General features: G+C 35.6%; 2 protein-coding genes and 1 pseudogene across 3 annotated transcripts; 2 read left to right on the plus strand and 1 right to left on the minus strand.

Annotated features, from left to right (window-relative positions):
* The first annotated feature begins 49,817 nt into the window (after positions 1-49,817).
* On the plus strand, positions 49,818-125,285 carry LOC131040185 (MADS-box transcription factor 23-like). 2 transcript variants are annotated; one of them, XM_057973045.1, is made up of 9 exons: positions 49,818-49,953; positions 50,127-50,379; positions 122,988-123,072; positions 123,176-123,237; positions 123,382-123,481; positions 124,393-124,434; positions 124,545-124,586; positions 124,702-124,850; positions 124,936-125,281. In XM_057973045.1, exons 2-9 carry the CDS (start codon positions 50,198-50,200, stop codon positions 124,937-124,939), a joined length of 666 nt encoding a protein of 221 aa, XP_057829028.1. In that variant the 5' UTR covers positions 49,818-49,953; positions 50,127-50,197; the 3' UTR covers positions 124,940-125,281. The 2 variants fall into 2 exon arrangements, with proteins under 2 accessions (XP_057829028.1, XP_057829038.1); XM_057973055.1 differs by lacking the exon at positions 49,818-49,953 and having other exon boundaries at positions 49,997-50,379; positions 123,415-123,481; positions 124,936-125,285.
* A 4,322-nt stretch (positions 125,286-129,607) lies between these two features.
* On the minus strand, positions 129,608-130,627 carry LOC131875706 (uncharacterized). The gene is made up of 2 exons (XM_059220328.1): positions 129,906-130,627; positions 129,608-129,815 (listed from the first exon to the last, which is right to left on the minus strand). Exons 1-2 carry the CDS (start codon positions 130,625-130,627, stop codon positions 129,608-129,610), a joined length of 930 nt encoding a protein of 309 aa, XP_059076311.1.
* Positions 130,628-143,140: 12,513 nt separating this feature from the next.
* Positions 143,141-234,712, plus strand: LOC131040179 (MADS-box transcription factor 3-like; annotated as a pseudogene).
* Positions 234,713-288,358: the final 53,646 nt, after the last annotated feature.

Raw genomic sequence — 288,358 nt, forward strand, 5'->3', positions numbered from 1 at the left:
CCGGCACAGAGGCTGACAGGATTTTTGTTATATTATATTTTGTTTATTATTATAAAAACCTTGTAAGCCGACTTGGCAAGTTGTAAAATGACTCTTATATATAAAAGAGATCATTGTAGACATTTTGTAAAGTAATCTAAGTGAAAAAGGAAGATATTAGGCAGACCTATTATGCGAAATATAGGTTAAAGGTTTTATGTAAAGAACAAAGCAAAAACCGGTACTGGATTAGGCATTATAGATGCTATTGTAAAGCAGTACAAGATATTGGATTTGTATAATCCACATTGTAAGTCAGTGAGACTTCCCATTGAGCAGTGAGCTCTAGGCAGTTGGCATTCCTGCATGTGCAGGCCCCCTTTTGTAAGTAATATTCTCTTATTGGCCAGTAAGTGGATATTGTGGGTCACAAATCCCACCAAGGTTTTTCCCACACCGGGTTTTCTCGTTAAATCCTTGTGTCATGGTGTGCTTTTCATGTGGATGTTTTAATTTTGTTTATTTCATTATTTCTTGCATACTGGTACACTGTTATAATATGTTCTACATGTTTTAAGTTGAGAAATTCTAACTACCAGTTAGATACTGATTCACCCCCCCCTCTCAGTATCTGTGAGTCTCCTAACAATATCTCTATTACAACTATCTCTTCCTTTCATATAGCAATGAGGCATGTACAAGGATCTTTCTTCCTATCTTGGAATGGATGTATGTTTATTAAGGGTATCTTCTTGGTGCTGAAGGTGCTTATCCTTTATTGCTATCTACCTTAAGATATCAACCTAGAGGTACATTGACATCTTAAGAGGAGGCATATGAGCTCTCATTTTTTCTCGTGTTAATTCATTTATGTTATATCCTTAGACTAGAAGTGTTGTGGTACATAGTAACCCCTAGGGCATGGTTATTATTTTTTTGAGATTCGTTACTTAGAATAGCATGGAATAATGCTAGTGTGACCATTGTTGTTGATTACACCTTTGAAAGTGTTGGTTATTATTGTTGTTTGTGTTTTGTGTCACTACAACAACCATTTTGTAGTAGAGTTTTTGGATTTCCTTGTGAACAAATGGTTTTGTTTGTTAATATTCTCTATCATGGATCACCTAGCATAACACAACTTGCTAGCCAATGAAATCCATGATGTAACATGAATCACCCAACATTACAAAACTTGTTAGCTACTAGTATTCCTATTTCTTCTCTTTTCTCTTATCATATGACTAATAGTAAGCATCTCCTTAGTAGACCTAGAAGTCATATCTCTTCTCCTGTGATAGAGTGTTCAAGTAGAATTGTTGGGACTAGTAGGTGCAGATTGACCAGATCCTCCACCTATCAGATGCAGACAAAATGAATTCTTTTTGGATTAGGATGGTACACACAATCTACTATCAAAAGGTTGTCAAAAATTCTTGGTGCTAGGAGGTGTGAAATGGCCTACTCTTATGCTTTTCATGCCATCAAAATTTGAGTTTGATTGTCATCATTTACTTTTCCAAATTATTCACATGTAACTCTTGAATCAATTTCCTACACACAAAATGACGAAAAATAGGTTTTTTGATGGGGGCTTTCCTAGGTCAAACCTCAAGTTGTGAATTAACCTTGAAGTATAATGTTTTCCTTTTGAGGGAAAGGATAGATCTAATCTAAAAATGCTTAAAATTGAACATGATACCTTGATGAATCTTTCTTGAATCCTAACACAAGGTTTTAGGATGTCATGCAAAATGTTGTGCTTTAACTTGAATTCTCCTTCAATGCTTGATGAATGCTTGATTGCTTGTTAACTTGGAATTGAATTGATTTTATAATTAAGAGATCACTTGAATTGTAGGTAGAGCCCTTCAAATGATAGGGGAGGCTTCCTTTTATACCTAATCATACATAAAGTGTTTGAATTTTTTCTCACACATGAGGCAAGAAATCAGGGGGTCATATTTTGGGTCCCAATCACGAGTACTAGGGCACCTAAGGTGTCCTAGACTAGTCAATTTAGGATGTGACATGCTAAAGTGGGCATCAATGTCTCAAGATCAAATGGACATTAAGTGACTGTCTCCCTTGCATATGATTTGTTTGGGTGATAAACTCCACCATTCTACTCACAAGAATTTTATTAAGTCTCAAATATAGGGATCATAACTTATTAATGATGCAGTGAAAGTCCTTCATGAAGGACTTCTAGAAGTATTTTTGGATGAGTCTTTGTCAAGTGCAGAGAAAAAACAATTAATGCTTGATGGATTTAAGAAACATCCTTTCAAATTGGAAGCCAAAGTTTTGAAGGATGTAGAGAAGAAGGTGGAAGAGAAAAGACTAGAAGTTTTGGTGATTAGATGTGCAACAACACATATCCAACTAGAAGAAAGCATAATTATTTTTTTAGAAAAGTGTAAAGGATGTAGTGGTGGCATACATGTTTTAAAGGCAATGGCCTAAATATACTAAGGATATTAAGGGTCACATAGATATTATAGCATCACAAATTGTACAACTATCCAATACTATAGACATGAAGAATGATGTAGAAGGAAATGAAAGGCTTCAAATAGAAAACTTGTACATGCAACTAAATCCATTGAATAATCAGAAGAACAAAATTAAGAAATGGTTCAATCATCTGAGAGATGTTGTAGACTTGCAACTCACTAGCTACTTAGTTTTTGCAAGTAAGAATTTTTTTTTTTTTGGTTATGGTTGTGGTGTTTGTAGGGAGACATTTACAAATTTTTATCTATTTTCACTATTTAATGGTTTATGGGTTTGTAATGGTAATTTAATGTTCTTTCATATTTTTGTATAGATTCTTTATAATAGCCTATTATAGTGATTTGTTCCATTATGGATAATGTTGTGGGTCAGACAGCTTTGCTGTCGGTGCATGAAAGCATTGAATGAGTTCTGCTTTTAAAAATTACATAAAACATTTTTTATTTATTTGATTCAGTGTTATTTGCAAAAAAGGATTATCAATGATGTTTCCTTTCTCCAAGAATTGTCTAGGATCTTTCCGTCAGATAATATGTAACATCTAATGACTAAATATTTTCTTTACAAATGATTATTTTATTTAATTATCATCTGAATGTGAATTATAATTTATGTTTGTGTGGAAGCAAAAGATACAAGCTGAAGACTCGTGCGCAAGTAAATTTTGTAAAAGAAAGCAAGCACACATTATCTTGAATGACATGGAAACAAGCTCATCAGCTGCCTAGAAGAGAGAAATTGGATAAAAGAAGAGGAAAGTGTTAAAGGGTGATAAATACATAGAGAGTATGCAATACAAACAAACAATGTCTAGAGTGTGTGATGTGACGTCTCTAATTTATGTCCAGAGGTACTAACTGGTTTTGGAATTCCTGGTAAACCTATTGGGCCACGCTTGGAGAAAATCAATGTTTTCATACAAGGGCCACCTTTTTTCTATTATGAGAATGATGCTTTTGCATCGAAGGATATTTGGAAGGCAATATCCAAAAATTTCTATAGTGTGGAACTAGAGTTGGTAGACTCAAAGTACTTTTCGGCTTCCAAAATACCAAGACGTTATGTACACAATATCGCAATAGAAGGGTGATTTCAAGCATTACCTCCCCCCCCATGACTATTCAAGAAGCACTTCTTAGACAAAGGACTATTGGCCTCCATGAGATCAAAGAAAAAAATTGAATTGCTAGACTATAGATGATGTGGTGGTGTCCTTTGTGAAGAACTCTGCACTATAATTGAAAATTCACAAGGGAAACTGCAAGATAGTGAATAGAAATACATTCTTGAAAACTGGGAAGAATGGATCTTGTTTGGTTGGGGCCAGGTCAGGTGGCTCCTCTAGAGGATGAGGAGATAGAAATAATATTAGGATTTGAAAAAGATCACACTCGTGGAACTTCATGTGTGACTAATCGATTGTGATGTTTGGGAAATGCATTCCAAATATATGCAATTGCATATAGATAAATGGTATGCAACTGTATCTATTTGGAATGCATTACCCAAACAACGCAATTGATCAATCGCACATGAAATTCCATGAGTGTGATCTTTTCCAAATCCTAATATGATTTATATCTTGTCAACCTCTAGAGGAGCCACCTGACCTGACCCCACCCAAACCAAGGTCCATTCTTCCCACTTTTCAAGAATGTATTTCTATTCACTATCTTGTAGTTTCCCTTGTGAATTTTCAATTATAGTGCAGAGTTCTTCATGAAGGAAACCACCACATCGTCTAGAGTCTATGCTTCAATTTTTTTCTTTGATCACATGGAGGCCAATAGTCCTTTGTCTAAGGAAGTGCTTCCTGAATAGTCATGGGGGGGAGAGGTAATGCTTGAAATCACCCTTCTAGTAGGAGATTATGTACATAACCTCTTGGTCTTTTGGAAGCTGAAAAGTACTTCAAGTCCGCCAACTCTGGTTCCACACTATAGAAATTTTTGGATATTGCCTTCCAAATATCCTTCATTGAAAAAGCATCATTCTCATAACAGAAAAAAGGTGGTCCTTGCATGAACACATTGATTCCTCCAATTGTGGCCCAATAGGTTTCTCAAGAACTCAAAAACCAATTAGTCCCTCTGGACATAAATTAGAGATGTCACATCACACAATCTGGACATTGTTTGTTTGTATTGCATACTATCTATGTATTTATCACCCTTTAAAACTTTCCTCCTCTTTTCTCCAATTGCTCTCTTCTAGGCAGCTCATGAGCTTGTTTCCATGTCATTCAAGATAATGCTTGCTTGCTTTCTTTTACGAAATTTACTTGTGCATGAGTTTTCAGCTTGTATCTTCTGCTTCCGCACAGATATAAATTATAATTCACACTCAGATGATAATTAAATAAAATAAGCATTTTTAAAGAAAAGCTTGTTAGGTCCCGGAGACAACTGAGAGGGGAGGTGTGAATCAGTTGTCAAATAAATTCAAACCAAAAAAAACTTAACCAACTTAATGCTTAATATTGGTAAACTAGTTAAGTATGTCGGTAGATAGTTATAATAGTTAATTGTTATACTGGTAAGGATTAGTGCATGAAACATAAACAAAAAGTCATCCACAACACATAACACCAATATTTGTACATGGAAACCCTGCAAGGGGAAAACCATGGTGGGAAACCTTACTCACAATCAGATGATACGATTGCAGATAGTAAGTGTACATAAATGGGGTCTGCACATGCAGAAAGGTCAATAGCCTAGAGCTCACTGCTCAATCACAAAATGGGAGTCACACTGACTACAGTTGGATTGTTAAATCCATTAAGAATGTACTGCACAAAATAGCATCTTCATATGCTGGATTTAGTACCGGTGTAATGCTGATATGCTTCCACAAAAACCTAGCTTCACCTTCAAATGATGTCTTCATGTATAGCTCTACTTAATCTCACATATATCTTCACACAATCCTTTTTCGCACTCCACACTTGATCTTACAAATAAGATCTTACATTTATACCATAACCTAAGACCAATTTTAGTAGGTTGGCTCTATAAGATATTACAATAAAAACATTTTACAAACAATATAATATCCAATGCAATAACTGATTGACCATGTCGGCTTAATGCATTTACAACAATAATTAATCATCTCCATAGCATGCCATGTTGATCTGGAAAAGATAAACCTGTCGGTGTAACCCTAGACCTATTTGCCGGTAATAGCAAATATGCAATTATGAAAATATCAATGAACAAAACTCCAAGACAAGATGTCTGGATGATGTCTTCGACATTACCAAGTGTTTTCCATTCCATTCCAAGTGTCGGTGATCATTATATCTTGTCGGTGTACCATATACCAGTAACTGTGCAATAGTTACTTTCTTGCCAGTGAATGCTGCTGGATCTCCAAAGTGCTAGTGTTTTAGTAGGTGTTGACATCAATGACAAAACCATACCCAAATACCAACAAAGCTTTAGTCATTGGATGTTACATATTATCTGACGGAAAGATCCTAGACAATTCTTGGAGAAAGGAAACATCATTGATAATCTTGTTTTGCAAATAACACTGAATCAAATAAATAAAAAATGTTTTATGCAATTTATAAGAGTAGAACTCGTTCAATGCTATCATGCACCGACGACAAAGCTGTCTAACCCACAGCATCTGATACCGTCAGAATTCTGATGCCAACTATAGAAACAACTGAAGAGGATGTTGTATATCCGACGTTACTTCCTTGTCGGATAGTCATCGAGGAGAAAACATAGAATCTGTCAGAATTCCAACCGTAATCCATCAAAATTTTTGGCCGGGGGAGCAAATATAGCCACCATCAGAAGAGTTCATAACATTGTCAGAATTCCAACGCAAATGGTATTGTCAGAAAGACTGATGACAAGTTTTTGATGGTGAAATTGGTCGGAAGTCCGATGTGGTGTCGTCGGACTATCGACAATTGTCCATAAAAAATTAGGCCCAAATGTAATAGTGAAAATACCCATTTCTACTCACATGATTATTAGCTCTCCTTATGTTATGGTCTCAATTACTGGTGTGCATGTAATTTTACTAAATAAGGTCATTTGAAATGCTTTTGCATAATAACTACATAATATTTTCTTTCTTGGTGACATCTTACTATTTCTTAAATGGAGTGGGATGTGAAAAGGACATGTGTCAAGAAGACAAGAAGTTCCCAAGACTACTTTTAACATTTGGAAGATCTTTATAAAGCTAACTTGTGGCATGCTAGCGGAGTATTTTTTTGGAGTTTATTCTCTCTACTAGTCTAATTTGTCTATAGTCCAGATGTGTGGTTCACTAGAGGGGAATTTTCTTTAGGTGGGTGGTTTTACTTTAAAAAGAAGCGCATATTTCCCATGTGTCACTTTTGTTTCATTCATACAAACCTTATGGAATTGAGAAATCCATATTGTAGCAATCATAAGGATGTATAGAGATCTACTAAAAACCTTTTGTCAAATCAAACATAGTAACCAACTATTGTAGATGGAGGCTATAGTTTAGGTGACTCGTAACAAGATTTCGCTTGTAGAAGTGAACTCAAGATCTCTAGTTTCCCAAACCATGTGTTTGAAAAGATTCCTTTTTATAAGTTCATGTAAGTTGTCTTTAATCAGATCTCAGTGATGATCCAAGTAAATAAGGTCCTTCGAGATTTTGGTAAATAATGTATCCCTACATCTCAATAATATCCAATCCTCCTGCAATCATAGATGATTTAAGTGCTATAAATTTATCAAGGTGTAGAGGACTATCAAACCTTTCTTTTCCATGATTTATGTGGCCTATTGACACTAAAAATACCCTTAAGTGGATTGTGTGGATTAAAGAAAAACTAAACAAAAGGGGCTAAAAAAAATCTGCAATCTATTAGAGGCAATCAATTAGAAAGAAAGAACACAACACTTTGAAATGAGAAGGATGACACAAAAAGAAATAATGCTAGAGGATAGAAAAGAAATAATCATAATAAAATACCATATTTAACTGTACAAGACTTAATTTTTTATTTTTTTTTCTTTGTCTCTTGATTTTATAAATCAAGAGCCTTTGTACTCGGAACATAGTCCTAAGAAGATGGAAGATCACAAAATTTAAATTTTCTTTAGTGTGCATCATGATTATTTTTTTTCTTCTCTTGATTATAATAGGTAGAAATGTATGTCCTTGGATTAATCTATGTAGTTGAGCCTATCCTCCCAAAGCCAACCAAATAGAGCTTTGCTACTACAAAGGCATCTATATCCCTGACAAGGTTATCATTCTAGTTAGTACATGGCATAGCTCCATTTCCAATCAGGTGTCCATATCCCCGATGGAGTTACCAGCAACAACTTATTTGTTACCTTTTGATATTATATTTCCTTTTTACTTTTCTCTTCAAAACATTTAGACAATGAAGTCCCATTTCCAGGTTAACATCTAGAGTGGTAAAAGAAGTGACCTTAAGATTTTAAACTTAAACTAAGGACGTATAATTATACCACATCATCCTCATTGCAAGCATTTAAAGTTTGAATTTATTGCTACAACTCATGGAGGCTCCACCTATATATGACAAGACATTTCATAGTACACAAATCTTTGATTATAAAAATGTGAGACTTAACAAAATCTAAATAAATTGTACATCATAAAAAACAATATTAAATGCACTTATGTTTACTTCACCAAATATACATGGTCCTTTTATGTCATCCTTGCTATCATGAGGAAGTATGTTTTACATTGAATGTTTGCTAACCACAGAAATCCTCAGGATTGTTGTTTCTTGCTAGCCTTTCCTTTGGAATGATTACTTGACCAAAATTTAACCCAAGAGTAATAGCTCTTGCATGCGAAAGGGACCTAGATAGCTATACAATTAGGCAGTCCTATCCCATAAGTCATTCTAAATTAAGCAAGATTAGCATAGGGTTTGCAGTAAAATTAACACTCAAAATTTGAGCTATGTTGACATGGGTACTCCTATTATGTTGACAATTAATAAATCTTAGCATGGATTTGTAGGCCAAATAGCAAACCACGGGCTTGAGCACTTCCTCAATACTAATAATGAATTGATCATTATATTCATTAAGTGGGTCCTTAGAGCTAATTTTCTTACCAATGACGATAGGTATAGAGTAAATACCGACATTGTACCTTGCTTTGTGGGGTCCATATAGACTTGGGTAAATTAAATCCTGATATAACATGGATGACTCCCCACTTGTTTGGGAGTGATTATACTAGTTGATTGGACCATATTTTGGAGGTGGCCCAATATGGTATTGGAATTACCATAGTCACGTATCTTAGGGCCTATGTGGAAAAATATTTTGTGGTGCTTTGGCATCTATTTTTCACTAAATTTTGCATCATGAGCATTAGGGAGTGTTAGAATCAATGATAGTCCTAAAGACACTGAGAGGGTAGGGGGGTGAATCATTGTCTAACTGGTTAGCAGAATATTTAAACTTATTAAGAACTTTGTATCCCAAAATAGTGTACCAATAAATAAGAATTAATGCACCAAATAAAAATAACAGAGACAGCATAGAGAACACACCATAACACAAGATATTTAACGAGGAAACCCAGTGTGGGAAAACCCTCAGTAGGATTTGTGACCCACAATATTCACTCACTGGCCAATGAATAAATATTACTTACAATGAGGGGGTTGCACATGCAGGAAGGCTAGCAGCCTAGAGCTCACTGATCAACTAAAAAACATAAGTCTCACTGACTTACAAAATGGATTATCAAAATCCAATACAATGTACTGCTTCAGATCAGAATCAACTATGTCAGGTTCAGTACCGGTTTAAGCTCAGTCTATTACCAAAACCTTCGTTGTCAACTATATCACCTTATACAAAATATCATCTATTCTCTCTCTCTCTCTCTCATCATCAAAATGACCTATAAGATCTCATACATATATATATGAGTCTTTTACAATATTCCATGTCGGCTTTTACAAGAGATAATTACAAGATAAAATAATAATCAAAGTTTATTCCATGTCAGCTTGAGTGTTGATATGAATTATTGCCGCTGCCGGTGAAGTGCCTACCGGTGTATGTAGAATTCTATTGCAGGTACCAGTAACTGTCATTGGGTTGACGAATATTTTCCAGTTGGTTACCAGTTGGTTGCCAGTTGGTTGCCATCAATGACAACATCAACTATTCTCATAAGAGTGTAGAATGCCAACAATCTCCCCCTTGGGCATTAATGGAAGCACTCATGAGAAAAATCCAAAAACTATTCAAAAAATAGAAGTCCAAAAAATTTCCAACAAGATGTGCTCCCCCTAAGAAAATGATCTCCTCTGAATAAGAATTTTTCTCTCCACTATTCCCCCTTTGACATCAATGACCAAGGTTGTCAAAAATAGTCAAACGAGTGCAAACATTTCACCTTAAAGTCTGTAACCTGTTGGTTACAATCTGAAAGATATCTACCATAACCAAATTCAGACTCTGCATAAACCTTTTGCTGTCATTCAAAGTTGCCTCAGTCTGTTGGGTCGTGCCAGTGAAATAATGCATGTGATCTTTCGGTGATTGTTCTCCTTGAATTAATGCCTTATTTATTTTTGTTCTCTGAGAAATAATATTTTCCAACTTAGGACCAAGTTTATTTTTAAGTTCTCTAGCATTAGACTTTATAATTTCCTTTTCAGTCTCAAGTTTCTCTAATTTTTCCTCAAAACCTGCCATTTCTTGCTCAAAAACTGATATGTGGTGAGATAAACTAATTATGTTATCAGCTATGTCATCAATTTCTTTCTGTGTTATATTGATCTTCGTGTCTATTTCCTCTGTTAGAAGGTGAGGTTTTCATGTTTCCATGTATAGCTCTTTGTACTCCAAAATAGTAGAGTTCAGTGCCGGTAATAATGTATTCAAGTGTTCTGTGCACTTCTTTATGGTGTCATCAAAGAATTGGTCCTCTTTTTCAATCTTTCCTTTATTGTATCCTCATTCACTTTATCAATGGTTATTACATTGTTAGCAATAAATTTGGACAATGTGTCCAATTTTCCTAACGAATCCTTAATATGATCTATGTTACAATTTGGTGCAATCAATTTAAGAATAGGTACAGTGTTATCAATTTCCTTGTAGGCCAATGCATTGCAATCTATTATGTTTTTGATTGAATCCAAAAGTACCTCTGTAACATTGGTAAGTCTGAATTCACTTGTTGATGTGCCAGATGTCTCACCAATTGCCTTTATTACCTCTGTGCTTCCATCAGTTGTAACTAATTTACTTGTGTTTTCCATCGGTGGATCAGTCTGGGTTTGCATCTCAACTTGCAAGGGTTTCTCAGGCTGTTTTGATGTCTCAGTAATTATCGGTTTCTTTGCCTCAGTGTGTACCTCTCCGCCAGTAGGTTTCTCAGTAAGTTCAACTGTTGGTATCTTAGTCTCTGGTGGCCCTGTGCTAGCATCTATTCCTTCAGTAGGTTTCCCAATATCTGATGATTGCTCTGTTTGTGTTGGGATCTCAACCTCAACAGTCTCTACTAGTTTCTCAACCATGTTGCCACTGTCAATAATGTCTTCCTTAACCTCTACATTATCCTTGTCTACAATAATATTTACTTCCTGAGTATCCACATTCATGGTGAAGAGTATCTAAGATTCAGGATTTGTGTCATCATGTGTAACACCTTCAGTGTCAATAACTGGTGGATCATCTGTATGTATCGGTGCAGTCTCTAAAGGTGGCGGTAGGTTGTCAATAATCTTGATGTTTGGAATACCATCAAATTTTCCTTTCCCCTTATCCTTATCCTTCTGATACACTTTAAATGTCCTTGCAAAAATAGATCGGTTAGCCTCAAAGATTAATTCATCAATTTCTTCTTTTGAATTTACAGGATGTACAACTAGAAGTTTTTGAACATTCAGTTTCCTATTTAATTCCATCACTGCAATCCTTTTTGCTTGTAATCTCCTATACAATTCATTGGGTAAGTCATCCACAACTTCAATTAAAACCTTTTTATATATGTCCAAATGTAAAATAATACTGTTCTCAATGCTTTCCTTGTCAGAATCATTAAATGTGTTATACAGTTGGTGTACATTAGCTAAATTTCTATCATCAGTTATCTCATTCAATAAATCATTCAAAGGAGTAATAGGTTGTTGCTTCTTCTTTGGTGTTAGTTTCTTTGGTGGTCCCTTTACTTCTTGTTGTTTCTTCCTCAAAGTCCTTATTCTCTTAGGTGAAGGAGAGGGTACTGGTGAAGGTTTTCTCTTCCTCCTTTCAACTCTTTTAAAATCAGCTGCCTTGTCACTGTCGATTCCAGAAGATGTGCCAACCATGTGTGTGAAAAGTGGACCTGTATCTATATTTGGAATACACAACACTTCAATTAATTCATTACATGCATGGTTAGACAGATATAAACATGAATAATAAAACTATAACAAATCGACCCATTGCCTTCTAGTAGATGCGAGTTTAGATTGCTCTTAGATTGCTAAGCTATCTAGTGACTAGACAACACCTAAACGAAGGATTTTTAATCTATATGAGCATGGATTAAGCTAGATGAATGCAAGATTAATCTAACATGACTTAAGCAATAAATGAGATAAATGATCTAAATATGTATGCAATAACTAATATATGAATATCTGAATGCACAAATATTAACGAACCTAGAGCAAAATAATCATAATAACAATATATTCTCCAACATCTTTGAATGAGAGATGAGAGCCTGAATTCATAGAAAATTCAGAAAGAAACCAAAGGTTGAGATCAAATGATGATGAGCGGTCAAGATTTTCCAAGAGGAAGCACAATCTAGGTGAATCGATGTGGTTGGATGTTTTTTCTTAGTTTTAAAGGAAATTGAACTAAAATTAAGATAAAATCAAGAAAAAACTGATTTATTCTCTATTTCATTCAATTTTAATATTTAATTGTTTTAATTGCTTTCTTTGAGATTATTTATCAATTTTTAATTTGTTTTTCAAGATTATCTCCAATTGATTTCTTTTCTCAAAATTTTAATTCTTTTTTTTTCAATTAATTCCTTTTATTTGTTTCCTTTTTTGAAGATTTGTTCTCATAATTTCCAATTCCTCTTTCTTGATTTGTTTCCTTTTTTGAAGATTTATGGCAATTTTTATTTTTTTTTCAAATTAATTCCTCTTTTTGATGATTTAATGGCAAATTGATTTATTTAATTAAATATTCTAGGATATTTAATTCAAATAAATAAGATAATTATTTAAAATTATTTACTTGGAATGATTTAATTAATAAAATAAATATTTTAATTAATATTGGTGATTAATTTTGCCATGTGACATTGATGATTTTAGAAATTAATTGTTTGCTCAAGATTTATTTAATTGCCTTTGGTTAGGACCTTGGTGATGTTGTGGAGATTAGGGGCCCATGGTTTAGATGACCAATTTTAGGGTATTACATTTGCCCCTCTTTGAATTAATGTGAGAGCAACGCGTTGGTTCAAAGAATATGTTAATGTCTAGGAGATACCAATTCTGAACTTGATTGATCATGAACTAGATAAAAAGTGAGGTGTTTAGCTTGATTTCAAGTGATGAAGTTGAACAGAGTTGATTAAAGCGATACTGATCCTGAACTTGATTGAACTAGGAACGATAGAGAGCAAAGATACCGAACTTGAACTTGATTGATCAAGAAGTGAATCTTACTGATCTAGAACTTGATTGAACTAGACACAGTGAGTGAAGATAAAATCAATCTTGAACTTGATTGATCAAGACACAATGAGCGAAGATAAACTATCCAGCTTGATTCAATGCGATGAAACTGAACACTTGCTTAGATTGAGTGTGATCAAAGATACTTGCTTAGATTGAGTATGATGAAAGATACTCTTTAACCCCTTGATTGAGTTTAAATGAATAATCAGCTTGATGAAAAGTGATGAAACTGATTAACGTTAAGAGACTGATTTAGACAAAGACAATATCAGCTTGATTTGAAGCGATAAAATTGATATGCCCCTAGAGATTGATTCGATTCAGATGGTCGAGAAATCTCAACTTGATATAAAGCGATGAAGTTGAGATGCCCCTAGCGATGAGGTCTTGTTTGATGTTTAGAAAAGATTAGCTACTCGACTTGCAACGAAGATTTTTGAAAGAAATTCTTGACTTTGAGGTCATGAGTATGCCCCCTCAGGAGCAAAATCGAAAGATGGCGAGGGTTGCATGATTATAGGCAATATTGAGTGATGATAAGTTGTTTTGAGCACAAATTGATTCAGAGGAATTTTTGAAAATTTTGCGTTGATTGATAAGAAATGATAAGAGTTAATGTGAGAATTTAATTGAGATTTAGTGTTGATTTACGAGAAATTGAGCCCAAATTGAAGAAGAGAATGAGCAATTGATGAAATCACTAAGTGGTCAATGTCATGAAATTTTTATGAGAGAATTGACGTCAGATTTCGATTTCGATCCCGAAAATGGACTCAGGACAGCCGATTTACGAGCTCTTGATTTGATTTCATTGTACTTGTGTTGATTGATTATGAGATGTTGTTCTATATGCTTTATTCTATATGTGTCCATATCTTTTCAGTATAGATGAATGAATGCAAATGGAATATGGATGTTTATTTTTGTTTCTTTTTATGCAAATAAATGATGATGCAAATAAATGAGGAGAATGAGTAACTAGTAATGCAAATTTTTATTTTTCTATGCAATAAGGTGAATGCAAATGAGTAATAATGAAATGTATGAATCTATATAAGATGCTTATTGTTAGAGTAATTGGGTATTTACTTGATTAATTAAACAATATTTGTTTAATTCTTTAAGTCCCCTATTATGTTTTTACACTTAAGCTAACATTAGATGCATAATAATTAATTCTTTTATTAATTATTATGTGCAAGCCTAGGTTTTCCCTTTTAGGGTTTCTTGACATATTAGAGGTTATTTTTCTTTTCTTTATATCATTATGTCATTACACATTTTGGTGAATATTGAGCTCTCCTCTTTTCAGCATATTTTTTCTGTGTTTTGTTCTTCAGATTGTTTTTCTTCATTGCTTCTCCTTGTGATAGATTGTTTTAGCTTACAGAAGATCTTTAGGCTCCTATGGTGTTGTGTTTCTCAACTCCAACATGGTATCAAAGCTCAAATCTGCAGCTATCTATCCCTATTTTTGAGATTTTTTGCATTGGAAGCAGATCTGGGGTTTTAGGTTTTTTTTGTGCTTAGGGATAGGTTTTTTTTCTGAGCACTTTGGGCCTAAACAGATCTCACCATCGTGCTTAGAATGCCCAAAAACCCCTATAGTCATAAAAAAATTGTCTATTTTTGACTCTTGAGCATCTAGGTGAATTTTTTCTCCAAAACGAGGCCGTATAGCTTTGGCACACAAATCGAGAAAACAAATTCTAATTTATTTTTTTTGCCTTTTTATGGCATGCCAATCGGATTTTTGAGTTTTTTAAAAAAAAATCACAAAAAAATCAAAAAGTTCACAAAAAGGTGCAAAGACAAGTTTTTTTTCAACAAAAACTTTGTTTTTTTTTTGGGGGTTGTGCAGAGTATAGCGCCGACAGTCCAGCCAACATACGGTGATCGAACCTGTCAGTCCAGCCTCGACCAACATCTCCCTATGGCCCCTGCCACTGACAACCCACCTACGGCCACCACCGCTCCTCCCGCCTCCCGACCAGCAACGCCGCCAGCTACCACCGCACCACCCACTCTGCTTAGCTCCGCTCGGTTCCACTTAGCACCACCAGCGCTCCTCCTACCACTCACTACTCTACCACTCCTACTCAGAGTGTCGTTGGAGCACCACCTCCTCCTAGCTCCTCCAACAAACCTCCACCCTCTAGCCTTTTTGAGGGGGGGTTCATTTTTTGGTCATATCTTGGGCATCCAGAGTCATTTTTTGGAAAACAAATAGGCATTGGAAAGCTAGTTATGAGCCAGAGACCGTGGTTGTGTATTGTTTTTTCGAATCTATTGTTTGACTATACTTTTTTCTAGTCAAAGTTGGGCCTCTTTTCTGCACTTCCGGGGCCGTAGAATGGGCAAACTGACTCTGTTTTTTGAAAATGAATAGGCATTGGAAAGAGCTTAACATGATCTATTCAGATTTGTGATATTGTTTTACAGAATTTTCATCAGGTACATGAGATCTCAGTTTGAAGTTTTTTTTCTTCTGCACTACTTCCTTCTCATTAGTATGTACTAGGGTTTGGGTTTATCTATTGTGGGGGGTTTTTTCTTTCTTTCTTTCTGTCATTTATATCAGAAATCCAGAACACTAAAACTCTCCAAAACAAAAAAACCCTTCTGCATCTTTTGTCTATTCTGAAAGATCACATAATAAAAAAAAAACAAGTAGGTGCAGGTGCAGGTACAGAGTTTTGTTTCCATGGCAGATCCTTTAGTTGAGTTGTTGACTTCACATAACTATCACACCTAGAAGCCCTGCATCATGAGGCTTCTCAAGGCATGAGGGTTGTTGTCTTGTTTGGATGAGGTTCAGCCTGTATTGCAGCGTCCTTATGAGCTTCTTCAGCATAGGAACAAGATGGATGAGGCCATGGGTTTTCTCTCCTTGCATGTCTCAGACAGTCTTTTGTTTCACCTTGATGAGTTGCTCACTCATCGGGCTATGTGGTTGAAGTTTGATTCTCTCTTTGGGAGGGTTAATGAGATTCAATTATTACAGATTGGGGCAGAGTTGGTTTCTTTGTCCCATGATTCCTTTCCCACCATTGAGGATTTTTTGAACAAGTTCAAGACTACCTAATTTGTTCTTCAGGGATGTGGCAAGATCAAGACAGACACAAAGTGCATTCATTTGATTATTTCGAAGCTTCAGGGTCATTTTCACTTTTTTGTCTCTGCTTTCTACTCCACCATGGATGGCTTGGGTGCTCGTTTCACCATGCCTACTTTTGATGTCTTTTGTGAGTGTTTGTCTCGTGAGCAGTCTCATCTTTCTTAGCTGGATATGCTTTCAAGATACAAGAACAAAGCATTGGTTGCTCAGTCCTCTAAGAAGAAACAAAAGCAGAAACCGAAGTCAAAGAAGCCTTCTGTAGGTAGTGAGAATCCCTTTAAGCCTGCTCCTAAGTCTGAATTTAAACCACCATTTCCTCCCAAGCATGGGAAATATTCACAGTCTGGTGAGTCTTCCTCCAAGACTAAGAAGAAATCAGGAGATACTTGCAGTTTTTGTGGCAGGAAGGGACATCCCATTTCCAAGTATTGGAAACATTTAGAGGTTTTAGAGGAAGCCATGCAGCAACAACACATCTCCTCACCTTAGGCATCTTCTCCTTCCACAAGGAAAGGTCATGCTCTCACTGCTCGAGTTAATCCAAGCATAGGGTCCAGATATAGCAATATAAACCAAGGATTTTAGCGATGTAAAGCAAGGATTTTAGTGATGTAAAGAAAGGATATAGCACATCGAAGAAAGGATATAGCGTAACAAAACCATATGGTCCAAAGAAGCAGCCATGTCAAGAAGTTCGTGGAAAGCATGTTTTTGCATTTTGTCCATAGTGTTCATCAAGATCAAGGGATAGATTTGGATAGGAGGCAGATATGATAAGCAAGATCAAAAGGGATCAATGAAGGATGTAAGCGAGCAATGGATAGGAGCTAAAGGGTCTAGATCAAGTGTAATAGATAGGACACATGAAGCCTGCAAAGATCCTTAACATTGTCAAGATCAAAGGTGGAAAAAGGATATGAACATAGATAGAGTAGATGAGGGATAATGGAGGATGAAGGATAGTAGATGGATGTACATGGATGGAACTTGCCCCCAGTGTAAAGTACAAAAGGATAATGGATTATGCATGATGCCTTTTTGCCAGATTTTCATCATGGTACTTGCCCAAGGCGCCACAAGAAGTGGTTTTTACTCCTGGATGAAATTATTTCTCTTTACTTTTCTTTTCTGATTTTTTTTTTTTACTTTTTCATCTTTTTTTTAAAAAATTTTTTTGGAAGATAATGGAGGCATGATAGGGGATGGAAGGACCCCAACGTCTCACTGCTTTGGATGGTACCCTTAGAATATGAGTTGCAATAGACCATGGATATGAAGGTATGCTCAAAGATGTTGGCAAGATAATGAAATGAAACTAAGACAAGGACTTATGCAAAGGATTGTATAAGAGGGATGGAAGGGTGGAAAAGAGGTGTTGGATAATGGATGGGATGTTGGAAGAATTGTGTATGGCTAGGTGGAAATGTTGGAAAGATCAACATTGGCACACACCTTGAGGTATGGTGGACATAAGGAAGAGAAGTGAATCTCATATTTGGAGAATTGGATGGAGGAAAGGTTATAGATTTTGGGGCATAAGAACCCAAAATGGATGAAGGAGGTGATGGAGGAATAGACTCGGAAGGTTTGGATGAAGGAACAACAATTTTGGATGCCAATTTTGATGTTTCTTTAGACTATTGTGCTTGAAGTAGCCACTTAGTGATCCACATGGCTTTTGATTTTTGATTCTTTTGTAGTTCCTTAGAGTGCATTGCTTGTACAAGTGCCTTAGGAACCCATATAAATTTTGACTTTTCTTCTTTCTTTGTGGGCCTTTGTGCTGTTTTGTATTTTTCTTTTTCTTTTTGGATTATATTTTTCTTTGTTATGACATGTCGATTATATGGGACATGTTGATCCTTGAATACATGTGGATTACTTGACTTATGACTTTTATGCTTGGCATCCAAATTGCTTGGAGGGAGATGCGTGGATAGATAGGAATGATATGGAGATATTTTATATGGATGGAAGGTACTCGAAGAAGTGTGTCTTTGTTGATCCCTCATAAGGGACGGAGGGATATAGGGACCTATAATGGATGGAAGCGATGATGGGGAAAGCATATATTTGGATTTAACTAGAGAAATGTAGGATTTATGAGAGATACCAACATCTTGAGAAATGTCCCTAAGGCCATGACCTTTAACATTTTCTTTAATATGGAGGGGTTCTTGCTTATGAAGGTCTACCCCTTTGCGTTTATAAATATTCTAACTTGTAGGATACACTTTGCTTTGGAAAGAAGGCACGAGTCCATTATGAGATGGAGGTGGAATGTAAGTAATGATAGGATCATGAAGGGGATTTGTAGGCATGATGGATCCTTGAGGTGAACATGGGGGATTATGACAAGAAGATGAAGGGATACTTTGATCTTGACATGGAAGAGGACCATTGGATAGGGTATTTGACTCTTCATTTTGAATACGATTGTTTGAAAAGGTGGAAGAGGCATCGTGATCTTGCTTATGAAGTGGATTAGGAATGGGATTTGGAAGGATATTTTTCTCTTGAGATGGAAGGAGTGCATCTTGGAAGAAATGGAAAAGTATAAAGGGATCATCATGGGATTCTAGGGAAATAGGATCTTTTTCAATAATTAGATGGGATTGAGGAGTTTTGGTGTCTTGATCTTGATTTATAATAGGACTTATGTTTTCATTTTCCAGATTTTCTTCTTGACATGAAGCCATTTCTAAGGAAGAGGTAGTGTTTTTTATATGCATGGAGGATTCTTGGAAGGTGTTAATATTTTGGTATGATGGGGAAGCATTTTGGAAAGGGCCTTCTGGAGTGGGTATGATTGGAATTGGAGTGCATGATGGCATAGGATCTAGGATTTTAAAATCTTTAGAGGAACTTGTATCAATATTGCCATTAACTTGGATTTCCATAAGAGATAGCCCTTGAAGGTAAACATGAGAAGTTTCATTGTTTGAAGAAGATGGTATGAATTGTTTCTAAGAATTTTTAGGAGATGGAGGCATTATGGAAGAGATGGAGGCCACATATGGAGCCTTGCTATACATAGGTTCATGATTTTGATCATGCTTAGAAATAGTTCCTTCTTTTTCTTTAGGTGAGTCATTAGGATCTTCAATTTTAATGACACCATTATCAAGGAGATCTTGAATCTTATGTTTTAATTCCATACATATTGAAGTCTTATGTTTGTTATGCCTATGATATGCATAGTAACTACTCAAAATTGCACATCCACATGTGGTCTTTTTAGGCAATATGATAAGATTGTTCTTAAGAAGCTCTTCCAAAGCTGACTCAATAGATTGCCCCAAAGGTGTAAACTGTCTATCTAGAGAATAGATGTCTTTTTGTCTTGGTGAAGGTGTTTTATGATCTTGTATGAGATTTGGTCTTTGATTGTCAATTATTTGTTGGTATTCGCTTGTCAAATCACATAATCATTTTAGCATTCCTTGAAGTTTCTCACTCTTGATATCATCCATTTGTTTTTGAAATGGAGTCATTGATTTATTTTGTTGGATTTTCATGTCATATATTTATTTCTTGATATCTTGAAGCATTTGAGCCAAGGTAACCATGGGAATTGGAGCTAAGGTATCCATGAGATTCTTACTTTTGTCAAAAAATTTAGAAGAGCTTTTGGTTTGAACAGACATTTACAACCGACGGGGCCGAGAGCTAGATGTGTTGCAGAAGTCAAGATAAAATTGTAGCTAGTTATTCATTTAACGTAGTGATTGAGAAAAGTAACTAAGATCTGGTTTGGTTTCAGGAATGATCTATCTTGTGTAAGACGTTATCTAAGTTAACTTAGGTTTGATAAGATGTTGTTCGAACTAGCAGAGAGATGATCGACAAAATCATGCAACGCAATGGTAGGGGTACACTATCAAGGTTGTTTATGCTCATGAGGATGATAACCAGTTTTAGGCTCGCTATAGACTGTTTTAGACAGGTTTGACTGTTCTGGACTGGAAAAATCAGAGACTCGTATGATAGGATTCTAAGATCATACGACAGTATAAAAGCTTTAGGATAATAACAATTATGTCTCGTATGAGTTACTGCCTAGTACCGTACGACAAATTGTCATGTCCCAAACGATAAAGGGTTCAGTGCAGTTATGTCTTGTACAACACAAGATTTAGCTTTAAATGATAGACTGTTGGATCTCGTACGACAAAGGATTGAGCTTAGACAATAAATTAGAAGACTCGTATGACATAGGATATGGTGCAGGATGACAAATGATCAGGTTTGTACGACTGTTAACAGGACAGAGACAAAAATTCTAAGTTTTTCAATAGCTGAGTATGATAACTGAGTATGACCAATTCTGAGGTGGACTGATTTTTGACTAGGATATACTAGTTTTGACACGGATAGAGTTTTATCACTGAGTTGTTGATTTGTTTTCTCAACTTTTAGTATTCCAATTTTAGTTTGAGGAATGAAAACACAGAAAATATGCAGTATGAATAGTAATTTCAATCACAACATGCAAACCCTATGGAAGTTGGCTTAGAGAAGAAAACCTTTGCTTGTTGACTTAGGTACACACCCAATAGCTAATTAGAATACAACCGTTGAGTCTCACGCAATGGATTCTCAATGTCGTATTAGCCAACTCCAAATGCTAATGGGGGCACGATATGGCAAGTGTCTTGGGAGAGTTACTATCTCTCTTGCACAAAGATTATCAACCTTTTGGAGGTGAATTGGGTAGCTTCTAATTTTAATTGGATCTAGTAAGGGATTTCATTTGAAATTACCCCTTGAATTCATGCAAGTAGGATTGAGGTCTATAGCCCAACAAGGTACGGAAACAAGCTGTAGTCACGTAAAAGTGATTGAGACCGCGAGGCCCTACAAAATGTTTGATATGAGAGATCTCAAAGAGAAAACTTAAATAATCCCATCCTCTGAGACTTTAATTATCAGAGACCTATTTATTATAGTGAGTTGGAATGCTCAGTTCTAGCTGTACTCACTTGGGTCATTTGCACAGGGTGATTACTTTTTCCCACTATGACAGGCCTGCTAAAGGTACACAAATCTCAATTTTAGAAAAAGCCTCAAGGGTCTAGATTTCTTATTGTCTGTAAAAAAAAAGAGCATACTCTCCTACCTCTTAGATTTTTCTAAAAACACAAAAGACAGATTTGTTCATTAACCAGATAGCAATTTAAGTGCCTAAAAATTAAAGAATACACGATGTTTGATTGATTCTCTTTAGGTAACCTACAAAAACAATGTATCAGTAGTCATGTTATTTTTATTCTTATTCTTTGATAGGCGTATGTTTGATTGATAAATTCTTTGACAAGCATCCTGCAAGAAACTAGTTAGGCTGTGAAAATATTAGGTAGACAGAAGACAATTCAGGGTTAGCATTAGCGTAATCAAAATTTAATTCAAATAAAAACCCTGGAAAGTAATTTGTTTTTCAAATAAAGAATCCTAATCTAACTCCTCCAACCTACAAGAAATTGTTAGAAACCTGCAAGAAGAAAAATTTAGTGAAATATCAAATCTCTTGGTGAGCTTACACAAGCCTAATTTCAAATCGTGGTTACAAATTTTTCACTCCGAATGCTGAAATGCTCTAAAATTTGACTGTCTAAAATTTGGAAGATCCTCTAAAAACTAGATTTTGCATTGTAACTCCTGGAGGTTTGAAACCCCTCTCAAACATCTTGACAATATATGTGGAATATAACTTAAAGTATAAGAAACAGAAAAGAGAAGAGGAAATGTCACTTATACTTGAATGTTATATTCCATATATATATTGACCTTCCACAAGCCTAATTTCAAGTAAACTCCTAAAAAAAAATTATTTTTCATACGACAAAATAGTAACTCGTATGACAATTCTAATAGAGTGAAACAACAAAAGGATTTTGTCATACGAGTTAGAAATAACCATAGGACGACAAAAGACAAAATCAAATATTCAGAACAGAATGTCATACGACACCATTTTCTAATTCGTACGACAAATAAAAGGCTTCAATAGAATGTCGTACGATGCAGTAATACTACTTGTACGATATTTCACAGAGATTGTACGGATGAAACTTGCAGGATAAAAAAAATGATTTTGAAGCCAAAAAAATTAGTCTTCTGCACCACGGTGGGTGCCAAAAAAGTGTGTGTGAAAAATGGACCTGTATCTGTATCTGGAATACACAACACTTCAATTAAGTCATTACATGCATCGTTAGATAGATATAAACATGAATAATAAAACCATAACAAATCAACCCATTGCCTTCTAGTAGATGTGAGTTTAAAATGCTCTCAGATTGCTAAGTTATCCAGTGACTAGACAACACCTAAACGAAGGATTTTTAATCTATATGAGCATGGATTGAGCTAGATGAATGCAAGATTAATCTAACATGATTTAAGCAATAAATGAGATAAATTATCTAAATATGTATGCAATAACTAATATATGAATATCTGAATGCACAAATATTAATGAACCTAGAGAAAAAACATCATAATAACAATATATTCTCCAGCATCTTTGAATGAGAGATGAGAGCCTAAATTTATAGAAAATTCAGAAAGAAACCAAAGGCTGAGATCAAATGATGATGAGAGGTCAAGATTTTCCAAGAGGAAGCACAATCCAGGTGAATTGATGTGATTCGATGTTTTTCTCAGTTTTAAAGGAAATTGAACTAAAATTAAGATAAAATCAAGAAAAAATTGATTTATTCTCTATTTCATTCAATTTTAATATTTAATTGTTTTAATTGCTTTCTTTGAGATTATTTATCAATTTTTAATTTGTTTTTCAAGATTATCTCCAATTGATTTCTTTTCTCAATTTTTAATTCTTTTTTGGTCAGTTAATTCCTTTTTTGATTTGTTTCCTTTTTTGAAGATTTGTGCTCATAATTTCCAATTCCTCTTTCTTGATTTGTTTCCTTTTTTGAAGATTTATGGCAATTTTTATTTATTTGTCAAATTAATTCCTCTTTTTGATGATTTAATGGCAAATTGATTTATTTAATTAAATATGCTAGGATATTTAATTAAAGTAAATAAGATAATTGTTCAAAATGATTTACTTGGAATGATTTAATTAATTAAATAAATATTTAATTAATATTGGTGATTAATTTTGCCATGTGACATTGATGATTTTAAAAATTAATTGTGTGCTCAAGATTTATTTAATTGCCTTTTGTTAGGACCTTGGTGATGTTGTCAAGATTAGGAGCCCATGGTTTAGATGACCAATTTTAGGGTATTACACCAACCAGTAAAATGTGTGCCTCCGATTGAATTTCTTCAAGTTCACTAGCCAATATGCCCCTAATGTTCATTACATTTTCCTTAATTTCCTTCACTTTCTTGGAAGCATCTCTAATATATTTTTCTCTTTTCTTTCTTTCCTTCAATGTACTTACATCACTTTCAATTGTCTCAGCACTACCAAAAACTTGTTCTGATGGTTCTCTCGGTGCATCCAGTAAAGGTTTAGCATATGTCTCCCAAATGTTAAGATCCACCTCATATCCCATTTCAGTCACCCAGACAGTCCTAGGGAGTACAACTTTCATCCATGTCTCATCTCTCTTGATAACAAAACAAATCTCTTTGTCATATTTGTCCACTATACTCTGTGGTAGCCTTTCTCTAGTTTTCATTTTAGCCTAGAAAGTTTTGAAGTATTCAATTATGTTGTCATCTCTAGTAGTTCCCATGTCGGTAAAAGATTCCTGTAATTGTTTTCCTACTGATGTATCATATCCAAATTCTTTAGGTCCTATTCTGGGGATTTCCTTAGTGAAATACAAAATCAAGCATACCAAAAGATTTCCAAAATGGAATGTCGTTGTCTTATCTCCTTTGATATTTTTCAAATTGTCAATGAGTTCATCTTTTAACCATTCACACACATCTATCATTGCATTGTTGTTAACCATCTCATAACCATTGTTTATACAAAGACTAGAAACTAAATTTAGCCTGTTAGCATATGTGGTCTTGTATCCTAACACCACACTTACAAATCTCACATTGATGTCATTGATATCATTCACTCTTAGTGATATATTTTCAGATGTTTCTCCAGTTAGGGTCATCACTTTGTTGTTAGGAATTTTCTTTGTTTTATCAGGACTGTTTCCAGTTGAGGGTAAACCACTTGCTACCCTAATTTCTTGTCAGGTTATTTTGTAGATAGAATCTAACCATAAGAATTATCCATGTGCTCTACTCAAAACAATTCTTACTACTTTCTCTAGAAATTAAGGAATGTTCAGTATCTCCACAGCATTTCTATAGTCTTCCATTCCAATTTAACAACACCATTTTCATCACAAATTACCATAAATTACCATAGTAAAAATTTTCATCAATTCTTCAGAACCTAGTTCTGCTATATTACAATGTATATAAATCCTGGGGTCTTCTGCAAAAGATACACCTTTAAGAATTTTTGAAAATGCCCCTACAAAGTCATCTTGCTTGGCAATATCGGGAATTATCTTAAATATGGGCCTAGGGCATTTCATATTTTCCACAATAGTAGGGTTCTGAATAAACTCGAGAGCAGGAGAAGAAGCTACTGAAAAATACCTTTAGCTTCCTAAAAATATTCTGAGTTCTTGAATAAATCACTCTGCATGTTCACCTTGAATTCCTTCGCTTTGTTTTCATGCTCTCTGCTAATTTGAATGCTTGATGAGTCGAAAAAGAGGGAAATTAACTGATTTATAATGACATTTATCTAACCAACCACATTAAATGCTCGTCGGTTAAGTGAAAACTTAACACATCTGTCAGTAAAGAAGAAATCTATCTTCTCACCATCGACCGAGGGTAATCTGCATGATTTTCAACTTATTGCAATATCCCCAAAGGGCTACTTCTTAGTTGGATGAAGAATCTCTTACCGATGGATAATTACTCTATTCTACCGGTATAAAGATAGTTTCATCAACATTCTAATCCCTCTTCCTAATCCATTGTTTTGAAAAAAATTCTTTACCTCATCTACCTTTTCTTTGCCTTTCAAAATGGATCCTTTATTGTTAGCCAATGAAGTCTTGCTTCTACAAAATTTGGCAATATGTTCAATTTTGTTACAAGTATAACAAGTCACATTATTCCTCTGAATATCCTTTCCATATCCTATGCTGGTTTGTGTTCTGCATTGATTAGATAAGTGTCCATATATTCCACAAGCATAGCATTTCACATTCATTCTATAGTTTTCTGAATTATGACCAACTTTGTTGCATTTGGAACATTGACCAGTGGATGCATTAATATTTTGATTGTTTCTAAATCTGCATTGATTTTCTTTATGGCCATATTTGTTGCAATTGAAACATTTTCCATTAAAATTATAAGCACTAGGTTGTCTTACTGGTTTGTTCTGGTCTAGATTGTTTGTAGTACCGAAACTTTCTCCAACTTTAAATCCAAGTCCATTTGTATCTCCATTAGATTTCTGACTTTTTCAACATGTCATCAAGCTCCTCTAAAATTTTCTTGAATTTCTCTTTGTGTTGATTTGTAGTAGCCAACTCATTTTCTAGAATTTCCATTTGTCTCATAAGCTAAGTTTTATCATGTTGCATGTGAATCAGATCTGTCATTAACATATCATTTTCATGACTAAGTCTTAGATTTTCATTTCCACCATCATTGAGTCTCCTAGTCAAGTCTTCTTCATTCTTCTTCCTGTCTTCAATGTCTTTAAATAATGTCATAGTCATATCTTGCATATCATTCCTTATATTACTGTTTTCCTATCTCAACTTGTTTGCAATTTCATTAAGAGTTTCTTTTTCCTCATCATCTTTCTGCATCTTCTCATGAAGTTTTTATCTTTTATTTTGTGCTATAGAAAGGTTCTCCTGAAGTCCTTTAATGAATTCATGTGCAGTCCTTAGATCATCTTCAAGTTAGATATTCTTCAATTTCTCTACATCATAATCTACAAGAGCTCCTTCCAATTGTTCTCTTAAGTTCTCCATCTTTACCAATGTTAGAATCTTCCTCAAGTTGTTAGGCTTTTGAAAATAGAGGACCAGGCTCTGATACCAATTGTTAGAATCAATGACAGTCCCAAAGACACTGAGAGGGGGGGGTGAATTAGTGTCTAACCGGTTAGCAGAATATTTAAACTTATTAAGAACTTTGTATCCCAAAATAGTGTACCAGTAAATGAGAATTAATGCACCAAATAAAAAAAACAGAGAGAACATAGAGAACACACCATAACACAAGATATTTAATGAGGAAACCCAAAGTCAAAAAAACCTCAGTGGGATTTGTGACCCACAATATTCACTCACTAGCCAATGAATAAATATTACTTACAATGTGGGGCCTGCACATGCAGGAAGGCTAGCAGCCTAGAGCTCACTGCTCAACTACAAAATAGAAGTCTCACTGACTTACAAAATGGATTATCAAAATCCAATACAATGTACTACTTCAAATCAGCATCAACTATGCCAGGTTCAATTCCATGTGGGCTTGAGTGTCGGTATGCATTATTTCCGCTGTCAGTAAAGTTCCTACTGGCGTATGTAGAAGTCTATTGCTGGGGCTGATAACTACCGGTGGGTTGACAAATGTTTTCCAGTTGGTTGCCAGTTGGTTGCCATCAATGGCATCAACTATTCTCATAAGAGTTTAGAATTCCAATAGGGAGTATCATGACCATTTAGGAGTTTAGAGCCTTGGTTTATGATGATGAGGGCTGGGATATTGAAGACAAATTCATGTTGAGAGAGGAAGAGCTGCTGGTGATTGATGAAGAAGAAGAGGATGATTCTTCTTTATATTAAATTGGGTTTCACTACACTTTTATCCTTTTCCCCTTTTTCCCTATTATGATGACATGCATATAGCAAAAACCCTTTTGTTTGTTAGACTTTAAAATGGCATATACATGTATATTGTAAATATTTAACTATAGATAGAAAAATATATACATATTTATTTTATTAGAGTTTTGTGTGTGATTTTTCTTCTTTTGTTGAGTGCATATTTGTTTTTATAATTTTATCAAATTATTGCATGAAGTAAACATGAATTATATTGGTATTGTCACCATTTTCTAAAAGAAAAAAAATATGTGTGTATGGGCAAAATGAGGGTGGCCATTCACTATATACAATACCAATGAAGGGAGGAGAATAACTATCCTAGTCAAGGGGTCTCTTAACTCAATGCAATTTAGATCTCAGCCTTAGCATGTTTGCTCTTGAAAAGAAAAACTCACTACAATAGGGGTGAGGATAAAGATTTGTGACATTCTGAATAATGTTTTCCTCTATTTATATTCATATTGATGTTCATTGTAAACTTGCAAAATCTACTGTTCACTTCCCAATGAAAGATAAACACTTGCACAACACACTTAGGGAAAAAAAGGACTAAACATGATTATCCCCATTTGAAGGAGAAGGCAAATGCATAGTAGCACTTCTTGGAAATAATAACAATAACTACCTACCTAACTCTAACCCACGATTATTTCACGCTAAAAAAACTCAATAATAGATTTTTTAAAATATATCCCTTTTCATCATAATCATTATAACTTTGCATGACTTTGAGGCCATGTCAAAAAAGGAAGGCATACCAAGTATCTTTTTCGATTGACTTTCTCACATGAACTAGGAAATAGAACATAGATACATGAAAAAGGACTATTTCTTAGTAAAAAGGTTGACAAGATTACATCCAAAGGACCACTTTCATGCTTGGAGGAGTGAGTGACCTGAGATGATTGACTAAGCTATTGTTGTGCAAGATATATAATCGGATATCTAGAAGAGTGTAGAGGAGATTATGTGATAAGTCTACATTAAGGACCATTTCTTTTGCTATTTTTCTGTATCTTATGAGCAAGGCCTGAAGGTTCTCTAGTTTTTGTTGTGTTGGGATTATCCTTAGAGTTTTGAGATATCTCTCATTTTTTAGGTGTCTACTAACCTCCAAGTGATAAGCATAAAAGTTCTAGCTCATCCAAGAACTAGGTGTCATATGCTTTTACTACTTCATGACTCTAAGTCCATACCTCACTTCTTATTTCTTGATGACCTTCACCACTTTTCAATAGTTATTTCTTGTTCTCCGATAGATATATTTTCTTTGGATCCAGAGAGTCAAGGCCCTTCTTTGACTCATATTTTTGTCACATTCAAAGGTGGCTCTACAACGAGGACCTTTGGTATAGTATTTGACTATGAAATACTTTCCTTTTGTCCACGAAACTACTTTGAACTCCAAACCATTGGCCTACCTTTGAAGAGAGATAGTTTCAAGGTGAGAAATATGAGGAGGTATAATCCTTCCAAGAGCAGAAGAGATGACTAGTCTTCAACTGGATCAAACCATTCAAAAGCATATATTGGCTCCTTCTTGTAAAAGGATAATTTTGGACCTCTCGTATTTATTACCTAAGAAAACAAGATTGGCATCTCTCTCTTCCTTTGACTCTCCTCCTTTTTTTATTGTACTTAGGTATGGTATGCAAGAAACTTATTTTTATATTATTTTGATCTTGATGGCCTCTAGCTTCCTTTCAAAATCATATGACGTCTCCCTGACTTTTGGATAATTGGGTTCTTCAAGCCTTAACATTGCGAGTGTATTTTCAACAAGTTAGATTTTCAAATATAAGTCCCTTGTTTGACTCATCTTTTGTCATGTTCAAAGGTGGCTCTACAATGGGGACCCTTGATATAGTATTTTACCATGAAACCCTTCTTTTGTTCAAGAGACTAGTTTGAACTCTAAACCATTGGCCCACCTTATAAGAGTGAGATGGTTTTGAGGCAAGAAACATGAGGACGTACAATCATTTCCAAAAATGGAATAGAACCAATCTTCAACATGATTAAACTATTTAGAAATGTAGATAAGCTCCTTGTTGTATAGGGATAACTTCGGACCTCCCATATTTATTACCTAAGAAGCCAAGATTGGCATCTCTCTCTTCCTTTTACTCTCCTTTTGTTGGTGTATTCAGGCATGGTATACAAGAAACCTCTTTTATTGTATTGCTTTGATCTCAATGTCATCTAGTTGCCTTTGAAAATCATATAACTTCTCCTTGTCTTTTAGATAACTCGGTTGCTCAATCCTTAATGTCATAAACAAATTTTTAACAGGGAACATTTGCAAAGATTTGAGGAATTAGCCATTCATTTTTGTTCTAGAAAAGTTCTCTAATGGAAGTTGTCGTGTGCTAATGAAAACTTTTGGAAAGTAGAAAACTAAAGAACAAACTAAATTCTCTAGACCTTTTAAAATCACTCATCCCACCGAGTGTGCTAGAAAATACTATTGATCACTAAGAGGTCAAGGACTAATAATAATATTCATGAAGCTTCATAAGTGTGGGACCAAGTGCAACCTATGAAACAACTATAAACATTTTATAAGTTGGCGCTTTGTTCTTATTGGGATTTTGAAAAGGAGAGAGAAAAAGTAGAATTTCTGAAACCTATGAAATCGATCAATGAATGTGAAGCTTATAATGAATGTAAAGCTCTTAAAAAAATTTAATCCTTGTATGATAAGATATCTAGGACTTACACATTTTGTAATAGGGGCATGCAATACGACATAGACCCTTCATTGTTGGGAGGAGAACAAAACATACAAAGCACGACAAGTATATAAGGTGTAGTATTCAAATCCTCAATGTGAGAAGAACCTACAAAGGCCAAACAAAATTAAATAAATCCCTTAAATTTCTACAATTGTTCATCATTGTATAGATTATGTGATGAATGGTATAATCAAGTGTCTATACCTATGGAAAAGAAAAGAGTAAAAATTCCTACATCATTTATCATCTATTAGAAACTTAGATAAGTAGAGAAACCTAGAGAAAAAAGTAATCATGCATTTAAATTAGAAGCATAAAACACTTCCCACAGTAGATAGAACAAAGAAAACTAAGTAATAATCTAGTATTTTATCAAGGGCAAAAATGTTGAGGCTCGAACATACATTTATTCTACATAACTCAGAACCATGATACATTTCATCTTAAACAAGAAAATTCAAGGTGTTTGCTATCTAATAGGACTAAAGCACAAGGGCTTCACTTAGTGAACTTGGGCTATATCACATATGTTCATGGCATACTAAAGAATCCCCCTATTTTTAAAAAATATTTCCATAAACTCCTTTTTTGTCACCCCTCCCAATACACACCCTTAAATAAAAGCCCCCCCTCATTTTTACTAAATATTGTTCTTTTCATAGGCCTAATTAAAAGACCCCTTATTTTCACTAGTAGGCAATATATTGTATCCTCAATTTTGGGATATTTAAACCCCCAATATGAATGCATGTGGTATAATATTGCCTAGCCAATGAAGCCCCCATGGACTAAAGGTTGTAAAATCCTTCTATTCATTAGAAGTTAAAGATATTTCTCTTGCAATATCCTCTTGGGCCTTTTATATTTGATCTCCTGTCTGGAAAGCATATTCATTTGGTTACAAAATATCTTCATGGTGGTGAGATCTTGATGATGTAGATAACTGCCTCTATGCTAGAGAGAATTATGCCAAAAACATTTCCCTGATCACCATTTGCATCTTCACAATTGCTTAGCCATGATTTTAGGGAATAAAACACCCAATTCTGCTGTCATGATCATATTTTTCCTTTTGTTATGTGAAGAAACACAAATGGACCATAGAGAGGGAGGGGGGGCTGAATCAATGGTAATTCAAAACTTTCACTTTCTAAAAGGTTAAAGCTCTAATAACAATGATCAAGAAGCGATGAGAAATGACACTAAAAAAATCTGAACATAGACATAAAAACCAAGATATATGACGAAAACCCAATGTGGGAAAAAACTCAGTGAGAAATGTTGCTTGAGCCTAGGGCTCCAATCCAGCCTCACAAGCAAATTTGATTACAATATTTATGGGCACCAACCCAAAGGAGCACTGACCCCTTATTTTTTATGTGCACCAACCCAAAGGAGCACCAACCCCTGATTCGAGCACCCACTCAGATAATTACAAAATATTGATAACAACTATATATTGAATACCTCATTACAAATTATGTTTTGTAACATATTGTGTTCTCCACACCTAAAACTGAGACTTTTCTTTTCATCTTACAGGCTTTGTCTTAAACTCTCTGATCTATGCAATATATTATTTCTCTCTTCTTGTCTCTTACTCTGCTCCACATGATGTGAAATACACACTGTGTTTCTTATGCTCAGTGAATCGATTATATATAAATTCTAATCCAAATGCAAGTTATTCCAATTTAACCTTAATGCTAGTAAACCAAACTTAAGTGTCGGTAAAACAAATTAACAGATATAGAAGTATCGATATAACTCAATGCATGCAACATAAAGAGAAACAACATCCATAATATATGACACGTAGATTTTGACATGGAAACCCGGTAAGGGAAAAACCACGGTAGGAAACCTTACCCACAATCAGATGATACTACTACAGATAGTATGTGTATACAAATGGGGTTTGCACATGCAGAAAGGCCAACTGCCTAGAGCCCACTTCTCAATCACAAAATAGGAGTCACACTGACTACACAATTGGATGGTTAAATCCAATAATAATGTACTGCTCAAAATAGAATCTGCAATGTTGGATTCAATATCGGTTAATCTCTTAAAATGAGTGTCAAAACACCTTCATAACCTTCCTTCAACCTTCGAATAATGTCTACATGATTCTCATAAGGATCTTCTTATTTTCTCTCTTCAATACACACTCATACCATAACTAATATCCCGATCTTCAATAAGATTTTACAATCATTTATACAAAACCTAAGACCAAATGTATAGGTCAGCTCACTAAAGATATTACAATTAAATCAATTAAAAATAAGTCTTGATGAGATACAACATGTTGTCTCAATAAATTTACCAATTTATCCAATCAATAAACAATCTCCATAACATGTTGTGCTCATCTAGAGTACCGATCCACAACCTAGACCTATCTGTCGGTAAAGGCAAATATGTCAACCTGATTAGACCAATAAGTAAAACACCAAATCCAAGCTTCCAATCCATATCTTTGACATAACCAAATGATCTCGAGATGATAACAAGTCATCATCATTGTTGGTGAACAATATAACCTGCTGGTGAACACATACCGGTGAACATAATGTAAAGCTCTAAGAAGACAAGTGTTGACATCATTGATGAAACAAATGCAAGACATGACGAAGTCATCTATAATACCAACAATCTCCCCCTTTGGCATTGATGGCAACACTAGATGGAAAAATATCTAAGTGCCAAAAAATAGAATGCCAAATCCAGTAAACCATAAATCCACCAAAATAGATCAATACAAAGTTTTGTAACAGAAACAAAAACAAAAAATACATATATCAGAGTATATCTCTCATCTATGAAAAATACATATATCCAAAGATTATATCTGTCCCCCAATGAATAATCTCTCCTCCAAGGAATACTGTTTTTTCATAGATATCTCTCCCCTTTTTGACATCAAATGCCAAAGCATTTCAGAATTCAAAACTTAACATCCTGCTAACTACTCCCCCTGAGAAGTAGCTCTCCTCCATCAAAGCCGAAAAAATATTTTTCTATTAGGTCTTGCCGGTTTGATGCCAATCTTCAACATCTAAGTCTCTGCCAGTGGGGAAATTACCCCGAGTTGCTCTTTGAGATATTCAAATGTTTCCTTAGGCAAAGGCTTTGTAAATATATCTGCAAGTTTCTCTTTAGTATTCACATAAACCAATTTCACTTCATTTGCTTCAACATTCTCTTTCATAAAATTATACTTAATAGAAACATGCTTTGTCTTAGAGTGAAATACCAGATTCTTTGATATATCATTTGCTTCTGAATTATCACAATAAATGATTATTAGTTATTTTCATTTTAGCTTTATATCCTTCAACATTTGCTTGATCCATAATACCTGAGTACAATTAGTTTCTACTACAACATATTCTGATTCTGTTGTTGATAATGATGTACAAGTCAGCTTCTTGCTTATCCATGAAATCAATCTTCTGCCAAGAAAGAATGCACTACCAGTGGTACTCTTTCTATTATCTACATCACCTGCCCAATTTGCATCGGTGTATGTACATAGATCAAAATTTTCATCTTTAGGATACCATAAACCAAGATTTGTTGTGCCTTGTAGGTACTGGAAAATCCTTTTATCTGTTGATTCATGATTTTCTTTAGGATTGCTTTGAAATATAGAAACAATACATACTGCATTCATTATATCATGTCTTGTTTGTGTCAAATACAGTAAACTTCCAATCATAGATTTGTACCTTGTCAGATTAATAGGAGCTTAATCATCCTTCAATATCAATTTATCAGTTGTAGTCATATGAGTACTTACCGGTTTGGAATTTTCCATACCAAATTTCTTCAAAAGTTCCTTCAAGTACATTGTTTGACATATGAATATACCTTTATCTATTTGTGAAATTTGCAAACCTAAAAGGAATTTTATCTCTCCAATCATAGACATTTCAAATTCTTTTTGCATCTAGTTAGCAAAGTCCTTACATAATCCACCTTCACCTCCAAAAATCATATCATCTACAAAAACTTCAATAACCAAAATATCATCATTGGTGACTTTGTAATACAAATTGTTGTCAGCATCACCTTTTGTGTAACCAAGCTTCAAAAGATATTTATCCAATCTAGCATACCAAGCTTTGGGAGCTTGCTTCAATCCATATTAATTTTTTCTTAACCTGCAAACCATATCCCTATTATCTGTCAAAGAAAATCCATCAAGTTGTTCAATGTACACTTCCTCTTCTAGATCTCCATTCAAAAATGCACATTTTACATACATTTGATAAACTTTATAGTTCTTATAAGCTGCAAATGCAATAAATAGTCTAACTACCATTCAAAAATGCACAAAATGCATTAAATTCTCTAGATGTAAATTCTCCTCCTTGATCTGATCTCAAACATTTTATTTTCTTGTCGGTTTAATTCTCTACCATCGCCTTGAATATCTTGAATATTCCAAAAGCTTTTGATTTCTTCTTGTGAAAAGTAACCCAACACATTCTAGAATAATCATCAATTATTAGCATAAAGTATCTATCTCCTTGTAGACTTCTTATTCTTGTTGGAGCACACAAATCAGTATGAATTAAATCAAGAATATTGGATTTCTCAGTAATGCTCTTAAATGTAGTTCTAATTTTCTTTCTCATTTGAGAATCCTTACATACCAGATTATGCAGTTTCACAATCTTAGGTAAATCCCTTACTACCTTAGTTGAACTGATCTTTACAATACAATCAAAATTCACATGACAGAGTCTTTTATGCCATAACCAACTTTCATTAATGTGTGCAATCAAGCATGTTTTATCACTAGTATTCAAGTGAAAGATATTACCTTTAGTCTGATTACCGGTTGCAATCTCCAATCCAGTTCTGTTTATGATTATGCATTTTCCATTCTTGAATTATAACTAAAATCCCATCTCAACTAGCTGACCAACACTCAAAAGATTATGCTTTAAACCTTCTACATAATAAACATTGTCAATATTGTGCTTACCATCCAAAGATATAGTGCCTCTTCATTTGATTAAACAAGCTTTATCATCTCTAAACCTTACTAGACCTCCATGAATTTCCTAAAATGATAAGAATTTTCTTTTATCACCAGTCATATGATGTGAACATCCACTATCTATAATCCATTCATCCTTTTCTTCAATTTTTGCTGCTAATGCCTCCTACTCTATCGGTTTGACAATAGTGCCGGTTGATCTACTTTTATTGCAACAAAAGCCCATCCGCTGTATGCTAGATCTTCATCTAAATCATCTGTAACACCTTCATTTGCATAGTAACATGACTTATCTCTGTTTTTTTTAAATTTGTATCTCTAATATTTAGGGGTAGGCTTATATGATCATTTTGCTTCCTCCCTTAACCTTGCATGTCTATCAAGGCATCTAGATGCTATATGGCCAACGTTATTGCAGTTAAAACATTTGAAAGGTGCTTTACCTTCATACTTACTTCCTGTTGAACCTTTAGGCATCTTCCTTGCAAATAGTGCTTCAAGTTCTTCAAGTTCTTCATTTTCTCTCCTCATATCTTCAAGTTCTTTTGTATAAAGTTCTTTCCAACTAGTTTTGTCAGATGATGATGATGATGATGATGATGATGATTCTTTGAAAGCTAAATCAGTCTTTACAGTAGTAACAGGACCAAATTCTTCAAGTTCAAATGCAGAAATTTTTCCAATCAAAGTATCTATACAAACTGAAGTATTAAGCATTGTTCTCATTTCATTAATAGCAGTCACTTTCATTTTGTAAGGCGGTGGCAATTCTCTTAAAAAATTAGACACAATTTCATCTTCACTTAAGGATCCTCCAAAACATTGTATTCCTAAAACAATTTCATTCTCTTTCCATAAATGCATAAATTCTTTCATCTCCTTCCATTTTCAAATTTTCATACCTTACCCGGTAACATTCCAGTTTTGCGATTTTGATAGTGGTATCTCCTTCATTCAGTTTTCCAGTTTATCCCAAATAGCTTTCATAGTAGATCGGTCTGATAATCCCATGATTTGTTGATCTGATAATATGCTCAGAAGTGCTTCTCTTGCTTTGCAATCATTGTTCATGTCCTTAGCCAATGTTAGTGGATGAGGTTGATTCGGAATAGGAGCAACATAGCCATTCTTTGTAACATCCCATTTATCTCTTCCAATGCAGTTTAGATGTGTTTCCATTCCTATCTTCCATATGCCATAGTTAGTTCCATCAAGATTCAGACTGTCCTTCCTAAAAATATTTGTTGCCATAGGATCTCCTCAAGCTGTTAAGCTTCTGCAAAAACAGGACTAAGCTCTGATACCAATTGTTAGGTCTCCGGAAGGACATCTAAGAGGGGGGGTGAATCAGTTGTGAACTAGTTAATAATAATTCACAATCCAAATACAAGTTATTCCAATTTAACCTTAATGTCGGTAAACCAAACTTAAGTACTGGTAAAATAGATTAACAGATATAGTAGTATCAGTTTAACTTAATGCATAAAATAGAAAGAGAAACAAAATCCACAACACATAACACAAAGATTTTCACATGGAAACGCAGTGAGTGAAAAACCACGGTGGGAAACCTTACCCACAATTAGATGATACTACAACAGAGAGTATGTGTATACAAATGGGGTCTACAAATGCAGAAAGGCCAACGACCTAGAGCTCACTGCTCAACCACAAAATAGGAGTCACACTGACTACACAATTGGATGGTTAAATCCAATGATAATGTACTACTCAAAATAGCATCTGCAATGTTGGATTCAGTACAGGTTAAGCTCTGAACATGAGTGTCAAAACACCTTCATAACCTTCCTTCAACCTTTGAATAATGTCTATGTGATTTGCATAAGGATCTGCTTATTTTCACTCTTCAATACACACTCAGACCATATCTTGTATCCCGATCTTCAATAAGATCTTACAATTATTTATACAAAACGTAAGACCAAATGTATAGGTGATCTCACTAAAGATATTATAATTAAATCAATTACAAATAAGTCTTGATGCGATACAACATGTTGGCTCAATACATTTACCAAGTTATCCAATCAATAAATAATCTCCATAACATGTCATGCTGATCTCGAGTACTGGTCCATAACCTAGACCTATCTGCCGGTAAAGGGAAATCTATCAACTCGCTTAGACCAATAAGTAAAACACAAAATCCAAGCTTCCAATCCATGTGTTTGACATAACCAAATGATCCCCAGATGATAACAAGTCATCATCATTGCCAGTGAACAATATAACCTGCTGGTGAACACATATCGGTGATTGTGCATAACCCACTAACCATACCAGTGAACATAAAGCAAACCTCCAAGAAGACAAGTGTTGAGATCAATGAAAAAACCAATGCAACACATGACGAAGTCATCCACAATACCAACACTCTCTTCTTGTCTCTTACTTTGCTCCACATGATGTGAAATACACACTATGTTTCTTACGCTTTGTTTTCTTGCTTTTGTTTTGTCTGCAACAATGCATTCCAATTTTCCTTCAACAACACATGCACAATACTTAGCAAATTCTTCAACAACAATTCATTTGATCACTTGATCCTTTTTACTCCTTATAATTTTTCCTCCAAAAATTTTCCCTCCAAAGAAGAATTACAAAAATTCTTGTTATGATCTAGAGCTTAATCTCCATAATTTGTGCTTTCTGATTTTTTTCCTTTCATATCACATTATTTTTAATTTCATTCAGTTCACTCATCATTCTAGAATGATTTTTACATGCAACATTCTTTCTCATAATTGATGCTCCTAGTTTTCATTTCCTCAGCAGCCATATCTTGTCATCCATCTCTAATTGGTCCTGTACATGCCACGTCCCCATCTCCTTTTATGTCATCGAGTCAAACTTGGTCAAACACCTATGCATTGCTTCTATGTCGGCAATGGGTGAAATACCCATCGTGTTCTCAACATCGCAAACCATACCTGCAGAAAGATGGGAATGTGTACCTTCTTTCATTTGATTATCCCACGAGTTCATTTTCATCACCCTTCAGGGCTGGGGGCTAGCGGGACACCTTGTTTCCATTTTAAAAATGTTATGCCACAATTCCTTTTATGTTATAAATGTTATTCCACAATACCTTTTTTATTTGGCCTATTTGATCATGGGATAGCAAGGAGTTGTGGTGATAAACACATTGGGTTTGTAGGCTATCGGGACACCTTGTTTCCATGTTATAAATATTATCTCACAATGCCACAATGCCTTTTTTGTCTATCTATCTTATCACGGGATATCGGTGACATGGTGATAAACACATTGGATTTGCCAAAACATTTTTTTTGAAGCTTTATTGACAACACTTGATTGATCACTAAGAAAACCAAGGCATCTTGTCAAAATGAAATCTCACATCAACAAACTCATGTGCACAATGAGTGGCGAGAAACACACTGAGTAGTCAACATAAATTATTAATGCTAATGCCTGAACCAACACTTCTCCCCTTGCATCCTAAACCTGAATCAACTCAATACCAAAAATCTCCCCCTTTGGCATTGATGTCAACTATGCTCATCTTCTCCCCCTTTTACAATAATGGCAAAGTGTGAGGTAACCAACTGGCATCCACACTCAATCATGCATCTCCTGCCCCTTTGAAATTCTTCTCTTAGCTAATGACATGCCCCTTGTGACAATTTGCATAGTACATATGGTTGCAATCACAACAGTTTTATCACATACACTTCTGCTACGCCTATGCATTTGCAACACCTTCTAACATTTTGTTGATTTGCTTTCTAAGCAATAGTCTCCCCCTAAGAAGTACATGGATAAATTATGAATGTATACTTCTTTTATTCTCTTTGGAGTGCTGAAGATTGTTGTGTTTATCACACAGATACCACTTATATCTTTTCTTATGTTCACTACACATTTGCAACACTAGTTACTATTCTGGAAACTCTATTAACTCCCCCTGGAATAATGAAAACTTTATGCTCCACCTGTCTTGGAGTGCACAAACCATTTAAAGTATATATAGTTTGAAACTATGAGCTCCCCCTCAAGAAAGTACTCTTCATTCTCCCTTTATCTGAAAACCCTTACATGTCACATACTTTATTTTCATTTACTTCATAAGTGTTTCTTTGTGTCTCTATTATCTTTCTTGGTTTCCTTCCTTTTCTTTGCTGCAAAAATCTTGATGAGATTTATTTATTGATTCCACATCTGTTGTAATTCTTCTTCAATTATCTTACACCAATCAACACACTTGCTTGCTTTTCCTCTTGTTCTCTTGCATAACACATCGTGTTATACACATACTCTCAAATTATCTTCTTTGTTCTTCTTCTTTCTAATTTTGGTTTTGGGTCATCTCTTTTATAACTCCCACTACCTTTTCACTTGATCACCCATGTGTACTCTTCCTTTGGTGTTCACATGCTCATTTATTGTAATAGTCTACACTTTTAAACTATGAATTTTGCACATCAGTTTTCTACATCTCTTTCATATAACATTTAATTTCTTCTGATCCACACATACACACTTCACTTTGTGTTATCTACCTTTTCTGCTTCACAATTTTGCTTTTGAAGTTTTTCCTTATGTTTTGAATGTCCTTCTGCAATAAAAACAAACTATTTGTAGTCCATGTACTTGCGAGAAAATATTACATCAGTCAATTCATTTTTATGCTACACCATACTTATCATTCAATCAACCCAATGATTTGTATTCTGCCCTACTGAATATATTGTATTGCAGACTGTCTACAATTTGTTTTCAGCACTTGCAGTTGTACATAGCCTTATATATGCTAACATGGAACTACAACCAAATTCCTTTTCACAGCGACTTATATGTCAACAATGTCAAACCTTGATATACCTCTAAGGGATAAACTTCAACAACTCAAAAAACAACTGCAACAAATTTATAAATATTTTAAATAACTCAATCATCAACTATAAGAACTACCATCTCTTCTTCTTCCTCCATGTCTTCTTGTTAGAGTTAATTTTCATCATATTTGCAACATCTTGTCCATACACTAATCCTTTTTGTAATTTTGGGGGTGGATGATGTGATTAATAGGTTGCTCCCCCTAAGGTCCTGCATCTCCTTAAACTTGAGGATATGTCACGTGTACATGAAATGCACAGTGCCTACTCATGAATACATTTTTGCCTTTATCATATCCTTGGCTGCACTTTCTCCTCCAAATTTTCTTGATCTCCCTTTGTCTCTCATTTGCAACATTTGAAGTAGCATTTATCATCTTTCTTTGCTTGACTACCCTTGATTTGTAAAACTTTGCACTGTGGCCAAAATTGTTGCAGTAGTTGCACACTATTTTCTTACCAACTAGAGGAGCAGAGGAGTTTTTGTTGAATTGATGTGTTCTCTTTCTCCAAAACATATTCTTGTGACCAGATGATGAAGAAAATTAATTTCTTGACAAATCAAAGACTCTTCTATTTTTGTTCCATGCATATCCCTATTTATCATAAACTTTGCCAACTCTTTCATGCTGACCATAGTTGTTGTATCTTATATTTATGTTGAAAGAATATGTGTAGGGGATGCCATATGACTGATATATTTTTCTTCTGCATTGATGACTCTTATGACCATCTTCATTAAAATTATGACATACAACATTTCTATTTCTTAGAGCAAAAAAATCATTCTTTCTCTTATAACTTGGAGAGAATCTATGCAAGAGTTTACAAATTGAAATTGTATTCCATATGCATTACATTTTTGACAAACTACATTTTTATTTCCAGAAAATGCAACTTGACCCTTCTTAGACACTTTTCTACACTCACTTGCCTTATGTCCATAACCTTGGCATGAATAACAATAACTAGAAAAAGGGAGGATTGTACCTTACAAAGTTATTTTGTTGAATAGGTGGAGATCTTGTGAGTATGTTTTCTCTATGTATTCCTCCTCTCTTGTTGTTCCTGGGTTGTCTACTTGCAGTAGTCACATATTTTGATTTCTTCTCCTTATTAATCTTGTAAGGAGAAATATATTTTGGTTTTCCATACCTCCTTTTTGTATCCTTATCTCTAATGAAGCCATCTTCATTCAACTTACCTTTTCCTTTTGGATGAGTGTGATTATTCCTTGTACCAGTAGCAACATCATACTCTTTCTTTCGGGCAGCAACTGTGAAGGTTTGAGCATGACTGTTCATGCTTGAAGATACAAAATTTATGTCTCTTTTTGATGTCTCCCCATTGGTAGAACATTGTCCAGCCTCATATCTTAAGCCTGTAGAATCCTTTGATTGCTTTTTCTTTCTCAACATATCATTTAGTGCATTGGTGTTGCTCTCACACTTTATCCTTAGCTTGAGATCCTCTTTGCAACTCTCAAGCTCTTTCCTAAGATTTTTTCATTTCTTGTTCTAGTTTATGACACTACTTTTCTTTTATCTCCAACTTTGATTTCAACACTTCACTAAACTGTTTGTCATCTTCTAGCTGAGTTGCCATTGAAGTGAGTTTTTATTATATTCTTCAAGACTCTTTTTTAGATGCTCTTGTTCTTTTATGGAAGACTTTTTGCACTTTTCATATTCTTTCCTTAGATTATCTAATTCTTCAAGAGAACAAATGAACTCTCCTTCAAGATCCACCTCAGCATCAATTTCACCTTCTTCATCACTGTTAAATAAGTTTTGATCATAGGATTTAGATTTACTATAACACCTTGATGTCTTCTCCTCATTTTGGAGCTCTTGTGCCATAAGTAGTTGAGTTTCCTAGTTTTCATATTTTCTGTAGCAACTAAAAGATTTGATTTTATCATCTGCACACTTGTTTTCTCCTTTCATCTTCTTTGTTTCATAATGTGATTCAACAGTGCTAGGCTCTTCTCCATAGATTCTCTTTAGTCTATCCTAGATGTTTTTTGTTGATTGACATTTCTTAACCTTTGAATACATTTCATCTGACAACCCACTAAGAATAATCTTCTTGGATTTAGCATTACATTCATATTCCCTTCTAGCTTCTATTTTTTTAGGAGTGGCAGGAGATGTGTAACCATTCTTGACTGGCATCCAGACATCATAACCTAAAGAGGACAAATAAACTTCCATTCTAGAACTCTAGATGACATAGTTTGTGCCATCAAACATTGGTACAACAACAAAGGATGACTCATACATCACCATTGTGTTCACACACCAGAATCTACCCAAGCTAGAGAAAGATTTTCAAATTGGGAACCTATGGCTCTGATGCCAATTGAAGGAACACAAATGGACCACTGAGAGAGGGGGGTGAATCAGTGGTAACTCAAAACTTTCACTTTCTAAAATACTAAATCTCTAACAACAATGATCAAGCAATGATGAGAAAAAAAACTAAACAAATCTGCACACACACATAAAAAGCATTCCCAGAACACAAGATATATGAGGAAAACCCAATGTAGGAAAAACCTCAGTGATAAATGATGCTAGAATCTACTATTTCAATCAATCCTCACAAGCAAATCTGATTACAATATTTGTGAGCATCAACCCAAAAGAGCACCAACCCCTAATTCTTATGGGCACCAACCCAAAAGAGCAGCAACCCCTAATCTGAGAACCCACTTAGATAACTAGAAAATATTGATAACAACTACCAATTTAATACCTCATTACAAATGATGCTTAGTAACACGCCATGTTCTCCACACCAAAAACTCAATCTGCTCTTTTTAGCTTATAGGCTTTGTCTTCAACTCTCTAATCTTTGCAATAGATTTCTACTCTTTGCTTGTCTCTTACCATGCTCCACAAGATATTAAATACACACTGTGTTTCTTACACTCTATTTTCTTCCTTTTGTTTTGTCTGCAACAATGCATTCCAGTTTTCCTTCAACAACACACGCACAATACTTAGCAATTTCTTCAACAAAAAATCATTTAATCACAATTCTTTTTACTCCTTCGAATTTTCCCTCTAAACAAGAATTTAAAAAATTCTTCTCATGATCTAGAGCTTAATCTGCCTAAATTTGTGCTTTCAAATTTTTTACCTTTCGTATCACATTATTTCTAATTTCATTCAGTTAACTCAACATTCTAAAATTATTTTTGCATGTAACATTCTCTCTCATAAATGAAACTCCTAGTTGTCATTTCCTCGGTAACTATATCTGGTTAGCCATCTCTGATTCGTCTTGTACATGCCACATCCTCCACATCTTTTTTTATGTCATAGGGTCAAACTTGGTCAAATGCCTATGCATCGCTTCTATGTCGGCAATGGATGAAATACCCATCATGTTTTCAACATCACAAACGATACTTGGAGGATGGTGGAACTGCGTACCTTCCTTCATTTGATTGTCCCACAAGTTCATTTTCATCACCCTTCAGGGCTGTGGGCTAGCGGGACACCTAATTTCTATGTTATAAATGTTATGCCACAATGCCTTTTTTGTTTGGTCTATCTAATAGAAGGATAGCGGGGACCTATGGTGATAAACACATTGGGTTTGCAAGCTAGTGAGACACCTTATTTCCATGTTATAAATATTATCCTACAATGCCGCAATGACTTTTTTGTCTAGTCTATCTTATCAGGGGATAGCAGGGACCTGTGGCGATAAACACATTGGGTTTTCCACAACATTTTTCTAAAGCTTTATTGACAAGACTTGATTGATCTCTAAGGAAGCCAAGGCATCTTTTCAAAATGAAATCTCACATCAACAAACTCATTTGCACAATGAGTGGCGACAAACACACGTTATTGTCAACATGAATCATTAATGTCAATGCCCAAACCAATACTTCTACCCTTGTATCCTGAACCCGAATCAACTCTACATATGTGTATGTTGACATCAATGACAACTTAATGCCAACATTATGGTCCCAATTACTAGTGCACATGTGATTTTGCTAAATAAGGTCATTAAAAAAATATTTTTCATTATTGTCACATAATATTTAGTTTCTAGGTGATATATTCCCATTGCTTGATTGGAGTGAGATATGTAAAGGACACATGGACCAAGAAAACAACAAGCTCTAATGGTTTCTTTTAACGCTCACTAGATCTTTTGCAGAGCTAATACATGGTGTGTCGATGTGGTATTTTCTTGGATTTCACTATCTAGACCAATCTCAATTACCCACAGTGTTGACATGTGGCTCACTAGTGAGTAATTTTCTTGAGGCATGAAACTTTACTCCAAAAAGAAGCAAATATCTCCCATGTGTCACTTTTGTGATCCAAATTGTATGGGTGGAGAGGAAAGGAGGTTGATGTTTGTAGTTGAGAAACTGACTACTATAGATGGAGGCTATATTTAGTAAGAACTTTAGCTCATTGAATGGAAATTTTATTGAAACCTAGAAACAATAAGAGAATATCATACATTTGCATTCCCATGAGTTCTATATAGGATAATTTGATCAATGATAAGCATTCTAGAAGATTAGTAGAGAACTTTGGCTCATAAAATTGTAGCTTTAGTTTGTGAACATTATTTTTTGCCTCAAAACTATATGGATGTCTGGAATTCTGTTTAAGAGTGTATGACATGTCAAGTGGCTAATAGAACTAGTTAGAACACTTTCCTAAACCACCATCTCGTAGTTCTAGAATGGCCTTGGGAGGACATCAACATAGATTTTGTGTTATGATTGCCAAGGATAAAAAAATGACATGATTTCATATTGATTCTTTAAGATAATGCATTTCATCACTTGTAAGAAAACCCATGATGTAATGCATATTGTTGATCTTTTCTTTCATGAGATTGTGAGGTTGCACAAAGAACCTCCAAGAATCATCTTGGACGAGGATACCAGGATCTCTAAATATTTCTAGAAAATATTGTGGAACAAGTTGAAGATATACCTTAATATTAGTTCTACATTCCATCCTCAAATAGATAGAAATGGATGTAGTGAATAAAATCTTAGAGAACTTTCTTCAATGCTTGGTAGGAGACATGGTGGGGAAGTAAGAATGAATTCTACCACAAGAAAAATTTACATACAAATACTCAGTAAACCAGAGTACAACAAAAACACCATTTGACATTGTTATTGGATTACATCTTAAAGGGGTTATAGGGAATTGAGGATAGGAGTACAAGGGTAGAATAATTTAGAAACTTCATCAAGATTGTGCATAAGAAAGTCAATAAATATCTAGAAATAATGAATGGAAAGTACAAGGACTTGACACCATAAATCGTTTGTCATTGGAGACAACTCCAAGTGCACCTCTAGAAGGAAATGTTCATAGTAGGAACATAAAACAAGATGAAGATGAAGAAGTTTGGACCATGTAAGATCCTTCAAATATTTGATTCTAGAAATATTTATGAGGTTGAGTTACTAGAGTGCATTGGTATATCACAAATACTCAACATTATAGATCCTTACCAATTCTACAGATTATAATCAATTGATGATGATACAAATGTCCCTCTTTAAGACCTTTTACCATAACTGTAGCTAAAACAAATAGATAAAATTCTAGACAGTCAAACTAGGTGTACAATACTGAGAATAAAGATGTTAAACACACAACAAGATTGAGAAGGGGTGTGAATTAGTGTATACCTTAAAGGTACTTAATTTAAAATCTTCAATATTTAAACCATAATCATATGATCATAGAAGGAATAAATCATGAAATCAGAAAGAAAAACAAACACATGAACACTAGATTTACTTGTTAAACCCAAGTAGGAAAAAAAGACAATGAGAATTAGACTCATAGTATAAATATAATAGATGACAATGTTGCCTCTGGAACCCACTGCTCTTGAGAGGACTTGCAAAACTAAGGCACACAACGTCAAGGTAGGATACAAATGACATGCTAGGTTGAAATACACTGTTTCAAGTAAGATATAGAAAGTTTCCAAGTAACTCATTGTCTTTCAAGAAAGAAAGGAATAGCTGAATTGAAATGAACAAGATCTCTTGATCTTGAAATTTTCCTTGAATGACTATGTCAAGCAACCAAAATCATGGAAAACACATCTAGCTTCAAACACTATTTCAAAACACTATCACACTAAATATTTTATCAATTAAGCTCTTCACAACAATCTTTCATACTTCTCCAATACCAAATCTTCTTGCAAACCATTCACACCCACTGCACATCAATTCACACACATTACACAACATCACTCATACATTCACACTCCTTTATATACAAGATTAATCATTAACACCCTTGACTAGGTTGATCATAATATCTCACAAATTTTGCCACGTGGACCAATAGAAACCATTACGGTCCAAACTAGGAGATAAATAGGACCCATTAACATCACAAGACATCACTTTCAAATGATTCCAATGAACCACACATGCTAATACATCTTCTAAATTTGGTATTAAATGAAACTTGTAAAAAAAATTTCAAGCACATTAGATAGTGGGCCCCAAAATAAATCTCCAATGCAAAATGCACAATGTCGATCTACACACGACATGGTGAGACTCAAAAAATTGACTGAATGCATCTTCCAAAGCAAACCTAGACCAAAATAATATGATCCAAGTAGAAGACAAGATCATAGTAAACTAAAAATCAAACCAACCGACAACACACAACTCAAAACATCATAAATCCACTTGTCAATCAAATCATCACATGAAAACTAAACTAAAACACTACACAAACCATATGAACATGTCCTCCAAATCACAACAATAAAATCCAAATATCTAGAAACAACTAGGTATTCTCTGGACATACTCTAATTAACAAACTTACTATTGCAAACATAAAAAACCAACTCTACTAATTGAGTAATAGGGGACCTACAAATCTGATAGTGCAATATATGCAAAACATAGACACTATATTCAAAACCATAGCACATAATCTTCACATACTAGAGGAATGCAAGGCATTCTTCAACTGGGACATTAAATATTATTTCTTGCATATTAAAAGTTCTATTGTACCACCCTTCCAGAAATACTTCAATATTTCCACAAGAAAATTCAACAATATTATAACACATAAATACTCTTTCAGACTCCATATTGAGACTTGCACTATACCATCCTTACTTCACCATCAATAATATTACCAAAACACATAAATACTCTTTCCTGCATATTGAAACTTTCACTACATCAACCTTACTTCAACATGAATGACAACATGAGATAGGTTGACATCAATTACAACATAGGACAGGCTGACATCAATGACAACAAAGCACAACAACTCAGGTTTCCAACAAAAGAGTATAGGGAGTATATAGCCAAATGGAATGATAAGCCAGTAGATGACTTGACATGGTTCTTAGAAGTTGAATTGGAGCACCTTGTTCATTCTTACAACTAGCAATGTGTCTAGCACACTTTTCAAATAATCCACATGTTTGATACAAGAGAATCTCAAAATATCTTATCACATTCTATGAAAAAACCTTTTCTTGCCTAGTGGATTAGAACAAGGATTTATTGGTGGTCACATCACCCCAACATATATAGTTTGTAGCAGCTATGGATTTGTCTTTTGGAAGATCCCTTCAATAGAAGCTCATCTTATGGGAGGTAGCATGTGAAACTCTTTGGTGCCTTGTGGAGTCATCATAGATCATCACACAATAGCTTTCGGTTAAGAATACAACTAGATGAGATGACAATCTTCTTTATCAACCCTTGAATCTTTGTCATCAACTTTGGGCTAACATACATGATTCACTAGACATTGGGTTTAGGGCCTTCCTATGGATAACATGGATCACTTCTAAGACATGGAGCCAATATTTAAATACCTATGAATTCAATAGGAGCTAGTTAAGAAGTTTGGAGATTGGAAATTAAGATCCTGAACAAGTTTTGCATTTAACTAGTAAGAATCTTATGGTGGTATGTGAGCCTGTAAATGTGGTCAGTGATCTAGATCATAATCTGCATGTAAGAAGGTATGTGAGAATGTTGTATTCCAATTTGATTTAATAAAGTTTCATTTTCTCTCAATTACTTCTATTGTGTCTAATTTAGCTACAGGGCTAGACAATCCATTTTGGAACCTCCATCATTGTTTGCATGACTCGTGCCTCTAAAAATCCTACTTGAAGAGATAAGGATGGTTTGAACCCTAGATAGCTAGCCATATGTTTTGTACCTAGATACACTTTGGAAAATTTCCTCACCTTGATTTTTTTATATCGCTTGTTCATTATACTCAACGTCATGGTGAAGATAGAAAAAATGATGTTGGAAATGTTTGTTGGGAGCCTCTTATGGGTACTTCAAACGGTATTTATGTTTGGTATAAGACACATGATTTAAACCCTCCTCCTCCTCCCACTAGTGGTTTAGCTATTCCTACATAATTGCTTGCTATGTATTTTGATCTAGGTTTTATCCTCCTTTGGACTTTACGATGTGACTTCTTCTACCCAGCCTTTTTTTTCATGATTTTGTGTAATATATCTTATTTATAGTACTATAGACACTTTATTTTTATAAGATGAATTTGAATAGAAAGATTACTCTTTTTGGCTAGAAAAACAAGCATGCAAAGGCAACCCAATAAACCCCACCCATATAAAGACACAAAGATCTCTCTCCTGTGATACAACAAAGTCTTAAGTCAAAGCTAGGAAAACAAGTAGAGAGGCATGAAAAAACCAAGGCCCATGTTTTAGGTTGGCCTTTTTATTATTAGATTTAAAAAGTGAATCAAGATAACCTTTTCACAAGCTTTTTGAAAACATCAAAGTGAACCCTATGTAGAACCCAAGCCTTTGTCACTAATTCTTTCAGCATACTTTCAAAGGAAATCCTTTAAAAATAATAATAATTAGGGTAAAGTTTTCAAGGCAACAACAAGTACTATCTAATTTTAGAATGATAGGAATCACATTTGAAGGTGTTTCTAAAGACACATTTAATGTGATTTTCTGCAAATGAAGTCCCCAAATCATTTTGATAGTGAAGTCAACAATAACATCATACATTATCAAAATATTACAACTAATAGATTAATAAAATTTAAAACTATTTAAAAATAACATTAACATAAAAAAAAAAAAAAAAATGATGAAGACAATCAACAATAAATATAAATATACAATGCAAATTCCTAATTTAAAAACAATACAACATCAAAAAGATACAAGCAAACTACCTAATTCCACCATAAGACACGTTAAAATTATAATTTTTAGCATCGAATCGTTAAGCATGGCATACGTAACCTACTTCAACCGGCCCCAGATTGTTCTACAAGTGGATACGAATTTAATTTAATGCAGAAAAGAGGGTGTATTGGATTCCACGTTTGCTTAAAATACTAATGTGAACATAACTTCATAATTGCTATAATTGTTAAGTTGGGAGATTCAATCTTCCCTTCACTCTTCTCCCGAAAACCTAGTTTTTGCTTCTTAAGGTTCGCCACAAATTAAGTATATTCCCTTAGAATTGTCTGCCTATACTTTTTCTGTTCCTTTTCTCTTGGAATGTACTCTAAAGTGGGTATCACAGGTAGCTGTAAACCACAAGGAGAACATAGAATATGACAGTCTCCTTGTATTTTAAGAAGTGGGCTTCACAAATAATAGTTTATATGTGGATGTACGAACTACTGGAAGGACAGATGGAAATGATCTAATAAATGGATAAAGTCCCAACTCACAAAGAAAAAACAAACTTTTTTTAATACACAGTGGCAGCCTGCTTTTGCAACAAATCGCTTTCGGGGGACAAATTGATTGAACGGACATTGAAAGACTTTAAGGTGGGTCGAACATACACTAATTTTCTACAAAAAAAAAAAATAGAAAAACTAAAGAGAAATATTTAATCATTTTTTTTATTTTACAAATGGACGAAATAGGGAAGGTTTATCTGGAGGCAACATGTGAATGAAAATTGTATTCAAATCATTGGAAGTCTTTTTTATATTTTCTCTTCTGCAATGATTCGAAATGTGGAGCATGTATTCACATGGGCGGCCAGAGATGTCAAGTTCTTATACGCCATCACCAATTGTTTTATTCAATTAATGAAGTATCCTCTCCATATTTTTGGTAAGTCCTAGATTAATGAATGGCCTGCAAAGTTTCTTGCCATTATTCGAATCTTGTTATGCACACTCGAGGCACCAAAACACATTAAAATCTAATTCTTTATTTAGTGGGACTATTCAGATCTAGTATTGATAAGAATTTTTACAAGGGGACTACTGTTTTTTCTTGTAAAGGTCATATGGTTTTTAGGGGTTTCCTGTATTAGTCTGGATCTTGGCTGGAAGAGGATTGAGAAAAGGCATCCATGGGAAGAGGGAAGGTTCTGCTGAAGAAGATAGAGAATAGAATCAACAGACAAGTTACATTCTGTAAGAGGAAAACTGGGTTGTTGAAGAAGGCCTGCGAGCTCTCGGTGCTTTGTGATGCAGAAGTGGCTCTAATCATCTTCTCTAACAGTGGAAAGGTCTCTGAATATTCCAGTACCAGGTACTTGCTCAGATCCCATCCGTTATCGAGGATATTCATGTCAATGATTAATTTCCTTATATATACTGATTGGATTTTTATTGAATTTCATTGGAATCTATTTTGGGGGAATTTGAAGCTTTAGATCTAGATATACGATTGTGAGCATACTGGAGATAGGATAATTTCTAATGGGTTATCTATTTATTCTCTGCACACTTCTTAGCAGGATATAGACAACCTAATAAAATAAAATGTCTACAAACGGAATAAGATCAAATTGGTCTTGCAAACTGTAGATGCAGCGAAAACTTGTAAAATCTGGTGGACATGAAAAAGTAAGCAAGTTCTTAAGCAACGACTAGCACAGACGAAAACCTCTTCCATGAGAGTTTCTGTGGGCTACTGTAGCATGGTATAACAAAGATAACCAAATACTTTTTTTATCTAACCGTAAATAGTAGATAGTTGCCTAGATAACTTAAAACAATCTGGCTATACCCAGAGTACATAAGAAGCTGATGAAAGTTGTTGCGGACTCCTCCATCCACCCAAAATCTTAATAATTTTCACCATTGGTCTGGCACATCTCTCAATGAAATTAGAGTGTTTTAAACCAAGCAGAACATTCACTAGAAATGTTCGTGATGCTTGGAGAAGCAATAGAACCCATTTACTTATTCTGTTTGGCTTTTCCATTTGCGCCTATAAATTTTAAAAATGTACGAAACAATCTTTCTGCTAATGCTATGAAATTTCCACAATTTATGTTGTATTTTCTTAATTTCATGTAGATGGATTATGTATGTATTTTTTATCATCAACGTTTTGAATCACACTCCGTTTTTTTTCATCCTGATGATGAATCAAGGAGTGTGATTCGAAAAATGCATACACAATGGAATCCCCAGAAAATTAAGAGAATGCAATCTCTTTGATTAGGAATAACCGTTGTAAATCCACTAGACAATCATTTAGCATATAGACTTTTGAACTTTGAACCATTGATGTTTCCTTTCAAAGGTAAACAATGGGAATTGTTTGCCATAATCCACCACAAGTCTACTACTAGGGATTATATGAGTTAAATGAGATTAAAGTTCTAATAGTAATAAAATTTATAAAAGAATTAATAGAAGGTATAATTATGTCATGGCAAGAACTTTTATGTAACCAATACATTTGATGATGATGTCTTTCAATATAGTTATAAATAAATAATGTTTATTATATTTGTTTATAAAAATTTTATGGTTAAAGAGAGATAATGGCTTATACAAAGTCATCATAAAAATGATGATGAGTAATGTTATACCAGTTTAGAAGTTTTTAACTCTAAGTAATGGGTGAAGAAATTCTTTTCACTTCGACATGATACTTCAACTATATTAAAGTAAGAAGCACTAATCACAATACTAAGGAATATGTGTTTTATGTTATCAATGATTTTGTGTAATATTATACAAATATTTAAGTGACCGGATCCAAAATGTTGGAAATTTACAATTAATGTTTTCAATGGCACATGTCATGATTTTTGATGTGGTCCAAACTAATTTGACTCCATAATGACTTATACTTATAATATTTCTATACTATTTTCCCTTTTTCTTATACTTTGAACTCACTTATATTAGTGTTCTTTATACAACAACAAGTCTACAGGTGGTGTATTCTTCTATTGCACTCAACTCACAACCTTATCCCAACCTATTCTCATTATTACTCTTCCTTAAAGGAACACCTTTTGCAAAAATATTATGCAAAATTATTTATTTCTTAATTGTTTTAGACCACACTCTATTATCCATCATCCTATGATATAGATCTCAAGAAGAGAGCTATTCAATAATTTTGTATGTTGTTTATTCAAAATAAACTATATTTAAAACTATTGAGTATGAAAATTTAATAATTATTATCACTATTCATTTGTAGAAATTATTTTTGTCCATATATCTACTATTTCTCATCCTAGTTCAACTTTGTGGGTGTGGAATTTAGGTTGATCACTTCTATAAACACATATTTGAAAATCAAAATTTTAAATTAAATTTTAAATATTCTCTACATTTTTGTGTGTTATGTTGTTGTATTTGGAGATATTATTAATCCTATTTGAAATCACGAAATATACCGTAGAACTAGTGAGCAGTCATATGAGAACATCATGCTACTATAATACAACATCCTATTTCTAATATCATCCTAAGCATGTTGTCTACTTACAAGTTGTCTTGAACCATTATTAATTGTCATTAAATCATCTTTTCTAGGTTTTTGATTAGAGGAAAACAAATCCTTAACCTAAAAGTGTCACAAACAATGTCCTGTAATACAAAGTCACTTCAAACATTGATATAACAAGCTAAAGTGCACTTAATGTGATTATAAATACTTTTCCAAATCATTCTTATAAGTTTGTTTCTGTCTATAACGTTAAGTTATATAGACAGTATAAGCTAAGTTGTCTCTATCTACCATGATAATTTATATAGATAAGAAGTTCAACTTTCCAAGTACGAATATAAACTAGAGAAATATAATGAGTTGACAGATTTTTAAATTTTATTCTAACAATACATCTGTATAGCATGTTCATGAATCAATCCCTAAACTCTTTCCCTCTAAATTTTGCTATTAAAATTTCAAACTAAACATCAACATTTAATTTACTAAAATTTCATAAATTTAACTATTCATTTATTATTTTGAAACCAACTCTCTATACTGAATTAGAATTGTTTATCTTTATGCTCTCTTTATGCTCTAATAACTTGCCTAAGATATTGATGTGAAGTGGTGTTTTCCTTTTTTAAATATGAAGGAAAACGGTTTCAAAACCTTATGAGTAGTTGCTTTCATAACATAAGTTGTTAGTGAAATACGTACTCAGTTCCCATTCTTTTTATTGAGAGATCTTGATACTAGAAAACGTAGTCCAAATAAATACAATAGTGGCATCGATACCTGTCGAATTAAGTTATGTTTAAACATTGAGTGGAGTAAGGAAAATGTTAAAAAGAGAGGACAGATGTAACCATGGCAACACAAAAGTGTTTTATTTCTTGCAGTTTTCTTAACTGTTTATTTTGGAGCTATGGCTATCTTTAAGCCAGAGAACATTCAGAAATAATAAACAGTGGATAGTGGTCTTCCATTTTTAGCTAAGTTGCCTGCATTATGCATTATGCTATTTATCATAGCTGTAAGATTCTTTTGATATTTAATGCTGTAAACAGGTCTATTGGCGCTACAATTTTTGTTATTGGCTGCAAAAAAATATTAGATGAATGTTTATTAGGTTGCTTTTCAGATTCTTCAGAGATGGAAGAGAAGGGAAAGGTTGTCATATATGAATAGAAGGTTTGTGTTTTCAAGCCGGCCTTATTCTGTGCAATTTAAGTAAGTTTTTGTTTTCTAAATTAGACTGACTATTTAAGACGCTTGTATAAAGTGACAGTTGGGTTGGTACGCTGGCGATTTAATAGCTCGCAGATTGAAGTATAGGTAATTAGTAGTCCAAATTTGAAATTTGTTAGGGTATGTGGATAAAGCCAAGCCGTCTGTATTTCTAATGTCAAAGTTGACTGATGTAAAGAGTAGTCGAAATTCGAAATTTGGTAGGGTATGTGGATAAAGTCAAGCCGTCTGTATTTCTAATGTCAAAGTTGACTACAAATTAGATGATGCAAAGATGCAATCAGATATTGAAAGAAAAATAAATTAGTGCAAAAAATTACTGAGAAGAACAATAACACAAGTAATATTCAAATCTACATGGATAAATTTGGTAAAAATATATCAGTAAAAAATCATGGGTCGTATTGATTTTTAGGAATTATTGAGATACAATAATCTCAAAACTGTACATCAAAACATGACTTCAAGTAGAAAAATCTTACTTGAAGACAACTTACTAAATATAGTAAATATTTATAAAAAGGATGACGTGTCACCTAAAGGCAAACACCTAACAGCACAATAGTGGGCGAAGAAGACAAAAAGTATATCAATTTAAGTGATTTCTTGACACGTATCTATTTATATTATCACAGATCAAGGACGAGCGAGCCCTGTATATGTATCAACTTGAAGAAATGTTAGCGGAGATGGCATTGAAGATGATAAGATAGTTTCTATATTTTCAATGTCCATAGGGATTTAGAAAATTCAATATCGAATCGAGTGCATAAGGTTATTGGGTATATGGTTTATACATCACGTATAGAGTAGGTATGGGGATAGTGTTTGTTGGTTGGAATTGGTGATCCTAAAGGGAGTAGTGATGAAGTTTAAACGCATCCATCTTTTAAATTTTGAAATTATAGCAATGTGTTTTTTATTCGACACCTTTTTTCTCTTGGCTATAAGCATGCTTTCACTGAAGACATTACTGCTTCAACTACCACCGCATTTTAAATTACACGTAGCATCCTCCACCATTTATTGTATTTGTTGACTGATCTGATTAGGATCTATGACAATTACAGACAAATGCTTAACAATATTACACAAGTTAATTCAAAGCTTTAATCTGAGCGAATTAACATAATAATGCTTAAATGAACAAAGCATAGTAAAGGAAATGAACTGAAAGAAAGATAGTAGAAAGATAGAAGACAAAACACAATTGATAACGGAGTTCGTCCGCGGATCGGACTACGTCTCCGGGTCCTGCTCCAATAGGGGGACCGATCCGATTAGCTCCAAAATCAATTACAAGTGTTACAAGATATTCCCTTCAAGCACAATGGCAACATTACTCTCCAATGTGCAGGAATAATCAACAAGCCTTCAAGTTCATAATCTCCTTCTCATCACTTGGATGTCTCAAAAAGGACTACTACCCCCCTTTTATACATAAAATAAGTCTAAAATAGACTAAAACCACCAACTCCCATAAATAACCCTTAACAACAAATTATTTCCCGTGCATATCCCCCTTACATTCTAATTTGGCACCATTAGTCATTAGCGGGTTTATTTAACCAATATCCCCTTTAAAATTGGGGTTGGCGGGCTTCGCATTGTTTAAATGCAATATGGGCTGCTTATTATTCAAGTGCTATATATAGCACAACGGTTTCCATCCAGTTTGGGAGACCGATAGTCAAGCGTTCCACCCCCATCGGCCTCCATTCTATCTTTGCACAGTTGGTTATATAGTAAAACCAACTTCTCTCTATAAAATAGTAAATGTGAATGAATGGTCTAGCAGTGAAAGTGGTGGGTTTGTTGAGGGAGGTTATGAGTTCGAATCTCATAACACATCTTTTGTTAAATCATTTTCCTCCTGAGGCGCCATGTGTTTATTTCTGAAATATTGAAGATAATTTATTTTATCCTCCGGATCATTGACAAGTGTTATGTTAGCACCATTTCTTCTTTGTTGACAGGTGTTATATGATATCCCTTTGTAAATTATTTTTTTACACTATTTTGAGAACTGTTTGAATTTACAGAAGAACATTTATCTTTCCAAATAACTCTACCTTTTACACATTGCTACATGAACCTGCATGGACAACGTTTTCGATCCTAATGCATTCCAATAAACATTTTTTTCGGGCCTGTACTATGTTATTCCTTATGTAGGTCTATTTTGGAATCTGTGATATAACTTTTCATTCCTATCTCCTGTGTTGTTCAGACTCTTAGCGATGTTTTTTCTATGTTTAATTTGTTGGATATTATGATATGATGTAGGTCTGAGAGGATGGATTAAAATCCAAATCAGAGACAAAACACTATGTTCTCATATCAACTACTAGAAATCAAATTTCCAAAATTAAAAAACCACAGAGTTTTCTGTTCAGATTGCCAATTAACTCACAATGCAAACACAAATAAAATCTAAACCGACACAGGATGGAGACATGCAATTTTCTTGTTTCTATTAAATCAGAAAGAAAAAACCATTACAAAATGACTTTCTAACAGATTAGAAACATAAAAATCTGCAGCGATCTAGAATTGCTACCAATCTTAGTTTGTCTGGAGCTACTCAAAATTCCTTGCACTTTTATTCATCTAGAGCTATTTGCTGCTCCCTACAAAACACTCTTCACAAACTATTGCCACTACAACATAACATTCCTTCTTCACTGCTCAGAACTGCTATTCATTGAACATTATTTTTCTACTGACCGCTGCGTTCAACATTTGTTCTATATGGCTCTAGCTGTCCAAAAATTTTCCTCACAAATTCAAAATCAACTATCAGCATTTATTTACTAGCAAAACATTCACTTCAACTTAGTATTAAAACATTCGCTTCAGCTGCTTCTCATCTAGGGCAAGTAGGAAGGATGAGATCGCAATGTCTACTCGTTGCTGCTCCTAACAGTTAGGTGAACGAGAGTGTGTAGGGAGGCTTAGGAGAAATTAATTTTTTAAACACTCCCTTTTTGTTAGGAGCCATAAAACTAGTTCATTTCAATCAATAATGCCCAACTTTCTTCTTACGCACCCAAAGCTATCTCTATCTAATGAATTTGTAAAAATGTTTCATCTTGATTTCAATATTTTCAACCAACTCTCTTATGAAATTATACTTAATTTCAATGTGCTTACTTCTTCTATGAAAAACAAGATTTTTTGTCGGGGCTATTGATGAAGCAATGTCATAAAATAATGTGGTTCCATCATCTTGTTATTCCTTAAAAAATGCTACGATTCTCCTTAGCCAAATAGCTTGACATGTTACTAGACTTGCTGCTATATGCTAACCTATGTTATAGACTAGGAAACTATGGATTGTTTCTGGAAACCCATGAGATAGATCTTGAACTCAAATGAAACACATAGCCTAATGTGCTCTCCCTATCATCAACACTTCCTACCCAATCACTATCCATGTATTCAGCTAGCTCGAACTCATTTGCTACAGTGTACAAAATGTCATATCTTTTGGTGTCATTCATATACCCTAGGATTCCCTAACCCACTTTCCATTTAGTGTCCTTTGGAGTCTCCATAAATCTATAAATCAAACTTATTGTATGCATTATATTAGTCCTAGTTATTGTTAAATACATTAAACTAGTAACCAAACTTTTGTACATAATTGGATTTATATTTCTACTAAAATCTAACTTGCTCAACTTCAAACCTATGGTTGTTGGTGTTGGTGTAGGTTTACTATCTTGAAACCTAAATCTATTCAAAAACCTTGCTGCATACTTTACTTGAGAGATAAATATACCGTGATGCATTTTTTTTACTTCTATGACTTAAAAATACCTAAAGAGACCTAATTATGTTATCTCAAACTCTGTTTTCATGGGCTCCTTAAAATCAGCAATGAAGAAATCATCGTCCCTAATAAAAACTAAATCATCTACATACAAGACAATATTCAAAATCTTACCATCATTTTCCTTAATGTAAAGAGTGGGCTCATCATCACTTTTTCTAAAGCCGTTGCTCAAAAAATACGAGTATCGTATTGTGTCATACTCGTAGTGCTCATTTTAGCTCATAAAGTGCCTTCTTTAGCTTATACAAATTATTTTCTTCACATGGAACTTCATAATCAGGTGGTTACTCCACATAAACTTCCTCCTTGAACACTCCATTCAAGAAGGTGAACTTCATGTCCATTTGAAACACCTTCCACTTGTGTTCGATTGCAATTGTTGTGACTATCTGTGTGGTTTTTATACTTAAAACTAGATCATACATCTCATTGTAACCTCTTCCAATGTATTGTTTGTACACATTGAATACTAACCATGCCTTATGCCTCTCTCTCCTTCCTTCACCATTTCTCTCTGTCTTGTAAACCCATTTTAACCTAATAACATGTTTACTAGGAGGTAAATTAGTTTACTCCCATGTTCTACTCCTCTCTGTAACATTTGTTTCCTCATCCATGGCTTCACACCGTTTTTCCTCTTTTACAAAACCATTGAAATAAATTTGATCACTATGAGAAAATAATACAAAATTCACATTTTCATCAAATTTATCATCATGTCTTTCATTTTGGTAAATTTCTCTTAGACTTTTGGTCTTCCTTAGTTTTAGGTAGGCGAAAGTGGGGTATGAATTCTCACAACTATTGTTACAATGTTACATATGTAGACCATATTTGGAGCAATCTAGAGCCTGTATTTGTTTTTTGTGTACCAGAAGCTATTTGAAGTTCTCTATAGATAATTGCCCAACAATCTATAGTTGTCTCTCTATCTGTTTCAATGTGTTAGGAGCTATCTAGAGCTATTTGAAATTCTCTCAAACTAAATTCTACAATACTTTGTTTAATTGCCTATCTATGTTAATATTTGTTTATAGCTAATTGTCTAACAGTCTATGTGAATCTAGAGCTCTCTAGAGGTATCTTTCTTGCTCCATATCTCCTACAACATCATCTTGTTTCTCTTCATACTCTCCATCTTCATCAACAATAGGCACTCTTTGTGAGATGCTTGAAGAGGTGTCCATTGAGCCATCCCATGACTCATTCTCAATAAACTCAACAACTCTATTGATCACTATTTTCTTGGTGACCAAGTTACATAACCTATATTCTTTTGACTATACACTATATCCCATGCAGATTCACTTCTCACCCTTGTCATCCAATGTTTGTCCCTTCTTCTTTTTCAGAAGTATATATGCCACACACCCAAACAATCTAAAGTGTTCAACAATTAATTTGTGTTTTTCCATACCTCTTCTGAAAAAATTGTCATGGACTACCTTTGTGGAACTTCTATTTATCAAATAAAATACTACTACAATTGTCTCACACCAATATTTATTTGGGAGTCCCTTTTCATTTAACATACTTCTTTTCATCTCTATGATGGTTCTATTTCTCCTCTTAGCCAATCCATGTTTTTGTGGAGTATAGCTTGTCGTTAACTCCTTGATGTCATGATACTTTGAGAACTTCACAAACTAATTAGAGGTATACTCTCTTTCTCTAGCTAACCTTATGATCTTAATGAAGTTTCCACTCTCCTTCTCATTTGGAGCTTAAACACCATGAATTTGTCAAAGACTTCAAGTTTATGCTGCAAAAAATAGACCCATGGCTTATGACTGTAATCATATATGAAGGTCATAAAATATTTGTACTTACCAATATAAATGGTTTTCATAGGGCCACACAAATCAATGTGTACCATCTCCAATGATGCTCTTACCCTTCTAGAGTTGCTCGATTGAAAGGGTTCCATTTTTTGCTTGCCTAAAATGCAATATTCACCTCTACTACTAGGATATAATATGGTTGGAAAACCTTTAATTATACATTTCCTAGGCAAAAGAATCAAACCAACATAGTCTACATGTCCATACCTTAGATGCCAAATTCTATAGGGATCTTGAATGATAGTCTTAAAGGACAATTAGTGCTATAATGTTGTACATTTCCCATGCTTCGGTGGTGCAACTATGGACTGAGATGAGAAAAATGTTTTTATCTTGAAAGGAAGCATTTGGTTCTTTGTCATTTAAACTACTACACCAATATTATTGCTCTCATTCTTTTTAAAAATGACACATTCACCTTTCTCCATCAATGCTTTGTGACCATTTTAGATCACTTGTCCAACACTCATGAGATTGTGCTTTGTACTAAGGGAAAAATAAACATAATCTATATCTTTATTCTCATGTCTTGATATGTATCATAATAGACCCTTTTCCAACAACTGGAACTATTCTATTGTTCCCCATTTTAAGCATAGATTTGACATTTTTGACAATGAAATAAAATAAGCTTTCATTACCAGTCATGTGGTTCCTGCAACAGTTGTCCAAATACCATACTTTAGGGCTACCTTCTTTGCCAATTTTGCACATGATGAAGGTTGTAAATTGATTACTTTTGACTATATTTATATCAGCCATATTTGAACTTTACCTGGACTCATTATGCTACTTCTTCTAGCATTTGATAAATAATGAACAAACTTATGTCTATAATAACATTCAACATTGCTCTTATAATACCTATTATTTAAGTTATTGTTCTTCTTTGCTTGTTCAAAGCTAGACTAAGAGTTTCTCACTACCTATGGCTTTGTGCTCATCTTGAGCTATCTCCTTTAGATCTTTCTCATTTGAAGTTGTCTCTTCCTTTGCTTCTTGATCTCCATCCGTAGCTATTTCTACCTCTCTCCTTAACTCTTGTGTTGGCTTGAGCTTTGAAAACTTGTGCTTGGAATGAAGTTGCATACCTATCCAAGTGTTTCTCATGGGTTTGAAGTGAAGCCATCAACTCATCCACTATTAAAATGAGAGATTGTTGGCCTCTTCAATAGCAATCACTATTGCATGAAAATTTGAGGGAAAATTTTTAAGGATTTTCTCTACAATCCTCTACTCTTTCATGGTTTCACCATTTGTTCTCAACTAGTTTATCAAACTAGAGACTCTTGTTTGAAAATCTAAAGTAGAATCATTATCCTTGATTTGGAGCGTCTCAAAATCTCTTCAAAGCATCTAGAGCTTGACTATTGTAAATTTATTAAATCCTTTTTAGCTAGTTTGAAAAAATTCTCAAGATTCTTTTGCATAGTTAGTTGCTGCTATTCCTGGAAAAAATATCCCTTGTCAAGGTTGCTTTTATTAAACTCAATGCCTTACCATATTTCCTCCTTGTCGCCTTCAACTATGTATTCTATTTGTTTGTGAGGGTAATAAATTGAACTAGCTCACTCATATACATGAACCAACTAACCACAAGCTCTCACAAATTGTTTGCAATGACGATGGTCTTCAGCTTCTTTTCATACACATCATATTTTATAGAAATAGAGGTGAATGATATATATTTTGACTAATTATTTGATGAATCTTGTACATATGCGAGGTGAAGAAGTCAGTTTGGAAACTACCAACTTCATCATAACTATTAGAAATTCTTAGCATCATAACGACTAACAATGTATAATTGTGCTTATGAAAATATTACCCTGTTTAATACATTGTTTTTGAAATCATCAAATTCACCTTGCCTTAGGCCCCCCCCTTAAGGCTTACAAAACAAATCTTTATGATTACATAATAAGTATTTTTTTTAGAAGATCATCCTTCAAAGAAGAAAAACCTTTATTTAAGTTGATGCAGAAGCATCGGTCTAGTTCTTACCTGTTGGGTTATTTTCAATGGAATTGCTTGAGATTGTGGCATTTCTTCATGTTTGAGTGTTTAGCATTGTGGCTTTGGGTTTATTCCCTTGTGTTCATGGTCGTTATGGTGTTTGAGTTTCATAGAATTTGGATTTGTTTCTGGTGAGTTATTGATTCTGATATTGGCTCGATTGAGATGTTCTTACTGGTTAGTCTAGCAGTGTGTTGAGCGAAGTTGGATCAGGTTGCGGTTGACCTACATGACTTGCAGATCGTTGGACATGTTGCTTTGGGCCTCGATCAGTATTCCCAGAGGTTCTACATCGTTTTATGTTTTGGAATTGTTCTTAGTGATTTGAGCTGACATGTTACCATTGCATGTTTCATGAACCAGTTGGTCTTTGGGCAGACTTAATTAATTTGTAATTAATTGTGGATGGTATATATGGAGGTTTGTGAATCATTTGAAGAGGCAGAAGTTAGAAGATCAAAGACAGAGTTTAGAGATCGAGCAAAGATGTAGATTCAGTGAGATTCTGATCTAGTAGACTAAGGCTGGAAGGCTCAAGTCAGGATTAGGGTAGAGCTAGCAGATTGTTTCTAGAGGCCGATCTGATATGTGGATAATCTGCAGATATTGTAATTGCATTGTAAGTATTGTTTGTATCCTGGACTACAATCCAACATGTGGCATGTGTAATTATTCAGATTGTAATAAGATTTAGTCATATTGTTTACCGATTATGTGTTCTGTGATGTTACCTATTGTTCTTTCTACTGTTTCTGGCATCTTGTTACCGGTTACCGGTATGTTTTGCATGGTTTATGTGTTAGGCTATAAGGTTGGGTTGTCCTTCATTGGATCTCCCTACCTTGACTATGTCACAAGTGGGGATCCATCAAGTTGTCTCTTGACCTCGAGAAAGGTGTATCTTTGAGCTATGTTCTTGAGCTCTCTATTCCAAACTCTCGAATCACGGTTTTGAATTATTCGACAACAATCTCTAAGAGATACGACAAATATCTATCATGGTCTGATAACTATGAAAAGGGTATAGTTTTCAATCATATACTTTAAAGCTTATTGGACAACAATCTATATTAAGCTTAACACAAAATCCCATTCTTGTCTCGGAAACATAACCTTCACAATACATGTATTCTTTAAATCCATCAACATCGACAAAGAATGCAAAAAGAAAAACAAACCCAAAAAGCCAAAAAATCTTTTCATGCGAAGCATCATCTCGAAGCAAGAAGCTAACTTTAGATGATGGAAATTCTTCCATCCTCTATTATGAAGCCTTACACTTTATGCACCTGATATTACAAGTGGTCGTTTTGAAGCCTCATCAATTGTATTAAAAATGAACTCGAAAGCACAAACAATATTTGATATATGTGTAGCCATGATTAAAATACCAAGATGTTAGATTACACTGATAATGCATTTGCGATGGTCATGCTTTATCTTGACATGTGAACAAGGAACACCTTCATAAACTAAGTGAATGATAGTCCCGTGAGAAAAACATATTATATCTTCGAAAATACATTATTCAAAGTGTAATCAAAGATTTTTTATAATATTTGACTTTACCCTTCAATGTCTAAAATAAAGTTCAATTATCAATTCTCTATGCCACGAATGCGACATTTAGAGATCTTTATATTAGTCACTCCTCAATCTTCATTTAGTTGCACTCACTCACCTCAAAAATTTTAGATTTAAGTGGTTTGAACTCTATATCACATACATCAAATAGACCACATTTAGATCCTTGGGTAACGATCATATATCCTTGGTTCTAATCTGCGGCTTTTTAGGGATTTTCCCTAACAAACTTAAATGGTCTCTAAACAGACTACTCTACTTTTTCAAAGACCTCCTTTCTTTCATCTCCAGTTTGAACACCTTCTCTTTGTATTCTAATGCCTCACAGGAAATATAAAAATTGTAACGCATAGACATTCTTCACACACTATGTCCAGCCTCCGGATAAGATACTGGTGCTCCTCTCAATCTTCAGAGCGACAAATCAAAGTTTAGCATAATTTTTATACAAACTTGTCTATGCTTCCACCAAAACAGCTATGATATTTATCAGATCAAACTTTTGTGATGATTTGTTGTTCTTTTTTCGGAGAGGCTCAACAACTATGATCTCTACCTTTATTAAGTGTTGCGTTATCTTCTCTATGAACAACAGACAGCAAGCGCCCCTAAGAATGCAGGATGTGTCAGCAAAAACTAATTAAAGAGATGTTGAGCTCATGCTTTGTACCGCTATTTTCCTCTAAAAATGACTGCAAACAGTCGGGCAATCAAACATGGAGTTCGCTTAGTGGATGATGGATTCAGATGTGTAAGAGTATGCGCATCTGCCAAAAAGGAATGCTTTGTTGCTGCAGTAGTGGCAATGTCTACCTATCCCTTATGATGCATCGGCATACAGGCATGCAATTATATATATGTAATATGTAATGTATGAATAACATGTATTGTATGCATAAAATGTACTAGATATTGCTATACAGTTATGTGTATGTATAACATATTATGTATGTATAACATTTATTATATACATAAGATACAAATACATCCTAAAGACTGGATAAAAAAAAAAAAACACTAATACAAGAAGTTTTCTTACACCTATTGTATCAGAAAAAACAAACTAATGCAACATAACTTTCTAACTGATTACAAATATATCTAGCAATCTGGAGTTGCTACCGAACTTATTTTGTGTGGAGTTACTCAGAACTCCTTGCACTTCTATTCGTCTGGAGCTATATGTTGTTCCATGCAAAACATTCTTCATAAACTACTGCTGCAACAAAACATTCCTTCTTCACTGCTCAGAACTGCGTTCACTGAATATTCTTTTTCTACCGACTGGTTCAATAAACATTGCTATTCCTTCTATTTGTTTCTACCTGTCCAAAAATTTCTTTCACAAATTCAAAATTCAAAATAAACTAGCAGCATTTACTTACTGGCAAATCATTTACTTCAGCTGCTGCTCGTCAGGTGCAAGTAGCAAGAATGAGATCCCAATGTTCGTTCGCTGCTGCTCCTCACAGATAGGTTGTTGGACAGTAATTTCTCCTCCAAACTTCACTCTCCACCGTCAGCTTCTAATGCCACCGTTTACAGCCTCTTCGATTGCGTGTTATGAATGTTCTGGAAACAACCGGCTAACTTCAGCTTAACCGTTAAATCAGCAGTTAAATATAAACAAACTAGCAGATCCTTAATGCAAGCGGTCAAATATAACAGAACGCGAGATTTGATGTATTTGCTCACATGTAATTGATTGATCGTTCCCACGCCTGCTCCATGTAAAAAGCCACTAAACTTCAGTTAGAAAGTTCAAATCTCTTCCACGCTTTGGGTCTTCTCTCCATGTCTCTCATTCTGTAGACTTCAGTGCTGTCATTGTTCTTCGTAGTCAAGAATTCTCTATAAAAACAATGTTATGTTTTGGTATCAATCAATAAATAAAATTATTTTGTTTTCTATTTGATCTTTGTTTTCTCTTCCTGCAAATGGTATCAGAGTACGTTAGAGGCCTTGGTGCAGTCAGGGGGTCGAACATCCCTAAAATTCTCCTAAATCATGTCTTCTTTTTTGGTCTCTTTGGTTTCAGATTTGGTATTGTTTTTTCTTTGTGATTGAAGGTTTTCTTACAGATTGGTCATGGTGAAGCTATAGAGGAGAGTCTTTATTGTCAATCATTGCATGAGATCAGAAATTTGATGAATTAAAAAAAGTTATCATAGAGTTATTGCTGCCAGTTTGAGGAAGGAGTCAATAGAAGCCAAAGATTGCATTCTGCAAAAAATTCATAGTTAAAGATGATCGTTGTTTGTTGTTTCTAGTTATTTGAAGAGTGGCGCAAGGTTGAGGAAATCAATCTATTATCTCAGTTATGTTGAAGAATCAGCCGTAGCTAAATTTGAAGATACTAAGGTGGAGACACTGTAAAAGGTATTGAAGGTGGGGTAGATATGTTCTAGATTTGTATTAAAAAAAAAGAAATAATCATAAGAGAATTGTTGAGATTATCACATACATCGAAGAGTCATAAAAGAGAAGGTGGGTAGATATGTTCTAGATTTGTGTAAAAAAATAAGAAATATGTTCTAGATTTGTGTAAAAAAAAAAGAAATAATCATAAGAGAATTGCTGAGATTATCACATACAAGGAAGAGTCATAAAAGAGCATTCTGTATGAATCAAAATGTTTGAAGCCAGCCCATTGAAAGATCCAAGATCTCTCAGCATCCGGAATGTGACTCTAAAGGAGGCATTGGTAAAACAAATGAATCACACTTGAACCAACGATGGACTGGTAACCAAGAAGGTCAGAGCTCACGGATAGAATATCCCAACAGCATCATAGGATTTCCTAGGTTTGATCTCTAATCTTAGAAGATTTTCAATGCAGCAGCATGAGTGAAAGAGACTAAGAATACAATCAGAGTTCGCAGTCGAAATTTTTCCTAACTAGGAGATTCTTTATGAAAGCGGTCAAATATAACAGAACAAGAGATTTGATGTATTTGCTCACATGTAATTGATTGATCATTCCGACACATGCTCTATATACGCAGCTACTAAACTTCAGTTAGAAAGTTCAAATCTCTCCCACGCTTTGGGTCTTCTCTCCACGTCTCTCATTCTGTAGACTTCGGTTCTGTCCTTGTTCTTCCTGTCGTGGTAGTCAAGAATTTTCTATAAAAAGAATGCTATGTAATATGTTTTGGTATCAATCAATAAATAAACTTATTTTGTTTTCTGTTTGATCTATTGTAACAGCTCTTAAACAGCTAGTTTTATATTTGATCTTCTATCATGCTTAGAAACTATTAAGTTACACAATTAGTCTTGCATGTTATCTTCTATAAATAAATAAATAAGGCAATGTAATCTGTTTTTGTGTATCAATAAAAGGATAATATTTTCTGCTGCAGCAGCACATTTTCTGTTATATATTTTCTTCTCCTCTGCTTTCATAGGTGAATGGAGTGTACAAGAAGACTCGGGAGAAATTATTTTTTCTAACATAGACATCATTATATTTTTCCTTATCATTATATTTTTCCATCTTTACACATACCTGGGCTAGTATATTTCTCTTTAAAGGCAAGTAGGAGGAATGAGATCCCAATGTTTGTTCGCTGCTCCTCCTCACAGATAGGTGAATGGAGTGCACAAGAAGACTCGGGAGAAATTAATTTTTCTAACATAGACATCATTATATTTTTCCTTCTTTACACATACCTGGGCTAGTATATTTCTTCTTTAAAGACAAATGACCTCCTGAGCAGCTGCAGTATAAAACAGAAAACATTGAAAGAACATTGTAATTGTTTTGGTACAAAATGACACTTTATTTCAAACTGTTTAATATGTCAAGTACTTTTGATTGGTTCGCCAACTGTACAGTTGTTTTTTGTTATAAATGGTGTTAACCATGCCTATTTAAAATCTTCTACATTTCTTAAATGAAAATATTTGCATCAGAAAATATGAGTTTGAACTGGTTTCACTTTCAAAACAAACAGTTACTATCAGAGCCGTCAGAGATTTAATTTTTTTTGAGTTCTCTTTTAAGTAGAGAGTGGATTTAATAGTTTCTTCTTAGAAAAAATGAAAGGGCTGATGGAATTTATCTACGGAAAGTTTATGCGGACTTGTTATAGATAACTTTTGATAATTTTAATTTAAAAAATATGACAGCCAATGTTTTCCACCAAACATTGTCATCCAAATCTGCCCTCAAATATCCTTTTTCACTGTTCATATTTCTTATGGTGATATGATGGCTCATCTGCCACCACATTGAGAAATCAACAACTATCATGGAAGTGATACCTTCAAATGAAATGGACATATCGAATAGAAATATGGTGTCAAATTGCCATTGTCACACTCAACCTTCTAGTGCACACATAATCCAAAGCTTCTTAAGACAACACCTAGATTACATATTTTGAATTATTTAAACATATCAATGACGTGAAGCATCACAAAATTGAGGAAGCTCAACTCCTAAGATGTCATTATAATCACACCTTGAATCCAAATATACTTTCACTATCAAGGACTTGAAAGGCAACAATTTTAACTGATGTTGTTCGAGCATGCAGTTCCAAATTTAGCTTCTATTCTTAGTTTCACCATCATGCACCTTAAAACACCCAGTGATCACCGATCAGATTTCTAGTTGATCTCAACATCCATCGAATATTGCATTCACCGCATGTTCCAGTTGTTTTATCACTATTTTTAGTGAGATTTTTCGTAGTTTGCTTTTATTAGTTTCAGTTTCTACAAGTGGTATTAGAGTAGGTAAAATTGTTTTGGGTTAAAGTTTTATTGTTGGAATTTTGCCAAAGTAAATCATGTCGAATTCTAACTATATGCCCGTTCTAGAATTTGATGGGAATGATTATGATTATTGGTGCATTAAGATGCTGACTTTTTTATTGGAAAAGATTTGTGGGAGATTATTGAATCAGGTTATGAGGAGCCAACTGAATGTAATGCCCTTACAGCCGATGAAAGAACAACAAGAAATCAAGGAAGGAAAAATAATGCTCAAGCTTTGTTTCACATTTAGATAGCTCTTGATAAGAGCTTATTTCCAAGAATATTAGGAGAAACAACTCCCAAAGATGCCTGGAAGACTCCACAAGAAGCTTATTAGGGTAGTGATCAAGTTAAGGTGGTCAATCTTCAAACATTGAAGCGAGAGTTCGAGAATTTGAAGATGCAAGACGCTGAAAGTATAAGTGATTATTGTGTCAGAGTCAAAGAAGTGGTCAATAAAATGGCTACACTTGGGGAAATTGTAAGCAATGAAGTTTTGATAAAAAAAAGTGTTGAGATCTTTGACACCCAAATGGAATCATGTTGCCATATTCATAGAAGAAAGCAAGGATTTGACAAAATTATAGTTTCATCAACTGGTTGGATTCCTGATGTCTCATGAAGAAAGATTGAAATATTCTTTTGAAGGTGTAGAGAAAGTGTTTTCCTCTAAATTGCAAATCACAGAAAATGAAGATGCAAGCAGCAAGAGTGCCAAAATCAATCAAGGCCAAGGTAAAGGGAAAAAACAAAATTCATCAAGAGGTAGAGGCAGAGGTGACTCAAGAGGAAGAGGTGGCTCCAAAGAAAGAGGTAGAGGCAGATTTGATAAGAGAAATGTTCAATGTTACCATTGTAATAGGTATGACCACTTTGAAAGAGAATGCAAATTGAAAGAAGGTAAAAGTGCTAACTATGGTAAAGAAAGTAGTGAGACCCCTCCAGATCACTTATTTTTATCTTATGAAAAAGTTGAAAATACTAGTAAAGATGTTTGGTATCTAGATTCTGGATGCTCTAACCATATGACAAGGAATGAGAAGTTGTTTTCAACAAAGGATGGAAGTTTCAAATCCAAGATCCTGCTTGGTGATGATAAATCATTGGAGGTTGCTACCAAAGGAGTTATGGAGGTCCAAACAAAGGAAGGTATAGAGAGTATTCATGATATTTATTATACTCCACAATTAAAGCACAATTTGTTAAGTGTTGGGCAGCTATGTGAGGAAAATTATAAAGTAGTCTTTGAGAATAAGACATGTATTATCTATTATAAGAATAAGGGTAATAGGGTGATCACTGTTGTTCCTATGACAAGAAATACGATGTTCCCTTTGAGGTTTGGTGAACATAACAACAATTTGGCAAATATGGCTTATGAGGATTTGAGTTGGTTATGGCATCTCAGGTATTGGCATTTAAATTTTCATAGTTTGAAGTTTCTAACCTCACATGTATTAGTTTCTGGTTTGCCCAAGGTTGAAGAACACAAGGAGGTTTGTGAAGGTTGTGCTAAAGGAAAACATGCAAGGGAAAAGTTTACAAAGGGCAATGCATGGAGGGCCCATCACCCACTTCAACTTGTTCATTCAGATATATGTGGTCCTATGCAGTCTAAGAGTTTGGGTAAGTCATCATATTTCATCACTTTTATTGATGATTACTCACGAAATTGTTGGGTATATTTTTTGAAGGCCAAAGATTAAGCCTTGGATACATTCAAGAAGTTCAAAGCCCTCATAGAAAATGAGAAAGGGTGCAAGATCAAATGTTTAAGGACTGATCGTGGAGGAGAATTTTTCTCAATGGCTTTCCAAAGTTATTGTGATCTTAATGGCATAAAGAGGCAACTCACAACTGCTTACACACCTCAACAAAGTGGAGTAACTGAAAGGAAGAATTGTATTGTAGTTGAAATGGAAAGATGCATGTTACAAACCAAAGGATTGAGCAATTCTTATTGGGGAGATGCAGTTGCTACAATGGTGTACATCCTCAACCGTAGTCCCACCAGTGCACTAGAAAAGATGACTCCTTATGAAGCTTGGTATGGAAAAAAGCCTAATGTTAATCATTTGAAAGTTTTTGGTTGTTTGGCTTATGTGCATGTACTTGATCAGAATAGATAAAAGTTAGATGCAAAGAGTGAGTCATGTATTTTTATTGGGTATAGTGAGAAAAGCAAGGCTTATAGATTGTATAATCCCATCACTAACAAGCTTATTGTTTCAAGAAATGTAATTTTTGATGAAGGGGGAGTTTATGGTTATCAAAGAGGCCATGTTGAGAAGACAAAATCTGTTTTGATTGATGATATAATTGTTGATATTGATCATGAGCAGCCAGCTAATATTTTTGTATCTAGTGGTTTAAATCCACCAAGCAGTCATTCATCAAGTTCTTCAGTACCAAGTTCAAGTCCAACTTCTTCTCCAAGTTATACAAGGAAGCTAAGGAGATTGAGTGATATCTACCAGAAGAGTGGAAATCAAGTACAAGAAAAAAACCCAATAGGTGAGACAATGATTTTTTCTTTATTAGCCAAGACTGATTTTGAACCATCATGTTTTGAAGATGCACGTACTAATGAGGTTTGGGTGCAATCCATGGAAGAAGAGATGGATTCCATTCATATGAATGACACTTAGGAGTTGACAAAACTTTTGCATGACAAGAAAAAGATTGGCACCAAATGGGTCTACAAGACCAAGTTTAATAGTGATGGGATTGTTGAAAGACACAAGGCAAGATTAGTTGCTAAAGGCTTCACACAAAAGTATGGAAATGATTATGAAGACACATTTGCACCAGTAGCAAGACAAGAGACCATAAGAATGTTGATTTTATTAGCAGCTCAAAAGAAGTGGATCATACATCATATGGACGTGAAAAGTGCCTTCTTGAATGGGTACTTAGAAGAGGAAGTCTATGTGGACTAGCCACAAGGTTTTGAAGTGGAAGGAAAAGAGAATCATGTCTACAGGTTGAAGAAGGATTTGTATGGCCTCAAACAAGCACCAAGAGTGTGGTATGCTAGGATTGATGGATAATTTCAGGAGAATGGCTTCTAGAGAAGTGAGAGTGATCGTACCCTTTACTACAAACAAGAAGGTACTTATATTCTCATCATAAGTTTGTATGTTGATGATCTTTTGTATATGGGTAGTAGTTCTAAGATGAAAGATGAATTCAAAGATGCTATGATGAAAGAATTTCAGATTAAAGATCTTGGTCTGATGAAATATTTTCTAGGAATGAAGGTTTATCAATGTAAGGATGAGATTTTTATTTGTCAAACAAAGTATGCACAGGATATGCTGAAGAAATTTGATATGACTGATTGTAACCCTACCTCCACTCCAAGTGCTCATGGAGTTTTGTTATGTAGAGATGATGGTGTTGATTTAGTTGATCAGACATCTTATTAAAGTATTGTGGGGAGCTTGATGTTTCTAACCCACTCGAGGCTTGATATTGCATATTTAGTTTCACTTGTTTCAATGTATATGACAAATCCATTTGAAATACATATGAAGGAAGTGAAGAGGATTTTGAGGTATGTGAAAGGGAATTAAAATTTTGGTATTCATTACTACACTTCTGAAAAGTTCAATCTTGTAGGCTTTAGTGATTCAGATTGGGGAGGTAGTATGGATGACCGTAAATCTATATCTAGAAATTGTGTCTCTTTTGGTTCCGAATTAATTACTTGGAGCTCGAAAAAACAAAGCATTGTTGCCATCTCATCTAAAGAAGCGGAGTATGTTGCAATTACCTAGGCAGGTACACAAGTTCTTTGGCTCAGAAATTTTTTAGAAGAAATTGGAGAAAACAAAATTCAGCCTACAATAATTTATTGTGACAATGTGAGTGCCATCAAGTTAGCTAAGAATTCAGTTCATCATAGTAGAACAAAGCACTTTGATATGAAATATCACTTCATATGAGATTTGGTGCAGAAGAAGGGTGTTGAATTGAAGCACATTAACACCAAGGCAGTTACAAATGCTCAGTTTTGACACTACGAGATAAGATTGTAAGCTCTCTCAGCATCAAGGGGGAGTGTGTGGATAACTGATGTTGTTCGAGTATGCAGTTCCAAATTTAGCTTCTATTCTTAGTTTCACCATCATGCACCATAAAAAACTCAGTGACCACCAATCAAATTTCTAGTTGATCTCAACATCCACCGAATATTGCATTCACCACATGTTACAGTTTTTTTTTCACTATTTTTAGTGAGATTTTTTCATAGTTTGATTTTATTAGTTTCAGTTTCTACAAATTTAAGGTGATAAAAATGTTTTCAATTAAGTGAAAAGAAGGCTTTGAAGGGGCTCTGAAATCCTATTACAAAAAGATAATCAAAAGATGTTGGTTTAATATTGAGTTTTGCATTAATTTGTCAAGGTGATCTCATATATTTTACAAAACCAACCGACAATAAAAGTAAGGTTAAAGATACAGATGAGCAAACTGATTGTATTGTGAAAAATGAAACTTACGATGTTGTAAATCATATAGAGAGAAATGGAATTTTTGTAAAGTGGATCTATAAGACCAAATTCAATGAGAATAGAAATATTAGAAAAATGAAAGGTTGGTTGTAAATTTTTTTAATAAGAAACCAACAAAGAGAATACTATCATTTAGATTTCATCCTTTCACATCATTGAGCAATATTTCCCTCATGTAGTATAAGAGCATCTTTGTTATGTGCCTGTGAATGTGTAAATAATCTAAAATTCCTAAAATAGAGTAGAGACTATGCTCTAATACCAACTTAGAGAATTAAAATGCCCAAAAATGGACAAACATATACTACTAAAACTATTGTTTAGTTTCTTAATCAACTGGGAAAATAAAATAAAAAACTCAAAGAGACATATACCAAGCTAGAGACATGCAACTTTCTTGCTTGCATTAACTCTTAAATAATAATTACAAAATAAACTACAAACTAATTTTGAGCAACAGATTACAAATTAATTTGCAACAATCTATAGCTACAACAAATAAAGTACTTGGAGCTTCTTAGAGCTCTCTTACACACTATTTCTCACCTAGAACTATAGGGTTCCTAGAGCAATCATTTCTCTCTCTACAAACAACTATTGTTGCACAAACTCATAAAATTCTCTAAATCACTCAGAGTTGGATATAAAAATGGACTCACTCCAACTAACTGACATATGGGAATATGCTTCCCTTTTTTCTAAGGATTCACAAAAATTCCCTCTAACAATTCAAATTAAAAACCATCTACCAAAATAAATGCACTAGCAAAACATAGTTGTTGTTGTTACACGTTAGGGGCAACTTGGGGGAGTTAATACCAATGAAATGTTGCAATTTGCTTGTTTGTAACCTAACTCTAGGCTGCAAATAATCCTGATAGACTTGGAGTGCATGGAGGCTGAGGGCATGATTTTGAATTTAATATTCCAACACTCCTCCTATGCCTTGAGCTAACAAACAAGATCATTCTTGATACAGATTAACAATGCTCAAGTTTCCTCTAAGATGTTCAAAATTGTGCGTGCTCAATGGCTTGGTAAAAATATCTACTAGCTATTTCTAAAACTTGTGAAACTTCATTTTAATTTAACCATTTTGAACTAAGTCTGTGATAAAATGATACCTAATTTCAATGTGCTTTCTTCTTCTATGGAACATAGGATTTTTTAACAAAGTTATTGACAAAAGATTGTGGTTCCATCCTCTTTCTCTTTCCTTCGAATCTGCTAACATTCTTCTTAGCCAAATACTTAGCCTCAACTATAGAATGGGAAATTATGGGTGGTTTCTTGGAATCCAATGAAATTACTCTCAAACCCAATTGAAACACATACCTCAATGTGGTCTTCCTATCATCCATACTTCCTACTTAATCACTATTTGTGTAGCCAACCAACCTAAAATCACTTACTGTAGTTTACAAACTACCATATCCCTTGGTTCCACTGACATACCTTGGGATTATCTTACCCTCTTGCCAATGGGTATTCTTTAGAGTCTCCATAAATTTAGAAATTACACTCATTGTATGCATTATATTAGGCCTAGTTGTTGTTAAATAGATAAAACTTTGAGGTAAAATTTTGTACATGGTCAAATCACATTGTTGCTACAATATTCCTTGCTCAACTTAAGACTTATGGTTGTTTGTTTTGGTGCACTTTTTCTTTCTTGCATTTTAAATCTCTTCAAGATCTCATTTGCATATTTTTATTGAGATATAAAAATAATTTCATGCATTTGTTTTACTTCTATGCTTAAAAAATACCTCAAGTGACCTAAATATATATCATCTCAAACTCTCTTTTGTGGCCTCTTTAAAATAAACAATGAGAAAATTATCATCCCTAGCATAAACTAAATCATCTACATATAAGAAAACAATCAAATCTTACCATTATCCTCCTTGTTATAAAGAGTGGGCTCACCATCACTTAATCTAAAGTCATTGCTCATCAAATATGAATCAATCCTACTATACCATGCATGTGGATCTCTCTTCAGTCTATAAAGAGCCTTCTTTAGCCTATAAAATTCTTTCTTCACCCAAAATCTTATAACTAGGTGGCTGCTCCACATAAACTTCCTCTTTAAGCACTCCATTCAAGATGCCAGACTTCATGTCCATATGTGCAACGTGTCATGAGGTTAGCAAGTTGTTGTTTATGAGACCACATACCTCTTTGGCATTGTAGTTGGTATTGGTAACCATGGGTGCTTTCCACGTGTGTTGAGCTCTATAATTATGTGTCTTCTTAGTGTATTTCGTATGATAGACTGGATATCTTCTAAGAATCTTTGGTGTGCTGGATATTGTCTAGAGTTCTTTGCTACTATATTTACTCCTAAAGTGCATTTGATCTAGGAATTGTATTGTAACTATTGGTGTTGCTAATAATACAGTTGAGTATGGATTTTGAAGTCTTGGTTTTTTCTCGAGGAATTTCCAATGTATATCTAGTGTTGTAATTTTTTTTCTTAAATTTCCTTTGATATGTGTTTATCTAATATGCAATAGTTTAATGGTTTGTAAGAAATTTTTGTGTCATATCTCCTATTAGATTTAGCATTTAAAATCTTTATTCCACAGTTTTTCTTCCCTTCAATTGATATCAGAGCCTAGCCATCTTCGCTAATGTTGTTGGGTTGATGGTTTTTCTATGCTGATCTAGGTTTAGTGGGAGTTTTGTAGAGGAATATTTCATAACTTTGTCGCAATGTTGATATGGCAAGTAGATCCAACATAATAGAGATGGATAAATTTAATGGGAGCACTTTTGAGTTGTGGAAAGTCAAAATGGAGGACATGCTTATGGATAGAGATCTTTGGGATATGGTTTTATTGATGAAACTTCAAAATGAAATACAAGATGAATGGTATAAAATAGATCTGAAAGTCAAGGGTTTTATAAGACTATTTCTGGTTGATTCAATGCTCTTGAATGTCCGTGAGGAGAAGATCACAAATGCACTTTTGAAAAATCTTGGTTATATTTATCAACGAAAAATCCTTGGTAAATAACTTATTCCTAAGAAATAAGCTTTATTCTTTGAGGATGGAGGAAGGAGGGTTTGTTATAGATGAAATGAATGTGTTCAACATGTTGGTTTCACAACTAAATTCTATTGGTGATAAGATTGATAATCAAGATAAATGTACTCTTTTGCTATGTTCTTTTTTTGACTCATTTGATCACCTTATGATGGCCATTAGAATTACAACTACTACTTTCAAGATGGAGGATATATTTGGTTTATTGTTATATGAAGAGATCCAAAGAAAATATCCAAAGATAGCTAAAAAGGCCCTAGTTTCTCATTATAGAATGGTGGCGAAAGGCAAGAAAATGGACAAGAAGGGTAAATCTAAGTCTTTGGGAAGGTCTAAGTCTCTTGGTAATAAGTGAAAGAACAAATGTTGGAAATATAGAAAATCTAATCATTTTTTAAAAGAGTGCAAGGAAGAGAAGAAAAAGAAAGTAAAAAGTATTTATCTAATTCTGACTATGATAAATCCTCTTGTGATGAAGTAGATTCTTTTGTCACATCCTTGGAAAGATGCGTAAAAAGATGTGCGGTTGATAGATTTAGTTTAATCTTACCGCATGACCTCTCATAGAGGTTAGTTTTTGAATTATGAAGAGTTTGATGGTGGGGAGGTGTATTTGGGTGATGACTCTCTCCTAGAGGGTATTTTTCATGGAGGAGTCAAGATTAAATTACCTTATTGTAGAGTGAAAGGGATTGATGGTGTTTTGCATATGCCTGGTTTGGCACAAAACTTACTTTCAATTAGCAAGTTGAGGTATGTGGGTATGCCGATTTGTTTTCTTGCTAGGTGGATCTAAGATGACAAGAGGCTCTATGGTACTTGATAAGGGTGTTCATATTGGCACCTTGTATAAGTTTAATCCATGCATAGTTCAGTGCAATAGTGCTTCTATGAAGTCCAAGAAGAGAGTTTTGGATTCTTCATCATCACCATCAAAATCGAGTAGAGAAGAATATTGTTGCATCAAGGTTTGTTGTTTGTGTTTTATGGTTACCTAAGGCTTCAAATTATTAGGAGATGAATCTCCCAGCATATAAAACAATGGTATAGCACTAGAGAGTCGAGCACATTGGTGAGAAGGATCTTAGATCCCTAAAAATAAGAGTCTTGTTGAAGGCCTTGATTATTGTAATCTTGATTTTGACTTCTATGAATAGTGTGTTTATGGTAAACAACACTATGTTTCTTTTTATTTAGTTATCATAAGTCTTTTGGGGTTTTGGACTATATTCGTTCAAATGAGTTTGTTCCTGTTAATGTTTGTTTGATATCTAAATTTGTGTATTCCGCCTCTTTCATAGTTGATTACAATAATAGGACATTTGTGTATTTCCTTAGAAGTAAATATAAAGTTTTTATTTGGTTTAAGGAATTCAAGTCCTTTGTTGAAAACCACACTAGTAGAAAAATTAAGTATTTTAGGACTAACAATGGTAGTGAGTTTTGTTCATCAAAATATGACCAGTTCTATAAGGACTATAGGATTTAGAGACATAAGACATTTCTATACACCCCACAATAAAGTGGATTTGTAGAGAGGATGAACAAAACCTTGGTGGAGAGAGATAGAAGTTTTCTAAGTGGTGTTGGGCTTGAACAAAAGTTTTGGGCTGAAGATGTATCTACTGCATGTTATCTAATTAATAGACCTCCTACTTCGGAACAAGTTGAAAAGAAACCCATGAAGATGTTAGGGTTTCAAGCAGATCCGAAGCAAATATGAACTAACAATTATATGCATATTTAAATACAAAAGATAAAGAAATAAAACAGGACAGATAACATAGAGATTTAACATGGTTCACCCAGAATGGGTTACGTCCACCATACATAGTCATCCAATCTTTCTTATTATCCAGCAAAAACAATACATCAACCTTACAATGCCTTAAGCATCCCAGCCGCTTATAACATGCATTTTTAGGGCAACAAACAAAGTCGGCCTTTTTAGGGTTTTATTACAATGTCAGTTTTCATCAACAAAAACGGCAAAAAAAAAATTTCTCGAGGCCTCCCGCCCTCGAACCCCCACTTTTGTTGAGGGCTGCCACCCCCGAACCCCTGCTCGGGGCCCAGCCCGGCCCCGGACCCCAATGAGGATACGTGGTAAGTGTACAATACTTTGCTAATCAGTCACCACATTTCAACAATCTCCCACTTGGAGACTGATCAGGCTCCACACCGAACAATCTCCCACTTGGAGACTGATACTACATGACACCACTGTACATGCAGCATCTGCTAGATAAAACACTAGGACTCGACTAGTATAAATTCCACAATTATCAATCAAGAAGACCAACAGAAACTGATGAAGAAATCAGCTTCTCCTGTGGAACTGCCTTCGTGAACATATCGGTAGGATTCTCACTTGTATGAATCTTCTCAAGCCGTAACTGACCCTCATCCAAAACAGTCCGGATGAAGTGGTACCTGAGCTGAATGTGCTTTGTCCTTGAATGAAAAGTAGAGTTCTTCGCAAGATGAATGGCACTCTGGCTATCAGTATACAATGGGCTATCCTCTTGTGTCTGACCCAATTCCTCCAGAAACCATTGCAACCAAATCATCTCCTTGCTAGCTTCTGTAGTAGCAACATACTCAGCTTTAGTGGTTGAAAGTGCAACAACCTTTTGCAGTGTAGAAATCCAACTAACTGTAGTTCCCCCTATAGTAAAAACATACCCTGTAGTACTCCTCCATGAATCAATATCACCCACCAGATCAAAGTCAAAAAATCCACTCAAAGAAGCATTAGATCCTTTGAAACATAATGCCTTCGTAGTAGTTCCTTTCAAATACCGAAGAATCCATTTCACAACATTCCAATGTTCCATACCCGGATTACTCATAAACCTGCTCACAACTCCCACTGCATGTGCAATATCTAGCCTTGTGCATACCATTGCATACATCAAACTGCCAATAGCTGATGAATATGGGATGTTAGACATTTTATTAACCTCTTCCTATGCCTTTGGTGACATCTCCTTAGTCAATTTGAAATGACTAGCCAAAGGTGTACTAACTGCTTTTGCATCCTGCATGTTAAATCTTTTCAACACCTTCTTTATATACTCACTTTGGGACAAATTCAAGGTTCTATTTTTCCTGTCCCGTGTAATCCTCATACCGAGAATTTGCTTAGTTGCACCCAAATCCTTCATAGCAAATGACCTGGCTAATTTTTGTTTAAGATCATTTATATGTTGCATGTTAGACCCAGCAACAAGCATGTCATCAACATAAAGCAATAGGATAATATAACTGCCATTATCAAATCTCTTAAAATATACACAATGATCAGAATGACATCTATGATAACCGTGTTCAGCCATGAAACTATCAAATTTTAAATACCATTGTCGAGGTGCTTGCTTTAGGCCATACAGACTTTTCTTCAACCTGCACACCAAGTTCTTCTCACCTTTGACCTCATATCCTTGTGGTTGCAACATGTAAATTTCCTCCTCCAAATCTCCATGGAGAAAAGTTGTTTTGACATCTAACTGTTCAAGATGTAAATCATCTGCAGCCACAAGACTAAGTACAGTTCTAATTGAAGTCATTTTTACAACTGGAGAAAATATTTCATCATAATCTATACCCTTTTTCTATGAAAAACCTTTTACCACAAGTCTGGCCTTATATCTTTTCCAACCTCCTTCCTCCTCCTTCAGCCGATAAACCCATTTGTTAGGCAAGGCTCTTTTTTCTGCAGGTAAAGGGACTAAGTCCCAAGTCTTACTTTTCATCAAGGAGTCCATCTCCTCTTTTATGCCTAGCTCCCACTATTGTTTGGCATCTACCTGCATTGCTTCTTCATATTCTTCTAGTTCACTAGAATCCGTTAATAAAATAGAATACAAAGAAGGAGAAAATCTTTCAGGGGGTCTACTTGTCCTCGTAGAACATCTAACGCTTGCAAGAGTTTGTGGGACAATCCGTTGTTGCTGAGCATCAAGTACCTGTGGCATTTCATTTTCAGGAATCTCATCCAACACCACATATTCTTGTTTGGCCTGTTCATGCTTCTTTTCCTGCATTCGTTCTTTATACATAACCTTCTCATTGAATATAACATCTCTACTTCTAATTATTTTCTTATTTTCAAAATCCCATAACTGGTAGCCATATTCATCTATCCCATATCTAATGAAGGTACATTTATGAGATTTAGCATCAAGCTTGGTTCTGTTTTCTTTATCAACATGGACAAAAGCTTCACAACCAAAAGTTTTTAGAAAAGAATAATTTACCTTTTTACCATTCCATGCCTCCTCTGGAATACCACCATCCAAAGGAGTTGAAGGTCCTCTATTTATCAAATAGACAACAATATGTACAACATCTGCCCAAAAATGTAAGGGCAATCCAACATGCAATCTCATGCTCCTCACGCGTTCCATGATAGTCCTATTCATTCTCTCTAACACACCATTTTCTTGTGGAGTTCCTGGAACTGTCTTCCACTTTCAAATCCCATTTAAGGAGCAATAATTTTCAAATGCTTTGTTGCAATACTCACCTCCATTATCCGATCTGAGACACTTCAACTTTTTTCCTGTCTCGTTCTCAACCAAAGCTTTCCATTTCTTAAAAGTTTCAAAAACATCTGATTTTTGTTTTAGGAAATATATCCATGTTTTTCTGGTTGAGTCATCAATAAAAATAACATAATAACAAGAGCCACCAAGAGATGATACCTGAGCTGGTCCCCATACATCTGAATGTACAAGCTCTAACTTCTCACTCTTCTTCTCTTTCCCAACCTTGAGAAATTTGACTCTTTTATGTTTACGATAAACACAGTTTTCACAGAACTCTAAATCAATCTTCTTTAGTCCTGGCAATAGATTTTTGGAGTGAAGGGTTTTCATCCCTTTCTCACTCATGTGCCCAAGCCTATGGTGCCACATTATCGAATCTGTTCTTGCAACATTTATTGTTGTTGTCCCTGCAGTAACTTTATCTGTAGCAGCTAGGGTAGAGTAAGTGTTACCTGTACACAGATATAATGTGCCTACCTTCGCACCTTTAGCTATTACTAATGATCCTTTAGCTACCTTACACATACTGTCTAAGAGGGTAACTATGCAACCTTCACTACCTAGTTGCCCTGCAGAAATTAAATTTCTTCTTAAATTAGGAACATGTCTTACCTCCTACAGAAACCAGTCATTTCCATTCTGCAACTTGATCTTTATCCTTCCTTTTCCAACAATTTGATAGGGCTCATCATCACCCAAATATACCTGTCCAAAATCACCTTGAACATAATCTAGAAAATATTTTCTATGGGGTGTAGCATGAAATGAAGCCCCAGAATCTATTACCCAGGAATCATTAACATTATCCAAACATAAGTTTAAAGCATCTCGTAAAGTATTACTTGCAATATTAGCTTCCTTACTGTCATTTTCATTTTTGTCTCGTTCTTTGTTTTTTCGAGACCAACAGTCTTTCTTTAGATGACCAGGCTTTCCGCAGTACTAGCAATCTTTCTTTTCTCTAGATTGAGAGTGTCCTTTCTTTGACTTCTCATTCCCAGGTCCTTTTCCTCTTTCCTTTGATCGTCCTCTGTTCTCCACATTCAAAACACTACCCGATGATGTTGGAGTCTCACCTATTCTTTTCCTTCGCATTTCTTCACTTAGGATAACACCAACAATATCATCAAATACCAAAGTATTTTTACCAGACACAGAGTTACTTACAACCATAACCAAGCTATTCCAGCTTTCTGGTAAAGAATATAAAATCAAGAGAGCCCTAACCTCTTCTGCAAAAATAATTTTTACCGAAGACAATTGACTGGTAATTGTATTAAATTAATTTAAGTGCTCTGCTACAGATCCTCCCTCACTCATTTTCAAATTAAATAGACGCTTCATAAGAAATACCTTATTTGAAGTCGAGGGTTTCTCATACAACTTAGCCAATGTCGCCATCAAATCTACAGTCTTTTTTGCTTCTCTTATATTGAATGCTATAGACGGTGCAAGGCACAATCGAATGGATCCTAGTGCCTTTCTATCTAGAATGTCCCACTCTTCATCTGACATTGTGGTCGCTTTCTTTGCCTTTCCTTCCACTGGCCGCCACAAATCCTTTTGATATAGGTAATCCTCCATCTGCATTTTCCATAACTGATAATTCTAGCCATTAAACTTTTCAACCTTCAATTTGGAATCCTCCATTGCTCCCACTCAAATCTGAAAGTCCTACCAATTTACAGAAAACCTCGCTCTGATACCAATTGTTAGGGTATCAAGAAGATCCGAAGCAAATATGAACTAACAATTATATGCAGATTTAAATACAAAAGATAAAGAAATAAAATAGGACACAGATAACACAAAGATTTAATGTGGTTCACCCAAAATGAGTTACGTCCACCATACACAGTCATCCAATATTTCTTATTATCTAGCAAAAATAGTACATCAACCTTACAATGCCTTAAGCATCCTAGCCGCTTATAACATGCGTTTTTAGGGCAACAAACAAAGTTGGCCTTTTTAGGGTTTTATTACAATGTTAGTTTTCATCAACAAAAATGGCAAAAAAAAATTTCACAGTACTTTGCTGATCAGTCGCTACATTTCAATAGAAGACATGGTAAAGTAAGAAGCCCTCATTAATGTTAGAATCATAGATCACTGAGTCGTGGGGGAGTGAATCAGTGATCTACTAGAAATTGAAATAAGAAACTTATTATTTATCCACCAATTAACAATGCATAATAGATAAGAACATAAACATGCAACAACATATGCACAATCCACAACACCATAATTTTTATGTGGAAACTCGGAAAGGGGAAATCCATGGTGGGGCTAGAACACACAATATTGATATACTCTAGCTAGGAGTACATAAATATTACATAGATGGGGAATGCACTTGCATTCAAGCTCACAGCCTAGAGTTCACTGCTAAATTACAATTGCTCAGAGGGATACAACCCTCAAGGAAGTCTCACTGGCTTACAATTGATTACAATAGGAAAGTACAATGATATGAACTCTTAGATAGCATCTGACTATGCAAAAGTGTGTTTTGGTTAAGCTAAGAATCACTAACTATCTCTGCTATGTTGATTACCCTATTTTTGTCTTAGTCAGCTACTAGTTGATCTGGAAGCATAGTGCGCACATGAAACTGTGCTCAATCGCACCAAAATAGATCACCACATTAAGAACATACCAAAAATCAATCACCAAAATAATCTTATGTATCTGGTCTTTCCACAAAAACAATTTCCTTCAAGTCGGCTTAAATAAGTGTAATGTTTACACCAAGTCGACATCATTCTTGAATAACCCATAGTACCGGACCAAAAAATTATAACCACATACTTCCCAAAGGGCTTTCCAAACAACCAGATCACAAAAATAATTACCAAAAATACTGCAACCATCATAAATCATTCTGGACTAGCACGTTCCTAAAATACCTTATTTTGCCCTGTTCTATTGGTTAATTGTCTACCAGTTACCTCCAACTTTTGGATACGATGAATCATGATCACCAAATCAAATCACCATGAAGAGTTGCCATCAATGACAAACCTAAATAAGTAATCAACCACCGGAAGTCTCTTGAAATCACCAGATGAGTGTCAATTGCCAACAATCTCCCCATTTGGAATTGATGGCAACACCTGTGAAAAATATCTAAGTGTTGAAATCTATAAAAGAAACCTATTCACTAGAGGAAAGAATAAAAGAATTATGAGACTCCCCCTTCGATCAATATTTTGCCTCACCAAACTGACTATACACTTTATATACATTTTTTACCTCAGCTCTCCCCCTTTGACAACAATGCCAAAGAGGGATGTTGCCCAAAACTGATACACAAATGTATAATTTACAAATATTTAAATAAATCGGCATAAGTATTTTTCAAAAATCCCAAGTGAGTTTCCCACCCATTCTTTAGGTTATCTAAAATTGTAATGAATGCATTGAATACTATGGCATGAATCTCTAGCTCTCTCTAGTTTGATGGTATAGGTCGATCCATTTCCTTCATACAATTTGCCTTATTGCTTAGCAAGGTATCTATCTAGACAACAATCAGGTTCTGAAGCTCACCCACTCTCCTCAAGGTTTTCTCCTTATTAGCTTGAAAACCAAAGATTTGATCATTCAAAGCTATGATATGTCCTTCAATGCTCTTAGTTAGAGTTATATTGGGATCAAATGATTGGGAAATACTTGTCAGCTTTCCTTAATAATCATTTATTTGCTTATCAATATCAATAATGAGCTTGGGCAAAATGAGACATGATTTATACAATTTACTGGCTTCTGATAATGTGTCAGAAATGGTTTGCACTCTCTTATTCAATGTCATCCTGTCATCCTCTATCATCTTCAAAAATCCATTCTTCCTAACTTCCTTAAATCTATCCAAAACCTCTTGAGTAACCATCTTCTCCAAGGAATCAAAATTTTTATTAACATTATTAATTAATTGAATCAATTTACCGAAGGGGTTGTTTTTTTAATCCAGTTGTACATTTGTATCCACCTTCTACAAAACATCAATAGACATCAAAATTAACTTTTTATCTTCGATCTCTGACTTCACAAGGTCTTGGCTGGCCTGAGCTTGGACTGCAGCAACAAGCATAAGCTTCTCTGTAGGAGAATTATTTCCAAGGTAAACTGATCCATCAAGGTTGATCTGTGGTTAAATTCCGATTACTATAGGAGTGGTAATTTCCAGATCAGTTGTGTCTTTTCCTTTGTCCACCTTAACTGACTCAATATCCTTTTGCTCACCCTTATCGCCAATATCAGTTTGTACAAGGGCTACAATGTTGTCGGTCACCGGAGGATTTTCACCGGTCTAAGCATCAACTCTGGTGTTACCTTGGTTGTCCGATTGTTCCTCAGACTAAGTTTCAACCTTTTGACTTCGAGAATCACCTAGCTTGTCTTCAAGCTAAGAAGATTTGAAGGCATCCTTGTACAAAGGGACATTCTAAATGATCTTGTTGGCTTGATGATTATTTTTGTATTGGATGACTTTATGTGTTGTCATTGATGGCACATATATACACACACATATGTTTTGATTGTCTTAGTTAAGTCAAACTGGTACTACTCCTAAGTCTTTGTATTGCAAACCAATATCATATGTATAGTGTAAGTCTAACAGGTATGAAATTGTCTAAACCAGTATATGTAGACAACCGATATATGGAGTTAAGATAATTGGTTTTGGTCAATTCCATTCACACCAGTTTCAAGATAAAATGAAGAGTGACAAGGAGGTGAATGGAGACAATCCATATATTAGTTGGAAGTGGTTAACACTCAACCGATATCGGTCTTCCAACTGGTTTCATAGATTGTATGATGACTTATCACCAACATGATGAGTTATATCTGATCAACATTTTTGGTGATGATTTGTGATGTGTTATAGAAGATTGTCCAGATACACTGAACGCAGGAAATTGTGATGAGGTTCTTGAGCCGACATGAAATCTAATGTATAAAAAGACATTGTGATGAGTTATTTTTATACATGCAAGATACAAGTGATGTTATGAGTTAGAGTTGATGCAATTTATTGAAGGAATTGCAGAGTATGTCAGTGATGCTGTATTGAGTGAGGAGAAAAGGATATATACAAGCAAGATGTGTTATTCCTAGATCATACTACCTGTTGTTTTATAATCACTACAACAACTAAATCCCCTAACTGGGTAAGCTCTAACAAGATTCATTGTACAAATCCTCTAATTAGGTGATCCATTAACTTGGATTCGAAATCCTCTACTGAGGTTACTCCTAATAGGGTATTACCTTTAACTAGGTATGGCTCCTAATAGGGCTTTGAGATTTTTAACAGGATTTGCTCCTAACAAAGCACTTTGTAGACCTTAATCGATCAGTTATCTATTTATGCAAATAGTTAACTTATGAGTTCCATCTCACTATGGTTTTTCCCAGTTGGTTTTTCCACATATAAACACTTGTGTTATGGTGAATGTTTTACTTGCTGTGAATGCTTTTATAACACTTTTGATTGCATTCAAAGTCTTAAGTAAACTGGTTAATTGTTTTTACCGATCTGTGTTTAAAGTGTTATTATTTTTACTATCACTGATTCACGCCCCCTCTCAGTTCATTATAAGTCTATCAATTGGTATCAAAGCCTAACTTCCTTAAGGCTTAATCACTTGGAAGGAAACCCTAAAGCCATTATGGGGGATATGAGTTATAGAGAGATGGCTAGAGTACTTGATGCAACTAGGGAAGTGCTTGAAACCCTGAGAGGAAAATTTAAGGCTTCGGAAGTAAAAAGGAGAGAACTGACTGAGCAATTATTGGAGATCTCTAACAACAACTCTTCAGATGAGGCCAACATTACTGGTTGAAGAAGTGGAGAAAATGAATGGTAAAAATCTAAACCCAAGGAGAGAACTTGAAGCAAGAAGGGCAGATGAAGACTTATCAAAGAGAAAGATCATGAGATTTCTAAGATCAAGCAGGAGAATGCCGCTTTGCATGAACATTAGCATGAGGCAAAGGAAGAGAAGGAATCTTTAGAGTTAGCTCTTGAAATGGAAATGTCTCCTAGAGAGACTCTTACAAAGCATAATGAAGATCTTACCAAAGAGCTTACTGACGCTAATGGGAAACTTGACAAATTCAACAAGAGTTCCTCTATGCTAGATGAACAGATCCAATCTCAGAGGATGAAAGGTGACACATCTGGATTAGGATTCAATACATGTGAGAAAGGAGAATCTTCTAGTACCAAGAGTAAAATACATCAAGGTAAAACTACTCCTAAGGCTAAGAAGCCTACTAGTAAGAAATCTTACAAACCTATTTGCTTTATCTATCACAAACCTTGACATACTGCTAATGTTTGTAGAACCAAATCTAATGAGAACACATGCCATAATGCTAATACTAGATATGTATCTAGAAGATTTGAAGGTAATTGTTACACATGCAATATGTATGGACATAGATCAATTGAATGTAGATATTGAGTGAACAATCCAACACCTCACCAGAATCCAAGACCTATCGGTGACTGGAGAAGGACTAATGACAACCAAAGAAAAATGAACTGGAAAAAACCCTATGAAATGGAAAAGGTAACCAATGTGATTTAAAGAATTTGCAATAAATATGGACATGTGGCTATGAACTGTGGAAGAATGACTGGAAGAGGTAATGCAGGACCCTGGAGAGCATTAAGGATGGCCTGTTATCATTCTCACAAACCAGGACACATTGCCAAGTTTTGCAGAACCAAGAAGAATAAATCGATAAATCACTATGAAGATCAAAAAGGAAACTAGAATGTTGTTGTTGAAGAAACCAGAGCAGTGATGAACAAAATTTTGAAGAATAAAAGTGAGGACAAGCCATCAGAAGAATCAAACCCTTCACCTAGTTTGGAGATTGCTACATCGGTAAATTGAGCTTTTCAACAAGCCTAAGAGGAGTATATCGGTAAATCTATTTCTGCACCCCTTCAAGAGTGTATGGTAAGAGATTTTTCCATTTTGAGTTGTAATATGAGAGTTTTTTATATTACTATCTATTGGTTTTCTAAGGATTACCAACCGGTTATATACCTATCAGTATAAGCGAGCTTGTTACGTGATAATTAGGGTTTGTTACCCTATCGGTAATGTAATAAATTTAGTGGGTAAGTTAATAAAAGTAAGTTTCACTAAGTTATTTTTACCCTAATTACATTTGAAGAAGAATTTGTGAGCACTTGCAGAGAAAAATAGAGTATTGCTAGTAGTTTGTGAATGGATTTGTCCTACGGATTAAAAAGTTGAATAGAATTTGAAGATAAGGAAAGGCAAAATGGGTGTGCATATGAGAGAAAAACTAGAAACACTACCAGTGCAAAGGGAATAAGGTATTTTTTGTTAATCTCTCTCTCAAATCAAGATTATCTAGAATGGCATCATTGTCTACACCAGAAAAGAATCTTTTTATCATTGCAAAAGCTATGGAGTCAATGGGAACATATAACATAGAGTCTTATAATGCATTGTCTCAAGTTCCCCAAGGTGTTTTGATCAAAGGTAATTTATCTAGTTATATAGATTGTAAAATTGAGGATCCAGGATCATTGGCAACCTATTCGCAGATCAAATCACTGTGTAATAAGAGCGGGAAAATCAAACACAAATTTATTAGGGTTTATGAAAAGGGTTTTCATAATGCAACCTATTTTATTGAAGATTTTGAGGATGAACATGTTAGGATTATCGTTAGTCATGTACATGGTGGGAGCATGTATCTTGATAGAGGTTATTCATGTAGTAACTAGTTTCTCCCAAACTGGTGAAGTACCAAAATTGAGGCCAATCTCAAAAGAGATAGTTATTGCACTAACAAAGAACACTGCTAACGATAGTGCAATATTAGTCAATAACATTGCAGATCAAGGAGTCATATTTGCAACAATGGTTATTGGCTACCAGATATTCCATTCTAGCAGACTGAATAGTGTACTATCTGCTGCTATGCATGTCAGCTCAAGATGATGATAAATGATGCAGATTATGGTTTGTGCAAGGTAATGAGAAGTCAATTGATGTTGAACTTAGAATCAATTAAGAAGGATAACAGTCAAAATTTTAAGTATGGTCAATTGTTGATTGGTTTATTTTTCTACTTTTAAAATTTTATTCTAGGAATTGGTGATATTCAATGGTCTAAGGACATACCAGTGCCAACCCAAATCAAGAATAGCATTAAGGTTGTGAAGAACAAATTTCGTATTGCCATGAATAGATATTTCAATGAGTTTCAAAAGAAGATGAGCATGAGATTAAGGTTATTTGATGAAGTGGTGAAACACTTTGAAAAAGACATTTGTTTCATTGTAACCACTGACTTTTTCCTTATGGAGGCTATTGAACCCAGGAAAGAAGAAATGGAAGAAATAAGCTATGAAGTCAGCTATGACTTACTAATCGATTATGACAACAACCTTTTGGAATATCCTAAGGATACAAAGAAGAAAAGAATGGGAAATTATTAGGAAAGGATTGTACTTGCTCAACCAAGTGGTGCTAAGGAGAAGAAGAAGAAAAGTGGTCAACCAACATTTGTGACCACCGGTACAAGGGTGACTACAAGTATTCAAGTCAAGAAGGAACTGGTACCATGGTATATGCAAAGAAGCAGAATCCAACAAAGAAGAGAGGCAAACACCTCATTCTTCAAGCAGAATATGAGGAAACAGATACTGAAGAAGAATCAAAGAAGATGAAATTGACTGGTAAGAAATCCAAACCAGTAGGAGACATTTATAAACAAAGTACTCCTATTAATGTTTCAACATTCGAACCAATGAGTGATTTTGAGAGGACTTTAAAAACATTAGGGAGGAAACGGTTTGATAATGTAAAAGAATATTTTGATTCATTTGATGAAGGTTAGAAACAAGAAATTTTTCAAGAGGTAATCAACCACCTATGTCAATGCAATCAGTTACCACAATATATTAAAAAGGACATTTCTGATTCTTTATATTCAATTCTTGAAAATAAAGGGAAAATGGTTGTAGATTAGGATCAAGAAATAATTGATAGATTTTTTGTTCAATATTTTCCTGAGTTGTCTTGAGAAGAGTTATTAGCATTTTGCTTGCTAAGTATAAAGGAAAATTTCATTCTAAAACAAGGAGACTGAAACTATTGAACGAAAAGACTCAGCTTGTTGAAGATGATAGTAAACCTAGTTAGAGTGAGTCTGGAGCTCCACCAGAGCTAGATGCTAAAGAGTTTATTACACTGAATGTTGTCTATCATGTCAAGAATAAGGATGAAAGATGTTCTCCACCGATTACATTATGTGTGGATGAAACTGAAGAAATCTAGGATACCGTTGACATAGCTGGTAATGTCATTGAACCAGTTAAGGAAACTAAACTGCAACTAGATATTGTTGAGAAACAATTAGCAAATGAAGCACCAGTTAATGAACCTAGTATGGATATCCAACCGCCATCAAAAAGTGAACACAAAGTTGAAACTCAACTACCACCGGTCTCTACAGATACACAGGGGGAACAAACAGAGGTAGAGAAAGAGAAACAAGAAAAAAATGATGAAGAGAAGAAGGTAGAAGAGAAAAAGGATTAAGTGAAGAAAGAAAAAAAAAAGGAGAAAAATCATGATGATGGGGATGACTCAATAAGCATTAAAGGTCCAATAGATGTAGCTAATTTGAGTGCATCTAAACTAATGGATATTGCTACAGTTATACAATCCAGGGCTCAAAAGAAATGGTTAAAAGAGCAGAGAAAAGAAGCAGAAACTATTCAAACTATTGTTGACATTCTATCAAGTCTCCTAAAAGAGACTGACATTGGTAATTTGTCTACCCCTATGCCAAGCTAGGACAGTTGGTTGTTGATGCTACTAACCAACTGAAATCACTTGAAGAGGTAGCACATGCCTTAGCTGAAAAAGGTTACAAAAAGAAGAGGGGAGAGCAATTAATGTTAGAAATTGATAAAGGCAAGATTCCTTTATCAGTAAATAAAAATATTTTGAGAATTACTAGTGAAACTAGAGGTAAAATTTTGGCTATTATATCTAAAGTTTCATTTTTGTATTTTGATTTGAAGAAAAGGCGAGCATATACACAAATGGAATTGGAGAGGATAAATAATGCTTATATACCACTACAGGATTCAGCTTTTGATTTTGGCAAATCGGTTGATGCTTTGCAACATCTATTAGATGTTTATGATTTTGAATAGGTTAAGCGAATCAGATCCTTAAAAGAATTGAAGAACCAATTGATTCCAAAACTTGAAATTATACAGAGGCCATACAAGGATTCTGAGGTAGTTTTGGCTACCCCGGAGATGAGCACAGTGGATACAATGGAAGAATTTGCTGCACAAATTATGACCAATGTTTAGATCATTGAAACATTGTTAGAAACATGGGATAATAATCTTAAATAGATGAAGATTCATTTTAGTGATATTTTCTTAATAAATGCATTGCACACACCTTGAAAAACTCTTATGTTTATATATATACAGTTTTTGATGCAAATTTTGATGTAATATGTATGTATTTTACTTTATCAATTGGCATTGTTATCAAAGGGAGAGTAGAAATATGTATGTATGTGTGTAAAAATTGTGTATATACTATTAAGGGGGAGTCTGTACATTTTTTTAAGCACACTTAGTTGTCTAAATTTTTCTAAGTGTTGTCATCAATGCAAAAGGGAGAGATTGTTGGCTTGATGATGATTTTTGTATTTGATGACTTTATGTGTTGTCATTGATGACACATAAATACACACACATATGTTTTCATTGTCTTAGTTAAGTTAAACCACTAGTACTCCCAAGTCTTTATATTGTCATATGTATAGTGTAAGTATAACCGACATGAAGGTGTCTAAACCGGTATATGTAGACAACCGGTATATGGAATTAAGACAAGTGGTTTTGGTCAATTCCACTGACACCAGTTTTGAGATACAACAAAGAGAGACAAGGAGGTGAATGGATACAATTGTTATATGAGTTGGAAGTGGTTAACACTCAACTAGTATCAGTGTTCCAACCGGTTTCATAGATTGTGTGATCAGTTATCACCGGTCATGATGAGTTATCTCTAACCGGCATTTTTGGTGATGATTTATGATGTGTTATAGAAGATTGTCCAGATACACTGAACCTAGGAAATTGTGATGAGGTTCTTGAGCCAACATGAAATCTAATGTCTATAAAAAGACATTGTGATAAGTTATTTTTATACATGCAAGATACAAGTGATGTTATGAGTTAGAGTTGATGTGATTTATTAAAGGAGTTGAAGAGTATGTTGATGAGTAGTATTGATTGAGCGAAAAAGGATCTATACAAGAAAGATGTGCTATTCATAGATCATACCACCTGTTGTTTTCTAATCACTAAATCAGTTAAATCCCATAACTGGGTAAGCTCTAACAAGCTTCATTGTACAAATCCTCTAACCAGGTGATCCATTAGCTTGGATTTGAAATCCTCTACTGAGGTTATTCCTAATAGGATATTACCTTTAACCATGTATATCTCCCAACAAGGCTTTGGGATCTTTAATAGGATTTTCTCCTAACAGAGCACTTTGTAGACCTTAACCGGTCAGTTACGAATTTCTGCAAATAGTTAACTTGTGAGTTCCATCTCACCGTGGTTTTTATTAGTTGGGTTTTCCACGTATAGACACTTGTGTTGTGGTGAATGTTTTACATGTTGTGAATGTTTTTATAACACTTCAGATTGCATGCAAAGTCTTAGGTAAAATGGTTAATTTTTTTCACCATTCTTGGTTTAAAGTGTTATTTTTTTTCTATCACTGATTCAGCCCCGGCTCTCAGTTCTTTATAAGTCTATCAGATCTTCTTCCAAATTTCCTTTCTATCCCTTCTGACTTCCTCAACATTGCCAATCATCAATCTGTTTATTCTATTTTTGCTTCGAAATTCCCTTTTATTGGCCTCCTCAATCAATCGGTTAACTTCATAAAGGGTTATACATGTACAAATATTTACAAGTTCTCTTTCTTTCATCTCTGTAACCATTTTATTTGCATTCACCCTTCTAGCATCAATAATACTATGCAATTCCTTAGGAATGGACTTCTCTAACTCAATCAATGTCTTACTAAAATTATGTATATACAATAGTAGAGCTTCCTCTACTTTTCTTTGGTCGCCATCATCAAAATTGTCAAAAATTGCTTGAAGATTCTTTAAGTTTCCAACCACGAGTATCTCATCAATCAATTGGTTGCTTCTAGTGGAGGAATTATTGTATATTGACCCTCTATATTATTGGATTCTAGATCTTTCTCTAATTCACTCTTCACCGGTTTTCTTCTTTGGGATCTACTGGAGGGAACATGATCTAATTTTATCCTCTTGCTAGGTTGCGTTCCACTAGATTGAGGATTACTCACCTGTATAACAAATCAACCCTTTTTCATTGCTCTAGTTGTCTCTTCCTCAGAATCTGTCTTTGAGGCCACCAAAGAAACTGCAACATAAGTCCTTTTAGGTTTTTCGTTTTGCTTCAACACACCTTTTTCTGGATGAGGTAGGCTTTGCAAGTTGTGCCACCGGAGCAGAAGCGAACTTAGTTGCCTCCTTCTATGGATGTTTCTCTTTGGACTTCTTCACCTCCTCCTTGGTGAAGCTTATTTGAGTATCTAGTTCTTCTACCATCTTGGTCACTTTTCTCTTCTGGGCAGGGGCAATAAACTACTGGTGCAAACTAAGATCTTTCTCCTTAAAAGTCCCAAATCTCCCTTGCTTGGGATCCACTGGTGGACACAAGAGATGCTATGCATAAGCTTCAAGAGTAACCGAGTCATCTTCATACCCCATGGATATGATCCAAACAATCCGAGGCTCCAAGGCTTCCATCATACATTGATCCTTGTCAACCATGAAGCAAATTCTTTGCTCATACTTCTCTACCACATCTTTAAGATTTATTTCCATATTTTTCATCGAGGCTTGAAAGGTTTTGAAGTATCCATAGAGGACAAATATCCTCTTAGTAGCATCACCAATAGCCCACAAACCTTCCTTAATTTTCATTGATATCTATCTATCATAGGCCTATTGGACCTTGCCATTGATACTAGGTATCTCCTGCAAAAAGTATAATGCCAGGAAAATAAGGAGTGTCTCATACTTGAATATATGCTTTTTGTCCTTCTTAATTTTCTTTAAATTACTCAATAACTCATTCAAAAGTGTTGTGCATAGGTCATACCTCTTATCCTCTTTAAGCATCTTATATGCAAAGTATATTGCAGTACTGGAGATGGAGTTGTGCCAGGTGGACTAGTAGACCTTATAACCCACCATCATAGAAGCAAACTTTACATCATTCTCCAAAATATATTTTATGGTCATGGCTTTGCTATCAAATTTTGATCTAGTTGAAGCAATAACAATGTCATTTGACACCTTCCTCAGGCTAGGCACCACACTGGTTTATGCCAAACCAGTTACAACATGGATCACTTGCTTAGTGAACTTGTGGGGATTATCTAGCCATATGAATTCGTCATGCACACAGCTCAAGATGTAGTGAATCCATTCCACCTCATCAAACAATGGGAAATGAATGCGCTACGAGAAACCCTTGTCCTATGGCACCCTATATTAGGGTTTGAGATTTTCCAAACCATCGGCCAAATGCTTGTTATAAAGATCCAACATATTAGCATTTACGAGCTCCTTAAGGTCATAGTGAATGTATGCCCTGATGTCCACATTATCCAGCACACTATAGGGCACATATGAAAATGCACCTACCGGGTCATCCTCGACTGATTTGAATGGATGTTTCTTGAAAATAGGACGAGCCTTATCCTTGACTTCAACTACCAAAGGTGTCACAATGCCTGAAACTAAAGCCATTTGAATTGTAGGGTTTGCAAACAAATAAAAACTGCATAGATAAGTACCTCACTTCACAACCGCATGCAAGAAATCACTTAGTAAGTCATTGAAATCATTGTTAAGATTACAAAGTTGATTTCTCTCGCTCCGCTCTTACTCACTTGATCACATTGTGCCGAATGAAGACTTCAAATGCACTTTTATCCTTTGAAAACCTAATTTTCCACTATAATAAATGCAATAACCAGTTGTTATAATTTTCATGAAATTTCATACCAGAGCACAAGATCCTTTATAAATTTCTGGATATCATCTCCACATATGATTTACTCCTTCTGCAACCTTCTGGAATCAATTGCACACCACCGAAGAGGGGGTTCTTAGAATTTTCATGAAATGCTCCCCCTAAGATAGAAAGCCCTAGTTACCAGATGAAGATCCTATGTCGGATTCAAGTACATCTCCATTGTCAACTTTGGATTCATCCTTTCTCATGCACATCTTCTCATTATTTTCTTGGATCTCTTCAATCTTTTCCTTTCCCTTTTCATCTGATTTATTCTTGTCTACCGGAGTACTATTCTTGCTTCCGCAATACTTTCCAATGTGACTGGTTTTGTTGCATGCTCGGCAAACAACATTATTATTCATAGATCTAAAGTTCATCTAATTTTGTCTCATCTTGGATTGTTTAGAAATATGTCCGAACATTCCACAAGCATAGCATCTTTTGTTCTGAAAGTTACTCATCATAGCTCTACACACATTTGACTTGTGTCAAAAATTATTGCATATGAAACACTAACTTGTAAAGGTAGAAACATTCCCCATATTGTTATTTTTCATTATTCCATTATTCTCCCACTTCTTCACTAACTATCCACATGACCAAATTTGTTGCATGTTAAACATCTACCATTAAATTTATGAGTATTAGGTTCTCTTACCAGAGGATTCTTTCTCTTCTTCTGATCAAGTTCAACATTGCCTTGTCCACATCTAGAGGATTCACCTTTCTCATATCCTAGACCTTGCATGTCCTTCCCCTGTCTTTGACTTTCCAGCATCTCATCAAGTCTTGTTGAACTAGATTTGAATTTGTCTTTGTATTCATTGACAACAACAAATTTATCCCTCAAGGTAACAACTTGTCTTTAAAGCTTTTGACCATTATTCCTTGATTGTGTTAGCTCAAGCTTCAACTAATCATTCTCATAGGTAAGCCTAAAGCATTCATCAACTCTTTCTTTCAATGATTGTGCCAAATTCTCCTCCTTCTTCTGTCTGTCCTTAATCTCCTTAGTTAGTATCATCATAATGGATTGCATCTCATTCTTCAAATCAACATTCTCTCTCAAGCTTGTTAACCTCATCAACTTTGTCCTTGTATTCCATGATCTAATATTGTTTTTCCTTCAACTTTTCCATTAATTCCTTCCTCATTTCCCTGTAGATACTTACTTGATCCTTCAGTTCACTAATGAATTCATCAACTATATTTAGTTTCTTCTTCAGGGTACAAACCTCACTTCTAGCTACATCAAGATCTTCAAGTACCACATTGAGTTGTGATGCAACCATAACTGGTAAAACCCTCAAAGACAATCACTCAGATTATGCAACAAGAGTAACACAATGAAAGCAACAAGAAAACATACCAAGATTACAAAAAAATATCAAATTATTGCCTTAGAACTTCCAGCAACCAATCGATTATCATCATATAATCATCTTAGAACATCTAGTAGTTAACCGGTTTCATGTAGGCTTCAAGCCTGATACAATCCAACCGAGACTCTAAGAATCAACCAGATTACAAAATGCAAAGCTCAATCCTTATTCTCAATTCTACTTCCTTTGCCCCTACAAGCTATTACATAATATCATATATATACCCATCGGAACACATCCGAGTCGGCCTCATAAGATTACATTTACCAATGTAGGAAAATGAAACGTGTAACTAAGTCGGCTCTAAGAATTAAAGAAATATTTCTAGAAAATAACAACCAAGAAGTGCGGAGTAGTGAGAAGTTCGGCCACATGCCAAACAACATCGGACAAGAACAAAAATAGATCCACACACCAAGAACAACTCTGGTAATGAAGGAAAGTCAACCAGTAAGCACAAGAACTATCCCAAAACCCATAAATAGACAACCGGGAGCGATAACTAACTGAAAAAGAACCCAAATGAATTGAAAATAAGGAATTACGCACATGAACCAGCCTAGAAACTAAAAATTAGATCTTCCATGAAAAGCAAGCAACTACCGGTACCAACCAGTAAGAACACAGAAACTTGCACAATGAACTAAACGAGAACAAAACTAAAAGGAAATATTTTTGGTTGATGCAGGATTTCTCATTGATTGGGGATTCTCCTATATCGGGTAGAAAAATATGTTCCATGAGAGGAAACTCATAAACATCTAAAGGCTTCAGAATAAAGACCCCATGCTCATTTTTTATCCAAGCATCTTCCTTATCTTCGAAGCTCTTCTTTAGCTCCTTTGGTGCCTCAACTTGCATCTCTAACCCTTGACTCTCTTTGTTTCTCTTCCTTTTCTTTAGATCTATACATTTTCTCTATTTACAACTCTCTTTCTTCAACAACTCTGATTTTTTCTACCACAAGACTTCATCCGGTTTGTCACCATAATCTCTCTATCATCCTGTTCTATCTGTCCATCAGGCTCATCTGTTAGATCCTTCTACAAACTCATGTCACCCTCCGATATAACCTCTGCAACTAGTTCTATCAAATCTTTCTACAAACCTTCTGGTATAACCTCTTTAACCGGTTTCTCAGTATTGCAACTTTTCTGAGGACTCAGATTCTTCACCTCCTTCTCTTTCTCCTTCAAAGAAATCAATGTGAACTTCTACCCATCTTTCTCAATAATGACTAGGTTTCTTGTATAGTCATAAATAGCTCCTTTATCAAACTGCCAAGGTCTTCCCAACAAGACATGACAAGCACTCATAGATACAACATCACATGAAACTTCATCTATAAAAGGCCCAATATTAAAATTCACCAAACATTATTGGTTTACTTCTATCTTTTGATCATTTTGTAACTTACTTACCTTGTAAGGACAAGGATTCTCAAGCATTTTCAATCCAATCTTCACAACCACCTCCTTAGATACCAAATTGTCAGTACTTCCACTATCTACAATAACCTTGCAACACTTACCACTCGTTTTACATACAGTCTGGAAAAGACTCTTTCTTTGAGTAGATCTGGTATCCTTTCTTCTGAACATAAGGGATTCTCCTTGCTCTGGTGCACAATCAGATCTGGTACCTTCATCTTCTGGTTCCTCATTTTTCATAAAACTTCTTTCCCTTCCTTTCTTACATTCATAAAATCTATGTCTAATTTCTCCACACTTGAAACATTTTCCAGGTAATTCTCTACCGGTACTGCCAGTGTGTTTCCTCTAAGTTTTCTATTCTGCCTCTTTGCCCCACTTAGGTTTTGATTCCTCCTCAACATTCAGATTCTCTATACTCATTTATCCCTTGAATTTCTCCTTACCTTTATTTAGTTATCTTCTTCTCATCTTCTTCTCAGCCTTCAAAGCATACTGGTAAGCTTCTTCAACTATGGAAACCCTCAACATACTCATCTCATCCTGAATGTTAAATGCAATTTCATTTATGTACCTCACCAACTTTTCTCTATCCATCTCTCTATGTCTAGATCTAATCATCACCTTGTAGAATTCCTCAGTGTAATTTTTCACCATCATGTTTCTCAGTTTCAGGTTCTGCAACTTCTTGAACAATTCCAACTCATAGTCTCCCAGTATGAACTTGGCCTTCAATCTAGCAACCATCTATCTCCAATGGGTCATCTTCAATTCGCCATTCTCCACTCTGTCTTTCTACAATTATTTCCACCATAAGGAAACATGCCCTTTCAACTTTTCTGTTCCAATTGCTCTTTGCGGGTCCTTGACATCCTCAAACTCAAAGTAGTCCTCCAACTATCTGATTGAATCTTAGATCATCTAGGTTCAGTGTTCCAGAAAAGTTGGAGACTTCAACTTTATGAACTTTACTCACTTGCACCAATGCTCTCAAGAATCCTTCTACTCTTCCATCTTTCAATCCTTCAGCCTCTTCAAGATTTTCATCGGCTTTTTCATATTCATCCTCAGATTCAGGGTTTCTCCACAAACCAGCCAAAGTATATTGGATTTTGTTCCTCTCTTCATTCTTAAAGTCTTCCATCATCTGCTCCACCCTCTGGAGGTTTGTCCTTCTAGGAAACATCTCCTCTTCCACTCCGGTGAACTACCTCAACTCGACAATCTAACTACCGATTTCAATTGCCTCCCCTCTACAATCTATTGAACACATGCGCAAACTCCCTTCAATTGGTGATTTGTCCACCCAAAGGAATGCCTCAATGTTTGCAAACAACTCTTGCCCCAACCAGTTCATAACTAGCTCTGATACCACTTGATGCAGCCATAACTGGTAAAACCCTCAAAGAGAATCAACTAGCTTATGCAACCAGAGTAACACAATGAAAGCAACAAGAAAACATAGCAAGATTACAAAAACATATCAAATTATTGCCTTAGAAATTCTGAAAACCAATCGGTTATCAACATATAATCATCTCATAACATCCAGTAGTTAATCGGTCACATGTAGGCTTCAAACCATATACAATCCAACTAAGACTCTAAGAATCAACCAGATCACAAAATGTGAATCTCAATCCTTATTCTCAATTCTACTTCCTCTGACCCTACAAATGATTACATAATATCATATATAACCCATTGGATCACATCTGGGTCGGCCTCATAAGATTACATTTACCAATGCAGGAAAATGAAACATGTAACTAGGTCGGCCCTAAGAATTAAAGAAACTTTTCCAAAAAATAACAACTAAGAAGTGTGATTCAAAAGGAAGATTAACCACATGCCAAAGAACATCAAAAAAGACCCAAAATAGATCCACATGCCAAGAAAAACTCTGGTAATGATGGAAAGTTAACCGATAAGCACAAGAACTATCTCGGAACCCAAAAACAGTCAACTGGGAGCGATAACTAACCGAAAAAGAACCCAAATGAACTAAAAATCTATAATTAAGCACATGAACTAGCCTAGAAATGGAAAATAAGATCTTCCACGAAAAGCAAGCAACTACCGGTACCAACCGGTAAGACCAGAGAAAATTGGACAATGAACTAAACAAGAACAAAATGGAAAGGAAATATTTTTGGTTGATGCAAGATTGCTCATCAATAGGGGATGCTCCTACATCAAGTTGTCTTTGGAAACCAGAATCCATTGAGTCAATCTCCCAAATCTTCATCAAGTGGTTAAGCTTCCGCAAAGGAACTAGGCTCTGATACCAATTGTTAAAATCAGAGATCATTAAGAGGTGGTGGTGAATCAATGATCTACTGGAAATTGAAACAAAAAACTTATTCTTTATCCACTGGTTAACAATGCATAACAAATAAGAACATAAACATGCAACAACAAATGCACAAATCCACAAAACTAAAATTTTTATGTGGAAACCTAGAAAGAGAAGAACCACAGTGGGACTGGAACCCACAATATTCATATACTATGGCCAGAAGTACATAAATATTATATAGATGGCGAATGCACTTGCATTCAGGCTCATTGCCTAAAGCTCACTACTCAATTACAATTGCCCAGAGGGCTACAACCCTCAAGGAAGTCTCATTGACTTACAATTGATTACAATAGGAAAGTAAAATGATATGAACTCTTAAATAATATATGACTATGAAAAAATGAGTTCTGATTAAGCTGAGAATCACTGACTATCTCTCCTCTGCTAATTACCGTATTTTGGTCTCACTCAGCTACTAGTTGATCTGGAAGCACAGTGCTCATGTGAAACTACACTCAATCGTGCCAAAAGGGATCACCACATATACAACATATCAAAAATCAATTGCCAAAACAATCTTATATATCCGTTCTTGCCACAAAAACAATTCCTTCAAGTTGGCTTCAATAAGTGTAACATGTAGACCAAGTGGGCATCAATCTTGAATAACCCATACCACTAAAAAAAAACATTATAACCACATGCTTCCCAAAGGTCTTTCCAAACACCGAGATCACAAAAAAAATTACCAAAAATATCATGACCATCAGATTTATCATTCGGGACCAACACGTTACTAAAATACCATGTTTTAGTTTGTTCCACTGGTTACCTCCAACTTCCAGATACGATGAATCATGATCACCATATTGAATCACCATGAAGAGTTGCCATCGGTGACAACCCTAAACAAATAATCAACCATTGAAAGTCTCCTTAAATCACCAGATGAGTGTTAATTGCCAACATATTATACATCTCAGAGTGTTTGGTTGTGAGGCATATTCACATTTACAAAGTGAGAAAATATCAATATTGGAAAACAAGGAAGTTAAATGTATCTTCAATGATTGTGGTGTTGGTGTGAAAGGCTACAAGGTTTGGGATCCAGTTGTAGAGAAGGTACTCTATAGTAGAACTATGATCTGGTATGAGTTAAAACCTTCCACAATTGATTTGTAGCCAGAGAAGGAAGATAAATAGAGATGGGGATAGTTTAGATCCCTTCCAACCTTGAGAAATAAGAACTATGAGCTCAAAGTGGAATTGATGGTTAGGATAGCTCAAACAACTCTAAAAGTTCTAAAGAAAATTAAGGACCTCAACCTCAATAATTAGGGATGTGTACTCATAATAGGAAATGATGTGATTTATAGTTATTTCCATGAAAGGTTTTCATATTCTATGTTGGGTTCCAATTGCAAATTTTCTTTGTTTGCTAACATTGATGAGACAAGGACTATTAGATAGGTTATGGGTATGTGTGATGTAAATTCTTGGATGGAAGCCATGAATGAAGAGATGGCTAAAGTAAAGAAGAATCCTACATGGGATCTAGTACCTTTACCTAAAGGACGAAAACCCATTATATGTAAATGGGTGTACAAAAAGAAACTGGATGACAATGTTGAGAATTACAATACATGATTGGTCATGAAGGGGTATTCTTAGGTGGAGGAAATTAATTATGGTGAAATATTCTCTCCTCTAGCTAAGTTGACATCTATTTTATTCCTATTATCACTTCTTTCTCATCTTATAACTTGGAAGTTGAGTAGATGGATGTTAAGACAATATTCTTTTATGGTGATTTCAAGGAGAAAATTTACATGTCATAGACAATGCATTATATTGAGAAAGTTAAAGAAAACCTTGTCTACAAGTTGAAGAAATCTCTATATGGTTTAAGATAGTCTCCTAGAATGTAGTATAAAAATTTTAACACCTATGTGTTTTATTTGAGATTGATGAGATCTAAATATGACCACTGTATGCATTATAAATTTAAAAATGGGCACATTCTTATCATAGTCCTATATGTGGATGATATGTTTTTTATTGAGAATGGTAAAAGAATGATTTTAGATTTGAAGTCATAGTTAGCAACACAATTTGAAATGAAATATTTGGGTGCAATGAGATATATTTTTGGAATTGAAAATACTAGAGAGCTCACAACAAACTTTGGATGATATAGAATAAGTAGGTTAACTCTGTATTGAAGAGATTTAGCATGACAATTGGAAGGAGATTACTTGTTCTAGTGTTACATGGGATAAACCTTTTTGTGGATGATTGCCCAAAATATCCTATAGAGATGGAGGACATGTCTATAGTACCTTAGGCGAGCGTTGTCGACAATTTGATGTATCCTATGATTTGTACAAGGCAAGAGATTGTCCAAGCAATGGGATTTCGTTGTCAGTATATGGCTAATCCTAGTAGGGTACATTGGGATGTGGTGAAGAGAGTATTGAGGTATTTGAGTGGTAATTTTGAGTATTCATTATTTTTTCATGGCTATCCTTTTGAACTTTAGAATTATTTTTGCATTCATGGATATGTGGATTTAGACTGAGCAAGTGACATTAACAGTAGAAGATCCACTGGTGCATATATTTTCATGATGTTTGGTAGTGTAGTGAGTTGGATGAGTAAACAAAAATTTGTAGTCACTTTGTCCACTGTAGAAGCAAAGAACATGGCAGATACTCATGCTTATATGGAAGCCATTTGGCATAAGAGATTGTGATTGGATGTTGGTTTTGATGCGGGCTAGATTACTATCTATTGTGATATCTAGGGTGCTATGTGTTTCATAAAGAATCCAACTTTCCATGCCAAAACAAAGCATATTGATGTACAGTTTCATTTTGTTCATGATATGATGGAAGATGGAAAATTGGAGTTGGTAAAGTTGATACTGTTGGCAATTTTGTGGAATTGATTATGTGTTGCATTGATGTTTTGTCATTGATTCCAACACTAGCTATTTGGATGCTTTATTGGTACCCTTCTAATACTAGTAGGTTGAGTGGATTCTGGTTGATCTGGATCCGGCATGATCCGGTAGGCTCCAGTATAGTTTGGTGATGGAATTGGCTTTTTCATGAGACTCATGCTCATATTTGGTTAGTTGGTTTTGGTCTAATGATCAGATGCTATCCTATTTTCTTAGAAGCTTAGTTTTTGGTTCTAGCAAGGGTTTCACCAGCAGAGCTTTTGATGAATTGCATAAGTGTTGTTGGTGCAGATTCTAGTGGAGTTTCAGGATGCTATTGGTGATATTGTTCGATAGTTGGTGGATGGAGATCATTGTTGTAGCATGTGGACCTATACTGGGTCCCAGTTGATCTAGGTTATGGACTGGTTTTAATGTAACGTGTGGAATGGTCTTCTCAATGATACCACCAATCATAAGCTACATCTTCCAAGTGTAGTGTTGCAAACTGAATAGCATCATGCTCCTTCATAGGATTAAGAGTGAAGAAGGTTTGTAACTTTTGGAACCATGCTCTAGCAAAAAGTTTTCTTGTTCCATCAAAGGTAGGGGCTGCGAATTTGCTTATTTTATTTTTGAGTTCTCTTCCACTTATGTCCTGCTCTCTCCTATACTCTTTCTTGGGCAGCAAAGCATTCATCATGTCCACATATTCTCTGAAAGGAATTGAACCCTTAAAGTCATCATCCAAGCCATTATAAGTGGCCCTCAATGCAACCAGATTTCCGGTAACCTCTTCCATAGGATTAATAGGTGCATTTGATACTGGTGTCTCATCTGTAGGTAAGAATATACTTTTTTCTAATTTAGAGGATGTAGGTTTCAAACCTTTTGGCCCCTCTGAAGTGCTTCCTCTCTCATTAGTAGACCCTACTTCTTGAAGTTTTTCTGTCAATAACTGCAGGGCTTCTCTAGTCTCAGCCAAACTATCTACAATTTTCTTTTGGTTATTCTGGAGTTCTAAGAAAAATTGTTTATGCATCTCCTCTGGGTCAGCCATTATTACCTTTTCTTTAGATTTTATATTTTTATCCTCAACCAAAGATTTGTACAAAATCTCCTTGTTCTTCTGTTGCTGCAAATACCTTTTTTCTCGTTCACTTGGTTGCATGCAAAATGGTATATACCCTCAGGCTGGCAAGATATTGGCTCTGATACCACTGTAATGTCCTCTTACTATTTTTTACATCAGATTTGATATTCTTTTTTATTTTTAATGCAATACAACAAAATTTCCACCAAATAAAGATTTCTTTGAAAACCGCCAAATCAGGTATACCCGAAACAATGCCAAAAGTAACACAACTTTAGGTATTCTTCATAAATCTGAGAATAAAAATTTCTAGAAAAATTTCGGCAACATAATGGCCTATAAAATGACACTTCTAGATCTTCAAAAGAGTTTTACAAAATATCTCCAAAAATGGAGTTCAATACAAAGCTCAACGGGCTCCACAACAACACAAAAATAGCCTGGAAACACCAAAATCACTATCAAACTCACATAGAAAAAGAATCACAACCCAACACACTTATTCCACTCTATTTTAAAAGAAAAATGTCTACAATACAGCAGCAAACCAAACTGATACATAAAACTTAACTGAAAACACAAACCCTTGCTGAAACACACTTGCGAACACACCCAAAACACACACAAATCTGCACTGTTTGGCACAAAGGAAAACTCTGCATGAGCTTGCACATGGAAAAGCCTCAAAATCCCATCCTTATCCTTCCTAGAAACCTACAAACTCCCATCTTTGGGTCTCCTTCTCCAGAGGTTTAGCAGCCTCTGAAGAACAACAAAGCAATGAGCAAAAATCAAGTCCAAGAATCCGCCCAAAATGTTTCCAAACCCTCTAAAAAGAGTGCATAACCCTAACTCACAACCAAGAGGGTAGAATAATTATATTTTCAATGATATTTAATTCATCTCATCCCATTGGTTGCCAAAAATTAGACACTTTTCCCAAAAATTTATTTAAAACACCTCACCGCCATAGGAAAAGTTATTAATTTGAATTGTTTTGAAAAGGGGACATGACATTTCACCAGCAGAGCTTTTGATGAATTGCATAAGTGTTGTTGGTGCAGATTCTGGTTGAGTTTCAGGATGCTATTGGTGATATTGTTCGATAGTTGGCGGATGGAGATCATTGTTGTAGCGTGTGGACCTATACTGGGTCCCGGTTGATCTAGGTTATGGACTAGTTTTTATATAATGTGTGGATTGGTCTTCTCAATGTATTTCTAGGATGTCTTATGTGCTAGATATTACTTGTTTTGTCTAAAGCCAACATGGTTTGTAATTATGTAATTAGTTTGTTATCTGGTGGCTGACCTAATTGTTAATGGTCGAGGGTTTGTATATATAGATGTAAGATCTCTTTGTAGATCATCATGGTTATGGTTAGAGGTCATGGTCAAGGAATGTAATATCATTCAGGTAGAGGATTTGGTCGATCATTGGAGATCGAATTGGGTTTATGTAAGAGGATTTAGTCCTCCGGTATTAACCTTAACAAGAACTTTACTCCGACATAGGAGATGCTATCTTTTGCAGTTCAACACTTCTCAGATTGTAGTCTGGATATCTATGTAGTCGGTGAGACTCCTTTTGTGATGAGGAGTGTGCTCTAGGATGCAAGCTCCTCAATTGTAATTCACATACTATAGAAGTATTATCTGACTATGGATAGGCTTCCCATTGTGACTTTTCCCTTTACTGGGTTTTCCACGTATAAATCTTCGTATGATGTGGATGTCTTTTATCCTGTGATTATTGTTTATGCTTAATTGGTTTAACTCATATTTTGGTATTTGGTTTAAGCATTTTGGTATTAATGTTTTGGGTTCTAGTATTAAAATTTAAATTGCTGATGGTTCTAGTAATCTGTGACAACTGATTCACCTCTCCCCTCTCAGTTGTCTTTCAGTTATTTAAACTGTCTAACAACTGGTATCAGAGCTTTGGTCCTCACTATAGAAAGCTTAACTGCTTGAGGAAGATCGTATGGCGACTAACAGTTCAAGTTCATCTAGTTTTTCTGGAGCTATCTTTCGGGGGGATATTTTGAGGCTTGATGGAACAAATTACATAGTATGGAAGATTTAGATGGAGACTCATCTCAGATGTCGTGGCAAGGAGATTTGGGAGATCACACAGAAGGGTGTCACACCTTATAATCTGGGATCTGGCAATCCTCCTCTGGAAAACCTAGACAAGGAGCTTGAGAATGATTGTAGAGAAAGAGAAGCTCTCTTGTGTGCACTTTCAAATCAACAAATAATGAGATTAACCGACAAATCATCTAGAAAGGCTTTATGGGATAAATTGGAGACTCTTAATGAAGGTGATCCTATAGTGAAGATTGCTAAACTTGATGGTTACTGGGTGAAATATGAAAACCTAAAGATGGAATAAGATGAAAGGATTACTACATTCATGGAAAGGGTAAATGAGATTGTTATGGGAATTCAATGTTGTGGTGTTACTTTGAGAGAAAATGAAATTGTTTCTAAAATTCTGAAGGCTACTGCTATTAATGAGTTGAGAACAATGACTAATACATCTGTCAAAAAAGATACTTTAGTTGGGAAACTATCTACTTTTGAGCTTGAAGAATTTGGACCTTCTGGAGCTATGAAGTCTCAACTTGCTTTTCATGCATCTACATCTACAACCGGTAAGCAAGATTGGAAAGCTTTGTATACAAAGGAATTGGAAGATATGAAGAGAGAAGATGATGAGTTTGAGAAACTTGAAGCACTATTTGCTAGAAGAGTACCTAAAGGACAGGTAGGAAGTAAGTATGAAATAAAATCACCTTTTAAATGTTTTGCATGTAATAAGATTGGTCATTTTGCATCTAGATGTCCTGAAAGGAATTCAAGATTTGAAGAAAGAGTTAGAAGATCATTTAAGCCTAACCCTGGATATCTAAACGATTACAAATACAAGAAAAATAGAGACAAATCATGCTACATAGCGGATGAGGAAGGCATTACTAATTCTCATGATGAACTGACATAAGACTCTCCTAGTGGTTCTGACAATGGGAAGGAATCGGTGTTCCTGGCTATGAAGGAAGATAATCTGGCATTGGAAGAGAATGGACCTAAAGAGAGGGCACTTGCTGCTAAAATTAAAGAAAAGGATGAATGGGTAATTGACAATGGTTATTCACATCATATGAATAGAGATAAAAGGAAGTTTCTATCTTTGCAAGAATTTGATGGCGGTCTAGTTAGATTTGAAGATGACAAAGCATGTATGATGAAAGGAAAAGGTGTTAGGAACTGGGAAGGACAATTGAGAGGGGGGGTGAATCAGTTGTCAATAAATTACAACCCAAAAATAGCTATTCCAACTTGAAACTTAGTGTCGGTAAAACAGATTAATAGTTATATTAATACCGGTATAACTTAATGCATGAAACAGAAAGAAAAACAACATCCACAATACATGACACAAATATTTCGATGTGGAAACCTGATAAGGGGAAAAACCACAATGGGAAACCTTACCCACAATCAGAAGATACTACTGTAGATAGTAAGTGTATACAAATGGGGTATGCACATGCAGAAAGGCCAACTAGCTAGAGCTTACCACTCAATCACAAAATAGGAGTCACCTTGACTACAATTGGATGGTTAAATCCAATAACAATCTACTCCTTCAATATAGCATCTGCAATGTTGGATTTAGTACTGGTTTAAGCTATGACCATGAGTGCCAAACATCTTCATAACATTTCCTTCAACCTTCAGATAATGTATGCATGATTCACACAAGGATCTTCTCTTCAATGATCTTCAATATTCACACACACTCATTATATACAATCTTCAATAAGATCTTACAATTATTTATACAAAACCTTAAGACCTTATCATGAGGTTAGCTCAATAAAGATATTACAATTAAATCAATTACCAACAAGTCTTGATGCAATACAATATGTCAGCCTTAATATATTTACATATTATCCAATCACTAAACCATTTCCAAAACATGTCATCCTGATCTAGAATAGATATCATGTATCGGCCCATAACCTATACCTATTTGCCGGTAAAGGCAAATATGTGAACTCAATTAGTCCAATAAGAAAAATACCAAAACCAAACATCCAGTCCATGTCTTTGACATAACCAAATGATCTCCAAATGATAACAAGTCATCACCACTATCGGTAAACCATATAACCTGCCGATGAAGCATATATAGGTGATTGTGCATAAACCAATATCCATGTCAGGACCACAATGTGTCGGTTCAACAATAAACCAATATTACTAGAGTGCCAAATCAACAATGTAGACCTCCAAGAAGATAAGTGTTGACATCAAAGAAAAAACCAATGCAACACATGACGAAGTCATCCATAATACCAACAATCTCCCCTTTTGGAATTGATGGCAACACTAGATGAAAAAACATCTAAGTTATAAAAATAGAATGCCAAATACCAACAATCTCCCAAAATAGATCATTACAAAGTTTTGTACCAAAAAAAAAAACCATATAACAAAAACAAAATTCTACATCTCTCCTCAAGGATGCATCTCTCCCTAACGTATAATGTTTTTCCTTCGGTATCTCTCCCCCTTTGACATCAAATGCGAGAGCAGTTAAGAATCAAATTTTTTGAAAATAACAAACAACTAACTACTCCCCCTGAGGAGTAGCTCTCCTTCATAAAGAATGGAAAAAGATTTTTCTGTCAGTCCCAGTCGGTTTGATGCCAATCTTCATCATTTAAGTCTCTGTCGGTGGGGAAATACCCCAAGCTTCTCTCTGAAATATTCAAATGTTTCCTTAGGCAAAGGCTTTGTAAAAATATCTACAATTTTCTCTTTAGTATTCACATAAACCAATCTTACTTCATTTGCTTCAACATTCTCTTTCAAAAAATTATACTTAATAGAAACATGCTTTGTTTTAGAGTGAAATACCAGATTCTTTGATATATCTATTATTGTTGAATTATCACAATGAATAATTATCAGTTCTTTTCATTTTACCTTGATATCCTTCAATATTTGCTTGATCCATAATACTTTAGTGCAATTAGTTGCTACTGCAATATATTTGTCTTCTACTGTAGATAATGATGTACAAGTCTTCTTCTTGCTTATCCATAAAATTAACCTTCTACCAAGAAAGAATGCACCACTAGTGGTACTCTTTTTGTCATCTACATCTCCTACCCAATTAGCATCTGTATATGCACATAACTCAAAATTGTCATCCTTAGGGTACCATAAACCAAGATTTCCTGTGCCTTGTAGGTAATGGAAAATCCTTTTTACTGTTGATTCATGATTTTCTTTAGGACTGCTTTGAAATCTATAAACAATACACACTGCATTCATTATATTAGGTCTGGTTTGTGTTAAATACAGTAATGCTCCAATTATATATTTGTACCTTGTTGGATTTATAGGAGATGAATCATCCTTTAATGTCAATTTATCTATTGTAATCATAGGAGTCCTTCAAGTATTCTGTTTGACATATGAATATACCTTTATCCATTTGAGAAATCTGCAAACCTAGAAAAAATTTTATCTCTCCAATCATAGATGTTTCAGATTCTTTTTACATTTGGTTAGAAAAGTCTTTACATAACTCTTCTTCACCTCCAAAAATGATATCATCCACAAATACTTCAATAACCAAAATATCATCATTGGTGATTTTGGAATACAAATTACTGTCAGCATTACCTTTTGTGTATCCAAGCCGTAAAAGATATTTATCCAATCTAGCATACCAAGCTCTGGGAGCTTGCTTCAATCCATATAAAGCTTTCCTTAACCTGCAAACCATATCTTTATCATCTGTCAATGAAAATACATCAGGTCGTTCAATGTAAACTTCCTCTTCAAGATCTCCATTCAAAAATACACATTTTACATCCATCTAATAAACTTTATAGTTCTTGTGAGTTGCAAATGCAAGAAATAGTCTAACTACTTCAATTCTAGCTACCGGTGCAAAGGTTTCATTATAATCAATTTCTTCTTTCTGCGAATAACCTTTACAAACTAATCTTTCTTTGTTTTTGATTAGTTCATCATCTTCATTAAGTTTATTTATATATACCCATTTAGTTCCAATTACATTTTTATCTTTAGGCCGGGGAACTAATGTCCAAGTATTATTCTTTTCAATCTATTCTAATTCATCTTCCATTGTTTTTAACATGATTCAACAATTGATGGTGGTTCAACTTGAGAAATTGAGCATACCTCTTCATTTGCCAATCTTCCTCTAGTCATAATACCTTGATTTTTATTTCCAATTATCTGATTTTCTGAATGATTCAATCTTACATACCTGGGTTTATTCTGATTTCCACTTACAAGTTGTTGTTCTTCAGTCACAATTGAGTTTTCTGATGATGTCGGTGTGACTCGTTCTTCATTTTGTACCAGTGCAATCTGTGCCGGTTCATTTATAATCATTTCTACTTTTGGTTCTACAGATCTTGATTCTCTTCTAAAATGTTCATCTATCTTCACATTAGTAGTCTCAATGATTTTCTGTAATATTTTATGATAACATCTATATGCCTTGCTTCTAGTTGAATAACTAAGAAATATTCCTTCATCACTGCTAGGATCAAATCTGCCAATAGACTCATCTCTCCTAATATAGCATTTGCTTCCAAATATTCTAAAGTATTTAAGAGTAGGAGTATGACTGAACCATAGTTCATAAGGGGTCTTACCAGTTTCACCTTTGATCTGAACTCTATTTAAAGTATAAACCATTGTATTCACTGCTTCTCTCTAGTACACATGAGGTAGATTTGCTTCCATCATCATGGTTCTTGCTACATCCAGTATAGTTATGTTCTTCCTTTCCACAAATCCATTCTGCTGGGGTGTCTGGGGTGTTGACAGTTGTCTTTTGATTCCATTCTCCTCACATAATGAATTGAATTCCCTAGATGTAAATTCTCCTCCTTGATTAGATCTCAAACATTTGATTTTCTTTCCAGTTTCATTCTCTACCATTGCCTTGAATATCTTAAATCTTCCAAAAACTTATGATTTCTCCGTGAGAAAAGTAACCCAACACATTCAGGAATAATCATCAATTATTAGCATAAAGTATCTATCTCACTGAAGACTTCTTGTTCTTGCTGGACCACATAGATCATTATGAATTAAATTAAGAATATTATTAGATTTCTCATAAATTCTCTTAAATGTTGTTCTAACTTTCTTTCCCATTTGACATTCCTTACATACTAGATTATGAGGTTTCACAATCTTAGGTAAATCCTTTACTGCCTTAGTTGAACCGATCTTTACAATGCAATCAAAATTCACATAACAGAGTCTTTTATGCCATAACCAACTTTCATCAATGTGTGCAATCAAACATGTCTTATCATTTGTATTCAAGTGAAAAGTATTACCTTTAGTTTGATTATTGGTTGCAATCTCCAATCCAGTTCTGTTCATGATTTTGCATTTTTCATTCTTGAATTGTAATTGAAATCTTTTTCCCACTAACTGACCAACACTTAAAAGATTATGCTTTAAACATTCAACATAATAAACATTTTCAGTATTATGATTACCATCCAAAGATATAGTACCTCTTCCTTTGATTAAACAAGCTTTATCATCTCCAAATCTTACTAGACCTCTATGAATTTCTTGTAATGATAAGAATTTTCTTTTATCATCAGTCTTATGATGTGAGCATCCACTATCAATGATCCGTTCATCCTTTTCTTCAATTTTTCCTGCAAATACCTGCTCTACCGGTTTGACAATAGGTGTCGATGGATCTTCCTTTAATGCAACAAATGCCCATCCACTATCTATTGAATCTTTATCTGAATCATCTGTAACACCTTCATCTGCATAGTAAAATGAATTATCTTTGTTTTTCTTAAATCTGTATCTTTGATATTTAGGGTTAGGCTTATATGTTCTTTTTTCTTCTTCTCTTAGTCTTGTATGTCTATCAGGACACCTAGATGTCATATGACCAACTTTATTGCAATTAAAAACTTTGAAAGGTGCTTTACCTTCATACTTACTTCCTGCTGGACCTTTAGGCATCTTCCTTGCGAATAGTGCTTCAAGTTCTTCATTTTCTCCTATGATATGTTCAATTTATTTTGCATAAAGTGCTTTCCAATCAATTTTGTCAGATGATGATGATGATGCTTTGAAAGCTATATCAATTTTGACTGTAGCAACAGGACCAAACTCTTCAAGCTCAAATGTAGAAATTTTTCTAGCCAAAGTATCTCTAGAGACTGATGTACTCATTAATAGCTGTCACTTTCATTTTGTAAGCCGGTGGCAAAGCTCTTAAAAATTTAGAAACCATTTCATCTTCACTTAAAGATCCTCCACAATGTTTTATTCCTAAAACAATTTAATTCACTCTTTCCATAAATGCATAAACTATTTCATCCTCTTCTATTTTAAAATTTTCATACCTGACCCGGTAACATTCTAGTTTTGCAATTTTGACAGTGGTATCTCCTTCATTCAATGTTTCCAATTTATCCCAAATAGCTTTTGTAGTAGATTGGTCTAATAATCCCATGATTTGCTGATCTGATAATGCGCTCAAAAGTGCTTCTCTTGCTTTGCAATCATTCTCCAAGTCTTTAGTCAATGTCAATGGATAAGGGTGATTTAGAGTAGGACCAACATAGTCATTCTTTGTAACCTCCCATATATCTCTTCCAATGCAGTTCAGATGTGTTTCCATTCCGATCTTCCATATATCATAATTAGTTCCATCAAGTTAAGGACTGTCCTTCTTGAAAATATTTCCTACCATAGGATCTCGTCAAGTTGTTAGGCTTTTCCAAAAATAGGACTATCCTCTGATACCAATTGTTAGGAACTGGGAAGGACAACTAAGAGGGGGGGTGAATTAGTTGTCAATAAATTACAACCCAAAGTTAATTATTCCAACTTGAAACTTAGTGTTGATAAACCAGATTAACAATTATATTAATACTAGGATAACTTAATGCATGAAACAGAAAGAGAAACAACGTCCACAATACATGACACAAATATTTTGACGTGGAAACCCGGTAAGGGGAAAAACCACGATGGGAAACCTTACCCACAATTAGATGATACTATTGCAGATAGTAAGTGTATACAAATGGGGTCTGCACATGCAGAAAGGCCAACCGCCTAGAGCTCACTGCTTAATCACAAAATAGGAGTCACACTGACTACGATTGGATGGTTAAATCCAATAACAATGTACTGCTTCAATATAGCGTCTGAAATGTTAGATTCAGTACCAGTTTAAGCTCTGACCATGAGTGCCAAACACCTTCATAACCTTTCCTTCAACCTTCAGATAGTATCTATGTGATTCACACGAGGATCTTCTCTTCAATGATATTCAATATTCGCACACACTCATCATATATGATCTTCAATAAGATCTTACTGTAATTATTTATACAAAACCCTAAGACCTTATCTTGAGGTTGGTTCTCTAAAGATATTACAATTAAATCAATTATAAATAAGTCTTGATGTGATACAATATGTCGGCCTCAATACATTTACATATTATCCAATCAATAAACTATTTCCAAAACGTGTTGTGTTGATCTGGAATAGATATCATGTACCGGTTCATAACCTAGACCTATCTGCCGATAAAGGCAAATATGTGAACCCGATTAGACCAATAAGAAAAACACCAAATCCAAACATGCAATCCATGTCTTCGACATAACCAAATGATCTCCAGATGATAACAAGTCATCATTACTGCTGGTGAACCATATAACTTGCCGGGGAAGCATATACTAGTGACTGTGAATAAGCTAATATCCATGCTCGGACCACAATGTGTCGGTTCAACAATAAACTAATATAACCAGAGTTCCAAATCAACAATGTAGACCTCTAAGAAGATAAGTGTTGACATCAATGACAAAACCAATGCAAAGCATGACGAAGTCATCCATAATACCAACAAAAGGAACTATATCATTGGATGGTAAGAACAATACTGACAATGTTTATTATGTTGAAGGTTTAAGGCATAATCCTTTGAGTATAGGACAATTGGAAGATAAGGGATTTCAATTAAAGTTCAAGGATTGAAAATGCAAAATCATTAATAGATCTGGTTTGGAGATTGCAACTGGTACACAGACAAAAGGTAATATATTTCATTTGAACTCTAGTGAGAAGACATGTTTGATTACACATATTGATGAGAGTTGGCTATGGCATAAAAGGTTGTGTCATGTGAATTTTGATTGCATTGTGAAGATTAGTTCAACTAAGGCAGTTAGGGATATACATAAGATTATGAAGCCCTATAATGCGGTATGTAAAGAATGTCAAATGGGTAAATATGTAAGAACCTCTTTTAGGAGTATAAAATATAAATCAAATGATGTTCTCGATCTTATTCATACTGATTTGTGTGGCCCTGGTAGAGTTAAAAGTTTTCAAGGTGATAGATATTTCATGCTAATTATAGATGATTATTCTAGAATGATGTAGGTTACTTTTCTATAAGAAAAATATGAAGCATTTGAAAAGTTTAAAATCTTTAAGGGTAAAGCGAAAAATTAGACAGGATTGAAGATTAAAGGTTTGAGATCAGATCATGGTGGAGAATTCACATCCGGTGAGTTTAATAACTTTTATGAGAAGCATGGTACAAGAAGACAATTTTCTGCTCCCTAGACACCTCAACAAAATGGAGTTATGGAAAGGAAAAACATAACTATCTTGGATGCTGCTAGAACAATGATGATGGAAGCTAGTCTACCTCATATCTACTGGAGAGAAGCAGTGAGCACAACGGTTTATACATTTAACAAAGTATATATCAAAGGAGAAACTGGTAAGACACCTTATGAATTATGGTTTGGCAATACACCTATAGTTAAGTATTTTAGAATTTTTTATAGTAAATGTTATATAAGGACAGATGATATAATTGGAAAATTTGATCCTAGATGTGATGAAGGCATATTTCTTGGTTATTCTAATGAAAGAAAAGCATAGATATGTTATAACAAGAGATTGTAGATAATTGTGGAGAGTGCTAATGTCCAAGTAGATGAGCTAAACAATAGTCAATTCAGAGTTTATGAGAAGGAACCGGCAATGATAATGATTATATATGAACCGGCAGCACCTTTCTCGGAATAAAGTGTTGAACCAGTTACTCCGACAGTATCAGAGAATTCTATAGTAACTGAAGAACGAGAAAGAGGAATGGAAAGTTAGAGTACTCCTAGGTATGTGAGATTGAATCATTCAGAAGATCAGATCATTGGGGATAAGAGCAATAGAGTCATGACAAGAAAAACAGTGGAAACTAATGAGGTATGTTTAATTTCACAAGTTGAACCGGTATAAGTTTTTGAGGTATGTAAAGATGAATATTGGTTGAAATCTATGGAAGAATAATTAGATCAGATTGAGAAAAATAACACATGGACATTGGTTCCCCGGCCTAAAAATTAAAATATTATTGGAACTAAATGAGTTCTTAGGAATAAATTGAATGAGGATGGTCAATTTTTAAGGAATAAGGCTAGATTGGTTTGCAAAGGATATTCTCAGAAGGAAGTTATTGATTATGGAGAGACTTTTGCACCTATAGCTAGGATTGAAGCTGTAAGATTATTTCTTGCCTGTGTTGCTTATCAAAACTACAAGGTTTATCAAATGTATGTTAAATGTCAATTTTTGAATGGGGATCTTGATGAGGAAGTTTATATTGAGCAACCTAATGATTTTCACTATCAGATGATACAAATATGGTTTTCATCTTAAGGAAAGATTTATATGGATTGAAACAAGCACCTAGAGCTTGGTATGCAAGGTTGGATAAATATCTTTTGAAGCTTGGTTTAACTAAGGGTAGTGCTAATAGTAATTTATATTATAAAATCACTGATGATGATTCACTGATTATTGAAGTATTTGTCAATGACATTACTTTTGGAGGTGACGATAAGTAATGCATACAATTTTCTAAGAATATGGAGAAATAATTTGAGATATCTATAATTGGTGAGATGAAATTTTTATTAGGTTTGTAGATTACTCCAATTGACAAAGGTATTTTCAGCTGCCAAACTAAATATGCTACGGTGTTGTTGAAGAAATTGGGTATGGGAGATTCTAAACTGGTAAGTACTCCTATGGTTACAAGTGAGAAATTGAAAAGAAAAGATGTTTCTGCACTGGTAAATCCTATAAGATAAAACTCTATGATTGGAGGTCTTCTTTATTTGACTCAGACTAGGCCTAACAACATGAATATTGTTTGTATTGTTTCAAGATTTCAGATTGATCCTAGAGAAAATCATGAGATTGTGGTGAAAAGTGTTTTTAGGTACTTGCAAGGTATATCGGAATATGGCTTGTGGTACCCTAAGGATTATAACTTTACTTTATGTGCATATACAGATGTTGATTGGGTTGGAGATGTTGATGATCGAAAAAGCACTTCCGGTGGAGCTTTCTTTCTTGGAAAGAAGTTGGTTTCATGGATAAGCAAGAAACAGTCATGTACTTCTTTATCTACTACTAAAGCTGAGTATGTTGCTACTGCTACTAAATGTCCACAAGTTTTATGGATGAAGAAAATGTTGAAGGATATAAAGGTGGATTGTGATGCATTGGTAGTTATTCACTATGATAACTCTGTTGCTATTGACATATCAAACACTACGACATTTCAATCTTAAACAAAGCACATATCTATCAAGTATATATTTTTGAAGGAAAGGTGGAAGCAAATGAAGTTAGACTAGTTTATGTGAACACTAAAGAGAAAATTGCAGATATTTTCACTAAACCTTTGTCCAAGGAATCATTTGAATACCTGAGAGATAGATTGGGAGTTTCTCCACCTTAGGTAGAGAATTGATTGATACGGCTTGGCATCAGTTTGACATGCACTATCAGAGACACTATTCATTTCGGCACTGATATGGGATGGTATTTCTCAGGAGGAGTAGTCATCTTTGGGATTTAGTGGTTTATATTCTTGTTTTGATATTTTTGTCAGATTTTTGGCATTGATGTCAAAGGGGTAGAGATATTGATGTAAAAAAGACAAAGAAAGAAAAAGGAAAAATTCTCAGGGGGAGAGATATGAATAAGAAAAGTAAAGGGGAGAGATATTGACATTTAGAGCTGTATGCGGTAGATTGTTGGATGTCTTCCATTGCGGGGGACTTGCTTGTCATTTCTTAGTACTTAGATGTGTTTTGCATCTAGTGTTGCCATTAATGCCAAAGGGGGAGATTGTTGGCCATTTGGTGGAATTGATTATGTGTTTCATTGATGTTTTGTCATTGATGCCAACACTAGCTATTTGGATGCTTTACCGACACCCTTATGGTCCTGGTAGGTTGAGTGGATTTTGGTTGATTTGGATCTGGCATGATCTGGTAGGCTTTGGTATAGTTTGGTGATGGAATTGGCTTGTTCGTGATACTCATGCTCATATTTGGTCAGTTGGTTTTGGTCTAATGATCGGATGCTATATTTTTTTCTTAGAAGCTTATTTTCTGGTTCTGACGAGGGTTTCACCGACAGAGCTTTTGATGAAAATCTTTGATGAATTGCATAAGTGGTGTTGGTGCAGCTTCTGGTGGAGTTTCAAAATGCTGTTGGTGATCATGTTCGAGACTTGGTAGATGGAGATCATTGTTGTAGCGTGTGGACCTATATTGGGTCCTAGTTGATCTAGGTTATCGACCGACTTTAATGTAACGTGTGGATTGGTCTTCTCAATGTATTTTTAGGATTTCTTATGTGTTGGATATTATTTGTTTGGTCTAAAGCCGACATGGTTTGTAATTATGTTATTAGTTTATTATCTAGTAGCCAACCTAATTGTTTATGTTCAAGGGTTTGTATATATAGATGTAAGATCTTATTTTAGATCACCATGGTTATGGTTAGAGGTTATGGTCAAGGAATGTAATGCGTGAATAATGTAATATAGTTCAGGTAGAGGATTTGGTTGATCATTGCAGATCGAACTAGGTTTATGTAAGAGGATTTAGTCCTCCAATATTGAGCTTAACTAGAAATGTACTCAAGAATAGGAGATGCTATGTTTTGCAGTTCAACACTTCTCTGGATTATTGTCTGGATTTCTATGTAGTCAGTGAGACTCCTTTTGTGATGAGTAGTGCACTCTAGGTTGTTGACCTTCCTACAAGTGCAGGCCCCTATATTGTAATGGTCATACTTATTGCAGAAGTATTATCTTACTGTGGGTAGGCTTCCCACCGTGGGTTTTCCCTTTATCGGGTTTTCCACGTATAAATCTTGGTGTCATGTGGATGTCTTTTGTTCTGTGATTAGTATTTATTCTTAATTGGTTGAACTACTATTCTGATATTTGTTTTAAGCATTCCACTATTAATGTTTTGGGTTATGGTATTATAGTTTAGATTGCTAATGGTTCTGGTAATCTGTGAAAACTAATTCACCCCCCTCAGCTCTCAGTTGTCTTTCGGTTATTTGAACTATCTAACACATACTTTGGTGAATTTTTTCGATGCACTGACAAGGCCCATGAGCATTGAGAAGTTTATATGATGTGCTAGTTATATGAGCCTTGGTGCCTTGAGTAGATGATAAAGTGTTTTGACTCTTGATAGGTCATTAACAAGTGGGAGAATGTTGGGATTAAGGTTTATCAACCTTAGAGTCCAAACATTTTTATTTTATTTTTACCCACTTTGGAAGTCCTAAAATTAGGGGACTAGTGTCATATGTTGCTATCTTTTTTATAAAGATAAATAGGTTTTATAGGGACCTAAAACCCAAAGTATTACAAACCAAGACCAACAGCCAACCAGACCAAAAAATTAAGCAGAACAGGGGACAAGCCCCACACAGACTGACAACAAAAGACAAAAAGTTGAACCAAAAAATAGGACCACGCACTCAACTAAGAGAGTGCATCAATTCTGTATTTTTCTGAATAATATTCCTATTAATCTTCTCCAAGTCCTCCATGATGAATATGGAGATTCGCTGGACCTGGCTCTGGCTCCTAGTTCTAGTACATGGACCCGAACTAATCTTCCCACAAGCAACACTCTATCCACCCTCCAAAGCAATATGTTGCTATGTTGGAACTTTGCTAATTTCTTTTATTTACTATGATAGATACTATTTAGGTGGAAAAGTCATGGAGAGTTATTATTTGGCAATTGATATTTATGTGGAGTTCACTTTTGACAAGTGGTATGAGATTGGTGTTACATATAACATGCAGACTATTATGGATGTGTTATGCATTGCTACATTGGATATTGCTATGAGCCACATGTCATGGGTTTAGAAAGTTGTTTATGACACCACATACCTCTTTGGCATTGTAGTTGGTTTTGGAAATGATGGGCTATTTTGTCCTGTGCAAGGTTGTATAAATATGTGGCTTCTAAGTGTATTTTATATGATAGGTTGGATACCTTCTAAGAAGCTTTGATGCTCTAGATATTCTCTAAAGCTCTCTGCTACTATATTTACTCTTTAAGATCATTGGTGCTACTAATAATACAATGGAATTTGACTTTTGGAGTGTTGGTTTTTTTTTAAAGGGTTCAACCATGTATGTCTAGTGTGATTTTATTTGTTTAAATCTGATTTTATAGGTGTTTATCTAATCTTCAATAGTTTAAGGGTTTTTAAGAAATTTTTGTATCATCTCTAATATTAGATTTAACATTAAAAGTTTAAGAATGTAGAGGATCATTTATATTCATTTGAAAGGGTAGCATAATTTAAATAATTTTTATAGATTTTTTACTAGTTCATAAGAAGAAACAAACCTTATCCATCTAAAATATATTAAAATAATATAGAATATGTGTTTGATATATTCTTTATTAATATTTCTTATTTTTATGTATATTATTATAAAAATTTAAAATAATTATCCACTAGTTTTTCATTTAATTCACTTAGAATTTGCATAATGCTTAAATCATAATTAACACTTAAGCATCATCAATGGGTTGTATGAGAATGAGGACACTTTCAAAAACCATCTATGTGAGAAAGCACGATAAATATAAAGAATTCCAAACTTTTAATAAAAAATTGGTGGAGTCGCAATGAATCAAGCCTAGAATTTGATAGTCTATATGGCAGTTTTTTCACTTTTACACCATATATGGCAGCTTAAAAAATTATTAGACTATATTCATTGACATGCTAGTTTATTTTGTAAAAATGTATATATGACACTTCAAGTTATTGAGAAGATTCTCGAAAATATCTATTTATAAAGTTGTCGTAATTAAAATGATAGAGTATAATAGTTTTTAATTCTTAAAATATTTTAATATGAATTTTTAGATTAATTTCTATCTCCAATTAATAATTCTTTTTGAAGCCATTGTATCTACAACAATTAGTTAAGTCTTTCTTATGTTTATCTCAAGTCGACTTGACTCTACACAATTAACTTATTTAAGTGATTGTTATGTTACAACCAAATGGGTTATTTTATGGTATGGTCACTTTGATAAAAAAAACATTAGGTACCTTGAACATTATTTTGTAGAGTAAGTAGAAGTTAAAATTATTATATATGTATTAGAAAAGCATATTGATACAATGAAAATAAAGGTATATAATTATATTTGCAAGAAGTCTAGGCGTAGTGTTAGACTAATAGTCATAATAAAGTAGAGATGTTAGATTTGGAAATCTTAGGGTTTCGGTGTAACAACAAATTTGCATATGGTATTAGAGCCTCAATCTAGATCTGATTTTACTGTCATGTTGTAGAGGGTGTAAGATTAAATGCCACACCTATACAAATTGATTGCATACATTTACTAATGGTTTTGTGATGTGGTGGATGGAACAAAAACATGCCAAAAATTAACAAATTCAATCATATAGAAAGGCACAAAAATTAACTAGATTCATACACAAATTATGTTGTGTTGCTGCAGATAAACAATTTCATTGCTTATACAAATTTATTTTACATCTACCTCTTTTATAGAGGAGTTTAGAAACATGTAGAAAATTCTAGAAACATTCTGGAAACATCTTAGGCCTTTCTAGATAGAGGCCAACATACCCAAAATAACAAGTATTTAGTTTCCATTTTTATTTAGCTTCTATTTAGAAATATATCAATTTCAATTTTTCATTTTTCATTTAATTAATTAGATTTCATAGGTGGGAGAAATTATATATCCCAACACCCCCAGTTAATTTTGGTAACCAATGATGCAGCATTCAAATTCTTTTGCTCTTAAATGTTGTCCAAAACCATGTCTTCAGACTTCAAATATTTTCTTTACTTGATAACTTCAAACAATCTTGATGATGTCTTTCTCTTGTCTTTTTCCATTTGCTATGCCAGTTCTTCAAAACTTCAATCTGCAACTTCCTTGAAACTTTCCATCTATAGGCATCTTGCTAAATACTTTCCTTTGACTTGAAACATTTGTTATGCCTTTTGAAAACCTTACTTGATTACAATTCACTTTTACATGCGAACTTTAACAATTGAACAAATTTTTAACTATACCTATAATTTTCTGCCAATTAGATCCATAACTCCGTCCACAATCCATTTTTATTAATTCATTCTTCGACTCTTTGTTCCAACATGTCTTTTTGAAATGATTTCTCAAACCACAAATATTGCAAGGATGTAATTCCGAACACTTTACCTTTGTGTGTCCTTCCCTACGACAATGAGTACTTTCAATACATTGTTTTCCTTGAGCCAATTTACTTGAATATGTAACACTTGTATTCATTTTCCCTTTAATTATGATATATCCTAGGCCTTCATATTTTGACCTCATTGTTCGTTCAATTGTATCCTTCATTCCATCTTCATTCTTTCCCAATCATTTACCTCTATAACCCATTTTTTTCATGATTTTTAAACCAACATTCTTTCATTGTCATTGAATCTAACAACATTATCATTTCCTTTTTGACAATTTTTATCACAAACTCCTTCAGTAAAGTTACACTTATCAAATGACAAACACAAATCTTCAGTGCCACACAAAACATCACATACTGATGCCTTAGAATTCAAACATTCATTCTCATTTTTCAGTGTTTTGATTTCCTTCAATTGTAAATTATTTTGTTCTTCTAATTTCTTAAGATTTTCTTCCAAATCTTCATTCTTTTTCTTAACTCATCAAACAACTTTAACTTTTTTTTTAACTCTTTAACACTATTTTCTACTATAATTTTAAACCGTTCTTTCTTTAAATGCATTAATTCTTCTTCTAAGATATTTTTCTCTTTCATTATCTTTTTACCAACTTTTCCCATTGAATTAAACAATTTCAACTCACCTTACTTAATAATGATTTATTCTTCTTCCAAAAATTTCATGTGCCTTGAATCTTTTTAGGTTTCTAGCTCCCCCTTAATAGCTACAATGAAACGCTTGCTTGATCTCCTTTAAAACAAAAATCCGATTTAGAAATAATGTGGCACAGCAGCAATTCTCAACACAGCGAACGTCCTTGGCTATCCTCGGTCAAACAAGACTTGCTTCGTTGGCATACAACAATTGTCCTCATACGGGCTGCACAAAATGCCTCTGCAATATCCTTCTAGCAAATCATTGCAATACAATCTTCCTATCAATTTCCTTTGGACTCCAATATACTGTGATCTGCATTTAACCTTTCGACTCTACGGTGATCTTTGACTGGCTGCGTCACAACTTCTTCTAGTCAGCCTTCTATTGATCTTTCAACTTGGCTCTAATATGAGCTTCAAAGCTGAGCTCTGATACCACTTTGATGGGGTGGATGGAGCTAAAACACACCAAAAATTAATAAATCCAATCGTATAGAAAGACACAATAATTAACCATATTCATACACACAAATTATGTTGTGCTATTGCACATAAACAATTTGATTTCTTAAACAAAATTGTTTGCATATGCCTCTTTTATAGAGGAGTTTAGAAACATGTAGAAAATTCTAGAAACATTTTGGAAATATCTTAGGCCTTTCTAGTAAGAGGCTAACATGCCTAAAATAACAAGTATCTAATGTTTTTTTTCTGTTAATCTTATATCTTAATGAGTCTACAACATTTCATTCTTATCTAATTTCTATTTAGAAATCTATCAATTTCAAATTTGTTTTTTTCATTTAATTAATTGCATTTCATAAATGAAAGAAATTACATATCCCAACATTCTGACAAAAAATAAAAATATTGAATATTAAAGTTTACTACCACCTAAAATTATAACAAAACACTATGCATTAAATCAAGATTTAGATATAGCTCAAAATATGTAATTCTCATCAACTTTAGACATGAAGCAACATGCTTTAAATCAAGACATAGATATAGTTTAAAATATGTAATTTTCATCAACTTTAATCATCATGTGTAAAATTTTAAGATAAAATTTGCATTCATCCATAGCTAATCAATTCTAAATGTGTTTAAAGTTTGCGCATTGGAACGTTTCGCTTGATTAGAGATCAAAGAGGAAATGCATTAATCGATAAAAATAAATGCAGCTGTATTGTCTCGTTTGAAAACTCAAATAATGAAACAAAGTGAAAATTACCTTCAAGGTCTTGTATTAAAAATTAAGGTTACGTTAAATACCTTGCATATCTGTGGCTTTGTTTAAAGAGATTCTATGTCAATATTTTCAGGCATCTGATTATATTATTATTGTTCTCTATGGTGAAAGTATTGGAAAAACATTTCAGAAGTACAAGGAAGCCAATGCTCACAGAATGGAGCGTGTTGAGACTCATAAAAACAGTGACATTCAGGTAAATTCTTGAACCATATCAACGAATAAGAAATGTATTTGCTTGTCAATATTTGTCAGGAATTGCATGGCTTTAACTATGTTCAATCAATATCAACTTGAAGTATTGGCAACACGAGGCAAGAAAGCTCAGGCAGGAAACTGAGAGTCTTGGAAATACCATCAGGTACTTGCGCGTTTTGACTTATAATTCACTTTTCATTGCTACAGCCTTTATAAATTATTATTAGAACCGTGCTCATCAATATGTACAGTTTATCTTATGAAATTGAGATAGAAGCTATTGCTTGAATATGGAGTTTACTCACAGGCAACTAATGGGAGAATCCCTTACATCCTTAAGCATTTGGGATCTTCAGCAGCTTGAAAAGTTACTGGAAAAGAGCCTTGCTTGTGTAAGATCAAAGAAGGTAGGCAGAGTGAAAGAGAATGTTTGGTTTGGATTCTCTTCTACTCATTAACTTAATATATATAAGCAATTGGTTCAAGAAGTTCAGCCAGCAGAAATTTCAAAAAGGATCACCTAGGGTTTTGACGTTGCCTTCTCATTTTCTACTTTAGATATTTTAATATTTAAAATAAAAATCTTGTACCTTATATATATATATAAATGAAAATTAAATTATCAATCAATTTTAAATTTTAAATGTTTTGTGATTTTGTTTAAATCAAAACAGAATTATTTTAATTGTTGGACAAATTTATTGCTGTAGTTTGTATATATAGGATGCCAATATTCTAAAACATTATAAATGTTTTAAACTCTTTTGTTTAAATAAATAGTATTAGTTTCAATTCTTTCGATGATATTTATAGTGATATAGAAATTAATTTGAAACCTTGTGAGAGCCTAATTTTCAATTACAATTGCAATGGTACATATGCATGAGATGGACATTTAAAAATTATTTAAATATTTCTAGCTTGTTGAGTAGTTATGTCTTAAAGCTATGAGATTTCCACAATCTATGTTATATTCTTATGAATTTTTCTGGATTCCATTGCGTGTATTTTTTTCCATCAACGTTTCCAATCACACTTCGTGATTCATCATCAGGATGAAAATAATTCCAAAGACATGAAAGCATTTCGAATCACACTCGGTGATTCATCATCAGGATGAAAAGAATTCCAAAGACATGAAATAGCATTTCGAACTTGTCTTTGGAATTCTTAAAAAATACACACAATTGAATCCAGAAAAATTCATAAGAATAGTTATGCCTTGTTCAAGTTACATAGGTCTCAGCTTCTATGTTCTCCTTTTGCTTTACCCACATCATCAGTAATAGATAAAGCTAATTTATTTTCTTTCAAACAGGACGAAAGGCTAAGTGACGAGATTGCCAACCTGAAAAGAAGGGTATGGGGTCTTTGCAAACATACAATTTACATTCATTCATTGAAAGGGCAATCCTTTCACTCATGTAAATAAAATTTATCAATTTTTTGAGTATATTATTATGGGTGCAGGATCTCTTCTTACAATCACAAAATCAGATTCTCATGAATGCGGTAATACATTCTTGCGTTCATTAAGGGATTCCAATTTAAATTCTGTATTCACACAATTCTTTTCACTTAAAGAATCTAGATATTGGATTTCTTTGTTATTGGTTTTCTTTGTCAGATAGAGCGAAGCGAAGAAAGCACAAGTAGAGTAGAGCTGGATAGTTTAGCTCAAGGTGTTGTAAAGAATCTGCTAGATATTAATTCAGGAGAATCTCAGCAGTACTCCAGTGGCAATAATCTAGTTATTGAAACTGCTCTTCAACTTGGGTAAGAATGCATTCTTTCATTTTGTCCATAAAAATATGGATACTGTTATAAGGCCGGTTTTGAAATTCATTTGTCCAAACTGCAGATAAACTTTTAGCTGGCAATTCAGATTTTTCAACCTGCAAAGCTTCTTCAGAAAATCATATTTACACGTATGAGTTGCAGATATATTAAATAATCTATGTGCTCAAATTATAATTGAACTCTGACTATGCCGTTCACTCTAACAAACTTATTAATTTGTTTATTATTTTGAGAAGAATGATGGCGCACTTCATAGTTACAAACAACTTGCTCAAGCCTAAGAAAAACAAAACTTAAATTTTATTTATCTTAATAAGAATTTGAGCACCATGATGCCAACTTTAGTGTACATTATTATATGCCTGCACGCACTGCAGAATACATGGTGTGTGTAAGAAATCTCTCTTAGAAAAATTGTTTTGTTTAAATCAGGAGAGTGTTTACTGTTATTTTTTTATAATTTGGGAAAAGTCCAAGTAAGTTTTATAACCTTTTAAAAGTTCGAAATTAATTAGACATCAAAGTTTCAAAACATAACACTAAACCAAAGTAGTCCGGCAAGATCTGGATTTCTGACGGTATCCGTGCTTATCATATGGAACATCCGTGATGGATTTAACTACCTCTCAATTTGTGTTTAGCTTTTACTTGTAAATTGTCGAAAAGATTGAACAATTTTTTAGTATTTTATTTTTAGTTATATTTATTTAAATGTTTTTAATAATCTGTTTCATACATGGGCAACCATTATCTAAACTATAGCTACACAAACAACTCCTTTCTATCGGAATTAGAACTGCATTCTTTGCACCTTTCTTTTAGTACTCTTGGAATGTTTTATTTGCACAACGTATTTTATCGACTCCTCGTATTAGTTTACATGGAAACAACCACAAAAATAGTAGAATAAAAAATTAGATAGGTTGCAGTCGATTTTATGTAATGAAGTTGTCTAATTACTTTGATATTTCTTATTGCAATAATGGTAATAACGATTTTCTATCCTCTTTCGGGTTATAGAGGAAAGTAAAAAATAGAGTTTTGATTTAAATTTATCTAACTAAAGAGTAATAATTTCAGTTTTCAGTGAAGTTGAAATTCTGTTAATTTATTTGTTCTATCTGTTAATTTATTTGTTCTATCTGATTCTTTCCTTATGTTTCTTTATAAGAGTTAGAATTATATTTCGAAGTTCTAATTTTTTTAAGAAAAAATAATGTTATATTTGTTTCAGATTAAGAATCATGCTTATACAAGGTTGCAGATAGAAGTAATATTCAAACAATTTGATCATAAATTCACGTTTCAATGACATGTTCATAATCAATTCAAATGGGAAATAATAGAAAGAATCGCTGGATAATTTAGCAGCTCGTGATGAGATCATAGTGAATAATCGATCAGATGATGATAATAAACCTTCATCCATATCAACTATCTGCACTACTTATAAGTTTCTAGTTCTAGCTTCTTATCTTTGCAATGAAAAACCCTCCTTTTCTTTCCCTATGCCTGTGGATTTAACTTCTATGTGATCAAATTGCAATGAATTCAATTTTTTCTTGCAGCTACTTCAAATCTTGCTTAACTAATAAGGGATTCTTCTCTTAGAAAAACTAATAATTTTTTTGAATATGCTTTCGTCTAGTCAAAATGAATTTCCATATTCTATAAAATAAATCACAATGCCCATGATAAGCTGTATTGAATATTTATCAGCTGGTCAATGCAAAAAATGGTACACACAACACAGAATAATCTCCTTTTGGGTTTTGTTTTAGAAGATATGGCTTACTATAGCAAGGCATTACTTGTTGAGAAATAATAGAATGTTTAATTTATATTTTATCTCATTCCACTCGCTTAGTTGATTGCATAAGGTGGTGGCCCCAGTATGCAATTGTAAGGCTGCATTTTCAATTATGTTGGAAGGAATATTTATTCAATATAGCACTTCTTTATTCAAAATTACTAGCCAAATTTGGTATTGATATTTAAGTTTGATATCACTTTACGGTTTTGGGTTCTTTCCATGATTTGGAAATGAGAGTCATAACATTCTTTTGTGAGCATATTGTGTGGTGAAACATTATAACATTAGATTGATTAAATATAAAGCATACGTTTTAAGGTAAGGTTAGTTTCACAAACAAATCGGCTTTCATAATTAAATCAAGTTATAATAAACTAAGATAATATAAACAACTTGTAATGGTATGTGTATGTGTTCTTATATCTATATACATGTTCATACATGTTCATATATATGTTTATACATGTTCATATGAACATGTATGTAGTCATGCATACATATATACATTATGTGTTTATAAATAGCTAGAGAAAAAGAGAACATTATTCACTTGTATGAGTAGGTGTATCTATGGTTGTAACAATATACATGTTCATAAGTATTTATTGTATATATATCAATAGGGTCACACACACACACACACACATTGATCACAAGCTTGTATACAAGGATGCAATTATTATTCATTGATATCAAGTATTCATTTCTCAAGCATGTACATATGACACGTGTAATCAAATAAAAATATCCTTATCAAAGAGAGTCGAGATATTCCTCTCATCGTGGTACACAAGTTTAATCTCATTCTTGTATTAATTTACTCCATAATGATAATGATTCTATGAAAACATAATCAATCAATCAATTAAAATAAATCTATCATATCATTCAAATGAAATTACTACAAGACTACATAGTGTCTATGATAGGTTTCCATCATATATATTCCTTACCAAATGGCTAGACTCCTCTCATCAACCATGTTCCATCATCAACGAAACCTTCACCTATTCAAACTCATTTACATGTCAATAGTTTAGTCTTCAAAATCATAATTGACACATATATACATGGTAAGGAAAATATACACTATCACAAGTAGATCATCATTTTCTCATTTGTAATATAAATACATTATTATTTAAACATTTTTAATTATTATTATTTTTTATTTTTTTTAATGGTAAGTGCTAACAAGTATGGGGATAGCGCCCTATATTAATTTCTAATGCTTAATTACAATATGAAGTTTCCTAGTTGTTCACTGTAAGTATTACAAAATATGGTGACAATAGGATTCAGATACATACTTAGGATTCAGATACATACAATAGGATTCAGATACATACTTAGGTTGGATTCAGATAAATACCGTGAGTATTAAAAAATATAGTGACAATAGGATTCAGTTTCCAGTCGAGAGGGTCTTCACAGTTAACACATGAAACACTTCCGAAGTAAGCCATGGTATTTGCTTTGCTAAACAGCGCTGAGGCAATGTCGATTTATATAATAAAGTTTTGCATCTCTAAAAGTTTCCCCTCCTCAACACGGCTCAATGTGGATATCTTGGTCTTCCATGGAACACAACATCAGTTAGATGTCACTCACATTAACCCGATGAGGCCCAGGAGTGTTGCGAGACAGGGTACCGTTGGTTTAGATTTGTGCCAACTGTTCTACTGCCTTCATTATGGGATATATCCAGTGCGATTTGATCTCTGACATTGGTAGGCATGTTTGTGTCATCAAATATAACATCCACCCTTTGTGTTTCTATGCCTTCATTTGCAAGGATATCCGCAGAACGATTTCCTTCCCTATATGTATGTACAATTTCATAGCAATTGATCTGACTTAATAGTTGTTTGATGCATGGCCTCCACTTGTTTAGGTTCCTGGATTGGAAGTGAGAGAAGGCAATACCATTAAGTATAATCTACGAGTCCCCTTCGATGATAAATTTTGTTAGTCCTTTTGCCACACATAACATCAGCCCTGCAATGAGAGCACATATTTTCGCTTCGTTGTTTGTGGCCCAGCCTAATGAACCATATGTTCAAGAAATTACATTTCTATCCCAATTCCAGATTAATGCTCCATAGCCTGATATGCCTAGGTTACCCCTGCTTGCACCATCAAAGTTTAGTTTGGTCTAATCTGGATGTGGTGCCTTCCATTTGATGTGTTTCCTTTCGATCTTACTCTTATGGGTCACTACCCTTGTGATGTCACTCTTTAGTAGCCATTTTTTCTCCATGGATTTATCCCAACTATTGAAACTTCTTATGTTCTTCCTAGGCTTGCCATTAATTACTTCCTCAATTGCACTCTTGATGTTCCCAATAAGTATTTCTTGTGTAGCGAATTTTTCCTTGAAGATCCGGCGATTTCGTTCCTTCCATATATGCCACACTATCAATGACAGTCCATTTCTCCATATGTCATTCCATTTTGATGCGTATTGGGTGGGCCATGCAATGAGGAAATCCTTGAGTAACTCATTTCTTGCCGTCGAAAAGTTGACCATATCCAAAAACCAGTTCCAACATGCAATCGCAATCAGACATTCAAAAATTAGGTGATTGGAGGTTTCTTCTGACATTCTGCACATTATGCACATATTTGGACTAGGTATACCTATGAGTTTTAGTCACTCATATGTTAAAATTCTATTATGGAGTGCTATCCATAGGAATCCACCAGCTTTGGGAAGTATCCTTTTATTCCAGCATATATTGTGGGGCCAAGAGTCCTTTGAGCCCCTGTCTCTAATTGCCTCATATCCCAACTTAACACTATATTCTCCAAACTTAGAGCAGCACCAAAATATACTATCTACGGTTTGAGATATAGGGATTCTCCTCTTTTCTAGGATGTGATTGATTTCATCACACATTTGTGGATTGCCTGAGTTTATTCATTTCCAACAGCACGTAACTCCATTACTCGGATTGCAATCGAAATAGTCGCTCACAAAGGAGCCAATTTGTTCTTCCACTGATTGAATCCATGCCTTGTCCAAAATTAGATCACTCAAAGCAGGTTGCCCTTCCCAGGAATCATGCCAGAATTTGGCCGATTGTTCATTCCCAATGTGCCAAGATAAATGGTCAGTTATTATTGATCTGCATTCCCATAAGAAATTCCATTCAGCAGAGCCTCACTTAGTATTGGGAATCGTAAGAATACACTGAGGTGAATTGGAGTCCATGTACTTTTTCTTGAAAATTTTAAACCAAAGTTTCCTGGGTTCCCGATACATTTTCCATGTGAGTTTTGCACCAAGGGCCATATTTTGTAGATCCATTTTCCTGAGTCTAGCCCCACCCTCCTCTTTTTCAAGACACATGGTATCCCAACTGATAAGAGGTATTCGTTTAACATCCTTGGCACCCTCCCATATGAATTTTCTTAATAGGCTGTCAAGGTTCCTTCTTATGGAGGAAGGCATTCTGAAGCAGGACATGTTGTAAATCGAAATTGCAGAGAGTACAGATTGGACCATTGTTATTTTCCCTGCCTGGGAGAGCCACTGATTTTTCCAAGAAGCAGATTTAGCCTCACAAGCGATGTTGACGTCTTTCCATATATTCGTTTGTCTACGTCCTTTGTCTATCTTAATGCCTAAATATTTCATTGGTAGTTTCGTGATTTTTATCCCCATTAGCTTTGCAATTCGCAGTTGGTTTTGTTTGCTTGGGTTAAAGAAAAACAATTGGGACTTTTCTTTGTTCATTACCTGGCTCGAGCATTCTAAGTAAGTGTCAAGCATTCTTATGATGCATTTTGCCTCTTCAATCGATGCTTCCCCAAATACCATTGTATCATTGGAAAATTGAGAGGGAGTGCATGCATCTAGATCATCATGGATTTTTAACCCTTTCCATTCTCCTGCCAGCTGTTTCTTCAGTATAATTTTCCCCAATACTTCTACCATTAACACAAAAATAGATGGGGAGATGGGGTCGCCCTGATGCAACCCATTCGTAGCAGGGAAAACATTTTTAATTATTTAATATTAATCAAAGTAACTAATTAATATCCAAATCAAGTTAATTTAATTATTTTAATTAGACCAAAAGATGAGACATCATATCCTTCCCCACGAGGAAGAGGCTTCATTCCTATGTCTTATTACACACACACACACACAATGGTGGAAAGAACATCACACTACCACACTAATCATCACAATGAAAAATTAAAACATCGCACCATTACAAACATAGAATCATAAAATCAGTTCTTCAAATGAGGAAAATATATATCTATCTCCTTCATGTGCTCCCATGTGGCACTATCCTCTAAATAGTGGTCACATTAGACCTTATATTTCTCAACATCTCTATTACAAGACTTGACACTATGTCAATCAATCACACAGATGGAATCCATTAGCATCACTCCTAGATCATAAACCCATTAATAATTCCAATTAAGTATATGTGATCTATCAAGATCATATGGCTTAAGTAATGATACATGAAATTTTCTATGAATCTAGGCAAGAGTGAGAGGTAAGGAAAGATTGTATGCAAGTAGATTGATTACTTAAAAAACATCCAATAGACCCACATATCTAGAAGCAAGTATGGACGCCTTGCCAAAAATTATGGAACTCTTGTGTGACTTGAGTCTCAAAATGACATTATCTTGTACTAAAAATTATATAAAGGCTTTATTCTTATTTGCATAGCTCTTTTGTCTATCAACTACATACTTCAATCTTTCCTTGACAACTCTCATTTAGTCATCCATCTCTTTAAGCATATCAAGACCTATGACAATCTTGTCCTCTACTTTATTCAAACTAATGTGTGTACAAAAACTACATCTATAAAGACCCTTGAAAGGTGCCACTCTCAAGGATGGATGATTGGAATTATTATAGGAATAGTGCCCCAATGGAAGATAATCTTCCCTCACATACTATTGGTCCATACAATACACCCTCAAGAGGTCGTTAACTACTTAGTTCACCCTCTATGTCTATCCATCTATGTTAGGGTGATATGATAGACTAAAATTAAATCTCATGCCCAAAGCTCCATTCAACATTGTCCAAAACCTTGGTGTCGAGTGGTATCCTAATTTTTTATGATCCTTTTAGGAACCATACGAAGACCAAAAATATCCTAGACAAAATGTTTATCTATAGCCAAAGATCCATCCTAAAGGTTTCTTGGAATGAATTGCACCACCTTGTTTAACGTTACAACTACCACTAATATGGTGTCAATGTGTATTTATGGATATTAACAACCCCTAAATAAAATCTATTCTAATCACCTAGCGCTTATACTTAGGTATGTCATTCTAGTATAAGAGTTTTCTTGATGTACATGCTCAACTTTGACTCATTGGAACCCCAAGAATCGAGAGACATAATCAGTCCCATATCTCTTAAGTCTTGGTCAAAATTATAAGGATTTCAATTTTTCTACCATCTAAGTTACACCATGGTATCCTCAATATATTAAATTGTGGCTCTCTTCTAAGATCAATTTTCTCAAATACAGCATGTCTAGACTATATATTTTTTCTTAATATCTCAATATTTCATCTACCTCGAATGAATATGCATCCATCTTCAATCAATCAAATCCTGTTCTAATTCTTGTATCACTTTAAAATAGGGCCCATCAGCAAAAATATTTTGTACCACTTCTTGTCTCTAATTTGACGTGGTAATCATCATGGCTATGAGGTGGCTTCTCCTACTAAGGGCATTAGCTACCTTATCTTCCTTCCCTTTAATGTATGTAATAAAATTGAAAGTCGTATTCAGTAAGAAACTCTAGCCACCAACTCTATTGGGAATTTAGATTAGATTGGGTAAGGATATACATAAGTCTAGGGTAATCTATTTTCAACTCAAAATATTTATCCAAAAGGCAATGCCTCCATATTTTAAGTGCATGTACTATGGCTACTAGTTCAAGGTCATGTGGTGCATAATTCCATTCATATTGCTTTAACTTTCTATACTCATAGGTAACCACATGTCCTTCTTGCATAAGAACTCCTCCTACACCTTCTCATGATAGATCAATTATCACTGTAGAATTTCTATCGGGATGTGGTATAGTTAAAATGGGTTCCATAGTGAGCATCTCCTTCAAGAGCTAGAAATATTGCTTGCATTTATTAGTGCACTCAAAACTTATTCCTTTCCTCTAAAGTGAGGTGACCAACATGGAGGTCTTAGAAAATAATATCACAAAGTTCTGTTAATCACCTAAAAGCCCCATAAAACTACAAAATTCACTCACATTCTATAGTGTCAACCATTCCACTATATCCTTCATATATTCTAGATCAACCATAATTATATTTTTAGAATTAACATGAACAATATGTGTACCTTCATCTAGTAAAATGTATATTTGGATAACTTACTGAAGGTTTAGGCTCCCTTAGGCACTGTATGCAACACCCCACCAAGGAAACCTAGAGGATAAGAGGAAAATATACAAGAAATGCATAGGAAATATTTTCATTTAGAAGTAATAAAGTGTCATCATGCATTTCATATACAAGTATGACACTCAATTTCAAGATAGGTCAACTATAAAAGTTTATTACAAGTGTGATTATCATTGCACCAAAAGATCGACTTGTTAATTCTCAATACAACCACTACACTTATATAATCCACAAGTGGCAGTTAAGCTATGTCACAAACCTGAGCGTTGTGTTGTATAGTACAAGGAGACCAAGGGCGCACACCTTGCAACAATCCCCCTCAGTTTAAGCGAGGGGTATGAACCTATGACCAAGCTTTGATACCACTTGTTATACGTGCAGTTGACATTGCACCAAATGATTGACTTGTTAATGCCTAATACAACCACTACACTTATAGAATACACACAAGGTGGTTAAGCCATGCCACAAACCTAAGTGTTGTACTACACAACACAAGGAGACCAAGGGCACACACCTTGCAACAATATTAACCAAACATGCACATGTAGAAATATAATATCTTGGAACTCAATGCAAGATAACTAAAGTCACTTCTAAGGGTTTCCTATTGTTGATAGCTTAGTAACACATCCAAGACTAGGTAAATATATCATGACCCACTAGGAGATGACTAAATCAACCTTTGGCACTACACTACCAGCATCTACATTTATTTTAAACACCAATATAAATGTTCCTATGATAACATCATGATATATTAAGAATCGAGAACCATAAGAGATCATAATTTATGCCCAGTCCCAACACCATCACATACAAAGAAATAACCATGTTGAGTGAAAGACCCATCAAAGAACATCTTCCATGATCATTGAGTAAGGTGCATGATTGATTCATCCGGAAATTCTATGTGCAAAGGTTGACTATCTTCAAGTAGAGCATCAACAAGTTGCTCTGCAATGGCCTGTCATTTCATAGCTTTTTGTTCTACATATTAAATATCAAATTCTGTAAGAATCATGACCTATTTAGCCAATATTCCTCTAAGTGTTGCTTTGCTGAGAAGATATTTGAGTAGATCAATCTGAGCCACCAGCTTAATAGAGTGTGCTCACATGTAGTGTCTTAATTTTTGTGATGCAAAGACTAATGCCAAACAATATTTTTCTCTAATAGTATAGTTACTTTCATAAGACACCAATATTTTGCTGATATAATAGATAGCTCTTTTCTTTTTATTCTCATCTTGTTGTGCCAAAAGTGCCCCCACTGATTGTCAGTAGTTGATATGTATAGAATCAATGGTTTACCTTGAATTGGTGGCATCAGTATGGGTGGATTAGAAAGATATTTTTTGATTTATTTTAGATGTTGTTCACATTCCTCATCCCAGTTGTATTAGACTCCTTTCCTTAATACTTTTTTGAAGGGTTGAGCTTTGTCTGCTAGCTGAGATAGAAAGTGTTTTATTGATTGGAGACATCCTTGTAAACTTCTCATTAAACTGATATTCTTGGGTGGAGGAATTTAAATTATGGCTTGGACCTTTTCAGGATCAACCTTAATTCCTTTATTTGAAATTATGTAACCAAGGAATTTCCCTGATGTTACTCTGAATGCACACTTTTTAGGATTTAGCCAGAGTTTGAATCTTTCTATTCTATCCAGTATGAGGCCCAGTTCTTGGATATGTGTGCATCTCTTCATGGTTTTTACTAGGGTGTCATCAACATAATCTTCCATGTTTTTGTGCATCATATCATGGAAGATAGTGGTTACTGCTCTTTGGTAAGTTGCTCCTGCATTCTTTAGTCCAAATGACATGATATTCCAATAGAAGGTTCCCCACGCACATGTGAAGATTGTCTTTTTTCTATCATCTAGAGCTATCTTGATCTGATTATAACCAGAGAATCTATCCATTAGTGAGTACATCTCATATCCAACAGTCATATTCACTATCATATCAATGTTGGGCAATGGAAAATTGCCTTTCGAACATGCTTTGTTGAGATCTCTGAAGTTTGTGTAAACCCTAATAGATTTGTTTGCCTTTGATACAGGTACTATGTTTGATATCCATTCTACATAGTCTATAGCTCTGGCAAATCCATCTTTTAGCAATTTTGTAGCTCAACCTTGACTGGCAGCACCACATAAGGATGTATCTTACAAAGTTTTTGCTTGACTGATTTAACTCTTGGTGTAATAGAGAGATGATGCATGATGAGATCAGCATCTTCTTTTCTGGAAAGAGGTTGTTGAAATATTTTAACTCTTCTACTGATAGTGATTGAGTTAAATGAAGGATATGTGGTGTCTCTTGACTTCCAATATTTACTGGTTGAGTTGGTTCAATCAATATTGAAGACCTTTCTTGGAAGTGACTTGGAAGCATATCAAGTATTTCTGATGATGAAAACTACATACTTTATTTTTACTTTTCTTTGTTCTGACACCACCACAATGTAGTTTTCATCATCAGAAATTTTATTTTGATTTTTTTTATTTTTGCGACTGAGATACTTGATGTCTATCTCAGTCATGTTCTCACTTCACTCACTGGTGGAAGAGTTCATTGGTTCAACTGCATTAAGATAGCAGGCTAATGTGTAGTCATTGGCAAAGGTAGGTATATTCAATGGTTGGTTGTAAAGAGTACAGTCAATTAGTTCAGAATGTAGCAAGGATAAATTTTTAACAAGTCAAGGGAGTTCACGGTATTATCATCATAACTTTGGACCGACAAGTCGAGTTCCAAAAATCTACCTTGTGTAGGTGTCTCAAGATGAGGAAGAGTTACAACATGATTATCAAAGTGCATGTTAATATTTAGTTGACCTAACCCAACAAACCTACTCCTAGAATCATCCCCTACTTCATACTGGACTACATAGTGTGGTGTGACAGTAACAGTGTCAGTAGACATAATATTGACATTCATGATGGAGTATTTATAATATGATGTCGAATAGTTGTTGTCATAAATAGAGTTTCTGTTATAGTTATCAGAGTCATAAGATGAAGTTTTTGACTGTTCTTCAAGTGATTGAGTAAAAGTATGTATAGTATCAATACCTACATCTTTGATGTTGCAAGTTTCTTTTTGATTTGGTTCATTGATCACTTGTATTTGACATACCTATTGACATAACCTTGATGGTTATGTTAGTCCAGGTCTTCTTTTCTATTCAGCTTCCTCTAGACTGATCACTGGTCCTTCTTTTGTAGCTTCTAATTCTTCTTATGTAGTTCCATATCTGATTTGTTCTATCTCTTTAGAGGGAGGATTTGCTTGTGCTCTTCCTTCTTTCAGCTGTTGTTCATAGTCTTCTTGTCTTTTTAATCTAATTTCCTCCATTTCTTCTTGCAACTTTAAGCGGTTTCTCTCTTGTGCTTCATCTATGATATCACTAGATTCTTCGGGAGTTTCTATAGTAGGTGTGTCTGAGAGATTATCTAGACCCCATTCATACTCATTCGAATCAATTTCTAAATCATCTACTTGTTGTCTACCTATACATATGACCAGAATGTTTAGTGGTGCAAACAACTCTTGCATTCCTTTGATTTCTTCCCTCACATCTTATGGTATTTCTACTCCTTCTAGTGTTATTGTTGATACAATTGGAACTTGCATACTAGCTACTTCTTCTTTCTTGATTGCCGATTCTTCTTGTTCATTTTCACACTCTTCCTGAGTTTGTTGAATATTGATTTCTTGTGATGTTGAAGGTAGTATATTTTTCCTCCACTTAGGTTGATGGTGAGAAGTATGTTTCTGATCTGGTGACTTTATTGGATTGTATCCGAGTCCAGCTTTATCATTTGTAGACTTATTTTGTAGTTGAATAGGTTCAACAATACCATCTTGATGCTTGCCTAGAGGACCGGTACTTGAATATCCCATGCGTTGAATCGTCTTATAGCCTCGACCATATTGTGTTGGGGAAATCTTACACTATCGTATTTCTTCATTTGTACTATCTTCTTTGAAAAGCCATTTGAGAACAACATCCTCTTTTATTTCATCTGGAAGGGAAGTAGAGGACTATATAAAGAGACCATCATAAATGACATTTGGAGTTGAAGTTTGTGGCTTCATAACTTGTGATGGTTTTCTCGACTGTCTTGGCGATGGAGGAAGAGACATTAATGAAAGTACAGGTTCTATTTTGTATCCATCCATGCCAATATTTCTGATTTTCAACTTATTTACTAAATCTTTCATCAAATTTTCTGAACTTTCAGCTATAGAGGCCGCTCTATTATGAGGAACAAAAGCATTAGTACTTTGCGTTAATGTATTATAGGTATATTAGCAGGAATACTGACTTCAACTCCATTATAAGGAAATTTCAAGAACTGATGATATGTAGATGGTACTACTTTTGTTTCATGAATCCATGGCTTGCCCAGCAAGATGTTGTATGAAAGAGGAAGGTCAAGTACTTGAAAGATAACATCTCTTTCCATAGGTTCTACCCTAATTGGTAATAGTACCAAACCTTTAGAAGTTCTTTCTTCTTCATCATAAGTTTTGATTGTTATTTTCTTTATTGGATCAATTACATTTTTAGAAAATCCCAACTGTGTTAGTATATTGTAGGTACAAATATTAAATCCAGTGCCTCCATCTATCAAAACATGTTTAACTCAATGTTTATGGATCATAGCTTCTATGTGTAATGGATAGTTATGCGAGTGATTTAGTTAGTTGTCATCTTCTTTAGAGAAAGTGAGGTAATGAGGCAAATTCAGGTGACCCACCATAGATTGAAAGTGATCTATATCTAAATTTTTTGGGACATTAGTAGTGAGAAAATATTTGTCTAGGATCTCTCTATGAGTAGAAGAGATCTTAAGCAGTTCTAAAATGAAGATTTCAGCATTATTTCTTTTCAATTGTTCGATGATGCTATAACCGGGAGACGATGATGAAGCCAACGATTTCGATTTAGTAGTGATTGTCTCTATTTTTACTATTTGAAGAGGTTGGTAGGTTTGATGTTGTTTGAGCAAGAGTTGAGGAACTAGCTCCTTGGAGAGTAACCTTCTTTTGAGTGTGGGTCACATTATTTGCAGTTTGTGCTTGATTTTGTTTATCTTTGATTATGATCACATTGCAATATTCAGGTTGGGAAGATTCAATCATGTTGATCACATTTTCATTGTTAGTGTAGGTGTAATTGATTTTAGCACATTCTTTTGATTTTGAGGAATCACCTTGTTCATAAGTAGGTAAGGTTTCTTTAAAAGCTTTGTGATCATCATTAGTTGTGTGATTTCCAACAACAATTTTGCGAGCGTCGATGAGATCTTGATTCTCATGTTTGAGCTTCATGCAGTTGTTTGTTGTATGACCCTAGTTTTGATGGTATTCACAATATTCGATCTTTGTGCACTATTTAGGTTTATCTTCTGGATCATATGGTCTAGAATTGTCCGGGGATGTTATCAAGTTATTTTCCAATAAATTTTTAAAAGATGATTCATATGGTTCGTCCAGAGGAGCGAAATCGCGTTTAGGCTTTGAAAGCCAAGGTTTCTCTTTAAACTATTCTTTTGATTTTTTTGGAGGATTTTCGGTTGTAGTTTTAGCTGCTTTGAGTGCTTGTGTGCTACTAGTTCGGTTAAATATTATGGATTTTGATTTTTCCTTAATAGTGTCTACCACTTCGTCATTAACAATGTTTTTGTTGTTGTATTTTTCATATTTCTAGTATTTGTTCTTTTCTTTAGAACTAGAACCTTGCGATGTTTCTTTCCAAAGTGATATATCTCCTTTCTTTATAAGCACATCTTCAATTCTGAGGACACTATCTATCCTTTTGTTGAATGAAGGATACACTTGCATTTAGATACTATATTTTAATTTAAGGATTAGGTTATTGATGAAGATATCCATCTTCTCAGAATATGGAATAGGCCATGATTATCTAGAGAACATCTTTCTCCAACGTTGAAGAAAAGTGAGAAAGGGCTCTCTTGTTTTCTGTTTGGTATTAGAAAGCTCAATCATAGTGACTAAATGACAAACGTAATAGGAGTATTATTGTAGAAACAATTGCATTAATTCCTCAAAAAATTTAATTCCTATAGGTAGGCTTGAAAACCATTCCATAGCTTGCCCTCTTAAACTTCTCGGTAAAAGGCGCATGAGGTATGTTTGTTTGTGCATTAGTTATATACATAAAGCACAAAATTATCTAACATGGTCTTGAGGATCTGCATTTCCATCATATCTATCAAACTTAGGAATCTCCACTCTTGAAGGAAATGGAGGCATGTAAAGTTGTTGTCAAATTAAAATGGGCATATCGTGTTCAGACAATATTGCTTTGATGATTTATCCTTGTTTTTCAGTTATGTGATTTTTGTCTGTAATGCTTGTAATTATTTGTTTACTAGCACTAAAGGTGTCTCTTCCTCTTTAGTGATAAGGGTTTCAACGTTATAATCAGTAGGATGTTTGGTGCCTTGCTTTGCTAGCTCTAGAAAATGTTCTTCCTTTTCTTTGGACATGATGATCTTCATCATGTTTTGGAAATGTTTATCATTTAGACATTTATTTATAACAACTTCTATAGGTTCGGAGGCTTCAAAATCACTTGATGAGGAATCACTGTCAGTAGCATGGTTGCTAAGGTTGTCATAAGTATCGCGTTTAGTAGTTTGTCTTTCTTGCCTTTCTCCAGACATGGTGGGAGATAGAGGCTGATCAAAAATTGGTATTTGTGACGATGAAGGTTTATTTGGGACGAGTTCATCTACAAAGAATGGATTGTCATTTGATGAAAAGGATACTCCTTTACCGTTTTCAGCTTTCTTGTGATAACTTCTAGTTTGAGGAGGCATTTAGAACCGACGAGATCAAGAGCTAGATGTGATGCAGAAGTCAAGATTAAATTGAAGTTAGTTGTTCATTTAACGTAGTGATTGAGAGAAGTAACTACGATCTGGTTTGGTATTAGGAACGATCTATCCTATATAAGACATTATCTAATTTAACTTAGGTTTGATAAGTAGTTGACTGAACTAGTTGAGAGATGATCGACAAAAATTGTGCAACACAACAGCAGGGGTACACTATCAAGATTATTTATGCTCAGAATTATGATAATCACTTTTATGCTCGCTGTAGACTGATTTGGGCAAATTTGGCTATTTTGACTGACAAGATCAAGAATTCGTATGATAGAGATCTCACACCCAGATGACAGTTTAGCTGTTTCCAAACGATAAAGACACTTTTTTGTACGAGTTGCTGCCTCATTTCGTACGACAGTTGGGCAGACCTCAGATGACAATCTACTGGATGTGATGTATTTTCGTACGATAGACTATAAAAGGCCAGATGACAATTCTTCAGACTCGTACGACAGTTTAAGCAGAGCTAGACAATAGACTATGAAGAGCAATGAAGACTCATACAACAATAGGTATGTAGTAGAATGACAATTCAACAGACTCATATGACAGAGGATAACAGACAAAGTTTTCAATGGCTGACAAAGACCAATTTTTGATAAGGACCAGTTTGGACACGGAAATAGTTTTGATCGCTGAGTTTTTGTTGTTTTTGACTTGTTTTATCTAGTTTTAGTTTCAGGGATGAAAACACAGTAAACACGCAAGATGTATAATAATTTCAATCACAACATGCTAACCCTATGGAAGTTGCCTTAGAGAAGAAAATATTTGCTTGCTGACTTAGGTACACACCCAATAGCTAATCAGAATATGGCACTGAATCTCATGCAATGGATTCTCATCGTCATATTAGCCGGCTCCAAACACTAATGGGGGCACCATATGGAAAGTGTCTTGAGAGAGTTACTATCTCTCTTACACAAATATTATCCCCCTTTCGGAGGTGAATCGGGTAGCCTCTATCTTATAATTCTTAATAAGGAATTTCGTTCAAAATTAACCCTTGAAGTCATGCAAGCATGATTGAGGCCTATAGCCCAACAAGGTACCGAAACAAGTTGTAGTCACATAAATGTGATTGAGACTCTGAGGCCCTACAAAATGTTTGATATGAGAGATCTCAAAGAGAAAACTCAAATAATCCCATCCTCTGAGACTTTAATCACGAGAGGCCTATTTATTATAGTGAGTTGAAATGCTCAGGTCCAGCTATACTCACTTGGGTCGTTCTCACAGGGTGATTACTTTTTCCCACTATGACAGGCCCGCTAAAGGTACACAAATCTAAAAATATAGAAAAAAAGCTTCGAGGGTCTAGATTTCTAATTGTCTGTAAAAGACAAGAGAATACTCTCCTAACTCTTAGATTTTTCTAAAAATACAAAAGACAGATTTGTTCTTTAACCAGATAGCAATTTAAGTTCCTAAAAAAATGAATTTAAAGAATACACGAATTTTGGTCGATTCTCTTTTAGGCAACCTGCAAAACCAATGCATTAGTAGTCATTTTTCTTTTGACTCTTTGACAAGCGTATGTTCGATTGACAGATTTTTTGGCAAGTGTTTTGCAAAAAATTCGTTAGGCTATAAAAAATAATCTCAGACAAACAGAAGATAGTCTAGGGTTAGCGTTTTCCCATAAAAACCCTTAAAAGTATACTACTTCTGAAACTATAAAACAAAATTTCTTACAACAGAGTATAGCTTTTTGCATGAGTATTCTCACAGGCCCGAATGACAAAACACAGAGCCAAATTGTCAAAGCAGAAACTCATACGAGTTCCTTCTCTGATCCGCATGATCAAACACAGGTCTTGATAGAATGTCGTACGACGAGGAAAGTATACTCGTACAATATTTAGCAGAGGCTGTACGGACGAGACCTGAAAGATTAAAAAAAAGTAATTTTGAGGCTGAAGGATTGAATTCCGAGCCCCACGGTGGGCGCCAAAAATGTGTGTGTGAAAAGTGGACTTGTATTTGTATCTGGAATACACAACATTTCAATTGAGTCATTGGATGCATGGTTAGTAAAACAATAATCAATAATGAATAATAAACCATCACAAAGCGACCTATTGCCTTTTAGTAGATGTGAGTTTAGTCTTGCTCTCAAATTTCATATGCAATGCCAGTGACTAGATGACACCTAAACGAAGGATTTAATCTTCTATGAGCATGAATTTGAGAAAAATGGATGCAAGATTAAGCTAGATGAATGCAAGATTTAAGCTAGATATGCATGATTAATCTAACATGATTAAGCTATGAATAAATATTAAGCTAAACGATTTAACAAATATGCAATAACTATTATGCAAATATTCTCAATACAAAATCTTAATGAACCTAGAGCAAAACCAACATAATAACAATATATTCTCCAAGATCCCTGAATGAGAGATGAGAGCCTGAATTTATAGAAAATTCAGAAAGAAACCAATGACTGAAATCAAATGATGATGAGTGGTCGAGATTTTCCAAGAAGAAGCACAATCTAGGTGAATTGATGTGATTGACTTCTTTTCTCAGTTTTAAAGGAAATTGAACAAAAATTAAGATAAAAACAAAAAAAACTGATTTATTCTCTATTTTATTCAATTTTGATATTTAATTGTTTTATTTGCTTTCTCTAAGATTATTTATCAATTTTTAATTTGATTTTCAAGATTATTCCATTTGATTTCTTTTCTCAATTTTTAATTCTGTTTTTTTTAATTAATTTATTTTTTGATGACTTAATGACAAATTGATTTATTTAATTAAATATACTAGGATATTTGATAAAATAAATAGGATAATTGTTTATAAATGATTTACTTGGAACGATCAATTAATTAAATAATTATACATCTTGCTCAAGATTGATTTTAAGTAATCTTGTTACTGCACTCAATGCACCTGGGCACTCAAAATAATTACAATTTATCTCCTTACATAGTGGCCCTTTTGAGATCTTGTACATATATATCCATTCTTAGCATGGGACTGCAGTTCTTTCCTTTTAAGGTTATGTGATTGTCGTGCGTTTGTTTGAATCTTGTCTTAGTTTGACTCTCGGCCTGAAGAAAATTAAAGGAAGGCATCCATGGGAAGACGGAAGGTTCAGCTGAAGAAGATATAGAATAGAATCAAGAGTCAAGTTACCTTCTGTAAGAGAAAAAATGGGTTATTGTAGAAGGCCTGGGAGCTCTCGGTTCTGTGTGATGCAGAAGTGGGTCTAATCATCTTCTCCAACACTGGAAGGCTCTATGAACATGCCAATACCAGGTGCACAATAAAATCCTGCCCTACATCAACAAAGTATTTATCCATTATCATTTCCATAATTAATACATATATATGAATTGCCTTTTTATTGAATTTGAATGAAATCTATTTTGGGGGAATTTGGAACTTGAGATCACAATATATTATTGTGAGCATGTTGAAGATCGAAGGAGTGTATGTTTTACATGGGCTATTAGTATCGTCCATCAGATAGGATATATCTTCTCTGAACATTAAACAGTAGGAAATTGAAATGAATGTGATTAAAAATTTATATTAGAGGGGAAGATAGGTTTAATGCCTACAGATGGAGAAGATAAGATTGGTCTTGGAAACTGTATATGGAAGAAACTTTTAAAAATTTTGTGACCATAAAACCACATCAGAAAATATAGTAAATTTTTAACAATGTCTAGCGCAAAGGAAAACCTCTGACGTAGAGAATTTATGTGGCCTAGAAAAAAAACAAACGAGTTTTTTTCTAAACATAAATAGTGAATATTTAGTTATATAATTTGAAACAATCTTGCTATACCCTGTGTACATCAACACCTGATACTATCAGCCATTGATCACATACAGGCCCCTTCATCCTTCCAAATTCTTATAATTTTCATTAGCTTAAAATGAAAATGGTTTAGTTTAAAATGACTGAAATTTCTACTAGATTAGCGTAATGCTTGGAAAGCAATTGAAACCCATTTAGTTACGGTGGTTACGTTTTCCAGGTGCACACTGTTATCTGTATAAAGTAATTGTCACTCTATATAATTGGTACAGTGATCTGAATCCTGTTTAATTGGAAGGTTTTGTGAAACCAAATGATAATCACTTAACATGTAACGTTTTGAAGTATCTTTTTCAAGGAAAAATATATTTCTCTATATGATCCATAAGAAAATTGACTCCTCTAGTGAAACAGAGCCTAAATCTGTAATAGTAAACAATAAAAATTTACTCTAATTTTCACTATAGAAAAATGATTTTTTTTTAATGAATATAATCCTCCCATGTTCTATTCTTCTATAAATAATTATCCTATTAGAACTTTGAACAACTTAGGATGTTCCATATGTTGAGGACTCTAAGAACACTTATTGTTACTACTTCTAGGTCTAAATGTTTAAAAAATGTTTATATCAAGGGCATGGAAAACATTTGCTAAATTTTTTTTTAAATGAAACACATAAATGAAATTATGTAGTAGATAAATATTAGCTGGAAAATCTAGGTTATATGTTACTATGATAAGTACTTTATTGATTTGTCAAAAAATATCAAATTCTTGTGAGGTTGATTGTAAGGAGAGTCTTGTCTCATTTTGAATATTATCTTGTAATTTTATTTTAGGTTAATATAGCTCAATGAGCTCAATGAGCTCAATCAAGATCGTCTTGATCAATTTGAGTTGTTTTTCATGTCTTCTAACACTTCTAGGCAAATGCAAATCCTATCTTCTAGTTATGCTAGCTGATGGGTTTTCTATAATTTTTTTCATACTATATACTTCAAATGGAGTCAATTTAAACTATATTAGTATGATTTATTATAAATAAAATCTAATCAAGTTATCTAGTCATCTCAATCTTATACAATACATTGACAGCAAATCCTCTAGAGCATGATTCAACCTTTTCATTTTACCAAAATTCTCTTAGTGATCCTCTATACTAATGTTGAAGTAAGTTCCTAATAACAACATAAGGTTCACTAAAACCTCATAGTCATTCATACATCTATATCTAAGATAATCCTTTCTAAACTCCATTAAGTTTATGGATGTTCTAAATCAATTTTCTTAAAAGGAATAATGTGCAATTAAAAAAGTTTATTAATATAAAATAAATAAACTTTATGAGATTTTCTACTACCACTAGAATCACATTGCCACATTTCTCTAATACTTCAATAAATTTGATAAAATTAATGGTATGTTCTTATTATTTTCATTATAATATTTAATTTGGATAGAGTACAATCCTGTAAGGTGATTGTGTTCGATCACAAATGACTAAAATTCTAAATATCTAACTAAAAAATTTCTAGCATGAACAGGCTGCATGAAATTTCTTCTAATACATTTGTTTGTCTTACAAGATGCATGAAATTTCTGAAGATCAACTGAAGTGGCAGAGAGAAAACTCCTTGGTTAGGATTACATTCAACCATGCAAACATACTTCTCCATAAGTCATGGTAGAAAACAAAATGTGTAAGCAAACAAGCATGCATTCCTGCTTCTCAATAAATCACATCTTTTCAAAAGTAGAGCATGCATAATCTAAGCTCCATGGATCACGTTAGGAACAAGAAGTTAACTATGCTACCCCCTTAAGTCTAACTAAGGAGAGATATGGGTCCTGGAAACAAAACCCGATCAGAAACCCACTTACAAGTAGGAAAGGAGAAAACCCAACTGAGAAAAACTCTTAATCATTTATTTAAACTATAGAAGAAACTTGAAATTGCAGATGAAGAACTGCAAATGAATCCACACTCCAACAAGATTATATCAGTCATAGAAACCACTACATGAGTACCTCTAGGATACTGTGAAAATGCAGTTGTACATATTCTACATTGCTCAAATAGATGAAAAGATAGGTACACGATCTCTGAATACAAAAACTGATCATTTGAAGACAAAAATATATGAATCTCCAGAAATATGTTCCAAACTGAAGAACTACAAAGATGACCTCTGGTTGGGATGATGCCATTTTGTATCCATTACTCAATAATGTCCCACTAGAAAGAAACTCTGGAAGCACTCGAGGATGCAACTCCAGAATCTTGTGTAGTTAGGAACCCTGCTAGCAATAATCTCTAGGAGCAAACAAAGTTGCAACATTGGAATCTCATGTAGATAGGAATTTAGAACAAATGGATACTTTTGGCTATCAATTGGAGGAAGAGTGCATAGCAACTTTAATCTTCTATTTTATTAGGAAACTTATTGAAAGAAACTTACAGTAGATGCTTTAAGCAAAAAAACCCATGTAAACTTTATAAAAGTTCAATTTTTACAAAGCTCCAAATTTCCTGATCTTTTTCACATGTACTTGCAAAGTACATACAATTTTTAAAAGAATCAATATAGCAAAGAAGCAAGGAGCATGCAAAAGTTAGAGGAAGAATATGCATGCATCTAGAAACAGAGGTTTACGTCAGCTTCCATTCTTAAAAAATCTGCCTACAAATAATTTGTGTTTAGCTTCTTCTTCCTAGCTCCCATGCTCTGATACCATGTAGAATTTTGTAGCTATCCCTGCAAAATAAAATAGATCTAGCAGAAAAGAAAGAAGCAAAACTTGCAACTAAAATAGAGAAGAGAATCAAAACTGAATTAATGCAATTCAATCATCTCCAATTTACATTAACAAATTTAAATGAATTACAAGTGATATATAGATCACAAGAGCAAAAATTATGCACAAGATGCATGAAATTTCTGAAGATCATCTAAAGTGGCAAAGAGAAAACTCCTTGGTTAGGATTACATTCGAGAATGCAAACATACTTCTCCATAAGTCATGGGAGCAAACATAATGTGTAAGCAAACAAGCATGTATTCATGCTTCTCCATAAATCAGATCTTATAAAAGGAGAGCAAGTGTGATCTAAGCTCTGTGGATCATGGTAGGAATAAAAAGTTAAGTGTGCTAACACTTATCAAAGACCAGTCACTACAAAAGAGTTGGTAGTTGTCACCGATAAGGAAAATTACCGATCTTTATGCAATACTTTGTGTGTTGTAGCTAGCAAACAGAGAAGACATGAATCGTGTATTACATTATAAGGATAGATCATAAGGGGAGAGTTTTATATAGAAGTTATATAAAAGGGAACAACTTAAATCACATACATTAAGATTATATTTCTAAGCTTAAAAGTGTTAAACATTGAGAGTAGGCTAACATTTTTATGCTTAATATGTTGCTTAATGTATGTGGTCACACGAAGAATACATTTCTAGACTTAAAGTGTCAAACACTCACAGTTGACTAACATTCTCTAGGCTTTATATGTTTGCTTAGTGTGTGGTGCCAACCATATCTTCTAAGTTTGAGTGTTGGATGCCTCATATGTAAGGAGGTACTGTGCAAGCAGATTCAGAAAAGGAAAGTTTCCAAAAGAGAGATCATAGAGTTCCAAAGGAGTATTAATGTTGAAGGCATTGAGTTAGGTAGCCAAAGCTACAGTTGCAGAAATCTAAGTGATGCTGTGAAAGATTAAGATTTCAAAGAAATCATTTAAATGATTGAATAAATCAAGAGTAGCGGAGCAACATTGTCACTTTGTAAATCGCATGTTTGCTGAAGTAAAAGAAAGAAAAAGGTCTAAGATCACCAGTTAAGTGTTTTAAAAAACTACCACAAAAGTTAAAGAATTGAATGTTGAAAGTAGAAATCAAGATGAGAAGTTTGTTTGAAGTCACAAAATATGTAAGAGGTTGCTGAATAAAAAGAGGCCACCAAAGATAAAGTTGAGTTGCAGCTGTTCGATGAAAGTTTGTTGTCCAAAGACAAGTTTTGCCACTGTCAAAAGCGAAAGAGATTGATGTCATCGTAAAGGAGATATGAAAATTGATATACATAGTACGAGGTCATAGCTAAGAGAAAAGAGTAGGGAATTTACAAGTCAACGTCCAAGTCTGAAACGTAGCCAATGCAGCGAAGGCTAGAGTAGCTACCAGAAAAGGTAAATTGCAAGAAGCAATAGCAAGACAATTGAAGTTTGTTAACGCAGTTATACCTATTAAAAGAGTTGTCATTAGAGAAAGGTTAAAGATCTGCAGATTTATAGAGAAGATTACTGAATACAAGAGTTTGACTACTGTAACAAGTCGAGAAACTGAAAAAAACAAAAACAAATAAATGGATCATGTTTCCAAAGTGAAGGATGTGTTCTTCATCTTTCTTTTTATTTAATGTTTTTTTCTTTTAAAAGATTTTGTATTTTTGGTGGCAATTTGGAATGAGGATTGTGTGTATATCTTATCTTTTCTTGAGTTTGGGATTGATTGGGTTAGCCTTCAGTCAAGACTTCTCTTCTTCAGGTAGTCTAGGTTCTTGGATCTACCTTCATTTTGTGGTATCTATGGTTGGGACGGAAATGACAGATTTTTTAGGGGGAAAAGATGGTTGTCCAACAATTTTGCCAAAAATATGTTCATACATTTCAGGAGACTGTTTCTAAGATAAGGTTTATCCTTTCGAAGATAAGGTACACTTTACTACTTTGAGGAAGGTTACATAGTCTTTCTTATCCTTTCTATTTCAAATGAGATTTCTTCCTTGCATGGGATTCTTCTTGTGTTGGGAAACCTATTTCTTTTCCCTCTTTTTGGGAGGAGTTTTGTCCCATTGGGTTTCCTCCTTTATTCTGGTTGTGAGAGATTATTTTGTACATGGGTACCCAACATAGCCTTGTAGTCGGGACCCATATTTGCATCTTTTCACCCACCTAAGCTATGCTTAAGGGGGGGGTGTTAGTATAGGTTTCTTATATTTATTTTTCCTACACATTATTAATTATACTTATGTTATATAAGAATAGTTTATATTTGGACACATGTCATCGTCCTACATTTACATGTGTCATTCACACCCACATTTGGGTTGTTGAATGTCACACCCTCTTTTGGAGTCATTTTCCACCTCCCCATAACCATTTGTTTGTCCCTACCTGACTTGGTTTGCCACATGTTTGACATTTTCAAAGTAAGCACAAATCCCACCTAATTTGGTTATTCTGGAGTTATTATTCCTCTTGGAATTATATGCTCATAGATTCCTATATAATCAGCACTCACCTCTCCCTTATTAGCTAATCCAATGGAGCACATATTAGCTCAATCAGTACAAGAGACTACTAATCCATATTGTATCATTTGGAGTGTGATAATATCATTATTCTAGTTATTGCACCATATTTCAACATTTCATCCTCTTTGTTGCTCTCATTATTCTAGTTATTGCACCATACTTCAACATTTCATCCTCTTTGTTTCTCTCATGTAGATGGTTGATCTTGGTTTTGTAGGTGATCCTAGGAGATTGAGTCAATCAGCTACTCTAACAAGTGTGAGCTTTTTGATGTTGTGGATCCTAATGTGGCTATTTGATGCAAACATTCTTGGAGTTGATCCAAATAATCTAATTATCTTTCTTGTTCTCTCCAACCCTCTAACTCCTAAAGCCCATCCAATGGTACTTGGTAAGGCTTCTGCTAGTTATACCTCTAAGGCCTAGTCCACTTTGGCCTGCCTACAAGATATAACCACAAGTGTTTTCCTACAACACTTCCTATTGAGGATTCCACCTCAATCCCTATCACACCTTCCCAATGCTCCAACAAACCTTTGCAAAGGATCTTTGATCTCCAACTTGTTCCAAGAGTGTAGAATGAAGTTTCACAGTGTCTTTGATGAATTTTAGGGGTTTGATCACCTTTAAACCCATCGCCAAGCCTTCCCAAGGTCTCTTTGTCTATACCGGCTCAAACTAGGCCTAATTCAATTAGCTCTCCTATTACGGTTTTTAGGGCTTAGTTTTACATATTCCCACACAAGGCCTCAAATAAATTACATTTTCGAGTACCCTTTTCCTTTTTCCATACAATTTTGCAAAATGGCATCTGCGTTCTCCGTACTCATGGGATTTCTAGAAATGTCCTATTTTCAAGGGTTTTAGGCCTACCGGGATCACTTGCAAACTTGGCCTTAGAAGGCTTCACCAGTCAAAACCTCTATGAAAACCAATCATGGATTCTCAAAGGGAATTCAATCAGGTCTCAAAACATGTTCCAACTTTGGCTCTACCAATCCATGTGTGCTCTGAAAACGCACATCTCATGTTGTCCTAGTCTCACCAACTCCTAGCTATGAGCCTAGGGTATCATTGTAAAATAACTAAAAAAGTCTGCCAAGATACAAAACTCACACTAAACATATTTATAGACCCTAACCTAGCATTCCACTGGATTTCAGTCGGTGCCATCAGTGGATGCTCAGGTTAGAGCCATTTCTTGCTTGAACCCTAGCTTTCAAAGGTTTTGCACCTAGTCACAGAGAATGGTTTGAATCTCTGCAACCAGACACAATCAAACTTGGAAATCTACCTTATTCAAAAGTAGATTCACCAATCCTTCATACCCTACAAGTAGATTCCTCTGACAAGTCCGTACTGGACCTACAACACAACAAAAACAATGAAAACAGTCAAAACGGTGTCAAACAAGATTTTTCCTTACAACCAAAACTTTCTTTTGCATTCCAAGATCTTCCAAATTGTACAATGATGTTGTCTTTGGCTTTAAACAACATGATTCAGTTGGTTAGAACCAACTTCTTCACCGCCAATCAACAAAAAATGCAACTTTTGCAATGTTGCAAATGTTGCTTAGCGACTTTACATCTTTTTTCATCCTGAGGATGCAACTTTGCACTCAAGTGTACTACAAGGCTCCAAAGGCCCTCTATGCATTATAGGAGACCTAAAACAATGCATTACACTCTTATTGCATTATGACTTTGTTTTAGAGTAGTGCTCCTATGAACAACATCAACATTACATCTTCTAGGATATCAACATCCTGAACACAACAAAAGCTTGGACAACTCAACCAAGACTTCACTAAGTCCCAAATGGTTGGTACACTTATTACAACATAAAAGACACATAAAATACTTAGGAACAAAACAAAATTTTCCTGGAGTGATAGGTGCCCTGCACCATACTCCCCTAGGACAAAGAACTCAAGTCTCTTGAGTTAAGAGGTTTTCAAGTTCCACACCATGCTGAAGTATATTTGATTCTGACATCCACATAGCATCTAATTTAGGTAACCCTACCCACTTTACAAGATAATGCTTGTATACCCCTTTTCATGTCCTCTTTATTACCTTGGTGTCCAAGATGCTTTCCAACTTGACTGGTTGGCTTGGTGGCAAATCTCTCACCCAATCTTGAGTACCCTCTGATGAAGTGTCCAACTAAGATGTTTGTGATTCTCCTTTGTATGGATAGAAATCACATATATTAAAGATAGGAGAAATACCCAAGGTGAGAGGAAGTTCAACTTCATATGCATTCTGACTATATTTATGCACCACCTTGAGAGGCCCAATATTCTTCATCAATAGCTTAGTAGGCTGCCCTTTTGAAATCCTCTCTTTCCTTAGGTATGCTAGGCCTAAATCTGCAATCTTAAATTTCACATTCCTTCTTGTTTTATTAGCATTGATCTTATATTGCTCAGACTTTTGTTGTAAGGTCTATCTTACCTTATCATGCACTTCTTTGAGTCCTGCAAAATTCTCACCTTGTGCACTCTTGCGTGTCATAGACCTGAGATCCCTAAGTTCTAGTATGCCCCTAGGATGAAAACCATACACTATCTTTTTTGGCCTGATGATGGTTGTAATATATTCATCATATGTTGTCATTGATGAAACACATTCACACACGTGTTTATATTGTCTACCGGAGTAACTTCAAGTTGTTTATACTACAACTAGTATGCTAGAGGTTATACTAAGAGATTTATCTCTAATCGGTACTTTCTAATAACTAGTATATGCTTGGAAGACAACCAATGGATGCACATTAGTCGGCATCAAGATGAAGATCAAGCGGAGATCATGTTAGAAGATTCAAGGATAATGGTTTATATATTTAACCCCAACGAGTATTGATTGTTCCAATGGGTACTTGTTGATTATATGATAAGTTATCCCACTGACAAATTTTGGCGGTATTTTTTTGATGAGTTATGATCACTTCACCAAATACACTACACCTAGGAAATTTTGTTAGGATTTGTTTAGGCCGACATTAAATCATAAATGTCTATATATTGACATCACATTGAATTATTTTATGTGATGTATGAAGAGTGAAAGTGATATGTTGTGTGTGAAAGTCAAAAGAGTTAAGCTTTAGAGTATGTAGAAGAGCAGTGTTGAATATGCTTAGAAAGATCTGATCAAGCAAGTATTGTGCTACTCAGACAAATCAAACCAATCTTGTTGTTTTCTGACAATCACAATAGAATTCAAATCCCCTAACTGGGTAAGCTCTAACAAGCTTCTTTGTACAAATCCTCTAACAAGGTGATCCATTAGTTTGGATTCAAAAAGTCTCTACCGAGGTTACTCGTAATAGGGTACTACCTTTAATAGGGTATAAGCTTCTAATTAAGCTTTGGGATCTCTAACCAGATTTTCTCCTAGTAGAGCACTTTGTAGACCCTAACCGGTCAGTTATCTATTACTACAGATAGTTAACTTGTGGGTTCCATCTCACTGTGTTTTTTACCTATTTGGGTTTTCCATGTATAAAGACTTGTGTTGTGGTGGATGTTTTACTTATTGTGGATGTTGTTATATCATTTTGGATTACATGCATTATGTTTAAAAGTCTTGTTAATTTCATCTACTGGATAGTGTTTGAAGTAGTTTTATTTTTGGTGTCACTGATTTAGCCCCCCCTCTCAGTTCTTTTCTAGTCCATCAATTAATATCAGAGCCAAACTTCTTTGAAGCCTAATCACTTAGAAGGGACACTTGAAACCACCATGGGGGACATGAGCTACTTTGAGATGGCTAGATAGCTAGATGCTAGTAGAAATGAGCTTGAAACCCTTAGGGTTAAACTGAAAGCTTCACAAGTCAAAAGGAGATAGCTTACTAAACAACTGTTGGAGATATTTGACAATAGTTCTTAAGATGAGGCCAATATTGATGCTTTAGCCGAGGAAGTTGAAAAGTTAAATGGTGAAAAGATAAATTGGAGGAGAGAGCTAGAAGGTCTTAGTATCTGCATGAGTCAGGAATTGTAAGCCGGAAGAGCTGTTGAAGATCTTATCAAGGAAAGAGATCAAGAGATTGCCAAGATCAAGCATGAAAATTCTACCTTGCATGAGCATTTGAATGGTGAAAGAGAAGAGAAAGAGAACTTACACCTAGATCTTGAATTAGTATCATATCTGAAAGAGAACTTGTCAAAGCATAATGAAGATCTCACCAAACAGCTTACCGAAGCTAATGAGAAACTAGAAAAGATCAACAATAGTTCTACCCTGCTTGAAGAACAAATTCAATCACAAAGGATGAAAGGTGATACATATGGACTTGTTTTACACACATCTGAGAAAGGTAAATCCTCTGGTACCAAGAGCAACACTCTTAAGAACAAATCTCCTCCTAAGGTCAATAATCCTACCGGTAAGAAGGTCTTTAAACCTATTTGCTTTGTTTTCCATAAACATGGTGACAGTGTGTGGGGGAAAAAGCGAGACTAGGTTATCATGCCCTAATCCTACCTTTTGACACACATTACGGAATACGAAAGAGCCTAGAGGTATCACACAATTGGCTACTTCTTTTTGTGAAAGAGAGAGCCACGGGCTACCTATTAGGATTTCTATTCCTTTGTTCTAATTGAAAGGTAAGATTATGCAAGTTCAATTCCTAACCCTAAAATGCAAGTATGAACTAATAACAAGGTTGCAGAATTGAACATAAACAAGGGAAAGCTGTAAACACAAAGACACGACAAGAATGCAGATGCATACCCGGAGTCAAAATTTGACTGAAAATGTTCGGGACGGGGGCGCGGGCGCCATTGTCCTGATTCTGTCCTGGAAACTGCACCTAAAACTGTCGTTTTGCACTCTGGAAAACTGTCAGAAATGCTGTCTGTCAGGAGGACAAGGGTGCCCAGCGCCTCTGTCCCAGGGACCAGGGCACCCAACACCCCTATCCTAGTAGGACCAGGGTGCCCCACGCCCCTGTCCTGGTCTTTGGCTCTGCAATTTGGTGTGGGGTGCTGTCTCGACCTGCTTTTCCCGGATCTGCAACCTGCGGCGTCGTCCGAGTCCCGAAACCTGCACTTGTATCTGAAAAAGGTGTTTGGGTGGCTATATAGGGTTTTGCCTTAGTCAAACCCCCGCTTCGGTGATTTCCACCTCCACGAATAGCCAAGTTGTATTGTAAAAGTAATGTGTGTGCAGACCTTGTGTGTGTGCAAGATCTAAAATGCAAGTAAGCAAACTAGAGCAACCTAGAAAGTAAACCCTAATTGCTTGTAAATGATAATGTAAATGCTCTAAACCAAGATGCAAAGTGATCTAAAGCATGAATAAATGAGATATTGAAGCTTATGCAAAGACATGAAAACAACATGAAATCATACCTAACCCCCAAGGGAGGGGTACAAGCCAATTTTCAGTCGGTAATCTCCTATTGTTCTTCAATGTCTTCCAAGCCCTAAATGGATGAATGGAATTGATAAATGCTTGATAGAGGGATGTTGAATGTTGTTGAAGTCTTCAAAGATCTGCTCTTTCGCTACATATGAGGTCCCCAAAAACAAAATTCGGATCCTTTCAAATGAAGAAAGAGAGCTCTTATGTATGAACCCTAGGTCATAATTTCGTCTTTTGGCCGACCTAGAGATTAAATCTCCTACCAATTTATTGGGGTTAAGCTTTATTTTATGATTGGATCGTGCTCCTAAAATTTTGGGAAAAATGTCCAAGACCGTGTGCACTCCGGGCACCATGGTCCTGGCAACTTTTCACCAAATTTTGAGGGTCGTCAGATATGATGATTTTAGAGAGAATCCCGAAGTTACAGGTGATTTCGAGATGTTTTGACCCCTGAAATCAAGCCCCCAAGCTCAGAATAGGGCCTAATTAGGGTTTTTGATTAGATAATGTATTGGAGGAATAAAATGAAAGGGGCACGCTTTAATGAAAGGGCCCGACTTTATGATGTGGAAGATGATGAAATAGAACCTTTAGACCTAATTAATTTGATTAATTAAGTGCTAAAGGGGAAATGCAATGCAAAATGCAACTGCGCCAAGGCAGGTGCTAAACTAGGTGTGAAATTGTACCACCCTAGCAAGTGCGTACAATTTACGACACTACATTTAGCCCCCACTTTAGTGGTCATATGAGTACTACGTGCATATGCAAGCTAAAGTACAGAAAGTAAACATCATTTGAAAAAGGATATATCCATAAGTTCGTCGAACGAAGCCCCCAGCGGTATCTGCAGTACACAGTTAGGAACCGCACCCTACAAAACACATGTTAGATCACAAAATCATCTAATGCTTACTAAGGAAAGTGATGAAATTTGTGAGTAGCTATATGCCCCCCCCTGTTTCGACTTGCTTATTAGGGAGGTGAAACAGGGTAGCATGTTTACTTATGACAAATTGTGTAAGAGAGTATTGATGAGGGATGTTCACTGAAAAGGCTTCATCAGAGAACTTTTTGGAACATCCTGAGAGTAGGGGAATGAAAATACGATTCCTATGCAAAAAACAGTTCAAAAATCGCATCTCCCAAACTCAAGTTATGATGAAATGAGTGATAGAGGAAAATTAGGGTTTTGAAAGTAAATGTAAAGGAATGAAAGTATATACCTTGAAAGTGACATTTGCATTTGTCACTTTGTTGATTTCTGAATATTGTCTATTGCAGCGGAGCCCACATAGCCATCATCATGCCTTCACAATGACTGGAGCGTCCCATGAGGATTGAGATCCTGCGACAGGCTGTGATCGACGACGAGCCATTGAACGAGGTGAGTTGACTGAATGTTGACTTTTGATTTTCTGCATTTGACTTTCTGTGATCATTTGCGGGCCCTGGAATCTGACCGTGGGTCCCACATAGGGCGCCATGGTCCCTGTGGGGCGCCATGGTCCCTTCAGGGCGCCATGGTCCCTGTGGGGCGCCATGGTCCCTGACAGGGCGCCATGGTCCCAATCAGGACTTGGCGAGAGATACCAGGGTTAGCATATGATGGTCGACAGTTTGCATGAATGATTTTGATGATTGAGTACTGATTATAGTTATGTTTTTGTGTTGCAGGGTCTCCCATACATGAGAGAGCATACGGCGGGGCAGATTCTTCGCAGTTTGCGAGATCAGAGTCCCTGGCTGACCCAGGCAGAGAGAGACACATTGTCGATCATTGGTTTATGGTCTATGATTCTTATGCCGGCCATTCAATTTCATCTCGCGATGCTGATGGCACTCATGGAGTGATGGGATCCTGACACATGCACGTTCCAGCTTCCAGTAGGGGAGATGATGGTGACACTTGAGGATGTGTACCGCATTCTTCACCTACCAATCAGAGGAGCTACCGTGACATGTGTGACCGATCGGTCAGTAGAGGATCATCAGAGGGAGTAGGTATATTGCATAGGGAGAGTCATGCCGAGTGAGATGAGAGGTCGTATCATGGTCAGCTGGCTCTTACATCCTACAGGAGAGGTGCCCCTCATGAGACGTCTTATGATAGCCATCACTGCACTAGTTGTCTGCCCTAATGGGCGAGGTACGCACATGCATGGGGGTCTCACATGGTGCATCAGGGCCATGGAGAGACATAGGAGAGTATATGCGTGGGGTCGGAGTATGCTTTCATATCTCTATCACAACCTCGAGGAGTATGTTTTCGGACAGGGTTGCAGCTTGATGACATGCACACTTCTGCAAGTGTGGATATTTGAGCACTTTACATGCACCAGGCCTGTCGGCTATCCGATGAGTGTGGCTAGCGAGCGACCTAGGGTATTTGCTTATCCACTTACCAGTGAGTGGAGATTTGGAGATCTATTGTATTGGAGAGTGACATTTGACAGATTGACAGCTGAGGTGACTATGTGGAGACCATATCTGCGGATGCACAGATGGGATGGGATGGAGAGACAGTTAGCATGTTTACAGAGGAACCGCCTACTGAGAGGGCGATATCCACACATCATAGTCCCATTCTACTTTGACCGAGTACGGAGGCAGTTTGGGCTAGAGCAGTGTGTTCCAGCCAATGTGCCCATCTACACTCGACACTCACGAGTCCTTCCCAGAGCTAGAGCAGTAGCGAGACCTATGATAGATGATATCGAGATCACAGATATAGAGGGGTCCGACCAGGATGTGGTCACTGATTATGCTGCAAATCCCAGGGCACAGCGCAGGTATCTCTCATGGTTTATGAGATCATACCCAGGGCCTATCTTTCCACCAGATCACTTGACAGGCCATCCAGGCCCATGGAGACATGGAGACCGAGATGAGGATCAGGGATCCAGGTTGGAGGAGGGAGAGGGTCATGAGGAGGCAAGAGATCCTGATCCACCCAAAGGGGATCAGCCTAGTGCCAAGGAGGAGGAGGATTCTGACACAGATATAGATGAGGAGAACGAGGATGCAGGTGAGGATGCAGACGAGGATGAGGATGCAGATGAGGATAGAGATGATGAGGAGGGGTCAGATGCCACTCCCCACCATTCAGGAGATGATACCATAGCCCTGGATCCTCCTCTTATTCCCCAAAAGGGGGAACATGAGGCGATACGGAGACCTGTTTCTAGTACGGGCCTGCCTACACCCATCGTGCATAGATTATTTGAGTGTGGGGAGCCTAGTAGTTCCCAATCACAGATGCTACCATATCACGATCCCTACTGGCGTTAGGGAGATCCAGGTATAGTAGGTTTAAATTGATTGATTGATGTTTTGATGATATAAAATGGTACTAATACATAATCTGTTCTACTGCTACAGCTAATGTGCAGGAGTGGCGTTCTCTGATCCAGCAAGCAGTGACAGATATCTCCATGACGGCGCAAATCCCTAGTTCCTCACAGGTTTCTTATAGACCTCAAGGGAATGCGGGTCGGCATGATGATTTATTTTCTCGATTTCGAGTACAGTTAGAGATATGGAGGGAGAGAGAGCGAGCTCTATCAGAGGACCTTCAGGAGGCATAGCGTGATCTAGCAGCAGCTCAGGCCGAGGCTACCTCGTATCGCGTGATCCTTATGGATAGGGATCGTAGGAGTTCCTCTCGGAGCCATTCACGATCTATATCACGGTATACCCCTATGGGTCCACCTGCACGGCTGGATCAGGAGGGAGCTTCTAGTCGTCACTCTCCAGCCACTAGCCCTAGGGATAGGAGATGATCTTATGATGTAGGGTAGGTCACATTTTGGATGTGTAGTGACCTACCTTTGTATATTGATCCACACACATATATATATATATATATATATACGTGCTTCTTTGTCTCAAACGTGTTATCTTTAATGTCTAAAAACAATAGGTATTTTGATTAAAGTTAATACATTTGGTAGATGTACATGTATGTTCTGAATTTAATTTCCATGTGATTGATTTCTCAATGCTCCATGATTAAATTGATACATGTGTGACTTAATTAATATATTTAATCAAGTACTACATTGATGATAGGGAAGAAAAATATGTGTTAAGCCTAAGAATCATATAACTAATGTGATTTAATTTGAATTTAAACACAACATGACACGATTCAACTTAACACATAAAGATATTGTATAATATGTCAACATAATGAAAAATGTAAATCTTTTGTAATTTACATAAAATGAATTCAAGACAAACCATAAAGTAAAGAAACACGCTTGTCAGGAACGAAGCAATATAGATTAAACAAAACATCATTTAATTCCATTTGCTCTAACAAAGATATGCTAACATATTATCCAATTTTGAAGAAGTGAGAAAGGAAATAGATGAATGATAAGGAATGAGGAATTAAGCATAGTATCTACGCAAGTGCATAGCGTTTATAGGGTCTTTAAGAGACGTACCGTCTACACCTGCTATTGTGTAAGCACCTAATCCATAATCTTCAATAACAATGTACGGTCCAAGCCAATTAGGACTAAATTTTCCCTTTTCTTCAGGTAAGGCATTCACATTGCGCTGATTCTCATAGAGCACTAAGTCACCCACTAAGAAGGAACGTTGAATTACCTTATCATTATAGCTTCGTTCCAGAGTTTTGTGATACGCTTGAATATGCTCAAGAGCATTTATACGCTGTTTATCAAGCATCTCAAGCTGTTGAAGTCTTTGTTCTCTATAAGCGTCATCATCTACTATACCTTTGAGAGAAACTCTAAGTGATGGAATCTCTAATTCTAAAGGCATAATAGCATCAACACCATAAACAAGATTATAAGGTGTAGTTCTGGTAGCAATTCGTACACTCATTCGGTAGGCCCAAAGAGCATAGATTAGCTGAGTACTCCAATCCTTACCATGCTTATTCACAGTTTTACGAAGAATTTGTTCAATTATCTTATTGGATGATTCGGCTTGACCATTTGATTGAGGATAGTATGGTGTAGAAAATCGATGTTTGATATGATACTTCTCAAGGAATTTCTTCACGTCCTTGTTCTTAAATGATGTCCCATTATCAGAGATTATAGTGGAAGGTATCCCAAATCGAGAAATAATGTTTTCTAGAAGAAATCGGCAAATCACTTCAGCAGTAGTAGAGCGAAGGGGAACGGCTTCTACCCACTTTGTAAAGTAATCTATTGCGGTTATAATGAAAGTATGTCCTTGAGATGAAGGAGGGGAGATTTTACCAATAAGATCCAGCCCCCATGCAGAGAAAGGCCAAGAAGCTACATGAGAACGAAGTTCTTGGGTAGGAGCATGAATCAAATTATTGTGTTGTTGACATTGATGACATTTCTTAACAAATGAAAAAGAATCCTACTGCATAGTTTGCCAATAATATCCCATGCAAAGCGATCTTTGAACCAAGGATTTGCCTCCAAAATGCCCCCCACAGGCACATAAACGGTCCTCTTTAAGGGCAATAGGGATTTCTGATTTGTTAAGACAATGAAGGAGAAGACCGTTATAACCCCTTCGGTAAAGAACATTAGAAAGAATGATATATCTAGCAGACAGCTTGCGAACTCTAGCCCTAGTGTTCCTATTAGCGGAATTAGGAAAGGTACCATCAGTCAAGTATCTTACGATATGCGAATACCATTCATCTGAGTCTATAAAGTCACAACATATCACCAAGCTAGAATCATCTACAATAGCTAGAGAAATAAGGTTGTGAATAACAAATTTAAGATCAACCATAGGGTCCTCTAAAGATATCAAAGAAGCCACACATGCCATTGCATCCGCATGTCGGTTATCTTTTCGAGGAATAGGTTCCATGGTGTAAGAATCAAATTTTTGTAACAAAGAGATAGCAAGGTCTTTATATTGTGATAATTTGTCTTGTTTTGCTTAATATAGTCCTGTTACTTGTCTTATAATCAGTTGAGAATCTCCAAAAATATGTATGTGTTTTATATTTAGAGCTAAGGCTGCCTTTATTCCTACTATAAGAGCCTCATACTCAGCGATGTTATTGGTACATAGGAAATTGAGACGATAAGACAAGGGAATAGACTTCTTTGTAGGAGAAATCAAAACAACCCCTGCCCTCGATCCTATACGACACTTAGAGCCATCAAAGTATAACTCCCAAGTTTCATCTTTCTCTGTACAAAGAATGAAGTCGTCAGGAAAAGACTCAGGGTTAGGGAAGGAGAAAGGTGAAGGGGCCTCAGCTAGGTGATCGATCAACGCTTGCCCTTTAATTGCTCTTTGTGAAACAAATTTAAGGTCAAATTCAGTTAACATCATAACCCACTTAGCTAGGTGTCCTGGTAAATCAGTTTTAGAGAAAAGATGCTTCAAAGGATCAAACTTTACCATGACGTGGACTTCTGAATTTAAGAGATAATGTCTCAATTTTTGAGTCGCAAACACCAAGACCAAGCATTGTCTTTCTATCGTAGAATATTGGGTCTCAAAATCGAGTAAGGTATGACTTATATAATAAACCGGACACTCCTTACCGTCTTTATCATGTTGTGCCAATAATGCTGCAAGAGCATGAGAGGAAGCAGCTATATAAAGAAGGAAGGGTTGAGAAGGTTCGGCTGGTCGAAGGATAGGAGGATTAGCCAGATACACTTTTAAATCTTCAAATGCTTGCTGACAATCTTCATTCCATTGAAAAGTGATATTCTTTTTGAGAAGCTGAGTAAAAGGAAAAGTGCGATCCGCAAGTTGAGATACAAACCTACGAATAGCTTGAATCTTTCCTTGTAAGCTTTTGAGTTGAGACACATTTCTAGGAGGTGGCATGTTGACAGTAGCATCTATTTTCTTAGTATCCACCTCAATCCCACGATGCGAAACTATGAATCCTAATAGTTTTCCACTATCCACACCAAAAACACATTTTCAGGGATTCAAGCGCATGTGATATTTACGAATTCTTTCAAAGATTTGACAAAGGATTTTAATATGATCTATGCAAAGAATGGATTTGGCCAAAATATCATCAACATAATCCTCTAAAATCTTATGCATATAATCATGAAAGATAAGGGTCATCGCTCGTTGATAAGTTGCACTGGCATTTTTAAGTCCAAAAGGCATCATTATCCAACAAAACGTACCCCAAGGAGTGGTGAAAGCAGTTTTGAATTGATCTTGAGGGTTAATGTAAATTTGATTGTATCCTGAAAAACCATCCATGAAGGATAACAAGGCATGTCCTGCCGTAGAATCAACTATCATGTCAATGTTTGGAAGAGGGAAGTCATCTTTTAAAGAAGCCTTATTTAAATCTCGGAAATCGGTACACATTCTTATTTTATTATCTGGTTTAGCCACAGTGACAATATTTGAAATCCACGGGGAATAATCAATAGGGCGGATAAATCCAGCCTCCAATAACTTTTCAATCTCAGCCTTAACAAGCAGAGCCACCTTAGGATTCATTTTTTGAATCTTTTGTTTCACGGGCTTAGCATCAGGAACTAAGACAATGTTATGAGTAACAATCTTAGGATCTATACCAGGCATGTCAGAGTATGTCCAAGCAAAGATCTTGGGGAATTCATGCAATAAATCTTCATATTGTTTTTGTTCCTCTTCATCCAAACATTTTCCAATTTTAATAACTTTTTCTTCATTGCAAGGATCCATCTTAACATTAGTGGTGTCACTTATGAGAAGATTACTTTGTTGAGGAGTATCCTTTAACTGAGGGAATTCTTTCACAATCTCATCAATATCAATCTCTTTTCCAAAATAGGCTTCAGTGTTCAAACAATAAGGGAGTCCCCTATTGTGATGATAACGAGGAAGATTATCATATGCTCCTAAAAAATCAGCTAAAGCATCATCAGTAGGAAAAACATCCAAAGCACAGGCACACGAAGGATCCTCATCAATGTACTCGGGGTGTTGCATTGATAGAGATGTAGAAATAGCATTAACACTAATACATGGTCTCTTAGAAGCTTTAGTGCGCTTGTAGGGATTATGGCCAAGTCCAAAGGCATAATTGTGAAGATTATCCTCTAGAGGAACTTTTATCCCTTGTTCGTGGGCGCCACAACCATTTCCATGATACCCATGCTTAGCAAAAATACGAAAACCACGACCATAATGATCAGCCATTTTAGAAAGAGAAGGCGGTTTTTCATAAGACAAAGAGTCAAACTCTTTAGAATTAGAGGTGTGAGGAGAAGAAGTTTGAGAAGCGGCCACAAAATTATTGCTCATAGGCTCAGGTAATGTTGATTGATTTTTAGCTTCTTCATTCTTTTCAACTTTAAGCTCTCTAGAAGGAACCTTATATTCACCTACAAAGGTGGGATTAAAATCAAGGGATCCCCAATCATCGTCTGTGAGAACCTTCTCAGGATCAAAATCCTTCTTATGTGTAGTTTCAAGTCGAGAAGAGTCTTCTTCAGGAGCTCCAGACTCATCCAAAGAATTTTGATCATCAGAGAGAGAGGATTCATTGATAGGTATCTTGTTTAAAGAGTCATCACTAGATGAGGACGGCTTAGAAGAACCCCCTTTGGAAGTAGATGTTTGTAAACAAGCTTGGAAATTAGTATCACCTATCAAGTTATATGTCTTATTGTTGTAGATAAACTTAACTTGTCTATGTAATGTAGAGGGGACAGCTTGCATACTGTGAATCCAAGGTCTCCCTAATAACAAGTTGTATGTTAGATTTCCCGACATAACATGGATAGGAGTAGGCAAAGTAACAGGCCCCACTGTGATGGGTAAGGTGATAGTACCTAATGAAGTTTTAGCCACATTATCAAAGCCTCGAATAGGATGAGAGTCCGGCTCAATTAGGGATGTATCCACATTCATCTTATGCAAAAGATTAATGCTACACACATTAAGACCAGAGCCATTATCTACTAGTGTTCATCTTATAGCAGTGTCTTTCATGATAACCACAATCATCAAGGGATCATATTGATGTTAAATTTCATTAGTAGGCAAATCGTCTTGGGTAAACACAATTTGAGCTTTAGGATTCATCACAGAGTTAACCAAAGATGCTATATTACTAGATGTATTCGGTGGAGGAACATTCAAATCTTTCAAAGCATCTTGTAACATTCCATGATGAGCGGAAGAAGTTTGAATCAAATCCCAAAGGGATATCTTAGCAGGGGTAACTTTAAGTTGTTCTATGAGATCATATTCCTTACTAAGAACTTGTGAAATACGTGGAGCTTGCGGAAGAATTGGTTGAGGATTCGGAAGAGAAACTGGAATAACAGGAGGAGGACTAGGCTGCCTATTATTTTTGGTATGATAAGTATGGGCAACCGCATGATAACTCTCTCTAGTTATTTTCTTGGCATAACTATAAGGACTTATAGGTTTTCTTCCTTGCACAGTGATGATTGGTTTATTCGGAGTACGAAAGGAATCATGATCATACCCTCCTTGGACAGTAAGGAGAGGTGATTTAGGAACTTGAAAGGTGGGAGAAGGATAAGAACCTTGGACTTCAAAGAGAGGCTTTTTATGCTCATTCAAGTTTATCATGTTAACCAATTTAGAAGTCTTGTTCTTGTTTAAAGATTTTGATAAAGCCACAAAGTCATCAAGAGCATCATCCAACAAAGTATGATCATAACTATCAAAAGGTTTATCTTTTGGTTCAAAAGGAGATATCTCTTCATAGAGGGGATTGTTGAAAACAACCATGTTACTAGATTTAGTGGAAGAGTTGATAGGAATGTACATTTGAGAGGAATCATTCAACTTATCTTTCTCATCACAATGAAATGGCATAGTAACAAGGTTTATGAGTTTTTGGTAAAATGAAGGTTTGGCATCTTTAGGGTTCAAAAACTCATCTAAAGCTTCATATAATTCATCTTGGCTATACTCATAATAGTCATCATAAGCATGAACATTTTGCAAATAAAAGTCTGACATTTTGAAATAAAAGTTGCATGAAATTTAAACACACAATGCAAAGAAACACACTCTTTTTTTTTTTTTTCTTTTTAATGAAAATGAAATGAAAACACACTAAATCTAGATCTAGATCTAACAAATGCAATGCAAGAGGAAGCAATGATAGTTTCACGTCGGGTTCACCAAAATGTGTGGGGGAAAAAGCGAGACTAGGTTATCATGCCCTAATCCTACCCTTTGACACACATTACGGAATACGAAAGAGCCTAGAGGTATCACACAATTGGCTACTTCTTTTTGTGAAAGAGAGAGCCACGGGCTACCTATTAGGATTTCTATTCCTTTGTTGTAATTGAAAGGTAAGATTATGCAAGTTCAATTCCTAACCCTAAAATGCAAGTATGAACTAATAACAAGATTGTAGAATTGAACTTAAACAAGGGAAAGCTGTAAACACAAAGACAAGACAAGAATGCAGATGCGTACCCGGAGTCAAAATTTGACTGAAAATGTTCGGGACGGGGGCGCGGGCGCCACTGTCCTGATTCTGTCCCGGAAACTGCACCTAAAACTGTCGGTTTGCACTCTGGAAAACTGTTGGAAATGCTATCTGTCAGGAGGACCAAGGCGCCCAGCGCCTCTGTCCCAGGGACCAGGGCACCTAGCGCCCCTGTCCTAGTAGGACCAGGGTGCCCCATGCCCCTATCCTGGTCTTTGGCTCTACAATTTGATGTGGGGTGCTGTCTCGACCTGCTTTTCCTGGATCTGCAACCTCCGGCGTCGTCCGAGTCCTGAAACCTGCACTTGTATCTGAAAAATGTGTTTGGGTGGCTATATATGGTTTTGCCTTAGTCAAACCCCCACTTCGGTGATTTCCACCTCCACGAATAGCCAAGTTGTATTGTAAAAGTAATGTGTGTGCAGACCTTGTGTGTGTGCAAGATCTAAAATGCAAGTAAGCAAACTAGAGCAACCTAGAAAGTAAACCCTAATTGCTTGTAAATGATAATGTAAATGCTCTAAATCAAGATGCAAAGTGATCTAAAGCATGAATAAATGAGATATTGAAGCTTATGCAAAGACATGAAAACAACATGAAATCATACCCAACCCCCAAGGGAGGGGTACAAGCCAATCTTCAGTCAGTAATCTCCTATTGTTCTTCAATGTCTTCCAAGCCCTAAATGGATGAATGGAATTGATAAATTCTTGATAGAGGGATGTTGAATGTTGTTGAAGTCTTCAAAGATCTGCTCTTTCGCTGCATATGAGGTACCTGAAAACAAAATTCAGATCCTTTCAAATGAAGAAAGAGAGCTCTTATGTATGAACCCTAGGTCGTAATTTCATCTTTTGGCCGACCTAGAGATTGAATCTCCCGCCAATTTCTTGGGGTTAAGCTTTATTTTATGATTGGATCGTGCTCCTAAAATTTCGGGAAAAATGTCTGGGACTGTGTGCACTCCGGGCGCCATGGTCCGGACAACTTTTCACCAAATTTTGAGGGCCGTCAGATATGATGATTTTAGAGAGAATCCCGAAGTTATAGGTGATTTCAAGATGTTTTGACCCCCGAAATCAAGCCCCCAAGCTCAGAATAGGACCTAATTAGGGTTTTTTATTAGATGATGTATTGGAGGAATAAAATGAAAGGGGCACGCTTTAATGAAAGGGCCCAACTTTATGATGTGGAAGATGATGAAATAGAACCTTTAGACCTAATTAATTTGATTAATTAAGTGCTAAAGGGGAAATGCAATGCAAAATGCAACTGCGCCAAGGCAGGTGCTAAACTAGGTGTGAAATTGTACCACCCTAGCAAGTGCGTACAATTTACGACGCTACACAGTGCAAATGTTTGTAGACACAAACCTAACAAAAATTCAAGTTTGAATACTAATGCCAGGTATGTGTCTAATAAGTTTGAAGGTCATTGCTTCGCATGAGGAATGTATAGACATAGATCTGTTGAGTGCAGATATGGAGCTAATAATCTTGTACCATGCATCCAAGACTGAATGGCAACTGGATGAGGAATTTTGACAACTGGGTCAACATCAACTGGCAAAGACCCCATGGCAACTGGTTTAGTCCATTTGAAATGGAAAAGGTAACAAATGTCATTTGCACCATCTGTAATAACTTTGATCATGTGGCTATGAACTACAAAAGAAGAACTAGGAGAGGAAATGCAAGACCTTGGAAATCATCTGATATGGCCTGCTATCACTGCAACAAACCGGGGCACCTTGCAAAATTTTGTAGATCCAGAAATAGCAAACCGGTCAATTCTTCTAAGGATCGGAAAGAAAAATAGAAATTTAATGTTGAAGAAACTAGAAAGGAAATGAATCGGATATGGAAGAAAAAGAGTGATGACTCACCTGGAGAAGATAATGTTCCTTTACCAAGTGAAGAGAACCCTACATTGGTGAACTAAGCCTTGTCATATGGCTAAGGGGAGCTTAATGGTAAATCCATCTTCGGACCCCTTGAGATAAATGAGTGGTAAGAAAATTTTGAAGCATGAAATTTTGGTAACTTTTTGTCAATATGTTATCAACCGGTTTTACTCCTTGAGAGGTGAAATTAGGGTTTGTAACCTTGACGGGCGAGCATTTAATGCAGTAGGTAAAAACAATAAAAGCAAATTTTTACTTTGTTATTTGTTACCCTAACGCATTTGAGAGAGAAATTTGGAGCACTTGCTGAGCTAAGGAAGATTGTTGGCTGATAATTGTTGAAGTTGCATTGTGATTTGTGTAATCAAGTTGGTTTGAAGGTTGCAAAAGATCGAATTGGTGTGCACTTGGGCATCCCACCGGCAAATGGGGAAGCATGTGCGAAATAAGGTATTTCTTTAAAAATCCTGCTTCGAATCTTGTTCATCTGCAATGACATCATCTTCAAAGTCTAAGGAAAGGTTAATGATTACATTTTAATGATTACATCTAAGCCAATGGAAGTTGTAGAAGCAAAACAAATTATGTCATATAAAGCATTATCACAAGTTCCTAGTGGAGTTTTGGTTAAAGGAGATTTGTCAAGTTATATTGATTGTAAGATGGAGGATCTAGGATCACTATACATTTATACTCAGTTGAAATCCCTTTGTCATGAGAATGGAAAGATTTTAAAAAAATATGCTAGGGTTTTTGAGAAGGGTTTCCATAACTCCACTTATTTTCTGGAAGATTTTGAGGAAGAGCATATCAGAATTATTTTGAGTCAGGTTCATGGTGAGAACATGTACTTAGAGAGAACTCACACCATAACCAATGCATTTAGGTTGTAACTAGTTAATTCTCAATTGCTGAAGTACCTGAGCTATTGTGAATTTAAAAAGATATGACATTCTCTCTAACCGGTTCAACATCTAATAAGCATTTTTTTCTGCTAACAATATCAGAGACCCAACTATGAAATTAGTAGCAATGGTGATAGGCTACCAAGTGTTTTACTCCAGTAGACTAAATAGTGTTCCATTTGTAGCAGTTCATACAACTTACAGGATGATAGATGAAAATGCAGATTATGATCTTTATGAGGCTATTAGGAGACAATTGTTTCTAAATTTGCAATCTATAGAAAAGGACAACAGTCAAAAGTTCAAGTATCGATAGCTATTGGCCGGGTTACTCTTTTATTTCCAAAACCTTCTATTGAGAATCGAAGATATTGAATGGTCAAAGGACCTACCCCTATCTGGTCAAATCAAGAACAACATCAAGGATATAAAGAATACTTTTCCTATAGCTATGAGTAAGTATTTCAATGAGTTTCAGAAGAAGATGAGCTTGAGAATGAGATTACTTGCAGATGTGGTAAGACAGTTTGCAAAAGACAGTTTTCACAGTCACCACTAATTTTTGTTTGATGGAATCAATTGAGCCAAGAAAAGAAGAAATGGAAGATATTAGTTATGAGGTAAACTATGACTTACTAGTTAGTTATGCTAATAATCTATTAGCATCTTCTAAAGACAAAAAGAAGGCACAATTGGATATTGTGGTAGTCCAGGATGCACTAGCTGTAACCAGTATTGATCCTACCACAAGTGGGAAAGGAAAGAAAAAGAAAACTGATGAGACACCTCCAGTGATAAATAATACAAGGGTAATTCAGAGTATCCAAACCAAAAAAGAACTGACACCTAAGGTCTATACAAAGAAGGAGAATGTGCCAAAAAAGAGAATTCGAAAACTAATTCTTCAAGAAGAATCTGAAGGAACTAAAACTGAAGAAGAACCTAAGAAGATGAAAGCAACCGGTAGAGTTGCAAAGACAATAAAAGTAGTAAAATAAGTGCCGAAGGCAACTGTACCTATTGATATATCAACTTTCAATCCTGACACTCACTTTGAAATAACAGTGAATACATTACAGAGAAAAAGATTTGACAATGTCAAAGAGAATTTTGATTCCTTCACTGAAGATGAGAAGAAGCAAGTCATTCAATAGGTAACCAGTCATTTGTGTCATTATAATAGATTACTGCATGATCTTGAAAAGGAGATCTCAAATTATTTATACACTATTCTTTTGAATAAATGGGAGGAAGCTATAAAATTGGAAAAAGAAATTATTGATGAGATATTTGTGCAATATTTTCCCAATTTGTCTAAGGATGAATTAAGTGCTTTAGTTGATCAGTACAAAAGTCAATTTTCTTTCAAAGCAAGGAGTTCGAAGCTACTTAGTGGAAAGAGGTTAGTTATTGAGACTGAGACCCATCAAATAGCCTATGAAATTAAATTGATGGAAGAGCTCATCCAATCCTCTAAGAATGAGGAAGATGTTGTTGTTAATTGACTAGAAATGGATGAAGAAGAGATTGTACAAGTTGATGAGGTCTATCATGTTAAGAAGAAGGATGACACCATTATTCATGTTGTTGATGATGTTCAGAATACAATTGATCTATCTAGAGACAACACTGCACCAGATATGGAACCTCCTAAAATCACTGATATACAGGTTACTTTAGTTGAGCAACCAAAAACTCAACTGAAATTGGACAATCCACTAGAAACAAAACAATCGGAGAAACCCCAATATCCACCGGTCTTGCAAGATACTCAGAAGGAATCTATGAAAAATGTTGTCACATGGACTTCTGAAGAGGAAGTAGAGAAAAATCTATAGAAAAAAAATCATTAAGGCTACATCCTTTGAACCGACAAATCCATTAGTCACTTTGCACACTGATGAGGATGATGATGATTCGTTAGGAATTTCATGGCCTATAAATGTTGAAAATATGATCACATCTGAAATGATGAAGATTGCAAGTGTTATGCAATCTAGAGTGCATAAGAAGAGACTTAAAGAGAAAAGGGTTGAAGATGAAACAATTCAGAATGCAGTAGATATACTATCTAGTCTACTACTGGAAACTTCTACAACACATCTGACAACCCCTATTAGCAAACTTGGTTAGTTAGTTTCTGATGCATCTGATCAAATCAAGTCACTTGAAGAAGCAACACAAACCTATGCTGAGAAAAGTCACAATAAGAAGTATGGAGAAAAACTAGAAAAGGATATTGATACTGGCAAAATGGCTCTGTCACATAATAAATATTTGTTGAGAAAAGCTATTGAAATAGGAGGAAAGTATCTTACTTCTACCTCTAATGTTTCATTACTTTATTCTGATATCACAAAAAGGCAAACATAAATAGAGTGAGAGCTAGAAAGGATATGCAATGCCTATGTTCCACTTCAAGACTCTATTTTTGCTTTTAGCAAAGCTGTAGATGATCTGCATAACAGGTTGGATACTTATGATCATAAGAAGGAAAAGAGACTCCGATATCTAAGGGAACTCAAGAGTCTACTTACATCACAAGCGGACATACTACAGAGAGCCTACTCAAATGCAGAAGCTCTCTTAACAAATCCAGAAACCTGTGGATATACTACAGAGAGTCTACTCAAATGCAGAAGCCTAATTTTTTTTTTGTATGCACACTTAGCTGTATTACTATAAATATTTCTAAGTGTTGCCATGAATACCAAAGGGGGAGATTGTTGGCTTCGTGATGATTGTAATATATTCATCATATGTTGTCATTGATAAAACACATCGACACACATATGTTTATATTGTCTACCACTGTAACTTCAAGTTGCTTATATTACAACCGGTATGCTAGTGGTTATACTAAGAGATTTATCTCTAATTGGTACTTTGTGATAACTGGTATATGCTTGGAAGATAGCCAATGGATACACATTAGTCAACATCAAGATGAATATCAAGTGGAGATCATGTCAGAAGATTCAAGGATAATGGTTTATATATTTAACCCCAACTGGTATTGATTGTTCCAACCGATACTTGTTGATTGTATGATGAGTTATCAAAAATCGTGATGAGTTATCCCACCGACATATTTTGGCGGTATTTTTGTGATGAGTTATGATCACTTGACCATATACACTGCACCTAGGAAATTGTGTTAGGATTTCCTTAGCCCGACATGAAATCTTATTTGTCTATATATTGACATCACATTGAATTATTTTATGTGATGTATGAAGAGTGAAAGTGATATGTTGTGTGCAAAAGTCAAAAGAGTTAAGTTGCTGAGTATGAAGAAGAGCAGTGTTGAATATGTTTAGAAGGATCTGATCAAGCAAGTATTGTGCTACTCAAACAAATCAAACCAATCCTGTTGTTTTCTAACAATCATAGCAGAATTCAAATTCCCTAACCGGGTAACCTCTAACAAGCTTCTTTGTACAAATCCTCTAATAGGGTGATCCATTAGTTTGGATTCAAAAATCCTCCACAAAGGTTACTCCTAACAGGGTACTACCTTTAACAAGGTATAAGCTTCTAATCAAACTTTGGGATCTCTAGACAGATTCTCTCCTAGCAGAGCACTTTGTAGACCTTAACTATTCAGTTATCTATTACTGCAGATAGTTAACTTGTGAGTTCCATCTCACTATGGTTTTTACCTGTTTGGGTTTTCCATGTATAAATACTTGTGTTATGGTAGATGTTTTACTTATGGTGGATGTTGTTATATCATTTTGGATTACATGCATTGTGTTCAAAATCTTTGGTAAGTTCATCTACCGGTTACTATTTGAAGTAGTTTTATTTTTGGTGTCACTGATTCACCCCCCCTCTCAGTGCTTTTCAAGTCCATCAATCTCAAAGGGACTTTAACCTGTGCTTCGGTTAACTGAGTCATTGTATGCATATTTTGCCTAGCCGATTACCAAATCCCAAGTCTGCCCATGTTGTTTGGTGAGACATCTCAGTAGACTACCCAAGGATCTGTTAACTACCTCTATCTGATCATCTAATTGAGGATGGTAGGCAGATGAAAAAGATAATTTTGTGCCCAATTTTATCCAAAGTGTTCTCTAAAAGTGGCTTAAGAACTTTACATATCTATCACTGACTATGCTAATTCGAAGGCCATGAATTCTAACTATATCTTTCAAGAAGAGTCCTGCAATGTAGGTGGAATCATTGGTGCTTTTGCAAGGTATAAAATGTGCCATTTTGCTGAACCTATCAACCACTACACACACACTATCAAATCCCCTTGGGGTTCTTGGTAATCCTAACACAAAATCCATGCTTAAACATTCCAAAGGCCTCTCAGGTATGACCAAAGGTTGGTACAAACCTGCATTACTTGATGAACCTTTCGCTCTTTGAAAAATTGCACATTATTCTACAAACTTGCTCACTTTTGATTTCAACTTGGGCCAATGGTAAAACCTACTAACCTGCTCCATAGTTTTATCTATGCCAAAATGACTTCCTAGACCTCCTTGATGCTTTTGTTGAATAATGTTGTCTCATAGAACATTGGGGAATGCAAAGAAGGTGATGCAGAGAGATCAACTCTGGAACTCTCCCTAAGGATTAAATCAACTCAAGGAGACACATCAAAGGATCCTCTACATGCTAGGTGATTCAAAACCAAACTCAACTCAACACACCCAACCAAGGATAACATCAAAATGGTTTGTTCCAACACCTCTATTGGTCTTAACACATCCCAAACACCATAAGACAAGGTTCTACACACCCCCAAACTCAGACTCAAACTCATAAACCAAACTTGTTCTTCTAGGCTCTATTCCTTGTAGCCTCCAAATCGGGTATTTTCAACTTTTCTCCAAATCATCCCAAAAAACATGAAAAAAAAATTACATATTTAGACACCCATTTGGATGTTACACAACATATCAGAAAACCAATATAGGTTGTTTTGGACGGACCCTTTGCTGTCCTCAAATGTGCCCCTTTTTTAGCCTTAAAAACCACCCACTTTACAAAGGAAGTACCAACAAAACTTAACACCAGATTAAAAATTTTTGTAAAGTCTCTTATTATGTTCCCAAACCAAGGATTTTTCAGGTCTTAGGTCTTCGTTGCACTCCTAGATACCCAAACACCAAAAAACCTCACTAAATCACCCTTTTCCTTAGGGCTTTCTAGAAATATCACTTCCAATCACTTCCAAGGCTCAAAAAAAGTTCAAACACCTTTAAAATGGTGTGTCTAGACACTTCAATGCATAAAATACCCCCCTTGTTCAATTAGATTCTCTGCTGCTACACTCTAGCCTTCATTTTCACTCATTTCCAGTCACTTTTCTTCAACTTTCATGCAACTTTCATGGTGTACACCTGCACTCTTCACTCCTTCCTATCAATCATGGGTCATTAAACTATTGTACATGTTATTTGGCATCCATCCTATGAGAATCAGACCTGTACATTCATAGGATGGATCCTTACATGCTTGGAAATTCACAAATTAGTGAAAAGATCACTGTCTTTTCTGGGACAGTCAGCAATAAATAAAAATATGATACTTTCAAGACTTCAAAAATGCACTCAATACATCAAAGGAGTAACCAATAAACCTCCAATGTACAGCAATGATGATCCCTTAACCTTTCAATGCAAAGAAAGCATGAAAAAACAAGGATTTGACAGCAAATAAAGAGTTTTTTAATTAATTTTCTGAGACAGTCCGTACAAGTCCGTACCAGCATCATCCAACCACACAAAAATTACTTTAGAGACTTTATAAGACCTTCCCCAGCCAACTCCAACCAATCTCCAACTAATCCAAGTGATTAAAATGTCAAAACAACTCTAAAACTTATTTCCCACCAAAACTGGAACTAGTTGTTGAAAGTCAAAATTTGAATTTTCAACTTTATTTCTAATACTTTTAATCAACTAAAACCTATCCCATTCAACTTATTTTGACATAATAAGATCATTAAATCACAATAAACTCCTATCCAACCTATCTAGACTCCATCATCCTATTACATTGCATTTTGGTCCTTAGGCCTTTATCAGGACCTTTAGGACTTTTACATAATTTATTGAATTCAACATTACAATAGGCCATTATAGGCTTAAAAACATTCCAATTGACCTCTAGTGATGTCATATCAATCTCCTTAGTCCTTGGTGTCCTCCTTTGTTCATTTTCCCTCCTGGATGCTCCTGCATCATACTCCCCACCAATAAGAAAATTCTTGTCCCAAGAATTGCTCCAATGATCAGTCTGATTTCTTTTTGCTATCCTCCTTTGAATAGGGATCAGATAGTCCCCAAATGTGACCTGCTTCCTTCCTTTCCAACCTGTACTCACATCACAAAATGGATTAGAAACAAAACATGCTTTGGTGTGTCCTTGTCTAGGACATGGCTGCTCATAACTAGTCTGTACATCTGCTCTTCTCTGATCCACTTGCTGTACCTACAACTTCTCTTTCACACCCACATATCCTTGCTCAACAATAGGACATTTTACTGAACCAACTTGTACAAAAGATAAATCCCATAAATCATCATGAAGAGGACTATTCTTCCTCATAGTCTGCTGCAAATTAACATCTTCCTTCCAACCAGTATCTTCTTGTTTTTCAACCTGCCTTATCATTGGTAAATGCTCCCCAAAACATATTATAGGATGCTCTTTCAAGACCCCCAAAGGTAAAGGATTCAACTTATATTTCTGACCATCTTTATGAACCAAATATGTGTTATCAAAACCATCATGTATTGTTCTTCTACTATGTTGCCAAGGTCTTCCTAATATCAAATGTGCACAAGTCATAGGGACCACATCACATAATACCTTATCTTGATATGGACCAATAGAAAAATTCACATAAGCCTTCAAACTAACCTCTACATGCTGTTGTTGGGTGACCCAAGTGGCCTTGTAGGGATTAGGATGGTCAAATGGTACAATTCCTAACTTGGTTATCATATCAAGAGACACAAGATTACTATGTGATCCTGAATCAATGATTACCTTACATATCTTTCCTTTGCATAAACAAGTAGTTCTAAAGATTGTTACCTTTGGTTCTTGCTGAAGTTTCTCACCTTGCCTTACCATCAAGAAGTCACCTTCAAGAACTGGGTCTACTCTCTTTGATTCTTCTTTCTTCTCATCTTCTTGTACCATATACACTCTTCTATCTCTGCCTTGTTCTGATTCATTCCACTTAGGGCATCTGAATGATTGGTGCCCAATCTCATTGCAATGAAAACACTTACCTGTAAAGATTCCACTTCCTCTTCCTCCTCCAAATCTACCACCTCTAGGGTTGTATCCTCCTCTTGGTTCTGAAAAACTTTCTTTGCCTTTCTCATTGTTGCCTTGCCCTTGATCTCTATTACCTCTTCCTCTATTAGAAATGCCTCCTCTTCCACCATTACTTGATCTTTCTTGTTTTCTCTTCAACTTCTCCTCAGCCCTAATGGCCAACTGATAGCATTCACCCAAGGTTCTAGGTACTTGTAGACCAATCTCATCTTGTAAGTTGTATCTCAAGCCATTTATATACCTGGCTATTTTCTCCTCTTCTTCCTCATATCCTCCTCTAATACTAAGCTTGTGAAATTGCTCAGTATAAGCCATTACATCCATTTCTTTTTGCTTCAGATTTTGCCTCATCCTCTTCACATGAATGGTATAATCAGAAGGTAGGAACTGCTCCTTCATCAAACTTCTCATCCTTGACCATGTAGACACTTTTGTTAATCCTCTTACCATCCTATCATTCTGAAAACTAGTCCACCATGTCAATGCTGTACCTCTCAACTTTGTCTTTGCAAATTTCACTTTCTTCTCCTCTTCCATTTCTTCAAACTCAAAATAGTTATCCAAGGCATCAAGCCATCCCAACACCTCTTCACTATCCATCTTCCCCTGATAGATAGGCAAATCAATATGACTCTTACCTCCACTACCTTGTACTGCCTTCAACAATCTAACCAACCTTCTTTCTTCAGGGTCATCTATGTCATTTGTTGGCTGCTCTTGGTCTGCTACCTCATTCACTTCTTCTTCATCATTGTTCCCTATGTTGTCTTGCTCCATTCTTCTTCTTCTATCCCTCTCAAGGTTTTCTATCCTTGCTTGCATATTCTCTCTTTCTCTTCTCCATTGTCTTTCTTCTCTTGCTTTAGCCTGCTCTCTTGCTGCATCTTGTTCCCTTCTTTCCCTTCTTTCCCTTTCTAGGATTTCCTTCAATTCTTCTAGTTCTCTTGCCAATTGATTCTTAGGTGCCATAACTACCCTTACCAAACCTTCACCAGATCTTTTACTGATGCTCTGATACCACTTGATGCAGAGAGATCAACTCTGGAACTCTCCCTAAGGATTAAATCAACTCAAGGAGACACATCAAAGGATCCTCTACATGCTAGGTGATTCAAAACCAAACTCAACTCAACACACCCAACCAAGGATAACATCAAAATGGTTTGTTCCAACACCTCTATTGGTCTTAACACATCCCAAACACCATAAGACAAGGTTCTACACACCCCCAAACTCAGACTCAAACTCATAAACCAAACTTGTTCTTCTAGGCTCTATTCCTTGTAGCCTCCAAATCGGGTATTTTCAACTTTTCTCCAAATCATCCCAAAACACTTGACAAAAAAATTACATATTTAGACACCCATTTGGATGTTACACAACATATCAGAAAACCAATATAGGTTGTTTTGGACGGACCCTTTGCTGTCCTCAAATGTGCCCCTTTTTTAGCCTTAAAAACCACCCACTTTACAAAGGAAGTACCAACAAAACTTAACACCAGATTAAACCCTTTTGTACAGTCTCTTATTATGTTCCCAAAACAAGGATTTTTCAGGTCTTAGGTTTTGGTTGCACTCCTAGATACCCAAACACCAAAAATCCTCACTAAATCACCCTTTTCCTTAGGGCTTTCTAGAAATATCACTTCCAATCACTTCCAAGGCTCAAAAAAAGTTCAAACACCTTTAAAATGGTGTTTCTAGACACTTCAATGCATAAAATACCCCCCTTGTTCAATTAGATTCTCTGCTGCTACACTCTAGCCTTCATTTTCACTCATTTCCAGTCACTTTTCTTCAACTTTCATGCAACTTTCATGGTGTACACCTGCACTCTTCACTCCTTCCTTTCAATCATGGGTTAGTAAACTATTGTACATGTTATTTGGCATCCATCCTATGAGAATCAGACCTGTACATTCATAGGATGGATCCTTACATGCTTGGAAATTCACAAATTAGTGAAAAAATCACTGTCTTTTCTGGGACAGTCAGCAATAAATAAAAATATGATACTTTCAAGACTTCAAAAATGCACTCAATACATCAAAGTAATAACCAATAAACCCCCAATGTATAGCAATGATGATCCCTTAACCTTTCAATGCAAAGAAAGAATGAAAAAACAAGGATTTGATAGCAAATAAAGAGTTTTTTAATTAATTTTCTGAGACAGTCCGTACAAGTCCGTACCAGCATCATCCAACCACACAAAAATTACTTTAGAGACTTTATAAGACCTTCCCTAGCCAACTCCAACCAATCTCCAACTAATCCAAGTGATTAAAATGTCAAAACAACTCTAAAACTTATTTTCCACCAAAACTGGAACTAGTTGTTGAAAGTCAAAATTTGAATTTTCAACTTTATTTCTAATACTTTTAATCAACTAAAACCTATCCCATTCAACTTATTTTGACATAATAAGATCATTAAATCACAATAAACTCCTATCCAACCTATCTAGACTCCATCATCCTATTACATTGCATTTTGGTCCTTAGGCCTTTATCAGGACCTTTAGGACTTTTACATAATTTATTGAATTCAACATTACAATAGGCCATTATAGGCTTCAAAACATTCCAATTGACCTCTAGTGATGTCATATCACTCTCCTTAGTCCTTGGTGTCCTCCTTTGTTCATTTTCCCTCCTGGATGCTCCTGCATCAGAAGGTGTCCCTTGAACAACAAACCCTCCTATATCATATACTCTGAATAAGAAACATGTGAGGTGTTAGAAAAATCAGAACAAATAGCATATATCTCGGCAAAGTCTTTATCATCCTTGTAGAGATCTTTTAACTCAGTCAATCCCACACTTTGCAATTGTATCTCTTGCATAGTCATGACTCTCCTACTTAATGCATTAGCTACCTTATTTGTAGTGTCGTTTTTGTGTTTGATAGTGAAGGTGTAGGATTGTAAGTATTCAACCCACTTTAGGTGTCTTTGATTCAATTTCACTTTCCCATTAAGGAAACTAAGGGCATGCTTGTCAGTATAAACTACAAACTCTTTGGGTAGAAAGTAATGATGCCACTTCTTTAATGCTTGCACCATGGCATACAACTCCAAATCATATGTAGAGTATCTTTTCTTGGCTTCATTCAATTTCTCTGAAAAGAATGCTATAGGATGACCTTCTTGACTAAAAACGGCCCCTATTACTCTTTGGCTAGCATCACACTCTATTGTAAACAACTGACTAAAATTAGGCAATCTAAGGGTTGGCAACTCTGCTATCTTATCTCTCAATAGTTCAAACCCCTTATTAGATTCCTCTATCCACTTAAATTGACATTTAATCCCTCCTTTAATGGTGTTAAGGATAGGAGCACAAACATGTCTAAAGTTTATCACAAACTTCCTATAAAAACATGCCATTGCATGAGAACTTCTAACATCACTTATCCTCTAGGTAGGTGTAGGCCAACTAAGTATTGCTTCCACTTTACTTGGATCCATCTTTAAACAACCTTGTAAAATGACAAAACCAAGGTAAAATAACTCTATTTTCAAGAACTCACATTTTTCAAGGTTGATTTTGAGTTAACCCTCCTTCAACTTCTTCAAGACCATCTCCACATGCTTAAGGTGTTCCTCGTTGGACTTGCTAAAGACCAAAATGTCATCAAGATACACAATAACAAATTTACCAATGAACTCAACTAAGACTTCATTCTTGGGCCTTTGAAAGGTACTGCATGCATTGGTTATAAATTTTCTCTTCCATTCATCACTAGGTTTGATTCTTATTTGATGATAACCAGATTTCAAGCCCACCTCTGTGAAGTAGCATGTTCCACCTAGATTGTCAAATAGGTCCTCTATCCTTGGCATGGGAAACTGGTATCTTATGGTGATCTTATTAATTGCTCTTGAGTCAATGCACATCCTCCTTTTTCCTCCTTTTTTAGGCATTAGAACAATGGGAACAACATAAGGACTCAAACTCTTTTTAATAAAACCTTTGTTTAAGAGTTCTTGCACTTGTTTGGCAATCTCCTCATTTTGGCTGGGTATCATTTTATAAACAACTTTGTTAGGCATATTTGCCCCTAGTATCAAGTCTATTTGGGGATTAACATCCATCATTAGAGGCAAATAATTAGGCATTGTGTCGGGGAAAAAGTGACACTAAGCAAACATGCCCTAATCTCACCTTCAATCACACACTTGTGGAATACGAAAGAGCTTAGAGGTATCACACAATTGGCTACTTCTTTTTGTGGAAGAGAGAGCCATGGGCTACCTATTAGGATTTCTATTCCTTTCTTGCAAATGATAGATAGAATGATGCAAGTTCAACTACTAGCCCTAGAGTGCAAGTATGAACTAGTAACAAGATTGCAAGATTGAGATTAAGTGATGAAAAGATGTAAACACAAGGATAAAAGGAGAATGCAGATGTGTACCCGGAGCTAAAATCTGAGTGAAAATGTTCGGGACATGAGCGTAGGCGCCACTGTCTTGATTCTGCCCCTGAAACTGCTCCTGAAACTGCTGCTCTGCAACCTGAAAAGCTGTATGAAACTGGATGTCTAACAGAAGGTCCAGGGTGCCCAGCGCCCCTATCCCAGGGACCAGGGCGCCCAGTGCCCCTATCCTAGCAGGACCAGGGTGCCCCATGCCCCTATCCTGGTCTTCTAGGTTGGAATTTGGTGTGTTGTCCTGTCTCAGTCTGCTCCCATTGGATCTACAACTTGCGGCGTCCCTCGAATTCAGAAATCTGCACTTATATTTGAAAAGGGTTGTAGGCAGCTATATAGGGTTTTGCCTTAGTCAAACCCCCGTTTTGGTGATTTCCACCTCCACGAATACCCAAGTTGTATTGTAAAAGTAGTGTGTGTAGACCTTGTGTGTGTGCAAGATCCTAAAATGCAAGTAAGCAAACTAGAGCAACCTAGAAAGTAAACCCTAATTGCTTGTAAATGATAATGTAAATGCTCCAAACCAAGATGCAAAGTGATCTAAAGCATGAATACAAATGATATAATGAGGCTTATGCAAAGACATGAAAACAACATGAAATCATACCCAACCCCAAGGGAGGGGTACAAGCCAATCTTTAGTCGGTGATCCCTTATTGCTCTTCAATGTCTTCAAAGCCCTAAATGGATGAATGAAATTGATGAATGCTTGATGGATGGATGTTGAATGTTGTTGAAGTCTCCAAAGATCTGCTCTTTCGCTACATAGAAGGTCCCTGAAACTAAAATTTGGATCCTTTCAAATGAAGAAAGAGAGCTCTTATATATGGAACCCTAGGTCTTAATTTCACTTTTGGCCGACCTAGAGATTGAATCTCCCGCCAATTTCTTGGGGTTAAGCTTTGTTTTATGATTGGATCACGCTCCTAAAATTTCAGGAAAAATGTCTGGGACCGTGTGCACTTTGGGCGGCATGGTCCTCTCTGGGCACCATGGTCCTGACAACTTTTCACCAAATTTTCAGGGCCGTCGGATATGATGATTTTAGAGAGAATCCCAAAGTTACAGGTGATTTCGAGATGTTTTGACCCCCGAAATCAAGCCCCCAAGTTCAAAATAGGACCTAATTAGGGTTTTTGATTAAATGATGTATTGGAGGAATAAAATGAAAGGGGCACACTTTAATGAAAAGGGCCCAACTTTATGATATGGGAGATGATAAAATAGAACCTTAGACCTAATTAATTTAATTAATTAAGTGCTAAAGGGGAAATGCAATGCAAAATGCAAAATGCAAAATGCGCCAAGGCGGGTGCTAAACTAGGTGTGAAATTGTACCACCCTAGCAAGTGCGTATAATTTACAACGCTACATTTAGCCCCCACTTTAGCGGTCATATGAACACTACGTGCATATGCAAGCTAAAGTACTGAAAAGTAAACATTATTTGAAAAAGGATATATCCATAAGTTGTCGGACGAAGCCCCTAGCGGTATCTACATTACACAGTTAGGAACCGCACCCTACAAAACACACGTTAGATCACAAAATCACCTAATGCTTACTAAGGAAGGTGATGAAAATTCAAGGGTAGCTATATGCCCCCCCCTGTTTCGGCTTGCTAATTTTAGTGAGTTGAAACAGGGTATCATGTTTACCACTTCGAATTGTTAAAGAATATTGATGACAAATGCTCACAAGAAGATTTGATATGAGATCAAAAATTAATGCAGAATCATTTGGTAAGAAAGAGGACTAAATCTCAATTCCAACACAACAAAGAGTGTGAGGATTTGAGAGTTCTCTAACACAAGATGAAGGATGTAAATGGAAACAAAATGCAAAGAGAAGAAAAGAAAGGAAAAAGTAGCATGAACACACACATTGGTGATCCATGAGAAGAATAGTGAGAGAGAAAACATGGACTTCTCACCCCTAGATCTTGTCTAGATGATCCATGGGAAAAAGGACATGGAAAACTAGCCCCTAGAGTCTGTCTAGGTGATCCATGTAAGGGAGGAGAGTGAGAAAGTCTAGCCTTATGCCGCTAGTTCCACTCAACCTCGTGCATGTGTGTGTAAGTGAGGTTAGAAGCACCTCATAGGAGTCTATGCCCGAGTATGCTACAGCCTATATATGTATAGTACAAAAGCGTGACATCTCGCTCTAAGAGTCTGTGCTCTGGTTCCGAGAATAATCACCTTGCATAAAAGAAAAATGGAGACATCTCGCTCTAAGAGTCTGTGCTCTAGTTCCGAGAATGACCCATTGCTCAAAAAGTGTAATGTTTATGTCATAAGCAAAGTAGAACAAGGATACCTACCTTCATCACAAAAGAAGATACCCCAAAAATGCAACAATGTCATAGATCCAACCAAGAGAGTTTTGCACTCTTTAAGCAAGGATAAGATAGTTGAAAAGGGATATCTTGTAGTATGTGTAAACGAGATCCTTAGAGGAGAAGAGATCTTTGTACAAAAGACACCTATCCCCAAGAGGAATTGTCTAAGAAGAGAATAAGAATGCAATACTTCCTTCTTTTGCGAGGTGAAAGTGATTCTTAATGAAGGATGACGCTCTTTTTAACCCAATTGGGAGAGTGAATTCATTATGGATGTATTTTACCAAGTGCAAAAGAGGTTGTAGTCAAGGACTTACACCTCTTGTAAGAGAGAATCCTTGAACAAACAACAACAAATGTATACAAGGAATAACATCAAGTAATAAAGTTCACACCATCCATGAAATAGGAAAAAGTGGATCCTTAGATAAAAATAAGGAAAGATCATTGCCTCCCAAGGATAAGGACAATGAGAAGGACTTACACAATCTTCTAGGGAGAGATTTAGACAGAAGAAAAATGTACTACATACTCACATGAGTTCATGCAAGCAAGACATTAGTGTATGTAAAATGCTCCTCACAAGAAGTGGGTAGGATAAGAAAGAGAATACACATCTTCTCCCATATCTAGGAAAAGAGGATTCTAAAGAAAAGATGATCAATATTTCCACACTATTACCCCAAAGGGAAATTTTAACCATAAAAAGAAGAGATGTATGAAACCACTCTTGTCCCCATAGGAACAAGAGATAACATAGAAAATTAGGCTATTATGTTGCTTCAAAAATATGATTGCACTTGAAATTGTACCATCATGAATGACAATGAGCCCCCAGTAAATGAGCTACCAATGTCACATAATGATGAGCAACATAATAGCCATTAATGTTATTTAAAGACATGATAGATTGGATGAGGTATTTGAATATGACATGCTAAATGCTCAACTATAAGTGAGATCAAAAACATGTATAAAGTGATAAAAATTGAAGAAGAAAAGTCACAAGAAATCTTAGAAGAGGGATGAGTGTAATTTATTAGAGCCTTATCCCTGGAGGAAAGGACTTTATGATGAATAGAAGATAAAGATTCATAAGTGGATTTAGAAATTGGAGGGGAGTCATAAAGAGATTTGTTCATCGCCAAGATTTCCTTATGAGGGGAATGAGAGTTGATAGAAGTAGAAGATGATTTAGTTGAAGTGAGATCATCATCACTACTAAATATAGCATTCACATTGAGAGGTGGTCTTTTAGATGCTTTGGTGGGCTTAGAAAGATTATATCCAAGTCCAAATGAATATTCATGCATGTTGTGTTCTAAAGGAATTTTAATTCCTTGTTCATTTGTGCAACAACCATTTCCACTATAGCCACTCTTATCCAAAATGTGAAAACCACGACCATAAAGATTAGCCATTTCAGAAAGAGAAGGTGGTTTTTCATAAGACAAAGAATCAAATTCTTTAGAATTAGAGGTGTGAGGAGAAGAAGTTTGAGAAGCAGCCACAAAATTATTGCTCATAGGTTCAGGTAAGACTGATTGATCTCTAGTTTCTTCCTTCTTTTTAACTTTAAGCTCTCTAGGAGGAACCCTATACTCACCTACAAAGGTGGGATTAAAATCAAGAGATCCCCAATCATCTTCTGCGAGAACCTTCTTAGGATCAAAAGCCTTTTCATGTGTAGATTGAAGTTGAGAAGAATCTTCTTCAGGAACTTTAAACTCATCCAAAGAATTTTGATTATCAGAGGGTGATGATTCATCCATAGGTATTTTGTTTAACGAGTCATCACTAGAAGAGGAAGGCTTAGAAGAGCTCCCTTTGGAAGTAGATGTTTGCAAACAAGCTTGAAAATTAGTATCACCTATCCAGGTATATGTCTTATTATTATAAATAAATTTAACTTGTTTATGCAATGTAGAGGGGACAACTTGCATACTGTGAATCCAAGGTCTCCCTAATAACAAGTTGTATGTTAGATTTCCCAACATAACATGGATAGGAGTAGGCAAAGTAACAGGTCCCATTGTTATGGGTAAGGTGATAATACCTAATGAAGACTTAGCCACATTATCAAAGCCTCGAATGGGATGAGAGTCAGGCTCAATAAGGGATGTATCCACATTCATCTTATGCAATAGATTAATGCTACACACATTAAGGCTAGAACCATTATCTACCAGTGTTCGTCTTATAGCAGTGTCATTTATGATAACCACAATCATCAAGGGATCATATTGATGTTGAATTTCACTAGTAGGCAACTCATCTTGAGTAAACACAATTTGAGCTTTAGGATTCATCACAGAGTTAACCAAAGACACTATATTACTAGATGTATTAGGTGGAGGAACATTCAAATCTTTCAAAGCATCTTGTAACATTCCATGATGAGCGAAAGAAGTTTGGATCAAATCCCAAAGGGATATCTTAGCAGGGGTAGCTTTAAGTTGTTCTATAAGATCATATTCCTTACCAAGAACTTGTGAAATACGAGGAGCTTGAGGAAGAATAGGTTGGGAAGGAGGAAGTGAAGTTGGGATAACTGGAGGAGGATTAGGTTGCCTATTGTTTCTTATGTTATAGGTATGAGCAACCGCATTATAACTCTCTCTAGTCAGTTGCTTAGCATACTCATAAGGGCTCTTAGTAGAATAACCTCCTTGCATAGTAATAATAGGTTTGTTAGGAGTGAAAAAGGAATCATTAGCATAACCACCTTGAACCACTAAGATAGGCTTATTTAAAGGTTGAGAATTTTGAGAAGGACAAGCACCTTGGACAGTGAAGAGAGGTTTGTTAGGTGTTTCATTCACATGTATCAAATTGATTGAGGATGGTTTAGAGGAATGAAAAAAAGTGTTGGAAGAATTATTGATAGTCTTCTCTTGCACTAAAATCTTATCATGGATTAAATCAAATTTAGGAGAGAGACAAGGGGTACGCATTGATGTTCTAGTAGGAAAAGTAATACTAGGAAAGGTCATATCATCCTCTATCATCACAGGATCTACATGGGGAATAAACTCTCTAGGAGAAGGATCAACATTACTCTCTAAAGTCTCACTTTTGAGAGGGAGATCTTTGAAAGAGATGTTAACCATCTGGCTTTGAACTAGGGTATCCTTATGAGTAGAACCAAGTTGAGGAGAGGGAGACGCTTTATTTTTAGAGGGAGAATAATTGAGATTCAAGGAAGGTGAGAAACTATCAAGGGAGTTTTCAATCTTGATTTCATCCCCTTTGGCTAGGGTTCTCTCATGGGGTATAGAATAGTCTACACCTTCTTCTAATGGTTCATCCCAAATAGTGAAGTTGTTGAAAGGAATGTTTGAAGTATTGTCAATTTCAGGAGAGGAGATAACATTGTTTATTAATTCCTCATCCTTAGGAGGGAGAGCATCAATAGATGTGTTAAACTCCTCCTCTTTCCTTAAAATATGTTCAATATGATCTTTAGGGGAGAGAGAATTAAGGAAATTGCTTATTATTTCATCTTCTTTCTCTAAGGGATGCTTATGGGTAAGACAAACTTTAGGAGAAGGGTAAGCATTTATCATTAATTCATCATCTCTACTTGGAATTTTGTTGGAAAAGGAAATGCCATCACTAGGAAATGTAGGGATAATGTCATCTTCTTGCACAAAAGGATCCTCATGAAGGGAGTGTTTTTTAGGAGGAACATGAACATATTTCTCCAAAGATTCATGCTTAGGAAGGGGATCTTTGAAAGAAGTGTTCATAACCTCTTGTTGCACTAACATGCCCCCAATGGAAGGACCAACTTTAGGAGAAAATAAGTCAATGTCCATCAATACCTTTTCACTTAGAGAGGCATCATGTAGGGAGGGTGAAGTAACATTAAGAAAGGTGTTTATGATATCATTCTCTTCCTCTAGGATAGCTAAATAGGAAGGGCACATTTTAGGAGAATTGTCAAGATCACTCTTAAAGTCTTCATCCTTAGAGCATGGGAGAGTCTCAAAGGGATTGGTTGCAACTCTTTTAGGCACTAAAATGTTGTTATAGATGGGGGGAGGTTCTTTAGGAGAAGGAAAAATTGAAACAAGGGAAGCTAACCCATTATCACATCTATGAAATGAATGCATCATGACAACAATTTTCCTTTTTCAAATGATATAACATGCAAAATAGAACGAGATGTTTAATTTTAACCAATGCAAGCACTTAGAATGTAGATTTAGAAAATGAAATTTATGATTCAAATGAGTTCCTAAATCAGATTTGAAATTATTGATCCCAATTAAGCTATCCACAAATTCAACTTTGAATTGAAAAATTAGGATTTTAGCAAAATTTCCTCTAAATTTTTGAATCTTGCAAGAAATTAAAACTTGTAAATACAAATTTGAATTTGAAATAGCATAAACACTCAAATTTGAAACATAAATCAGAATTAGAGAAGATTGGAGTTCACGTCGGGTTCACCAAAAATGTGTGGGGGAAAAAGTGACACTAAGCAAACATGCCCTAATCTCACCTTCAATCACACACTTGTGGAATACGAAAGAGCCTAGAGGTATCACACAATTGGCTACTTATTTTTGTGGAAGAGAGAGCCACGGGCTACCTATTAGGATTTCTATTCCTTTGTTGCAAATGATAGATAGAATGATGCAAGTTCAACTACTAGCCCTAGAGTGCAAGTATAAACTAGTAACAAGATTGCAAGATTGAGATTAATTGATGAAAAGATGTAAACACAAGGATAAAAGGAGAATGCAGATGTGTACCCGGAGCTAAAATCTGAGTGAAAATGTTCAAGACAGGGGCGCAGGCGCCACTGTCCTGATTCTGCCCCTGAAACTGCTGCTCTGCAACCTGAAAAGCTGTATGAAACTGGATGTCTAACAAAAGGACCAGGGTGCCCAGCGCCCCTGTCCTGGTAGGACCAGGGTGCCCCACGCCCCTGTCCTGGTCTTCTGGGTTGGAATTTGGTGTGTTGTCCCATCTCAGTCTGCTCCCGTCGGATCTGCAACTTGCGGCGTCCCTCGAATTTGGAAATCTGCACTTATATCTGAAAATGGTTGTAGGTGGCTATATAGGGTTTTGCCTTAGTCAAACCCCCACTTTGGTGATTTCCACCTCCACGAATAGCCAGGTTGTATTGTAAAAGTAGCGTGTGCAGACCTTGTGTGTGTGCAAGATCCTAAAATGCAAGTAAGCAAACTAGAGCAACCTAGAAAGTAAACCCTAATTGCTTGTAAATGATAATGTAAATGCTCCAAACCAAGATGCAAAGTGATCTAAAGCATGAATACAAATGATATAATGAGGCTTATGCAAAGACATGAAAACAACATGAAATCATACCCAACCCCAAGGGAGGGGTACAAGCCAATCTTCAATTGGTGATCCCTTATTGCTCTTCAATGTCTTCAAAGCCCTAAATGGATGAATGAAATTGATGAATTCTTGATGGATGGATGTTGAATGTTGTTGAAGTCTCCAAAGATCTACTCTTTCGCTACATAGAAGGTCCCTGAAACTAAAATTCAGATCCTTTCAAATGAAGAAAGAGAGCTCTTATATATGGAACCCTAGGTCTTAATTTCACTTTTGGCCGACCTAGAGATTGAATCTCCTACCAATTACTTGGGGTTAAGCTTTATTTTATGATTGGATCACGCTCCTAAAATTTCAAGAAAAATGTCCGGGACCGTGTGCACTCCGGGCGCCATGGTCCTCTCCAGGCGCCATGGTCCCGACAACTTTTCACCTAATTTTCAGGGCCGTCGGATATGATGATTTTAGAGAGAATCCCAAAGTTATAGGTGATTTCGAGATGTTTTTACCCCCAAAATCAAGCCCCCAAGTTCAAAATAGGACCTAATTAGGGTTTTTGATTAAATGATGTATTGGAGGAATAAAATGAAAGGGGCACACTTTAATGAAAAGGGCCCAACTTTATGATATGGGAGATGATAAAATAGAACCTTAGACCTAATTAATTTAATTAATTAAGTGCTAAAGGGGAAATACAATGCAAAATGCAAAATGCAAAATGCGCCAAGGCGGGTGCTAAACTAGGTGTGAAATTGTACCGCCCTAGTAAGTGCGTACAATTTACGACGCTACAGGCATATCATCACCTATAACATTTGAATATTTCTTTAGTAAACCTTGCACTTCATGAGGAACTTCACTCATTGGATCCTCTTTAGCTTCATCTTTAGGCTTTAGCACTATAGCATGACCCTGATTACCTTCTTGCTTTAACACTTTAAGGAACTCTTTGCCACTCATCAATATTACACTTGAACCTACTTGTTTTTTCTCCTTTGGATCAGATAATGGATCCATTTGATACTTCTTAAAATTATTGGTGATTAGATAACTATTCCTTTCTCCATCATGACATGCTTTCACATCATATTGCCATGGACGACCCTAAAGAAGATGACAAGCATCCATAGGCAATGTGTCACATAGAAGTTTTTCTTTGTATTCACCAATTTCAAATTCCACCCATGCTTGTTCATCAACTAAGAAATGTTGAAGGCAATGAACTTGCTTCTAATTCCTTAATGTCTAGCATACACCAATGTTTCAAAAGGGTGGCTCTGATACCACTCTGATGCAGAGATTCTTGGAGTTGATCCAAATCAGCTAATTGTCTTTCTTGTTCTCTCCAACCCTCTAACTCCTCAAGCTCATACAATGGTACATGGTAAGGGTTTTTCTAGTTAGACCTCCAAGGCCTAGTCCACTTTGGTTCACCTCCAAGGTATAGCCACAAGTGTTTTCCTACAACACTTCCTATTGGGGATTCCACCTCAATCCCTATCACACCTTCCCAATGCTCCAACAAACCTCTGCAAAGGATCTTTGATCTCAAACTTTTTCCAAGAGTGTAGAATGAAGTTTCACAGTTTCTTTGATGAATTTTAGGGGTTCGATCACCTTTAAACCCATCACGAAGTCTTTCCAATGTCTCTTTGGCCATACCATCTCCAAACAGGCCTAATTCAATTAGCCCTCCTATTATGGTTTTCAGGTCTTAGTTTCACATCTTCCCACACAAGGCCTCAAATAAATTACATTTTTGAGTACCCTTTTCCTTGTTCCATACAATATTGAAAAGTGGCATCTGGGTTCTCTGTAATCATGCAGTTTGTAGAACTATCCTATTTTCAAGGGTTTTAGGCTTACCCGGGTGACTTGCAAACTTGGCCTTAGAAGGCTTCACCAGTCAAAACCTCTGCAAAAACCAATCATGGATTCTCAAAAGGAATTTAATCAGCTCTCCAAACATGTTCCAACTTTGGCTCTACCAATCTATCTGTGCTCTAAAAATGCACATCCCCTGTTGCCCTAGTCTCACCAACTCCTAGCTACGAGCCTAGGGTGTCATTGTAAAATCACTAAACAAGTATGAAAAGATACAAAACTCAAACTAAACATATTTACAGACCCTAACCTATCATTCCACTAGATTTCAATTGGTTCCATCAGTGGATTCTCAGGTTAGAGCCATTTCTTGCTTAAACCCTAGCTTTCAAGGGTTTTGCACCTAGTCACAGAGAATGGTTTGAATCTCTACAACCAAACACAATCAAAATTGGAAATATACCTTGTTGGAAAGTAGATTAACCAATCCTTCATACCTTGCAATTATATTCCTCTGACAAGTCCATACTGAATCGTACAACACAATAAAAACAAAGAAAACAGTGAAAACGGTGTCAAACAAGATTTTTCCTTACAACCAAAACTTGCTTTTGCATTCCAAGATCTTTGAACCCATACAATGATGTTGTATTTGGCTTTAAACAACATGATTCAATTGGTGAGAACCAACTTCTTCACTGCCAATCAACGAAAAATGCAACTTTACATCTTTTTCATCCCGAGCATGCAACTTTGCACTCAAGTGTACTAGAAGGCTCCAAAGGCCCTGTATGCATTCTAGGAGACCTAAAACAGTGCATTACACCCTTATTACATGATGAATCTATTTTAGAGTAGTGCTCCTATGAACAACATCAACATTACATCTTCTAGGATATCAACATCTTCAACACAACAAAAGCTTGGACAACTCAACCAAGACTTCACTAAGTCCCAAATGGTTGGTCCACTTATTACAACATAAAAGACACAATAAAGACTTAGGAACAAAACAAAATTTTCCTAGAGTGATAGGTGCCCTACACCACTATTTCTGCAAGGTTAACTTTTTCTGCTTAGGGGATTGTTCCTTCTATTGGCATGCGTTGTCACTGGCCAAAGCAAAAGATTAATAGAGAAGGTCATTGGCTTCCTCCTCCTCAAGGAGTTTTGAAGATAAATATAGATGGTTCTTCTAGGGGATATCCTGGCCACTTTAGTGGTGGTGATATTGGTAGAGATAGCTCTAGTGATGTTCAATTTTCCTTGTCCATTTACAATTGGTTTCATTTGGATAACTTCGTGGAGGCTCTTGAAATCCTCCATGCTATGGAGAGAGGTTGTGACTTGGGTTGGATGTAAATTATCTATGAGACTGATTCATAGGTGTTGGTAAATATGTTGAATGTGCGGTGATTGGATGCTACCAACTAGCATTTAGTTGTGGTTCTTAAGTAGATGCTTCATCTAAGCACCTCTTTAGATTTTGTTACCTTTTCTCATATTCCCAACAAGTGGAATAGAGTAGTGGATTGTTTGGCCGAATGGGCATCTGAATGACATCAAGATTGACATATTGCAGTCTGGGGATATTTTCCTTTGGAATTGTCTCATATGTTTGAACAGTTAGTTAGGAAATATAAGATTGTTTAATTGGTTGTTCTTTGTTGCACTACTGGCCATTTATGACATGTATTTTTCTTCTTTAGATTAATAAATTTTTACTCATTTTTGAAGGAAAAAAGTGTTAGAGATTGTAATCCCAACTACTCCAACTGGAACTGTTCTTTCTATATCAACAAAGTTTTGAACATAGTTTTTGAGAAATATTTGGAAAAGATTTGAAAAGATAAAAAAATAAATGTAATGGATGTTTCACATGCTTTGTGGGTAGTCTAGAAAAAAATATTTTATATATCCTTTCTGTCCAAAATATGTTATGAGATTTCTATATAATCTATGATGATGTTTATAGTTTGCACTTTTCTGAGAGTTGTAAGAGGATATGAATCTATAGTGGTGTTTCAATATAGTTCATGTAATTTTTCATTATTATAAATATATAAAATTTCTATTTGCTTTCTCTATTTAACTTTCATTTTATCCTCCTCTTTTAATTTTACACCCTTGAATCCTAATATGATTCACAATACCTTGAATCAATTTGTGAATGAACTCAGCTTCTTTCTTTCATGTTTAAAATTTGAAAGTAAGGCAATCTAACCTTATCAAATATTTTGTATGCAATTTATAGAGCCTCCCATACAAATAAAGATTAAACAACAATTACACTATACTAACTTGGAGTGATTAAAACTGAAAATATTTAGAGATTAAAAAGGTATAATCATCAGCAACTAAATAAATCTCTTCCCAAAACAAAGTGATCACACAAAGCTGCAAATAAAAATTAAAACTGAACTGTGCTACTGTACACTTTGTATAATGCAGGTTTTTTGTTATATATTATGAAGGATTATTAAGTTAAAAAACAAAAAATAAAAAATAGTACATGCAATCAATCATGTATTGTATCTATTGTTCATGAATCTTCAATACTTTCAAGGTCTCACATTCAAAGCTAACCTTGATTCAAATACATTATGATCTTTGGCTGTGTTTATTGTGATTCATGCACTCAACTTTTCTAGGCAATTAAAGCTTTTCAGAAGTACAAGGAAATGAATATTCATAGAATTCAACATGATGAGACTATTAAAGACATTGAAATTCAGGTATATTCTTGAAACATATAAACATGAAATAGACGCTTTTCCTTGTAAATTTTGTGATGAATTATGTCTTTAACTATATTCAATCAATATGAACTTAAAGTATTGGCAGTTGTTGGCATATGATGAAGTGGTGAAATGTATGTTTTCATTGATGTCAATAAGTGAACAGGTATATGGTACTCAAGCAGGTGAACTGGTATGAACTAGTATGAAGACTGGAAGCAGATATAGTCAACCGAGATGGAGTGAACTAGTGTTAGGGTTCATAGTTTGACTACCAGTTTGGCAATCTAATTTGTGCGGTGCAACCGATGACATTCTATGATGAGTTAGTTAAGAGATAAGGATGAGATAAAGGTGCCACATCAGCTATGTGCATGTGAAGAATCTCTTTGAGGATCTTGTGCGTGAAAGATCGAATGCATTGAATGTCTACCTCGGGAATGTGCATTTTTCTTAGAGGTATGCAAAAAGCGCGTGATGGGTTACTATTTTCTAGTTGCAGTGAATATTGGATGATGCAGAATGAATTGAGATCTGTTTAGATCGTTTCATTCTATGTAATGTATTGGACGGTTAGTATTGGACCGCTTGTAATTATAAACCTAAAATACCTAGGGTTTAGAGTTTATGCTATAGACCTAATTGTTGTCTATGAGATCTATCATGTTTATTGTTGTTGTTGGCAAAATTTGTGTGTGTGTTTGCATGTTGTGTTAATTTCCAAACTAGAGTGAGGAAGTCTGCAGAGTGTGATTGCAGAAGAGAGGAATTGAAAAGGATCTGCCCTAGCAAAGTAGTGTTGTTATCAGATCAGAGTTTTACATGTTGTCTTCTAACCATTTCAACAAAAGGAAAATCCCTTGACCGGGTAGCTTTAACAGGCTTATTGCAAATCATCTAACCAAGTGACTCAAGCTCATTGAGTTCTCTAAATCCTCTAGCGAGGTAACCTTTAACAGGGTTTCAACCTTTAACAGAGTATATAGCCGTCCCTTAATCGGGTGATCTCTAACAGGATTGGTTCCTAATAGAACCTTTATTGTAAAGTCTTTAACTGGACTAGGCTCCTAATAGAGTGGACTTCAAAAGCGTTCAAAAAAAAGCTTGTGGGTATTCATACCCAACATCATTTTTCCCATTTGGGTTTCCACGTAAAAAATCTGTGTGTCATGGGCTGTGTATTTTTCATGTTATGATTGAATAGTTTTTGCTTAGTTCTATATGCATGCCGAGCTAATGGTTGTGATATTACTAATACAACTCATGCATGACTAAACTAGTAAAGTAGCTATCAAGATCTGAGATCTGCTGAATGTTGTTTGAAGTACTTTTGTTTAACCAGGTTTAGCTGTCTAAAGTATTTTTGTTAACTGGTATTTCTATGGTTAAGTACAACAGTATATGACAACTGGTTACCTATTTTGATTTGTCAAGTTATTGAAGCAAGTTTTTGTGTGTACTGATTCACGCCCCCTCTCAGTACCAGTTAAGGTATTAGTTATTCATCATTATTCGTCAGCAGCAAGAGGCAAGAAAGCTCCTACAGAAAACTGACAATCTTCAAAACACTAGTAGGTATTTATGCGATTTGGCTTTAAATTCACTTTTCATGGGTAAAGCACTTGGATATTATTATTTCAACTGTACTCATAAATACGTAAAGATAGTATTATGAAATTAATAAAGAAACAATTTCTTGGATATAGAGTTTACTCACAGGAAACTAATGGGGGAAACCCTTACATCATTAAGTGTTTCGGATCTCCAGCAGCTTGAAAATTTACTCAACAAGAGCCTTTGTTGTGTAAGATCAAAGAAGGTAGGCAGAGTGAAAGTTGATGTTTAGTTTTGGATTCTCTCTTCATATATATAGTATGTATATATTTAATTTTAAATAATAATATATTTTATATATATAAAAATAATTAGTTATTTACAAATTAAGTTTTTAATATTCATATTTGTTAGCAAATGAATTTTTCACTGTGTTTTTTTTACCAATTTGCCCAATGGAGAGCAACAAAACCTTACAACATTGGATAAACCATCATGGAAAAGGATGATTTTCCTCTGCTTTCAGAGAGGAGCAGCTCCCTCAAATGTTAATTTTATATTTCAAAATTATCCCTCCTCTCCAAGAAATAAACAATTGCAACCAGAATAAAATATGAACATTTATTATTAGCACAAAGTCTATTAATAATTTTGGTATAAGTAATATGGAAAATGAAATAAATGCTTGCACATAGAAACATATAAATGAATATTAACAACACACAACCTTTCAATATTCATAAAATCCTCCAATGAATAATTACAAATATTGATAAAACATAGTTTATCAATATTTCTCCAAATTGGTGATACAAAGCCCACTCTCTTTGATCAGCACAAAGACTTTTAAACTCTGGCTACAAATCTTTTTTTTCCCATAGAGGAGAGAATCCCTCAACAATAAAAATAATCCCCTTTTAAAGAATTCATCCATACGTAAAGTAGTTGGGTAACTACCCGTAACTTCCCTTTTACCCAACTTTCTTTTTCAATAGTTTTTCCTCCCAAGTTTGGTTTACCCACTTACATTTCTTTTTCACTTTCATTAAGATTTCTACATATTTGTGTACAATAAATCTACACATTACAATAAAAATTAATTCTTGAAAGAATTAATTTACATGAAAGGTAAAAAGCTTTGACTGAATTTCAACTAGTTTTCACTTGACATAATTTGATATTTAACTATTTTGGACAATATAATAATATTTAATTCTTAAAGAATTAAATATTAGTACAAAATAATTTATTAAGCCCTTATTAAATGAAAGTATTAAAAATTTATGTCTTTTTTTCATAATTAGCCAGTGAAAGGGTTACCTAAGATTTTTTAAAAACCATAAGGTAACATTGTGTTTGTCCACCCGTAAGTTTTCCTTTAAAAAAATATATATTCCAATTTGTGGGTTGTCTTTTTGTGCCTTTTTTTCTATCGGGTCATTTGTTCTCTTTGTACTTGAACTGTTGAACTCTTTTTCAAAAGGTTAAAAGGTTCAAGGTTCAAAGAGCAGTGTTAAAAAAAGAAAAAGTCAGTCGTTCCGGTCTTCATCACCAAAATTTCAAACGCGTTCACTTGGTCTTCGGTCATTGAAGTTTTGAACCTATTGAACCTTGTGTTCAAGTGGTTCAAGGGTTCAAGGTTCAATAAAGCCTTTTTAATGGGTCACGACAATGTATTGTTATATGACGAGCACAGGTCTTTCTTTTTATGTTAAGTTGATGTGCGGTCTTGAACCTTGAACCAAATTTCAACCGATTCAAGTCGTTCAAGGTTCACTTTAATTATTCCTTTTTCTTTGTCGCTCATTCTCGGTGTTGTTTATGTGCCGACCGTTACCGTTTTATTTTTTAAATGAACTTGAACCATTGAATCTAGTGTTCAAGTGGTTCAAGGTTCATAAGTTCTTTTCAAACTAATCCGAAAAGCTTTTTGGTGGAAACAAAAGCGGTGCGACAAGAAGGAATATTCCCTTATTCAGCTTTTTGAAATTCTAAATGTGGAAATTAATCATGAAAATATCAAATTTCCTTCGCGGAAGTGTTGGCTAATTAAGAAGGTGTCAGGTTTGTCATTTCACCATTACTCCCCATGCTTGAAGTAAATCATGATGAAGCGTGTGTAGCCCAATTGCTATTTGCCCATCTAAGTAAAGGAAGATGTATGAGTTTATTTCCATATTTAGGAATGTCGCAGTTACCTAACTTCAATTAATTGGAGGCGCCGAAGGTAAATCCAACATTGTTCTCCGGAAGAATTTTCAGTTTTCATGGTGTTATCGAGTAAGTTCAGTTGTCTTCTCCTATGTTGTGTTTCTTTGTGCACTGAAGTCTTATCAGTATAGAAAAGGGGGAAGATCTAAAAAAACTATTGGAGTAGCATATTGTATTGTTGTTAGAATTTCTTGGTTAAGGGAATAGATTGTTAAAATGAGGCCTGTGCTACCAAAGCTTGACCGAACCTCATGTTTAGTGAGTATCTTGCTGGAAATGGAAGACACCTCCTTAGTTCATGTAGATTTGGGAAATTTCCTTGAAAGGACTAAGAATCCTCAGGTCCGGTCGCTAATGGAGAAGATAGTAAGAGTGGTCTTGTGGAAGCTACTGCATTTCCATTAGCCGCGTCGTGTCCAGATTTAGTGTTGGCTTGTATGAACAACTAAGAACAAACGTATCAAAACTAGTGATGGTGAAGTGTTAGTCCATATTAATAGGGAAACAGTGATGGTGATAATGGGAATTCCGCATAAAGTGGAGTATGAGGATTGGACCATTGGAAATTCATATGCCTATTTCTCAGAGAAGAAGAGCAAGTATTGAAGTGTAATTGCATGAAATTGGCTCTTGAGGGTTCAGAAAGGAGGATCCCAACTACCCAAACCCTTAACCAGAGAACACCTCATCACTGAGGAGCGGGACATTGTTGTGCTTTTAAACAGAGTAAAAGGGAATTCACATTCCTTCTATTGGGAAGATTGGATGTACTTTTTCATCCAAGTGGTTCTATCTGGTGACAGATTTCTAGATTGGTCTCAGGTAATTGCAGAGAGGTTGCACTAAGGGCTAAGCAACTTTGTAGGTATGAGTGGATTTTACATGTCTTCTTACCTGTTTTATATTTTAGCCTGCACAAAGGATTGGCCTAGATTACCCAATGAACCTTGTTTTAATGGAATGAGGGTTTATGATTTTTGCCCTTTATTACAACAATAGAGATATTCTGAACAAATTGACAAATGGAATGGAGTCTTTGCAGGAAGATTGACCTTTGAACTCTAGGGTGATGCCAACAAAAGGATGTCCGCAAAGTCTATGGATCTAGTGAGTATTTATGGAAGCTTCTTTATCTAGTTTCCATGGTTCACTTACATATGGGTAGGTGGTTTTGAAGGCCAACCATTCAAATTGCCTAGGTACACCTTTGATAGCTTCATACTTATAGAGGTGAGCAAGTAGCTAGCCCATATAGATAAAAGACTAAGGGAAAAGGGAGAATCCAGGGTGGTTTTTCCCATTGAGCTTGGGTATTATAGTTGCAAATCGGTATCAGATGCTTTGAATCTAGAACTGGAGTTCAAAAGGATGAATCTGTAGCCATATGTAGCCAGGCAAAGATTTAATAGCAAAAGTTATGCAACGGAGAACCTTAATATAGACAGTCATTTCTGCCATGAACCCCAGATAGAAGATTATTGGGAAAATTGCAAGGATGAGCATGAAGTGAGAAAGAGGCTGTGGTCAAGATTCACTTTGCAGCAGATAGCTTTCTTGAGGCTCCCAATTAATACATCAGGTGTATTGGTAGATACAAAGGAAGATGTCCTGGACCCTGAGTTTGGTACTGAGATTGAAGGGAAACCGATTCCACAAATTCACTAGAACAAAAAAGAAGATGATAGCATTCAAACAAGGACCTTCAATGTTGTCAGGAGAATGGAGAGATGCCTGAGGAAACTAAAATTCAAGGAGGGTCCTTCCATGTCACCACATGAATTAGGAAGTGACTCACACATCCTTATTTAATCTCCTATTTTTACCACTAATAAAATTGTTGATATTGGAGGTGTGTCAAAGCCCGTTGTAGAGAAAATACAGCCAAGAAGGTCAAGAAGGTCACCATCCAATCTTACAGCTGCTCGAGTAACCCAGTCAAGAAGCAAGAAGAAGAGTAGAGAGCTTGTTTTGCAATAGGTCATAGTGGATTTAGACCCTAGTGAAGAGCCTGAACAAATAATGGACTCACAGGATCAAAGTGAACCTGGTATACAAGAAATAGATACAAATGAAGGGGTAGGAACTCAATAGGATCCCATGGATGCCCTGGTAATCATTACCTCCCCAGATACACAAGTCACCCCACCACCTAAAGGATCTACCAATACTCCAAGATGGCTAAAAGATGCCATTGGAAAGAAAAGGAGTGTGGTGTCGATCACCATCCCATTGGAGGACATGGTTAGTAAATGCTTAGGAAAAACATTAAAGCCTAAAAAGCTTAAAACACAAGCGATGCTTGATGTTGATGACACAATAGGACATTGGACAGCTGAAGTGGCCAAGCCCATTCCTAGGAGAGATGCAGATAAGGCCACGAAGGAATATTTTACTGTGGAGAAAATAGATTTTGGTGTTGCATCAAGTACCATGGATGTAAAACATTTGGAATCTTTTACAAAGAGCATAATCTCCAGGACTTGGAAAGATGAAAAAGACAAAAGAGAAATGAAACAAATGGTTGCACAAATGGTAGAGTACATCAATGTTATTCATAATCCAAATCCTAAGTGATTGTCACAGATACCAGTGTCATTTGATCCTAAGTCCCAAGCAAACTAGAAGATGCTTGATCAAGTTCAAAGGAACAGGGTAGTGACGAAGGTGTTCAACAAATGGTTGGATCTAATAATTCAACAAGGATCAGAATATATTACTAATCTAGTCAAGGTTTATAAAGATGCATAAACTCTGAGTAAGGAACTTGAGCTCGAGACAGTCACCTAGGAAAAGGAAAGGGTCAAGTGGGTAGCGGTTCTCGCACAAATGAATGATGTTCAGAGGTATGGATTGATGAAGTTCTTAGCTAAGAAACCAGTAGAGAACCTAGATGATAATGTGCTATATCTGTCAAAGAAAAGCGTGGAATGGCACAACTCAATCATCGAGCAGGGTCATGAAGAATCCACTAACCTACTCAGGGGACTGACTGATTTGATTGACACTATACAGAAGGACCTTAAATGTATTGATATACAACTCATTAAGGAGGGAGCTAAGGTGATTGAGGAAATTGCTGACATGATCAAATTCTTTCAAGATAGAGTTCATTCCATTCAGACCACTAAATCTTTGACTAGCGATGATTTTTCGAAAGTAGCAAGGATTGAATCAAAGATCATTGTCTATTTAGATCACTTGGAGGTTCACAAGGCAAAGGTCATGCAGGTGTGGAAGCAGAGGATCATACACATTGGCCTGGCCTATTTCCAAGTTATCCTGAACTTTTTGACTGCACACCTTGAATGGCAACGATCTGCGACAAAAAAGGACAAGCCTATAACTTCCTTAATTGTTGAAGATGCTGCTTAGTTATGCTACAATGAAATGTTGGCTTTTTAGTAGCTATTAGTTTAGCTTTCTTTTATTTCATCTGAACGGTTTCTTTCACTAGGGTGAAAGTAAATGTTATTTTCTAATTATGTAAAAACTATGGCCTGGTGACTATTTAAGCTGAAAAGCTTGCTTTTGAATGGGTTCTAAAACTGTGATTTTGGGAACAATAGATGCGTTTTTGATACAAATTGTGGAAAATGAAGTAATGACTGATTACTAATGAAATGATGAGACATCTTTGGATCTGTGCATTCTGAGATTCTTAAATTCTTCTTAGGTTGTTATGTGGGCATAATTTAATCTCATAATTAGTTATCTCTGCATTTCCTTTGTGTTCATATTTATTATAGATTGTTGGACGACTTGCATGTTGTTAATCACCTTGATCCCACTTGCCTTGTGAGGCATGAGAGAGTCTCGATTAAGCTGATAGTTTCTCATTTTGGGTTCCCATTTTGTTTTGATTGTATGTAGTAAATGTATGCTAATCAGAGTCTGTGAACTCTTCTTTGAGAAATTTCTCGGAAAAATTTAGGCATTTATTTGTGCGGATGGATAAATACTAAAGCCTTCTCAATACTTTCTGGTTAAAAGTGTTATAAAAAGAAATCAATTGTACAGTTAATTTATTGTAAGTCATATGAGGAGCTACCCTCTATTGTAGAGGTTGAATTATCCTTAATTCTTCCAACTGTTGGTATTTTTTGTTTCTTTCTAAAGGGGTAAAACGGAGTCGAAAATTTGCTTAAGAAGTTAATAACTAAAGTTTCAAGAAGGAGACAAATTTGTTTACCAATAGATTTTTGGCGACTCTACTGGGGAGTCGAATTATAAAACTGGTTGCCTAGTTGCAAGTCTGGAGTCAAGGAGATATACTAGGTACCAGAGAAGGGAAGAGGTTTTTTATTTTGTCTCTCAGGAGTTACAAAACCTAGATTTTCAGCCCATCTTTTCACCTTAGAGAAGGGCAAGAAGTAGGCCTCCTTCCTCATCGCCATCACCACTTGTGTCCTCAGTTTGTCAAGCTCTCACCTTGCATGGTGTTATTCTACCTAATATAATAAACCCTACTCCCCTCAATAACATATTTCCAATGGCGGCGAATAATCCTTGGGGGCCAGCTGTAGGCCCGTTGAACCTGGGTCTAAATCTCGACCCCTTACCAAAGGGTGCTAGGGATCATTAGCCAAAATTTAGTGGCGATGGAAAGATTACTATTGATGAACACCTGAATGCCTTTAATGTAGCTTGTGGAATAATAGCAGTTCAACATGAGGATGTTGCAGTGAGATTGTTCGTCCAGACTCTAACTGGGGTAGTAGCAGACTGGTTTTATCACTTACCAAATAGTGTGATAATGATCTAGAAGGATCTAAAAATGCGATTTGAAGAAAGGTTCAAAGTAGCAGATGATGAATATTCCCTCTTAGTCCAATCAGCCCAGTTAAAGAAGGAAATTCCTGAATCAATGAGGGATTTCGTAGCAAAGTTTGATAAGATCTTGCACAAGATTCTAGCTAATCAAAAGCCCCCAAATGATAATCTTAAGTGTTTTTTTTATTAATTCAATGCCTTCTGAAATAGGTTTCCTGATTCGTAGGCAAAGAGTTGCAGATCTAAATGCTGCCAAAACCCTTGCAGTTGAATTGGAAGATGATCTAATCACAACAACTAAATGGAAAAGGGAAGTATAGACACCTAATGCTCAACCTTCAACTTCTTCTTCTTCTTCTGATCTTATTATCCAAAGGTTAATGAATGATGTGATCACCCTAAAAAGACAATTCCCCAAAGCTAGTACCTCGTATCCACCTCCTTACCAAGATATACCTAGAAGGAATGTGAACCAGTTTCTAGGCTATGGGAATAAGACCATGCAGTTACCCTCTACTCAACAAAGACTAGCAATTGAAGCACCTCCTACTAAAGGAAATATGTGTGTATTTCACCTAACTGATGAACATGATGGTAGTTCCTACCCTGAGATGGTACGGTATGTGCAATTGATTAATTTTAAACATACCTCGAATGAGTGGGGTGAAGAGGGATCTCCAAAGCAACTTGGCAACTCTGAAATCCATTTTCTTGAGTATGAGTCTAATTCGGAAAGAGGCGGTGACATTTTGGTTACTTTGGAGGATCCATCATGTGCGGTGCTCATGAGAAATCAGCAAAATGAGAAACCCCAGGTGTCTTCTTCCTCATCTGCGATGGCCTTCAAAGGTAAAAGCACTGATTCAAAGTTGCATCATAATGATAAAGAATTGAAAGAACTTTTATTTTTAAAGACTACTAAAAGAGAAAGTTCCTTTGATATAGTAGAATTTTGCAAGTCCTCACAAATTCAAATCACACTTGCTAAGTACCTAAAACTAAATCCCAAAGAATTAGATAGACTGGTGCAATTTGTGAAAGGAAATAATACACAACAAATTAATGATATTTAGTAGTCAGTAAATGCCTTTTTGCCCTCGCATAGCAATGAGTCGGTTCATTCCCCAGTTTGTGAAAAGATGCCTAAAATTACTGCTCTTCAAATAGATGGTTCTTTTCCCCTTCTTGAGTCAAAACCAGAGCCCTTTTATATATCATTATTCATTAATGGTCATAGGTTGAATAATTGTATTATAGACTCAGGTGCATCTGATAACATAATGCCCTCCACTGTAACCAAAGCATTGGGGTTATCCCTAACCAAAACCTTCGACAGATGCTATTCCATGGACTCAAAACAAATTCCTCTACTAGGCCAAATTAAGGATGCTCAGGTAGTTCTTGCCTCTCACCCAGATAAAAGGATCAAGTTGACGATTGTAATAGCTGATATCCTAGCTAGTTACGACATGCTTTTAAGTCATACTTTTTGTAGAGACTTAGGTGGAGAAATCAAAATGGATTGGTCCCAAGCTATAATCCCTATTGGAAAACAATGAGTCATCCTGCAACATGAAACAAAGTCCAAATTCACTGTTCTCCCATCTGAGGACCCTAGGGCCCAGATTTTGTACCATGATTGTCAATTTGGGAACTACATGATTCTGTCTAACAATGAAGTAGATGGGTATTCATCCCAAAATGGGGAAAAAGGAAGCCTGTGGCTAATGGAGTTCGATGGCAGTTGTGCAGCGTCATGATCTGGTGCAGGAGTTGTGTTGATACCACCATCCAATGATCCTATTCCTTTGTCCTTTAAACTAGAGTTGAAAAAAACCAATAATACAGCGGAGTATGAGGCCTTGTTGTTAGGCTTAGTTGAAGCTAAAAGGTTGGGAGTTAAGATCTTGTGGGTTAAACGAGATGCTAAACTCATTGTTAACCAGGTTAGGTGATTTTTTAGCGTTAAGAATGAAAGGTTGAAGCATTATCGAAATAGAGTTTGGGATGAAATTGAAGGTTTTGATGCATTCTCCATTGAGGCAATACCCAGGGAATTGAACTCAAAAGCCGATTCATTGGTAGTCTCAGCTTCATTTCTTGTCCCACACCCTGAATTTGCTGAAGAAACTTACAGGATAGAGTTGATATATTGGCCTAGTGTTCCAGACAACTCTGACTCATGGCAGGTATTTGAGAATGATAAATAGATAAATGATTTTATGCAAGGTTTGGATATGTTTTCAGCCATGTATTTTGAAGGCTCTGATGTAGAATGCAAAGAATTTTTGCCTGAACGAGCCAAGGAATTACCTGATGGAATCATGCAATTGAAAGGAAATAAGATTCCTAGAGGATTGGTTTCTTTGGAGCATTTTTTTGATCATAATGATGCCTACAAAAATAACAAAGGTGACAAGTCTCGAGAGGCTCAGGATAGTGGAGGCTATGAGAAGGTGAACATTGGTACTAAGAATGAACCTAAATGTATCAATCTGGGAAAGTGTTGTACACCGGCAGAAAATGAGAGGTTCACTAATCTCTTGATGGAGTTTAAGGATGTGTTCGCTTGTTGTTATGACGACTTTAAGAACTTCAGAGAGGGAAAATTCCAGCATCAGATTCCCTTGAAGCCCGGTGCAAGCCCATTCAGGCAAAAGCTTAGAAGCTTTAATCCGAAAGTGGCACAGGCTATATTCCAGGAAGTAGATAAGATGCTAAAAGAAAAAATTATATACCCCATCCATCATTATACATGGATAGAAAATATTGTACCAGTCAAAAAGAAAAATGGGAAAATAAGGATTTGTGTCGACTTTAGAAATCTAAACCAAGCCAGCTTAAAAGACAATTATCCCTTCCTGGCCATGGACCACATTTTGCAAACCATCATAGGGTCAGAGATGATGTCCATGTTAGATGGATTTTCTAGATATAATCAGATCAGTGTTCAAGAGAATGATCAACACAAAACTGCCTTTATTACTCCCTGTGGTACATTTACGTATATCTAGATGCCTTTTTGTTTGATCAATGCAGGAGCAACATTTCAGCGGGCCATGGATTTGTCTTTTGGCCACTTAAAGGATAAGATTATTGTTGTATATCTGGATGATTTGACAGTGTTCTCAAAACATAGAAAACATCACATTGGGGACCTGAAACGAGTGTTGCAAAGATGTCGCGAGCATGGGGTATCCTTGAACCCCAAGAAATCAATGTTTGGAGTCACAGAGGGTAAGTTGCTTGGTTATATTGTCTCCAAAGAAGGGGTGAAAATAGATCCTGAAAGGGTAAGAGAAATTCAACAATTAACTTTTCCATCAAACAAGAATGCTATCAGATCCTCTTTCAGGTAGGTGAATTTTCTTCAGAGGTTCATTCTAGACTTTGCTGAGACTACCAGAAAACATTTCACGATAAAACCTGTGGGGGTCACTTTTCTTCAACAGTAACTGCTTATAAGATCCAGAGGAACTGTTATTATTGGCTAGGAATGTTCAGGGACACATATACATGGGTGGCCAGGAGTGAAAAATGTAAGTTGTTTGCTGGTAAACCTCAACTTGCAGCATTACCACTCAGACCCGTGATTGTGGATGAACCTTTCAAGTAGTGGGGTCTGGATTTTATTGGTCCCTTGACACCAACTTCAAGTGTTGTTCATACCCATATTTTGACAGCTACAGATTATTTTACTAAATGGGTCGAGGCCATTCCGGTACGAAAGACAACCTCAAAGATTGTTTGTAATTTTCTGAAGGAGAACATTCTAGTTCGGTTTGGAGTCCCCTTAAAAATTGTGGCAGACAATGCTATCAATTTCTCCTCTGCTGAAATCTCTTTATTTTGCTATGATCATGCAATCTCTCTTGCTCATTCATCTGATTATTATCCTTAGGGAAATGGCCAGGCAGAATCCAGTAACAAAAACCTCATTAATATCATGAAAAAATTAGTGAGTGAGAATTTTAAGGATTGGCATAGGAAACTATATGAAGCTCTTTCGGCTGACCGTACATTGTGAAAGAGGGAAATCAAGATGTCTCTATTTGAACTGGTCTATCGTGTTGGTGCTCAAGTAGCACTTCCTCTAGAGCCGGCAACCACCAAGCTAAAAATAGTGATTGAAGATGCTTACTTCTAGAGTTCTTTGGAAAAGCGAATCATATACCTAACAAATATTGATGAAGAGAGAGATAGACTAGTGGACCAGATAATAGAACATCAAATGAGAGTAAAAAGAATATTTGACAAGTGAGCAAGGCCTTGAAAGTTCATGCAAGGTGATCAGGTACTTCTCTGGGAAAGAAGAAGAGAACCTAAGGGAGCACATGCTAAGATCGTGTCGCTTTGGAAATGACCATTCCTAATTCATGAGGTAAAGGGACCAAATTATTTTAAACTTGCATATTTGGATGGTACTATTCTTCCTTTGACCTACAATGGTCAAGATCTAAAATTGTATCAACCGTAAACGAGAGTCCCTCGTAGTTTTTGTACATAGTGTCTAGTATTTTTTGTGTTTGTGTGTCTTTTTAGTTTAGTTCATTTGTACCTTTGAATAAAGTTTGGCATGCAAAACCAGAGACTCTGAAGTTCATTTCTAGTTCCTTCACAGTTCTAGTCCCCAGTCAGACTCGATGTTGGTCCACCCGTAAGTTTTCTTTTTAAAAAAATATATTCCAATTTGCAGGTTGTCTTTTTGTGCCTTCTGTTCTATCGGGGCATTTGTTCTCTTTGTACTTGAACCATTGAACTCTTATTCAGAAGGTTCAAATGTTCAAGGTTCAAAGCGTAGTGTTAGAAAAAGAAAAAGTTAGTCGTTCCAGTCTTCGTCACCAAAATTTCAAATGCGTTCACTTGGTCTTCAGTCATTGAAGTTTTGAACCCCTTAAACCTTGTGTTCAAGTGGTTCAAGGGTTCAAGGTTCAATAATGCCTTTTTAATGGGTCGTGATAGTGTATTGTTATATGAAGAGCATGGGTGTTTCTTTTTATGTTAAGTTGATGTGTGGTCTTGAACCTTGAACCAAATTTCAAGCGGTTCAAGTGGTTCAAGGTTCACTTTAATTATTCCTTTTTCTTTGTCACTCGTTCCCAATGTTGTTTATATGCCGACCATTACTGTTTTATTACTTAAATGAACTTGAACCATTGAACCTCATGTTCAAGTGGTTCAAGGTTCATAAGTTCCTTTCAAACTAATCCGAAAAGATTTTTGGTGCAACCAAAAGCGGTGAGACAAGAAGGAATATTCCCTTATTCGGCTTTTTGAAATTCTAAATGTGGAAAGTAATCATGAAAATATCAAACTTCTTGTGTGGAAGTGATGGCTAATTAAGAAGGTGTCAGGTTTTTCATTTCACCATTATGCCCCACACTTGAAGTAAATCATGATGAAGCATGTGCAGCCAAATTGATATTTGCTTGTCTGATTAAAGGAAGATGTATGACTTTATTTCCATATTTAGGAATGTCGCAGTTGCCTAACTTCAATTAATTGGAGGCACCGAAGGTAAATCCAGCACTGTTCTTCGGAAGAATTTCCAGTTTTCATGGTGTTATAGAGTAAGTTCAGTTGTCTTCTCCTATGTTGTGTTTCTTTGTGCACTGAAGTTTTATCAGTATAGAAAAGGGGGAAGATCTAAAAAATTGTTGGGGTAGCATATTGTATTCTTGTTAGAATTTCTTGGTTAAGGGAATAGATTTCTAAAATGAGGCCTGTGCTACCAAAACTTGACCAAACCTCATGTTTATTGAGTATCTTGCCGAAAATGGAAGACACCTCCTTAGTTCATGCAGGTTTGGGGAATTTCCTTGAAAGGACTAAGAATCCTTAGGTCGGGTCACTAATGGAGAAGATAGTTAAGAGTGGTCTTATGGAAGTTGCTGCATTTCCATTAGCCACGTTGTGTCCAGATTTAGTGTTGGCTTGTATGAGCAGATATGATTATGAGAACAGATGTATCAGAACTAGTGATGGTGAAGTGTTAGTCCATATTAATAGGGAAACGGTGATGGCGATAATGGGAATTCCATATAAAGTGGAGTATGAGGATTGGACTATTGGAAATTCATACACCTATTTCTTGGAGAAGAAGAGAAAGTACCAAATTTTAATTGCAAGAAATTGCCTCTTGTGGGTTCAAAAAGGAGGATCCCAAATACCCAAACCCTTAACCAAAGAACACCTCATCACTGAGGTGCGGGACATTGTTGTGCTTTTAAATAGTGTAAAAGGGAATTCACATTCCTTCTATTGGGAAGATTGAATGTGATTTTTCGTCCAAGTGGTTCTATCTGGTGACAGATTTCTCGATTGATCTCAGGTAATTGTGGAGAGGCTGCATGAAGGGCTAAGCAACTTTGTGGGTATGAGTGGGTTTTACATGTCTTCTTACCTATTTTATATTTTAGCCTACACAAAGGATTGGCCTGGATTACCCAATGAACCTCGGATTGATGGAATGAGGGTTTATGATTTTTACCCTTTGCTACAATAACAAAGATATGTTGAGCAAATTGACAAATGGAATGGAGTCTTTGTGGGAAGATTGACCTTTGAGCTCAAGGGTGATGCCAACAAGAGGATGTCCGTAGAGGCTATGGAGATAGTGAGTATTTATGAAATCTTCTTTATCCATTTTCCATGGTTCACTTACATATTGGTAGGTGGTTTTGAAGGCCAACCATTCAAATTTCCTACGTACGCCTTTGATAGCTTCGTACTTACAGAGGTGAGCAGGTAGCTAGCCCATATAGATAAAAGACTAGGGGTAAAGGGAGAATCTGGGGTGGTTTTTCCCATTGAGCTTGGGTATTACAGCTGCAAATCGGTATCGAATGCTTTGAATCTAGAACTGTAGTTCAAAAGGATGAATCTACAGCCATATGTAGCTAGCGGAACATTTGACATCAAAGGTTATGCAAGAGAGAACCTTAACATAGACAGTCATTTCTGCCGTGAACCCCAGATAGAAGATTATTGGGAAAATTGCAAGGATGAGCATGAAGTGAGAAAGAGGTTGTGGTCAAGATTCACTTTGCAGTAGATAGTTGTCTTGAGGCTCCCAATTAATAGATCAGGTGTATTGGTAGATACAGAGGAAGATGTCCTGGACCTTGAGTTTGGTACTGAGATTAAAGGGTAACCGATTCCTAAAATTGACTGGAACAAAAAAGAAGATGATAGCATTCAAAAAAGGACCTTCAATGTTCTCAGGAGAACAAAGAGATGGCTGAGGAAACTGAAATTCAAGGAGGTTCCTTCCATGTCACCACACGAATCAGGAAGTGATTCACACATCTTGGTTCAATCTCCTATTTTTACCACTAATAAAATTGCTGATATTGCAGGTGTCTCAAAGCCCGTTGTAGAGAAAATACAGCCAAGAAGGTCAGGAAGGTCGCCATCCAATCTTATAACTCCTCAAGTAACCTGGTCAAGAAGCAAGAAGATGAGTAGAGAGCCTGTTCTGCAATAGGTTGTAGTGGATTTAGACCCTAGTGAAGAGCCTAAACAAATAATGGACTCACAATATCAAAGTGAACCTGGGATACAAGAAATGGATACAAATGAAGGGGTAGGAACTCAACAGGATCCCATGAATGCCCTGGTAATCGTTACATCCCCAGATACACAGGTCACCCCACCACCTAAAGGATCTACCAATGCTCCAAGATGGCTAGTAGCTGCCATTGGAAAGAAAAGGAGTATGGTGTCGGTCACCATCCCATTGGAGGACATGGTCAGTAAATGCTTAGGAAAAGCATTAAAGCCTAAAAAGCTCAAAACACAAGCGATGCTTGATGTGGATGACACAACAGGACACTGTACAACTGAAGTGGCCAAGCCCATTCCTGGGAGAGATGCAGATAAGGCCATAGAGGAAGACTTTACTATGGAGAAAATAGATTTGGGCATCACATCAAGGGTCATGGATGTAAAACATTTTGAATCTTCTACAAGGAGGATAATCTCCGAGACTTGGAAAGATGAAAAAGACAAGAGAGAAATGAAACAAATGGACGCACAAATGGCAGAGTACATCAATGCTATTCATTATCCAAATCCTCAGCCATTGTCACAGATACTAATGTCGTTTGATCCTAAGTCCCTAGCAAACCAAAATATGCACGATCAAGTTCGAAGGAACAGGGTAGTGATGAAGATGTTCAACAAATGGTTGGATCTAATAATTAAACAAGGATCGGAATATATTACTAATCTGGTCAAGGTTTATAAAGATGCAGAAACTGTGAGTAAGGAAATTAAGCTGGACACACTCGCCTAGGAAAAGGAAAGGGTCAAGTGGGTAGCGGTTCTCACACAAATGAATGATGTTTAGAGGTATGGACTAATGAAGTTCTTAGCTAAGAAAACAGTAGAGAACCTAGATGATAATTTGCTATATGTGTCAAAGAAAAACGTGTAATGATGCAACTCAATCATCAGGTAGGGTCATGAAGAATCCACTAAGCTACTTAGGGGACTGACTGATTTGATTGACACTATACAGAAGAACCTTAAATGTATTGATATCCAACTCATGAAGGAGGGAGCTAAGGTGATTGAGGAAGTTGCTGACACGATCAGATTATTTCAAGATAGAGTTCATTCCATTCAAACCACTAAATCTTTGACTACCGATGATTTTTCAAAAGTAGCAAGGAATGAATCAATGCTCATTGCCTGTTCAGATCACTTGGAGGTTCACAAGGAAAAGGTCACGTGGGTGAATATGGACAAGGAGGTGTTGAAGCAGAGGATCATATGCATTGGCCTGCTCTATTTCCAATTTATCCTAAACTTTTTAACTGCACACCTTGAATGGAAAAGATCCACAACAAAATAGGACAAGCCCGTAACTTCCTCAGTTGTGGAAGATGCTTCTTAGTTATGCTACAATGAAATGCCAGCTTTTGAGTGGCTATTAGTTTAGCTTTCTTTTGTTTCATCTGAACAGTTTCTTTCACTGAGGTGAAAGTAAATGTTATTTGTTAATTATGTAAAAACTATGGCTCGGTGGCTATTTAAGATGAAAAGCTTGCTTTTGAATGGGTTCTGAAATTGTGAGTTTGGAAACAATAGAAGAGTTTTTGATATGAATTGTGGAAAATGAAGTAATGACTGATTATTAACGAAATGATGAGACGTCTTTGGATCTGTGCATTCTGAGATTCTTAAATTATTCTTAGGTTGTTATGTGGGCATAATTTAATCTGATAATCAGTTATTTCTGCATTTCCTTTGGGTTCATATTTATTATAGATTGTTGGACAACTTGCATGTTGTTAATCAGCTTGATCCCCTTTGCCCTGTGAAGCATGAGAGAGTCTCGATTAAGCTGCTAGTTTCTCATGTTGGGTTCCCATTTTGTTTTGAATGTATGTGGTAAATCTATGCCAATTAGAGTCTATGAACTCTTCTTCGAGCAATTTCTCAGAAAAATTTATGCGTTTATTTGTGCGGATGGATAAATGCTAAAGCCTTTTCAATACTTTTTGGTTAATAGTGTTATAAAAAGAAATCAATTGTGTATTTAATTCATTGTAAATCATATGAGGAGCTTCCCTCTAATGCAGAGGTTGAATTATCCTTAATTCTTCCAACTATTGGTATTTTTTGTTTTTTTCTAAAGGGGTAAAGCGTAGTCACATTTTTGCTTAAGAAGTTAATAACTAAAGTTTCAAGAAGGAGACAAATCTATTTACCAACACATTGGCTCTTCCTAGGGACTGCATTGTGTGATAGAATGAAGAGAACTCTAGAATCTATGGGACATCTCAGTGCTTATTTGTTGGGCTACAGAGTCGTTGTTCATAAGGATAACCAATTTCAGTAATTTAGGCTTCAAAACAAGCATTTCCACTGGAGAAAGTTTCTTGTATCTCCATCTAAATGCTTCTTTGAAGTGGTTTTGTAACCTAGTTGCCATGCTTTATTGGATGTCTTTGAATCCCTGTTATGAGGCTGCATTCATTTGATTCATTTTCATCAACAACTTTACTTGCCTAGCCTATGCTTCTGTATCTTTCTGGCAGTAAATGATGTAAAGTTTGTGGAGCTCCTCTTTGTACTTACCATCAACATCTATTTAAAAGTTTCAAAAGAATTTTCAATCACCCAATTTGTGCACTTCTTGTAATCATCACATTCTTTGGTGTGACATTTCACGAGACTGCATTTCCTTGAGGCATTTTGTCAAATAGTTCACATGTCTCTATATGGTTGCACATATGTGGAATTAACCTGCAAAAGCATGAGGTGAGGCTGCAACTTTACATATTTGAATTTTTGGGGCTTCAAATATATTTGATCACCATTAGTCAGCTGGTCAGGGAATATTGAAACTCTTGAACACATAGCACACCTGGCTCCAATGTTTGGGGAAAGGCCGATCTTCCAACATTCTTCATACATATGCCTTCACAATGATTTGTTTATTCCTTGTCTTTGTCAACAGGCTGCTCACATCAAGAAGACTTACCATTGTGTTTTTTAACTTTACAAGCTTCATCCCTTCATATGTGACTTCACAAAATGGATAAATATCAGCTTGAATACTTTGCGGCCTGAGTCTTTCTAGACATAATATAACTTTGGAGACTTTCATAGTGCAGATGCGCTTAATCATTTTGTAGCCATACTCACTCCACCACTTGCTTAAGATGTTGTATATTTTTATCCTTGAAGAAATAACATGAATGAATCTACAACGTCCAATCTTTTTCTCCATTCTACATTATGCTTTCCTGCGTAATTTATTTAATAGTTTCTCCATCACTAAATGCAAGATATTGAACAAAACTGTGAAGCCAATAAAAACACCTATAACAATCCCATAGATAATGAGCCTCTAGTGTGTTCAAGCATCCTCCACTGAGATTATATTTTTGTAGAAGGCTTGTAGAATTCCGTGGTGTATTTAGGAAGAGGTTTGAAAATTATAGCGTTGATGATTAAATTGCTTGTGCATAAGACATAGTCCATTTTTGGGGGGCCTTTATGTAAAGAAAAATTTCAGAATGTGGGCTGATGCAGAGTAATGGTGAAATCTACAAAGTTGTTGTAACATTATTGAAGACAAGAACACACCCAACAAAAAAAAAACAAGCCAAAATTGGAAAGAAAAATGAGTTATTTACAATGGAAGGAGAGAAGAGAAAGGGCTAGATGTGACCATTTATAGGCTAAACAAAGTATTAGCCTCTTCTAATCAATTTTTTGTAAGCTGAAGGAAGATTTGTACAAGAAATAAGAAGCAACATCAGTATAATATTCAAGATACAAGGCATGGGTGGGAAAATAAATATGGATTCAAGATATTCCTCATTGTTTACATCCATATCATCTTTCGCAAAGAGAGTCACAATGCCAATGATTTTTGTCATACCTTGGATATCTTGATCTTGTAATTGCTTATATGAAAATTGTTGTGTTGATTCTTCCAAAGGTGCATTTGAGATGAGAACTTCAGAAGTCTGAAAATTACTGAAATATTTTTCTTCTTCTTGCTGATTGTGACTTGATTTTGCTTCAAGATCATTACCTTGTTCATGCTTGATGTCACCAACTTCATCTTCTTTTCTCAAGTCTTGAGGTGGAGATTTATTTATTTTCTGGATTGGCACGACACCATAAAAATCTTTCAAGAATTGTTCTTCTTTTATTAAATCTCCTACAACTTCAATGATTTGATTCTCTTTAAATGATGGTATAAAGAGTCAGATATATGTTTCATTCTCCTTTCTTGCTGGAATCCAATCTTTTAGTACTTCAGGATATCTCACAAAGGCCTTCTGGTATTTATCTTCAACAAAGCCGCCAACCTCCATCCTAGGGGAGGTACCTTAAAACTTTTGAAAATCGAATGCACAAGGCACTTTGATCCCCAGCAGAGCCCGCAAAAACTATTAGCAAATGAATTTGTCATTGTGCTTTTTTTACCAATTTGCCCAGTGGAGAGAAACAAAACCTTGCAACATTGGATAAACCATCATGGAAAAGGATGATTTTCCTCTGCTTTCAAAGAGGAGAATCTCCCTCAAATGTTAATTTTATATTTCAAAATAATCCCTCCTCTCCAAGAAATAAACAATTGCGACCAGAATAAAATATGAATATTTATTAATAGTAGAAAGTCTATTAATAATTTTGGTATAAGTAATATGGAAAATGAAATAAATGCTTGCTCATAGAAACATATAAATGAATATTAACAACACACAATCTCTCAATATTCATAAAATCCTCTGATGAATTCTTTTTTTTTTTAGATAAAAGTGGATGAAACCACTAAAATTAGATTAAATATTGAGTTTTTTTATAGGTGTCTGGTTCAAAGAGCACTGAAGGGAAAGAACTAGTAAGAAAAACCTTCATTATTGCTCAAGAAAACATAAGCCTATCTACCCATTACAAAAGCCCATAGGCACCCCGAATAATCCCCCTAGATACATAGCCAACTGCATTAGATATAAAGGAAGCTATAAGATCCAGAATAGAACTGTACATCTTCAAAATAGAGCCAGTGGTGTCCAACCATAACCACTGCCAACAACCCATAGCCATCCTATCTACACAACACATGAGTCCAAAGCTCTGAAAAGAACAAAACTCAGAACCAGAAGAGAACCAAGAATAAGTGATCCTGCCAACACAAAAATGGTGAGCAAACATATGCCAATCCAGATAAGAAGTAGAGAAGGATGATCAAAACCCTCAGGAAGTAGGATAAGACTGATCCATAAAATAATCCAAAGCAACAACCAAAGAAATAATAGTAGAATAAGAAACCATCTGCAACACCATACAAACTGCTCTTTGTAATTCCTCAAAAAAAGCCACCAACCACCAATTTCGACAAGAACTCTCCACAACAAACACATCATTTTTTGTTAGTAAAAATAAATGCATAGAAAGAATGGATACCATGACTACATGCCACCAAGAATATAAAAGAGGAAGAGATAACCAGATCATGATTAGCCCTCCACTATAAGAAAAGGCAGTGAGAAAGAAGCTGCTCAACAGATGATAAAACATACTCATGCCTCACAACACCCCCAATGATAAAATATGCAACTCCCAAACAATGAGACCATACACAATGCCAGATGTTTAAAGAATGAAGGAGCCAAATCAATTCATCATGATACAAAATCCTCACCCAAAAGTCACCAAGCCCAGACCATGACGGTTAATGATTACCAAATAATGGGGAGGATCGAACAGACATAATTATACTAAATGTAAACAATGCCTATCGTGCAATGAGTAGGTTTGGTTAGTACCTGATACCAATCAGTACTCGATACCAATCCACACAGTAACCAAGCTATGACATCAAAAGGAGATCGAGACACCCACCAACAAGGTAACCATAGGTGAACAAACAACCGGCCAAATAGGACACACATATGGTAAACAAAAGGCCCCTCCAACACACAAAAAACACAAAGAACTCATAGGAACAAAAAAATACCAGCCAATCCAAAGTTGTCTTGTCACCCTCCATACTCAGGAGGAGATACTGTCGAATATAGCTACAACAAAGATGTTGTCATAAGGCAGGACAACATCCTCCCTATAGCCATATAGGGAAGTAAAAAACCACACCTAGCAAGGAGAAGGGAGAGGACAACACCACAAAGAGGATATCACTTCGGCAGGAGAAGCCACAACAATCTCCCTGCTTAATGAGGAAATTCTAACTGGAAATATCAACAACGAAGATATTGTCACGAAGAGAAACACCCTTACTGTAGATACTTATGAAAGAAAACCACATCCAACATGGAAAATGAGGGAGACTTCTAAAAAGAAATCTTGCTAAGAAAGAAGCTTCATGCAAGAGACTGGTATGTCCAAAGGAAAAACCTCTTAGAAATCAGCACCCTCAACAATAACCTTATTAGCCAAAAAATCTGCAATGACATTGATCTCCCTAAAACAATGAGAGATAGAGAAAGTGGAAAAGAAATTTAATTGCACAAGAATGTGATCTAAGAAATACTTTAAATGTCAATAGAGACATTTTTTGGCAACAACCACCTAAAAAACCACCATTGAGTCACCTTCAATAATAATATCTTTAATATTCAAAGAGATAGAGAGATCAAGCCCAAATGATAGAGCCTGAAACTCAGCAATATTATTAGTACCCTTACCAATGTATTTTCCCAGAGCTTTGATGATCTTAGAAGAATGATAAAAAATGACCACTCCAATATCAGACCTTCCTGGGTTACCCTTAGAAGCCCCATCAAATTATAGCTTGAATGAAGACATGGGGGGGGGCTCCATTTGGCCATCTTACGTTTAACAAGAGAAGATAGCCCAGTTGATATAGCCCCATGAGAAGGCATCAGATGAAGTGAAGACCATTTCCAAGTGACCCAATTATCCCTTTGAGAAAAAGACTTGAGATGATCTAAATTTTTATGAATGTAAGAAAGCACCACCTCACACATGGAGGGTTGAATTTTACTAGTCACATCTACCGGAGTAGCAGACTTATGTTTAAAGATCCTAGAATTCCCTTCAAGCCAGAGATTCCAAATCACCAGTGATGGAGCCACAACCCAAAGAGATGAATAAAACGAAGAGCATAACAACAAGGGCCAGGCCATAAATTGGGAAAATAGATTGGTACAAAGAGAAGAAGACCAACCAAGCATGCCAAAAATCCAATACCAACACTCACAAGAAAATGGACAAAGCAGAAAAACATGGTCCATTGATTTCATACAATATCCACAAAAAACACAAGGGAATATTGTTGTAATCCCAAGCTTGTCCAATCACATCCCAATGAGAACTTTATCCTGCACTGCCAACCAAGTAAAGGACCCTGCCTTAGGAAGACAAGCCAGATGCCAAAATAGCTTAGTAGGCCAGCACAGAGAGGATAAAGAAATCTGAGACAAAGAATTATAACCGTCCTTTACTGAATATGCACCTAAGACACTCTTAGTCCAGACCAAAGAATCCTCCTTATCCTAAAAGACAAAAGGTCTTTTGAGAAGTTCTTCCATAAATGCAAGTCTGAGGTCATCATCAATAGGCAAGGGAGGAATATTCTTCCATTTAGCCACTAAACATGGACCTGTAGAAATAATATCAAAATAATCTGCAACATAAGACCCCTAAAGATCCGATAAAATGCCACGTAAAGGGGACCAATCTCAGATAGCTGAAAGAGAAGGATACCCATTCTAGACTTCATCCCAAAACTGGCCCTTCTTCCCATTATGAATAACCCAAGATAAATGTGATAAAATTACCCTCCTACAAGATACCAAAAATTTCCACAATGCGTAGCTCTTTGGAAGACATGTGGTAGTGAAAATCCTTTCTCTAGAAGCTCCCCTTAAATACTTAGCAAGCATGATGGAAGCCCATTTGCTTAAAGGATCGGCATATAATTTCCACACCAGTTTTGCCCCCAGAGCCTTATTCTAAATAGCTAAATCATGAATCTCCGTGCCACCCAGCTCTTTGGGATGACAAATATTGTCCCAAGCAAGAAGAGGAATCTTCTTTCTACCTCCCAAGTTATCATTCCAAAGAAAGGATCTAAGGGAAATCTTAATGTCATTAGTAACTTTAGGGGGAGCCTGCAAAATAGACAACAAATATGTGGGAATGACACTCAAAACTGATTTAATTAGAAGGATCTTACCAGCCTTCATAAGCCACTTGTGATTCCAAGAGGAAATTATGGAGGTTATTGAATGAACAACTTTATCCCAAAAGGAGGTCTTTTCAGAGCCCAGAAAGAAAGGAATGCCCAAATACATGCAAGGAAAATTCCCTACTTGGAAACCCCCAAAACGAATGAGTCTATCCCTAACTAAAGGAGAGACATTCACAAAGAAGACTTTAGACTTCTGAATATTAACCTTCTATCCAGAAAAAGCGGCATAGTCAGAGTTAATTCTCTTTATAACTCTAGCTTCCTTCAAAGAAGCAACCCCAAACAAAAGCGTATCATCAGCAAACAAACAATGGACTTTTCCATCTGGACCTAGGGCCTTTTCCGAGTGCATGGAAAAAACTATCTCTTTCAACACTTCCAACAAAAAGGGAGCCATAAGCATCTTATTATCTTCTTAAGACACTAGTGGGGGGATCCAATTTATGAAAGCATTATCTACAGCAACAGGTTTAGCCATAAGTAGAGACTTAAAGAACCTAACAGCTTTAGAAGCGATATCATCCTCATCAATCAGACTATTTCCATTAGAATCCAAAATACACGAAATTCAATTGCGAAGCCTCTTAAGCTTAGAAGAGGAATGGAAAAACTTAGTATTTATATCCACTTAAAGAATCCAAAGGTCCCTAGACTTATGCCTCCAATAAGATTCTTCCCTAGCCAAAATCTCACTCAATTGAAGGTTTAAAAACTTTAGCCTATCATAAGAAAGAGAGGACATTCCCAACACAATAATACTCTTATTAAGCTGGTCAATTTCTTCCTGAATCCTAGCCTTTTCTCTAAAAATATTCTTAAAGTGTGTCACATTCTAATCCCTAATCTTATGCTTTAAGAAAGCTAGTTTCTTAACAATCTGAAACATCCTAGACCTAGAAAAAAATAGGGCAGAAAGCCACCATTGTTTTAATGAAGGCAAGAAAGTTTGATCCCTACACCACATTGGCTCAAACTTAAAAGGTAATTTCCTAGGTGCCCTATCCTCAAAAATGAAAAACAGAATAGGGAAATGATCAGAACTAGTAAAGGGGAGAACCGAGGAGACAAAATCCTGACCCAAATTAAACCAATTTTCAGAAACCAAAAAATGGTCCAGTCTTTTAGAGATTTGACAAAAATCTCTCCGCATGTTGGTCCATGTAAATGACCCATTAATAGGTTTACAATCAACCAAATTCAAAGAATGAATAAAGTGACAAAAATCTGATATAGAATGCTTATTAGGGATGATTCCCCCAGCCTTCTCATCTATTATCTTGTCATTCATCCCTCATAACAAGAGTAAGTCGCCTTACAAAAATTTTATTTGAGTCTTTATCTTTTCAGAAATTCCTTGGTTCAATCCTTAATTCACTGGTAAATTATCTCTTAATCCGTAGCATCAATTTTCAATGGTTGGTTTGAACCTCGTGAACCCCTTGAACCATTTTGAAAAGAGATCATAATGTTCATCTAGGTACCGCAGGTTCTAAGTTGTCTAATTTTTTTTTATGCTAACGTTCACTCAAGTGTTTTTGCAGTAGTTCTATTTCATGGTCGTGTATGATGTGTTATATCCTCTTCCTCCAGGTTGTGAACCCTTTGAACCTAGTTCAAATAGTTCAGTGGTGCTCAACATGTTCAATGAAGTTCAAAAGACCAGCGACACTTAATAGAGTTAATCTTTTCAAAGAGAATTTTCTTGGCACAGCATATGCTTTGAACTACTTGGCACATTTGAGTTGACGGCCAATTAATGCACTAAATAAGTTTGTATCACTTCTTTTGCTATAAGGTATGAAGTGATTAATTTCTGAAATTTGTTCTTCATTGCTATGGAGTGTTTGATAGAAGGTTTGTTTGCTGGTAGTCGTTCGATTGGTCTCAATTGTGAAGGTGAGTTTTGTTTCCTATATTCTCCAGTGATTTTTAGCTTCTTTTCTCTCTCATAATAAAAATTGCTAGGGGAAATAAGGGTTGTTTCTTATTAATTATGAATTCCACTCTGCACCTTTTTGGAAATATTTTCAATCTTGCTACACAAAACCCATTGTCAATGATACAGACCTGAAAGGAGAAAATTTGGAAGTTTTGAAAGAAAGAGTGTTTAAAGGAATTGACAGTTAATTTGGTTTAGAAATTTTAAGTAGTGGTCTTGTAGAAGCGGCAACCTTTCCTTCTGCTATCCCTTGCCGAGGATTAGTTAGGGAGTGCATTGCGAGGTATGATCCCATTTTTGAAACTATCAAGAGAGATAATGGTGAAACTCTCCTCGCGATTAATAGGGAAGTTATTTCCTTTGTTTTCATATTACCTGATTATCAGTTCTCAAATTTTTCTCCCGCCCAATCAGTCACTCAGTTCAATGCAGATAAAACTAGACACCAGAATAATATAGCGAAGCATTGGTTGAAAGTTCCTCAAAGGGGTGGCTCCAGGTTACCTAAGTATGCCAACAAGAATCACATGCTTCCCCACATCCATGATGTTATGTTACTATTACACCGAGTTAGAGGTTCAGTTAAGGCCTACAGCTTCGATGATTGGATTTACTATTATGTGCAACTGGTGTTGGAAGGAAAGTAGTATCTTGACTGGGCGGAGCTTATTGCCGACTTCATGAGGGAATAGTTGAGCATGACAAAGAAGATTAAGAAAAATTTATTTATGTCCTCATATTTGATATATTGCCTGGCATGTGTTAAAGAAATAGTGGGAATACCTAGGCAGCTTGCTGAGGGAGATGTTTTTTTGTATGACTTTTACCCCATGTTACAAAAAGATAATGCATTGCAAGATTTTAGGAGAGTATATAATTCTTTCCTAGGAGATTTGTGTTATGAGTTAAATAACATGAAAACCAAGAGGATGTTTGAAGATACCCAGGCATTAGTGAAAAGATATGGTAGTTTCTTTATTCAGATTTCTCATTTCTGTTATATAAGGGTAGGTGGTTTTGAAGAAGAGCCTTTCAGACTTCCTCATTTTTGTTAAGATTGTTTTGTTCTTGCTGAGATCTGTCACCAATTATCTATTGTAATTAAGAAAGATCAACCCAGAGATAGATGGGAGGATCATTTTCCTATTCAATTGGGCATTTTATCTTGCAGTTCAATGTCAGATGCGTTGAGCATAGGAGCTGACATGAAGAATTTCAATTTTCCATTGTATCATGAAAGAAAGGGCTTTGACAATAAAGATTTCTCACAGAGTCTTGGTTTGATGCCGCACCTTCCAATCCCACACCTGGAGGACTTTTGGGAAGATTGCAATGATGAGGTTGAAGTGTACAAAAGAGAAAACATGAGAATGGTTCTGGAACAGGTAGTTTCACTACAGGTGAAACTTGATATAAGTGGGATCGAAGAGGATTATCTAGAGCTCTTTGAACCTGGATATCTAGACCGAGCTGAACCCAAAACATCCTACATTAATTAGGATATGGAAGAAGAGGATGATATACAACTTAAAACAAAGAGAGTCTTGGAAAGAACTGCAGATTGGGTTAATAAGAAAAGAGAAATGAAAATAGCATCAAGATTGATCTTGCAAGAGATAGTGAGATTCCTCTACGTTCCCCAGAACATTTTTCTAACCCCACTTCTATGCCTGTTCATGTAGGTAAAAATAAGAAGTCATCTCACACCAAGCACAAGCCTAATCCGGCTCTGGACTTTTCTTCTCCTCGATATACAAGGTCACGGAGTGCTGCGCAGAAGAAAATGGACCAGGTCAAAGACAAAGAGGCAAAAGACAAAATCCTTGACACTCAGATTTTTGAAGTCGAGGACCTTGATAGCGACATTGTCAACACCATGGATTCTCATGCGATTACTATAGCCATGACACCGCCACCTAAAGTGACTGGAGGAGCAGCTAGTTCAAGTGCAACTCCTAAATGGCTAACCACTTCAGTAAGCAAGAAACAAAGTTTGATTCCAGTGTCCATCCCAATTCAAGACATGGTGTTTAAATACACAGAGAAGGGTCCCAAATAGAAGAAGTTCAAAACAAGTGCCAGATTGGATGCTGATGAAAATACTGGGAGGTGGGTTGCCGAAATCGCTTCCTATAAGCCCAAAGATGAGAATAAGGAAATAAATGCAGAGGATTTTGAGGTCACCAAAGTGGATCTCGGGAACATGAGTAGGGATTCAGATAATCACCTTTTCCAAGTATCAGCCAAGAAGATGCTCACCAAGTTAGAAAAAGATGGACAAGAGAAAAGAGAGCTGAAATGGAATATCAAGATTCTAGCTCAGTTCATTGATAGCATGGGCTGTTTTGGAGAACTTCCCATATCGCATGCTTCAGAAAATTTTAACCTCACTTCACCAGAGAACAAGAAATTGATGAATCAAGTTCAGCGAGCTAAGAGCATCGCAGGGGCCCTAGAGAAATGGATTGAAGGAGTGATTAGAGATGGTGAAAAATATATCACAAGCTCTAGGAAGCTAGGTGATGAGATACAAAACCTCACTGCAGAGATTCAGAATTAGATTGTGCCATGGGAAAAAGAAGAGCATAAATGGGAAAATGTATTACCCATGCTCACTAAGATAGAGGAATACGGAGCCACAAAGTTTTTAGCAGAAAATTCAATTAAATTGGTAATTGATGAGTGTCAGCTCTTCGTGTTGAAGAAAACTATAGCATGGTAGGTAACTACATTCAAGTCTATGATTTCTGATGCCAGGATTTCTATTTACAAGCTTCAAGAGCTTCAGAGTAGTTTGGTCAATGACAATAAAGTGGTTAACCTAGAACATGATTGGCAACTGGGAATTTGTGGGTTGAACATGTAGGATGCGATAAAGGCATTTAGGGTGCACATGGAGAAAGTTAAGGCCAAAGGAAACTTCACTCTCGAAGATATAACATGAATCGCCCAAATTGAGTCCATGGTGTTCATTGGTAATGATCAGTTACCTAAGCATGCCAAGAAAATGGTGAAACATAGATGGGAGAAAGAAGCCGCAAAACAAAAGATCAATGCCATGGAAAATATGAGTCACTCTATAATTCAGAAGCTTACAACTGCCCACGATGCCCAGAAAAGTGGAGGAGAGGATGATGATGTAGAAGAGCCATAGCATGATGCTAATGCTTTGTTTTTATTTTATATGTTTTTCATAATCTTGCAATGACTTCGGGACATATGTTCCCTAAATACTCTATTGGTTTCTATAACTATCCTAGAGGAGGTCGCGTTTTCAGGGAGACCTCCTCTGTTCTTTAAAAGCTACTATAAATTAGATTAAGATAGATAGAGAAAAGGTTAGAATAGTAGACTGAGATTTTAGAAGTTTCAATTTTTTGGAAAGAAGTGATCAAGTCTTTCAAAATTTGAACTTGGAAAGAACTTATGTGTGTATTATTATGTCTTTGTTGCATGAAATATATATATATAAGATCATATGCATTTTGAGGTGGAAAATCTTTGGGTTTGAATACATGGAGTAGTATTTCTTTGCAAATATTAGTCTAATCAAAACGTCTATGATTGCCTTTCTGATGGTGGATGTTGGTATTAGTATGGAGCTTCTTTTTGTGTTGTTTAGAAATATTTTTAGTTGAAGAGAGACTTTTCTTCTCTTGTCTATTTTGAAGAAGTGCTGAAATCAGTGTTATTAAACTTTGCTTTGATTTCTTCTGATATTCGCGTTAAAGTATCTTGTAGAAAGTTATTCTGAATTATTTTACATATTACCTGGCCTCTCATCTAAGAATGAAGTAGGCAGCCTTACGTGCTTTCAAGTTAAAAGCACATTAGTTTATTTAGTTAGATTATTCCCTGAATAACTAATGGAGGGAGCTATACCTATCTGAAATTCAGAGGGAAGTGATGTATGTTACACTTGCCCAATTCTTTAGTTGAAATTTTGTCTTTGAAAAGGGGGTAACAGAGCTTACAATCAATTCAATTTAAAGAAAGACAAAATCTATTGACTAACACCATCTAAACTACCAATAGCATTAAAGTCCCCCCCAAAAATAAAAAAAGTCTTACGCAAAGGAGATGCAACTGAAGCCAAAAGTTCCAAAAGGTTTCTTTTTTCTAGAACCCCAATCGGGCCATAAACATTAAAAAGATAGAATTTTGAATTTGATAACCTACTCTTAACCAGACCAAGCATCCAGTTGGATGAGGAAACAATCAATGAGAAATCCACACAAGCATCTTTCCAAAGGACTGCAAGACCACGTGAAGCACCTGAAGAGGGAGATGCACTACATTTCCAAATTTTCCAAGAAGAGAATAACCTATCAGCAGATGATAAACTTAACTTAGTTTCTTGTAACATCACCACATCACACTTCATTAAGTTGAACTGAGACATAATCAAGCGTCATTTGTTAGGGGCATTTAAGCCCCTAACATTCCAAGATATAATCCTCATTGACCTTGAGGGGAAGCATCAACTCCCCTCGAAACATCCAAAGAAACTGGAGAAACCTTGCCTACCAAAAAAGCCTTGTGAAGACTTCGCTTAGAAGCCAAGTGTCTTGTAACCAACGGGCTATTGATTATTTCTTTTTGGAAGACTCCAAAGAAGAAAGAAGAGCTGATTGAATGCCCGCATCAATTTCTAATTTATTTTTGACATGTTTAGCTTTTCTGCCTCTTTTACCAGGGGTGGACAAAGGTGAAGAAGGGGAAAGAGGGGTTTGGACCAAAGGAAACCCATTAAAACCCAAAGGATTAGAATCCATGTGTGCTCCATCTTCAATGGGACCTACCCCAAGAGTTGATGACATCCGAACCCTCTCCCAGCCTGAATCAATAAGAATTGAAGATGGCTCAAGAATCGATGACATCAGAGCCTTTTCCGAATTAAGTAAATCAAAAGAATTATTTGTAGGAAAAGAAGCCAAATCATTCTCCAGATTGCCTAAATTGACTAAAATCAAAGAAATTACTCTATTGGCTAAAGCAGAATTAAGAGTCACATTATTAGTATTAACAATATCTTGCACTTGAGCAATAAGATGCTCATTTGGGACTATATCAACATCCAAGGGATGCTCATAATTTTTTAAAACTGACCTAGGGATTTGTGTCTTAACCCTCACGTCATTATCCAAATTGGCAGAATGCAAAGAAGGTTTTCTTGTATTTAAAATTTCATTGGTATTATTCACAGAAGAGACATTATCCAAGCCAATCCTTGAGGGAGGAACAGAGCAGTGAGGTAATTCTTACGAAACCCTAGATATGAAATTTTTATCTAGAGGGAAAGGAGTAGAAGCAAAATTAGCAGCATGAACTCCTACATGATCTTTATTACAAACAAACAATTCCACATTCCCATAAAAAGAGGAATCAATGACTCTTGAACCAAATTTAATAGATTTCATGTGAAAAAACAAAGGAGAATCCATAATCACCGAAGAATGACCAAACTCCATAGAATCCCTAATAAGGTTTTGATGCCGAATACCAAAGGGTGACTGAATGTTACAAGTCTTCAGAGGAGTGACATTAGCCGAAAGTAAAACACAATTTTTGATGACAAACAACCCATGCTCGAATGCCGAATGGGACAACAAAAATTTACCAAATGAGTCCCCATTCTTTGTTAAAATATCAGATTCTACAAATTCGAGGGGTAACAAAGGAAGTTTAATCCAGTTAGGAACCTGTTTCGGGCCAATCCTAGAGGGTGCTAAAACGGGCTTCCAAGTTTCCACAAAAATCATATTTTTCCCAAGCCAAAAAAATGAAACACTCAAAGCCTTATCCCTAGCATTTCCAGAATAAAAAATAATGATAAATGAATTTGCAGATAGAACTTGGAAGTACAAAGTGCCATACCAGTGCGCATAAATCTTACAATGAAGCTTTGACAGAGGAATAAAATCACCCCATACCTGGATAATGACTGCAAAAGCCTGGAGATCATGAGCCGTTTTCCCCATGATGAAATCTGAGGCATTGATAAAAGGAACTAGGAGTGGAGAAGGCTACAACTATGAGGGCAAATCAAAATTTGGCAAATGACAATCTGAAACCCTTGAATTTGGTTGCAGTGGCATAATCTATTGCCAAACTAAGTCTAGCCTTATTGCCAGAAACCCTAACATTTTGATTGCCTGTTTACCGAGCATCCTTAGTCCTTAAATTACGGCCCCGATTCCCCTGCCAATGAAAAAACCCCTAAAAATACTTAGAGGAAGGCATTTTTTGCCTGAATTCTTTACCCCATGAAAAATCCTGAGGACTATTAGTCACACTCGCAAGAGACAGATCAGTAGAAACCAAAACATCAACCCATTTACTACCGTGGAAAACCCATTGAGGGACATGATCAGCATGCATGCCAAAGGGATCTCTGGGGGAAGCAAATCTGCCACTGCCTCGTCTCCCCTATGCCTGTTCGTCTGCATGGCCCTCAAAAACCTAGCTGTCACAAATACCTCACTCCCTACCAGATCTTCGCTCCTTGAGTTTAAACAATTCCCCTCCAATGAATAATTGCAAATATTGATAAAATACAGTTTATCAATATTTCTCCAAATCAGTGATACAAACCCCACTCTCTTTGATCAGCACAAAGACTTTCAGATATAAATTCATGAGACAAAGAAATTATTGTTTAATCAAGCTTGTATTTCAACTATGAAGAAAACAATAAAATCTGGTTACAAACTTTTTTTTTTCCCCGTAGAGGAGAGAAATCCTCAACAATAAAAATAATCCCCTTTTAAAGAATTCATCCATACCTAAAGTAGTTGGGTAACTACCCATAACTTTCCTTTTACCCAACTTTCTTTTTCAACAGTTTTTCCTCCCAAGTTCGGTTTACCCACTTACATTTCTTTTTCACTTTCATTAAGATTTCTACATATTTGTGTACAATAATTCTACAAATTACAATGTAAATTAATTCTTGAAAGAATTAATTTACATGAAAGGTAAAAATCTTGAACTGAATTTCACTTAATTTTCACTTGACATAATTTAATATTTAACTATTTTGCACAATATGATAATATTTAATATTTAAAGACTTAAATATTAGTACAAAATAATTTATTAAGCCCTTATTAAATGAAAGTATTAAAATTTATGTTCATTTTTCATAATTAGCGAGTGAAAGGGTTACCTAATATTTTTTTAAAATCATAAGGTAACAATATTATTGAACCCAAAAACAATATAAGAAGGTAGGGTTAAAAGCATAATTCGAGTTCAATTTGTCAAATATGATATAATTATAGATACTAAAAGATCGTACAATTAATAATAAAGAAATATTTTATGCAATGTGTCAAAAATATTATAGTGTTATGGTGATTTAATTTTGTAGTTAATGTGACAAATTCATTTACTTATATTTCATTGAGTCTAGGCATTGCTCATAGAGTTGGAGCATTGAGACATTCCAATAGATTACACATCCTAGTACTAGTCCAACTAAAGTATGTTTAATATGTCTCAATATTAACCTCACAAAAACAATGCAATTGAATCATAATATCAAATATTTTGAAAAATATATTTCTCCTGAGCCTCCTATCAATTACCTATCTATTAGGAGTAGCTAGTTGATTTCATTGGGATCTTGATCCCTCTTGCCCCTTACATGCAACAACTATAACTACTTGTGGGTTTTGTTAATATAAATAAGGAAGAAAACATATTTAATAATATAAAAGAACTAAAATAAAATAGAGACAAACATAAAACAACACATAACACAATAGATTATGTGGTTCACCATTCAAGGCTACATCCATGAGAAAGCTAGGAACTATCTTGTATTAAACAATACATGGACTGTACACATCCATTTATACATTCATCTAAGGATATGAAATGAAGAGTTGGGAGAAACCAAAAGGCCATGTGACCATTGGACTTCACTTTCCCAACAATCTCCCACTTGAAGTCCAACCAACACACTTCTAATCTCACACTACACCCAAACCCATTAAATATTTTAATCTCATCAAACTCTGTTCAAGAAAACTTCGAATGAGTCTTCTTCGAATTTTGTCTGGCTCAATAAAATATAATAGCTAAACATCTTCTACTTGTAATATAATTTCCTCACTTAAACTGTAAGTAGGATGCTCTAAGTCCATGTTGTAATTACCAATTAGTGGATCATATGAGATCCCCAAGCTAGTGAGCTCCTAAATTCCAAAACCAAAACAACCTATTTCCTCACAAAAAAACAATTTGTAACAAGACCATCATAACCTTTTAGAACAACTCCCTCTCAACACTCTCCAAGACCTCTCTAAACAACACTTGTTGTTTTCCGAAGATCATCCCCACTATATCCTTAATAGCATATAGGTTAGATATTGCAATATAAATGGTCCTTAATCTTCTTTTCTTCCCAGTACCATATTTTCCTCCCACTCCAATAGTACAACCTTGAGGTAAGTATCATACAACTTCTCATTGTCCAAAACCCTAAACTCATTTGCATTCTTCACTAGTTGATGAACTGGAAACGTAGTATTGTATCCATCCACAACTGTATCAAAAACCTTGGGCAATGGAAACACAGAAAATGTCAGCATGATTTTATCCAAGTTCTCCTCAACAACAACTTTAACATAAATATTTTTTTGTTTTAGTAGAAGTGACACTAACACCTTTAGAGGCCATGTTTCTCTCATCACAACAAGAGGACCAATGCTTTCTTATGTTTTACTCTTTAGCACATTAATAGGAATCTCCCCATTTGAATATTTAAGCACAGGCTTTGCATTCGATGTAACAACACTAGTGTCATTAGTAGTGCTCTTGATATTTGTAGCAATTTCAAGGAAGTACCACATGCATAGGAAATTGACTTTCCACTACCCATTGTCTTCTTCACTTAAGTCACTATCATCAACACTCTTCTTAGAGAAATCTGAATCCCTAACTTGTCAATCCAACAATTCTGCAAGTTCAACTAAAAACATGGCAATTGGATGCTTCACCTATAACATCTCCAAAATGGGTGCTCCATCATTAGGCACAATGCATACATCATAGTCAGTATCATCTTCATAGCTGCTCTTAGTGGATAGGCAGACACCATGACCACTGCAGTGGAAAAATGGTACATTTTCAAACACTGCACCTTCCAACAATGCAATAAGGGCTCTCCTGATGTTGGCTTGCATGGGCTCCTTGAACCTATCATCCATTTTGATCAACACTATCATGCTTGTTGCAAGGTGTGGGCCCTTGGTCTCCTTGTGTTGTGCAACACAACGCTCAAGTTGGTGACATGGTTTAACTACCTCCTATGTATTGTATAAGTGTAGTGGTTGTATCGGGCATTAATAGGTCGATCTTGTGGTGCAACGATAACTGTACTTCTAACAAGTGGTATCAAAGCTTGGGTCACAGGGTCAAACATCCTCGCTTGCGTTGGGGGGATTGTTGCAAAGGTGTGCGCCCTTGGTCTCCTTGCTCTATGCAATGCAATGCTCAGGTTTGTGACATGACTTAACCACCTCCCATGGATTCTATAAGTCTAGTGGCTATATTGAGCATTAACAGGTCAGTTAGAGTTATCATGTATTAGCTAATAATTATTTATTTAATTATTAGTCTATTATCCTCTACACTTAAGCTAAAATTAGGCATTTAATAATATTGTAGGTATTTAATTAATTATTAAATACACATTATCCCTTTAGGGTTTCTTTAGGGTTTCACACCTTTTAGGGTTGCACAATCTCCTTTTATAAGGATTGTATTGTATTTCTTTTTTAAATTCCTGTCTAAATGACAATTTTTTCTTCGGAGCCATTATTGTTTTTTTGTCTCCATTCTTCTCTTGTGGTAGGTATTTTGTTTGCAGGTGTTCTTGGGATCTCTGAAGTTGTATTTATCAACTTCTTCATGGTATCAGAGCTTAGATCTACTAATGCCTATTCTTGTGTTTTTGAATTTTTTTTGGAGCTTTGAGGGTTTCAAGTTTTTCAGAGCCTTTTATTTGGATCTAGGAAGCTTCTTTGTTTTGGGGTATTTTTGGCTTAAACAGACCTCACTATTGAACTCAAAACACCCAAAAAACCCCCATTTTCATATAAAATTTGTCCAATTCGAAAAAATTTGGCCTTTGGAATTTTGTTTGAGTTTTTTGTCCTTTTTTGGGCATGAATTTTGAGAAATTTAAAAAAAAAATACAATTTTTATTTGGGTTGTTTAACAGTGCCCAAGGCCGATGCGGTCCTAGCAACCACTGAGGTGTTCAATTTTTTTTAAAAAAATTGTATAAAAAAGGGGGGGACGTACCCCTACTACAGTTCGTACGGACTGTAGCCATATGACCTGCAGCAGGCCAACAGTTGTTGCTGGCTCCATAGGTTCTCGCCCCACCCACCACTAGCCCTCGACGCCTCTTGCCATCGGTGGTACCACACCCACCTGTGGCCCTAGTTCGTCTGGCCCCCCATGCTTTTTCTTCACAGCCAATCCATTTTTGCCGGCATCCCCTCACTATTGCTCTAAGCATCCTACCACCAGACAACCGACCAGTTTTCTGGCACCGGGGGATTTTTCCAGCCAACAACTTTTTTTCCAGCTATATTTTTCAAGCGACGAATTTTTTTTCCAGCAAGCAGGGAAAATTCCAAGAATATTCTGCTGATGTCAGCATGACATCATGTTGAGAGCAGCAGTACGGACTGCACAATGGCCCCATTAGACCCTCTTTGTGCCCTAAAAGAGGGGTTTTTTTCTTTCGGCCATAACTTGGGCATATGATATCGTTTTTTTGCAAACGAGATATCATTCAAAAAATGGTTTCGTCTACTTTCCAATTTTGTGGGTTTCATCACCTGGTTTTGTTGTTGGTATATTCTATAATTATTTGAAGTTAGAGGTGTTGTTTTTAGTCCCAAGCTTGTATCTTTTCACTAGTTTCTCTGAATTTTACGATTCCAGTGGCGTTGGGATAGTGTTTCAGAGTTCTTCACAACCATCCATGCACTTTTTCCAAATTTTACTCCAGGTACCTTTTATTTATTTTTTTGTGTTTTCACACTCTGGTGAATTACTTGGACATATGAGCTCGTTGAAACTTCTAGTTTGTGTGGGATGACTCATATTTGGCTCTGTATTTCCAGCCTTTTGTCTTTTCGAGCATTGTATAAATCATTTTGTAAGCATTTTCCTTTTTGCAAATGCACTAAGATAAAGTGCCACTATGCTTTGCATGCTTGGGATCTTGCACATCTTGTGCCTTATTGTACTTGCACTCCATTATAAAGTGCCATGGGGTGTTTTATGGTTGCATTTGTTTACCATCTATCTTTTTCATGTGAGTGTTCCTTCCACAACATTAGCCTCATGATGTGTGTCAAGTGAGTGTTTCTTCCACGACACTAGCCTTTATATGCATTTGTACTTTCTACTGGACTGTCGATGTTCTTGGTTCTTTGTCATGCAATTTTTCTTGGCATTCAGTTTCAGTGTACCTGTCACCTCTCCCTTGTCAATATTATGGGGGGTTTCTCCTGTTGGTTGTTGGTTATAATGCTTCCTTGGTTCGTTGGAGTGAACTATATATAAAGTATTTGTTCCTATGTACTACGTGGATTCAGTGGTTGATTATCTATGCTTTTCAGTGAGATGGATCATTTACCATATGAACACTCTTTAATTCCTTTTTTTGGAGCCAACATTCCATCTTTGATTGATCAGATCTTCACACTTTGTTGTTTTGTCCATCTGTATCTTTGAGTTTAGTTGTTTGCCTTTGTTTGCCATCTGATTCGAGTAGTGTTATTTGAGGGCACTCATGCATATTACAATATTCTCTACCTGATTGTCTTCTATTTCAGTGGAGGTTCTTCAGATTGACAGTTATTATTCGACAGTGTTGGCAGCTTCATGCTTTAGTGGAGTTATTCATGTTCATCCTTTGTTCCTTTTTTCTGGGACATTCTCTTGTTTGGAGGTTTTTTCAATCCTTTACTTGTATTTCTCTCCTTAGAACGGGAGTTTTTCCCATGAGGTTTTCTCCTTTTCTCTAGTTGTGACAGATCTTTTGTACTTGGGTACCTCATTAGGCCTAGTTGCCGAGACCCATTGTTACTTTCATGCATTTTGTTTTTGTGCATTTTTAATCCTTAGTTGTTTTTAGCTACTCCTTAAGTTCATCTTAACGGGGGGGTGTTAGAGTTATAATGTATTAGCTAATAATTATTTATTTAATTATTAGTCTATTATCCTCTAAACTTAAGCTAAACTTAGGCATTTTATAATATTGTAGGTATTTAATAATTATTCTAATTATTAAATGCACATTATCCCTTTAGGGCTTCTTTAGGGTTGCACACCTTTTAGGGTTGCACAATTTCCTTTTATAAGGATTGTATTTTATTTATTTTTTAATTCCCTCTCTGAATGATAATTTTTTTCTTTAGAGCCATTATTGTTTTTTTGTCTCAATTATTCTCTTGTGACAATTATTTTGCTTGAAGGTATTCTTGGGATCTCTGAAGTTGTATCGGGCATTAATAGGTCGATCTTTTGGTGTAACGACAACTGTACTTCTAACATGTCGTATCAGAGCTTGGGTCACAGGTTCAAACCTCCTCGCTTGCACTGGGGAGATTGTTGCAAGGTGTGTGCCCTTGGTCTCCTTGTCCTATGCAGCACAAGCTCGAGTTTGTGAATTGGATTAACCACCTCCTATGGATTCTATAATTCTAGTGGTTGTATCAAGAATTAACAGGTCGATCTTTTGGTACAAGACAAAATGTACTTCTAACAATGTTTTCCTCTAGTAATCCCAATTGATTAGTTAGACAACCGTTCCTTATTTTCACATCATCCACACATCCCTTCAATTATTCCTTTTCATTTCCCCTTCTAGTTATCTTGAGGTTGTTAATAGATAATCACAACAAATCCTTATGTCGTCTTTCACATTTCTTCTATAATAGCTTCCCTGTTTTGGGTATAATCTATGCCTTCAAGAGTTGCCTAAAGCTTCATTTTGAGATCTCCTAAAATTTCTTCTATCCACTTACACATAGGATCTACAATCACATCCAACTTTTCTAAATTCATCATACAACAACTCAAATCCTCCATTTCGTTTTCCATAAAAAATAGTTGCTCCATGAGTAATAAATTCTCCTCTTTCGGCCTTGCAATGTGGTTGTCCTAGTCATCAAACTAGTTCTCAACATCATATGTCTCATTCATTTCTTCTTCAAGTTCATCTTCAGTCACCTCAGTGTTCTCATGATTACCCTCTACTTCTTTATACTCCACGTCACTCTTTACAAGTTTATGGTTGCTCAAACCATTTATTTCTGCTATAGCAGCATTGAGAGTCGAGAAGGAAACAAACCCAATATACTTGTCCTCTTCAGCTAAATCCTCTGTTTTATACCCATCACACCATTGTACACAACATTTAATTTTATCTTTCAGGTACACAACATCACTCTCTTCCAAGTCTAAATTGCCAAGAACTTCTTCAAATATTGAGTTGGCTTCATCATCTTCTCCCATCTCTGCTCAATAACTTCACCAAGCTCTATTACCAATTGTTAATTTTCAATGACCAGAGAAAAGATATTAAATATTATAAAATAACTAGACCAAAATAGAGACAAAGATAAAACAACACGTAACACAATAGGTTACATGGTTTTCCATTAAACGATACATCAACGGGAAAGTAGAGAACTATCTTCTATTAACCAATACCCTATTACATGGACTGTACACATCTATTTATACATTCATATACAACTGTGAAATGAAGAGTTGGGAGAAGTCAAAAGGCCATGTGACTGTTGGACTTCACATTCCCAATAAATTTAAAGAAGGTAGGTAAGTAGCTGAGTTTGAAATTTAAAGTTTTAAGAATAATTTTGAAGTAGACAACAAGAGACAAATAAAAGGGTATTCAACATTTAATAAGAAGTCACTAGATGATTTTTGAATGGTAGTTCTAAGCAAGAGGAATGTTTTGTGTGCAGCAGCAACTAAGTGTGAAAGGGATTTTAGTTGAGCTCGAGACAAATGGAACCAAATATTTTTTAGCAGCTCCAAACTATGAGTGATTTCATGTAGCTAGAGATTGTTGTAGAAGATAAGTAAAGTTTTGAGCAACTCTAGATTGTGTGTGATTGGGTGCAGCTCTAGATTGTTGTAGATAGCTTAGTTTGTATAAAACATTGTAGTTTGGGTTTTAGTTATTTTGCAGAAGTTATTTTCTTTATTAATAGGAAAAGGAGAAATTTTAATATTTTTAGTTTGTAGTTTGTAGTTTGTATTTTGTGTATTTTCAGTTGATTCTGAAATAGAGCTCATTGTTGTTGTGTTTTGGGAGTTTTGAATCTAATATTTGGTATCGAATTCGTGCACTCTATGGGTGCTTTGGATTTTAATTTATCAAAATAGTGTACTAACTAAGTCCATTTAATCTTGGGAAAACTCCATGGTTAAATGCACTTGAACTAGAGTAGTGTTGGGATGGGTGATCTCTTCTGAAATTCCATTGATTGAGGCCTTTGAGAATCACCTAGATGCAATGAGTAATAAGTGGGTCATTTATTATCATGAGTTCATGTGAACTATTCATAAAATATGAGTCAATATGTTTCACTTAAGAATTACATAATTGAGTTATGAGAACTCATAATTCTATTACACTATGCAAATATTATTACTTATTCAATAAAAAAATAACATTTTTATTGGTTTTGATTACATAAGTATAGATTTTTAAAAGGCTCTAATCCCTTGTACAGAAAGAAAGATGAAGCATGAAGCCCAGTAGATCAATAAGCAACTTCAACAAAATAACAAGAGGGAAACCGACACTTAAGCAAACAAGAACCAGCTTGAAATCATGTTGGTTTAAAAAATTTGGCCAAAGCTCTTTGATTGAGCGCAATAGAATGATCCTTCTCCCCAAATTGCATTTTCTTGAGATGATGCATAAGGCCCCAAGGCATTATCTATCCTTGAACAATTCAAGAGGGAACTCCCTTTGTTAAAATTAGTATTTTGAATCTCTTGGAAAATAGAAAAAGTGGCATTCTTATTTGTATCCTTCTTTTTCCAATCAAAGCATTGTTTCTTACTTTTTAAGCAAGAGTTGTAGCCATGATCCACCCTATTGGAGGCATGACATATAAACAGGGATTCCTCATACTCAAACTACTACACCCAATACCCCAATTTATACCCCAATTTAGTTGGTTGGTTTGGGTAAAGAGAGCCTATTTTTACCACATTTAGAACAACGAACTAGAGCCTCAGAAAGAAAGGTTGTAGGGGATGGGATAGGAGAATCAAGTATAGGCTCAAAATCAGTAACCAAAGCAGCAACTTCTAAAAACAATAGAGCTTAAAACTCACTTCAAACTCTCGAAAGGTATATCCTACTCGGAGGACTTATTAGTGCCATTTTTCACTTTCACAATAAGACTCAGAACATTCTCTGAACCTTATCATCTAGAGTAGTCTGCTCAATATTCTTGTCATCACCATTTTTCTCCAACTCAAAAGGAGAAAAACCCTAACCCTTAACAACCTGATCAGAAAAACCCTTAACAACCTGATCAGGATTAAAGGTTTTCTGTAGGCCAATAACTTTCTAATTCAACAAGAAAGACCACAGACAAGGAGAAGAAGAAAGAGATCCTCTTCCGGACCAAAACTTTGGTCACCATATTGAGGATCCATCACCACCTTGACCAACAAGCCTCCAAAAACATATTCATGAGCAACACATCCTCATCATCTGGATCTTCTCCAATAAAAAGGGAGAAAAGGAGGTCTTTATCTTCCTCGAGATCAATAGCCTCCTTGCTATAAGAAGACTTTTATAGGGCCTCCAAATCGTCCAAAACCCCCTAAATTAACAGAGCCACCTGCGAGGTCTGCAGCAGCAAAACTCTGAGTAGTGCTCTCAATAGAGCCATCCTTGTCTGGGTCATCACCATCAGCAGATGCATCACCATTGCTACCTAAGTGCAAAACTAACACCTGCTTGCTCAATCTCTATAATATTAAAAAATAGAAACACTTAATAAATGAATCGCTATAATATTTATGGTTATGATATGGAAATTGACTTGGAGCATTGTAAAAGATTATTCATATTAATAATAAATTTTAAAAGTATTACTCACAGAAATACATGTGGCTGAGAAGGGCACCTAGAAATTATATAAAACATTTTAGCTTGTTCCATAGTTATTCCTTGTTCATGTCACATTTCTTTCAGGCAATTTTTCCTCTCCGTTTCCCCACATCATCAGTAACAGACAAACTTATCTATTTTCTTTCAACAGGAAGAGGGGCTAACTGAAGAAATTGCCAAGCTCCAAACAAGGGTAAGAGACCTTTGAAAGTACATAGTTTTGCATTCATTCATAGAAATATATCTTTGAAGAATACTTTAAGGGCGATCCTTTCTCAATTTACCAATTTCATCTGTCTATTATTATGTGTGCAGGAATGCTTCTTACAATCGCAAAATCAGTTTATTATGAGCGCGGTAGGTACTACACTCTTGCCGTACTTTAGGGATTCCCATTTATATTCTATTTTAAAAATATTCCTTCCACATGCAAGAATGTACCCACTGTTTTCTTCTGTCAGATAGAACGAAGCGAAGGCAACACAAGTATAGTGGAGATTGATAGCTCAGTTAAAGGTGTTGTAGAGAATCTGCCGAAGCTTAATTCAAGAGAATCTCACCACTACTCCTGTGGTCATAATCTAGTTATTGAAACTAATCTTCAACTTGGGTAAGTAACTATTCATACGTTCTTTTTATTTCTGCCTGTACAAATATGTATAGTATCTTAAGGCCAGGTAAATCTGAGGCCTGTACTGAAATGCATTTGTTCAAACTTCAGATGAAGAAATAGCTGGAGTTTCAGATACCTCAGCATCAAAGTATTTCCATAAAATCATCTTCGTACATGTCAGTTACAGATATACTCGAAGCACCTTTTTAGGTGCTTAAACTGTATTACACTCTGATTATGACTTTCCCCTTGAGAGACATGAAACTATCCATTATTTTGAGAAGGAAAATGTTGCAGATCTGATGCAACATGTTATCTTGTAGTATATAAAAAAAAATTGACACTCAAATAAACTTCATAGTTGTTAGTAATTTTAAGTACATTCTCTTAGAAGATAATTTAAGAATAAAATTATAATTGTTTGGTAACATCTTCTGTTTTAATTAAATTTTGTAAATTATATTTGATAGTTGTTTGTACCCAAGGAAAAATATTGAAAAAGAATGTTTTGATTTTATAAGATTAAATAAGATTCAGATATAATTGGATATATATCTTTTTTATTATATAATTTTTTTTCCTATAAATTCTTATTATTTTTTAATTATTTTACTAAGATTTTTTGAACTGGTAGAATACTACTATCATTCAATTTTAATCTTCAAAGGTGTCACTCTAACAATTTCTTTATCCATTGAGATACTAATCTTCTATGCTTATCCTATCCCTCAACTCCTCTATGATCACCCTTCATCCTCTAACTTCTCATGCCATCTTCATTCCTTTATATGGATAGTATCTTAAGACCTATGCTGAAAGCCATCAATTCAAATTACAAATAGAAGATTTTGCAATGGATCGTATCCTTCATGTGCTTTCTGAAAATCATCTTTATAAACATTAATTGTAGATATATCCGAATTATTTTTTTATATGTTTAAAATCTTTTACAAATAGCACAATGTTGTCTTCTTATTTTGTATGTGTTTAAAATCTTTTACAAATTGCACAATGTTGTCTTCCTATAAAGCTTTCACTATTAATAAATGTCTTTTTATATTTAATGTTTATTAAATTTATTAATTTTTACTTTATTTTATTTTTAAAATTAATTGTGTTATTTAAACAATTGAAATATTGTTAATCATGGTAATTCATATTTTTTTGTTATGCATTAACTCATACCACTCTTTTATTAGTTTTCAATTGGCAACTTTCTTAGCCTAGAATTGAACACCCTTTCAAGTTCAAAATCATGTTAACCCATTATCCTAATCTTATTCAAAAGTAAGTGGGGGTGTTGACATCTAGGGAATTGTAGTGTATCACGAGGTTCAAAAGATCAAAATTATAAAAAGAGACTCAAAAGACTAGAATAAGAATTTCATTGGTAACATCTTATCAAAGAGAAAGGATATAAAGGAACAACTTCATATTCAAGCTAAAATGGATATTATATTTCTACGAATGAGGTCTCTGAGAAAGAAAAGTTTCTTTTGAGCAATAGTCATAATCTTGCTGAGAAATAGGTAGTGTATTAGAGAAGAGATAAAAAAAAATTAGTGGTTTAAATGAGCAAAGAACACAAAAAAAATCCATCTATTTATAATGAAAAAAATTAAAGAAATAGGATAATTGAACTAACTGGTAACAATGGCATGGTCTTCATTCAGGGTGAAGATATCCATCAGGAAGGCTTGATATTCTTCAAGGAGCTCTTCAACCCTCTTTCACTTTTCAAGTAGTTGTTAAATGACATTTTAGAGAAGCTACACAAGGTAATTCCCAACACTGTTACTCCCTCTTATTTGGTGGACTTTGAAAGACAATTACGTGATGATGAAATTAAAAATGTTGTTTTCTCTCTAGTCCTCTACAAAGCCCCTATCCTTGATTGTTTTCTAAAATAGTTTTCTTCTAGAAATATTGGCATGTATTGGGTAAGGATAGCATCCATGCAATACGAAATTTTTTATTCCTCAGCTAGCCTTCTAAGGGAAATAAACGATGCATTCATAGTCCTTATGCCTAGAAGGACTCGAGTAAAAAGGATGTGGGAATTAAAGTCTATCAATCTCTCTAACATCTTACATAATATCTTCTCCACACCTCTTGTAAATTGAATCAAACCTTATCTTGAGACAAAGATTCCTGAGAATTAGATAGGTTTGTTTCTAGTATACAAATCTCTAATGGCATCATTATTGTTCATGAGACCTTTCACTCAACAGAGTAAGCATGCTCTTCAAGATAGATATCTCCGAAGCCAATGATTTGGTTTCTTGGAAGTTTCTTTCTATGGTCTTTCATTGCTTTGGCTTTAAAAGTATGATTTTAAAATTGGTCAGGAATTTAATTTCCTCTCTAATATTTTAAGTTCTTTTTAATGAGTCTCTACATGGTCACTTATCACTCTCTAGTGGTTCAATCAAGGGGATCCCCTATTCCCATGCCTTTTTATTATTCTTCAAGATATCCTAGGAATGAATATTCAGGATAGAGTTAGAAGAGGCAACCTAAATTATTTTAACTCTTCCTCCTCTTGAGAGGTGTATCTATGAAAATCTTCTTCTTTGTTACATCCCTCTTTGGAAATAAATGTTTTCCCTGACAATGCAATGTGATTGTTTTGTCATTTATATTTTATTATTGCACAATTGAATATTGCAACTTAAATGAATTATAAAGAGGATTTGATATAGTTGATTTGAATATGATATTTTTATGGATACCGTGAACATAAGAATGGTCTAACTAGCTTTGTGTTACCTAGTGGAAGTGGGATTAACAATGCCTTCAAAGGGAGAGAGAGAGTATCATCAAGGAGAGGTGTGTAGACAATGGAGTGATTGAAGTTGCCATAAAACCTTGACCTTGGACACAAGTTGTTAGATGTGACCTTGGCCTTAGGGTTCGTCTTACCATCTTGTTCGTTAGTGGATTGTCGGACTTCCCTTCTATTGTCCTTGGTAGTCTTTAGTGTGTTGAATTTTGTGGTTTTTATTATTTTATTTTAATAATTGAACCATAATTTCACAGCTATATATATATATATATATATAAAGCACATATATATTTATATACATATAAATGCATACCTATGTATAATATGATATAACGTTAGTTTGGTTATGTGTTTGTATATTTATTTTGGAGAGCTTTTTCTCAATTTTTTGTAAAATGATGAAGTGGCTTCTAGGCAAAGAAATACTTAATAATTATGGAATGATGGTTGGAGTTGTAACTCCTTGACCCCCGCAAGGGATGTGATGCAAAGATTTCAACATTTCTTGTGCCAGTTACATTTCTATCAACATTGTTCATTAAGGACACAGAACAGGGAACAACTTAAATCACACACACTAAGCTTATGCTTCTATGCTTAAAAGTGTTAAATACTCAAAGTTGACTGACATTTTTTACGCTTAATATGTTTCTTAATATATGTTACACTAAGAATACACTTCTAGACTTAAAAATGTTAAACACTCAAAATTGACTAACTTCCTCTAAACTTAATAGATTCCTTAATGTGTGTTGTTTAAGGCTGGCCGCATTAGAGTTAGTGTGTGTTTTTAACTCCAATCATCAATAGCTGATCTGAATTATTTTGTCAATTCAGAGGACAATACCCAAAGCCGAATTTGTGGTATTCTAAACACATAAAAAATCATATAAAATTTCATTTCATTGAAAATATGTAAGAACCATACAATTTTTGGCAAACTCTGTGAAAGAGCGTTGTGTGCCCTTGAATTTATCCCATTTGGGAAAACTCTGTAAAAGAGAGTTGTATGCCTGGAATGTATCCAATTTGGCCAAACTCTATAAAAGAGAGTTGTATGCCTAAGCTTGTACAATTTAGGCAATCTTGTGAAGGAGTGTATGCCTATAACTTTGTAACTCCATAACTCTCCAACTCCTTGAAATTGGATTCGAAAAGACAATCCAATATTGAAAGGTTATTACATTTATATGAGAACAAAAATTAATTAAAGATTAAAATATTTAATTCTCTGATTGATTTCTGATCATTACTCCCTTCTTGAAAGGCAATGGGCCCCATTGCTTGATCATCTTCCAAATAAAATTCTGTCATGTAACTTGAAAGTGCTAGGAAGACTCTCGAGAGAATAATCGCTTCTTTCTGATCTGCTGTAGCAGTAGGAGCCTGGTCAGCTTCAGGCATAGCAGCTACTGGTTCCTTGGTAGATGTTACAATAGCTTCCTTGTTTCCTTTTGCTGAAGACAAAGACAAGGAAGAGTTTGGCATAGTATGGGCAGCGGCTCATTGGCTGTAGATGCACGTGCAGCGATTGAAAATGGCTCTGATACCACTGATCTGAATTATTTTGTCAACTCAAAGGACAATACCCAAAACAGAATTTGTGGTATTTTAAACACACAACAAATCATATAAAATTTCATTTCATTGAAAATATGTAAGAACCATACAATTTTTGGCAAACTCTATGAAAGAGAGTTGTGTGCCCTTGAATTTATCCCATTTGGGCAAACTCTGTAAAAGAGAGTTGTATGCCTCAAATGTATCCAATTTGGGCAAATTCTGTAAAAGAGAGTTGTATGCCTGAGCTTGTACAATTTAGGCAATCTTGTGAAGGAGCGTATGCCTATAGCTCTGTAACTCCATAACTCTCCAACTCCTTGCAATTGGATTCAAATTGGACTTATTTATAAGATTTCAAAGAAGTTGAACAACCACTACATTTATGTTTACTTCGGAAGTCGAAAAAACATTTCAATATTGAAAGGTTATTACATTTATATGAAAACAAAAATTAATTAAAGATTAAAATATTTAGTTCTCTGACTTATTTCTGATCAATATCGCTAGCTGAGAAGAATCACACAAGTATGATGTGGAATTATTTAGGCTCTCTCTACAAATCGGAGATAAGCTTCCTACTGCTATGCATTGAAAGCTCAAATAATATAATCCATCGGTAGTCAATTTGATCGGGTCTATTCTGCTTCTTGGATTCGTCAGTTACTAGACTTAAGCTCGGGATATGGTTGATCGCCATTACATATCTTTTGCTTAGTTATGGAGATTGTATGGTGTGGGATAGGGTTATGTCAGATAGAAGCAAGTTTTAATACAACATATTTTTTATCAGGCATGTTCTGTGGTTTTATGAATAATGTATATGATTAAAAACGTTCTGGATTGTTCATCAGGCTCGAATCAGAGCAAGATAAATGTATGTATGATTGTTTTTATTTAGGAAAAATATGTGAGTTTTGTTAGATCTGGAAATGAATTTAAACCATCTGTACAACTTGTTCTTGGTGTCGAAAAATCTTTCTGCCTCTTTTCAAATGCATATGACTGCTTGGAACCACCTTGGGAGATAGGCGCTGTCTTCTAGATAAGGATCCGATCAATATGGGGGAACATTCAGGGCACTAGTCAGCAGATTACATTTGGAATCAGACTTCTTGACAGCAGCAGGGGCGACTCTTGGAGGGGTTCGAATCTACAAATTGAAGACATCACCATTGAGGATATTGTTTCGCACTTCATCATTTCAACTAGTGTCATATATCAGCTTTTGAAGTAGATTGTGGGCAAAATTATCAACGGCCTTGGTGCGAATTGTAGTAGACATTGAAGCAACCTTACTATCCGACCTAGAGTGAGTTGTAGCAGGCATTAAAGAACGAATTGCAATAGATTGAAGCCACTTTCCATCATCATTCAAGGAACAGCCGGCTGAGAGGGGACAATTTGCACCTGCTTCTGCCCGATGCTGCCTTCCTTTGCCCTCTGCAGCATCGTTCAATTTATTCCCCGACTACAGATCTTAGATCTGAGTTAATTTTTTGCATAAACAGAGTGTGGGAATCGTAAGGGCAACCTTGGCGTTCAGATCGATTACAATACTTCTGCAAATCTAGCTGAGTCAGTAGATACCAACAGTCCAGTACCATCTTTAGGAGATACAGCCATCTTGACACTGTGAAGAAACAGATTAGGACAGCAAATACTCCATCCATTGCAGATCTGAGTTGCAATCTTATTCTGATTGTAGATCCGAATCTAGACACCTGGAACCCACCCCAACCTGGAGGTAGTCAACACCACCTGAAGGTCTGCAATATGGAAGCAAAGTATTGAGGGTACAGATTATGTTTAATGGCATCAGGAGGATCATAGTTCACTATTTGTTCATAGCAGTCCAGAGGGTTTGAAGACCACAGTTTCAGTCATTGAAAATAGAGGTCGCAGTCTATAAGATCAAGAGTTTATTGTTGCTAATATAGTGATCGGATATGGTTGATAGAGGATATTTGGGTTAATGGGCAGATGTGGGCTGGGAAGACCCGCCTCATGTTCCGCAGTGGGTCTACACGAATGGCAGATGGAAGGACATGGCGATACAGGTAAATCGGAGCGAAAATAACAAGGTTTTTCGGCCAGCTTCAAAATACTTTCAAGGCTTCTTTGGGAACAGACGAAGTGTGGCATGGAGGCAAAATAACAATGGAAGGAGATTCACTCAAGGGCATTTTAATAATGGTGCGAATCAAGGGAATTATGAAAAGCAATTCAAAGGCTTTTCAAGGAAATGGTCTTTGGATCTGGGCAATCAACAAACTTTTGCTAGGGTTGTTGGCTTGGCAAATAAAGAGACTGCGGCTAGGGTTTTCGTTTCTTCACAGCAGATGGGAAATAAGGTAAATGTGAACCTCAAGGAAGCTAGTCCGGAAAAGGTAAGTAAGATACCTTCTGATCCTATTCTACCGGGGGTTTCTTCATCATAGGTTTGGGCTCCTATCTCTTGTATTGATCTTTTGGGTTCCTATGTCGATAAGAAAGCGAATTGTTTGCATACGAATGTTATTTCTGGGGAAATTTGGGGTGATCAAATTAGTTTGTTAAAGCTTTATCATAAATTGCAGAAAAGATGGGGGTATATGCATTATTTTCAATTATTGTCTGTGAATGCTTTTATTATTGTCTTTGGTTCTCCTTCTTTCAAAGATGAGGTATTAAGAACTTCGCATCAGTGGTTTGGAAAACATTTAATTTCAATTGCGGCTTGGAAACCTTTTTTTGTTCCTTCTTGGTCTAGTTTGAAACTTATTCCTTGTTGGTTTGGTTTACCTAAAATTCCTTTTGAATTTATGGATCCAGATGTTCTTGAGAAAATTGGAAATAATATTGGAACTTTTTTAATATCTAAAATGGACTTTGTGGATGGGGACGTTTTGGTAAAAATTTGTGTTCTTATTAACCCTAACAATTTTTGCCCCCGTACTTGTAATATCAAGTCTCATGATGGTATTTGGCACCAGTCAATTGAGAAATTAGATATGGAGCTTCTTAAGTCTCCTTTACTTTTGGATGCTTCGTTACTTATGGATTTGAAGAAAAACTAGCAGGTTGTTGGCTCTGTCCCTAAATCCCTTAATAAAGATAATTTGTCGGTGGGACCTTCGGTTTAAGGATGTGGAAATGTCTCTTCGCATAAATTGGTAGAAATGGGTCACATTAATCTTGAAAATAATTCATTGTGTCATAGTTCCGAGAAACCCAATGTTCACACTTCGGGTTCGGTCTCACTTTCATCTTTACTGAAGACATTTTCTAATAATGGGGTTATAGTGGATGGTAATCCCCTGATGAATGGAGTAGATCATCCATTGATGATAGATTGCCCTAAGATGCCATATAATCACACAAAGGGTAAGGGTGACAATTTGTCTTCATGCATTCAAAAGGAGGTTTTCGATTCTTCAAAGAATGTGAATTTAGATAAAATTGTAGTGGTTGATAGAGAAACTATTAAACAAGTGTCTGCCATAGGTTTTCCTAATGATGCTTCTTTAGTTCGGGAAATTAATAATTTGGTGTTTAATAATTCCCCTCTGAATGTTGAAATTAATATGGCTAATGAATCTTCCTTAGGGAATAGTAATCCATCAGAGGTTGTCCCTGTTATTATGCCAGATGAGAATCTGGTTCAGCAAGTAAATGATATTTTTAACAATCATGCACATCAAATGAATGAGGGTACTATTGATAGAGTTGTTTGTTTGATTGAGAATGATTTGGGGGGTATAAACTCGACCCTTCCAATTTCTGCATTTGCTAATCCTTTTGCGGTTTTGGCTACAACATAGTTGGGTTTTGAAGATAATCCATTTATCCTGGCTTCTCCAAAATCATGCAAGAGTTTACCAATTGTCCAAACAACTCCGATTTTTTCACCATCAGTAGTTTCTCCTAGGAGAGGTAGGCCTCCAAATAATCTTAAGACTCAAATGGAAATTGATGTTGGAATTCAAAAGACTTTGTCCCTTTCTTCTGCTGGTGGGCAAGGCAGGCATTTGGTCTCTCTTGGTAGGCCTAAGAAAACATGCCTAACTCTAGTTAGTGTAAAAAGAAAGAGGAGTAAAAGATTTGTGACTAGTCCTCCTGTGACAAGATCAGGGGCTGTGAAACGTAATTTACAAGGTTGCTTTGGGGAAAGCAAAAATTCTCCAATTAATAGGAAGAGGGGAGCTTCGGCCTCTCCTCGAGGACAATGAGAATTATTTCTTGGAATGTTAGGGGCTTAAATGCCCCTAACAAGAGACGCTTAATTAAGTCCCAGATGGACTTAATTAAGTGTGATATTTTTATGTTGCAAGAAACAAAGTTGTCAAAGGAGTCTGTTGATTTGGTTTTTTCATCTTGGAGAAGGTGGAATTTTCTTTCTTCTCCAGCTTGTGGTGCTTCAGGAGGTTTGGCACTGCTTTGGAATAATTATAATATTGAGTTACAGTTAGTGGCATCTACTACAAATTGGATGTTGGCTTTAGTTATAAGCAAGATTTTGAAGGTTAAATTCTGGCTTTTTAACATTTATGCTCTGTCAAGTATTCAAGGGAAGAGTAATTTATGGCGTGAATTAAAGAGGATTTCTTCTCCCTTAAAACATGGTTCCTTTATTATCTTCGAGGGTGATTTTAATGCTATCACTGATTTAGATGAGAAAAGAGGAGGTGTTTTCTCTAATAAAAGGATTATGGATGACTTTAGAGATTTCATTTCTGATATGAGCCTTTTTTATTGTAAGTCTCAGAATGGAGTTTTCACATGAACAAACATGAGAAGGGATTTTTCTCAGATTCTTGAGAGATTAGATTTGTTTTTGTTATCTGAGAATTAGATTGATTCAGATTTTGAATTCTTTTCCTCTATTCTGCCGATCTCGGGTTCTGATCATTTTCCAATTTCCCTTTCAGTTATTGAGGATAAGACTTCTTTTAAGTCTCTATTTAAATTTGAGCCCATGTGGCTTAGGGATTCTTCCTTTTTTCCTCTGCTTATGAAATGGTGGAATTCTACTCCTTTTTGTTTTGGGTCTCATATGTTTTAGATTGCTAAGAAGTTAAGTTATTTGAAATTGAATGTTAGGGAATAAAATATCTCACATTTTAAGAACATTTTTGAGGAGAAACAAAGGATTCAAGATATGATTGAGTGTCTTAATACTCATGTGCTTCAACATGGTATGGTGCCACAAGTTTTTGATGAATTGAAGTCACTAAAATTATAGCTTGAGGAGGTGTTAGCTAGAGAGGAAATCTATTGGAGACAGAAATCTATAGAGTTACGGCTTTCAGATGGTGACAGGAACACAAAATTTTTTCATTCTTCAACTAAGATTAAAAGATGTAAGAATAGAATATCTTATATTCAGTGTCAGAATGGGAATTTAATGACAGAGCTAGAGGACATTGCTTTAGAGGCAATTAGGTTTTTTAAGTCATTATTATCTTCGGAAAATGGAAATCTTAGCAATGATATTATATCTAATATTCCGCCTTTAGTATCTTTGGAAGACAATAAGATGTTGATGTCTCCCTTTTCCTTAGAAGAAGTTAAGAGTGTTGTCTTTGCCATGAATCCGAATAAAACTCCAGGACCAGATGGTTTTACTCCTTTATTTTTTCAGAAATGTTGGGATTTTGTGGGAAATGATGTTTTATTGGCTCTCGAGGAAGCTAGGAGAAATAGGTCTATTTTAAAAGAACTTAATACTACAATGATTGCAATTATTCCTAAAAAAGAGGATACTAAGACTTTTACTGACTTCCATCCCATTACTTTATGTAACACTTTGAATAAGATATTTACGAAGGCAATTTCCCTTAGGTTGGCGAAAATTCTACCTAGGATTATTTCATTGGAGCAAGGTGGTTTTGTTCCTGGAAGGGAGACGATAGAGGGTGCAATTGTAGCACATGAGGTGTTGCATTCTATTTCCACCCAAAGAACCCCAGCCACGATACTTAATTTAGACATGATGAAGGCTTATGATAGAGTAGAGTGGGGGGCTTTATGTGCTGTTCTTGAGAAGTTGGGTTTTTCCAAGGCCTAGGTCAAATGGAGTCGTGAATGTATTTCTTTTGCAAGATTCTCAGTTTTAATTAATGGATGTCCTTGTGGTTTTTTCACTTCCTCTAGGGGTTTGAGACAGGGAGATCCCCTTTCTCCCTTTTTGTTTATTCTCCTAGCTGAAACCTCTAGTTGGGCTATTAGGGTTGCTAAAGTGGGGGGGATTTGGAAAGGTATAAGGATTCAGAATATTCCCCAAAGTATTTCTCATTGTCTCTTTGCAAATGATACTCTATTGTTTGGACATGCTTTGTTAGTAGAGGCAAAAGTGATTAAAGGAATAATACAAAATTATGCATCATTTTCTGGTCAGAAAGTGAATGGTGATAAATCAAAGATTTTTTTCCTTAATACATCACAAGTGGTTCAGCATAGGTTGCAATCTTTTTGGGGATTTGAGACTGGAAATCTTCCATGTACTTACCTTGGGATTCCTTTCTTTGTTAAACAGGATGAGATTGGTTTTTGGGATAAGATTATTTCGGTAATTTCTAAAAGAATTCTCTCATGGAATCATAGATGGTTAACTTTGGCAGGTAAAATTGTTCTCATCAAGTCTATTTTGAATGTTGTTCCCATATATCTCATGTCTATTTTGAAGTATCCAAAAACAACTATTGTTAGTTTACAGGATACTCTTAGAGATTTTCTTTGGAACAATAATAAAGATGGCAAGAAGAAACTCCCTTTAGTTGCATGGGATAAGGTATGTTTGCCTAAGGAACTTGTGGGGAACAGGAATTCGGAGTCTGGAAAATCAAAATTTAGCCTTAGGTGCTAAGTTGGTTTAGAAATTATATGACAAGCCTAGCTCCTTATGGGCACAGATTATGTTTGCCAAATATGTAAATAATGGACAAAGAGAGTACATTTTTAAAGTCTCAAATTTGCCTTTGGGTTCTACTATTTGGAATTTCCTTTGTAAATGTAGATCAGTTATTTTGCCTCATCTCTCATGGATTATTCATAAAGGTAGAAAGGTCAGATTCTGGGATGAAGTATGGAATGGACACACACCTTTGGTGAATATTAGGGATTGGTCTCCTCTAATCACTATTCTTTCCTCCCTTTGGGGTATTTTTGTAGCAGATTATTTTGAAATTGTGACTAGTGGACCCCTTAAGCTAGCTAGATGGAAGTCGATTGATTTCTTAGATGTTGATCAAAGCATGAAATTAGATTTTTAGAAGATTTTGGGGGATAGAATTGTATTTCTTTCTGATTCTGAGGATGAACTTATTTGGACAAAGAATATTTCTGGTAAGTACATTGTTAAAGATGGTTACAACTCTCTTATGGTTGCTAAAGATTTATCATCTTGGCCTTATAAGTTGTTTTGGCATTCAACTTGTCTTCCTAAAGTTGGAGCCTTTGATTGGTTGGTAGTTCAAGACAGAGTCCTTACAGGTATGAAACTAGACAAGCCTGGCATTACTATTGTTTTCCCTTGTGTCCTTTGTAACAAAAAATTAGAATCTTCTTCACACCTGTTCCTACATTGTGATTATGCTTATGAATGTTGGCAGCGGTTGTTTGAGAAGTTAAATATATCCTTTGTTATTGGTAAGGATCTCATTTCCCATTTTAGATCTTGGCCCTTTATGTTTGCCTCATCTTTTTATGCATGCCTTTGGATCATATCTCCATCTATTGTGATTTGGAATGTTTGGCTAGAGAGAAACAACAGGATATTTAAAAAAATAAGGTCTGATGTGTCTGAGGTTGTATTAAAAATTGAGTCTTCAATCTTTGAGGTTGCTCTATCATTTATTTATAAGAATTTAGAAAATCTTACTTCTTTTTCACACTGGGATAGTAGGGTTACTGGAACTTGGAAACTGCTGTCAGTTTTACCCTCTCATGTTTCAATTTTAAAAAAGAATGATACAATAGGTAAGAGATGCTCTTCGAGATGGAAACCTCCTCCGTAGGGGCACTTTAAACTGAATTTTGATGGGGCCTCTTGTGGTAACCTTGGGCCGACTGGGGTAGGCATGGTAATTTATGATCACAATGCAAATTTTATTCGAGCTAAGTGTCATGCTATTGGTTTTAAAAATAACAATTATGCGGAATTTCATGCTTTGTCTTTTGGATTGGATATGGCAATCTCTTTGGGAATTAAGGACTTAATAATTGAAGGAGATTCTATGGTGATTATTCAATGTGATATGAAAAAGAAATCGAATTGTTGGAATTCACAGTATATACTTGATCCCATTTTACAAAAAATAGAATTATTTGAATCTTTCTTGGTATCCCATTGTTACAGAGAAGTTAATAAGATTGCGGATTATTTGGCAAATTTAGCAATTGATAGCAATGCTAATCAGTGAGAGGTGGGTTTTGAGGAAATTCCTTCTAGGGTATGGGAAGGTTTGCAGCAATAGTTATATGATTTTCTTGAGTAATGTTGATGTAAAATTGTATGATGATAATTATTCCCGCTTTCCCCTTTCATTTCAAGTATTCATGTTCGTTGTCTAGAGGAGAGTTCGAGCTCATGGTATTTGATACAATAGTGTTTTTCCAAAGGTTTTTTGATACTTTCTTTTTTGGCAGGAAGGTTTTTGGCTCATGCGATTTGGCATAGGGCTTTGGAAAATTTTGACTTCTTCCATTGCTAGCAGCTATGGAGTCTACATTTGAAAATTATCCGATGGATTTTTTTGGCAAATTATCATATGGGCTCTATGTAAAACTGATATTATATGTGTTGTGACCGCATTTTGTATGTGGTTTTGGGTGGGGTGCATAAAATGATCTGTCAGATACTATAGGTTTATTTTATGAGCTGTGACCAGAGGTTTTCTTCTCAGGGTTCTTTCCTCCAGTATGGTCTTTGAATCTTGTGTAAAAAATAAAAAATATTAATAAAAAAGTTTAGTGGAATAATCCACTTTTATTAAAAAAAACAAAACTTGTTCTTGGTGTCTCATTGTGACTATATCAAGTCCATATTTGAATAAATTAAAGACAGAGAGGTTGTTTCTTTTGTATGTTTTAATAACTATTATATTACTGGTTATATCAGAAATAATCTTAAGTCAAGTTCAGATTAGGGTTTGATCAGTCCTTAGGAAAGGATTGCATTTATTAAATTAGTAAAGATCCTGGAGTAAAAGATACTAACGTCTTTGTTTGATTAGAATACTGTCATTGTCATATCTTTCAGATTGTTAAAATGTTGAGTTTATGAATTTATTGGCTACAGGATCTAATAAGCTAATAATAATGAAGATAAAGTATCCTCTCACCATAAGAAGATAAGTTTATAACTTTCATGTATTAAGGGACTGCATACTATGATATATAACTTTCTGTGGATATTATATAAGAACCATTCACCATAATTAAAATATTAAGCTTATAGGCTATTTATTAGACAACTAATCCAGCATTCCTATAAATTGGGATTGTATTTTCATGTTCAACAAAGTAGTGTGTACTCAATAACCTAATGTCATTGATATTTGAGTTTGACTAAGAGTCGGTAGATAGTAGTAGACTGATCGTTAATGTCATGTTACCATGAAGGCCGTTAAGACCATCATTGTCAGATGACAAGTGAGTGTTATGAAACTAGTTGGTTAAACATTCGATGGGTCAATGGAACCTTAATGCTATATTTAATGTCAGTAGATGCAAGACAAATTTGTGAATAAGTGATTAAAGAACTAGTGGGTCAGCTATACCAAATGTTATGTATCTAGTGAGTTAGTTGAACTCTAGTATGTACAATTCGAGAAAGGGTGGTCAATACTAATAGTGGTTTTAATGTGCTCTCAAAGTTAAAAATCTTGGTCAAGGTGGTGCTATTTTGTGCAAGCAACCATTAGTTCACATGAACAAAATACACCTACTAATTAGATGGTCATACTAGTTAGTGTGTACCTATAGTGTATGATCGGCTAGGTATGTGTAGGTTCTAAATAACAAGCTCAAATGGTGAGATGGCAACTAGGTTTCATCCTTAGTTTTCTCCCTCATGCAAGGTCAGGCCACTTCTAGTAAGAAGGGGCATGAGAGACTACCATGTTTGAGGTTGGGTGGAAAAGCCCTTGATGATGCTCTTCCTCACCTAGACTATGGCCAGGCTTGTACCAGATATTCAACAAGAAGCTTATTGAGTTGTATTCTCTAAACTCTTACCTATTCTAGTTGATTTAGTTTAAGTACTTTTCAGTTGATTAGTTAGTTTTCAATTTCTGATGAAAGTAAGTTAGTTGTTAATTTATTCTTAAAATGTAATCATAGTTATTGTTTTTTGTTAGTTAAGTTTAGTGGTTGTTACATTCTCGATGAAGCCACTTTTGCAAAGGAAAAAGAATAGGTTCATAGTCGATGTGATTTTTTTTTTTCATGTCAAATAATTGACTTGAAAAGAAGTTCAATTCCAAGTTTAACTTCTTTCTTCCTCCTATTCGTGAATTCTATTAAATTTTGGGAAAGTTGAATGATCTATGTGGTTCACTCTACTTGAAACAATTGAACATAACATTGTGTGATTGTGTGATAGCTATAAAATGAGGGTTCGCTAGTATAATCATATTCACTAGGAAGAGAACCCACTTTCAACCATATTGTGTTAAGGTGAATAAGAGTCAATAGGCTCAATCTCAAATCTCTTCTAAAGGAGAAGAAAACATATTGGAATTCTTTATTCTCCTTTTTTGAGTTGAAATTGAATTTGATGATGCGAATTAGGGCTAACGAAGGAAAATTGGAAGTAATCAATGTGCATAAACAACTTTAGAATAGATAATTTTGAAATGGCAGAAGTCGGAGGAAGAGTGGAAGAAAGGGTTTTGGGGGGAAGTGAAGGAGGAGGTGGAGATCTAGGTGAAGATGCACTGATGGGGATGCAGAATATGGTGATGCAGAGGAAGAGGCTTCCTCTTTCTTATGCCTGGTGGTGGTTGCGGCCTTTGGTCTACAACTTTCTTTCCCCTCTCCCTTTTAATGTTTTGCTTGTTTGAAGATGTTGGCATCTGATCGAGATTGGAGATCTAATATGGGTATCACTATTTTTGGAGAAGTGTTTGGTGGGAGTAGAGTGTGGACTCATTTGGGAGTGAGAGATGTCTATAGTAGGAATGATCAAAGCAGTTTGATTGCAGGACAGTTTTCTTCACGTCTATCATAGTCTGGTTTTCATCTTCGTGGCTTTATGGTTGTTGGTGATTTTTGTCACTAAAGCCAGGCTCTATTTATGCTATACAGATGAATTTTGGGGTTTCTTCAGTGTTTGCATTTGTGGCCATGGTGGTGTTTTTCCTTTTTCTAGACCTTTTTTGGGATTCCTTCCTCTTATGGTGAGGACCAACTACCATGTTGTTCCTTTGTTTGTGGGCTTTTGTGGAAGTTATTTATGTCTGAACTTAGAGAGCTTCAGGTTGGTTTCTTTGAGGGCTTCTCTTGAGGTTTCAACTTCTTCTCTTCCCTTGAGTTGGAACTATGGTGGTTTCTCTATCTCTCATCTTTCGTTGTGCTCCTCTATTTTTGTTGATCTTTTAAGAGGTTTTTTTCTGCTGTAGGTTTCTCTAGAATCTCTTTGGTTTCTAATTTCTATTGTGAAGGGGTCTGGTTTTCTTTTTTATCTCTCTCGACTTATGGGTATTCTTTTGATGGGGGTTTAGTTGTCCCTCCTCTTTTGGTTTCCTTGGCTTTGTCCTTTGCTCCCCACTTTTTGCATATTTGAGTTAATCTAGTCTTTTCTATAGAGGTGGTCCTATCTTCCATTGAGGGGGAGATAGATGTGGTTGGAGTTGACCATAGTCCTATTCAAGTGGAGCTTGATGCTATTGGTTTTGCCAAGAAATGTTGTTGGGGGGATGATGGATCCCTGTCTTTTTGTTGTAAGGGAGCTGATGGTGGCCTGGTTGATGACTTATTTCCTTTAACTCCAATTGAGGTGGAGATCTTAATTGGAAATTTTCTCTCGGTGTTGATCATTCCCAAGAATAACATTATGCGAGCCTTGATAAAACCCTTGGTAATGGTTGAGGGAGCCTTCTATTTTGGAACTGAGACTTGACTTCTTGTTGATTTATCTCCTTTTTCTCCTATTGAGGTGGAGAGAATGGAGGGTATGATTATCTTAGTTATGTTCATCCTCAAGTTTAAGGTTATAGGAGCCTTGTCAATACCCATTTCTAAGGTTAAAGGGGCTTGGAAAACCCCTATGGTCATGGTTATTTGAGTTTTCTGGAGAATGGCTTTAGCCTTCTTATGTTTGTACCTAGTTCTTCAATGGTTACATTTTGATGCTAGGTTGTTGGTGGGTTGTTGGTTGTCTATGTTCTATCATATTCCAGCTTTACTCTTTGGGTTCTAGATTTGTGCAAAATATGAGGGTTTCACATCCCTTAAAAACCTATTGTAAGGTGTTTTGGGTCCCCTCAAAACCTGTTTGTTCCTTAGTTAAAATTTTTTTTAGAATAGATATGTAGAGATAAATTACAAATCTAGAAATGGGAAGAAGAGATGCTAGGTGACCTTAACCCACAAGTGTAGGATGTAGACAACAAAAATAATTTCAGAATCAAGATGTCCCTTTAAGTATCTACATAAAATTTTGTCAGCAAAGTGTTGGTTAATGATGCTAGGCAACCTTAACCTAGTCTTGTTGCTTCTTCAAAATTTGGTCCTTTATGTCTCAAGTTTCTCTTTTTGAATATTTATTTTTTGTCTCTAAAATCTATCATGTGCACACACAAGAAGGGTAAGTGTTGTTGGGTTTTCCTATCTTAAACACTAGGTAAATGAAATTAACCCTTAATGAAATAAAGGAACATAAATCTCTGAAGTAAAGTGTTGTATCTATAATATTATACCTCAAGGTTGCCAATGTTTATAATGCTAACGATGTAATGCTCTTTGGATATGATCCACAAGTGTTGATACAATAAAATGACATTACAAGTCATAAAAGGGGTAAATCATGAAAACATGCTTGCATGAAGATTGTTGCAAATTGCTGCTCCATAACCCTTAGATCTAAAGGAATGTTTGGAGGATATGGTTGGACAAAATGATGCTTTATGGATGATTGTGATGTGTGTGTTGATATGATGGATCAAAATGAATTAGAAAGATACTCCTATATAGACTTCCCAAGGTATTTCATAAATCAAGCCAACCTCCAATAGTCATATCGAAATATTAGGATTGGAGATCATTTGGTGGGAATTAAGGCACAAACATATTTCAAAATGGGCCCAATCTAGGAGGAAAATGATGTTTATCATCCTTGACCACTAGGACAAGGGCACCTAGCACCCTTATCTACTTAGAAAATGATGAAGTGGTTCATATTGGTGTGAATAATGAAATTTCCTAATTAGCTCTTAGTTAGCACCTATTCACACATGTTAAGTTTACTCAAGATAACTTAGTTGTCACATGACACAATCTTTAATATTGTTTATGCTAGATATCTTAGATGTCCTTCTATCAATTCTTCTCATTTGTACATTGTATCATATCAGTTCATCATCAATTCATAACAATTCATTGTAGGTGCTTCTCAAACATTGCTTCTCGATCTCCATTGTTCTTCTTTGCTCAAGGTGCATCATTCTCGTGTGTGGTTGGCTAGTTTCTTTGTTTGATCCCTTGAAGTTTTGCCAACTCCATGATGAGATCCTAATCTCTCCAACATCGTGTCATAGCTTTCTCCAGACAAATCACCTTCCTGTTCAGAATTGAGTAGTTGATAAAGATCTAACATTAATTTTCCTACAATCCAGTTCACAGAGTTGATATCAGTTTGACGTTGAAAATTTCTTGAATTTTCAGAAGTTGTCTCACAGATGTTGTTCCTGACTGTGGTGAAACATTCCTCTTTCCATCTATCGGTTGTAGCGATATACACCTGCAAGCTATTAGAGAATAGCGATTTATTATTTTGTTCCTGAAGTTCTTTTCTGCCAGGGATTTTGATTTTCAGCTTGACAGCGAGATATATATATAACCTTCAAACGTTATATTGGAACCAAGACATGATCAGTAGTTAACTCTGATTATTGTGTTTCCAGCATAGTGACAGTATCAGAGCTGCGATATATCTTACCTGCCGTGTTCTGCTACGAGACAACCTCTCTGACAGCAATTCAATTTTGGAGGTAACAACATTTTTGTCTTTTTGGAGAAGTAACGATCCAGAATGATATACATCAGTTCACATCAAAGTAATGTGAACCTCCCCTTCAACTGATTTATCTCCAAGTCGATGTTTATTGAGGGTTGTGCCATATACAAAGGGCTGCGATTAGTGAATGACCATATTTTTTCCCAGTTCGAGGCATAAATCTACAATGACCCCTCTTGGCAGGGCAATATCTCATTTGTTTTGCAGCGATATTCTACCTGGAGGATCTGGAGGATCGATCTTTAGTATTGGTGCTTATTATTTAGCTATTTTAGCTTGCAACGATTATTATTGAGGAGCCGTTCTTTAATACGGTAAGGAAACGATAACAAGGTGGCCGATTTTTATTTTTCCAGGTTCATGTCCACGTTGGCAGCGATAGTACATTACTGTAGAAATCAATCCATATCCGAGGTGACAATAATCAAGTAGTTATTGGTGTTAGAATGTGATGCCTCAAACATTGATGGAAAGACTAGAAGTGGTATTCAAACATTTTTATTTTTTTAATTATATGCCCTCTAAATGTTATTCTTACATACTATACTACACTTGCATATGGTGGATCAACTCAAGATTTGCTAGCAGTCACAATACTCTCAAGCGATGTTGCAAAAAATTTCATGGCATTTGTTTTGCAATGCTAGAGCCCAATTTGGGTAATCTATCTTAGTACTTATTGTACTAAGGCCATCCTTTGTCCAATTCACTTTCTCAAATAGTCATTCTTAACCATAGCTGTACTTTTTATGGTAAAGTTGAGTTATGAATAGAACATGAACCATCATCTTTCTTAAGCTTTTTTAATCATGATGATCTAGGTTGAACTTCATCCCTAGGGGTAGGCAAAGGCTAGACAAATGGGACTAACTCAACATTTGTTGTCTTTGGGGAGAAAATAGATTGAGAAGCAAGTTCATAGGCCTTAGCACAACATCTCTATCAGTGGTCTCTTGCACAACGGTTTCTTTTAGTTTTAGCCAAGGGTTGTGGAAGTTTAGGATCAATGGACATAGGCTTCTTCTCTTCCTCTAAAGGAGTCATGGGAGAAATTATACTAGGTTGAAGGATAGGAGATGAGATGCTTTCCTTTGTAACATATAGGAAGTAGGACTACGACATATAAAGAAGGAATGGAAGGTGTAGGAAGGAAACCAGGTCCATCATGAGGAGGAGGAATAGGTATAGGATCTCTATGCTTACTCAAAGATAGGATCATCTCATTCTTTCACTTTTGATAATATTGAAAAAGAGAATCACTATGAGGCTTCAGAGGCTCAAATTGTTTAGGCCAAAAGTAATCAAGGTTGACATCTCCACGCCTCACCATGGGTTGATACATGCTATGATTAACTGTTATAATTTTGTTATTATGAGGAAATTTGAGACATTTATAAAGGGTATAAGGGATAACTTTCATAGAAGAGAGACAAAGATATCCCAACTTTGCATGGAATTGATTTGATGTAGGAATGATAGGAAAAATGACATCTAAGCACTTACTAGCAACCTCAATGGAAAGAGTAATAGAACCAATAGTAGGGAAAGAGAAACCATCTTACACCTTAACCACTACATTAGATTTATGATATATTACTTGATGCGATTGTAAAGTATAACAATATTCTTTAGTGATCAAATTCACCATACACACTAGATCAATCAGCACCCCTCGTGAGAGTTTGTCTTTGATCTTTGTAGTGATATATAGTGGGCTATCAAGTGCATCAATAGTCTCACTAGGGTCAAAGGTAATTCATAGGTCCTTAGGTTTGTCAACAAGATTCAGCACATTGTTAAACTCAAGGCCAAGGTCATTGGAAGAAAACTCAAGATGCTATAACTCAACCGCACTAGTATAATGGGAAGGCGAATGATTAGTAAATTTTTAAAGGTTTTAATCTGGAGGAGATATAGATTTGTTTCCTTTGTCATTCACACCAAGTATGGCTATGGTATTGTTATCAATAAATTCTTGAATCCTACACCTTAAGGTATAACACTTCTTAGTATCATGACCGGTTTGACGATGAAATTAGCAAAATGCTATGGGAACATGATAAGGTGGCAAAGGTTTGGAGGTGTCTATTCGATTGATGAGAGGAAGTTTTAACACATTTTTTTATTATCAATTGTGTCATAGGGCATGTGCACAAAGATGGTGGTCAAAAAAGTGGACACCACCCAAAACAAACTTGGAAAAATAGGCAGCGCGTACGTGGTTTTAAAATTTAAAATTCCCATGTACACGCTTAGGTTTGTTCTTCTCGAGCCTAGAAAAGGTAGCGCATATGCGCTGCTTTTAGGAAAATGAGTGCGTACACGCTATGCCTAGGAAAATTAGCATATACGCACTAATTATAGGAAAATGAGTGCGTACGTGCTAATAATCCAAATAAAACCATGTACGCGGTGCCTGGTAAAAAAAGTTTTTTAAAAAAAACTGGGTTTCATTTACCCGTAAAGTGCATTTTTTACTTTGTTTTTTCCCCATTTTCTAACCTAACTTGCGAATGGGGTGCTAAATTTGTCCTCCAAGCTATGGATCAAGGTTAGTTTTTGTTTATTTTTGTCTTTCTTTTTGGTTGATGCAATTTGTTTTACATTTTAAATTTAATTTCATTAATTTGATTAGGTTTTTTCATTTTTTGTTTCAAAAACCAAATTCTTCTAATCCAGAACAATAACAACCAAATGCACCTCTTGAAAACCCACAAGAACAACCAAATGCACCTCCTAAAAACACAAAAGAACAACCCCCAATTCCTCCTTTTGACCACACAACCGAAACATAGAAAGAATTAATTAATCAGTTAGGACAAAATACGTCTAAAATCAATAGACTGATTGTAAAATTGAAAACTTTTGAACTTGACCATCATCAATCCCTCACCACTAGCCTAGAAACATTAGCTAGTGGTGCCATAGCTGTTTCCACAGAAATTACCAAATGGGGAAGCTTTAGGGATAGGTGTCATCAATTCTATGCCAATGGGCTATCATACGATAGAGTAAAAAACAAAAATATTTCTAAACAACAAATATGTGCCCTTTTTGTTGATCCCAAAACTGGTCAGTCATTACCTCTTAATGCAAAGAGGTTTCCTATACATTGGTGTACCAATGTGCAGATGAAGAATCCTTTTTGGCAGAGGTGGTGGATGGTCTTTGATGATCCATCTTGTAATAATTATGAGGTGCCATTATATTTTTTGAGAAAAATATATTGTGAGTTTGTGCTCAATGTGTAGCCAAACTATTTTGACATGAGAGAGTTTCATGGTGGAGGTGGTGGCTCTGCCCAAGATAGACCTGGAGCCCATAGGCGATTAGCCACGAAGAGTTGCTGCCCCCTAGCACCCAAACCCAAGGTGCATCAGGCTGTCCCATTAGAGCTGAAAGAGTTGATGGAGCTACAAACTCTTCAGGTGGCCACAACATTGATTGGTGCCATCATCCAGCATGGGACATCATTAGCACACCCTATTGTATTGGATGATGAGCTGTTAGAGAGCGACAAAGAGCCCATTGAGCATACGTGTGTCAGTTGCTCAGGGGTATGATTGGGGATAGATGATGCAGCCGGTGCAGATGGATACTCATATCATCTGTGCACGATTTGCGGTTGTAGATGTTAGGCTCACACGGTTGAGGATGTCGCGCTGACAGATGAGTTGATGGACATGGTGTTTACCCATGAGCCACAGACATAGGTGTGTAGATTTGAATTCATAATATTTTATTTATCAGTCACTTTAAATTTGTAATTACATAAATTAATTTTTATTTATACATTGATTTAAATTGAGACAAATAATATGCATTTCAGGATGCAGCAGCGATATCCCATACACCTCCCCCAGTTACCATAGCTACAACTTCGATGCCTGAGGTATAAATTTTGTAACATGTTAAAATAGAATAGAACACTTTGAATTCAAAAAAATACAAGATATACTAACTATCTTTAATGCTTGGTCCAATTTCTGGTTTGTAGGTGTTGACAGGGGACGAAATGTCCCAGATTGATGACATCACGCTCTCAGCGATCGATTTTGGCCTACAAGGCTATACAGTATCATATTTTGTACAACTCTTTTTATGTATTGTTTTGATGGAATATGCAAGTCATTTCATTTTAGATTTTTAAAATTATGTTTAATTTATTATCTATACTAATATCTCATGTTAATTTTGTGTTTTTAGGGTACCCCCTCTGTGTCTAGGGCTCATCCTAAGAAAAATAATTCCTTGAAGATGCCAAAACTTGTGAAGAAGGTAATTGAACACATTATTAGTTGTAAAATTGTTTGAAAATGTTGAAATCAAGTATTAGTTGGGGTTTGTAGATTGATTAATGTTTTTTGTCTATTTTACATGTACAGTGACAATTGAGCTTTGTGGATATGTTGAATGCACCTGATTCGCCTGTGGATCAAGAGAGGGCGGAGGTATGTATCTCTACTTTATTTTCTTGATTTCATGATTATATGCACGCGTACATGTAAACTTGTGATATATTATAATTTTATAATTTTTTCATATAGGAAATATCCATACCTATTTCGTCAATGGCGAACCCTCCTCCTTGCACTGGAGAAACATATTAGGATCCGGTACACTTTTGTTTGCTATGTAAAATTAATTGTTTTCAACCTTCAATACTTATCATTATATTAATTATATTTAATCGTTGTAGATTTTTTGTATAGGTAATAGCATCAGTTTCTACATCGATGGTGAGCCATCCTCAGTCCATTGGAGAAGCATCTCAGGCACAGGTATGTCATTGTTCTCTATATTATAGCTTTTAAGTGTTTTTGATATATTTATGTTAGTACATTGTATTAATTGTACATTTAATCTACAATAGACTCCTTCATGGTATGGCCATAACGTGGATCAATTTAAGTATGTCTTCAAGAAAACTCCTAAGAGTGACAAGGAGAGGAGAGCGAAGACATTAGCTCTTGGATCAGCCAATGAGGTAGTCTACATTTCAATTACAAAGGAATTAAAGTTAAATGCATAGTTATGTTGTTAATTGTGAACTATTTTCTACAAAATAATTCTAACTTGGCTTTTGAATTGTGGTTTTGCAGCCATCTACAGAGCCGCGTACTGCACCGAAGAGGCTTGATTTTGATGATCCACCACAAGTTTAGGACCATATAGTGTTAGTTTTGGTCATAGAATGACCAATACATATAGATATATTCTACATTTTTATTGTATATCGATTTGGACATGGCATATGCCATATTTTTGTAATACTTCTATTGACTTGGCAGACATGCCTTTTTTTATATAAATAAATATCGATATTCGATCCAATAAATGTGTAATGAGTTCATTATTTTGTATTCATTGTATTTTGTGGTTGTCCTTTTATAAATTTAAATGAATATTTTCATATGTAATAAACAATATGAATATAAACAACAAAAATATATGATATAAAGCATTGCAATTGTGGAATATGATTTGATAAAATTTATAAAATATTGAATTAACCCTACAAAACTCCTTGTATTCAGTTCATTATTGTGTATTCGTTGTATTTGGTGGCTGCCCTTTTATAAATTTAAATGAATATTTGCATATGTAATTAACAATATGAATATAAACAACAAAAATCGACAATATGAATATAAACAACAATGTGTTTGGTGTGAGAGCACCCTCACTCTCGCAATGGTCCAATTTTGTTCCTCGTGTGCACAAACCAATGTTAGGAGTGCTTTCAGGTGGGCAGGTTTATGCTAGGCATGGCCATGTCGTGCATCCCAAAGCACCAGAACGTCAAGAGTCATAGCCTACCGATGTGATCTCTCAAGTGCCCTGAGTCCAAAAAATTGTCAAAATTTGACGGACTTTTTCTTCCAATCCACGACACATACAGTCAATCTGTTTGATCCCATGGGGTCACATGAGGCTCCTCTACAATGGTCAATCTCGGTTTTCAATGACTTGAAGCCATTTTCAATTAGTAGTATTTTTTTGCCTACTCAAAAAACTGTCAGTTGCTTGCAAGGAAAAGTTGCAAGATTGGCTAGAATTGATTATGTTACTCGTGTGCACAAACCGACGTCACGAGTTCATTCGAGTGGGAAGGTTTACACTAGGCATGGCCCTGTCATGCATCCCAAAGCACCAAAACATCGAGAGTCATAACCTACCGGTGCGATCTCTCAAGTGCCCTGAGTCCAAAAAAGTGTCAATTTGACGGACTGTTTCTTCCAATCCATGACACATATGGTTGATCTGTTTGATCTTGTGGGGTTGTATGAGGATCCTCTACAATGGCCTATCTCAGTTTTTGATGACTCGAAGCCATTTTCAATTAGTAGCATTTTTTTGCTTGCTCAAAAAACTGTTAGTTGCTTGCAAGGAAAAGTTGCAAGATTAGCTAGAATTGATTATGTTCCTCATGTGCACAAACTGACATTGTGAGCTCATCTGGATGGGCATGATTACACTAGGCATGGCCCTAACATTCATTCCAAAGCACCAGAACGTCAAAAGTCATACCCTACCGGTGCGATCTCTCAAGTGCCCCAAGTCCAAAAAATTGTCAAAATTTGATGGACTGTTTCTTCCAATCAATAACACATACAGTCTATCTGTTTGATCCTGTGGGGTCGTGTGAGGCTCCTCTACAATGGTCTATCTCTGTTTTTGATGACTCAAAGGCATTTTTAATTAGTAGCATTTTTTCGCCTGCTCAAATAACCGTCAGTTGCTTGCAAGGAAAAGTTGCAAGATTGGATAGAATTGATTATGTTTCTCGTGTGCACAAACCAATGTTGTGAGTGCATTCAGGTGGGCATGTTTATGCTAGGCATGGCCCTATCATGCATCACAAAGCACCAGAACATCGAGAGTCATACCCTACCGGTACGATCTCTCAAGTGCCCTGAGTCCAAAAAATTGTCAAAATTTGATGAACTATTTCCTCCAATCCACGACACATATGGTTGATCTGTTTGATCCCGTGGGGTCAGGTGAGGCTCCTCTACAATGGCCTATCTCAATTTTTGACGACACAGAGCCATTTTCAATTAGTAGCATTTTTTCACCTACTCAAAAAATCATCAGTTGCTTGCAAGGAAAAGTTGCAAGATTGGCTAGAATTGATTATGTTCCTCGTGTGCACAAACCAACATCATGAGCACATTCGGGTGGGATGTTTATTCTAGGCATTCCCCTATCATGCATCCCAAAGCACCAGAACATCGAGAGTCATACCCTACCGGTGAGATCTCTCAAGTGCCCTGAGTCCAAAAAATTGTCAAAATTTGATGGACTATTTCTTCCAATCCACGACACATACGGTCGATCTGTTTAATCCTGTGGGGTTGCGTGAGGCTCCTTTATAATGTCCTATCTTGATTTTCAATGAATCAGAGCCATTTTCAATTAGTAGCATTTTTTTGCCTGCTCAAAAAATTGTCAGTTGCTTGCAAGGAAAAGTTGCAAGATTGGCTAGAATTGATTATGTTCCTCATGTGCACAAACCTACATCGCGAGTGTGTCCAAGTGGACAGGTTTACACTAGGCATGGCCCTGTCATGCATCCCAAAGAACCAGAACGTTGAGAGTCATATCCTACCAATGCAATTTAGAAGTTGCTTGACAACTTTTTTGACAATTTTTTTGACAACAATGACAATTTTTGCTCAAATTGTATCTAGTCTCAATCTATGACCCCTATGACCCGATAATGACTCAAATAATTATCCATGATTGTACAAGAATCAAGAATGCTCATGATTGACCAGGGACACATCATATATACTCAAAACATAGTCACAAAACATTGACACACAAAATAGTCACAAAACATTGTCAGATATTATTCAAAAATTTGCCTCTAAATATTGTCAAATCAACTCTTGGCTATTTGATTATACAAAAAATTGTCTTACAAATAATCTAATGGGCTTTTATACAAAATTTGGCATTACAATATATGTGATTCAGCTCATCACCATTTTAATATACAAATCATCTCATGGGCTTTTATACAAAAATTGGCATTACAATATGTGCGATTCAACTCATCGCCATTTTAATATACAAAATTTGGCATGTACATATATACAAATCAGCTCATTGCCACTTAAATATACAAAATTATGCCCCTAAACATGTAAAAATCAGCTCATGGGCATTTATATATACAAAAAATAAATATAGAATAATTCGTCGATGATTTATACAAAATTCTCAAAATCATTCTACTTTGAACTGTAGAATCAATCAATTGAGCCTTCAGGATTGGCTCTAACCCATATTGTGTCAAGTATTGCCTCGTGGTCAGATTCACGAACTTTCCATAAAATCTTGCTATGAGGTCTAGCACGATACTTCATCAAATGAATATTTGTTGCAACAACAAGGTTAGAGAAATGAAGAATATGTCTATGTGTTTCAAAGTCCTCAAACAACCAAACATCATAATTCTTGATAGGGTATCTCCGAAGCCATGTTCTTATCATGACAACAGACCCTATTGGGTACTCAATACCCTCTCCATCAATGATTGTGGTTCTCAATTTTCTTTTAGGCTCAACACAATGACACAAATAGTAATTTGTTCCTTCTTCATTGTTCTCTTCTGCAACAACTGCATACACATGACCTACATTTTATAAAGTGTTAATTAATACTAAAAATAAAGTATGATGTACAACAAAATGAACCAAAAAGAATACTTGCAAAAAAATTAACTCAAAACATCACCTGAATCCACTAGGTCGGATACATTGTCAAAATCCACTGGTGTCTCCATCTGGCTCAATTGTAGTGCTTTAGGAATTTGATATGAATCAATGGGAACCAACGGTCTACAAGACCATTTGTCAACCCACTCTTTTGATTCACACTCTTCCCACAAACAATACATGCATGAATAGAAAAAACATACCATCTATCTCGTATAAATTACCAGTGAACTTGAATTTGAACTCATAAATGAGTGCATGTCACTCGATCCTGCAACTATACAACAATCTAGATAGTTTTCAATGTTAGATTCAGTAATCAACCAAAAATATCTATGAACCAATGATGTACATGGATTACTTGGACCCATCGTAGACTTACACCATCGCACAATTGTTTCTACATCTACCAACTCAGCACTGGGTGAACTCACAAAGCTGGTTCCCACTTTCTGGTACGTCCTGATTTTTGCTGAAATCATACATTTTTTAAAAAATATAATGATTTAAGCTTTAAGAGGTCCCAATTGAAGTAATTAATTGAACAGAGTTAAATCAAAGGCTCTTAGATCAAAATTTCTTAGATAGAACCTCTCTACTTCTAAATCATACTTGCAATGGAGTCTCCTTTGCATCTATCAAATGCTGATAAAAAACCAATTTTACATTAGCTTTTGGGGGGTCAAATTAATTCATTTATAAGTTGTTTTTTTTGAAGTATTTAGTCCTTATTATAACCTTTCCAAATAGTATAACTTTTAATATATTTAATTTCATTAATATATTTTTATTTTATTTCTTATGAATGTAGGTTTTTCACCGAACATGAACTTCTTTGTTCAATGCATTGGGAAAAATAGTAAACTAATTCAAAAAAATTCTAAAAAATATCTATGCACTAGGTATTGGTGTTTTCTTTCTAACAAAAAGAAGAAAAATGAATTTTGATATATATAGAACAAGTTATGTGTTCAAACATACACCTATATCCAAATCATAATTAGTCGAACTTCAAAACTTAATAAAATAAAAAATATTCAACATATCACTATCAAACCAAGTGCATGCCCTAGGTATTGATGTTACAAACCAAAATTCAAAAGAATTAAGTTTTTATCATTTATGAAAAAAAAAATTATGCATTTCGGGATACACATCACTCTCAAAAAATGTTGTTTGCTATAAACAACTACTTTTTGAGGAAGATGGAAAAACCAATAAAATTTTATTCGAACAAATTTGCAAAAAATATATTTAGAATCTACAAACAAGATGTTAAAAATCACTAGTTTATATCATCTTCAAATTCTTAACGGTTTAAAAGTTATAGGTGTCAGAAAGTGAAGGTTTTTTTCAAAATATTCATCTAAGTGTCAAAGTTGGTCAAAAAGTGGGAACCAGTATTGTGAGTTCACCCCACCACCTTCGTACTTCAATTCTTCCCTAGCTAGGGCTCTTTTCACACATGCTCCTGCACCATCGTGCTCTCCCTTACCATGTCTAGCCTCACTGAAACTCCAAAAATGCCATACACCGCTTGTCACATGCATCCTTGTCAGCCAATAAAACATTCTTGCATTCTTGAATTGTGCGGTGCAATTATCTGACCATATTAAGTGTCGGTTGTATTGTATGTTCCTTTCTCTTAAACTATCATAGAAAACTATAAAGTATCCTTGTACAAACTCTGATGAATGAGTACGATCATCACTTATGTAGAAGTGATACTCTCTTACAACCTTTCTATCCTCCTCTGTGCTATCATCTGCATGCATGAATGCTATGTACAAAAATAGAAACTTGTGTAGAGTGATAATACATATATTGTACTTCATTTTGAGGTTGTAGTGTATAATTTTCAGCAAAATCAACGATAGAGACAATGGAGCCAAAAGGAAATGTGTCCTTACACAAATTGAATTGCTTATCTAACCATTGAGCTCTAAGTGAATGCATTATGTACTCATAAACTAGTTTCTCTTCAAACATTTTCATAAATTGAGCTACACATATATCATTTTTCACTAGCTCACATCTCTTCAAATATTTTCCATCTTTAACTCCATATGTGACTATCTTGTATTTTTTGAAAGAAACTAATTTTGTACCAATTTCATGTGTGCTCTCTAAATGTATGCATCTTGGTAAACATTGCAAACCACCACATATAGCACAAGAACCTTCCGAACAAGGCATCTTATAATAAATGTGACCATCATGTCTATCACATAACACACTTGAAATAAATTCTCTTGCCGACTTAGGAGGTGCTTGTATATTATATTCCTTCAAAACATTGTTAGTGTGCAAAGTAGAACAAATATAACGAAAACTATCATAATGCATGGAAAATTCAATATGCATCCTACAATAACATGTGGTGCGTACATGATTAATCTTAATACAAATTTTTTTTGCCATTTCAAAAAATCTTTGAGAAATTTTTATTTGAGGAAACTTTTGAAGCAATCTTTCATAAAATTTAGTTTGAGTCATATCCAAATAGTGTTTCGCATGTGGCCCATGATTTTTACACCCAATTCACCTTCTAACAACATCTCTTTGGTTGGATGATACTCTTGTGTTGTCATGCCAAAAAAATTCAATTAATGTTTTTAGTGCATCTACAACAACCTTGTATTTGCATGGTAGTCTACCCGAGAATGCCCAAAGAGAATTATTGTTAGGTTCCTCTATTTGTTCTCGCCTCTTTAATGCTTTACTTAATGTTGTTCTACTAACGTTTACTAACTTACTTGTTTTGCTTATCAAACGATCTTTTTTTATTTTCTTGCTCATTATGGTTGATGTAATGACATGTCGAGTAGCATTAGAATCTTTACTACATGATTTTGAACCAATAGATTGATATGCATCAAATAGATTTCTAACAATACTTCTTTCACTATTACTTTCAGATGATCTTAGGCCTCAAATTTTCATTGTCTCTCTAAAATTCAAATTTTTAATCATTTGAACAATTAATTGACATCTTGCGGTTTGATTTAAGTTTTTAAAATAGTTTTGCCATATTATTTTGCCCATTCTCCTACAAGTTCATTCATTCATTTTATTGGGCATTGACTTCAATATATTCTCATCAATGTCAATTAGATACTTTGGTTTCCTACGAATGATTCTAGGAGGTGTTAACATCGGTGCATTGTGTACATTCAATTCATCAAGTAGAGAAGGTGTAATATGTTCATCATTTAATTGATTATTCAATGCAATATCTTCTTCAATTGCAATAGGTTCAAATGACAAATTATCAAATTTTTCTTCTTCAATTTCATTAGGTTCAAACGGTATATTATCAAATGTTTCTTCTTCAATTGCATTAGGTTCAAACGGTAAATTATCAAATGTTTCTTCTTCAATTGCATTAGGTGCATTATATTCATTTGGTAAATCGAATTGAGATGTTGAGGTTGACATACCTTCTTCTCCCATTGTTCTTATATCACATAATTTCTTCATATGCTGCCTTTGTCTTTCCTTTTGAGCCTCTCATTTTTCCATCATTCCTCGCTTGTTCTTCCCATGGTTGAGATCGGTTGACCTAAATAGAATCATATTACATATATATGTAAAGAAAAGTTCATAAATAAACAAATAACCATAAATATGCATCTTATCACTATTTTTTGGAATCAAACTATTAAACAATCACAATTCAATCATTTGAAACCATGCAAAAATAAAAAACTACTAAAACAACAATTCAATCATTTGAACATGCAAAAACAAAAAAATCACTTACTTTTATATATACAACAGTGATAGAAGTGCAAGCATAGTTCCAGTGGGGCCATCAACGACCTCAAAAACTTCTTTTGAGGCTGTTGAGGCTCTTGGGCAACTAAAACTATGTCTATAAACCGTGTACGCACTACATTGATAACCGTGTACGCACTGTTAGACCATAAAATGTTGACAAGCCCAACGGTATTCTTTTTTCCCATTCTAGGCTGATAAGTACTGCATACGCACTACTAAGCCTAAAAATGTTATTGTAGCATATCAAATAATGGGAAGAGTACCCCGTAGACGGTTGTGAGTAATAAGTACCGTGTACGCACTACTAAGCCTTAAAAAATTTATGGCAGGGCAGGGAACTAATAGTTTCAGTACCTCATATGCACTCTTGAGAGAGGTAGAGGAAGGGAGAGAGACAGATATAGAGAGAGAAGAGGGGGGTTGGGAGAGAAGAAGGGGTATGGAGGAAGGGAGAGGGAGAGAAGGAGAGAAGAGGGGGTAAAGGGAGAGAGAGGAGAGGGAGGGAGAGAGGGAGATAAGGAAGGAGCGAGAGGGAGAGAGAGATAGAAAGAGAGAGAGAGAGAGAGAGAGAGAGAGAAGAGAGGGGATGGGAGATGGAGAGAGAGGGAGAGGAGAGGGGAGAGGGAGAGAGAGGGAGAGGAGAGGGGAGAGGGAGAGAGAGGGAGAGGAGAGGGGAGAGGGAAGGAGGGAGAGGGAGAGAGAGAGAGAGAGAGAGAGAGAGAGAGGGAGAGAGGGGGATAGAGGGAGGGAGAGAGGTAGAGGGAGGGAGAGGGAGAGAGAGAGGGAGAGGGGGGAGAGTAGGAGGGAGGGAAAGAGGAGGGATCTTAAGGGGTCACAGGATACCATATAACCTCTTAGGAAACAATTAGACCTTTAATGACACATAAGGGAGAGAACATGGGGGGAAGGGAGAGGTAGAGGGAAGGAGGGAGAGAGAGAGAGAGAGAGAGAGAGAGAGAGAGAGAGAGAGGAGGGGGTGGGAGAGGGAGGGAGAGAGAGGGAGAGGAGAGGGGAGAGGGAGAGAGAGGGAGAGAGAGAGGAGAGGGGAGAGAGAGAGAGAGGGAGAGAGGGAGAGAACATGGGGGGAAAGGAGAGGTAGAGGGAAGGAGGAAGAGGGAGAGAAGAGGTGGGAGGGAAGGTAGAAAGAGGGAGAAAGGGAAGGGGAGAGAGAGAGAGAGAGAGAGAGAGAGAGAGAGAGAGAGGAGGGGGGTGGGAGAGGGAGGGAGAGAGAGGGAGAGGAGAGGGGAGAGGGAGAGAGAGGGAGAGAGAGAGGAGAGGGGAGAGAGAGAGAGAGGGAGAGAGGGAGAGAACATGGGGGGAAAGGAGAGGTAGAGGGAAGGAGGGAGAGGGAGAGAAGAGGGGGGAGGGAAGGTAGAAAGAGGGAGAAAGGGAAGGGGAGAGAGAGAGAGAGAGAGAGAGAGGGAGAGAGAGGGAGAGGAGAGGGGAGAGAGAGAGAGGGAGAGGAGAGAGAGAGAGAGAGAGAGAGAGAGAGAGAGAGAGAGAGAGAGAGAGAGAAGAGGGGGGTGGGAGAGGAGAGGAGAGAGGGAGAGGAGAGGGAGAGAGAGGGAGAGGAGAGGGGAGAGGGGAGAGGGAGAGAGGGAGAGAACATGGGGGGAAAGGAGAGGTAGAGGGAAGGAGAGAGGGAGAGAAGAGGGGGGAGGGAAGGTAGAGAGAGAGAGAGGGAGAGAGGTAGAGGGAGGGAGAGGGAGAGGGAGAGAGAGGTAGAGAGGGAGAGGAGAGGGGAGAAGGAAAGAGAGGGAGAGGAGAGGGAGAGAGGGAGAGAGGGAGAGAACATGGGGGAAGGGAGAGGTAGACGGAAGGAGGGAGGGGGAGGGAGAGAGAGAGAGAGAGAGAGAGAGAGAGAGAGAGAGAGAGAGAGAGAGAGAGAGAGAGACAGAGAGAGAGACAGAGATAGAGATAGAGAGATAGGGAGAGGGGGGGAGTAGGGCGAAGGGAAAGACAAGGGGTCTTAAGGGGTCATAGGATACCACATGACCTCTTAGGAAACAATACGACCTCTAATGACCTCTAATGACACCTCTAATTTCCTTAGGTGACAGGCATTATGTAACAACATGGGAACTCTCGCATACCCACCACTATCATTCTATAGGACATCATCTATGTTACTCTCCCTCTTTCTTTTCCTACCTGTTGTTTTCTTCTGAAAAACATATTGTAGGTAGAGAGAGAGGGAGAGAGTGGGAGAGAGAGAGAGATGGGGGAGGGAAGGTAGAGAGAGGGAGAGAGGTAGATGGAGGGAGAGGGAGAGAGAAGAGGGGGTGGGAGAGAAGAAGGGGTATGGAGGAAGGGAGATGGAGAGAGAGAGAGAGAGAGAGAGAGAGAGAGGTAAAGAGAGGGATAGAGGTAGAGGGAGGGAAAGGGAGAGAGAGAGAGAGGGAGAGGGGGAGAGTAGGGGGGAGGGAAAGAGGAGGGGTCTTAAGGATTCATACGATACCATATGACGTCTTAGGAAACAATATGACCTATAATGACACCTAAGGGGTCATATGGTGGGCTAATAAAATGATATATTAAATTTAAAGTTATGAATAGAACATCATACAACGAGACTCCAAGCGAACAAACAACGAGGCTTCACTAAAAAGCAAGTGTAAGAGCTTGACCTAACCCTAAGAGTACTACCTAAGTTCTAAAACATATGATGCTATTAAATTTGCAAGGTTATAAGACTGATCTTGATTGTGACTATAGGAATTACACACTTGATTTCTTTCATGGGTATGTACCGTTCCAAGCTATTTGACAAGTGATGATCATCATATACTACCACTGCCATGCATAAAAAAAACTTTAATTTCTTTAGGTGACAGGTGTTGTGTAACAACATGGGAACTCTCGCATACCCACTACTATCATTGTATAGGACATCATCTGTGTTACTCTCCCTCTTTCTCTTCCTACCTGTTGTTTTCTTTTGAAAAACATATTGCAGGTACTCTGACTCATCATGTTGCTTTGTTGACACTATTTTCCACATTTGCTCTGCTCATTAAAAACACATTCAAGAAGAATATTGCTACAGGTTTCCTTGTTTGTCACGGTAATACATCTGTTATTCAATTTCAAACCCTGTTCCTGCTATTTAATATACACACAAAAATCCATCAGTCAATTTTTTTAGGAGAGGATACATGATAAAAATCAAAGGCGAAGTTGCAGATAACAAATAAATTCACTTACTTCTATAGAAGTGCAGACACAGTTGCAGTGGGGTATGGAGGGAGAGAAGAAGAGAAAGAGGGATGGGGTATGGAGGAAGGGAGAAGGGGAGAGAGAGAGAGAGAGAGAGAGAGAGAGAGAGACGATACACTTACATGTGTATATATATGTTTAATATATTATGTATATAAACATATTATATATACAATGTCATATTATACACATATTATATATTACATATATTATATGTATATACACATATTATACATAGAATATCATATTATACAATAGCACGTACGCCTTGTTTATAAGGAAACAAGCGCGTATGCGCTACTTACACTATACATACCCTGTACGCACTTTTTAAACCATAAGTACCCCTTACGTGCTTTTGACTATTTAGGCTTGGAAATAGGCCTAGGTGACAAAGCTATGGATTGGAAGTTTGATTTCCTAGCATTTCTCTCATTTTTGACATGTTTTATTTTATCAACTTGGTTTATCAACTTTGTCATCATCAGGTTTACACTTCATAAAGTGGGTATTTCTAAAATTTCCACTATCTTTTCACCCATCTTCTGAGCTTTCTAACCATATAATTTGTTTCCAATTTGAACAACAATAACATATTATTATTGAATTTCTTTTACTAGTGTCTCCATAGTTGTCACAGACATAGGTGTACCATTTTTTGAATAACTTTTGATATACGTATCCAAATTTAAAACACTTTATATATTATTGTAGTGCACTTGATTCTTTACAATTTAAAAAAAATAAAATTGTATTTTTGATTTGTTTAGTGCAACTTATGCTTCGTGTATGAACAGGTACCGAATTTTAAGGATGTGCTCGATTGGAAAAATCATCAGAAAAAACATACTCAACAAAAAGTTACAAAAAGATACACATCTTCTAGTTCTCACTCTTAACTATCTTTCTACCAAAGGATTTGTCAAAATACTAAATCTAACTATGACTTTTTTGATGTGCACGTCAGACACTATGTTATGTTTTAAATAAAAAAACATGGTCAGTTTTTCATGCGCGAAGGATTTGACCCCCTTAATCTTATCCAATTTTGAAAAAGTTTAGTAGTTTGGAAACTAGATTCAGAGTAGTACAATATTTGTTGTTTGATTTTAGAAAAAAATTATCCACTTATACCCCCCTTTTTGACCACCATCTTCATGCACTTACCCCATAATGCTATGCAAGGACTCAGAAAGAGAGTAAATTATTTTCCAAAGTATTTGGATAAAGGAGGTACACTTGATGTTGTGGCTTCCACTTGAGTGTTGATGTCTTCATTGAACTTGATGTATTTGTTGTTGTAATTAATTATTCATGTTGGATATTATTACACCTTACTTAAGTTTACTTAGGAACATGCATATCATAGTAGTTTACATATGAGAGAATTGGGTGTTTTTGCCACATTGGGATAGTGTTGTAGGAGATGTCCACCTTTTATGGTGTGATCTTCTTATTACTTTATCAGATCCACTTATTGTGGGATGATAATTCCACCTTCTGTGGGTGATCCACCTCATGTGGAATATTTTATTGTTTCTCCTACCTACCACACCTATTTCCTACCCACCCTTGTTTATAATTGAGCCACATGTCATATTTGTGTGCTCACATATCCATATAGCCTTTCCTGTATAAGCAGGCTCATATTCATTGTATGTAACTTTTGATGATCTAGTTGATCAGTATTTGCTCTAGCTAGAATATAGTTTATTCCTATCAATATTTTGTCTCTCTATTTTGTACTTTTCATTGAGCTCTTGATCTTGGCAAAATATCACATGGTATTAGAGCCTAACGGGCTTCATTGATTAGTCTTATTTTCAGACCTGGGGAGATTCTAATTATGGGTGCATCTTAGGGTGATTTGGAAATCACGGTTGAGTTCGAGAGGCCATTTGCATAAATTTTGAGTCTAAACTCAGCTATATTTGGTGAAAAAAAATATTTCACCTCTTCTAGTATAGTGTACGATTTTTTTCAAAAAAAATATTTTTTTAATTTTTGCGAGCTTAATTTATAAATCTTTAATTTTCTAAATTCGCAGAATTTTTTTAAATAAATCGGTGCATTGAAAACTTTTTTGTTTTAAAAAAAAATAATAAAATAATTGTGATTTGGGGGCGAGGGCATGACCGCCCACCCCTGTACCCTGTGCTATTCACAGAGTTCATACTTTGCACTGTACTGCTAAGTGCCACCCATGTTTTGTTCTCCTCAACCGACTTGATCTCCTTGATAACCACGTGTTCTGTCTACCAGCTGTTGTGGTTCCCTCCGCCACCACCGCTGCACCCAGTTTGTTACCCCCGCATACTCATCGTTGGCTCACTCTGCACTACCCATCTTTATCTACAAACAACTCCTCTGGCTTCCACCTCCCGCCCCAGCCAGTGACCGTGTCGACCCCCCATTGCTCGTAAAATTCCTGCCGGCAATCACTCGGCTCACCGGCATCCGCCACGACTCTCTTGGCTACAACTTCTGTCGATTTCCTATGTTTCCAACAATATATTTTTTGACAACCTTTTAAACTGGCAGGACTCACATCCACCACATGGTAGGTGGCCACTAGTTTGTGGGCTAAACACACTGCACAATCATTTGTATGAATTGCCGAGTCACCTGCCACATCTACATTCGGCACCACGCTAAATTGCACACTAATCATATGTCTACCACAACGAATTCACAATCAACTTGCCACATGTCAGTTTCTAGTTCGATTCCTACTATGCCACATAGATAGACACATCATCCTGCCACATCATTTTTGTACTGCAACGTGTCAGCTTCTCACTGATCCACGTCATCATGTTTGTATGGTACGAACACCATGCAGGATGGAGGTGAAGTGTTTTTTAGGGCCAGACATGCGTCAAATTTAACCCCGTCAGTTGCTGACATCAGCACCGTGTCAGTAGTATTTTGAAATTTTTTTGCCCCTCACCATTGAGCTTTTTAATTTTCCAGTCCAACTTCAAGATGTCATATCTTTCTCATTTTTCCTCCTTTTTTGGTGTATTTTTTTTAAAAATGGGCTATAATTTCATGCTCTTTGCAATGGTGGAGGATTTCTCTGATTTTGATGAACAAATTTTTTAGAATTTGTAGATTTTCATGAGTGTACCTATCTAATCCCATATTTTGCAACTTCAGAGGATTTGTTTGGGGTGATACGACCTCCTTTTCAGGTGCCTTTTTTTTGAAAGTGCAAAACTTTTTGTCTACTTTCATAATCTGCCATTAGTTCACAATTATTTTGAGTAGAAATTTTACTTTCAGTATTTGGTCATTTTTGGCTTATTTAGTACTTGAATTTTGCTTGGATCTCAGTTTAGATCACTTGTAGTATTTGTTGGAGTCTCTTTTAGCCTATTTATGGTAGTTGTAAGATTGAAATCAGAATTCCATCTTGCCATGTTTTGCAAGTGTTCCATTGTACACGCACTAAGTATAAAGTTCCAAATAATCATTTTGGGGTGGGGTTTCTTGATTGAGTAATTTGGGGGGGTGTTTTGTGTGATTGTGCCTCTCTCTATCTTGTGTTTTTTTATCTTGGTGCTATGGGTTCTCCTAAATTTCCACTTTTAATGGAAGATAAAGGCATGGAGTAAACTAACGGAAAAAGGACTCATTCATTATGTAAATGGAAATATAAAAACACCACCCAATCCTAAGGCTGATACTAATGCTAAAATTGAATGGCTCACTAAGAATGCTATGGCACTTGGAACTCTTAGAAAGTATGTATTAGATGACCTCATATTTCACATTGATAAGTGTACTAGAATCAAAGAGGCTTGGGAGTTTTATGAAAAATTGTATGGCCAAGTTGATGAGATTAAGGGCTACAAGCTTGATAGTGAACTCACAACATTGGATCCCAACGATTTTGATACAATCCAAGTTTATGTCACAAAAGCAAATGAGCTAAGAGAAAAGCTAAAGGATTGTGGCATTGACAAAAAGGATGCTCAATTGATTTATAACTTATTGGACAAGCTTCTTTCAAAGTATACTGCCTTTGTATCTAGATTTTACACCCATAGGTTAGCTCAAGGTTCCTCATACACTTCTCCCTCAATTGATACATTCATGGAGATGTTGATACTTGAGTTGTCTAAGTTGGCTAGGATGGGGATTCTCAAATCTTCAAAGTCAAAAGCATTGGTGGCTAATAAATGGAATCAAAGTAATCAAGGAAAAGGCAAGAACCAAAAGAAACCTAAGTCTAAACCACAACAAGATGGAGCATACATCCTCACCTAAGAGGAAATATAAAGACAAAGTTTTTTGTGCCTATTGCAAGAAGTCAAGACATGATGAACATCGTTGTTACAAGAATGATATTGATGAATTAAATAATCTTCTTGAGAAGAACAAAACAATTTTCCTTCTAGAGTGTCTACTTCGACTTCCAATGAAAAGGATAAATTAAAAGGATCACTCTTTTGGGACAGATAAAGGAAAGGGACAAGCTCTTTGTGCTACTACAAGTCATGATTCAGGGAGTTGGCTTCTAGATTCAGGGGCTTCTCATCATATGGCATCTTCGCAGTCTATGTTCTCTTTATTTGATCCTTGCACCATGCTGCAAATTTTGATGGGCAATCATATGTACATGGATGTGATTGGGAAATGATCTATTTCCATTTGGGATAACTCCTTCAATTTGATGTGTTTTGTGTACCCCACTAGACAAACAATCTTCTTTCCATCTATCAAATCACACATGGGGCACCGAAGAAAACTGTGGAGCTCGAACCTAATTTAGTTATTATTAGAGACTTGGACACTAGAGATATCATTGCAACTGGGGTGGTTGATCATGCATCTTAGTTATACTCCTTTTCATATTTTGGTCTGATTGATGAGGTTGATTCTTCTTATGTTGATGATTCAGATTTTGAGAACTTTGGGTACTTGAACCTGGGGATTCTCACATGTGACCCCATTCTTGAGCCTTGCATTTCATCTCCTCCTATTGATATCACATCAGCTATTGCACTTGATGATGCAGCTAGTATGACACTTTTTCTTCTTGTGATTCGGTGTAGTAGGATATTCCATGTCTTCCAGCTTCAGTTGATTGGGATGCCTACTTGACAGACATTGCAGGTTTGTTTGTGGAGTCCTACATTCCATATTTGGGAGACATCATTGATTATATTTATCTTCTCTTTGATGAAGACAATCATTCTTTGATTGTTGTGAGGGAACACTCTAACCCTCTTGTGAATTCTCTACATTATCATTCCTTAGAGGTTGACATGATTGTGGATACTTTTGTACAATAGTTGGAGGAGGTCTCTTTATCCTTAGAGGAGACATGTGAGTCTTTGGATATTGTTCTACTTTCATCTCCACTATATCTTGGAGTTCCTTCTTTAGTAGTGTGGAGGAGTTCACCACCTTTGGAGGGGGTAGTATATAACATTGACATGGGGACACTTGAGCAGTTTTTAGAGACTTCATTCATCATGAGTTTTTTTACTATATCTTCCCTTCATGATTGGGGATACTTCCTGCATACACCTTTTGTTTTGTTTCTTCCCAAGGGGAGGAATGTTGTTCGATGTTCATGGAGCAGTTTCTTCATTCAACTTCGATTTTCTACCATTGGTGCAGATTCTACATTGAGGGGGGGGCTACCTAGTCTCTCTTGTTCTCTAATATGGGGGGGACTTTTTCCTCACATGGGGTTTTTTCCTTCTCATAGTTATTTAAGAGTTCTTTGTATAGTTTTCATCTCTCTTTTGGGGGGATGTTTTTTTCCCATTGGGTTTTTCTCTTTCCCTGCTTTATGAGAGATTGCATTTACATTTGAACATGGGCACCTAACATGGCCTTGTAGCTGGGACCCATATAGTCTGTTGTAGGAGATTTCTGCCTTTTATGGTGTGATATTGTTATTACTTTATCATATCCACTTATTGTGGGATGATAATTCCACCTTCGGTAGGTGATCCACCTCATGTGGAATATTTTATTGTTTCTCCTACCTACCACACCTATTTCCTACCTACCTTTGTTTCTCATTGAGCCACATGTCATGTTTGTGTACTCAATATCCATATAGCCTTGCCTATATAAGCATACTCATATTCATTGTATGTAACTTTTGATGATCCAATTGATCAGTTTTTGCTCTTGATAGAATATAGTTTATTCCTATCAATATTTTGTCTCTCTATTTTATACTTTTCATTGAGCTCTTGATCTTGGAAAAATATCACAGTATCCCTTGTTCAGTTTAAACTTTATAAAATATTGTTGAGCACTTTAATTCTTATTAACCAGAGCCATTAAAGAAGATTATTCAAGTTGACTTGAACCCGAAGTTGATAATTATGAAGCACTACGCACAACTACTTAAAGGAAGTAAACTCAGAGAAAAGAAGCTTATCCCTAATTTATTTTTTTAAATTAGAAATAAAAATTCTTGAACATCTTGATCAGGCATAAAATAAGCAATTCAAGAATACAAATGCTTATATCTACCAAAAAAATTAGTTGCTTTTTCTTTAGCACCTTGTTTACAATGAATCAAATCAGTCAATGTAATTTTAGGACCAGTATTATTGTAAAACTGGTGAATGAAAGCATTTGATAATTGTTGAAATGATGTAATAGAATAAAGACAAAGAAAACAATACCAATGCAAGGATTTTCCCCTAAAGGTTTGAGTAAACAATTTAGCCATAAGTCTTTGATCATGAGCAAAGTCACTACACAAAGTTTGAAATATTTTCACATGAGTTACGAGATCACTTTCTCCATTGTAAAGCTCCAGTTGAGGGACTTCCATATGTTAGGAGGGACAACACAAATAATGTCATCAGAGAGTGAGATCGCTACATCCAATGTGGGCACATTAAAATTGGATTGGGTAATGGAAGCGAGTTGTTGTTGTAAGGATGAAATAGTTTGGGCTAAGTTATTGATGGTTGCTTCTGTGGATGGATTGAAATTGGACATATTGGATTGGGATGGAGGTGTAACATTGTTGTATAAAAGTTGAGATTGAGAGTAAGGAGGTGGAACACTATGATATGTAGGTATGGGAGATGGCTAGGTCACAAATGGAAGACTCACGATAGGAGGTATAAAAAACTCTTAATTAAAAAATTTGCCCCCTTGACTAACATGTGTAGAATTAAGATTTTGTGTGGAAGTAGTCATGATAGTGTTAGAAGTATGGTTGCCCTTGCACCAAAGGATCAACCAATTAATGCCCGATAAAACCAATAGACTTATAGAATCCATAGGAGGTGGTTAAGCCATGTCACAAACCCAAGCGTTGTGTTGTACAACACAAGGAGACCAAGGGCGTACACCTTGCAACAATCCCCCCAACACAAGTGAGGGGTTTGAACCTATGACCAAGCTCTGATGCCACTTGTTAGAAGTGTGGTTGCCATTGCACCAAAAGATCAACCTATTAATGCCCAATACAACCACTAGACTTATAGAATCCACAAGAGGCATTTAAGTAATGCCACAAACCCGAGCATTGCATTGGACAACACAAGGAGACCAACGGACCACACCTTGCAATCAATAGATGATGTAAATGTAGGCACGCTAGAAACAGATGTAGGCATAAGAATAGAATGATTTAATTGACTAGTAGCTTGAGTTTAAACAAGGACTTCAGACCAACTTTTCATAGGCATGACATTAGTGTCAATAGTATGAGCCAAGCCATGCAACAAATCTGCACCAATTTTATTACTTTGAACCATTCTTTTTAATCTTTGAATCAATGGGATTGCACCACTTTCCAGGTATTGTTGACTCATCCATTGTTGAAGATTTTCAAATTCATTGTCAATCTTCTCCAATTGGTCAATGGAAACCCTAGTGAGTGATTCATTCAGATCATGAAAATAATGAAAAGAATGAGGATAAATGACATCATTTGTTGCATTAGAGGAGCCACCAATATTCTCATGAAATAATCTATCCAAATTGGCTCCATATCCTTAGTAATCAAACCTTCAAAAGCCTTAATTATACAACTTCTCCTCATGAGAATATTGTACGTAAGACTAATGGTAGTAAAAATCATGCACAAATGAAGGAAATTTGAATTTGAAATTTAAAAATTGTGATTAAACAATGCAAAATTTTGTAAAAATGATTGATTAACCAATTAATTAAGGAGTTTGATTTGTGAATTTGAAATATAAATGCCTCTAAATCATAACATAGCATATCATAAAGACTACATTTGAAAATAGATTTGAGAAATTATGCAACCCATAAGTAAATATTTGAATTATAAATTAGGGGTTTTGTAAATTTAACCACTAAATTTATGTAATTCAATTAAAAATGAGATCTATGACTGAAAATTTGAATTTTTAATTGCATAAATAATCAGATATAAAATAATTAATTTAAATTAGAAAACCCACAAGTTCAATTTTAGAATTAAAAATTAGTGTTTTTGTGCATTTAACCTCTAAATTTTTTAAATTCGATTGGAAATCAAACTCTTAAATGTAAATTTGAATTTGAAAATACATAAAAACGTAGATTTGAAAAAATAAATCAGAATTAAGGGTCTAAGGAGTTGAATTTACCAAAATGTAATGGTGAAAAATTAGGTTTTCACACAATGATGAAGTAAAACCCTTGATTTTTTCTTAGAGATCACTACATTAAAGAGTGGTGAATCCAATAGATCTAGCCTCAAATAAAAAAGGTCAAGGCTGAGAATTCTAATTAGATTCACTCATTGGATTTGAATACAATCTTTTTCAAGTTGAAATATGAAGATGTTGAAATAGGGTAAATGTTCTGAAATTAATGTAATTATGCATAAATAGTGAGCTATAGTCATCACACAGAGCCACAAACCTAGATCTAAGCAATATGTGAGTGTTCGGATTTGTTCCCAAAAGGTCATCCTAAATTGTCAGGAGCAAAATGCCTGTCGCTCTGGTTCTTTGCACTTTTTGCCATCCAAAAGGGAATTTATTTGTCTTTGTGAATAATGCTAATACTGAGAATTGCAGCTCCATACATATTCTTGAACACAATAGAGAAGGGAAAATGGTTGGGAATAGGGGTTTGCCTTAGGTCAAACCTTGGTTTTGGAATTAACCATAAAATATAATATAAATGTAAATGAAATGTTGTAATGGAAAAGATTTCCTTTTGAGAGAAATGACGAAAATGTATGAAACACTAATGTTATACCTCTTTATGAAGTTTTGCTAGTCTCAACAAAGAATTAGTGTTTCATGTCATCTTCATAAAACATAGAACATGAATGTCAATTCCAATACTTGAATCTTGACTTTACTTTGCTCCATTGCTTGAAATAAGATTGATTACTTGCTCACTTGAATTTGAATGAATGCTTGAGGGCTTGAATTTTCCAATTGATTTCAATATGAGAGGGGTTGACCTCCTTTTATACATGCTTGATCAGAAAAAAAAATTAATTTTTTGACATGGGTCAACACCTGATCCAAGTTCCTACCCATTTCAAATAACTGTTAAGATGCCCCAAAATGGTTCTTGATTGGGAGGACTAGAGTGCTAGCACTTTGGACCTTCAGGACCAAAGCACTAGCACTCTACTCCTAACTAATCAAGGACACACAAAAATGTGGAAGAAGGTATGTATGCTAAGAAAATTGATTTTATTGCATGGTGTGAGCATAATCAAGGCTTTGATCAGGCCTCTGAAGATGAACGCCGAGGTGAGGGCCCAGATGAGGACTAAATTTTTAATACATGATAGCCTCGGTAAGATAAATGATTGAATGAGAGATAAATGAAGTCTCTCATTCAATCATCTATCTCATCGATAGACTATGATAAGACTCCAGTTATCTTATATATACACATTAGATTATGATCATGATTCTGCTATTATATATTATGAACATGATACACGATCTAACTATAATCGTATTCTTTGATTCATATATATAATCTTGCATTAACAATCGGGTACTTAACTAACACAGATTAACATCAGTTACTAAACATAGTGCATAGGACACCGATTGGTCTCGGGTCCAACACACCGATTGGTATCGGTCTTAATGTCAAATTCTCACACATCGATTGGTATCGGGTTTGATGGTAAATACTTACCCATCGATTAAGTATTGGGTTCAATGACTAAATGCATACACACCGATTATCAGTTTGAAGAGCCACAATCAAGTAATATCTTGATCAGTTAGGTCTAATAGATATGACCGGTCAAGGTATTTATTGATTGCCTATGTTAGCATATATATCTATCAATCAGTGAAATGAAGGAAGAACATCGAAATTCAAATGTTCTTTCTCCATCTGCAACATACCAGACAATTATCAGATTTATTATATTAAGAAATAACACATATTTGAAAGAAAAGATAACCTTGAATATAACTTGCATCTTAAATTGAAAATTGAATAACATTTAGATGGTATCAAAGCTATAGTTAAATCGAACCTGAGGCTATTCAATTTTGTGGAAAATTCAAGACAAGCATATATTCAACATCACATTTCTTCTAATGGCTAGCGCTATCAGATTCAAAGATAGACTCAGAGGAGGTGATGATTTCTCAGCATGGAAGTTCATAATTCAATTGATTCTAAAAGAAAATAAAATCGAATCATTTGTAAAAACTGAAAGTGCAGAACCTGAGACTAAACTTGAACAACTTGGATAGAGGGAAATGAAAAGGCCATCAAAATCTTAGTTGATGGGGTGAGAAATAATATTATGCCCATCATAAGGAAACATGAAACAACCTACAACATGATCAAAGCACTTGAAGATGCATTTGAGATATCCAATGCTATTATAACCTTGGCTTTAAAGAGAGGAATAAATCATATAGCTATGATCAAAGGGGAGTCAGTCAATGCCTACTTCATGTGAATATCAGCCCTAAGGGATGAACTAGCAACCCTTGGATATGAGATCCAAAGAAAAGAATTAACACTCATTTCTCTAGATGGGTTGCCTAGTATATGGGAAAAATTTGTCCAAGGCATCAGTGCAAGGGATGAATCTCCAAAGTTTGATAGGCTAAAGGCAGATTGTCTCCAAGAAGAATCAAGGTTAAATAAGAAAGGGATCAAACAAAAGAATATAAATGAATATATTCAAGTCCTAAATACAAACTCCAATAAGAAAAGCAAGCAGAAACAATTTAGGAAGAGGAATGGTCGTCATGGAAAGAATGCCTTCAAGAATGATCTTTCACAGAGTCAATGTTACAGATGTGACAAATTCAGGCACTATGCTACCAAATGTCCAGAAAGAGCCAAACAACAAGCCACATTTGCCAAAGAAGGAAAATCTAAAAGGGAAGATGACTCCGAGAAGTATGTACTCTTCTTAGCACTTAGAAACTAAGCATCAAATAAGGTTAACTCCTGGGTGATCGATAGTGGCTCATCCAGACACATTATAGGGTTTAGAGAAGTGCTAGACTCCATGATAGAGGAGAATGATGAGGAAGTGACTATCAGAGATGACTCCACACATACAGTCAGAGGAGTTGGAACCTGCACCATCAAACTAAAGTCAGGAATATCATTACAACTTAAAGGAGTACTATATGTCCCAGGCATCAAGAGAAACCTAGTCTCCATATCAGCACTAGAGGATAATGGGTACATAGTTACCTTCATGGACAACAAGGTGTTGACTTGGCCAAAGAATTCATCTATCAAGAAAACTAAAACCATTGGTCAAAGACAAGGCTACTTGTATGAGTTGTGCACAGAGCTCAACCTAGCCCTAATCCATGAAACTATAGATGCTAATGAAGTTTGGCATAGAAGACTAGGTCACCTGAATTTTAGAGCTTTATCATCAATGGGAAACCTTGTCATGGGCCTACCTAAGTTAAAGCAATACCATTCAGGGGCATGCAAGGGAAGTGCACTAGGTAAAAATACTAAAGGTGTTTTTCAAAATAGTACTAGGAAAACAAGAAAAGTTCTAGAGTTAGTTCATTCTGATGTATGTGGACCTATGTCTGTACCTTCTTTAGGGGGATTTTTTGTATTATGTAATATTTGTTGACGACTACTCTAGGAAAACTTGGATCTACTTTTTGAAATGTAAAGAATCAGAAGAGATCCTTAATAGGTTTAAGGAATTTAAATCACTAACTGGAAAAATAATCTGGAAATAAAATCAAAACCTTAAGAACTGATAATGGGGGGGAATACACCCTATATTTGTTTAAAGACTTTTGTAAAAATGCTCGGATTAAGAGGGAGCTTACTATACCCTATAACCCTCAACAAAATGGGGTAGCTGAGAGGAAAAATAGGACAATTGAAGAAGCTACCAAAGCCATGATCCTTGATCAGAATCTAAATACCAATCTTTAGGTAGAAGCAACAAGCATTGTTGTATATATACAAAATAGATGTCCTCACTCCCATCTTGAAGCTAAAACCCCTGAGGAAGTCTTTACTAAAACAAAGTTAGATATCAGCCTCCTTAGAATATTTGGGTGTCCTATCTATATTCATGTACCTAAGGAGAAAAGATTAAAATTAGAGCCTTCTGAAAAAAGGGGAATACTTGTAGCATATAGTGAAACCTACAAGGCCTACAAAATCTATATACCCGGTCAGAGGAATATTGAACTGAGTAGGGATGTAATCTTTGAAGAAGACTTATCCTTCAAAAGAGCCCAAAGCTCAATAGAACCTGAAGTCTATATCCCCACCCCTAGAATAGAGGAAGACTCTACTCCTGAGCTTCAGAGGGAGAGTCTTGAGGAAAATGTAGGTGAAACTCAAAACCTACCTAGAGAGAATCTCAAGAAAAGACCACTATGGGCCACCAAAACTATAGAAGAAGCTCAAAAGTTTGCTACTCCTTCAGGAACCTTCAGAGAAAGTAAAAGGCCTAACAAACTTGCCAACTACGTCACTCTCATGAATGATCTCTCAAAAGAAGAACCTACTAATGTATCAGATGCACTTAAAAATCAAGTATGGAAGAATGCCATGCCTAAGGAATAGCAATCCATTATGAAAAATGATGTTTGGGAGATTGTCCCTAGGCCAGCTGGGAAATTTGTTGTCACCTCCAAATGGCTCTTCAAAATCAAATATGCTACAGATGGTAGCATTGAGAAAAACAAGGCTAGATTTGTAGCTAGAGGGTTCTCTCGAAAGGAAAGAATTGATTATGAGGAAACATTTGCACCTGTAGCTAGATACACCTCACTAAGAGCGGTCTTAGCCATTGTAGCATCAAAGGGATGGAAAGTTCATCAGATGGATGTTAAGACAACATTCCTTAATGGTGAGATCTTAGAAGAAGTATACCTAGAGAAACCTAAAAGGTTTGAGATTCATGATATAGAGTCTCATGTGTGTAGACTCAAGAAAGCTCTCTATGAGCTTAAACAGGATCCTAGGGCCTGGTATGAAAGAATTGATACTTATCTCTCAAAACTAGGTTTCTCCAAGAATGATGGAGATCCTAATCTCTACTATAAGCAAAACAAAGGTGATATGCTAGTATTGATTTTATATGTTGATGATTTGTTAATTACATGAAAAGATCACCTCATGGATCAGTGTAAGAAAGACCTTGCTAAAGAATTTGATATGAAGGACTTGGGGCTCCTTCATTACTTCCTAGGTTTAGAAGTATGGTGGAATTTTGATGGCATTATACTAAACTAGGGTAAATATACCTTGGACATTTTGAAGAGATTTGGAATGATAAATTGCAGACCCATGACCTCTCCAATAGAAACAAACCTTTATAAACTTAAGGAAGCAGCAACAGAATCACAACCCTCAGATCCTACTCTATATAGGCAAATGATTGGGTCCCTGATGTATCTTGTAAATACGAGACCAGATATCTATTATGCAGTTAATGCCTTGAGTCAGTTTATGTGTGAACGAAAGGAAATACACCTAGTAGCAGTAAAACATATCATGAGATATCTACAAGGTACCCTAAAACTTGGTCTCAAATATGAGAGAGTTGAACTAGACCTACATGGATTCACAGATTCAGATTGGGCTGGAAGTGTAACTGATAGGAAAAGCACCTCAAGGTGCTATTTCAGTTTAGTTTTAGTCATGATATCCTGGATCAACAGAAAATAGTCATCAGTAGCACACAGTTCCACTAAGGCCGAATACATTGCAAACTCCATGGCTGCTCGAGAGGCAGTATGGCTTAGGAAGCTACTTGTGGGATTATTTGGTGAACAAATGAAGCCTATAGTTATTCATTGCGACAACCAAAGTTGTATAAAACTTTCAGTGAATCGGGCATTTCATGGCAGATCCAAACATATTGAGATTCCATATCATTATGTACGAGACATGGTAGATAGGAATGTGATCCAATTGGAATACATTTGTATAGGAGATCAGACAATAGATATTCTTACCAAACCACTTTCAAGGGTGAAAGTTGAGCACTTCATAAAAGGTCTTGGTATGATTGAAATGTAATTTGCTTTGTATGCCTATGCTTATTAAGATGTTTTATGTGTAAACTTATTTGTCATGTTAGGACTTTTATGGGTTTAAACCCGCTGTGTTCATGTCTAAGAGGTGACTATCTCTCAGATAATGAACACTTGTATGTAGACATTATGCAGTGATGATATTACGATGTTCAAACTAGTTATCATGTTGGATCTCTGGTATGCCATGGATGTGCCATGATTGTGTTGTGGTAAAACATTTTAAATAAAATGTTAGTGCACATACCGCAACTTGAATAAGTAGAGAATTTAACTATCTTCTTATAATTATTTCTAAAGTATTGCATGTTTAGGCAATACTGATATCACGTGCTTAGGCGATATCTTGTCATCACAAGTTGATGTGATGAACATTTGTATCCCATGTTTAGGTGATATGATCTTCTACAGAGTAAGATTACGTAAGGAATAGTGACCATCATTAAAAATGTGATGTTAGATATGTTGTCTTCCATTTATCTTCCCTAGCTAAGAGGGAGTGTTAATACATGATAGCCTCGGTAAGATAAATGATTGAATGAGAGATAAATGAAGTCTCTCACTCAATCATCTATCTCATCGATAGACTATGATAAGACTCCAGTTATCTTATATATACACATTAGATTATGATCATGATTCAACTATTATATATTATGAACATGATACACGATATAACTATAATCGTATTCTTCAATTCATATATATATAATCTTGCATTAACAATAAGGTTCTTAACTAACACCGATTAGCATCAGTTACTAAACATAGTGCACATGACACTGATTGGTATCGGGTCTAACACACCGATTGGTATCGTGCGTATTGTTAATGCTAAACACATCGATTGGTATTAGTCTTAATGTCAAATGCTCACACACCGATTGGTATCAGGTTTGATGGTATATACTTACCCACTGATTAAGTATCAGGTTCAATTATTAAATGCATACACACCGATTATCAGTTTGAAGAGGCACGATCAAGTAATATCTTGATCGGTCATGTCTAATAGACATGACTGGTCAAGGTATTGCTTGATTGCCTATGTTAGCATATATATATCAAACGGTGAAATGAAGGAAGATCCTCAAAATTGACAAATGTTATTTCTCCATCTGCAACATACTAGACAATAATCAGATTTATTATATTAAGAAATAACACATATTTGAAAGAAAAGATAACCTTGAATATAACTTGCATCTTTAATTTAAAATTGAATAACATTTACAAAAATTGTAAGGGAGTACAATTCAGCATGCTATAGAAATATTGCAAAGCCATTAAGTACTAGCTTTTCTAGGCTTCAGATGATTTTTGTAATGGTTTATCCATTAACCAATACTCTTTTTGGTGGACCCCACTTCTCAGCTCTTAAGGAAAGTTGTTGGATTTGCTATCTAGGACACATTACTTGAATCTTTTCAAATGATGAATAAATTCATTCATCTAGCCACCAAGAATGTTATTTTCTATCCTAAATTCAAGTTCAAATAAATTCTCTATAATCAAGACCAAGAGACTTATCAAGTAGTTAATTATGTGAGTCCTTTATAGAAGCATCATAGAACTGGAATGTGATGCCTCAAACCTTGATGGAAAGACTAGAAGTGGTATTCAAAGACTTTCTTTTTGAACTATATGCCCTCTAAATGTTATTCTTGGATATCTCTACACTTGCATATGGTGGATCAACTCAAGATTTGCTAGTAGCTACAATACTCCCAAGCGATGTTGCAAAAAATTCTATGGAATTTGTTTTGCAATGCTAGAGCCTTTTGGGTAATCTATCTTAGTACTTATTATACTAAAGCTATCCTTTGGCCAATTCTCTTTCTTAGATAGTCATTCTTGACCATAGTTGTCCTTTCTATGGTAAAGTTGAGTTACTTAAGCATCTCTACTGGTTTTGTAACAAGGCTTAAAAAGCTTGGAGTTTGCTCCACAATTTCTTTTTCCCCTTTAGAGATGCCCCCTTCTCATGGAGTTTATTCTTTCTTGGGGATGAATTTTTCTACCACACTAGTGCAGCCAAATTTGGCATGCGGTGGAAATTATCCTCCCTATTTGGAAAAATATTAGCACTAAATTTTTTGTTCACATTTATACTGATAAATATTTTTCTTTATGTACTTTAAAGTGATAATAGTCTCTAATGTTCTGATGTAGTCTCAACTGCAAGCTAGGAAGATTGCACTTGAAGTTGCACATCTCTCGGAGCTTCTTGACCACTAGGATAATGCCTCACACACAACAACCTAGGTTTCTCAAAAATCCACATCTTCTCAAGGATATTGACATGGACATAGCAACTCATCTTGACAAGATTGGAATAGTAATGCAGATTGTGGTTCTCACTTTTTGCCATCATGTACCTCAAATCCTACTAAATATTACTCACGGAAGATGACCTTAGCCTTCCCATTTATCATCTCCAAGATAAGACTTTGGTTAGTAGAGCACTAGAAAGTTCCCCTCATGCACCACTCACCATCTTGTTCATTTGCATTCAACAACCTTTGATGGAGACTGAAGATGATGTAGCTCTCATCAATTGGGAGCTGATAAATGATACAACCCTTAACAATGATTGAAGTTGCCTGATAATCAATACCCTAATCCATTGCCTAGCATACCCACTACCATTTAATTGTGTTTCTAGGCTCGACACATTTATAAAGATCCTTTGATTAGATTTGAATGTCTGTCATTTAACACCACTTCTTTTAAACATAAAAAATATTTGCAACTCACATATATAAGAATTTCGTTTGATTCAAATAAAAGCATTGCCGGCACAGATGTACACAACTTGAAAAACTAGTCCGAAAATAAATGTTCTCATCTATGAATTATAAAACAAAAACATATTTCCATGCTCATGAGTAGCCTCTTTTGTTAAGTAACAACTGACCCGATTCCATAAACCATCTAGTATTGTGGGAAAAGCTTATTAAAAAAACTTAACTGTAAGGTGAATCGAATACACAACTGTTACTACTTATCAAGTTCCCATCAGTTTTTATATTCAAAGTCATACTATACATTCTAGTCGGTTAGCACTACCGAATCATGCAGTCGGTATACACAGAGAAGTTGGTATGCACAATTTAGTCGGTTACAGCAGAAAGCAGTCACAGAATGTAGTACATGCCAAGCTGTCTACTAAGTATCTTTTATGACTACCTAGCAGTAAAGATGACACACCGAGTTGATATTCACCGAGTAAAATGTGTTACCAGATTGATTGAACCTGGACATGCATATGAAAATGTGTTACAAGATCGAGGCACATCTAACCATTATTACATTAGAAATTGCACTAGAAGATTGTGTATGATTACGAGATCAATCTAACCAATAGAATATTTTGCTTAGTTATTCATTCAAGGAATCTTGTTTGTAAGATCAAAGCAATGAATTGGATCACCATCTTAAGAGATCTATTTATATAGCATGAGTTAAGTGTATGAATGCATGAAGGAAGACTGTTACAGAGACACAGAGGTCACCAAGAAGGTTTTTAGAGAATAGTCGAAGACTAGAGTAAACAGAAGGGTTTACCGAGTTACTATATGGGTTATCGAGGTATGCTATAAGCAAGGTAATCTTATTTTGAGCACATAGAATCTGCTATAACATTTCAGATGTAAAGTTGCAGATATTTGTAATGATTTTATTGTAATATTGTGAAGTTGAAAGAGAAACCTTTAACAAGGTAAAAGACTCTAATCAAGTCTATAAATTGTAAAGCCTCTAACCAGGTGCAGCATTCAGTATAAATGTTGTAAAATCCTTTAGCAAGGTAGATCTAACTGATCTTGTTACTCCTAACAGGGTAAGCTATCCGAAATAGCTAAATGTAGCTCTAACTGAGCATTCTTTATTATTGCAGTAGTGAAGTTGTGGGTGCCATCCCCGCCGCAGTTTTTCTCTCTAACCAAGGGTTTCTGCATAACCAAAATATATGTGTTATGGAGTGAATCATGTATGATTCTTATCTATTTGTTTTAACTTTATTTTATGTTACTGCACTATTATGTTTTTGCATAACAGTAAAGTTATTATTGAAGAAAAGTTTTGGAGTACTAATTCACCCCTCCCCTCTCAGTAAATTAGCTTTCCATATTGGGCCTAACAATTGGTATCAGAGCTTGAATCTTGGAAAAGGGTTTAACTACCTAAAGAGAAAGATCTTATCAATGGAAGGCTATAAACAATCTTAGAGGATTGTATATCTACAAGAAGAGCTGGATCATGCTATTCAAGTGATTGCACACATGCAAAGGCAAATGCAAAAATCTCTGAAAGTAAGAAGAAGATTATCTGATGACTTGCAGGATTCTTAAGAGTTAGTGGAACAAATTGAGACATCATCTAAGAATAGTATATCTGAAGAGACTGAAGAAATGATTGGACTATTGATAGAAAAGAACAAAGCATTGGCTGATCAACTAAAAGCAATGAAATGAGAACAAGAACATTTCAGTACATAGATGACTGAAAATCTAGATGCATTGAGGACAGCTGAGGATAAAGAAAGAGATCTACAGAGAGAGAAACAACAACTTGAAGTCTTAGTGTCTGATAAAAATGATGAAATCATAAGGTTGACTGGGATTCAACAAAATATGATAGATCAACTAGGTTATGCACATCATGAAGTAATTTTGAAGAATGATGAGAATCAAGCATTGAAACTTGAAGTATCAAGGTTGATTGATGAACTTGAAATAGAGAAGAAATCCAAAGAAACATTGAAGGAAAGTTATGAAGCATCAAAGATGTTGGATGAGCAACTGAATACAAGAAGACCCAACAAAGATGCAGGACTCGATTACAAAGGAAAAGACTCTACCGAGAAAGGAAT

This window comes from Cryptomeria japonica, chromosome 5 (genome assembly GCF_030272615.1).
Source record: "Cryptomeria japonica chromosome 5, Sugi_1.0, whole genome shotgun sequence".
NCBI lineage: Eukaryota > Viridiplantae > Streptophyta > Pinopsida > Cupressales > Cupressaceae > Cryptomeria > Cryptomeria japonica.

Bases quoted from the DNA above. Each gene is read 5' to 3' on its own strand.
- LOC131040185 (XM_057973045.1), top strand. From the start codon at position 50,198: ATGGGAAGAGGGAAGGTTCTGCTGAAGAAGATAGAGAATAGAATCAAC. The intron at 50,380-122,987 runs GTACTTGCTCAG...CTATGGTGAAAG, and splicing joins TCTGAATATTCCAGTACCAG to TATTGGAAAAACATTTCAGA. The intron at 123,238-123,381 runs GTACTTGCGCGT...GTTTACTCACAG, and splicing joins AGTCTTGGAAATACCATCAG to GCAACTAATGGGAGAATCCC.
- LOC131875706 (XM_059220328.1), bottom strand. From the start codon at position 130,627: ATGGTAGAAGTATTGGGGAAAATTATACTGAAGAAACAGCTGGCAGGA. The intron at 129,816-129,905 runs GTACATGGACTC...ATGGGAATGCAG, and splicing joins TTTAAAATTTTCAAGAAAAA to ATCAATAATAACTGACCATT.